A 228,475-nucleotide genomic window follows, 5' to 3' on the forward strand; every position below is an offset into this window, starting at 1 on the left:
AAGTAACCCCAGTACACATTCTTGATGGAATTTTTGAAACATTTTCTGAAAAACTCTGAAATAGTTTCTGAAGGCATCGCTGAAATGTTAATTAAAGAAATTTCTGAAGAAATTTCTGAATATACGTCTAAAGAAATTTCCAAATGAATTTTTGAGCGAATTTTTGAAAGAATCTCTGGGGGAATTTCTGCTCAAATTCATAGATAACTTTAAAAACAAAATGGAGGAAGTTAACCATGCACATAATTCTTCCATGAATTTGTTCCGGAAATTCTTTATCAAATTCTTTCGCACAATTCATACGGAGTTCTTCACTGCATTGGTCTAGTGATTTTCTTCTCAAGGTTTGCCTAACTTCCTCTCTGAATCTCTCCAGGAGCTTCTGCCAAGATTTTATTCAGGAGTTTACACGAATTTGCCCTCACAATTTCTTTCGAGATTTCTAACAGATGTTCCTAGGATTTCTATAGGAGTTATTCACGGGGTTTCTACAGGAGTACTTCGTAGCATTTCTTCAGAAGTTTTCATTCCGCAGATCGTTCCAAAATTTTCCAAAAGTTCCTTCAGTTCTTGTTGAATTTGTTTAGGGATTTTTTTGAAGGTTTTCCTGACATGTTTTCTGAATTTTTACAAGAGTTCCTCAATATTTTATTCCGGGGTTTTCCTGAATTTGCTTTCAGAGATTCTTACGATATTTTTCCAGGGTTTCTATTGAGATTCCTGACAATTGTACCTGGGATTTGAATCCGAGTTTCTCCTAGGATTTCTGCAGTAGTTTATTACGAGGTTTCTTCAGAAGTACAGGAGTTTTTTTTTTCTTTTTATTCGTGAATTTCAACTTAGGCTAATTTTTCACAGATAGGAGTTTCTCCCAGAAGCTTTTCTACCGGAGATCTTTCCACAATTCTTCCAAAGTTTCTTCAGGGCTTTGTCTTAGCAGTTTTCCGTGTTTACCAACAGCTTACCAACAGTTCTCTCGGTATTTTCGCGACTTTTCTGCAGAAGCTTTTTTCTCGATTTGTGAGTTTTTTGTTTGATTCTTCCAGTTTCCGACATTTTTTTTTTAGTTCTTTGTTGGATTTCTCCCATAGCTCCTCCTCTGATATCTCTTAAAAATTTTAGGAGTTCTTTGCGGAATTTCTCTAACTTTTTCATCCGGGATTACTATCAGAACTTTTTCCTAATGTTCCAGTTTTTGCCTGGATTTAGTAGTTCTTTCCGGAGTAGTTCAACACGAAATTCCACCAGGATTTCTTTCAATGTTTCTCCGAATATTTCTTACAAGGAATTTCGAAGAATTTTCCAGGTGGTATTCCGAGAAAAATTCCTGGGAAAATCCTGGCAAGAAACCTGGTATCAGTAGTAGGTCAGCTCCAAAGGCACGTTCTTCTCAATTTAGCAAGCAACCTGGGAATAACTATTAGAGAAATGCGAAAAGGAACACCCAGAGGGATTTCCGGACAATTTTCGGTAGAAATTCTGGGAAGATGGGACTGATGGGAGTTATCCCGGGATCTTTGAAGTTATAAAAAATTATGAGAAAAAAAAACATATTAAAGAAATCGCGGAAAGAATTCCATAAGAAATGTCAACAAAAGCAAGTGCAGAAATCCTGAAAGGAACTTCGGAAGCGACCATGGATGAAGTCTTGGAAGAAATTTCAGGATAAATCTGTTACTTGAATATAGTATGGAACCCTACATATGCTTCATTTTATTTTTGGCGTGGCGCCCAGCCGCGAAAAATAAAACAGAATACTGCAAATGCACAATACACTCGATTCTTTTTTTGCACGGATCTGGTTTTTGCTATATTTTTGAAGAAATTCTTAGTCGAATTTATAGTAAAAGCCAGAAAAGGGAGATCTTCTGAAAGAATCCCTCGAAAGGAATTCCTGCAAAAAATTCCCGAATGGATCTTACAATTTTTTAAAAGAATATTTGTTAAAAAATTTCTAAAGGAATTGCAGGAAGATTTTCTCACAGCAATTGTAAGTTCGTTTAAGAAAATGCTGAAAGGAAGTTCCGAAGGATTTTTTTGGAAAAAAAAATCTAGATTAGTTCCGAAAAATTAAGGTTAATCTCTGAAGGCTTTTCTAAAGAAATCCCTGGGTGAATTTCTGCAGAAACTCATACACAAATTTCTTACACAACACTTTGTGAAACTTCTGGAGGAATCCCTAGTGGAACTTCTGGAGGAATCCCTAGTAGAATTTCCGGAGAAATTGGAAGTTTCCATGGGAATTTCTGGTGAAATCCTTGGAAGAATTTTCAAAGCAACCCCAGTACAAATTTTTGAAGGAACTTTTAAAACATTTTCTGAAAAACTCTGGATTAGTTTCCGAAGGCATCACTGAAAGTTTTATTGGAGCAATTTCTGAAGAAATTTCAGAAGGAAGTTCGTCCTACAATTGAAATCACTCAAAGGGGTTTTTCCCTCTTTCAAAATTTGAAGTTAAAATAAACAATAATAATAATAATAATTCGTCCTACAATTTCTTTCAATAGTTATCTTTTCACAGATCCTTCCAATTTTTTTCAAAAGTTCCTTCAGGGATTGCTCTTAGTGGTTACCAACCTTATTACCAGCACTGTCCCCCGATATTTTTGAGATACTTCCGCAGAAGTTCGGTATTCTGCTTGGAGTTCTTCGCTGGATTCTTTCGTAGTTTCTTCGGTGATATCTTTTGAAGATTATAGGGAGTTCCTCCTAGAATTCCTACGATATTTGCATGCGGGAGTACTCCCACAAGTTTTCTCGATATGCTTCAGGTTTTCTCTGGATTGCTTTCGGGTTTCTGCAGTTATTATTTTCTTGAACTCCACGCGGGATTTCGCCACAAGTTTTTTTTATATTTTTTTTTTTTTGCAAACTAATTTTTTAATGTAAACTAAGTGTTTAACAAAAAATACATTTCAAAAGGGTAATTATGCAGTTCAACATAAAATTCAATTGCTGTTTGACATCTTTTAGCACATCTTTGTTGCAAAGTTCATTTTTTCAGTTTTGACCTGACGAAGCCGTTCACCACAGTTTTGTAATTTCGGACTATATCGAGGAATTGAAAGAAACTGAAATTCATATATCTGTCTATTTTCATTTAACGCAAGCTTGACACATATGGCAGTTCCATTACCTAGAACGACGCTTTCAAGAATGACACATTTCCAGGAACGATCAATTTCCCGGAACGTCATGTCGGCATCTTACGAAAAAAGGATATATTTCCATCGTCCCGGAAGGCATTTTTACATGAGAATCTTCACGGACTACTATAGAAGTTTATTCTGGGATACTTTCTGGAAATCTTAGAACTTCTCCAGAACTACTTTTAGGTTGAGCGAAGAAGCTCCTTCTGGATTTTCTCTAGGTTATCTCGTACCATTCCGCTTGCTTAATTCTTGGAATTAGATGAGAGTTATTCGGCGAAAAAGTGTCAGACCACTGGAAACTTTTCAGAAGTTCCTTCTCTGATTAACCCTTTTTAAATTCCTTTTGGATTTTCCTTAGAAATTTCTTCAGGAATTCCACCAGAAAGCAGAATTCATTAAAAAAAAATCATGCTAGACTTTAACCAAGACATTCTTTTAAAATTCCTCGAAGCTTTTGAGATGTTCCCCCGAAATTCCTACAGAAGTTCATCCGATTCTTCAGAATTTCCTTTTGGTATTTTTTCAAGATTTATTCAAAATTATTTTCTGAAATCCCCAAGAAATTCTTTCTGATATTCATACTTGATTTGCGTATGGGGTTCTTTCTAGCATTTCGTTTTGGGATTCCTTTAAAGGTTTCCTTCTTAAGAGCTGTTTTTCACTTCAGAAGAAATTTCTCAGCCAATCTTGATGTATGAAAAATTTCTTGTCTGAATCGCCCAAGTAACTATTTCTCAGTCCGGAAGAAATGACAATTCAAATGGCAATCATTGTAGAAAGTTTCTGCCAGAAATCAAACAAATTTCTTGAGCGATTTCTTTTGAACACGAAACTGGGCTTATGATTCTTCAAACCGTTTCTTCTGGTATTTTTCCTGGAAATCCTGCTGGGCCTTTTTGGCATTTGTGCAGCAAAAGTCCCTTTTGGAACTTCGATTCTGAATACATACTTCCAAGAGATTTTGCTAAATTTTCTCTATAGGTATTCGTTTTTGGAATTTCTCCAGAACTTTTTATTACGGTTCCTCTAGGAATTCCTTCTGGGAATCCTCCAGGAGTTTCTTCGAAAAAACCCTTCAAGACTTGCTTCTGGAAGTCCTCCAAGAGTAGCTTTTAGAAGTCCTCCAGGAGTTCATTATGCAAATCACAGTTTCTCCTGAAAATCTGGGAGCCCTCCTGGTGTTCCTTACAGAATTTTTTCAGGACTTATTTCTGTCAACTTTACAGAAGTTCCTGCTGAAAATACTCCAGGAGTTCCGTGTGGGGATTCTTAAAAAGTTCCTTGTGAGAATCCTTCAAAAGCTGGTTTTAGGAATCCTGCAGAAGGTTAATGAAGAAACCCTCCAAGAGCTCCTTGGTAGAAAACTTCAGGATGGACAGGATTTCTCTAGGAGTTATTTTTTATAGGAATCCTTCGGGAGTTCGGGAGTTATAGGAATCCTTTCGGGAGAACCTAAACAGACGAACTTCTATCAGACTAAACTCCTCCTGGGATTTTCTACCTGAGAGATTTTTAGAAGAAATCCATTTAAAGAATTTGAAGGAGTCTACGAAATGCATACAATCCTTATCAGGAGTCACTGAAGCAATCCAAAATGGTATTTTGGGAGTTATCGAAAATTGAAATTTCTAGATGAAGATCCTGGATAAAATACTGTATGAATGTCCAGGAACAAGTTCGAGGAGTCCTCAGATGAACAAATGACATCCTGGAGGAGACTCTAGAAGGAAAATCTGGAAGAGTGCACGAAAATCTGTTGTAAGCTACAGTGGCGCAAACGTCTTTCATATCGTCATGGGTGGATACTTCTAATTCATTCATGAATGCTTTACCCCAAGAATAATGTTAAGCTATTAATTAACGGTTTTCCAAGGGTTTCGAGGGTTGATAAAACTTTGATCGTTGATAAAAACGCAATAGTATGTTGACGAAATCGGTTAGTGACAAAACCGGAACACATCTGTATGATGATTTTACTATACACCTTGTCCTTTTTTTTTACGTCCATGCTTGGCTGAGCGACAAAAAATTCTACCGCTAAGACAATGAGCAAACTCAACAGTTTTATATTTTTTAAAACATCTTCGTGATTAGGAGAAGTGTACAAAAATATAAAAATGTGTATTTTGATCATTATTTTGTCGGTAGATTTTTTTTTCGCTAAGCCAATAGTGGACGTAAATCAAGGTTTAGGTGTAGTTTAGGCTGCAAATACTACTTGTGGAACATTTCCGTTGGAATAGAAACGAATTTATAAAACAAAGCGTTCGGTATGAATAACAGTACTATGAATTCATGCCCAAAAGATTGCTACTGGTGGTGTAGAATTGTTGAAAATCAGATAAAAATCTTACGGAAATATGGAAACTATGATGAAATATTTATAATTTCGAATAATAACTAGCGCTATCGATACAATTTTGGCTGTTTCTATGAATACTAGTCAATTTTCTAGAAAACCTGTAATCTTAAGAACTCTTTCAGAGTTTAGGATTTCCTTTAACCCCGAGATTTGTTTTGAGATTTGAGATTAGAATCCTAAACTCTTTTGAGGGTTTCTCCCGAAATTCCGTCTAGGATTCTTCTTTAATTTCCTTCAAGAATTTATTTATTGAATTCGTGCGCAGATTCATACACAATTCCGGGATTTCTTCAATATATTGATCGATGGATTTTTCTTGGAGGTTTGCCTGAGTTCCTATCTGAATCTCTCCAGGACGTTCTTCCAAGATGCCATCCAGGAGTTTTATCGAATTTGCTTTCAGAGTTCCTTCTGACATTTCTAACAGTTGTTTCTGAGGTTTCTACCAAAGTTCTTCCTAGGATTTTTCACGAGGTTTCTACCGGAGCGCTTCCCAGAGATTCTTCCGGAAGTTTTTCCTTCGGGAATCCTTCCAAAATTCTCCAGTGAATACTAACTTTGATATCAAAAATGTCTCCCAGTATTCTTGAGAGACTTCTGCAGAAATTCTTCCAGGAATTTCTTCCTAAAATTATTGCAGCATTTTTCTTTGAGTTATCTTTTAAAGATTTTAGGAGTTTTCCGGAATTTGAATGTTTCTCCGAATATTTCTAACAAGAAATTTCGTAGGTAATTCTAAGAGGTATTCCGAGAAAAACTCATGGAACAATCCTGGTAGGAAATCCGGAAGTAACTATTAGAGCAATCCAAAAACCCTTACACCCAGAGCTATTGCAGGACAATTTTCGGAAGAAATTCTGGTAAGAGCGCCGAGTGTTATCTCCGGAAAAACTCTCAAAGAAATCTCAAGAAGATCACACAAAAACCATGGGAAAACTTCTGCAAGAAATCTTGAGAAGAATTTCATAAATAATGTGAACAACAGCAAGTGTAGAAATCCTGAAAGGAACTTCGGAAGAATACCTGGAAGAAATTTTGGGATAAATCCTGAAAACCCTGTTAGACATGCCGAAGGCAAGAAAGGATAAGATAAGTTCCGGGAGAAATCTTAGATAAAACTTCAAGAGATATGCCGAGAGAAGCTTTTCAGAAATATCCCGAAAGAACACACCTGTAGAAATTCCGGGAGAAACTAGACCAACGCTCGCGATAAATTCTTGAAGAAAATAGAGGAGGAATTCCGGGACAAATTCTGCATGGGACTCTGAAAGAAATCCCGGGAGGAATTCTTGCAGAAACCCTCATTTCATTTATTTAGTTCACATCAAATTCATGATAATACTGAATCAACAATTTGCCGCCATAATACTCGATTTGCAGCTGCAGCTCTCCATCCTCGGTCACGCCCAACACTCGCCAGATCACGCTCCACCTGGTCCGCCCATCGTGCTCTCTGCGCTCCACGCCTTCTTGTACCAACCGGATGGTTAGCAAACACCAACTTTGCAGGGTTGTTGTCCGGCATTCTTGCTACATGCCCTGCCCATCGTATCCTTCCGGCTTTGGCCACTTTCTGGATGCTGGGTTCGCCGTAGAGTGCAGCGAGCTCGTGGTTCATCCTTCTCCGCCACACACCGTTCTCCTGCACGTCGCCGAAGATCGTCCTTAGCACCCGTCGCTCGAAAACTCCGAGTGCTTGCAGGTCCTCCTCGAGCATCGTCCATGTCTCGTGTCCGTAGAGAACCACCGGTCTTATTACAGTCTTGTACATGGTACATTTGGTGCGGGGGTGAATCTTTTTTGACCGCAGTTTCTTCTGGAGCCCATAGTAGGCACGACTTCCACTGATGATGCGCCTTCGTATTTCACGGCTCACGTTATTGTCAGCCGTTAGCAAGGAACCGAGGTAGACGAATTCTTCTACCACCTCGAAAGTATCCCCGTCTATCGTAACATTGCTGCCAGGGCTTGTCCTGTCTCGCTCAGTCCCACCTACCAGCATGTACTTTGTCTTAGCCGCATTCACCACCAGTCCGACCTTTGCTGCTTCACGTTTCAGGCGGGTGTACTGTTCTGCCACCGTTCCAAATGTTCTGGCAACAGTCCTGCAAAATATCAGTCTCAGTGCCTGTTTTTCAGCTGAAAATGACTGACTGCGGCGGTCGTTTTCAGTTCCTCGATGTGAGAACTGACAGAGTCCGAGAGCTCCATTCGTGAGCGACCCAACAAGATCAATTCCCAATCACCCACACACTACTCATGCTCAAGGGCCATTCGTCTCAAGCGGTGGCTTGTGAGAGTGAGTGCCCTATACACCACCACGGGTGAAAACACTCAACTACAGAAAATTGAATGGAAATTTACCCCTGTCAGTTCTCGCTTCCAGCACGCTGCGTGCGAGTGTGAGTACCTATTTCATTTCGCTCCCGTGTTGCTGATCGGAAAACAAAAATGACAGGAAAGCCAAAACGGAGAAAATGAAAAAAGCAAAATATCGCTATCAAAAAGGCCTGTCGAAAAATTGCAACACTGGGCAATAATATCCATGTCATCCGCAAAACAGACAAATTGGCTGGATTTCGTGAAGATCGTACCCCGGCTGTTGAGCCCGGCTCGTCGCATAACACCTTCCAGAGCGATGTTGAAGAGTAGGCATGAGAGTCCATCACCTTGTCGTAGTCCCCGTCGAGATTCAAATGAACTGGATAGCTCACCCGAAATCCTTACGCTGTTCTGCACACCGTCCATCGTTGCTCTTATCAGTCTAGTCAGCTTCCCGGGAAAGCTGTTCTCGTCCATAATTTTCCATAGCTCTGTGCGGTCGATACTGTCGTATGCCGATTTGAAGTCGATGAACAGGTGATGCGTTGGGACCTGGTATTCACGGCATTTCTGGAGGATTTGCCGTACGGTGAAGATCTGGTCCGTTGTCGACCGGCCGTCGATGAAACCGGCTTGGTAACTTCCCACGAACTCATTTACTTTAGGTGAAAGACGACGGAAGATGATCTGGGATAGCACTTTGTACGCGGCATTCAAAACGGTGATCGCTCGAAAGTTCTCACACATTAACTTGTCGCCTTTCTTGTGGATGGGACAGATTATCCCTTCCTTCCACTCCTCCGGTAGCTGTTCGGTTTCCCAGATCTTGACTACTAACTGGTGCAGACAGGTGGCCAACTTTTCCGGGCCCATCTTGATGAGTTCTGCTGCGATACCGTCCTTACCAGCCGCTTTGTTGTTTTTGAGCTGGTGGATGGCATCCTTAACTTCCCTCAGCGTGGGGGTTGGTTCGTTCCCGTCCTCTGCTGCACCAACATAGTCATTTCCTCCGCTGCCTTGGTCCGCCGTGCCTACATTCTCTTCGCCATTCAGGTGCTCGTCGAAGTGCTGCTTCCACCTTTCGATCACCTCACGTTTGTCCGTCAGGAGGCTCCCTTCCTTATCCCTGCATATTTCGGCTTGCGGCACGTAGCCTTTGCGGGATGCGTTGAGCTTCTGGTAGAACTTGCGTGTTTCCTGTGAACGGCACAGCAGTTCCATTTCCTCGCACTCCGCTTCTTCCAGGCGGCGCTTTTTCTCCCGGAAGAGACGGGTCTGCTGCTTCCGCTTCTGTCTGTATCGCTCCACATTCTGTCGGGTTCCATGCTGCAGCATTACCGCCCGCGCTGCATCCTTCTCCTCCAGAACCGCTCTGCACTCCTCGTCGAACCAATCGTTTCGTCGACTCCGTTCTACGTACCCGATAGTGCTCTCGGCTGCGTTGTTGATGGCTGCTTTGACTGTACTCCAGCAGTCCTCTAGAGGGGCCACATCGAGCACACCCTCGTCCGGCAACGCTGCCTCGAGATTCTGCGCGTATGCGGTGGCGGCATCCGGTTGCTTCAGTCGCTCTAGATCGTACCGGGGCGGCCGCCGGTACTGTACATTGTTAATAACGGAGAGTTTTGGGCGCAGTTTAACCATCACCAGGTAGTGATCAGAGTCGATATTGCAGAAACCCTGTAAAACTTATAGAAAAATCCTACAAGAATAACTTTTGCAGAAATTCCGCGAAAATCTCTGGGAGAACCCCAGGAAAAACTCCTGCAGAAAACCCATGAAAACTCCATCTAGGATGAAAGAATATAGGAATCAGTGGCGTCGCGTAACCTCACACCTCACGTAAGCTCACTTGCTGTTGCAGGGGATTCATGATCAAAATCGAAATAGAAATGAGTGAAAGCAGCTATTCTCGTCAATTTTTAATTACTACAAGCAAATTTGTTCAAAAAATTCAAGAATTTATACCGTGGGGTCCAAATTTTGCTCACTGATAATTTTTAGAGATCATAATCATAGAAGTAATTGTTGAATTGTCCTAATTTCACTTTAGATAGCGTAGCAAAAGTGTAATTTGGACAATTAGTTTTGTGATTATGATCTCTAAATATTATCAGTGAGCGAAATTTGGACCCGCGCGAAATTAGGGCACCCCACGGAACTTGGTGCGCAGGTATACCTCTAATCTATAGATTAGAGGGTAAGGAAACGCCACTGATAGGAATAAATAACTCTTGTAGAAATTCTATGAGAAATCCCGTGAAAACTTTTGGGAAATATCCCGGGAAAACTCCTGAGGAAATCCCGGAAGGAACGCCGAAATAAATTGCGGAAAATAATTTGTGAATTATACCGAGAGAAAATCTAAGAAACATTCCGCGATAACATCTGAGAAATATCCAGGGAGAAACTGCCGTAGAAATCCAGCGATAAACACTAGGAGAAACCCACAATTTTTTTTCTGCGAAACGCGGGAGGAACTCAGGAAAAAATCTCGCGAGGGGCTTTGGGAACAGTACCTCTGGAAGAGATGCTGGAAAGAAGATTTCCAAGATCCTCGTGAAAAGCACCAGGAGAAATAGGTAAAAGCGGATTCTCAAGGAGGAATCCCAAAAAGAATATCTGAAATCTGGAGAAAAAAAAATGTCGGGAGGAATCCTGAAGGAAGTAATCCAAGAGGCATATCAAGGCAAGATAAATACGATCAACGATCAACGATCAACGATAAATTCTGACTATACATGTCAATGGTTGCTCCTCCGTGATTGATCTGAACTGGTACCAATTGCACTGAGATCCAACTGAATAAGGGGCTGGGACATTCCACTTATTCTCAAAGTGCAATTTTAGCAGCTCATGCATATTTGATCAATAACGGCGCCGGCCAAGTCCTTATAGTCAGCTGGGAAGGGAAAGGAATGTTAAAGTGTACTGGTTGTTGCTACTAGAGACCGAGAGCACTCTGCGTCCCCACAACCCGCACGGACTGGGGTATTTGTTAGACGGAAAGGATGGGAGATCTGGGAGTCACCGTTGGGTCGGTGATGCGATCCATGGATAGGGGTTATTTATAGTGATCGTGATAGATTGTGTGGTGAATAGGGTGAATAAGATCAAGTGGCACAGCACGCTTTGGTTGCATAACTTATAGGCGTTATATATACACTGTGCTGTGAGTAAAAGACTTTTTTCAATTCGTTACTGGTTCTAGCGATGGCTATGAACATATGAATATACATGAGTTGTATATGTAGAGAAGAGAGAGCGAGAGAAAGTGGATAGAAAAATACAAAGTAGGATGAAAAGGACGGGCCAGGGATTGAACCCATGACCTTCTGCATACGAATCAGAAGCGGTAGCCACTAGACCACCAAGCCCGTCAGTATCAAGGCAAGATAAATACCGTGACAAAATACGGAAGCATCTCTAAAGGAGTTCCAGAAAGAATACCTGGCGATTTTCATTTTTTTTTGGAAAAACGCTTGTGGAGGAGTTTCAAAACCCGGATGCATCCGTGAACACCTAGAATTTGCAGTATCTTATGAGAATCGTCGACCTACAAACAATATTTGCTTGATCTACAAACCCACCTTTTGTTCCCTTAGCACTAATATCCAAGAGTCCCTCTGTATTTGACTTCCTTAGCGAATAATCATACGAAAAAATCTGCAACTTCTTCGTGGAACCACACTTCCAGTAAGAATCTTCAGCATTATTTCAGCGGAAAAGGTTTGTTTTGGCAGTAGGTAGTTTGGTAGTACACGCTTGTTATGTAGGTAGTATCCTGGGAGTTTTTTCAAGATGTTCGCCTAGAGTTTGTTAAAAAAATCTTTCAAACCCTAGAGGAAACTTATGGTAAGAAAACTGACACAGTGTTTTCGTCTGCGATTGTAACATAAAGTGTTCTGTAGGAATTGTGGGAAGAAGTATTCTTTTGTAATAATACCAAGGCTCCCGACTAAGGGTCTGTTATGAAAATGTTTATGATGTATCTACCTCTGTCATTGTCTGTCACTTTCCTGTGTGTTACTGTTTTACTATTGTTAGACTCGGTAAATATTACTTTTCTAATTCCTGTAGCTGAACATCTGGACTATTGGTTTATCCCTCAAAACTCCAAATTAGAGACTAACTTGATAATCATGGCCAAACGTTGAGTAGAAAACCCCCAGCAATGGCAAAACCGCAAACAACCTCCAACACCCTACTGTCACCTCAAATTCCCTCCTCTACAGTTGTTGTTGTCCTTCCAAATTAACCCAGTAGTTTTGTTTCAAATTATAACTTTAATCTCTAGCCGCTGTGTGTGTGTGTTCATTAAAAACTGGTAACCAGAGTAGATCTGAATTGAATACTCATGATATCATGGTGCTCATTTATAAAACTGTTGAGAAATTGTATCGATCTATTAGCAACGTGTTTATAAATGAGCTCAATGATTATAACTTCTAATGTGATTTACATATACATTTCTTTTGTTAGGTGTAGTATACAGCAGATGGATTTGACATTCAAGCAATTAGTAAAAGTGTTGTACGAAAAGACCAAATGTCGTTAAGTTGGAGCCAAATTTTGTAGAAATTTGAAAATTTGAAAAGCAAAACATTGAACAAGTATCAAACAACTAAAATTGTACTGAGGAAATGACTTTCTTATCTGACACTTCAGCCTTAGCTAGTTCAAAATGGCGTTTGCATATATTAGACATTCTATGGTAGATAGTTGTTGTCATTGTCATATGAAAATTTCTTGGCAAGCGCATTACGATAATTTTGAATTGTAACAGTTCCACAAGCATGACAAGGCATATTGTAACTGAAACCACTATCAATTCCGTAATTTTATGTTATATATTGTATGAGATCCCTACATAATGGAGTCAGAAAAGTAATCCAAGTAGCATTTCCAGTTTTATAGCGGTTTTGAACCAGTCACAAAACCACGTTTTGATTGTCATGACCATTATAAAACCTAAAATGTTACAAAGGATGTTGTATTAGCTCAACGAAACCGTAAAATAGCCTCAAATTCCCCCAAATTTCTGATGAAGCATAAGACTATCGCTTGTGAGACAAGAACATAAAATTTGACCACTTAGATTAGAGAGAGAGGAAAGAATAGAAACGAACAATAAGTGTGTGTACAGTAGTTTGAATGTAGCTTTGGTTTGGAAATTAGGCATCAAACAGTGGAATGCATGCATTTTCGGTTAAAAACCATCATCATAAGGCCAAACACTAGTGTGGATCAAACATGTTGTGCTATTTACGAGAATTCTATAAGGAATAAACAGAAGAAAATATAACTTTCAAGTGCTATAAAGGAGAGTCAATCTCTAGAAGGTTGTGTAAATACTGTAGAACTGTGTATCTTAATTTTACATGTTTATACCTACATTTATTGAACCCTAAGAGAATATATAAAGAATGACAATCTCGTAGAAGCCTTTCTATTAACGCTACATTAAAATTAGGATTTTGAGGAAACGAAAGAAAAAAAAACACAAAATTGTTAACATCAGGGATACAGGAACAATTATTGAAAGCAAGAAAAAAAAGTTTACGTTTCTCTGATCGATCATAAGTAATGTTGTATCTTCTATAGGCATTCGAATGAATAGTGAAATTTCCCTATTCCTAGATTATCTAATTCCTCTACGGCGTAGCCTTCATTTAAGAGTGTTAGGTTATACTTATAGTGAAATAAACGAATTTTGTTGAACTTCAAAACTGATGTTTGTAGTTATATTATGTAGCGACTGAACCCCGAAATCCCGAAAGAAATAAGTATGAACAAATCATCTGTTACAAATACTACAAGATTGTTTTTCGAAAAATCCTTGAGCATTGAAAGAATTTCTCCAGGAGTTGCTTCAGCAATTACTCGATAAGATTCTTTAGCAATTCCTCCAGAAGTTTCTCTAGAAATTGTTCCAGGAGTTTCTACAGAAGTTCATGAAGATTTGCATCGTTGGGAGTTCTTCCAGGAGGTCACTAAGACATTCCAAGACTGGATATCTACTCAAAAGACAAAATGAAATTCCCTTAGTTTTCCAGGTTTTTCCCAAGAGGGGGGGGGGTTATTGGGGAATTCTCCTTACATTTCTACGGTAATTCCTCCTTGAAATTTCGCAGTTTCTCACAGAATTCTTTCCGCAAGCTCTTCCTTGAATTTATCCAAGGTTTTTTCCCCTAGAGGTTTGTCAGAACTTTTATTCTGGCTTTTTCCTGTTCTCCCAGTTTTCTCTTGTTCCCAAGTAGTTGCTTCCTAGATTTTTCGGCGTTCTTTCGGGATTTCTGAGAGTTGTTCCTGGGATTTCTAGTAGAGTTCCTCCCATGATTACATACATACATTTATTTGTTCAACATCATTAAGACAAGACATAATCAACAATAGTACGCCACAATACTCGGTTTGTGGCTGCCGCTCTCCATCCTCGGTCGCGCCCAATGCTCGCCAAGTCACGCTCCACCTGGTCCGCCCATCGTGCTCTCTGCGCTCCACGCCTTTTTGTGCCAACCGGAACCGTTGCAAACACCAGCTTTGCAGGGTTGTTGTCCGGCATTCTTGCAACATGCCCTGCCCAACGTATCCTTCCGGCTTTGGCCACCTTCTGGATGCTGGGTTCGCCGTAAAGTGCAGCGAGCTCGTGGTTCATTCTTCTCCGCCACACACCGTTCTCCTGCACACCGCCGAAGATCGTTCTTAGCACGCGTCGCTCGTAAACTCCGAGTGCTTGCAGGTCCTCCTCGAGCATGGTCCATGTCTCGTGCCCGTAGAGGAGCACCGGTGTTATCAGCGTTTTGTACATGGTGCATTTGGTGCGTGGGTGAATCTTTTTCGACCGCAGTTTCTTCTGGAGCCCGTAGTAGGCCCGACTTCCGCTGATGATGCGCCTCCGAATTTCTCGGCTCACGTTGTTGTCAGCCGTCAGTAAGGATCCGAGGTAGACGAATTCCTCCACCACCTCGAAAGTATCCCCGTCTATCGTAACATTACTACCCAGACGGATCCGGTCGTTTTCGGTTCCGCCTACCAGCATGTACTTTGTTTTTGAGGCATTCACCACCAGTCCGACCTTTGCTGCTTCGCGTTTCAGGCGGGTGTACAGTTCTGCCACCGTTTCAAATGTTCCGCAAAGCACACAAATTGACCGGATTTTGTGAAAATTGTTCCCCGGCTGTTGAGCCCGGCTCGTCGCATCACACCTTCCAGCGCGATGTTGAAGAGTAGACATGAGAGTCCGTCACCTTGTCGCAGTCCCCGGCGAGATACGAATGAACTGGATAGTTCACCCGAAACCCTTACGCAGTTTTGCACACCGTCCATCGTTGCTTTAATCAGTCTAGTCAGCTTCCCAGGAAAGCCGTTTTCGTCCATGATTCTCCATAGCTCTGCGCGGTCGATACTATCGTATGCCGCTTTGAAGTCGATGAACAGGTGGTGCGTTGGGACCTGGTATTCACGGCATTTCTGGAGGATTTGCCGTACGGTAAAGATCTGGTCCGTTGTCGACCGGCCGTCGATGAAGCCGGCTTGATAACTTCCCACGAACTCATTTGTTTTAGGTGACAGACGACGGAAGATGATCTGGGATAGCACTTTGTAGGCAGCATTCAAAATAGTGATCGCCCTGAAGTTCTCACATTCCAAATGGTCGCCTTTCTTGTGAATGGGGCAGATTATCCCTTCCTTCCACTCCCCCGGTAGCTGTTCGGTTTCCCAGATCCTGACTATCAGCCGATGCAGACAGGTGGCCAACTTTTCTGGGCCCATCTTGATGAGTTCAGCTGCGATACCATCCTTACCAGCTGCTTTGTTGGTTTTGAGCTGGTGAATGGCATCCTTAACTTCCCTCAGCGTGGGAGTTGGTTCATTTTCGTCCTCCGCTGCACTGGCGTCGTCGTTCCTTCCGTTGCCGTGGGCTCCCGTGCCTACGTTCTCCACGCCGTTCAGGTGCTGATTGAAGTGCTGCTTCCACCTTTCGATCACCTCACGTCCGTCCGTCAAGAGGCCTCCGTCTTTATCCCTGCATATTTCGGCTCGCGGCACGAAGCCGTTGCGGGATGCGTTGAGCTTCTGATAGAACTTCCGTGTTTCTTGGGAACGGCACAGCAGTTCCATTTCTTCACACTCCGCTTCTTCCAGGCGGCGCTTTTTCTCCCGAAAGAGGCGGGTCTGCTGTTTCCGCTTCTGTTTGTAACGTTCCACGTTCTGTCGAGTCCCTTGCTGCAGCATTACCGCCCTCGCTGCGTTCTTCTCCTCCAAAACCGTTCTGCACTCTTCGTCGAACCATTCGTTACGTCGATTCCGTTCCACGTACCCGATGGTGCTCTCGGCTGCGTCGTTGATGGCTGCTTTCACTGTACTCCAGCAGTCCTCTAGAGGGGCCTCATCGAGCTCGCCCTCGTCTGGCAACGCGGCTTCGAGATTCTGCGCGTATGCTGAGGCGACATCCGGTTGATTCAGTCGCTCTAGGTTGTACCGTGGCGGTCGCCGGTACCGTACATTGTTGATGACGGAGAGTTTTGGGCGCAGTTTGACCATCACCAGATAGTGGTCGGAGTCGATGTTGGCGCCACGATAGGTCCTGACGTCGATAATGTCGGAGAAATGCCGTCCGTCAATCAGAACGTGGTCGATTTGAGATTCCGTCTGCTGTGGTGATCTGCAGGTGTAACGATAAGGGAGGCTGTGTTGGAAAAAGGTGCTACGTATGGTCATATTTTTGGAGGCGGCGAAATCAATGAGTCGTAGGACGTTTTCGTTCGTCTGCTGGTGGGCGCTGAACTTACCAATTGTCGGTCTGAATTCCTCCTCCTGGCCTACCTGAGCGTTCAAATCTCCTATGATGATCTTGACGTCGTGGCTTGGGCAGCGATCGTACTCGCGTTCGAGCTGCGCGTAAAATGCGTCCTTGTCATCATCAGTACTTCCGGAGTGTGGGCTGTGCACGTTTATTATGCTGAAGCTGAAGAATCGGCCCTTGATCCTCAACCTGCACATTCTTTCGTCGATCGGCCACCAACCGATCACGCGCCTCTGCATATCACCCATCACGATGAAAGCTGTTCCCAGCTCGCGTGTGTTGCCGCAGCTCTGGTAGATGGTATGATTACCTCTAAACGTTCGCACCATGGATCCTGTCCAACACACCTCCTGCAGCGCTACGATGCCGAACCCGCGGTCCTTCAGTAGATCGGCGAGTATGCAGGTGCTCCCAATGAAGTTGAGAGATCGGCAGTTCCACGTACCGAGTTTCCAATCGCAAGTCCTTTTTGTTCGCTGGGGTCGTTGCCGTTGGTCTCGGTTCGTATTATTCTGTTGCTGATTTTCCGTTACAATGGTTTTTTACGGCTGGCTCGTAGGGCCTGACACCAACCCCCTACTTTCCGGAGGACCATAGTGCACAGTTGAGCTTAGAGTCCTTCCCTGGCACTCGGACGTAGATCAGCCGCCCCTAACATGGGGATCAGACGCTGTTGTGAGCCGCTCCTCCTGGAGATTCCTCCCATGATTCTATAGGAGTTTTTCACTGAGTCTCTACTTGAGTACCTCTCGGGGGTTTCTTCAAGAGGTTTTCCCGATATGTTTGCAGAGTTTCTCGCTGGATTGCTCGAAGGTCCCTCCAAAGTTTATCCAAAGCTCCATTAGGGATTTTCTCTTAGTGGTTTTCCAGGATAGCTTTTCAACAGTTTCTCTTTGGATTTTTGCAGAAGTTCCTCCAGGAAGAATTTTAGAGTTTTCCGACATTTCTCTTGAATTTTCTCGCGGGCTTTATCTTAGATGTTTTCAGAGCTCCTCCTTGATTTTTCTTAAAAAATCCTAGAGCCTTTTTTCCTAGATGTCCCAGTTGCTTCTAAAGTTTCTCCCAAGATTCCTTCAACAAGTCTGCCAGATTCGTGGCCAGATTTCACGTGGATTCCTTCCTATATTTCTCCGGGCATTTCTTACAGGGAGTTTTGTAAGTTATCCCAAAGGACATTCCAAAGAAAAACTCCTGGAAAAATCCCAGCAAGCACTCCGGGAGCAACTATTAAAGAAATACTAAAAGGAGTATCCAGAGTCTCACGACAATTTCTGGTAGGGATTCCGGGAAGAACTCTAGGAATAATGTCGATACAACTTGTAAAAAAAATCTCAGGATGATCACTGCAAGAAATCCGACAAACAACTACAAAGCAAAGCCTTGAACAAGCTCTAACATAAATCATGCAAAAAACTCTATGAAAAATATCAGCAAAAGTTCCTACAGAAATTCCAGAAAGGACGACAGAAAACCCAGAGAGATATCGTAGGACCAACAGCGGAAGGAATTTTCTGAGAGATATCCCGTGAGAAACTCCGAGAGAAATCTCTGATGACACATCAAAAGAAATTCCGCAAGAACCTTTGGGAAATGTCCCAGCGGAAACTTCTGGAGAAATACAGAGAAATACTAGAACAAAGATCACGGAAATTTCTAGAAGAAACTATAGTTTCAGAAGAAATCACGGGAGGAACTCCTACAGAAAATTCGTGAAAAATTCCTTAAGAGATCCTTGGATGAGCTCTAGGAGAAATCCAGAGTAACTCTTGTGGAGATCTCGGGATAAATCCTGGTAGAAATCCCACGAGAGACTCTGGGAGCAATACCGGGAAAACTTAAGGAAGAAATTCTGTAGGATCTCCATAAAAAAACTACAGGAGAAATCGGTCAGAATCAAGAATCCTCGAAGATTTACAAGAAAGAACCCCGGAAAGAATTGTTCGAATCTTGGAAAAATGGTAGTAGGAATCCGGAAGAAGTTTTTGCCAGAAATATCTGCTACAACTAGGAGCCCTTTTCTTGATCTTGTACCGATTTTTCGAACCCTCTAAGCAGAATACCCTCTTCGAATGAGTGTAATCAGTTTCGTACCTTTTAATTCCGCCCTATGTTGCTTATCCTTTGACAGATACGCGTATTTCGACTACCACTTGTAATCTTCCTCAGTGTCAGTTATCCGTGGATACCAACAATGTAATAAACTCTGAGTACCATTCGAAGTTTTTCCCTGTTAAAAAAAATCACTGAGGATTCCCGATTTTCCAGGTTTTCCAGGTAGTAGACACTCTGCAAGAGCTTCTCAAACAGTTCCTGCAAAAGTTCCTCCAGGAGCTTCTCAAATAGGTTCCTCGGCATTTTGTGGAGTTTTTTTTTAATGAATTTCTCCAGATGCTGCAGTTTCTCTAAGGCTCTATCCTCTAGAGGTTTTTCAGACATTTCTAAAAGATTTCCTGATAAAGTTAATCGTCAATCCTTTCAGATGTGCAAACATTGCATAATAAATTTATTCTATTCTTCGATGAATGCATCAGAAAGTTTCTCTAGAAACTTTTCCTTTAGAATTTTGTTCAGAAGATAAATAAAAAGTTTTTTTTACAAATTACTCCAAGAATTCCCACAGAAGAAGAATTCCGTAAGGATTCTCTTCAGAGCAGGTAGCTTACAAGAATCCCTTCAGAAGGTCCTGCAGGAAATCCTCAGGGAGATGCTTTAACAATTTATCAAGGAAGTCCTTTACGAATTCATCGAGGAGCTTCTCTAGAATTTGTCCCAAGAATACCTCCAAAAGTTCACGAAGAAAATTTCCCACGACTAGCTTAACTTCTTCTAAGATTATTGAATTAAGAAATTTCTCCAGAAGTCCTTTCAGCAATTCCTGCAGGACAAGATTTTCAATGAGAAACAACTGGTGCAACTAATACATATGAAGAATTCCTGAAGGATTTCTCTAAAGCAACTGCCTATAAAGATAATAGCAAAACTGCAAGAAGAACACATGAAGGAACTTCTGGAGAAACTTTGCAGGAGAGCTTTTATCAATTGCTGAAGGAAACCCTTGAGGAAACTTAAGGAAACTTTCAGAGGAATACCTGAAAGAACTTCTCGATATTGTTTAACGAATTTTTAGAAATATTTGATAGTCTTATGAAGAAACTAGACATCCCCCCTAGGAGAAACAAATAAAGCATCATACAGTCCCCTTAAAATGGATAAATAATGCATATTAAAAACTAAAAAGACATGAAATTTCGAATATAAATGAATCGCGTACTCCGATGTAATAAGTATCTTCCTTTTTTATTCTACGTTATACATCATAAATCTCAATCTCTTTCTCTGCTTATTGATTACAAAACACTCTCTGAAGATCTGCTGTTTCATTTTGAATAAAACCGATTTCATTTGTGGATTGGATGCAACCCGTTCAAAAGAATGATTATCTTTGTAAGAAATCGCCTTCTCTTGGCCCGTAAATGAAGAGCATAAAATATTAAACTCCGAAAAATAAAAAAGTATGGACATCAGACCGGTTGCATCTGGTTACTGTTGTTTTTCATTCGAAAACAAAAATGATAAGGAGTTGTGAAAATGATCACTTAAACTATTTCTCTGCTATAAAATTGGTTTAACTTGCTTAAACGAATTACAGAAATAATAAATTTATATATCCACTCGGGGCCGATACTGGAGTCTTAGTGGTGGGTCTTTGAAACGCCACCTCGTCACGTAGACGAATTTCAGCGTGTGATCTTTGCCCAGCAGTTCATCATTGCACAATATATCGATCTGGAATTGTTCAGCCAAGATAAAAATGACAATATACTTTTAAATGTTCAAAACGTTCATTCAAATTAATTTGGTGCATGCATAAAATCCAATTGGCAAACACAAATTCTCCCAAAATTCACTCTTAACTCACTTTTGACTTATTCTTGACACACTCTCGATTCACTCTCGTCTCACTTCAAACGGAAATCTGCAATTTGGGATAATGCCGATTGGCATAACACTAAGTTGACATACAGCCGTATTTTGAACTCTGATTTACTCACTCACGACTCAAGACGCACATTTGATTCATACAACATCAAATCCCCTTTTAAAATCAAAAAAATTAAAAAAATAAGAAATCAAAAAATCAAATCTACTCACATCTTTGTATCGTTCGATACCGTTGAGCACCTTCTTGGCTAGGAATTTCTTCAAATGCGTGATAGTTGCCTGGGAGCTGCAGCGGATGAAGCGCCGCTTCAGGTGCCGCAGGTTGTTGCTAATGCAGTCAAGGCACACGTTAACCTGCTCGTCCTGCCGGTGGTAGTCCGCCTCCTGGTGGGCCTGTTCGTTTGCCTTGTCGTCGCTGTCCTGCTGCTGCTGGGGCATGTCCTTCGGGCAGGGCAGGTTGCGGGACTTGTAGAACTCACGCTCCCTCCGCATTTCATCTGCAGGGACAAAGGAAGTCGGTTACGTATCATGGTTTGGAGGTGAAGTATGATAATAAGATCTAAAGTTAATCTAAAGTATTTGCGCTTGGGCCATGACTTGAGTTCAGTTAGGGAAGTGGAACCATCTCGGCAGGGGTCCTATTTTGATCACTTTTCTGCTATAACTCGACCAATTCTGAACCAAGACACAGTTTTTGGAATGCAATGAGATACGTATAGTATCTAGCCGTGTACAAAATTTTAAGTCAATTGGTTTGGAATTGACTGAGTTATAGCGACGAGTGCCCAAAATACCGGCCGCTGCCCAAGTGGTTCGCTACCCTATTATTTATACGTTCCATTCGAAACGTTTTTAAATGATTTTGTCGCCATCTCAGTACAGCTGTTGTATATACCGTCAAACGGGGTGACTTGCAACACTTGATGTCTTCTGTCTATGTTTATCAACAAAACATAAAAATCGGACGTTTACATACCAAAACTCAGTTGAACTATAAAGTGCACATACTATCTGAGTAGTAGCCACGATTTTTACTTTTATGAAAATAGTTCCAACAAAATATTCATAAATTTAACATTAGTCTGAAAGAGTAACAAAAATGTGAGCCTCGAATCGTTACCTGCAAAAGAATGAAAACAAAATTTCCCAAAAATAATATTCTATATGCGGATTCTATACATAATGAGCTAAATGAATTTCCATTTTACTTTATAAAAATATTACAATATCTTTGTTATATTCATATGTTTTGAAATGTTGTACCTAGACGGGGTGACTTGCAACACTTATTTTCTTAACAATTCAAAGTCCAGAAAAACGAAATATTGTTGTTTAACTAATAATTCACCAGCAAAAGTCTGGAGGATCATTATATGAACTGAAAAATACATTAAAACTTATGTTAAATTAACAATTAGTAACTTAGTGTTTTTGAGCCCAATATTTCCATATAAAAATTCACAATTCAATTTCCTACGTAAAAACATATGTTAAAATAAGTATGTCAGCCCAAACGATATCACAATAGTAGCAAGAATACTTATCAAATATGCTTGAAACTAAAAAAATATATCTGCGTGTTTGAAAAGGGATTTACATTGGGTGTTGCAAGTCACCCCGCGCGACGTCTTGTATCAAAAACGACCTTATTTGGCTTTTTCAACATGAAAAAATAAATCAATCTATAACTTGTTCACTCTATTTCATAGAGGGGCCGGTTATTAAAACTACTACAAATAGTTTGAGTTTTAAAATTGAGTTTAATCAACATTTTTTGTTAGTTGAAGCTGAAAAGTGTTGCAAGTCACCCCGTTTGACGGTACACTTATGTGGTCTATGTTGTCAATGTTGTTGTCGATTTTGTGCTGAGTTAGAGAAAGCTTGGCTCCCTCGGTGGTCTTAGAGGGATAGGAATTCCCTCAGGAATACCTTCTGGGATTTCTCAGGCATTATTTCTGGGAGTCTTCAGGAAATTCCGTTGTCGGTTCCTCCAGCAATTTCTTCCAGAATGCCTAAACGAGCTCTTTATGAGATTCTTTACGAGGCTTATTTAGGATTTCTTTAGAAGTTCCCTCTGGGATTCTTCCGTTCCTACCAGAATTACTCCAGGAATTCCTTCTGAAATGCCCCCTTAATTCTTCCTGGAATGCATCCAGGAATGCCACCCTTCCTCGTGAAGGAACTCTAGGAAAAGTTATAGAATTTCTGACGAAAACCCAGAAAGAGATCCTCAATGAATCTCAGAAAAAGGTAGAAGTCTCAACTTCTAGAAGAATTCTCATGATCAATTTCACAAAAAATGGGGAATTATAGAAGGAACTCTGGGAGTTTTCAGAGTTCCTTATGAGATTTCTTAAGGAGTTCCTTCTAATATTATTCAAGGAGTTCTTTCTAGGATTCCTCCATTTCAGAATTGCACCATCTGAGATTTCTCCAGGAGCTCTTACTGGGATTTCTCCAGATGTTTCTTTTAGGATCCCAGAAGGAACTCCTCATGGAATCTTTGGGGAAACTTCTAGAAGAATCTCAGAAAGAACTTGTGGATGATTCTCGGAAGGAATTCCTGCAGGAACCTCTGAAATAATTCCAGGCGAATTCACGGAGTTGCTTGCAGCCTTCCGCAAGATATTTTTAAGAAAATCGTAAACAGGAAAAAAATAGGAGAATTTCATAGAAGACTCTTGGTGTAATCCCAGACGGATTCCCTTCAGAAATCTGAAAAGGTTTTCTTTATCTGCAAAAAATCACAGAAAGAACCTTTGAAGGAATCCTCAGAAGAGGAGACCCAATGGAACTCCTGAATGAATCTTGAAAAAAAAAGTCTAGAGAAAACACGAAAGAAATTCCTGAAGGAATCTCCGAAAGTATTCCTGGAGGTATCCCAGAATAAATTCCTTGATGAATCCATAGAGTAGTTCCTGGAAGAATCCCTGATGGGATCTCTTCAGAAATCTCAGAAGAAACACCTGAAAGAACCACAGAAAGAATCTCTGGAGGAATTCTGAATAAACTCCTGGAAGAATCCTAGAAAGAGCTCCCTGGGTAATACCAGGAGGTACTCCTAAAGCAATCTCAGGAACATTTTCTTGGAGAATCTCACAAAGAACTTACGGAGGAATCCCCGACGAATTCCTGGTCCGGGGTTCCTCGTTGATTTGTTCAGCATTCCTCCAGAAGTTCCCACCAGCCCACTGGAAGTAAGCCCATACCACAAGCGAAACATCTTCCCCCGGATCTGATAAGTCAGGTTTACCCAGAAACCCACCCAACCTTACACCCAACGGTAATCTGCCCATCTGCCCCTATTCGCATAACAGTTCAATGTTTGGTGGGTTTGCAATTCAGATGGGACTGTTGTGCGAATGGGGACAGTTATGAGTTTACACATTCACTACTTACGCACGAACCATGCATTTCAAATTCAATTGCACTACCCGAGGACGTCAACGAAAGTCCGAACCTGAGCAAGTGAAATTAATTAGTTGTAAGTTATTATTATTAATGTTGTAAGTCCAAATTAATCGTTTACTTACAACAGGGCCACGAAACGTCAAAGACATCAAAAAATTGCCATAGCAACCGCCGTATGCATATAGGAAATCCTGGAAGCTGTTTCTGGAAGAAATTTAGAAGAATTTCTCAGAATGAGTTCCAAGAGGAATCCACGAAGGAGTTCCTGAAGAAATTCCAGAAGCAATTCCTGGCAGAAGCGTAGAAAATAATCTCAGAGGAATTCCTGATGGAGCTTCCGAAAGAATCCTGGAAGTAGTTCCTAGATAAATCCCGGAAGAGGTTCTTGGAGGAATTCCGGAAGAAGCTCCCGGTGAAATTACCGAGGAAATCCGGGAAGGAGATCTTCAAGCAAACCCAGAAGCTCTCGAAAGATTGACTGGAAGGGTGATTTGGTCATCGTGGAAGTTCACAGCGAAGACATATCTGCAACTGGAAGGACTTTGGGATGCAGTGAAACCGAAAAAGAAGGCTGACAGGGCATTCTATGTAGGCTGTGTAAGAAAAGAAGGATCTTCGTGCGAAGCTGAAAATCATGCTGGATCCATCGATATACGTTCACATCGAGGATGTGAATTGGCCAGATCAGCTTGGGATCGTTTGGAGCAAGCATTCGAGGACAAAGGATTGGCCAGGCAAGTAGGACTACTACAAAAAATTGCTTCGTTTGACCCTGGAAAGCTGCACTAACATGGCAGAGGTGGTGGCTACTTCCAACCAGCTCGTTGGATTTCAAGATTCCGTCGCTGTGTATTGGAATGCTGCTACTTGCCGGTCTACCGAAGCAGTAACTTGCAAAACTTTTTGTCAATAAGCAAAATTGTTTAGAAGGGTTATTCGGTGAACTTCACGAACCAAAGATGCAAGGTGCTGAATACCGAAGGCAAGCTTGGGGCGACTGGCAGCCATGTAAACAATCAATTCAAGCTGAACAGGCCGTGCCGTGAACAGAAAACAGCATTGGCCTGTACATCCATTCTAAGCATGGAGCTGTGGCACAAACGAGTGGGTCACTTAAGCGGAGAAAACATTAGGAAGCTCACAAACGGTTTAGCTGATGAAATCCGGATCAACGAGAGTGGAAAGGAGCCAACTCTGTCGCACGTTCGTATTTTCCGAACGAAAACTATGGTCCATGTTCCAAAACAGAAGCGACGCAAGTGGGATCCAAAATCGTTCGTGCGCATCTCGACTGGCTTTGACCTGAAGATGGTCCCTTTTATCTATTAGAAGCCCTCTATTCTAGACGAGGCAGCTGCTAAATCTAGCGGATCGGGATCGATACAGTGGGACAAGCATTTCTCGCTGATTCGATTTCATGGAATTTCATGAGGATGCCAGGCGTGTTCCAAGGGGTTTCAGGGAGTTTCAGATTGTCTCAAAGTATTTAGAGGGGTTTCAAAAGCTCTCAGGAGAACTCCATAAGTTTTAAAGGAGTTTCAGTCAGTAGTGTTTTAGGGGTCGTCAAAAGGTTTCAGGGAAATTCCAGGGGATATATCTCTAATATCACCTGAAACCCTTTAGCACTTTCAAATGCCTGGAAATTTCCTTGAAAGCCCTCTTAAATCACTCTGAATCCCCAAACCCCTGAAAGGCCTAGTTGAAACTCCTCTGAAAAATTCCTGAAGCTCCCCTGTAGCTTCTACCAAGAACCCCAGAGAAGCCCTCATATTCAAAATTACGACTACCGTAGTGAACCGTTCTACAATTAGCGAGAGTCAATCAACATTAGGATAAGCTTGCTTGAAGATGCATTCAACATTGGAGGGGCCCAGAATCCAAGGGGTGTAAGTGACCTGTGAGCTGAACATATCAAATTTTTTTTCAGATTTCAAGCTTTCAGGAACTTTTTTAAGATTATTTTTACGATGATCAGAAAAACTACAATAAATCGTAGAAAACCGGGTCAATTTTGAAACTTCTTACATTTTGTATGGGATGAAAAATTGGTTAAAAACTTTAAACCTAATTTACTCGAAAGTGGGTTTTTGTCACTTACACCCCGTTGCTTCTAACCCCCTCATTTGGGCTCCCAGCTGGAAAAATGGACACTGACCAGAGAGATTCGTTGGAGCAACTCGAAGCATAGCTATGTAGATAGTAAATCATTGGAAAATCTGCCCAGTTGTCCATGAATCATTTTGAACACTCCAATGAACTCCGAGATGGAAGACAGGACAATCGAGTAAGCGTCACTATCAGGACATCAAGAACTAAAACAACTACTAAAACATGGCTCGTGATGAAACTACTATCGAAACCCACCTGGAATCGGTCTACTCCGTGGTCGAACACGCGAAGGCGTTGGACGAGATCGTCGTTTTAGGGGATTTAAATACGTCCGGAGTAACCTGGGAAGCATCCGACAACGGCTTTCTTCACCTAGATCCCGACCATTCAAGTTTGCATGCCGCTGCCTCTCGACTTCTTGATGGTTACAGCACGGTAACTCTCAGACAAATCAACTTCATTACCAACGAGAACTTCCGAAGTCTTGATCTCCGCTTATAGCTACTGCTCCATCGCCATTTGTAAAGGAGGTTAATCATCATCCTCCGTTGATGCTTAATTTCATTGCCCACCAGTCCTGCGATACTGAAATAGTTGCTCCGGTATCCTACGATTTCCAAAAAGCCGACCACCGAAGTATTTTGGAATATCTTGAATCTATTCAATGGAATGATATTCTCGATGTACATGATGTAGATCAAGCTACGCAAACTCTCTCTCATATTCTGGGAAATGTGATCGAGAGACATGTTCCTAAGAAGGTGCATGTCCCTAACGGTCTAATTTGGCAAACCTGTGAGCTCTGTACTCTGAAATCCGATAGGAGAGCTGCTTTGAGGCACTACTCTAAGTACCGTATGTGGTATCGAGCTAGATCGAGTTAGCCATGATTTATGTTTGAATTGGACTAGTTAGTCAGAGTCAGGTGTGTGAGACAAGCAGTCGAATATACGTGTCGTGCGTGCAAGTTGAATTGTGTAAACTAATCCCAAAATCCCGTCAACCGATTCTACTATCCGAAATTCCAGATTTCACATTGGCGACAAGGAAAAATGTGAGTAATAGTAGCTAGAAAAGTACAGAAAGTTCGGAGAATGCAATAATAAACCATCCATCCCACGCACCATTCCAAATTTTCTTTTCTGTTCAAGCTGGTTTGTCACGTGCTTGGCAATGAAATAAATAAGAAGAACAAATTCAAACTTATATGCGGTTTCCGTGGTAACCGATGTTTTAGTTCATTGAAGGCAATCATCATTGTTGATGATGATTGCAACCAAAACATTGAATGAAAATGAACTCGTGTTGATTATGTCATACATGAAAGCTTGGTTATGTGATATGAAGGGTCATCCGGGAGAACTTGTAAACAAACCACAATCCGAACCGTTTTTTTTCTCTTTCTGATTTGCATTTCGGTGTGAAGTTTTTAGTGCTTAATGTTCTGTACGTTGTTGGTAAAAAAGTGCATGTGCAATGGAGTATCATTGGAGGAAGGAAACGAGTGAGACCCGTGTGTTGAATAAAAAGTACCGTGCTGTGGTGCGTGCGGTTTTGAGTGAAAAATAAAGGTGATCAATATTTTGGTTTGATGATGTTTTTAAGGATCCTTATTCGTTTTTCCAAAAGTAAGTCTTGTGTGTATATTTGGAATAAAAATAAAGTGTTATGACTGAAACGTTGTGTTTTGATAAAAACTCAGACAGCTGTACAGCTGGGGACAGTAGCGGTCTGTTCTGCCCGTTCTGCCACAGTTTTGTTTACCGTTATGCAATGAAGTGTTCATTTTGCTATACACTGTTCGAAATTCGAAAGTAGAAAACAACAAATTTGGGGAGATATTAAATATTTTTGGAACACCGATTCAATAGCAAAGTCATATAAATGACTGTAACGAAACATACATTTTTTTTGTATTTTTGAAAATGTGCATAATGTTAATACAGAAATAAAGCGGATTTCGTTAAAACTGAGGAAGGCGGGTTTCGTCACGGTCATATGAAGGCGGTTTTCGTCACTGATAAATGAAGGCGGATTTCGTCAAAATAGAGTGAAGGCGGTTTTCGTCACAGCTAAATAAAGTCGGTTCTCGTCAAACATTTGAAAAGGCGGTGTTCGTCAAAATTTGGCAATGACAGTTTTCGTCAAAACTAAATGAAGGCGGTTTTCGTCACGGCTAAATGAAGGCGGATTTCGTCCAAACTGAGGAAGGCGGTTTTCGTCACAGCCGAATGAAGGCGGTTTTCGCCAAACTATAGAAAAGGCGGTTTTCGTCACTGATAAATGAAGGCGGATTTCGTCCAAATAGAGTGAAGACGGTGTTCGTCACAGCTGAATAAAGTTGGTTCTCGTCAAACTTTTGAAAAGGCGGTTTTCGTCATACCTAAATGAAGGCGGATTTCGTCATAAATTTGGAAATGACTGATCGTCACAACTGAACAAAACCGGGTTTGGTTGAAATTTAGAAATGAGGGTTTTGTCAGAAAACAGTCTTCGGTTCAGATAAATGAAGACAGATTTGGTTCAGAGTGAAGGCGGGTTTCGTCACAAATAAAGGCGGTTCTCGTCTTAACTGATTGAAGGCGGTTTTCGCCAAATGATTGAAACACAATTTTGATTGAACAAAATAGTTTTATTATAATATTTAATAGAAATGGAATGGTGCGTCGGAGTTGTTGTAATCTCTCTAGTCTAGTTATTTGGAGATTCACACAAAGAAATATGACGGTTTTTTTTTGTTTTTCTTCGGTTTTAAACAAAATTATATGGTTACAATAGGAGCAGCATGGATACTCGCATCAGGCCGTTCCAAACGTCTTTGGAGTCTTTGCAGCTACCGTTGGCATGGGCCAAATGGAAACGCGATCTCGAATGTTATTTTGAGTCAGAAAAGATAGAAGGACAGTACGAACGACGCTCAAAACTGCTCTATCTGGGCGGCTCTGATTTGCGAGACATTTATGACAATCTACCCGATGTCAAAACGGTGTCAATGGTTCTGGTAAACCCTCCGTATTACGATGCGGCAATCGCGAAACTGGATGCGCATTTTGAGCCGTATCGCAGGAAGACCTATGAACGCCACCTATTCCGTCAAATCTCCCAAAAGTCGTCCGAACGTTTCGCCGATTTCGTATTGCGTCTGAGAACCCAGGTCAAAAGGTGTGAGTACGACAAACCAGAAGAGATGATTCTGGACCAGATAGTGGAGAAGTGCCACTCTGACAAACTTCGTCAGAAAATGATAAAACGCGATTTTATGTTGAGTGAAGTTGAAAGCCTGGGAACAAGTTTGGAGGAAAGTGAGCGAAAGATGAAGGAGTTTGGAAAAACCTCTTCGTCAAGTGACCCAATCAGTAAGGTGTCTAGGTGGAAACCGGAGTATTAGGCGTGACGCTACGGGTACAAATTATTAAATAAAGGTATAAAATAAATTCTGATATTTAAAGTTATTATAGGATCAGGACCTGGTACAGGAAGAGCACAGAAACCTTTTCAGTCGAAATTCCGATCGGTTCCAGTGTGTTACGCGTGTGGAAAACGTGGTCATGTCAGGGGTGCAGACTCTTGTCCCGCTAAGACAGCAGCGTGTCTTAAATGCAAGAGCATCGGTCATTTCGCCAAACAATGTTTGAAACGAGTCAACGACATCAACCGAAACCAGATTCCGACAAAGCGCATCAGAACAGTTCAGGACGATAATCCTGAAGGCAAAGACAACGAGTATATATTCTACGCCATGGGAGAGAATACTTTCATGTTCGAAGTAGGAGGAATCAAAATACCGATGGTGATAGATTCTGGAGCTGCAGCAAACATCGTCAGCCAGAAAACATGGGAAGATATGAAGCATTTAGATGTGACTGTATGGAACATGTCCACAGATGTTGACAGAAATTTCATGTGCTACGCTTCTGATGCGCCGATGTATATCTCCGGAAGTTTCATGGCGACAATCCGAGCTGGTGAGAGATTTTGCACCGCAAAATTTTACGTTGCAAAAAGTGGTCAGCAAAACTTGTTGGGCGATGAAACAGCGAAGACATTGCAGGTCTTGAAAGTTGGTTTCGATATTGGCAGAGTCTCACAATCCCCAAAAGCCGAATTCCCGAAATTCAAAGGTGTCACAGTGGAAATACCGATTGATGAGACGGTTCAACCTGTGCAACAAGCTTTTCGTCGAGCTCCGTATGCTCTTGAAGATAAAGTCAATGAAAAACTACAGATGTTACAACAACAAGGAATTATCGAGCGAGTAACTAAACCGTCACCATGGGTTTCACCGATGGTGCCAGTGTTGAAAACATCAGGTGACATTCGATTGTGCATCGACATGCGACGGGCAAATCAGGCTGTGCTGAGAGAAACACACCCTCTACCTCTGGTAGATGAAATCCTTGGATCAGTGACCGGCGCCAAATTCTTCTCCAAAGTCGACATCAAGGACGCTTACCACCAACTTGAAATATCCGAAAGGTTGTAACCTGCTCCACTAGCTTGATGACGGTGGCGGTAATCTTTGCTCGCGTGTACTGAGCCGCTATGGTGCTCTTAGCCTCGCCAATCAATGCAGGAGTTTTGGTTAAATCTTACCATGTTAAACCATCACACACCTACAACACAAACAACACAACATCATCATCATTAGATCGATCGTTATCAATAGTCGATTGATCGCGCCGCATGCCTCTTGTGTATGCTCCGCTGGGCGCAAGCTGCTTCAGTTAAATTGAAATTAAAACCCGACATCACCCAATCTATGCCACCATAAAAATCCAGCCACCGGTGTCAGAAACCCTAATAGCATCATCTCATTCTCTGATAAGATCTAATTATCTCCCGTTATCGATAAGGCCGAAAGGATTGAGTACCACTTGCTCAGGTATCACTCATTGGCTCCCACTTTTAACACTAATAAAATCGTTGCGAAGATCGGAGAGGGCCATCAGTTATCGGTTCAACATCAAGCAGACCGTATGTGCTCAAGTGAAAGTGGTAGTTGCTAGAGATTTTTGGGTCTGACCGATGTGAGTTGTGGTCAGTGATTGTGTGTTCCTTTCAATTCAATTGTATCATTGTTCACAGAATAATTGAAAATTAGGCATGGCTACGGCCAAATATACGATGCATCGACGGGAGTGAAGATAAGTTTTGAGATCGGTAAGAGAGTGGTGATTTAGCTAGATGAATTTTCAACATGATCCTAAATTAGTGCTGGTGATTAATTCTGACCTTCAATGCCTATATAGGCCTTTCTCACATCCAGCAAATTTCCATGGTAGTGCACTGTACCATGGGCAGAGTGGTGATGTCGTGGTGGTAGCAACGCTAATGGCGTGCCAAGCAGCGGGGTTGCCGACATGGAGCCGGTGGTCTTTTCCCCTCAACTGTCCGGACAGGCCTGGAAGTCGTGCTGCCGCCGTGGGATACACTGCCACACGCCCACTACACACCACAGAACAACCTTAGGATAAGTAGGATAAGATCTACAATAAATGTAAGTACACTATTTAATCATAACATTTTTTGTGAAGCTGAAATTTCTTTCTTTGTTTGGGATGGCTCGCTTAGTCAGCGTGTGGTTCCGCTTTTAACGAACCAGATTTCCTATACGGGTCAAGTGTTTGGGTCGGGGGACCAATGCCTATTGGAAACCTTCTATTTTACTGTATTTTGTCTCCGAGTCTCATGCGCCCTCTGCGGAGCGGTGACAAGGTCTCGCCCTATAACTACTTTTATCACAAAGAATGGCTTGTTCAGGTAAATTGAAAATAAAAGAAATGACGTTGTATTATTATAATAAACACAAAATTAATTTGTCATTGTAATCCATTTTCCTTAGATATAAAAGACTAATGTTTGGTATCAGTTGCACACCAGAAATCTTTCAAAAGACAATGGAATCGATTCTAGCAGGGTTGGAAGGTGTTATAGTCTATCTAGACGATATAGTAGTGTTCGGCTCCACACAAGAAGAGCATGATAAACGTCTTCAGGCACTTTTGAAGCGCTTACAAGAGTATAACGTCCTCTTAAATAAGGAAAAATGCATATTTGGAGCGGTAGAAATTGAATTTCTCGGGCACGTGTTGAGTGAAAAGGGCGTTAGCCCTACGGAGAGCCGAATTGAAGCGATTACGAAATTCAGAGAACCTAAGACAGTTGCAGAGCTCCGCAGTTTCCTAGGTTTAATAACGTATGTCGGGCGTTTAATTCCAAATCTGGCTGCAAAAACAGCACCTTTAAGAATGCTTCTTCGAACGGGTGTAGCGTTTTCTTGGAAAGAGGAACATCGTAATGCGTTTGATACGATAAAGCAGGCAGTCAGTGATATTAGGATTTTAGGATTTTTTGATCGTCAAGACCATACAAAATTGATTGTTGATGCAAGCCCAGAAGGTCTAGGAGCAGTATTACTACAGGAGAATGAGGATGGCCAAAACCGGATAATTTCGTTTGCCAGTAAAGCTCTTACTGACTTAGAACGTAAATATTTTCAAACCGAGCGTGAAGCACTAGCTATCGTATGGGGAGTTGAAAAATTCAGTCTATACTTACTCGGCACTAAGTTTACTCTCATTACTGATTGTAAAGCATTGAAGTATTTGTTCAGTCCTCGATCTCGTCCGTGTCCACGAATTGAGCGCTGGGTACTTCGTATCCAGTCGTACAACTACGAGATTAAATACGAACCTGGTGCAACAAATTTGGCAGACGCTTTGTCCAGATTGTCAATCAATGGTCAGAAACCGTTTGATAAGGCAGCTGAGATTTACATTAATCATCTGGTGGATAACTCAGTTCCGGAAGCTGTTACTCTGACGCAAGTGGCTGAAGCAACAAAAACCGACGAAACTTTACAGAGTCTGCTAAAGGCTTTACAGACTGGATTATGGACCGAAGACGTACAAGTATTCAAATGTTTCAAAGCAGAAATACATTCAGCCAAAGATGTTTTGTTGAGAGGAGACAGGCTTATAATTCCACTAGCACTTCGCCCACAGACGCTGAAATGTGCACATGACGGACATCCTGGAATGAGTGTAATGAAGCGGCGCTTGCGACAAAAAGTTTGGTGGCCAAAAATAGACGATTCGGTTGAAAAATTTGTCAAACACTGTGAGTCGTGCACACTTGTATCAGCGGTTGGACCTCCAGAACCGATGCTTCGTACTAGAATGCCTGAAAAACCTTGGTATGAGGTGGCCATAGATTTCCTGGGTCCTATGCCATCCGGACATTCTCTACTTGTGCTGATAGACTATTTCAGCAGATTCACGGAAGTGGTCGTAATGAAACAAACATCGACAGATTTGACAATTCAAGCCTTATTCGAAACGTTCAGTCGTTTCGGAGTTCCAGAAACATTGCGAACGGACAATGGACCGCAATTTATCAGTGAAGCATTTAAGACTTTTTGTCGCGAATTCGGTATTGAGCATCAGAAGACCACACCTTACTGGCCACAAGCGAATGGAGAAGTGGAAAGAATGAACAACACAATTCTTAAGCGTTTGAGGATCAGTCAGGTGGAGAACTCTACAAACTGGAAGTGGGACCTGCGCAGTTTTCTACTCATGTATAATTCCACTCCACATTCCACAACAGGCGAAGCTCCGTCAGCTCTGATGTTCGGTCGAGTACTTCGGGACAAAATACCGAGCATTCACAACAGGAACAGACCGTGGATTGAACAAGCTAAAGATCGAGATTGGGAGCGGAAAGTTTCAGCAGCGGAATTATCAGACCGTGACAGGAACGCTAAACATAATCAACTTGGAGAAGGTGATATTGTTGTGGCCAAACGGATAACGAAGGAGAACAAACTATCTACGAACTTCAGCGGTGAAAGGTTCCGTATTGTTGGTAGACAGGGATCAGAGGCAGAGATCCAATCGTTGGACACTGGCAAGACATACCGCAGAAGTGTAACCCATCTAAAACCTGTATGCGCGCCAGCCACGGAATCCATCCCGCCGACATCAATGGATATCCCATCTTTGACATTGGATCTGGATAACGAACGGAAGGAATCAACGTTCGTGGAAAACCAAGCTGAGGAACTGTCCAACATTCGTTGTAGTAGCCGAGCATCGAAACGTCCCGAATATCTGAGAAACTATGTAAATATGTTATTGGACTAAAACTATTTGTAAGGGAGGAGTGTGGTATCGAGCTAGATCGAGTTAGCCATGATTTATGTTTGAATTGGACTAGTTAGTCAGAGTCAGGTGTGTGAGACAAGCAGTCGAATATACGTGTCGTGCGTGCAAGTTGAATTGTGTAAACTAATCCCAAAATCCCGTCAACCGATTCTACTATCCGAAATTCCAGATTTCACACCGTACTTTTCAGCACGTGAATATTACTTGAGGGTCAACGTGGCTTATAAGATAACCAGTCGACGTTGCTACAGCCACTATAAACAACGAATTCAACGCAGTCTCCAATCGAAACCAAAGTCTTTTTGGAGGTACGTGAACAAGCAGAGAAAGGAGTCTGGACTACCTTCAACGATGATTTTGAATGGAAAAACCGCTTCGGAACCTCAACAGATTTTCCAATTCTTCGCTCAGAAGTTTGCTAGTACGTTTTGCGATGAGACGATTCCTGAAACCCTCGTTAATCAGTCCATTAACAACGTTCCGCTGGTTAACGATTCCTGGGCTACGCTCGTCGTTGAGGACGAAATGATTTCCAGCGCCGCTTCACGATTAAAATCTTCAAGGAACCCTGGCCCAGATGGTATTCCATCAACTTTCCTGAAGATGAATATTGAAACTCAGCTCGTTCCTATTCACCAGGTGTTCAACTTATCTCTGTCAGTTGGATTTATTTTTTTTTTGTTTATTTTTGTTCGTGAATTTTAACTTATGCTAATTCTTCACACACTGTCAGTTGGAGTGTTCCCGTCCATTTGGAAAAAATGCCACCATGTTTCCCGTATACATAGGGGCAACGGAACAAAAAAGCCAGACGAAGACGCTGAACGCTCCTAACCAGGTAAACTTAAGTCCAGGTAAACAGGCTAAAGCAGGAGTCTGCAGTTAAATCGGGAATGCAAAGGTCCCAGATAGGAAAACAGAGGGAAACCGTAAGTGTGGGCATGAAGCAAAAAGCAAAAATTTGAAAGCTAAAAATTATACAGGCAAACCTACAGCATGCAAGAGGGCATCACGCGTACTTTTGTAACGGTTTACCAAAAAGACCTCGACCTGGGCGTTAGTAAAGGAACCATGGGTCAGCAGTCATAGGGTTCTGGGCCTTACAACACCAATATGTAAGTTTACTCTATGATTTTAAACCTTTGGTACAACTTGGGATCTTAAACCCAAGTATATCAAATGGATCTACACAACTGTTGTTCGGCCAATAATGGCCTATGAATGTCTTGTGTGGTGGCAAAAGGGGGAAATGAGAACGATCCAATCAAAGTTAGGCCATCTGCAAAGGATGTGCTTAAGGCTTTTTACGGCATCATCAGCATCGGCAGCCATGTTGGATATGAGCCTCAAAATTTCAAAGTGATAATTCTCTGCCACCAAAGCGAATATTCGTATGAAAAAGTATCATCCTATATGCTCACTCGCAGTGATTGCGATGATACTTTTTCTGCTGCGTTGCTGCAGAATTGACAGTTTTTTATCACTTCAAAAATGCGAGGCAAACAATCATTGAAAAGCAAAAAGTCAATGCTTCGTTTGAAAACTTAGTGATGCAGTAAGACACCTTAATGGCGATGTCTGGAGCGTTTTCTTCAATTCCCACGGCAGCGCTCGAGGTTCTCTTTGACGTTGCTCCACTACACATTCATCTCAAACAAGAAGCACTTTCTTGCACTTACCGCGTATGGGTATTCGATCTACTAGAGGAAACTCCTGTGAACCGCACATCAACACACACCTCGTTGTTTTCACTTTTGGTGAATTGGGACAAAATTGTTCTTGCTCCAAGGGATCTTACAATTGCTTGTAATTTTCCATATAGGACATTTTCTACGAAATTCCCTTCCCGGGAAGAGTGGACATCGTCATCCTTATTTCCTTCCTTTTCCCTCAGGTAGATGATGAAATAGGCTATTATTTTGCCGATGGCACAAATGTCCCAAATGGAGGATAAAGTGCCTCTGGAGCCGTCCTTCTGATACCTAATACCTGATAAGGGCATCAGGCGTAATTTTGTTATGGTTTGCCAAAAAAGACCTCGACCTGGACGTTAGTAAAGGAACCATGGATTAGCAATCTTAGAGTTCTGGGGCTTAAACACCAATATGATGATAGCAATCAGTCTTGAGTCAAGTACGAGACACTCAATCTACGAAGCGTTGATAGGAATCATCGTTATCGTCCCAATTTTAAATTCTTGTAATGAAAATAAATTGACTGCGTTCTAACTGAAGAAATTTAAGCAGTAAATACCATCAGGGTACCAGATTCCGCTCATCTAAGACCAGTTTCGCAGAAAAACATCAGCTGTTGAATGACTGTTAAGTCAATTTGTTATGTTTTTCCATTTTATGTTAGTTAAATCTAAGTACAATCAGATACAAATCAAGACTTATGTAGAACTTTTCATAAAAGTATGATTTTGTTACATTTGGTGTGAGACCAAAGTGGTCCTAATTCCGCTCACGAACAAATTTATACCATCTTTTAAATAGACTTTTGCGGAAAAGTGCATTATTTTTTCAACTCTATGTTTTTACAATTATTTTTTTCTGTTCCGTAGGAGTGGGGAGCGGGACATTTGGCATAAAGTCATTTGGCATAAGGTCGTTTGGCATAAGGTCATTTGGCATAAAGACATTTGGCATAACGGTCATTTGGCATAACGACCATTTGGCATAATCGAAATGCACCCTTCTTTATTATGCCAAGTGTCCATTATGCCAAATGACCGTTATGCCAAATGTCTTTATGCCAAGTGACCTTATGCCAAACGGCGTTATGCCAAATGACTTTATGCTAAATGACCCAGACCCGTAGGAGTGTATAATAAGGGTTAAACACACTGTGTACTAAAATCGGCAGATTTTACGATTTTGACGTATTTTTTTGCGTGAGCGGTTATTGGAACACATGAAATTACCTACAGCTTTTTTGGGCCCAATAGCCGCTCAAAAAATTTCATTGTTTTGTTTTTAAAATTTATGTTATCCGATAAATATTGCATAAAATGGCTTTGCTCTCGTCTAATTTATATTGTTCAAGAATATCAGCGCCGAAAAAAGTGTATTTATGCGTGTAAACTTGATTTTTGCAACAGTGAGCGGCTATTGGGTCATGAGCGGCTACTGGTACACTGACGGTACAGTTTCAAGACCATGCTGAGGGTTGCGGAATCGATTCCCGGTCGGTCCAGGAATTTATCGTAATGAAAATTTACTTGACATGGAGAATCTTCAAGCCACACGATATACTCATTACATTAGTTGGGGAACTATGTTAAAAACTTTGAAAGTTCTCTGCATAATAGAACACTAAGCTGAGGAGGTTGAGGCGGGCCCAATGGTCCACTGCACGAATTTGTGCTGGCCTGCTTACTCTCACAGAAAATTCGACGTTTGAGCGGTGCCGACACCGCTCAAACGTCAAATTTCGTGCGGGAGTAAGCAGGCCAGCATAAATTCGTGCAGTGGACCATTGGGACATTACGTCCAAAGAGAAGAGAAAACATTTTGATGATGATTGTCTTCATTTTACACGAAAAAGCTACTTTCATTATGTAGAAACCAATCAAAGCCATCATAGGAAAAAAAACGCACTATGTTGACGTTCTGGACAAAACTGTCAAAATGTCCCATGCAGTGGTTGATAGTTGCCCAATCGAGAACAAAAGCGACGAGGACACGTTCGACGACATTCGGCACACGCAATGTGCAACGGTTCGCAACATCTCCCGGAGGGTAGTTGCCTTCCACCAGAATGAGCCGTATTATCTGGCTCACGTCAAAAGGTGAGTCCGAAAAGGGATTGATCAGAAGAGCAATTATGAACATCTGAACTGTCTTATTTCAGAGGAACCAAAAGAAATCAATTGCACCGGCTGGGGGAAAGGATCCTGCTCATTATGGTCTCTATCCTGCTGTACAATTTCATCTTCGGATGTTCTTCCGACGATGACTACGGAGAACCCTCCTGGCTAGCTTGCGCAATTGGCAAAATCTTGGGAATCGAAGATCGAATATACTACTGAGGTGCGTTCGTCCCTGTTCCGGACGGCATTCTACTCACCTTCCATCAGGTTCGGCACCAACTTGTAGACAATATCCTGCATTGTGCGGTCGAAGCTGATATACTGCAGCGGATGGGACTGATGGATGACATTTTGGCAGGTTGGACAAGTGTTATTTTCCTCCAAGTGTTTCACCAGGCAACTTTTGCAAACTAAAAAGATATCGATTGGAATGCATTTTATATCGCCATTAGCAATTAAGCAGGCATATTAAACATAAATTAAGGAGAATAACATCTTTTCACACAATATACTTACACGTATGAAGACATTCAGTGACAGTTGTTGCATCAATGAAGTAGCCTTTGCAAATTTCGCATGTTATGTGTTTGTTCAGCGTTTTCAGTTTAATCCGTCTCTCCATGGCCGCGCGCGATGCCAAGACGCAGCGAAATTCACAATTCCTAGCTTATAATTCTGTAAAATACACCTAATATTTAGCGAAATATTCCATACTTATTATGACTCGGTCACTTTTTCTACTTTCTGTGGTCGTCCGTCCCGTCGCCGTCGTCGGTCGGGAAGCTGATGATGATGCTTTCTTTTCCTCCCTCTTTCATCGCGTTTTCTTCTCTTTTCCCGCATCCGAATGACAGATAAGGTGCGGGGCACAGGACTGCAACATATTCAGCTCATGTTACACTCACACGTTCGCACAGTGGCTAAAATCTTGGCTAAAGTGGCTAAAATTTAGACTGAGGGAGAAAGTAACATGATCGATTTCTCTTCTTTAAATTGAAGTGATGCAAGTTTGATTGTATTTTTTGAAGCTTGGACGCAAGATTACATCACCAAAACGTGCAAAACAAGAGCTTGGGTTAGAGAAATCGATCATGTTACTTTCGCCCTTATTAAATTCAACCTAGATTCACCGGGCGTAAAGCTGATTGCCTTTCCCGTGGTATACCGCGAGCTCGACCGCGAATCGATAGAAGTGGAACTGACAGCAACGTACACAAGTGGCATGCCTAGTGGAGGACTGGATAAGGTCGAGACAGTTGGCACTCGCGCACCACAAAACCGCAAACCACAAATTTGAAGAAATTCTATATTTATGGTTTTCTGAAGGAATTTATTATGTAATTCATAAAATGTTTTCTATAGAAACTCTAGCAGAAATGTATGGATCTCTAGTGAACATGGAGCAATTTCTGAATATTTTCCAAGCTCTAATAACGACGTTTTTTTTTTCTAAAGGAATCTTAAGAACACTTTCTGAAAGAATATTTGGTCAAATTATTTACTAAAGAAATCTGGAATCTCTGCAGGATTTTCTATAGGAATTACTGAAGGGTTTCAAAGTTATCATTATAGATATTTTTGCAGGAATCTTCTGTAGGAAGATTTCTGAAAAATTTCCAAAGAACCTTATTTAGGATTTTCCAGGAGAAACCCAGGAAAACATGTAAAATAGAAATATTGAGAGATAGAAGTATGAAAAATTATTGAAGGAATCTGTGGGTGTGGAGGAATTTCTGAGGCTATCCTTGAAGAAAATTTACAAATTTATCACTGAAAGATTTTTCGAAAGAATATCTGCTGAAACTCCTTGACATAACTAAGGTAAAATTATCTAATAAAATCCTTAGAGAAATATCACTAGGAATCGTTTGACTAATTTCTGAAAAATATTCTAGATAACTTCCTGAATTTCTAAAGGAATAAAATAAATACTTCAATGAATGCGCAGAAAATCCTCGGAAGTAATCTCAGAGCATCCCCAGTTAGAATGTTTGGGAATTTTGAGAAAGAAACATGAATATTGAAAATGATTTCTCAAAACAAAATAGTAGATAAACTCCCTGCTAATATCATGGTAAATGCTCAGAATAAACTAGAGGAATCTTATTTTTTGAGAATACTGGAAAATGAAACAAACATATTATCAATCTCAAATATAATAAATAGTGTAATCTTGATAACATTCCAGAAAACATAAGCATGATCCGATTAAACACGAATGTGAACTCATTTGGTAAAGTGTTCTTTATAAAACATAATAATTATAATTAGCATCACTCAGTTTCCTTCTAGCCTTAGGCCTTTTCGGCGCCCCTCTGAGGTTGGCGCCCTTGGTGGGGGCCAACCTGGCCAACCCCACGCTACGGCTCTGGTTGTTAGTTCTAAATTAATGTCACACACACTAAGATTCATATGTTCCAACTCAGTATTTTTTTCACTGAGTTCAGTATTTTTTCCATCTTTTTACTGAGTTTTCAACAGCAGATTTATCTCGGTACACTTGGTAATCGTATTTACCGTTCACCAGTAACGATATTTACCGAGCATCAGTAACTTTTGACAGTTTATTAGCTGAGCTCGGTAACTCATTTACAGAATATCCGCAAAAGAAACAACCGAGCGTACCGAGTTAAATCCGAGGTTAAATCTGCTGTTGAGAACTCAGTAAAAAGATGGGGAAAATACCGAGCTGATCTTAGTGTGCAAATCATTTATTGCAATAGACCATTCCCGTCTGACCTTACCCCCCTTTTTTCTATTTTTATTCGAAAGATATTTGTTTTTGATGATTATTAAAAGATTTATCGCTAAATAATATTTTCTCATTCCTAATTGATATGATGATATGAAGAGCTGATTAACTCTATTCTTTAAGTATTGTCGCGCTTACCTTAGATTCTCAACAAGCTGCGTTCGAAACGCGCAGCATCAGAACGCGCCAGACCGCGCCTGTACACACTAAGATTCTGATTTTTCAGCTCAGTAAAATTTTCGCTGAGTTCTGTAATTTGTTCATCTTTTTACTGAGTTTTCAACAGCAGATTTAACTCGGTACACTCGGTAATTAATATTTACCGTTCATCAGTAACGATATTTACCGTTCATCTGTAATTTTTGACAGTTCATTTGCAGAACTCGTTAACTTATTTACAGAGTATTCAGCAAAAGAAATAACCGAGCGTACCGAGTTAAATCTGCTGTTGAGAACTCAGTAAAAAGATGGGGAAAATACCGAGCTGATCTTAGTTTGTATGATTTACACACGGTGTGCACCTTGGCTAAAACTGTTTTTGCAGCCACCGGGAGGGAGCTGTCATGGATAATCAGCCGCCGTATACAAATCAAACGGGGCGCAATCTTTTCACGATAAACGACGGGTGGTTGAGATCAACAGCATCTGAGTGATAAAGCTGTCAAGGTCGACAAACTAATCGTAGTAGTTAAGATAGTTTTAGATCAATCATAGTAGTCATGTTTGTTTAAATAAATCAGTCTATTCTAAACCGTTACCAGAGGCAGTCGTGTTTCCATTACTCTGCCATTCACGACAGGTTATTAGCCCAGCACACCTGTTGCTATTGGAAACGGAAGTTGTTTGGAAGAAAGAAGATTTTTTCACCGAAGAAAATGCAAGCGGAAACGAAGCCATATCTTTTCGACGGCAAGAACTTCCCGAGCGGCAGCTGATCGATTGTATCCGGAGGGATGCGGACGAAATCCCGGAAATCCAGGTAGACGAAACGGATACGGCGCAGGAGAAGGCTCGGAAGGAGACGAAACTGGCGGAGCGGAAACTTCTGGAAGCACGTTGCAAATCGTTGCTGGTGGAGAAGATCGCGGATTCGCAGCTGGAGTACATCAAAGGCAAGTCCACTCCGAAGGCGATCTGGGCAACGTTGGAGAACGTGTTTGCGAAGAAGGGGATTTCCGGCCAGTTTTATCTACTGAAGCAACTGGCCGTGATGAAGTACAGCGAAGCGGAACCGATGGAAGAGCACCTGCTACGGTTCGAGCGGATCATCCGAGAGTTGGCCTCAGCGGATATCGTGATGCATGAGCGGCTGGTGGTATTCAATCTGCTTCAAACCCTGCCGAAATCGTTCCAGCAACTGGTAACAGTCCTCGAAACCCTACCGGCGGAACAATGCACGCTCGACTTCGTGAAGGCCAGGCTACTCAGCGAAAACGTCAAGCGGAGGAACACCTGCGGTGAAGCGGAAGGTACGGCGGATGACGAATCAGCGTTCTTCGGAGAGCGGCCGAGGTTCAAGTGTTTTTCCTGTGGAAAAGTGGGTCACAAGAAGTCAAATTGCCCCATGAAGAAGGAAACCGAGCGCGGAAGGACGTCATCCCAGAAGCCAAAGAAGGGAAGAGCAAACGCTGCAGGTTCTGGAGTGGCATTCATTTCGAAGTCGGATGGTGTGAAGAATGAAGGTAAGAGCTCGAGTCAGTTCCGATGGATCCTTGATTCGGGTGCATCTGAGCATATGGTGCACACAGCGGATTGCCTTCAGGACGTGGTGAAGTTGGATGAACCGATCCCGATCGTGGTCGCTTCTGGAAAGGTCGTGTATGGTCGACATTCTGGAACCGTCAAGATGATATCGCTGGTCGGTGGACGACGAATCGACTGCGTGGTGAACGACGTGCTATATGTACCGGAACTTCAGTACAATCTGTTTTCCATTCGGTGCGTGGGCAAGCTTGGGATGCGTGTGACGTTTGAAGACGAAGCAGTGGAAATCAAGCGCGGTGGCGAGGTCGTTGCCACCGGTAAGTTGTCCGGCAAGCTGTACGTGCTGAACGCAATTGTGGAGCGCGGATCGGTGGACGAAGCACTGGTCTGCCTACCGGTAGACGAATACGAGCTGTGGCATCGGAGATTCGGCCACATAGGCAAGAGTGGTCTCAAGACTCTGATGCGCGACGAGATGGTCAGCGGCATGGCGTTGAAGAAGAAAGCGTTCCGGGGAAACGAAGTCTGTGAACCTTGTGTGCTAGGCAAGCATGCGAGACAGCCCTTTGGAGACGTCCCGGTTCCGAGATCCAATAGACCGTTGGAACTGGTGCACAGCGACGTGTGCGGCTTCCTAACGCCGACGGCCTGGAATGGAAAAAGGTATTTCGTTACATTCACTGATGACTTTACCCATTTCAGTGCCGCATACATCCTTGCGGCAAAAGATGAGGTACTGGATGCGTTCAAGGAATACGCGAGCATGGCGGAGGGCCACTTCGATCGAAAAATTCGTCGCCTGCGGTGTGACAACGGAGGCGAATACGTTGGAAAGGATTTCCAGCATTACTGCAGAGACCGTGGGAGGAGTACACCATTCCACACACGCCGCAGCAAAACGGTGTGAGTGAGCGGTTGAATCGAACAATCCTGGACAAAGCGAGGGCGATGGTTGAAGATTCTGGTCTACCGAAGAAGCTTTGGAGCGAGGCAGTACAAGCGGCGGTGTTCATCATCAATCGAAGTCCGACAGTGGCGTTGAACAAGAAAACGCCATACGAAATGTGGTACGGACACAAACCGGACGTGTCCAAACTCCGCATCTGGGGAAGCAAGGCCTACCCGGATAAAAAATTACCATTCATTACATGGTAAATATTAGTAACGTATGACTGGTTTTATTGTTCACAATAAAACACATAGTAGATATATTGTTACTTTTTACAATAGAAATCAAGCCCATATAGTTCGTACAATAAATGAACATTAGCTTTATTAGTGACTAATTGATTCGATTGTTTTTCAATAGTTCTATAATAATTAAAAGTTACTATCAGTAAAAATTAATTTAAGTTGTTTTTATATAGTTGCAAAAGTGCCTGCAAAGTTCTCATGGACTTTTTATTAAAAAAGAGATTATTTCTCAATTACACTTAAAACAATTCGTAACAAATAAATAACAATAAATATTATTGTTGCTTGGATCATGTTTGTATAATCAAATACAAAATCACTTGACATATTTTTTTTTATAGTTTTTGTTTTAAATTTGAGTACAGTAGATGTTTCGGTTATTGAATGTTATTCGCTAAAACTTCAACGACTGACAGACGTCAAGCCGTGTTGGCAGAGGAAGCTCTCAATGAATAATTGAGGAAGTACTTATAGAAAATTAGCTGAAAAGCAGGTTTTAGCCAAATGAGGACGTTACGACAAGAAAAAGATGAACAATGATTTTTCTACTGTTTTCCAATAAATCTAGTAAGGAATCTAGTAAATAGTAAACTACCATTGATAACAATACAAATACAATTTGTTTAATGGGGTCAATGGAACCGATGTTAAAATAAACACGCAATAATATTTGTTGTTATGTTAACAGATTTCGCCTTTGAAAAACCAAATCATTCATATTTCTCGGTAACATTTTTCTTCAGCATTTACAGATACTAATGGCCACATGAATTGTGAACGATTTATGGCATGGATCATACCATAATATTTGGCAGTTATTTGAAAAGATTGATGATAGATCTTATCAACAGCTGCCAAGCAACACATACCAGACAAACATCAGAAAGTTTGACTCTTATCATAAAATGTGCATATCATGCTGGCGGCCGTTAGTGCTCGTAAATGCTGGATATAAATGTTAGCGGGAAATATAAATTCTATGGATTTTCAAAAGCGAAAACTGCTTGCAAATATTATTGTATTTTTATTGTAACAACGATTCATTTGACGCCATTCAATTAATTGTATTTGTATTGTAAGAACAATGAAAAAACATTAAGATATATTGTTTTCTTTTAAAAATTGCCCTAAAAATGTCTCATAAAAACACAATACATTCTATTGTTTTTCGCGAAAAAGTGTATGAAAATTTTCTCAAAATTTTATGGTTAAGATACATAACGACCACCATTTTTTATTGTAAAAGTGCCATTTACTATTCGCCAAATGGTATAGAACAATAAGGGTGATGGTGAGTGTACCGTGTAAATTACAATACGTTTAATGGTGAATATTTTTCGAAAAAATGGTGTTGTAACAATAAAATTTATCGTATTTTTATGATATTTTTTATCAGGGTACAGCTATATTCCGAAGGAGAAACGATCCAAGCTGGACGCGCGTAGCCAGGCGTGTTACTTCGTAGGCTACGGTGTGAATGGATACCGATTGTGGGACAGTCGCAAGCAGAAGGTGTACCATGCTCGGGATGTCGTCGTCAGTGAGGCAAAGTATGAATCGACCAACGAAATCACAACTAAGGAAAACGATGTGCAGCCGATTTGGACCCGGTCTGAGCCACAGGAAGTCCCGGAAGAGCCGGCAGCTGAAACTGAACCGGAAAACGACGTTGATCAGCCGATCGATGCTCAGGACGATGGAAATGATAGCTTTGTTTCACTGGAAGAAGAAGAAGAGGAGGAAGAGGAAGAAATTATTGCGAGAAGAAGCAACCGTGTCCGGAGGCCCCCAGCGAAGTTGGACGATTATTCTTGCCTGGCGTACGCGTTGAACGCCGAAAACTGCCGAAAACTATGTTGAAAACCTACCGGATACCATTGAAGAAATGAAGACGAGGGAAGACTGGCCGCGGTGGCGTGGAGCCATCGAGGATGAGCTGAAATCGCTGGCGACGAACAACACCTGGGACCTGGTAGATCTACCAGAAGGACGAAAACCGGTGGATTGCAAATGGGTGTTCAAGCTGAAGTTGAAACCGGATGGCACCATCGAAAAATACAAAGCAAGATTAGTTGCCAGAGGATTCACGCAGCGGTACGGGTACGACTACATGGAGACCTACGCTCCGGTGGTCAAGATGTCCACGGTTCGGATGATGCTGGCATTGGCAAACCAGGAAAATTTGCTGATCCACCAAATGGATGTACGGACGGCGTTCCTCAACGGCAATCTTTCGGAGGAAATCTTCATGCGTCAACCTCGAGGATTTGAGGAGGGGAATCGGGTCTGCCGACTGAACAAATCCATCTACGGTTTGAAGCAAGCATCGATGGCGTGGAATGATCGATTTCACGAGTTTGTGACCCGGATTGGTTTTCGACAGTGCCAGAGCGACAGTTGTCTCTACGTTCGGGAGCGTGGTAGCGGAAAAGTATTTCTGCTGCTGTACGTGGATGACATCCTTATCATATCTCGTACTCTCGGGATAATTGGCGCTATCAAGAAGATGATGAAGACGGAATTCGCGATGCAAGACATGGGCGAAGCAAAGATGTTTCTGGGTTTGAAGATTAGCCGCGACGTACTGCTAGGACAAATGACGTTGAGCCAGGAACATTATACCCGATCCATTCTGAAGCGTTTCGGGATGGAGCAGTCCAGATCCGCGACAACCCCGATGGAAGCGGGTCTGCAACTACTGAAGAGTAAGACGAGCGAGAAGCTGGATAAGCCGTACCGAGAGCTGATAGGATGTCTAACCTATCTAATGGTCACCTCCCGACCGGATCTCAGTGCGTCGGTAAGTTACTTCAGTCAGTTTCAGAGCAATCCGACAGAAGAGCACTGGGTTCATGCGAAGAGGATTTTACGGTACCTGCAGGGGACAACCAATCACAGACTGGTGTACCAAAGGTCCACCGCATCCAACCGTCAGGTAATTGGTTTCGCTGATGCAAACTGGGCGACTGATGTCAACGACAGACGGTCGGTTTCTGGAGTCCTGTTCAAGCTGTATGGAGCCACAGTTTGTTGGAGCACAAAGAAACAGAGCACCGTATCCCTATCGTCGACTGAAGCGGAGTGTTCCGCTCTCGCAGATGCAGCATGTGAAGCCATCTGGATCCAAAAGGTCTTGGGTGAGTTGGGTGAGCAAGAGGGGCAACCGCCACTTTTGTACGAGGACAACCAATCGACCATTGCCATTATGGAATCAACTGGTCCTTCGAAGCGACTGAAGCACACTGACGTCAAACTCCATTTTGTACGCGAGTGTGTAGCTATGAAGAAACTGGAAATTAGCTATATCCCAACGGGCGAGCAGCAAGCAGACCTACTCTCAAAGGGTTTGTCCACGATACCATTCCGGAAGCACTGTTCAAGCATTGGAGTTCTGCCACGATCAGTTTGAGGAGGGGTGTCAAGGTCGACAAACTAATCGTAGTAGTTAAGATAGTTTTAGATCAATCATAGTAGTCATGTTTGTTTAAATAAATCAGTCTATTCTAAACCGTTACCAGAGGCAGTCGTGTTTCCATTACTCTGCCATTCACGACAAAAGCTGGGATGCACAATATTTCCAAAGTACCCTGCAGGCCGCATCCTCGAGTTTCGAGGGCCGCCGTTTGAAAACCACTGACTTAGACGCTAGATTGCATCGCAACATCATGTCACTTGTATTTGAAGAAAAGAGAGTCGATGAAGAGAACTCGCTTATGTTACTTTCGCCCTTATTTTAACTCAATCTACACTCAGAAATAAAAGTATACACGGAATTATTGCGCATTTCCCACCCCACTGGACCCCTTTCGCAGTTAGTATAAGTGCGGGATCGTGAATAAAACTGCGATTTTGCATCGAATCGTGTCGGTGTCTTCTGCGTACTTATGCATTACAAAGTGCTGAATAAGTGCGCAGAAGACACCGAAACGATTCGATGCAAAATCGCAGTTTTATTCACAATCCCGCACTTATACTAACTGCGAAAGGGGTCCAGTTGGGTGGGAACTGCGCAATACTATTATTTATGCATTTTGTATCCGTATCTCTCTCACTCCCTTTCTGTTTTCATGCTATCTGCCGTTTAGCCTGGGTTGAAGTGAATTGATTTATCAACCCAGGCGAAGCAGCAGATAGCATGAAAACAGAAAGAGAGTGAGAGAGATGCGGATACAAAATGCATAAATAATAGTAATTCCGTGTATACTTTTATTTCTGAATGTAGAATTTGCAGAATTTGCTCCGTGTTATAGAAATTCTACCGTCATACCCCTTGACATTTATTTTAAACCATTTCAAAAGTTAAGCTTGGCTTTTGACGTTTTTCTGAAGCCGACGCTGACCTGACGCGATGTTTACTTTTCGAAACGTCATAAATCTCTGTGTGTAAACAGAACAAAAAAACAGTGAACTTTTGCAAATTAAATATCATTTTTGTTCCACTTAAAACCTTTTTTATCGAAAAAATATGACCATAAAGTGATTCGATTGATCAGACAACATCATTAGTGCTTACTGGTTTGGGGGCAGATCCAGCGACATGCCTGGATTTGTGGCTGTTCATACTGGTAAGGTGGATACGATTCCTCAAGATCGATTTGTTTCTATGAAAAAATTTCGATTCCTTTCGCCAGGTGCTGGAAACTGTATAGACGAAACATTGTACAAAAATGTATGCAAAGAGGCTTGCTCGCAAGGAGTCAACGCGCTCAAGAATGGAGGAAGCGCGCTGGATGCCTGCGAGCTGGCCATCATGACCTTGGAGAATTCCTGTGCGACAAACGCCGGAATCGGTTCGAATTTGACTTGGAACGGCCAGGTAGAATGCGACGCCTGCATAATGGATGGCTCGACGCTGCAGTTCGGTGCTTGTTCGAATGTATCGGATGTGAAGAATCCGATTAGCTTGGCCCGTCATCTGTGCGAGAGGCAATCGAAACTGTTGAGCTTTGGGCGGATACCACCGATGGTGCTGGCCGGGAAAGGCGCTTCGGCTTATGCGAAAGAGATCGGATTACAGATAGTTCCGACGGAGCACATGATCTCGGCAAAGGCAGTCAAAAGTTACGAGCATTATAGGAGGAATATCGCAAAGTATGAGGAAATCAATCAAATGAAACTGTCGCCCTTGGACACGGTAGGGGCCGTATGTGTCGATGCCGAGGGTTCAATTGTGGCCGGATGCAGTTCCGGTGGTCTACTGCTCAAGGTTAGTGGCCGAGTGGGTCAAGCTTCAACCTACGGCGCCGGATGTTGGGCCCTTACGGATGAATCCACGTGCATGTCGGCGGCCACCTGCACCACCGGAAACGGTGAATATCTTATGAAGACGCTCTTCGCCAAGGAGCTGGTGGACGATTTGATAACGTGCAACTGTCCGATTACCTCGCAACATCAGACCTACAAGCGGAAACTGCTGGAATCGCCCTTTCTGGCGAAACAGAGCGAAATCCACGCTGGATCGTTGTCAATCATCTACAACACGACCACTGCCGATGGGGACTTGCTGTGGGCCCACACGACCAATTCCATGTGCTTAGGGTTTCAGTCGACCAAGCAGAAGAAACCGAAGGTCAGTATCGAATCTTTCGAAGGCTTTTTTTTTCTCTGACGTATTTTGAGCTCCCAATTTTTGTTCGGCGCATGTGTGGATGTTACATCTTCGGTTGAACCTGTTGTATTTTCTTGTAGTTATGATTCTCTGGATTCAGCTTGGAGTTTTCGAGTATGCAGTGTTTACTTCATTCAAACATGAGGTTTAGAGACGAATGCCCTGTTGGGTAAAGTCTCTTTAAACAAAAAAAAAAAAAAGAGCTTTTACTACATGTTTCTGGTTCCGTGAAGACGTTGAAAATTCTTCCAGATGATTTATTCGTGAAGCAAGTTAAATTAAAAAGGAATCTGGATGACCGTTCTGGAAGAGCAAAAGGAGGATTCCAAGTTGTAATAGATATTTTCGGCAATCCGACGATTAAAATGCCCCAAATTCCTGATTCAATCGGATTCCTACCAGCATGTTTCCAAGATTTCTGCATTCCGACCGATTTCTTCTAGACTTTTTCACGGGGGTCCTACAAAATCTCTTTGCACAATTTCTTTCAGAGTCCCTCGTAGGATTGCATTTGTTCATGGGCTTTCTACCAGGATTTATCCCGAGATCTCCACAAAAGTTTCTTTAATTCAGGAGCGGTCGCGTCGTGTACTGAGTACACGCACCATAAAAAACGCACGCTTGCGGTACACAGCGTGACCGTGGTGTCGTTGATGATGGTCGAAGAGGCGACTGCTCGAGGGTTAAGGATATATCACAATGTTGTCGCGAATTTTCTCCTGGAGTTCTCGTATTTCTTTCATGATTTATCCTGAATTTTTTACGCGATTCCTTCCGATGTTTATCTTGGGATTTCCCTCAGAGATCTTCAGGGATTTCTCCTAGAGTGGCTACAGGAGTTATTTCTGTGATTTGTACTACAGCTCTTCCAACGATTTCTCAAAGAGTTTTGCACGAATGTTCTTCGAGAGTTTCTTCCGCGGTTTCTACCACAGTTTTTCCTGTAATTTCTTCAAGAAGTTTCCTTGCGCTTTCTTCTAGAGTTTTTCTCTGGATTTCTACAGTAGTTTCAACTGGGATTTTTCCTAAAGATTCTTGCGGGATTTCTTTAGAAGTTTCACCAGAGATTTTTCTCTGAATGTCCCCAGGGAATTCACTTAGCAGATTCCTTCCGGTGTTGATCCTGGGGTGTCTCTCAGTTTTTCTTTACTGCATCAACATTGTTAATGAGGTAGAATTCATTCTGAAGATTTGAAACATCCAGATATATTATTTAGGCTATATAGTACTAAATAAACATTATTTTATGAAAAAAAAATACCCTCGACTTTCTCCTAAGAATTTTCCGCAAACTGGGATTTCTGTAGGAGGTTTTTCTGATATTTCTCCTGATGTCTTTCTGAGCATTTTCAAGACTTTCTTCTTAGTTTTTTACCGGATTTCGTGCCTGATCCATTTGATTTTTTTTACAAATTTTCTCGGGATAATTGCAGAGCTCTGCTTGGAATCCCTACTAGTAATTGTCTCGAGATTCTGGATGCTTCTCCGGGATTTTTTGATAGTTGCTCCCGAAAATCTTACAGGAATTTTTTTTTCAAAAGTTTTTTTCTTTCAGAATGTGGCTTGGGATAATTTACTTCTTGTATGAAATTTTCGGAGAAACGTCGAAAGGAATGAAAATAAAATCTAGCGGTACAAAAGAAATTTCGAGAGAAGCTTCGGAAAAAAGTTCTGACTGTAGTCCCGGAAGAAACCATTAAGGAAATTCAAGGAGGAACTGGGGAAAGCTATGAGAAAAATACCGGGAGAAACTATGGGTAAAATCCCACGAGAAAATCGAAAAGGATTGTCGGAAAACTCTATGTAAGAAATCTCTGGAAGAACTTCCCGAGAGAAACTGCTGGAAAGCTATCCAGGAAAACCACTAAAAGAGAAATTCCTGGCGAACTTTGGATAAATTTTGGAACAATCTCCGGAAGGCATTCTGCGAGAAACACTTGAAGCATATCGGTAATACCTCTATAACAAAAAAAAACTTAAGAGAACTGGAGAATGCTTGGATGAATTCAAGCAGATCTCGGCGGGAAGAATTTTGTGAGAAAATTCGAAAAAAAATCAAGGAGGAATTCCGTGCAGAAACCGAAAATGAAAGATTACGAACTGATTCAACGGCAACGACTTTTAGCGCTATTGATTCAGGAAGTTCTTCAGTGCTTCCTTCAGGAATTTATTCAAAGATTTATTCAGAAATTCAAACTTCTAACATTCCTATAGAAGTTCTGTTCGAGGTAACCCCTGGAGTTAAATCAAGCATTTCTTTCTAAAAGTTCCTTTAAAAAATTCTTCCAGGATTTTATTCTTGAACACCTACAGGAATTTCGTAAGGGATTCAGGGATTCTACCAAAAAATTCTTAAGATTTCTCCGGGTATTCCTTCAGGGATTTCTACAGGAATTTGTTTAGCAATTTCTCTAATTTAAGCCCCGAGACCTGACAGCAATCAAGCTGATCACAAGGTTGTGCCTTTGCCCAGCGGAGAAATCCCTCAAGGAACTGCAAGAGAATTTCCTCAAATGATCGGTGATAAGTCTGACCGGACCATCTGTTTTTCAATGAAATGCGGCCCTCGAAGCGATTTATTGCGGCCCGCGAACTGATTTTCATGAATGTCAGAAAGTGGCCCGCTGAAAGATTGCATAACTAAATAGAACATTTTTCTATTTTTTATGATTTGTTACAAAACACATTTTCTGCAAAGCTCAACTGAATCAGTATTGTTATTTCTGAAATTGACTTAATCCACTTTTTGTTACGAAATATTATTCTCAATTTCCCCCCTTATCGAACGCGACAATTTGAATCCGTCGCGGGTGAAACCATCGCCAAAGTCGTCGCCAGCTAATCAGCAGGCGGGAGTCTGACGTTTCTCCGATCTCACTAACACAAACAGATGTGGTGTTTGATTCGATGCGATGATTCAGAAATGCCAAATGGAAGTTAGCAGCGCGTTTTGTTATGAAAGCAACTTACAATATTGATCCTTGACTAAATTTTGTGGTAAGTGACTGCTCTTTTTAAAGAAATGGAGAAATTTGGAAACAGACTTTCGGAGAAATGGGGTATTTGGAGATCGACATTCTAACAAAGAATGAGTGAAACTGGTTCAAAATGAATTTTGAATACTTGTGGCCCGCAGTCTCAATGTAAAATTCTATTTTGGCCCGCATAGACACTAAGGCTGAGGACCACTGTGCTAGAGGAATCCTTGCCGAAATGGCAGCTATATCACCGACGAACCGACGTGACAGCTAGAACAAATAAATTCAAATCTGTTGTCCACGACGCCATGGTGAAAAATAGCCGAACACTATCGCCACCTCTATAACGGCTCGCGATGTTTTGTTAGCAGGACACCAAACCCCCGTGTGTTCATATAGGAAACGGTTCGTGTCTGCGCTGATTTGACAGAAGCGATCGCTCGCTTTGCTGGTCGACCGTTAAATTTGGGGGGGACAGTTTTGAATCACCACTGTCACGTCGGTTCGTCGGTGGCTATATTATCGCACAATTAAAAATTAGAAATAAGCAATAAACCTGATCAAATTCGCCTAACACTTTGTATGGGCGAAGCAATAAAAATTCAGGTTTTTTATTGAATTAATGGAAATTCTATGGAGATTTTTCAATAATTTTTCGTTCAGATGATAAAAAGAAGGAACATCTCTCTGTTTTGAAAGATTTAGACAGTTTTCATCAATATTTTTGTAAGATATTGGCTATTGCTAGTTTTTGCCGTTTCAGTGCGCGTTAAAATTTTAGTCGGGCTTAAATGTATCTTTACTCTACAGAGAAAGATGCAACTCGTGGTGCCAACAAGAACCGATACTTTTCGTGATCAAACGAATAAGCGTCACGGTCCTTGTTTGTTGTTTTTGATGTATTCGATTTTTATTTGCAGGAAGGAAGTTGATACACAATTTGTGCTTCTATTTTTTGAAATTATTATTAACCAAGCTTCCAATACTGAAGACACAAGAACAAGAATCACAAGAAGAACGAGTTCCTTGAAAAACAAGTACCATATCATCAAACTTGTTCATTTTGTGTGAAAATACGCAAAGGTAAATAATGTTGACCATTTAATTAACAACCTATTCATTCACAGCTCAATACGCAAAATCAATCTCCCACCTTTCCTCATCCTAAAGGCCACGCAAAACTTAAAAGCCGCATGGCTAAAGAGGTTGCAATGCCTACTCCCAAATTCCACAGTGTATTATGAGTTCTTGGACTTGCATTGGAGACTTGGCCCCATGACCCCCTTGTGCATCAATAAAACAAATAAAATAAAGTTCCTTGAGCGATTTCTCCTGAAGTTCCTAGAGGGATTCCTCCAATCATTATTTCGGGGATAACTGCAAGAGCTCCTTCAGGGATTCATCCAAGAATTTCATTAAAGATTTAACCTTGATTTCCTTGATGGATTTGTTCTGGAATTCCTTGAAGGAGAACTCCAGGAACTTCTTCAGGGACTCCTTCAGGAACTCTTCCAGAGATTTCTCCAGCGACTCTCCAGAAATTTCTTCAGGAACTCTTCAGGGATTCCTTAAACTTCTTCGTGCATTAGCTGATGCCCACCTCGCTGACGTAGTGCATGTTTTGGGTTCATAGTGACCCTACCCAACTAACATTTTTGCTGTATAAGAGCTTAAACGAGCTTGCTTCCAAAAGCGTTTGCTCTTTCAGCTTTTATGCAGCTACTTTTGTTAGTTGGGTAATGCACGACGAGAATAATTAATTTCTCCTAGAACACTTTGTGTGATTTTTTCCGGAATTTATTCCTGAATTCCTTCATGGATTCCTCCGGAAAATCCTTCAGTGATTTCTGCAGGGTTTCTTCGAGGATTCCTCTAAGATTTTCTTCTTCTATTTCTCCAGGTATCCTCCTGGAAACCTTTGAGGATTTTGTTATTAAATTGCTGGAGAGTTTTTTCAAGGAACTCCCTTAGGAATGGCTTCTAGCATTCATTCAAGGACGCAGGGGTTTTCAGATCGTGCATCGCGGTGCACCACAAAGTTTTGCCAAGTGCACCGCGACAGTTTTCTTGGAAACAAATGAAATGTGACGAAAAATATTGTTTGTTAATTAATTTACTATTGACTTGGGTGTCTGATAGCAATGATATACGAATATAGTATTTGAAAGATAACATTTTTAAAACCTTCATGAGAATGAGTTATGAAGTATTGAAGCAAATTTGAAGTTAATTCCCAAAAAATTATGAGCCTACATAGATATGAAATGAATTCTAATAAACCCTTCAAAGATATCCCCGATACTAAGAATCTTCCATTGTGATCTTTCAAGCATCTTTCAAGTTATTTATCTAACTTCTTGTTGAACATTTTTTGTGACTTTATCAGAACTTTCCACGGATTTTTTTTTTTTGAGTTAGTTTAGTAACTTGTCCAGAACAATTTTGTTATGTATTTGTTGTTAAGATTTACGGCCCTAGCCTGTACCGATTTTTGGCACCGTAGTAATCCGTTAGGGATAAAAAAACAACAAAACTATCGTCGGAAAACACATGGTCTTTTTTAAAAATCCCCCTTTTTTGCACTTGCCTTCAGAGATTCCTGCAGGAATTTCTGTTAGGGAACGTTCACAAATTAGTCCAATATTCGGGGGAGGGGAGGGGTCTAAGAAAGTGTGACTGTACGTGTATAATGTATAGGGAAATAGCGTGACAGAGAGGAGAGGGGGGTCTAGAAACCCTGAAAAACGATGGACGTAATAAATTAATCTTCCTTAGCATTCTTTGTGGCATTCCTTCAGTTTTGTCTTGGAGTCTTGCTTGGAATTCTTGAAGCAATTTATTCTGAAGCTTCTTGAGGGATATCTTCTGGAATTTCTTGAGAGATTTCTCAAGGAACTCCTTGGAGGATTTCTCCAGAAGCTCCTTCAGAGACTTGTTCTGGGATTCTTGCGAGAATTCCTTGAGGGATTTTTCAAGGAATTTCGTCAAATTTTTTTCCCGGAATTCTTTGAGGGATTTCGCTTGAAACTGAGGATTTCTGTTTCTGGAATGTCTTATGGAGCTCCTCCACGAACTCCTCCAGTGATTTCCTTCAGTTAATTTTTTGTGGGATTTTTCCTGTAATTCCGGTAAGGATTTCTTCATAAACCCTTTCAAGGATTCTACAAGGAAATCTGTCGGTGATTTCTACAGGTATTTTTTTCGGGAATTGGCTTCTTTAGTGGTGTTGAGATAACTCCATATTCTGAATCTGCATGCCAAACTGAGCCAAAATCCAAATTTTCATCAATTTTGGTGCCCGGGAACCTATTTAAAAATCAATTTGAAATTTGTATGGGAGCGATTTGTCGAATCACCCCTCGTCGCATTTTGTACTGAGCGGAGCTGTCAAGCAGTTGCCCAGCTGTCAAAAGGTGATTTCAAAAAATCTCTTTGAAATTGATTTTAGATACCAAAATAAAGTTCTAAAAATCTGAAAAAAATCATAATGGCTCAGAAAAAGGTGCTCTTTCGAATAAAATCAAAAAAATAAATAAATTCAATAATCCAATTTGCGGAGACTCTCACGATTCAGGATTTTTCCTGGAATTCTTTAAAGGATTTCATCAGGAACTTTTCAAGGTTTTTTTTCTCAAATTCTTTCAGAAATTTCTGCAGGAACTCCTCCAGGGACTCGTTCTGGGATTGCTGCAGGATTTCCTAGAGATTTTTCTAGGAATTTCTTCACAACTTCTTCTTCTTCTTTTTTATGGCTCTACGCCCCAACTGGGACTCGCTTCAACTTAGTATTCTTTGAGCACTTCCACAGTTATTAATTGAAGGGCTTTTTTTGCCTGCCATTGCATGAAATTGTATATTGTGAGGCAAGTTGTACAATGATACACTATGTCCAGGGAGTCGAGAAAATTTTCTCGACCGTAACGGGGATCGAACCCGCCGTCTCCGGATTGGCGATCCATAGCCTTAACCACTAGGCTAACTGGAGATCCCAATTCCTTCACAAATTCCTCTCGGAATTCTTCGAGGGATTTTGCCTGAAGTGAGGATTTTTTCTGGAATTTCTTGAGCGAATTTCATGTGTACTGCTAGATATTTTCAAAAAATCCTTAAGGGATTCCTCCAGGAATCCTCTTAGGAGGCCAGGGATTGTTTTTGAAATTCTGCTGGGATCCTTTCTGGAATTTCTCAGGGATTTCTTTTGAAATTGTTCTTCAAAGAGATTTCTTCGGGGTTTTCTTCACAGGTTCCTCCAGAAACTCCTTCAAGGATTTCTCTTGGAATGCCTCCAGGGATTTTTCCAGATATACCTGTGGGGATTACTAACTCCATAAACTAATCCATGAATTTGTTCAGGAAATCGTACAAGACTTTCTCCAGGGCACCTTTAGGGATTTCTGCACGAATATCTTCAAGAGCTCTTCAGGGATTCCTCCAGGAAAACCTTCAAACATTCCTACTGGAGTTCGTTGAAGGATTTCTCCTGTAATTCCTTGAAGCATTCCTCCACAGAAGTCCCTTATGAGGTTTCTCCTGAAGTTCCTTAACCTTCCTACGGTGTTCGGGTCAATATGACCCGGATCGCACTTTTCAGGCGCAATATCTTTTGATCCTGATTTGCTATAGCTTTGAAACTTTGTGACTTTTAATCTTTTGCCAAAAACTTATTTTTAAAATTTTGACCGATAATTTTAGCCGTTTCTGAAGGGCTGAATAAAAAAAAGTTACGTTTAAGGTGTTCGGGTCATATTGACCCGGATTTGGTACAACGATTTCACAGTCATTTCTCAATAAAACATTAAAGTTTTTGTACTCAAAATTATCGTTACGGCTTGAATTTTGTGGATCCGGCTCAAAACTAAGGTCGGATGTGGCCACTTGGAACCGACGCCAGAGGGATCATAGTTTGGCCATTTTCGTAGGAGAGTATTTTTCGCAATAAGTTATGCGAAATGCAGCTGGTTTGAATGTTTGGAGGACTAAGGACTGTTCATTTTATAAAGAGGACACCTTATTTATGTGATATCTTTTTTATTTTTCAATAAAATCATTATCGGTTTTTTGCATAAATTTCCATAGCTGTTCTACAGTATAGCAAAAATATAACATTATACAAATTGTCTTTAGCTATGGAACTGGAGCGGTTTTCGTTAAAACTCAATAAAACCCCATTTCTCAAAATTCTACACAACTTTCCACATACATAACTTTAAAATTTTCAAGAACTTTTCAATGTGTTGGGATCTCATACTATTCTTCTAAAGGTAGAGTGTAATAGTAGGTCAGTAATAATGCACCAAGCATTATACAGCTTGATATAGTGAGTTGCCTTGTTATCAATGAAATTGATAAAAAATACTTATTTAAGTCCAGTGATGCAATAACACTACGGAATCAGTTCAAAATTTGTCCAGTATAGAAGAGAATCGCATTCTCAATGATACCGAAGAAAAATATGCGTTAAAGTACATTCTTCATCATAAATTTAATACTTAAAGATGGCCATAATGAAAAATTGCATACTTTTTGCTCCATAAATGCAAGTTTTTGATTCTAGAGAAGCTTATTATTATTTATTTTCAGCAAGGTCTGACCCTATGTGATTATATACCTTATTTGAAAATAACTACATGTCAATTTTTATTTTCGACATCATTGTTAAGTTGTATTTGCAATAGAGTACATTGTAATTTAGAAGAACCTTCAAAGAACGAAGCGGTTTTATCTCCGGTAACTGCCATGAAGCACAGTAACCAAGCCAACAATGCTATCAAGAAGCGGTTTTCTGCATTTGAAATTGCATTATTAGTACTTTCGACTAGATCCATTGAAAACATTCAAAATTTAATATTTTTATACATTTTTGTTTAACAAATAAATTTTATTCTGAAAATCGAGTCCAACTTGTAACTTTAATATCTCAACAACCATTATTCCGATTAGGTTTATATTTTGCCAGAATATGTATCACTCAAACTGCTGCAGCATGGCAAACATTTTTATTCAATTAAAAACGATACATCGATGTTTTACAGAAATTTTGTGTTTATCTTTAGTTTTTGGGAATTGAAAAATTGATCTCTCGAAACACTTTGCCACATTTCTATGAAGTTTAATAATTTTAACCCAATTTATTTATGGTTATTATCTACTAATATAATGTACTGAACAACTAACCAAGGCTGCTCAAAATTGAACTACGCGTTTTCTTTCTATAGCCTTGCAAAGTTGTCCTCTTTATAAAATGAACAGTCCTTAAATGCACCGGAAAAAGCAGCATCAAACTACCCCAACCACTAAGCTAACTGACCAGATGAGTTTTGGCTGTCAGGTGGCCACGGGATTAAATCTTGAGGCCTCGGAACGGCTTCCCGGAGACCCCCGATAGGTGACCATTTTACAAATATGGTGAATCCATGCCGTGCGACATATCAAAAGTTGCAGATTTTTTTGGAGAATACACAGTGACCATGTCAGAAGCCAGAAACAAGATTGGCAACTTGATGGTCCCGGAACCGATTCCCGGGACCCCGGAAATGTGATCAATTCTCGATTTGTTTATTATGCCGTGCGACATATCTAAATTTGCAGAAATTTGTTGCGAATACATCAGTGGCCAAGTAAAATGCCAAAACAGGATTGGCCACTAGATGGTTTGAAACCCGGTTCCCTGGATACCTGGAATGTGCCGTGAGGCTTATCAAAATTCATAGAATTTCATAGATAGTTCATCAATTCTCATCTAAACAACTGGAAACATCATTCTCCACCTGATGGTCCCGGAACCGGTTCCCGGGGAAATGTTGTCAATTTTTGTGCCAACCCGATCACCATATTTGCAGGGATGTTGTACGGCATTCTTGCAATATGCCCTGCTCATCGTATACTTCCGCATTTGTCGACTTTCTGAATGCTGGGTTCGCCGTAGAGTGCAACGAGCTCGTGATTCATCCTTTACCGCCACTCACCCTTCTCCTTCACACCGCCGAAGATTATCACGCAACGGTCTGTAGGGGTTGAGAGAGATAGAGAGAAAAAGATTAATAGGGCATATAGCGTCAGTTGCGGTGATGCACCACCGGAAAAACAAAGCAAACGATCAACATGAAATGAAACGTCAGTCTTGTAAAGCATTTTGTGCGAGAAGGTATCGCTCCTCCTCGTTAGCGTGCGTTTGGCTGCAGGATTCGGCTCAAGATTCGGCTGGTGTGCTCGGAAGTGTCCCTCCGGACACTACAATGGCACAGCCGGTAGGTAAGCTCCCGTGTTGTAGTTTTGTGGCCTCGAGATGGAGAAGTGGCGGCGACTGAAAGCGGGACAGGGTGTCCGTTTGTGTTGTGGACTGCATCCAGTGTTTGGCTTCCGTAGCTGCAGGTGTGTACCGGCGGCGTGTGGGGCTGGTGCAGTCGGTGCAGTACGGGTGATTTTTGTTTTGTTTGGATTTGTTTGTTGATTGACGGAGCTGGTCTGGTCGATGAGACAGTGACGGGATGCGGTTCCGTCCTGCTATGATTGTTTATTTGTCATTTGCTGCTTGATGGGCTGGTGAACGGTTTTCTTTATTTTTTTCATACCGAATTCAGGCATTGGTTTCATGGCTTGACATTGGTAGCGGTCGGTCACCGAGTGGTCGCTGGATGTTCTCTGGATAGGAGATGTTGGCAATTATTTGGCCCACTGTTATAATTTGCATGTGGATAGTGGATGGAAATGATAGGATTTGCAGCTTCGTTTTCATTTGGAGTATTGTGTTAGTTTTCGGTGGTTTGTAGGGGTAAGACCGAATGACTCGTTGTAACAGGATGGAGTGGGGTTGGTACATTCTATGTATAAAGAACACAGAAAAGGTCCTTCATTGATGTTTTTTATGAACTTGTGTATATGTGTATGTAGTTTGATTCAAGGCTTTATTAGTTGTAATTACCGAAGAAGGGCGGCAGAAATGAAACAATTGGCAACAGTAAAGCGAATTCCCCCGAGAGGGTAAGCTAACAGCGAATTCCCCCGAGAGGGTAAGCTGCAACAGTAAAGCGAATTCCCCCGAGAGGGTAAGCTAACAGCGAATTCCCCCGAGAGGGTAAGCTGCAACAGTAAAGCGAATTCCCCCGAGAGGGTAAGCTGCAACAGTAAAGCGAATTCCCCCGAGAGGGTAAGCTAACAGCGAATTCCCCCGAGAGGGTAAGCTGCAACAGTAAAGCGAATTCCCCCGAGAGGGTAAGCTAACAGCGAATTCCCCCGAGAGGGTAAGCTGCACCAGTAAAGCGAATTCCCCCGAGAGGGTAAGATAACAGCGAATTCCCCCGAGAGGGTAAGCTGCAACAGTAAAGTGAATTCCCCCGAGAGGGTAAGCTAACAGCGAATTCCCCCGAGAGGGTAAGCTGCTACAGTAAAGCCAATTCCCCCGAGAGGGTAAGCTGCGACAGTCAAGTGAATTTAGGTTGAAGGATGTTTATGATGATAATGTAGGGTGGAAGATGTAGAAAGGAAGATGAAAGATAAAGGATAAAGGATGTAGAATGATGATGATGATGATGAGAATGAAAAATGTAGGATGAAAGAAGAAAGATGTAGGATGAAGAAAGAAGGATATATGATGTAGGATTAAAGATAAAGGAAAGTTGTTGGATGAAGTACGAAGCATACAGGATGTGGGATGAACAATAATGGATGTAGAATGATGGCGATGATGATGATGATGATGAAGGATGAAGTATGTAGGATGAAGGAAGAATTATGTAGGATGAAGAAAGACGGATATAGGATGTAGGATGAAAGATGAAAAATAAAGAAAAGATGTTGGATGAAGTATGAAGGATGATGATGATGATGATAATGATTATGATGATTATGATAATAAAGTATGAATGATATAGGATTTAAGATGAAGAATAAACGATAAAGGATGTGGAATGATGGTGATGATGAAGGATGAAAACTGTAGGATGAAGGAAGATAGATGTAGGATGAAGAAAGAAGGATATATGATGTAGGATGAAAGATAGAGGAAAGTTGTTGGAAGAAGTATGAAGGATACAGGATGTGAGGTGAAGGATAAAGCATAAGGGATGTAGAATGATGGCGATGATAATGATGATGATGAAGGATGAAGGAAGAATGAAGAAAGAAGGATATAGGATGTAGAAAGATGAAAAATAAAGAAAAGATGTTGGATGAGGTATGAAGGATGATGATGATGATGATGAAAATAATTATGATGATGAAGTATGAAGGATATAGGATGTAAGATAAAGGATAAAGGATGTAGAATGATGGCGATGATGATGATGATGATGATGATGATGAAGGATGAAGGAAGGAAGGTGTAGCATGAAGAAAGAAGGATATAGGATGTAGGATGAAAGATGAAAGATGAAAAATAAAGAAAAGATGTTGGATGAGGTATGAAGGATGATGATGATGATGATGATAATGATTATGATGATTATGATGATGAAGTAGGAAGGATATAGGATGTAAGATGAAGGATAAAGGATAAAGGATGAAGAATGATGTGATGATGATGATGAAGGATGAAAAATGTAGGATGAAGGAAGATAGAAGGATGAAGAATGAAGGATATATGATGTAGGATGAAAGATAGAGGAAAGTTGTTGGATGAAGTATGTAGAATGATGGCGATGATGATGATGGTCAAGGATGAAGAATGTAGGATGAAGGAAGAAAGATGTAGGATGAAGACTAAAGTATATAAGATGAAGAATGTAGGATGTAGGATTAAGGAAAATGATGATGATGATAATGATTATGATGATGAACTATGAAGGATATAGGATGTAAGATGAAGGATAAAGAATAAAGGATGTAGAATGATGGTGATGATGATGATGATGAAGGATGAAAAATGTAGGATGAAGGAAGATAGATGTAGGATGAAGAATGAATGATATATGATGTAGGATGGAACATAGAGGAAAGTTTTTGGATGAAGTATGAAGGATACAGGATGTGAGATAAAGGATAAAGGATGTAGAATGATGGCGATGATGATGATTATCAAGGATGAAGAATGTAGGATGAAGGAAGACAGATGTAGGATGAAGAATGTAGGATGAAGGAAGACAGATGTAGGATGAAGAATATAGGATGTAGGATTAAAGAAAATGATGATGATGATAATGATTATGATGATTATGATGATGAAGTTTGAAGGATACAGGATGCTGGTGATGATGATGTGAATGGAAGATGAAAAGTATAAAGAATGGATGACGTAGGATGAAGGATAAAGAATTAATATTGTAGGATGAAGGATGATGAATGTATGATGAAGGAAGATAGATGTAGGATGAAGCAGGAAGGATATATGTTGTAGGATGAAAGATAGAGGAAAGTTGTTAGATGAAGTATGAAAGATACAGGAGTGAGATGAAGGATAAAGGATGTAGAATGATGGCGATGATGATGATGATCAAGGATGAAGAATGTAGGATGAAGGAAGAAAGATGTAGGATGAAGACTGAAGTATATAAGATGAAGAATGTAGGATGTAGGATTAAGGAAAATGGTGATGATGATAATGATTATGATGATGAAGTATGAAGGATATAGTACGTAAGATGAAGGATAAAGGATAAAGGATGTATAATGATGATGAGGGATGAATGAAGATAGATGTAGGATGAAGAATGAAGGATATATGATGTAGGATGAAAGATAGAGCAAAGTTGTTGGATGAAGTATGAAGGATACAGGATGTGAGATGAAGGATAAAGGATAAAGGATGTAGAATGATGGCGATGATGATGATGATCAAGGATTAAGAATGTAGGATGAAGGAAGAAAGATGTAGGATGAAGACTGAAGTATATAAGATGCAGAATGTAGGTTGTAGGATTAAGGAAAATGATGATGATGATAATGATTATGATGATTATGATGATGAAGTATGAAGGATTCAGGATACTGGTGATGATGATGTGAATGGAAGATGAAGAGTATAAAGAATGGATGATGTAGGATAAACGATAAAGAATTAATTTTGTAGGATGAAGGATGATGAATGTATGATGAAGGAGGATATGATGTAGGATGAAAGATAGAGGAAAGTTGTTAGATGAAGTATGAAAGATACAGTATGTGAGATGAAGGATAAAGGATGTAGAATGATGGCGATGATGATGATGATCAAGGATGAAGAATGTAGGATGAAGGAAGAAAGATGTAGGATGAAAACCGAAGTATATAAGATGAAGAATGTAGGATGAAGGATTACGGAAAATGGTGATGATGATAATGATTATGATGATTACGATGATGAAATATGAAGGATACAGGATGTGAATGGAAGATGAGGTGGATAAAGAATGAATGATGTAGGATGAAGTATGAAGGATGAAAGATTAAGGATAAAGAATTAATGTTGTAGGTTGAAGGATAAAGAATGTATGGTGAAGGAAGATAGATGTAGGATGAAGAAGGAAGGATATATGATGTAGGATGAAAGATAGAGGAAAGTTGTTGGATGAAGAATGAAGGATACAGAATGTGAGATGAAGGATAAAAGATGTAGAATGATGGCGATGATGATGATGAAGAATGTATGATGAAGGAAGAAGTATGTAGGATGAAGGAAGTAAGATGAAGGATGAAGAAAGAAGGATATAGGATGTAGGATGAAAGATAAAGGAAAGATGTTGGATGAAGTATGAAGGATATAGGACGTAAGATGAAGGATAAAGGATAAAGCATGTAGAATAATGGCGATGACGATGAAGGATGAAGTATGTAGGATGAAGGATGATGAAAGATGAAACATGAATGATGAAGTATAAAGGATGTAGGATGAAATGTGCTGGGATGAGGGATGAAGAATGTAGGATGTAGGATGAATGATGATGATAATGATGATAATGAATATGATTATGATAATGGTGAAGGATGAAGGATACAGAATAAAGGATGAAGGACAAAGGATGAAGGATAAAGAATGAAGAATGAAAGATGAAGAACAAAGAGTAGATGATGTAGGATGAAGTAAGAAGAATGTAGGATGAAGGAAGAAAGATGTAGGTGTAGGCTGTAGAATATAGGATGTAGGATGAAGGATTAAGGATGATGATGATGATAATGATTATGATGATGAAGTATGAAGGATACAGGGTGATGGTGATGATGATGTGAATGGAAGATGAAGAGGGTAGAGAATATATGAAGTAGGATGAAGTATGTAGGATGGAAGATGAAGGATAAAGAATTTATGTTGTAGGATGAAGGATGAAGAATGTATGATGAAGGAAAAAGGATGTAGGATGAAGAATGAAGTATATATGATATAGGATGAAGGATGATGATGATTAAGATGAATGATACGGCATGATAATGATGATGAAAATGAAGGATGAAGAATATAGGATGAAGGAAGAAAGATTTAGGACGAAGGAAGAAGGATATACAGTGTCGGACAAAACAATAAGACCACCAGCCATTTTTCATACAAAATGGCCAAGTTTGACGATACGGTACTCGGTTTCTAGTAAACCGATTTGGCTGAAATTTTGACAGCCGCCATGGGGTTACGTGAATTTTGATTTGTATTTAATTGATTGAATTCTGTTCACTACATCAAAAGTTACAGATATACGAAACGACAAAATAATAGGACCACTTCCAGATTACCATTACCAAAGGATATTTGAGATTATCTAATACTTGTTGATTGATAAACAAGTACTAAGATTAAGGATGCCATTTAAACTTGGGGACATTTTTATTGAATTGGCAACAAATAACCATAATAAAACTCTGGTGTTCGAATTTTGTCGCACCATATATCTGTAACTTTGGAAGTAGTGAACATAAATCAATCAATTTAATATAAATCAAAATTCCCGTAATTCGAAGTCGGCTGTCAAAATTTCAGCCAAATCGGTTTACTAGAAACCGAGTACCGTATCGTCAAACTTGGCCATTTTGTATGAAATAGGACCGCTGGTCTTATTATTTTGTCCGACACTGTACGATGTAGGATGAAAGATGAAAGATAAAGGAGAGATGTTGGATGAAATATGAAGGATATAGGATGTAAGATGATGGATAAAGGATGAAGAATGGTCGTGATGATGATGCAGGACGAAGTATTAGGATAAAGGATGATGAAAGTTGAAGGATGATGATGATTGAAGTATGCAGGATAATGGTTGAAGGATGAAGGGTGAAGGACCCAGGATGAAGAATGAAGGATAATGATGATGATTATGATGTTGATGAATGATGTAAAATGGAGGATGCAGGATGTAAGGTGAAGTATGAGAAATGACAAATGAAGAATAAGTAGCTTGATAATGATGATGATGGAGGATGATGATCATGATGAAAAGCTTACTTTAAAGGATCTGAATAACAAATGGGCATTTTGGAAAGCTAACTTAACCTAAGGTCGCAAAAAGCTTATAAAAGATTTGCATAACAATGCCAATGTGGCCAATGTTTAAAATAAATATAAAAAGATTTAATCAAGGTGTCGAACAAATTGGTTGGAAATTAAGAGGATGCAATGATGATGATCGATTTTTTTACTTTTATTATAAGTTGTGCTTCAGTAATGTTCAATGCAGGTTTATAATGTTGGTAGAAAGTCATACATTTTTTATTGTTTTTTATTCTTACTTTTTGAATTTTTAAAATAATTAGAGAGTAGCACAGGGGGAGAATGTAGGGGTTGAGAGAGATAGAGAGAAAAAGATTAATAGGGCATATAGCGTCAGTTGCGGTGATGCACCACCGGAAAAACAAAGCAAACGATCAACATGAAATGAAACGTCAGTCTTGTAAAGCATTTTGTGCGAGAAGGTATCGCTCCTCCTCGTTAGCGTGCGTTTGGCTGCAGGATTCGGCTCAAGATTCGGCTGGTGTGCTCGGAAGTGTCCCTCCGGACACTACACGGTCGAAACTCCAAATGCTTGCAGGTTCCACTCAAGCATGGTCCGTGTCTCGTGTTCATAGCGGACCACCGGTCTTATTGGCATTTTGTACATGGTGCATTTGGTGCGTGGGTAAACCTTTTAGACCGTAGCTACTTACACTGATGATACGCCTTCGAATTACACGACTGATATCATTGTCAGCCGTAAGTAAGTAACCGATGAAGACGAATTTCTCCACCTCCGCGTAGGTATCCCCGTATTTCGTTACATTACTGTCTAGATGGATCCGGTCGTGTTGCGTTCTGCCTACCAGCATGTACTTTGTTTGTGCCACATTCACTACCACTGTGACCTTTGCTGCTTCGTGTTTCAGGCGAATGTCCGTCCTAGCGAAATTCGAATGAGCTGGATAGTTCCCCTGAAACCCACATTTATGTGCAATGGGCAAATTTGCTGCATTTCCAACTTTTCGGCAACTGGGTCCTACGCCGCTATGGTGGCGAAAATTTCCATGTAGTACTAACATGCTAACTTTATTTTATATTCTGAATATTGATGCAAGGCTGAAAATTTTGATGTGCCATAAGCTTGAGCTTGATTAATCCTAAAAGGGATACCTGGTGTCCATTGGACCCCAGGCGCCTTTCAGAGCTCGTCTCTGATGGAACACACTCAGCGAGATGACGAAACTGAGGCCATGAAGGTATCCGTTTTAGGGTTAACCGCCCGCAGTTGCTACACCAGTATTGCCAAATCAGCTTCACTCAAACAAGGAATTAATGAGATAGCTGTTCGAGATATTCAGTGTTGGTAGTGTCCTATTTTTTTTGGCGATAATGGTGCCTTAGGTTGCAGGTCAATGTGGAGAACGAGTGGAACATAGGCGAAACTACCGGGGGTGCCAGGAATCCCTTAGAATTTTAATGCATTGCAGTGAAATATGAGGCAATGAATGATGAATGGATGAACTAATGAATATTTGTTTATAGTGCACCCCCTGGCAAAAATCCGTAGTTTCGCCCATGGAGAGGGAAGTGATGATTGCAATCGCCGAGAAACCGGATCCTCGAATCAGGTGGACAATGTTGTTTCCTATAGCTTGATAACTGATATACCCTGTCATACGCTATGTCGAAATTTGCTATATGCAATCATACGAAATGTGAGAATTTACCGCGTAGGGGTCCAGAGAACTGCTTCCGGAAGCGTGGTCAAACTTGTTTTTGACAATTGACATGGTTACTAATGTATTCGCACAATAATTCTACAATTCCGGTCCTGGGAACCGGTTCCGGAACTACCAAGTGGGTAATGTTGATTCCAGTTGCTGGTTTGATGATTGATGAATAATCTATGAAATTCTGCGAATTGTGTTGTCCCATACGGCAAGATTATACAAACTGCGAAAATTGGCCACATTTCCGGGGTCCTGGGAACCGGTTCCGCGACCACCAAGTGGCTAATCCTGCCTCTGATATCTGATGTGAACATCAAAATTCTGCAAATTTCGATGCATCAGACAACATGACCATAGAAAATGCATGAATTGACCAAATTTCCGGGGTTTTAAAAACCGATCCCGGGAACCTGTTCCGGAACCACCAGGTGGACAATGTTGTCTTCAGTTGCCGGTTTGATAACTGATGAATTATCTATGAAACTCTGCGAATTTTGATGTGCCACATGGGACGGTCATACAAAATGTGAGAATTGGCACTATTTCTGGGGCCTCCGGAACCAGGCCCGGGACCACCAAGTGGCCAATCCTGCTTTTCGTATCTGATGTGGCCACTAATATATTCGCTACAAAAATTCTGCAAATGTAGATATATCGCACGGCATGGTAAAAAAAATCGAGAATTCACCTCATTTCCGGGGTCCTCGGAACCGGCCCTGGAAACCGGTTCCGGGACCACCAAGCGGACAATGTTGTTTTCAGTTGCTGGTTTGATGACTAGTGAATTATCTATAAAATTATGCAAATTTCGATGTGCCATATGGCAAGGTCATACAAACTGCGAGAATTGGCCACATTCTCGGGGTCCTGGGAACCGGTTCCGGGACCACCAAGTGACTAATCCTGCCGCTGATATCTGATGTGAGCACTGATATATTCGCATCAAAATTCTGCAAATTTGAATGCATCAGACAACATGATTATAGAAAATGCAAGAATTAATCACATTTCCGGGATTTTGAAAACCGGTCCCGGGAACCTATTCCGGGACCACTGAGCGGCCAATCTTGCTTTTCGTGTCTGATTTGGCCTCTGATATATTCGCATCAAAATTCTGCAAATTTCGATACATCGCACGGCATGGTAAAAAAAATCGAGAATTGATCACATTTCGGGGGTCCTTGGAACCGGTCCTGGGAACCGGCTCCGGGACCACCAAGTGGACAATGTTGTTTCTTGTTGCTGGTTTGATAACTATCTGAATTATCTATGAAATTCTGAGAATTTTGATGTGCCATAAAAACTGCGAGGATTGGCCACATTTCCGGGGTCCTGGGAACCGGTTCCCGGGAACCTGTTCCGGGACCACTAACTGGCCAATCCTGCTTTTATCTGATGTGACCACTGATATATTCGCAACAAAATTCTGCAAATTTATATATGTTGTACGGCATAATAAAAAAATCGAGAATTGACCACATTTCCGGGGTCCTCGGAACCGGCCCTGGAAACCGGTTCCGGGACCACCAAGCGGACAATGTTGTCTTCAGTTGCTGGTTTGAAGACTGATGAATTATCTATGAAATTCTGCGAATTTTTATGTGCCATACGCCAAGGTCATACAAACTGCGAGAATTGACCACATTTCCGGGGTCCCGGGAATCGGTTCCGGGACCACCAAGTGGCCAATCTTGCTTCTGGCTTCTGACATGGTCACTGTGTATTCTCCAAAAAAATCTGCAACTTTTGATATGTCGCACGGCATGGATTCACCATATTTGTAAAATGGTCACCTATCGGGGGTCTCCGGGAAGCCGTTCCGAGGCCTCAAGATTTAGTCCCGTGGCCACCTGACAGCCAAAACTCATCTGGTCAGTTAGCTTAGTGGTTGGGGTAGTTTGATGCTGCTTTTTTTCGGTGCATTTAGTCCTCCAAACATTCAAATCAGCTGCATTTCGCATAACTTATTGCGAAAAATACTCTCCTGCGAAAATGGCCAAACTATGATCCCTCTGGCGTCGGTTCCAAGTGGCCACATCCGACCGAACCTTAGTTTTGAGCCGGATCCACAAAATTCAAGCCCTAACGATAATTTTGAGTACAAAAACTTTAATGTTTTATTGAGAAATGACTGTGAAATCGTTGTACCAAATCCGGGTCAATATGACCCGAACACCTTAAACGTAACTTTTTTTGAACACCTTCGGAAGGTTAACCCTCTCTTTGTGGGAAAGCGCTGTAGGCACTCTTTACACTTTCTGCGTTATTACGCCGCCCTTTTTAGGGCGTCAATTGAACCCATTGTGGTACGTTTAGTGAATATGATATTCCTCTACCTGTACTCTACCCCATGCCATCCCTTATTTCTAGACGATGAATAGACTCGTGTACATGGCGATGACACAAATTTCCCAAATGAAGGAGAACGTGCCTCTGAAGACAACCTAGTGATACCCTAATACCACCACCGACTATTGAATAAAGATGAAATTCTCTAATTGCGTTCTCTTTTGTTTCCATTTTCTCCGCAGTTCGTTCTGTCGAAGTTACCACCGAACCTGTCATGTGGAGTCAAAACCGTCGTCAGCGGGCATCACTTCAAACTAACGTATTAGGAGATATTTAAATCCGTTCCTTTCTAGACTAGTACTAAGCTCTTCGTAAATACTTTCTCCGTTCACCTATTTTAAAACGCTGGGAGGAAAAAGAATGTGACTTTGAGAACAGAGAAAAGTTTGCGTAAATTTTATAAGCTTTCCTCACAAGACAGATAGAATACAAACTGATCGCTGAAGCAAGATAATTTTGACCACAGAAAGGCGACACCTCTTTGAATAAGCATTAATCTTTCTAACGGTTTAATCGAGTGCAATCTAAAGCAGACCTCTTTGTAGCAAACAAATTTGATACTCAAATTCCGAAACACACAAAGTCCTACGTGCGGTGTCAACGAATTAGTTTCTCATAGATGACAAAGTCTCTCGTTTCTAGAAATACTTTGACTAGGAAAATAAAAAAGTATCTTTGGAAATCCTCAACGCAGTGTTTTACTTTACAGTTTTCCTGGGTCATGGAGTTTGCAGCAGCTGTGAGTGAACAATTTAAAATACATCCAAATTTAGTGCGTACCAATAGACACAATAGATATGTATTTGCGCATAACAAGATTTTGATTCTACATAGTATGTGTAACAACGAAACAAACCGAGAAAGTAAATCATCACTTATGCTCATTCTAATAAAAAAAAAAACCCTAACCGATACTTATCAAACTTACCTGCTTCATTCCAACCGGGCACGTTTGCTTTTACAGACGAACACCACGTCGTCATCTGCGCTGGAAACATCGTCCGGCACCGCCATAACGTCGTCCTGATCATCATCATCGTCGTACTCTTGGTCCGGATCTGTCATGTATCCGGAGTCGAGAATCGTTCGCTTGCGACTAATCGTATCCGAGATGAGACATGCCCGACCGTTCATCAGCGCTCGCATCAGGAAGCATATTTCGTCGTACGTGTACCCTGTGAGTTTGATCATGCTGTTGTTCCAGGTCCTTTTCACCGACAGTATGGCTCGGGTCGCGGCCATACAGGCGGCGGCCAGCAACGAAGGGCGCACATTGGTCATCGTAATGTCCAACAGGGTCACATCCAAAAACTCCAACACCAGTTCGGCGGCTCGAGACCGCCGTTCGAAGTACTGATCCTCGTTCACCGATGGCCCGAAATCGACCTTCGAAACTATGTGCAACAGCCAGTATTCGACGAAAACGGCCGTCGTAGGGATCAGCAGGTGCCAATTGAAGAACTTCAACAGCACTACTTCGAGCACCACAAAATCCGACAGAGGACACTTCGGCTTAAGCAGTTTGTTCATCCTTTCCAGCGTGGGGACTTTGGGTTCGTTTTCCTCGATTTTGGCTGCCAGCAAGATGCAACTTAGCGCAGTCAGTTTGAGTCTATTTTGGGCAATATTGTGGTTATCCATGAAGCTATCCATCAGGTAAATAGCTGTAGAAGACACAAAATGAGATCCTGTCCCATATGAAGTGAAGCTACACTTACCCAAGTGGACGGTTGTCCTTCGTAGATTCTGCTGTTGGCCAACTTCCCGAATCAGCTCCACCAGGATGGATCGAAATGTGATTTGAGGCGAGATGTAGCGCAGCGTCAATCTATTCAGTTCCGCTTCCTGTAGCACCCATATTATTTCGTCGCTGTACTCCGTACAATTTTCCTCGAAAAGTCGGGAAAGCTGTAAAATAAAATCAAATCACCGATCGCGTGGCGGATCCGAGTCGATATGCTGGTTTCCAAATGTGAGCTAACTTACCGTCGGGTTACTCCGAAATATCTCCATTCTGCGGATATGTATGAACAATACGTTTTCTGGATGTTGAAAGTACAAGTCTTATTTCTCAAATTTTGAATACTTTGTGATCATTGTGGAAATACTTTTCCAGATTTTCCTCCTTTTCCACGGATTCGATTTGGATCTGAACCGAACACGCGAAGAACAAACACACTGGCCAGCAGTCGGCGCGTCGTGGACGTCGCGGATGATCGACGTCAGCTGTCATTTTACATGCAAGGAACGAATGGAATTAGGAGCGGAATGAAAGTGAACAAACAGCATTCCGGAGAAACTTGTGATTAGGACGTGATACGAAAAACAATAACAATGTTAAGGTGAAAGGCCCCACTTCTTTTTAGAGCAACATTAACGGCGGCTACTATTCGAGCAACCCGCGCAGCGCTACCATTTTGACTTGACAACCCTTTTCCACACCGGTAGCAATCAAATTAATCACCCTGATTCGTATCGGGAGGGCTGTCATATTCCCATAGCATTTTTAGCAGCGCAACTGTCCCGCTACTATATTTGGTCACCCACCTATAGCGCTACTATTTTGCGAGCGCATCCAGCAGCGACCGGTAAAGTTTGCTGTAATGATGGAGGGCTACCAAATGAGGTATAGAAGCGCACCGTTAAAGCCCGAATAAATCGGTATCATAAACTTGTGATAAAGCGTATAGTTTTTTGATTATACGTGGTAACATAAAATGTATGATACAATATCATACACTTGAATCATATCAATGATTAGAGTTATCATATTCGGAATTTGAATGATAGACCGAATGGGTTGTTAAGTATAGTTACCATTCAAAAATGGCTTTTTTCACGAACAAAATTTCTGCCAAATTATTCGTGTTATAATCACTTTATCATTTGATTAATGATTTACCGAATAATAAAAACAAATCTGAAATATTTCAAAACTCTACTTTATCGACTTGAAAAAAAACACACCCCTGCAGTTTCCACTGCTGTCAAAGCGTGGTCGAGGTTCGTGACGTCATGTTGTGTTGTTTTTGTGCTGAAAGTTTATTTTTAACTTGGATCGCGATTAGAACTGGTGACTGGTGCTGGACTGGTGACTTCAACTCCCCTTCGCGCGTTGCGTGTGGGCCATATCGACACGGTGCTCGCGGTTTATTAAAACCCAATGATGTGAAAGTACCTTGAACTGGAACATCTGATATCAAAATATACAGGGTAAGTTAGTTTAATTGTTAGCCAGTGAGAGCGCCTACCGCTATAGTTAAAGAATTGCACAGTGACCATTGATCGCGCCGATGCACACGGTGCCGTAGAAAATGCATTGAAATAAGATTCCTCCCACGGCACCGTGCATGGAGTTTCCTATTCTGCCCATATCGACAGAGAGGATAACACGGGACTTCAGGTCCTGTAATGAAGCCGGTGACCAAAGAAAATGCTTCCCAACTCTTGCTAAGTGCAGCCTTGAAGAATGTTCACTCTATTAGTGAAAACAAGTGCTAATTTTCTAGTTCACGGGAGAAAAAATATTATAATTAATCATATATTTATTATTAGACATATCATTATCATTTGTGCTATGATACCGGTAAAGTATTGAAAAGTTGCAATTCTACAACTCGTATCATTCAATCATAGTGCTATGACTATCTATATCATTATCATTCAGTGAATTGAATGCGTATGATATGTACGATAACATGAATTGTAAAAATCTATGCGGGAGGTGCTCTAGAGCACCTTTACCGGTGCGCGACTGTACTAATGTCGTTTTCGTTTTTGATTCAGTTCCAACCTGGGTTGGAACTGGATGAGATCACAGTTTCAACCCCAACCCGACTTCGGTTTCGCTTGTACTAAAGTTTGTTTGACGTTTGTTTGTTTACACATTTTCCGCCAATCCAGTTCCAACCCACACTGAACGGCGGCTTGCGGCGAAAATTACTATTCTGAGGGTCAATAAATTCACAACGCCACTAAATTTGTGCAGACTGATTTTCGTTTCAATTCAACAGAATTATGTTTTCAATTTTACCATGGACTCGATTTTCAATTGAAAAAAGTTTCTGTTTGCAACCGGATTCGAACCAAGAACCTTGACATCACCAGGCTCGCACGCTACCACTCAGCTATCGAACCGGTTGATGTGAGAAGAAACAAAACGCACAAAAGAAGCGTCTGTGTTTTGCCATGGTAAATTTAAAAACATTTTTATGCTTGTCATTACTGCAAGCCGCCTTTCAGTGCAGGTTCAAAAACGAATTCGACATAAATTACATCTAGATTGAGTTTAAATAAGGGCGAAAGTAACATGAGCGAGTTCTCTTCATCGACTCTCTCTTCTTCAAATTAAAGTGACAAGATGCAAGTATGGTTGAACTTTTTGGTCATAAATCGCTAGGTTGCGATGCAATCTAGCGCCAAAGTGTAAAAAAGTTCGATTGTATTTGTATCTTGTCACTTTAATTTGCAGAAGAGAGAGTCGATGTAGAGAACTCTCCCATGTTACTTTCGCCCTTATTTAAACTCAATCTAGTCATAGCGCAGTATCCAAGAATTTACTTTAGCCTAATCAAAGGAGCAATTTTTCTGAGTATATGGTGATCTTGGGGCAAGACACTGTGCTGGAGAGTACATTTTCCTTCACAGAGTTGCTCAGAATTCCTCCGGATTGCTCCCGTTTTTGCTTGGGTGTTGCCTGATTCATCGCAAAATCAAAACAATATTGCCTGACATCTCGCCTTTCCTGCAGTTTCAGGGGAGTTTTCCAACAAATTTCGTCGATCATTGGTGAAAAGAGTTACTCAGAATTTCTCCGAATTACTCTTGTTGGCACAGTGTCTTGCCCCTAGATGGTGATTTTATTGCTTTCCAATTCCTTTATTTTGATGGTTAAATAAACAAAACAGTTTTAATTTCCGTGGACAGAATGACAGTTCAATTGATAAAGTGACAGTTCGCCCTGAACAAAAAAAAATCCCCATACAAACTTTAAATGCATTTTAAAAATAGTTCCCGGGCACCAAAAATGATGAAATTTTGAATTTCGACTAATTTTTGGACAAAGATTCCGATTATGCAATAATTTGGATACTCCTAAAGAACCCAATTGAAAAAATCGTCACTTTCAAGCACGAAATGGAACACAGCCTTCCATAAAAATGAGACAAACGTTAACTCAATTTCGACTAGTTTTCGATGAGTGTGTAATATTTGTTTTGCTCATCAGCTGATTCTTGCATGCGGCCGGCGCGCGGAGATTATTTTTGTTTTTGTGTGGAATTAGCTAAACCGGTTTAGTAATTGTAATTTATTTTAGTTTAGTTTAGTTTAGTTCTTGATAATCGTTCTAATTTTAATTGCTTAAAGTACAGAATCCATTCGATAAGCGCGATAAGTTTCGGGAAACGATGGAGAAAATCTTGTTGCGTTCGAAATTTCGCGGCAGCCTTTTGGGCACTCTGATCGGCGATTGTTGTGGGGCGCCTTTCGAAGGTCAAGTGATGGACAGTGGGTCAAAGTTGGTTCTGCGGCAAAATTTGGACAAATTGGAAGGTCCATTTTTCAAAGGTAAGTTTCGGTGTTTTGTAGATTAAATAAGTTTTTAATATCATACCTCTCACACTGCTTTTTCAGCGCCTTACAAAAAGTACACCGACGACACTGCCCTAACAAAATGTGTTCTAAGCAGCCTTCTGAACCCGAGTGGATTTTCGCAAAAGCTGCTGGCGAAAAATTTCGTTTTAGAATACTTCAAAGATCCGCGGCGTGGCTACGGTGCTGCAGTGGGTGATGTGTTTGAAAAGCTGCGTAAAACAAAAGTCGCCGATCCGGTGGGACCGGCAGCCGCTCAATTCGGTGGGAGCGGTTCGTTTGGCAATGGGGCCGCGATGCGAGTGGCCCCGATTGCCCTGTACTGTGTGAATCGTGGAAATTCCGAACTGTTGCAAATGGTGCGCGACGCTTCCTTGGTGACCCATAGTCATACGCTCGGTGTGAATGGTGCGGTGCTTCAGGCCTTGGCCATTACACAATCGCTCAAGTTGAATCCGGAAGAGCAGTTGAATGCGAAACAGTTTCTTGCCCAACTCAAAACGGACATCACGGAAGTGGAAAAAGAAAATGATCCCGACTTGGATGCAAACCATAATGCCTACCAAAAGCAGCTGGAGGCGGTTGAACAGTTGTTGGATGGAAAGGTTGAGTCGAGTGATGAAAATGTGTTGAACTTGTTGGGTCATAGCGTGGCAGCTCTGCACTCAGTCCCGACTGCAATCTTTTGCTTCCTCAAGTGCACCGATGGGACAGCAAGTCATGTGAGTATATCTTTTCTTTAAATTAGAGTCATGAATGTTAAATGTATGCATGTATTTTTGAAAATAAGTCAATGTACTTGTAATGCAATTTTGTACCTACGACACAGATTACAGCCTGAGTGTCCTCTGCTGTACGTAGGAGTCGTTGACCCATGAATCCAGCCTTATATTGTTAATTTGTTTCATTTTGTTCTAACGTAGCTAAATTTGTTAATTTTTATGTATCCTAAGTAATATTAAAATAAGTAAGTTTCCTTGACCTCATTTAAAGTGTATACTGGCAGGTTATCGTTTTTAATAAAATTACAAATTACAAATTACAAATTGCCCCACGACTCTATTCAAGACTCTATTGCAATCAATGATAGACGGCGGCATAAAATTTGAGAGATTATCTTGTAGTGTGATCGCGCGATAGTTCTCGCAATTCAACTTGTCGCCTTTTGTAGATGGAACACAAGATACCTTCCATCCATTCCTCCGGTAATACTTCTTCCTCCCAAATCTTGGTGTAGTGCTCTCACCAGTGCTTCTCCACCGCATTTTAGAGGCTCGCTTGGTAGTTAATCTGCTCCAGCGGCTTTGTTGTTTTCAACCGGCCAACCTCCTCCTCAATCCTGGGGCTGGAAATCTTTCGTCCGGTGCACATATTCCTATATCTGTTACCAAGCCACATTCACTGCCGTGAATTGAATATCTGTCCCATTTGCATAGGAAATCCAGCAAACATGGGACTGACATGCGATTCAGGGCATGTCAGTGCTTGCAACGGCGCCATTTAGGTGCTCATCGTAATCGTTTCCAAGATCCGACTTTCCAATCGTTGAGCTAAATTCGTTGCCTGGTCTGTTGCCTTTGCATCAATCCATTTACACTACTATTGCTTTTGAAGGTTTTCAGCAGGCCACCTTACCGGGGACTGCGCTGCCTACATCGCGTTAAAGAGACTGCCTACTTAGGTATAGCTGACGCGATATAGCATTTCATACTCTGCCGCTGTTTAAGGTGCACCTCCTTAGTGAACAGACGCTCGGGTCGTACCTCCTCAATCTAGCTGAAGTCAGAAGGACAACACAAGCCTAACTTTACCAAACACTGTATGAACATATGCAAACAAAAAAGAGATTCACTCAAAGTGCAAATTTTCGGTAATACCAATCCGTGTGGTCAATTATGAATTTCAAATAACTCAACGTACATATGTACAGATGGGTAAATTATTGGCTAAATTGGGAAAAAATCCACAGCTCAGGTGAGATTTGAACTTACGACCAGTGGCGTCTCGTAACCTCACTTTTTACCTGTTCAACGACCCTAAAAGTTGCATTTGCGGAGAATTCATGATCCGAATAAAATTGAAAATGGGCGGAAACAACTATTTTCGTCATTTTCTACAAATTACACGCCAATTTATTGCGAAAAATCAAGAATTTGCATTCGTTGAACAGGTAGAGTTGAGGTTAGGGAATCGCCACTGCTTACGACCCTTATTCGCTAGACAAGTGCTTTACCAACTAAGCTACCGAGCCAATTAATGACCCGGCAACTCAGTTGTCATAAGGTTCAATTCTAATCTCATCGATCTATATCATCTTCCCCTAAACCGCAAATATAACCATCTCTGTTGTACATATGTACGAAGAGCGAAAGCGATTTGTTTATTGTTTGAAACTGTTTGCCTATCGTACAGACAACGCTTCCCCAACCACTTGTAGAGGAAGAACAATGCTACCTGGAAGGCGATCAAACGCGTCGTTCGCATTCTGTTTGATACGACGGATAACTACGTAGAGGTAGATGCTCGAAAACGACTTACTCAAAGTGCAAATTTTCGGTAATACCAATCCGTTGCCGGGTCATTAATTGGCTCGGTAGCTTAGTTGGTAAAGCACTTGTCTAGCGAATAAGGGTCGTGAGTTCAAATCTCACCTGAGCTGTGGATTTTTTCCCAATTTAACCAATAATTTGCCCATCTGTACATATGTACGTTGAGTTATTTGGAATTCATAAAAAAGAGATTTTCACATGAGGCACTGAATTCTGTTAAGGACTACTTGAATCACTCACCTTTGGGATGGTTTGTGAAAAAAATACCCGGATTTTTCACGTTTTAGAAATGCTCAATGTATGAGTTGCTATGGGAACAGTGAACATCCCCTTCGATTTTCTCCGTTCGTGTATTTTGATAGATACGGTGTTTGGTACAGTTAAACAGTGCCCAGGCTGAACTACCAGCTAAGCACACAACTCTTAGCTGGCGGCAGGGCCGGATTAACAAATGTTGGGGCCTAGGGCCACATTGTTGTGTTTGCTCTTTATATAGAAGATACTAGCTGACCCGGCAAACCTTGTATTGCCTATTTTAATTGTTGCTGCACTACGATACTTTTTTCCAATGTTTTTGTTTATTTTCTTAACTTGTTTTACCAATGAACATAGCCACCATGATCACAAATTGAACCGTTCAAAAATATTGTTGATCATTTAATTCATGTATTAGTTGTATGGCTTCAAAGGGTATGTAAACAAATTTGTATATACATTGAAAGGTCGCCTCCGGAGGCACGTTCCTTTTAGTACATTTGTCCCCTTCCGTTTTCATAATCCAATATTCTAGACTAAGTAGAAGTTTCTACTTCTTTTAAAACATGCTTCTTATTTGAGAAACACATAGTTCGTGTTTAATTATTATTTTTTATCTTTGGTTGATTTTTTATTTGAAGGCCCACTTTTTCATAACAGTGCAAAAGAACAGCCAATTTTAAAAGAAGGAAAAACTCAGATAAAGAATGATGTTTGGTGGTTTGGTTGCTAGCCAACTCTTTATCAATGTTACTTAAAGGGACAAATCGACCATGGATTACTGCACGAATTAATACTGGCCGGCTCACTCTCACACGAAATTTGACGTTTGAGCGGTGTCGGTACCCCTCAAACGTCTAATTTTCTGTGAGAGTAAGCAGGCCAGCGTAAATTCGTGCAGTGGACCATAGAGTTAACAGTTCAACTGCCATAAACTACACTACAGTGCCACTCGAAGGAAAAACCTTCGATAAAAATAAGGAAACATTTAGGTAGGGTATGTGTTCTATCAGTAATCTCACGCTCCCATTTTCATCCCATTCGAAAACAAGCGATTACGGCACCGATTGATTCCGTTCTTTTTGTTTTCATGGGTGCTCACTTCTAACAAAAAATACAAAAATAAGAAACAAAACAAACAGTGCTTCAATCCTTTGTTTTTCGTAGGATGAAAATGGGAGCTACATGCTTAACAAGGGAACCAATACCCTATGTTGTGAATTTTAGCAGTTGGTCCATAAACAAAATGTTTAATTGGGACTTGAAAGAACAGCCTATTACTAAAAGAAGGAAAAATCTCTAAAGTAGTGAGCATTATAAGCAGCAGGAAATACAACCTGTGTGATAAAGATGGTATGATGATCATTCTGCCTGTGGATTCAATAAACATTCGGCCTGATGTCCATTCGGGCTATTCTTCATTCAGCTCCCAGGTGAAGACCCTCAACTTTTGAAACGTTCCTTGCCTCCAAAACCCTCCACATGCCAAATTTTGTTTTATTTGCTTGATTAATTTTTCAGTTATATGTCATGTTTTATCTGTATGTGCCTTTGGTAAGTCTTTCCGTTGCTTTCACAGACAAATATTTTCAGAAAGGTCTCGCCAAAATCATGTTCAAAGTTTACTTGGCTAATTATCTTTTGAATGAAACTTTGATTTTTTTTATTTGGAATGCAACTCGTCGGAGATATGGGATTTAAAAAATCACATTCTTTTGAGGAGGTGACCTTACATTGTGATCGGAAATAAACGTATAGATCGGAGTTCTATGCCATTGCTGGTTTTCGTCTAATTGCATAAAAACATTGAAATGCCTCAACAGTGTGGAGTTTTTCTCGTTCAGGAATACGTAATCCGTGGATGAATTGTGAACTCTCGGTCGATGAATGCCAGTGCGTCCCATTATCGTCGGACTTGTCCTTGCTGGCTAATATATACCTGTGCTAAGATCGCCTGTATCCTGCTGGGCCGAAGAATATTCTGACCATCATCATTGCGAACGTACTCCTATTTCGGGAATAAGATTGTCATTCTTACGATTGATTGGATTTCAAGCGCATCGTTAACCTCACCTCGCCGTACGCTCTTAGACCGAAGTGGAATACTATTGTGCGTTGCAAGAAAAACGCAATTATGGCGACTACATTCCAAGGCCTTCAATGATGAACAAAATTTAATCGCAGTGCAAATGCCACGTGCAGTCGCAGCAGTCATCATATCACCCGACCATGTGACGACCTTTTTTCAAGAATTATCAAAGAGCGCTATGATGGAAAATTTGAAAACAGGTCTGTTTTCTGAGGCGACTGTCTCGCGCGTATCTCTGACTGCGGGTAAAAGTAGTCGCGAAAGTAGATTTTATTTTGATTCGTATAATATTGACTGCTTGGACAATTAATTATGTTGAATCTCCCCCAGAGATATTCGGATTCCGAGGCCAAAACAGCCTTGCTCGAGCACTTACATTGTTGACATATTTGTTTTGAACGCTCATTAGTACTTTTCGGAAAACATCGTACTGCCTGCCTACTGTGTTTTTTGACATGCAGCTTCAAAGGGACGTCCCCCGCAAAGTCATCTGTATGGGAGCCCCTCGTTCCCGAGACCGGAGAGGTCCCGCACCAAGCTAAGAACCTTCCCCGGTCCCAACAGTACGCACATACAAAATTTCACACCGATCGGTTCAGTAGTTTCCGAATGCATAGCAGTCAGACAGACAGACAGACAGACAGACAGACAGACAGACAGACAGACAAACAGACGGAAATTCATTTTTATTATAAAAGTATTACCATCGTTGTGGAAGAATTTGACTCTCGAACAATAAGCTGTGTAACATATTGATATCAACTTAGACATTTTGAGGGGAGGGACAAATAAATTATTGAAGAAATTTAAAAATTTTAAACTGAAATTAGAGTTGTCGAAAATTTTTTTTAACAAATCCGATGAGTTTCATGATTTTGCCTAATTGTTTAGGGAATTTTTCATCAAATACGTTTATTGTTTATCCTGCCCCCCCCCCCCCTTAACGAGCAACGAACAAAGTCACAAAAGAAGAAAATAATATTTGTTCCGGCCTTATTTGTTTCATAACATATTTAAAATTCTAGCGTGAAAACAATGACAACAAAATGGAAAATCAATTCATTATTCCCAGATTTAGTAGAAATGCATGCCAAAGTTCGTAGAGAAACTTCAAAAGAAATTTATAGTTGAAATATTCGAGAAGCTGCTAGTAAAATGTGTAGTGCAATCGGTGGTTTCATTTTCGCAAAATTCAAAGAGTTGAAATCAAAGAGGATATTGTAATAGAAAATGAAGAAATTTTAGCGGGAATCTAATTTTTGTTTTTTTTAGTCGTATGCTGTTAAAGTAAAATCAAACTCAAGAGTTCCAAAAATATTTCGACGTTTTGAAACAAAAAATCCTTTAAGTTTTCCAAGAAATTGTTGGAAAATTCTTTGAAAAGTTTTCGAAAACTTAAGACAGAAAAATCATATTATATCAAAAACTTTTTGACTCTTCCCTGGCCAAGTTCTCAGGGGTTGACGGTATTGAAGTGAAGGAGTTTCATTTTGATTATTGTAATGTAGTGTTCTTTAGTGAAACATATCACCTCTTTGACACTTTAATGCGCCTCCAACGGTTCATTACGAACCGGCTGCTGCAGATGGAGTATGGCTGATCATATGCATCAGACATGGTCGATAAACACGGAGGAACCGCCGGGGCTTATTAGAGTCTAGTTCCAAGCAATAGTTCCAAGTCGGTTGGATTTGAGAAGGTTTTGATGATCGTTACAAATCCTAATACAAGCATTATAGGATTTGTGACAGGTTTTGGAACCTTTTACAGCCAGCTGACTTCAAAATGTTGTTTGGGCTCTATTTACCACGTTTCTCGGTTGATTTCGATTAGTAATTTATTAATGTCATAGTCGCTTTTTCGAATTTTTACAATGTTAGGTAGGGTGGGGCGGGGCAAGATGGGTCACCTAAGGATGGATCACCATAACTTTGTAAATACAAATCGTATTGGTTTGTATTCGTCCGCTACTCTTTAATACACTAGTTAGCTATGCTAAAAGTCGATAAAAAATCATTAAATACAAAATATGATGTTAAACAAGCAGTTTTAAAAAGTGATCGATTTTGCGCCGTGAAAAAAAGGCGGGGCAAGATGGGTCACCTTTTAAGTAATTCACATTTTCTCAACGAAAAACGTTAAAATATAAGATTTGTTCCGCATTCATTTATGCTCCATATCCATACTGAGTAAACAAGAGCTACTAGTAAACATTTTATAAATTTATTTGGAATATAAAAAACTTTACGATTTGAGTGATCCTAAGGCGACTTGAAAATCGATAATTTCACTAAAAAATTACCATAATTTTATGTTATAATTTTGAGCGTTCATTCCGCTTGATTGAAGTCATTTATGAGATAGTCTTGTAATAAAAAATAAATAACATTTGAATGCTCCAAAAATACGTTCAAAATTGAAGGTGACCCATCTTGCCCCGCGGCCGTTTATATGGAGATTATATGGAATGTATCGCATAAGAAAAATGGCTAAAAACCATTTTATTTTTTATTTCCAATGAGAGTGAATATTTTTTCAATCAATGCTTCAAACTTTTGTATATTCCTGCTGGTCATCTAACAAAATTATTAACATAATCAAAACATGAGTAATGCGCCCGAAAATGGCACTGACCCATCTTGCCCCGCGACCCATCTTGCCCCGCCCCACCCTATATGGTTATATTTTCTTTAACCGTTATGTGTCCGACCAACTTTTTGTTTTTTTTTCTACACCGTGCTTTTTAAATGGGCACTGGGTACCGGGGTACCCTGTCGGACACATAAGGGTTAAATAAAGCAATTAAAATCAACCGAAAAATTAAGAGTGGGAAGGAGATTTGCAGCACTTAATTGTGCTGATAGATTCAAAGCTAACGTGCGAACACTTAAACGCATTGTTGACGTCAATGCGTTTGACGTGACTTTTTCTACAAAAAACTGACTTCTTTTTTATTAACTGAACAACGTTACTTTTGTATGACTAGGTTGACATTTCTAGGCCACGCATGAGAAAATGACATGGTTTATCGAATTTGAATATTTTTCATAAGACATATTTGTAGGGGGATGAATAAATAATAGCTGACCAGCAATTTTTGTTTTATTACAATCAACTGACCAACTTGGCGTATTTTTGTTTATCTCTTAGATGGTGTTATGACACCAACAGAAAAATATCAGAAGTTCAGTTACATGTTTCTGTGGGTTTCGGACCGATGACAATTTAAGGACACAAGAGATGAACACAGAGAAGTAGAAAACGATTAGCGAAATCAAGAAAACAATTTGACACAGAATCGACTATATTTTAACATACGGGTTCGACTGATTAGATGAATCTATCTAGAAGTATCTAGAAGACAATTGACGCTAAGATTGGAAAAAAAATCTTGCAGTTAGGACTAGATTAAAATAGTGACCGATAGGAAACAATGCGCTAGACAGCATTATTATTCATTTTTTAATATTCACCTGTAGGCTTTTCGCCGGTTGACAATACAGTATTTAGCTGTGTACGAAGATACGGATTAGTAGGTGTACAGATGACAGGGTTCTCACGGGAAGTGCTTCAGGCGAGGCTTACATAACAACTGACAATAAAGAAACCTTGAATTTTCCTTGACTTTCTACGCAATGAACATCTGACCGAACACACGTGTTTTTGTTAATCTCCTAGGCATTATTAAGACATGTGCACGTATGTGCATTAGTATGGGACTCGCTTGTATGGAAAAAATAAAAATAAACGCAGCAGCAGTGCTGCTGATAAAACAAAACAAAAAGCCGTTCATTGGATCACTCATCGGTAATAAATTAATAACTTTTTCCACAAGCATCCAATCGTTTTGCGGTCTTCGAAGGAAAGTTTCATAAATGATTTTTCTACAAGAAACGTTGATCGATTTGAATTAAGGAGACAGGGGGCGACCTCTGGGATTTTTTATCTGAAAATGTAATTTTTCCCATAGTAAATCCTATGAAAACTTTGAACAGCTTGCGCTAAATTATAGTTTCACCGATTGCGCTGAAATTTTGCACAGTTCACACGGGACCTAAATGGAATCAAAAAAGTCGACTGGAGCGAGAATTTGATGTTTGTCCCATACTAATGTGCATGACGGAACAACTAGCAGGACACAGTTCCTGACGTCTCTTTTTAATAACGACATTCAGCATATTTCCAATAAAACTACACTTCAATAAAGTAAAGACTGAAGCCGCTACGATAGAACAGATCAGAATGACTAATTGACTTGGAGATCTACTTCGAATAACTGACAAATTGACAGAAACCTAATGAAATACATTTTTTTTATTCCTTGTTGGGTATATAAGTCACTGCTACCAGTTTTTAGATCTATTGTGACAACGAAATACATGGACCATACTACAAAAGGTTTTGACAAAAAGAAAAAAAGGGGGAAACTTTTATTAAAACTTTTTGACTCTCCAATTAAGGGGGCGTCCGTAAATGACGTAGCTTTTTAAAGCAATTTTCAATACCCCCCCCCCCTCGTAGCATTTCGTCACAAATTTGGATAACCCAACAACCCCCCCCCCCCCCCTCCTCCATATTAATGACGTAGCTTGTTAAACAACCCTCCCCCCCAAAAAAAAAATTCATGTCAAAAAGCAAGTAACGAAAAAAACTCGAAACTTAGTTCTGATTTCAATTTAAATTTGTATATTTGACATTGCCGACTGTGGAGCGAATCTGGTGTGATGGTTAAAGCGCGTGACTATCACGCTGAGGACCTGGGATCGAACCCGCTTATTGCCTAGGAACAGTAAGTAAAGGCTCCCAATACAGTTCAATACCATATTAATCTAGGAGCTCTTTCGAAGATATTTATAGTTTGCTCACTAATAAATCTGTTAAGCATATCAATTTGGTTTCATTTGAATAAAATTCACTACGACATTTGTAGGACCCTGAATGAGTTTCTTCTAAAACTCTTTCAGCAGTTCATTCTAGAATTCCTCAAGGAGTTTCTTTTGGGATTCCCATTTTTGATAATTGTTACGAACGCGAAGCGTGAAGTACATTTGAATCCACACAATTCGGAACGAATTCCTTTCCAACCATTTCCTACAACTAACCAAGCGAGCCGCATCATAAAACCCCAATCAAATTCGAACAATCATGACCTACCACAATATAATAGGGCCCGCGATTATAAACGTAGAGCAGAGCGGCAATGTTTATCAGCATAACGAAGCAAAAGCTATGCGGCTGAGGGACTCGACTGACTTTGAGCAGCATGATAAAATAAACAATCTGAAGCGACACCCGATGGAAACCATACCAATAGCCTAGCAGATCGGTAGCATTCTAAATGTAATCAAAATTAATCATTGAACTTGATCTTGAAAATTAGGCCAGCTGAGCATCGGGATCGTGCAAAATATGAATGGTAGATCTAATTCTGTACAAATACAATCAAATTATGTAGCTAGAGAGATTGCTCAAATTCAGGAAAATTCTCTCTGCGGAGAAGAAAATATTTCTCCTGTGAAAAACACGAAAAACCATGTACCCGCGAAAGATCATTCTAGAAATCTGGCCGCTCATATATTCATGTTAAAACACGTACTGAAAGTGTAAATGTGTAGATCGTAACGAGAGCCGCTATTACATCATCCTTTCAGGAAAGATCATGTGTAATTTTTGGTAGGCCCTGCGGCTATAAAAGAGGAAGATCAATAAAGACGACAGTCAGTTTTGTTTTTGGACTCCACACTGGATACCTCCCGGATAAGTATTTTGCTACTCAAATTCCTTTGATCCTGAACTTGCACTTGCGAAGCTTAAATTATTCTGATCACTTGATTGGATAATTCAATCCTTCTAAAGTGTTGATATTTAGAATCGTGGAAGTCTAAGTCATTGGATCGGTCAAACTTTTTCTCACTCTGGTAAGCCAAGGTTCCGAATGCGAGAAACGTTGGCATGAGTCTAGAAAAGGCCAGTTTGATTTTGATCCAAGTGTAGAGGCACTTATTTCTCACTCTGGTACGCCAAGGTTCCGAATGCGAGTAACGTTGGCATGAGTCTAGAAAGGCCTAAGTGCTCTACACACGATTTTAGACGAGTCCCAAATCATTGAATCTATCGAACTTTTTCTCACTCTGGTAAGCCAAGGTTCCGAATGCGAGTAACGTTGGCATGAGTCTAGAAAGGCCTAAATCCTATCACACACGATTTGGACGTTCGATTTTAACTATTCTCCTTCTTGAATCTCCTACCCTGAGTGAGTAGTATCGGTGTTCGAAAGTAACGCGTTCCGTCTAGTCTGTTGGTTGGCACGCACGGAATGTAATACCGTATCCCTTCGCAACGGTACCGTGAAACGATTGTGGGTTTCGTCATCCTGATCATCGTCGATTCATCATCGCGATAGCTGTGGACAAGAGTGCTGCTGGATTCAGTAAGTATTTGGTCTAGTCCCACCGCAAGAGGAACACCACACCCCGATCGTGCTGCCAATTGGAAGATTGCGCCCCGGTGCCAACGCCATCAATTTGGTGGCTCCAGAGAGGAGGAGCTACTGCCACCAACAATAATTCTTCCCTTTTTAATACCTGCAGCACTTCAATCTGGGATTTCTCGAAGAATTTTCATTGGGATTCCATTTGAGATTTACTCCTTTTTGTATTCCTTCAGAGGTCCCTCCAAGAACTCTTTCCTTCTTCGATTCCACTAAAAGTTCCTTCTGGAATTTCTCTGGAAGTTTTTTTCTAAGGTTTTTCTAAAAGTTTATTCATGGTTTCCTTCGGGAGTTCTTTCAAGGTTTTCGTCTTCTCTGTTACACCAGCAGATTCTCCCGACATCTCTTCAGGAATTTCAAACAGAATTAATTTCTTTTGAGATTTCATCAGAACTACTTTCTGGGTTTCCTGAAGAAGTCTCGTTCGGGATTCCTCCAGGAGTTTCTTCTTGGTTTCCTTCAGGAATTCACTCAGATATTCATTCCGAGATCTCTGTAGGAAACCCCGGCATTCTTTCAAAACCCCTCCAGGAATGGCTTCTGAGATTCCTCCAAGAGTTCTTTTTCGGATTCCTTCAGGAATTCATTCCAGCATTCTTCTGGGATTCCTCGAGGACTTCTTTCTAGGATTTATCCATGATTTTTTTCCCAGGACTCCTCCAGGATTTTTTTTCGGCATTCCTCTATTCACTCATTTTGGAATTCCTTCAGAATTTTCTTTTTCAGGTTTCACCAGGAGTTCTATCTGGATCCGGGATTCCCCAAAAGTCATTTTCGGGATATCTTCCGAAATTTCTTCCGGGATTCCTTCAATTATTTCTTCCGTAATTTCTTTAGAAATTCACCCACGAGTTCCATCTGAGACTCTACAAATAGCTCCTTCTGACATTCTTACAGGAGTTTATTCGAGATTTCTTTAAAAGTTCCATCTAGAATTGCTCCAGGAACTCCTCACGGAATTTCTTTTGGAATTTCTCTGTGATTTCCTTCCAAGATTCCTCCAGGAATTTCTACTGAAATTCTTCTGAATGTTCCTTGAGCGATTCCTTTTGAGATTTCTCCAAATGCTTTTGGGATGTTTTCAGAAGCTTTTTCTGAGATTCCCAGTAGGAATTCCTGTGAAAATGTTATCCTTCTCCTGTTGAGGAAAACTACAAAGAGAAATTCCTTACAAAGCTGCTAGAGGAGCTTCTTAAGAAATTTTTGGAGGAATTCTTCAATGTAGTTTTGTAGAAACTATATAAGGCACTCCTGGAATAATGCCATAATGCCAAAAACTTAATTTTCCTTTGCAGCTTTAGCAGCGTGCAGTGCCCTATAGCGAGCAGCAAACTATTGATCGTTGAAAGCATTTGAGCGAAATTGATTTTCATACACATTATTCTTTCATTATTCATTATTCTTTACGCAAGACTTCAAAAACATTTTTTCAGATGCAGTTGTTGCGTCCGATAGCTTCATATCTTTTGAATGGAAGCCAGCATTAATGTGCTTTTGAAATGGGAGCTGGGTACCCGGGTACTCTGTCGGCCACATGAGGGTTAATGATACTTTCATGATAAAAATATTAAGCTTAGTAGAAAGCTACGTAGAATGTCATGAACCCCTACCCCCTATCGTGGCTTAATTTCCGCTTTTTTCCTACGAAATTTAGATTTATTTCGTTTGACACATTGGTAGTTTTCATAGGATTATTGGTTATTTTATAAAAATGTTCTCCCTTAGACTGGCCAAAATCGGTGCACGTACCGTACTATTGATTTGTTTCGATAATATATCTTAGCCCAATGAAAAGATACGCTTCCGGTGTTTTCTACCAATGTTTTTATTGGTAAGAAATCCTTCGAACAGGTGGCACTGGGGTGAAAAAAACTACTGTTGCTCTGTGTAATCATAAACGTATAATCATTAGCGTGGGACACAAAAAGACATTTTACTCCTGTACACTTTTTGAGTTTCATTTTGGTCCCATATCAACTGTGCAAAATTTCAGATCGATCGGAGAAACTATATTTTAGCGCCAGCCATTTTAAATTTTCATACGATTTACTATGGTGAAAATCACTTTTTCAAAGAAAAATCGCCACAGGTTGCCCCTTAATCCCTAAAAATAAATGGATGAATGATTTCTATTGGAAATTTTACGAGGAACCAACCCTCCGAAGACCGCAAAGCGATCTGAGGCATGTGGAAAAAGTTATTGTCTGAAAACCGAATGGCATGCATATGCTGTTTAACATGTAAGGAATAACAATAAATAATAAAATCTCGTTATTTTATCGGTCGGGTGAGGCCTAAGGCCACGAACGTCGCATCGATTTGCTGTCTTCGGAGGTCTGATTCCTAGTAAAGTATCCTACAGAAATCATTCGTCCACTTATTTTTAGGGGTCTAGGGGTGACTCCTAGCGATTTTTCTATGCAGGATTTAAATTTCCCCATAGTAAGTCGTATGAAAAACTAAGAATGGCGGGCGCTAAAATATAGTTTTTCCGATCGATCTGAAATTTTGCACAGTTGATATGGGGCCAAAGTGGAACCCAAAAAGTATACAGGAACTTGAGTTTTTCCATTTTTAGTATTTTCCCATATAAACCGTGTACCAGGCTACTCAATATATTGCCCAACTGATCTCGTCGACACGAGTTATTGTCAACAAGTAAACTAAATATCTAACTAGTCCTGGAATGTGCTTAATTGGCAGGTCCCGATCATTATTATTTGGGAGATTGCGTGCGTGTAAGTCATGGCAGATTCATCATCCTAACTGCTACAAAGAAAGAAAATCATGTATTTGAGCTTGAACCTGGGACCTTCTGATCCGCAGACTCGAGCCTTATCATCTGCACCATTTCTGATACTTAAACCGAAAGACATAAGAATACGATGGTATGACGTCTTAATCATGGGTAACTTTGTTTTAATTCGTGCTGGTAACTCTGTGCGATTTTTAGTATGAACGTGACATACTTTTGATAATTAGTCAATTAAAACGAATTCCTACACAAAAACGATGTATGGACGAAATGTTCGTTACACAAAGGAGTAATAGCTAATTAAGTTAGTCACGTAAAATAATGTAAAATTACATGACTTTTATATGTAAAAACGTTAAAATATCGTGTTTTTCGTGATTTTTTAAACTAAAATTGTTGAATAACTTCGAAATACGCAATTTAAACACCGTAGTGTCTTCCTCAAAGTTGTAGAGTATTGTTCTAACTATATTTTAACGGTATTTTCGGCACCTTTTCGGAGCAATTTTGTGAATTTCTGAGTAAATTTCTGTAAAAACGGTCAATAAAACACAAAATCGATTTGATACACCTCTAAATCTTTATTAATTTGGCTCAATTTTGGACTGAAGACTTGTTTTTGCATGTGGATTGTTAATTTGATGTGTCACGGGGAATCGGAGAGAAAAAGTTCCAAAATGAACAGGTCTAATGTGCACAACAGAAACATGTGCTCGATGGACAAATTGAGATTCGAATTAAAACAAAATCCACGAATCCAAATGTGCGAATGTGGAATCGAATCAAGAATCGAGTTCAGTTCTATGCCTACTGGCGACGGTGGTAGTCGAATGACTCTGTAGCTTGAACGAATAGAAGCGCTCTTCTAGCGAATTGGGAGTCGTGAGTTCGAGTCTCACCGAAGTACGTGGATTTTTTTCATAATTCAAATCTCAATTTGTCCATCGAGCACATGTTCTGTTGTGCACATGGATGTCAAAGCATTTTCAACAGTGCACAACCGGAAACCAAAATAAATTGTCGAAATTACTTTTCTCGGACTGGCATATATCATTTCCCGGCAAGTCATTACATCTCCGAAAAAAAGTAAACATTTCCAGCCCTGATGAAATAGCGTTTCTAGAGATAATGATTCGGGAAGTGTGTTCATTCGTCGTTTCGTAAATGTTACTTCAATACATGGTATTATGGGAAAAGAAATTTCGGGAAATGTAGTTTCACCACCAGTCAAAGATAAATTTCAGCACTTTGTTTGTTCTAAAACCCCTCCTTTTTCCTCGTCTTCCCTCATTAGCGTTCGTTCCGGGACACTCTCGAGTATGCCATTTCGCTGGGAGGAGACGCCGATACGATCGCCAGCATGGCATGTGCAATCAGTGGTGCATTTTTGGGCGCGGAAGCCATCTCGGAAACCCTGGTCAAACATTGCGAAGATGCCGACAACATAGTGAGTCTGGCCGATCAGTTGCTCGAAACCGTCGAAAACCGTGCCTAGGATAGTGAAAAAAATAATACGTCGAAATAGGATTATAACGGATGTTGTAGACTACTAGACTGTTGTTGGTTGGTTGGTGTAGTTAATGCTTTGGAAAAAGGTGACAGCCCTGCCCGTGGTCGTTCGGATTGGGAAGTAAGTATTCACATCACTCTGGTTTCTTTAAATTTGCTACGAAAAGTCAACATCGTTTTATTTTTCATATTTTAAATATCTTGTTATTTTTTTGGTTTGTTCCAATTATTGGTTTAGTTTTGTTTATTTTTAATGCGAATAAGCCATTTTGATAGTTTAACTAATAACCTGCTGTGGTTTACATAATAATTCCATGCTTGACTTGGTTTTCTTTTATTAACATGGGACTATTATACAAATAGCAACGGTAGTTATCTCTCTTTCAGTAATTACAAGGTATTTTCAGTTTTAATGATTACTTATCAGATTTGTTTTACCAATTTTGGATTGATGGCGGGTGATTGACGATAGTAAAAATAGTGTTTATCATTCATAGCAGTAAATCTGTTATCTCAACTTGTTCCGGTTTGTCTCAAATTTTGATAAGGTAGCCATCCCATATTCATTAGCTGTGATTCCATGATAAAAAAGAAAACATTTTATAAAAGTTTCTAATAGCTTAATGGTTGTTCTTTTTTTACAGTATGTATATAGGTTCATCTTCCTTTTACAATTGCATGTAACTCTGTTCCGCGTCTTCTTACGTTTCTATTATTTGTATTGTTGTTTCTCTACTATCTTTATGGTTTTGTTCGCTCTCTAGGTTGTTCATAAATGTTCGTACAAATTTCAGATTGACACTTATTAACATCAATAATGAAATGCATTTACTACGCAACTGGATGTAGTAGTAGTAGTCTGGTCTATACTGCACTATTTTCTCGATGAAGAACTCTAACGTTGATGTGAAGATGAAGCGTAAATTTGGCTTTGTTATGGCTCGTTTCTATTTTAGTTGCTCAACAACATTGAAATGTGAAATTTGCTTTTATAGTAAATTATACTGGATTTAGTTTGTCTGCCCCTGCTCGTTATTTGGCTGGTAGTAATGTGTTGTTTTTTTTTCGGATATGATTGTATTCAATGATTCAAATAGGGTGAGTGTGCAAATAGTGTATATGTGTATCTCTGTGGTTGCACCTATGTATATAGTTTTGAATTCGGTGATGAAGTGATAATTTCTGGAGGGATGCTTCAACACTGTGTATATGAAGTGTATTTTGGGTTTATTCCTAGTTTGCTATTTCAACTATGTTAGATAAAAAAATAACTAAACAAAGAGTCAATCTGAACTTTTATTCATAATTATTTATAGTTTTATCACATAGTTTTTTTTTTCTTCTTATAATTCTTTTGTGTTTCAAACGCATTTGTTCAGATATCCTACACTTGTCTGCAGGGGTTTCTTTCTCAGTTTTTGTTTATCCATGTGTGCAGTTCGTTAGGTGCACCTCCATGTGGTAAGCTTCTTAAAACGGCAAATAATACAAAGCTTCGTACAGTGAACATTCAAACGGTTGTTTGCTTTTCGTTATCATTTGTGCTATTGATTTTTTTGGGTTGGAAAATATGTTTCTTTGATCTTTTGATTCAGTGTTTTATATTTTCACATTGGACATGGAGTTATGTTGTTTGTTCGATATTGAAAACCTCCAGCTTTTGTTCCTCGTAAATCTACATTGAAAATAATTTGGCAGAAACTTCAGAAGGAAATGAACAAATGTTTCACATAATTATATTGAGTTACATTAAATTTGAAAATAAACTTTCTCAAGTATATTCTTGCTCTAAGCCCTCTAAAAAAATGACAAAAAAAGAATAAAAAAACATCAAAAGTATGAACGAGGATAATGAAAACACAAAAACGTTCAAAACAATTAGAAAGTGCGCATAAATTCAGTATGAGTCATAACATAAGGTTGCTCGGGAACTTCGGATGAAAACTCGAGAAAAGCTCTCGGACTCTGGAAGAAATCATTTTTGGGAAATACCGGAAATAAATCTGAAAGCAACCCCACAGAAATCTCTCATAGAAAGTCTCGGAAAAAATCACAAAGAACTCCAAGACAAATCTAGAGAAAGTCTCTATAAGGAATCTTTGCAGGAATATCTGCAGTAGTCCATAGAAAACCTCAAGCAAATATTTCAGTAGAAGTTCTGGATGATCTCTTGGAAGATGCCACAAAAATCCGAGAAGAAACTATTGGAAAGCCCGAAAACACTGCAGGAGAAATACCAAAGGATGCTCTGAAACCATTTAAAAAGAAGCCCCGGAAGAAATCTCGCAATGGAGCAAACCTGGGAAATATCAGAAAATTCGGTAGACCTCGGTAGAACTTCAACGAGAAATTATATTAACCCATATCCGCCTAGTGTCCTATTTATTGAAGCGTTTATCTTGAGAATTACACAATATTCCGTCATACGACTCAGTCAAGAGATATAAATATGGCATTTCTCCTGGAATTCCTCTCCATATTCCACTCAGGATTCTGCCTGCGATCCCTCCAAGTATTCTTCTACGGATTCCTTTCACTTTGAACTCTTTCAGAGGTTCCTCCCAGCATTCCCAAAGAAATTCCTTACGAGATTGTTTCAAAGATTTCTTCAGAAATCTTTTAGGAATTCCTTCCGGAATAACCACCGGCTGCTCCCACGGATTCCATCCGGATTTTCTTCAATACAATATCTCTTGATTTCTATCAAGGATTCTTTCAGAAATTTCTTCCGGGAGTTCTTCAATTGTTTCCCCGGGGATTCTTTCAGATTTTTCGCCAGATTTTTTCCCGAAATTCTTCCCTCCAGGTGACATTTTTGAGTCAAATAATCTAGAAGAGGTTCTAAATACTGCCATAAAACCAAAATAAAAGGTATTAGGTTTTATGACGGTTTTCAAAACCTTTACAGGACTAATTGGTCATCAAAATGTTACTTGGGGCCGTGAATTACTTCTTTCTGAGATTTCTTCAGCGGTACTTCCAGGATTCTGGTAAGGATTCATTTCATTGATTTATCCCGGGACTTGTTTAAGGATTTGTTCCTGTTTTTTTTTACGGATTATTTCATAGATTCCATCAAGGATTCCTCCCGGGGTTCTTTCATTGATTCCTCCCTAATTCAAGCAGGGATATTCCCCCTTCGTTTGTTGAACTATGCTCTCAGCCCAGTCAATGAAAGACTTCCACTAGGTGGGATGAGCTTTGGGCTGTCTGATAATCTCTAACAATAGAGATTCGGGGCTCCCAACCTTGACAAATCGTGCTTCACGTCAAAAAGTGACGTTTGACTTCGTTTTAACTGGGCTATAGCCCACCTAACAGGCGCCCAGTTGAAACGAAACCCACCTAAACGTAGTCCAACGAACGAAGGTTGGATGTGACCTCAAAGTGTTCCTGAAATGATCCTTGATTTTTGTACTTGGAAGCTAGGCTCGTACCTTCCTACCTGGCTTCAATCTCGTAACACATCTCTTCAAAGTCATACCGGAAGTGGCGATGTACACTAGCGCCACGTGGTGGTGAATTTCTGAACTTTGTCCTTCGTGACCTGGAAGGACTCGTAGTCCTGAACAATAATGCCGAAGATTGTACCTTCCTATCTGACTTCAATTTCGTGATATATCTCTCCAAAGTCATACCGGAAGTAGCGATGTACACTAGCGCCTTGTGGTGGTGAAATTCGGAACTATTTTCTTCGTGACCTGGAAGTACTCGTAGTCCTGAACGACTTTGCCGAAGATCGTACCTTCCTATCTAGCTTCAATTTCGTGATATATTTCTTCAAAGTCATACCGGAAGTAGCGATGTACACTAGCGCTATGTGGTGGTGAAATTCGGAACTATGTTCCACGTGACCTGGAAGTACTCGTAGTCCTGAACAACGCTGCCCAAGATCGTACCTTCCTATTTGGCTTAAATTTCGTGATATATCTCTCCAAAGTCATAGTCTTTTAATGGATTTTTGCCGGCATTTTTTCCGGGATTCCGTCAGCGATGCTTCCCGAGATTTCTTTGCATCATCCTCCTTCAGGGATCCCTCGAAGGAATTTTCACTGGAGTTAGAATACTCTCGGGATTCCTTCATTAATTCCTACAGGAATCGCTTCATTGATTCCTCTCGTGATTATTTTATGAAATTCTTCAGAGATTCCTTCATGATTTCATATTTTTCGCCTTTCCATCAGGGATTCTTACTGGGAATTTCTCCCGGGATTCTCTCGTGGATCGTTCGCGAAATCACATCAGGAATTCCTCCAGGATTATGTTTGTTTATCGGGGATTTCTGCTGGAGTTACTTCGAGGATTCCTACAGAGTTTTTTTTCAGAGATCTCTACTGGGACTCTTGTGGGATTCCTCCGGGATGTTTCATAAATTCTCTAATGGATTTTACCCGTTGTTCCTTCATGAATTCCTTCTAGGATTCCTTCAGGAATCCCGCGCAGGATTCTTTCATTGAGTCCTCTGGAAATTCCTGTATTGATTTTTTCCGGGATTCCTTTGGAGGTTCCTCCCGGTATTCTTTGTTATTTTTTTTTTCAAATCCCGGGATACTTTCATTGACGACTCCAATGATCTCTCCAGGGATTCCTTTCGGTACTCTTTCCGGCATTCCTTCAGGGATTTCTCTACAGTTTTCTCCGGAGGTTTCTGCCGGGATGAAGTGGGATTCCTCCGATATATTCAAAGGGATTTCGTTTGAGATTGTTTCTGGGATTATTCAAAGAGTTTCCACGAATTCCTCCAAAGATTTCTTTCGTCGCTTCATGGGATTCTTTCATGACGACTCCATTGATCGCTCCCGGGATTCCGTCCAGCACTCTTTCCGGTATTCCTTCAGGGATTTCTCTAGAGTTTTCTCCAGGGATTTCTGCCGGGATGTGGGGTGATTCCTTCGGGATATTCATAGGGATTACGTTTGAAATTGTTTTTGGGATAATTCAAAGAGTTTTCATGAATTTCTCCAAGGATTTCTTCCGTTGTTCCTTCATGGATTCCTTCCCTCGCAGGATTCTTCCATTGAGTCCTCTGGAAATTCCTGTATTGATTTTTTCCGGTATTCCTTTGGAGGTTCCTTCCGGTATTCTTTGTTATTCTTTTGAAAATTTTCCCGGGATTCTTTCATTGCGAATTTAATCGATCTCTCTCAGGATTCCTTCCGGTACTCCTTCAGGAATTCCTCTAGAGTTTTCTCCAGAGATTTCTGCCGGGATGTAGTGGGATGCCTCCGGGATATTCCTAGGGGTTTTTTTTTTTGAGAATGTTTCTGGGATTATTCAGATATTTTTTCATGAATGTCCTCTGGGAAACTCCAGAATTGATTCCTTGTGGGATTTCTTCAGAAATTCCTCCCACGCTTTCTTCAAAAATTTCTCTCTCTTCTAAGATTTTTTCAAGGATTCTTTCTGATATTCCTTTAGAATTCTTTTAAGGACCCTTAAGTTTTTCTCAGTGATTACTCCACTATTCCATCATGGATTGCTCCTGGGTTCGTTCAGGAGGGATTTGTGTCAATTCCTCTGAGATTCTTTCATGAATTCCTTCCGGCAATCGATCTGAGATTCCTACAAAATATTTTTTTTTCCGAGATTCCGAAAGGGATTTCTCCTGTGATTACTTTCGATATTGCTCCTAGGATTTCTCTCAGAATTTTTCGTGAGACCAGATTCCTACAGATAATTTTCCCGGGATTCCTACGAAAATTATCAGATGTTGAGGACCTATTTTGAAGAATTTCTCGGAACTGTACCATAGACTTCTATTTATTCGTGAAATTATGTTTATTTTATTGGATTTGAAGACTTGCATTGTGAGGCACATTTGCGTTTACAGGTTAAGGAAGAATCCTAAATAAAAGTTAAACGAAAATCCCTAAAGGAGTTTCGGAAGTATTTCTGAATAGATTTCCAAGCAAATTCCCAAACGAATTGCTGAGGTAAATGCAAATCCCTTGAGGCCACAAGTTTTCTACAGAGTTCGCTAGTATACATTGAAACTCCCAGGATTATACCGATTCCGTCTGTTTTTAACCGAAAATCCATCATAATGTCTAGATTTCCGTTAAATTTTTGAATTTTAATCGGAATCTTAAAATTACTACACCACCAGCTACAACTGGAGAAAACTTGTAGGGAATGGTACACAAATTACGTAACGCTAAAATCGGCAATTTCAGACTCCCCCCCTCCCCCTTGTAACGCTTTTTGTATGAAAACTCAGAATATTTTGTATGGCTCGTAACGCTAAGCTAGACTCCCCCCCTCCCCCTATACTATAGCGTTACGTAATTTGTGTACGATGCCTAGTACATACTTATTCTATTCATACCGAACACGCTGTTTGCAGTATGTTCGAAAGTTGTAGTGTAGTGAATTCAATGTATGAACTTTTTATATCATATACCGTCTACCCCCGTTGGTTTGAACGAACCTCATGCAAACCAACGGGGTTCATTTATTAATTTGAACTTCTAGTAACCCTGTGGGCACCGAAAACACACTGATGGTAACCCTTTTTGCTGTTTTGTTTTGGTTCTGCGTTCCGTTTCACCCCGTTCCATGAGCAGAATGAAGTTTGAACGATGTACAGATTAGAGGGGGTCATATTAAAAAGTGTTCAGATTAGATGAGGTCAAACCAACGGGGGTAGACGGTATATGATCAAAAATGTAGTTAACTCCAATTTAAAACTGTTTTTTTCCTTCAGTTTTCGTTAAAAATCGTTGGGATCTTCAATTGCTACGATTGGTCTCCTTACATATTATCCGACGTCTCCGAAAGACATAAACGTCTTGCCATTTTGCTGCCAAAAAAGAAAACAAAACGGGGCGATAACATTTCTGCGGATCGCAGCAAGCCGCGCGCGTGAATTGTTGTGTTTCCAAAATTCTGTCACGTTTTTCTCGGTTACATGTTCGGCGGAAATGTGATTGCAGCTGGTGGTGCTACGCCATCCGGCAGTTTTTCCAGTTTGAAAGTGGAAAAGTGAATAATGCAAGAGGCATCATGGGTTTTAGTGCTAATTTTCTAAATCGTTTCACGCGGTTTTGTGCCACGTTTGGTACGGTGTGTCCACGCATCCTTGCTCCCCCGTAGAGTTAACTGTTCAAAACTCGGAAGTGTTTTGAAGAATCAAATTTTGCGTTAATATAACGTAGTAGGGCTAGGCCGCTCTGATGCTTGTATCATATCTTTGATGAGGTGTAAGCCTCAATATTGACAAGAAAGGTAATTGGACGTGATCTAACCCGATTTCTTTCCAGAATGCTTTCTCGTACTGGCTGTGTTTGTATTAGATTAGATTTCTTGGGCTGGATTTAGGTTTCTGGAATACACGTAAAAACTAAACAGCCTTCAAAGAATCCTAGTTGAAATACATTCTAACAATACCCCAAAACAATTTTATCAAAAATTAGAATGATAGTGTTTGACTAAGAACATTATGGTTAGATTGAGAATATATATGAAAGCTGAACATTTTCAATACCAATTCAAAGAAACAATATACCATAGAAATTGTCCTGAACCACTTTGAAGTCATCTTTCGATCATTCCCGGACAAATTACGACTTCCAGGATTTCAGCTTCTTGATGGACATCCGCTTGAACCGCGACATGGTCGACAGGATGTCGTGATCCTTGCCCTCGTCATCGCTGAGGGTTTCCCCTTCCGAATGCACTTCCCGTCGATTGCTGGACTTGGACGTGGCGTTGCTGCTACTGCTGGTACTCGAGAACGAAGTGTCCTTCTCCGAGTTGTATTTGTGCCGACCGCCGGAGGATCCGCCACTGCCCGATGCTCCGGATGCGGAATTTCGTGCGTGCTTCGGTTTTGTGCCCAGGGCTGCGGCGTCCGCCGAGCGACACTTGATTCGGGACGTCGTTGGATCGCTGAGCGCCACCTGGATCGGGGACTTTGAGGCCAACGAGTGCACCGACGTGGACGAAGATGACGATCCCCGGCTGATGCTGAAGCCTCGGCTGATTTTCTCGATCGGCAGTATGGTTTTACGGATCGTTGAAGGCGTCAGTTGACTTCGCTCGTGAATGACGAATCGTCCGATCGATTTCCAATTCGCTTGCGTTGTATAGACATTTTCGTCATCTAACAGAATTCGCTGCATTGTGTCATTGCTTTTGTTGCTATAGTTCAATTCTTCCACTAGCACAAAGTTGTTGGGGTTATCAAGGCGACGCGCTTTCAAAAGAGATTGAGCTAGAACATCTTGAGCAGTAGATTTGATTGGTACTCGAAGAATTGCGTACGGTATGTCATGCGACACGTTGAAGACACAGACAAGGAAATTGTCCACGTTTTCTAGGGCTAATGGGTCATCGACCGCAGCTCCGGGAATTGGTTCTCCGGTTGTATCGTCATTTGCCGTTGCGGTTGCTATCGATGCTCGTCTAGCATCTGCTGTTCGACGAATTGAAGTCACCCATGCTCGACTGCTAGGGTCGTTACCTATCCGCTTCAATATAAACCTACCATCACCTTTCCAGCTAGCCTGCGCTTGCAACGGTTTCTCCACCATATCCAGCACTCTCTGCGTAGGCGGATATCGCTTATCTTTCTTCTCCCATCCCGTATATACTTCCTCTATCAATATGTAGTTGGTAATGTCGGTTCTCGGTTTGCGCATTTTCTGCAACACCATCATGAGAACGTCTTTCGTTGTGCATTCTTGAGTAATTTTGAGAATCGTAAAAGGATTGTTAGGTACCGCGTCGTAAATAGTACAAAAGAACGTTTTACGCTTCAATAAAGGAACTTTACTTTCCAACATGGGCTCGGTATCTTCAAGCTGTTCTTTCCTATTCGCCGTCCGTAGCTGCTGAAGATACTGTTCGTCAATCTCCCCGTACGATCTATCCAAGCCTTCCTCCTCCACTCGGGTATAAACAAATAACGATGCCATATTCAAGGGCTGATTGATGGGAGATCGCAACCGAACATGCCTATAGCCAGGCCTAAAGCATTTCAGAGATATCACGCGTTGTGCTACAACTACTGATTCCGATTCGTAAACGGTAAATTTCAGGAACGCCAGGTCGTGGAACATGATTTTGAAGAAGAAGGTTTCGTTCCAAACTGGATTGAACAAATTGTGCTTCACCGGTTTCGTTCGTCGTCTTCCGCAGTCGATGGGAATTCCTAGGAGTTCTATTTCCACGTGAATCACACTGCCACTCGTAACATGGTTCAGGTATTGGCCGGATACCACGTTGATCACAAGCTGCGTCACATGCAACCCATCAAACTCCTTCTCCAACGGATTGAACCTCCTATACATCAGATGTGACCTATTCCACAGTACATCCGGTTTGCGAACATAGCCACAACTATTGTTCTCCTCAAACATGGCCTTATTGATATGCATCGGCATGTCTTCCGTTTGGTAGTTCAGAGCAACCATTTGAAATCCAAACGACCAGAAGAACACCGGATTGAAATTGGACGAGTCAATTCTCAATCCCCCAGGGTACGTTCTCATCAGTTGGGTTTCCGTGTGGGCAATCAATCCCAGAGGATCCTTCCTGCAAAGCTTCTTGGCGCTAGCCTCGTTCAACGACGAACATTGATAACAGGGATGATTGGCATTCGGCATGGTTCGTGTTCGCGCCGGAGTTGGCAGAACACCCTCGCTTCCGCTGATACTCGACGTATCGTAGCTGAGCGAAAGATTATCCGACAAATGACCAGACGATGGAAGGCTTAGTGTGTCTCCCGAGCTGTTCTTCAAGATGCTTCCAACGGTTACCACGCTTCCGCTGGTTTTCAGCGGCTGTCTCGGATTGGCACGCATTGAGTTGTGCGGACTGTACGGATTCAGCCCGCGGTATTTTATTGCTTGGATGTAGATCACCAGATCCGAAAGCTCGCGGGCGATTTGGTTGCTGCGCTTCCGGGATCGATCGTCGGCCTGGTGGTGCTGTTGCTGTGGTTGGATAAGCTGCGCGTGCTGCTGTTGCTGCTCGATGCGTTGCCTCGTCGGTGTAGAAACATTTGCGTGGGACACACTATGTCTAGTCTTATCATCTATTGATCCCCAGTTTATATGATATGTTTTTTCTGCAAGTAGAAGAGAAAGAGAAGATGTATCAAACGTCTATTGTACTGGATTTCCAAGGCCACACCTATGGCAGAGGACTATTTTATTTCTTTTAAGCATTACTGAATCAATAAAGAATGGGTGGGTATATTTCAAATATTATTTTCTGTCTATTCTAGAATTTGTCACTATATTTGTGATTCCTCCGCTTCGAAACATTCACAAAAGTTGAGAGCACAAGTAACATTCTGATAACCAATTAGTCTTGTAGAAGTTTCGATAACCGTAATAAAACCTCATTTCTTTTATTTTAGTTTTATGATGGTTTCAAGAACCTCTTCAAGTCTTTTTGACTGACAAATGTTTCTTGGGAGTGCCTTAAGAAATTTCGCAATGAGTTGCATTTTGAATTATTTCAAAAGTTTTTTTTTGCGAATAACTCCCAGAGTTCAACGGAAATTCCTTCAAGTTCAGGTTCAGGAGTTTCTCCAACAATTCATTAGGAAAAGTCTTCAGTATTTTTTTTGTAAAATTTCTGCAGGAGTTTTTTAGGCTTTTTGCAAAAGTTTCTTTGGGAGTTTCTCCACACTCCATATGTCCAAAGTGAAGTATTATGAAAAGTGAATGTACGTCAAAGTTTATTCGCTTGAACCGTATTTTTGGACCTCTAGATTCAGTATATGTGCGATTTAAAATAATCCATCTTGGGTTTTTTTCCCATACATTTTTATATGGGATGAAATTAACCTTAAAATGACTTTTTTCGCCATTTGTATGGTAAAATAGGAAAAAAATCAAACAAATCGAAAAACCCAAGATGAAATATTTTAAACCGCACAGATTCTGAAACTAGAGGTCCAAACCTATGATTCTATGGAATAACATTTGAGGTACATTCGATATTCATAATACTTCCCTTTGGACATAGCGTGCTCCAGTAGTTTCTTCAACAATTACTCCAGAATTTCCATTGAACATCCCCCAAATGTTTATCTGGGAATTCCTCCAAGAATTCTATCAGAAATACCTCCGGGAGCTCCATCGGAAATACGTCTAGAAATTCATCTTGGTGTTTTTATTTTATTTTATTTTATTTGTCGTCAATCATGAGTAGAGTGTTCCATCGGGAGTTTCTCCAGAAGTTCCTTCGCGAATTCTACCAGGAATTTCATCAAAATTTTCTGAAACTGATTCTTACGCAAATTAATTTCCCTCAAATAATTAACCTTGTGTTCTTACATCTTTTTTCAAATGTTTCTTCGGGAATTTATCCAGTAGTTTCTTCAACAACTAGGGGATCTTACGTATTTTCGGCAGTTTTGTTCTCTTCGTCATGGGGGGTTTTTCGAAACCTGATGAACTCAGAGTTGGCCATAAATCTTTCCCAACCAAGCTGAGTTATATGCCCAAATTTCAGGCAATTTTGCCCACAAAAATCCCATATGACGAAGAGAACAAACCTGCCGATAATACCCTTCATCACCGTATTTCAGAAGTTTCAAAAAAAAATCCACATCGAGGATTTCTCCCCGAAATCCATCGGGAACACTTCAGTAGTTCCTACGGGAATTCTTCAAGATGTTTCTTTGAGAATTCACACTCCAACAGTTTTTTTTTTCAAAAATATTTTTAGAAATTCTCTCTAGAATTTCTGCAGGAGTTTCTTCAATAATTAGGTACACTCCCGTTCAAAAGTTTGGGATCACCCCCTCAAAAACATGTTATTTTTTTAGGCCCATATCTCCGCCAATTTGCGTCCGATTTCAAAACCCTAGGTTTCATTCAAAAGATAATAAGTCAAAGAAACTTTAAACATGATTTAAGAGAAACTTTTTCAAAAAAATTTGTATGTAAAATTAACCCAAAGTTGCCATTTTTTTTAAATAAATATAAACTTACGGCAGTGTCGCTGGAAGTTGGGTCGACCAAATTTTGAGATGAGAGCGGTAATATGACCCATTTTCTATTAGCTTTCAACTGCTTTTTACAGAACTTAGCTAAAAAATCTAGAAAAAAAGTTATTAAGTAAATTAATCCTTGATGTCATCGACCAAAAGTTTGGGGTCACCCCTCAATATGATGCATCGGCCAAAAGTTTGGGGTCACTTTCGTAAAACATGGAAAAGTGATTTGGTGATATCTTCGTCATCTATAGTTCAATTTTAATTATTTTTGGCTCATTTCAAAGATAATTAACTAAATTTACGTTTGATGTCTTCAACTTAACGTATTTAACGATTTTTGTATATAAAAATGTTATGTAAAGTTAGCACATTTTACCACGCTTCAAAAAATGAGGCAACTTTACGTTAAGTTTTAGTATGTAAATTTCAACAAATATGTGTGGTTCAATGTCTATGCAGTAAGTATCATTCATTTTGTTTCAAACAAGCCAAGAAGAATTAAAATTGAATGAAAGATGACAAAGATATCAACAAATCACTTTTCCATGTTTTACGATAGTGACCCCAAACTTTTGGCCGATACAGCATTTTGAGGGGTGACCCCAAACTTTTGGTCGAAAAAATCAAGGATTAATTTACTTAATAACTTTTTTTTCTAGATTTTTTAGCCACGTTCTGTAAAAAGCAGTTGAAAGCTAAAAGAAAATGGGTTATATTAATATTTACCGCTCTCAATTTGGTCGACCCAACTTCCAGCGACACTGCCGTAAGTTTATATTCATTTTTTAGAAAATTTGGCAACTTTGGGTTAAGTTTACATACAAATTTTTTTGAAAAAGTTTCTTTTAAGTCATGTTCAAAGTTTCTTTGACTTATTATCTTTTTAATGAAATCTAGGGTTTTGAAATCGGACGCAATTTTGCGGAGATATGGGCCTAAAAAAATGACATGTTTTTGAGGGGGTGACCCCAAACTTTTGAACGGGAGTGTACTTCATAATTTTCTTGGAAAATCCATCAAGAATTTTGTTCGGGAATTCCTCCAGGAGTTCCATCGGTAATTCCTTCAGAAGTTCCGTCGGTAATTTCTTCAAGGATTCCATCGGGAATTCTTTTAGTAGTTCCAACAAGTTCCATTGGGAATTCATTCAGCAGTTTTTTCGAGAATTTTGCCAAGGGTTCGTTCAACAATTGCTTTAGAATCTCCTTAAAAATTCCGCAGGAGTTCTTTGGGGGATTCCTGTAAAAGTTCCTTTGGAAATTTCTCCAGATGTTCCATTGAAATTTCCCCCAGGGGTTTCATCGGAAGTTTATCTAGTCTAGAAGTTCCTTCGGGAATTTATTTAAGAGTTCATTTGTGAGTTATCCCATAAGTTTCATAAGAGATTCCCTCGGAGATTCCTGCAGGAAATACATCCTCCAGGATGACATGTTGTTTTTTTTTTTTTCAAAATTTGTTTCGACTATTTATTTTTACTGGGTTTCACAGGGAGGTTTCTTCAGCAGTTCTTGTTGGAACTTTTTCAGAAGTTTCTTCGAGAATATCCGCATGAGTTCTTTCGGAAATTTCTTCAGAAGTTTCCTTAAGAATTTCTCGAGGAGTTCCTTCAACTATTACTCCACAAGTTTTATTAACAATCACCCTGGTGTTGCTTCGAAGAATCCTTCAACAGTTCTTTTGGGAATCTTACCAGGAGTTCTTACGAAACATTTTTCAGGAGTTTCGTCAAGAATTTACACAAGAGTTCCTCCCAGTTTTTTTTTTCTAATTATTCGTATATGATTTCTTTCGTTAATTTCCAGGAGCTACATTGGAAATTTCTGCCGAAGTCCCATTGGGCCTGTCTTCAAAAATTCTACTAGAACTTTTATTGACGACTTTCCCAAGAAGCTCATGTATGATTCTTCCAGCAATTTCCAATTTCTCCAAGAGTTTTACCGATAATTCCTCTAGCATTTCCTTCATTGATTCCTCCAGTAATCTTTTAAAAAACACTTCTGAAATCCATTGGAAAGTCCTGCAAGTGTTTCATAAGCAATTATTACAGAAAGGTAGTTATGAATTTCCCAAGGCATTGCACTTCGAATACCTTTCTTTTAGAATTTCTACAGGAATTCCAATGGGATTTTCTCAAGGATTTATATTGGCAATTCTTCGAAGAATCTCATTGGAATTTTCTCTACGAGTCCCTTCGGGAATTCCAGGAGTCTATTAGGAATCTCCTCATGAGTTCCGTTGGGCAATTCTCCAGGAGTCCCATTGGCAGTTCCTCCGTATTGGATATTCATCCTGGAGTTCCAGTGAGCATTAGCGATTCCTTCAGGAAATTTATTGAAAATTCCTCCAGGACTTCCATCAGGAATACCCCCAAGAGTTGGATTGGGAATTCCTCCAGGAGATAAATCGACAATTGCTCTTGAACTTCCTCGGGAATTCCCCCAGGCGTTCTATTGAGAATTCCTCCAAGAGTTCCTGCGAATATCTCTCCAGGATTTCCAAAGGGAATCGCTTCAAGTATTTCAATTGTAATTCATCCAGTAACTTAATTGAAAATGTCTTCGTGAGTTCCATTGGGAATTTCTCTAGGAATTTTATTGCGAACTGTTGCAGAAATTTTTGGAGTTCCTTTAAACATTTCTGCTAAAAATTTTATCGAGAATTCCCCCAGAAAATGCTTCAGGAGCTCTGTCGGTAATTCTCCAATGAGTTCCTTCGGGAACTCCTGATTCGATGAGCTTCTCCGGGAAATTAAACTTTGGGGTGTTATTGGTAACTCCTCCAGGAGTTTTTTTTTGTGAGTTGTTTTAGGACCTCTTCCGGGAATTACTTTGAGAATTTCTTCATGGCCTACATTGCGAATTCTTTCTTAAAGAGCTTTTGCAAGATTTCGTGAAGGAACTCCTTAATGAATTCCAGGGATTCTCCCAGGAACTTGAGGGATCTCCTTGATAAATTCCAGGATGACTTCCCAAGGAACTTCTGGATAAATTCTTGTAGAAACTTGTTGAAGATGTCCCGAAAGAACTCCTGGAGAAATTCTCTAAAGAACGCCTGGGGAAATTTCTAAAAGAAACCTTGGAGAAATTCCCGAAGGATTTTTTTGAGGATTTATTGAATCCACTCCTGGTTGGCTTCCCAATGAAACTCTTTAGAGCTGGAAAATTTTTTGGAGAAACTCCTGAATGAATTTCTGAAGAAAATCTTTGAGGGATTCTCGAATCCTAGGTGAGTTCCCCAAAAGCTCCTTAAAGAATTCCAGAAGAAACTCCTTACGGAGTTCGCCAAAGAAATCCTGGAGGAAATTTCCTCCAAGAATTTCCGGATAAATTTGTGAAGGAACTGTTGGAGACATACTCTGATGAATGCATGGAGGTAGTTCTGGAGAAATTTCCGACAGAACTGAAGAAAGAGTTGTCGAAGAAAATCTAGGAGAAATTCCCGGATGAATTTCCGAAGAAATTCATGGATAAATTTTCGAATGCCCTCCTGAAGAATTTTTCAAATTTTACATGTTATACAAATAAAATAAATTAATTATAACAAAGTATTAACACTTCACGGCACCGGGCTCATAGAACCTTATGAATTTACAAACAAGAGACATCACAAATTGACGCAACACGACACAAAACATAAATTGTGCCCTGTTATCCAGATGGAAAACACCTTCCAATCACAGGATGACGAGTTTTCAAATTTGTTCTAGGTCCATCAGTCATCCTCGAGTTTGTGTTTTGAATGGCATTTCGCCTTTTAGTTCACAGTCTTTATTCTGTGTTCGTAGCTTAATTTTGTCTAGGAAAACTAATCCTAAACGGTCCCTGGCCAAGTTCGCAGGGTTTGACGGTATTAAAGTGAAGGTTATTGTAATGTAGTATTCTTTAGTGAATCATATCACCTTTTTAACACTTTAATGCGCCTCCAACGGTTCATCACGAACCGGCTGCTGCAGATGGAGTATGGCTGATCATATGTTTTTACATATTCATCAGACATGCTCGATAAACACGGAGGGACCGCCAGGGCTCAATACATTCTATACCCAAGCAATAGTTCCAAGTTGGTTGGATTTGAGAAGGTTTTGAGGATCGTTACAAATCCTACTAGAAATATTATAGGTTTTGTAACAGGTTTTGAAAACTTTTTATTGCCAGTAAACTTGAAAATGCTGTTTGGGCTTTCTTTCCCACGTTTTTTGGTTGATTTTGATTTACTACTAAATTTACAATAATTTGAGTAATTTACAATAATTAAATATATTTAAATTAGTAATTTTATCAAAACAAATTTGTTTTTTTTTTAATATTACAATTATATCCAGTAATATTCTCTTTATATAAATCTGGTAAAATCAACCGAATAGTAAGAAGGAAAGTTGCAGCACATAATAGTGCTGGTAGATTCGAAGCTAACGTGCGAACAATGGATTACTGCACGATACTACTGGCCTGCTTGCTCTCACACATGGTTTGACGTTTGAGCGGTGACGACACCGCCCAAACGCCAAATTATCTTTGAGAGTGAGCGGGCCGGCCCAAGTTCGTGCAGTGGACCATACTTTAACACTTTATTGACGTCAATGCGTTCGACGTGACATTTTGGATAAAAACTGATTGTTTCCAAGCTGAAGGACGTTACTTGTGTATGACTAGGCTGACATTTCTAGGTTACGGGGAGAAAATGACTTGGTTTATCTAGGTAGGACGGATAGGACGAATGAACGGATTGGCTCTGTTTTAATAGTTAGGTTGTTTTCGTTTCTCGTATCATTGGAAGCCCATGCATGACATGTTCAAAACTAGTGTCTATCATTGGGGATAGCGCCAGTGCTGTAGGTGGCTACCAACATAGGTGTTATCGCAGTAAAGGTTGTTGTCTTCAATTGGTATTTGACCATAATTATTTCAACTATACATTTTACATAATATTTCTTGGAGATAGCATAGGCACAGTTGTCAACATAGACAGCATTTTGTGCTATGTTATTTCCAACAAGTAATAGCAAGGATAAAAACATTCCTGGTGCTTCAGGTTTCGCGGGTAAAGATTTATTCTGATAGCTTCATATACTTCACATGACTGAGGGTAGACAGACATGACTAATACATCTACGGGAGGGAAAATGCAAAATTTTGTTTAAAACTACTTAGGCACAATGTAAAAACTAGTGTTAAATTGGGCAACATAGCCTATTCCGTCTAAACATTGGTCTTGGTAGAGATGAAATTTGAATAACGGGTTCAGCCTTGACAATCAAGCTGTCACGCAGCTCCAACTGAAAACCCTTTAAAAAAAAAAAAAAAAAAAAAAAAAAACTAATCCTAAACGGGCATCCCGTTTCGGGGTTCGATACTTGAGATCAACAACTTGAAATCCGTAGCAGGGAAGGGTTTACATCTCTAGTACTTGACCGTTGCCAGAAATGGCCTGAAAGTTGGCAATCAAAGTAGGATTACATCTCATGGGCCTCTTTTTCCAGAACCCTATAAATGTGATTTACAATTATGAGTATATGTTCAAGGTAAAATAAAACATACATCACAAAGAACGCACAAATAATAAACACATGAATCAATTATTCTGTCTTATAATTGTAACAAATATTTATACCCGTAACAAACACCCCAGATGAATGCCCAAAAAAGCTCCTGAAGGAATTTCTAACGGGACTTCTACAGCAATTGTCGAGGGATCACCTAGAGGAATTCCCGATGGTATTCCTAGAAAGTCATAAAAAAATCGTTATAATGAAATTAAAGAAAAAATCCTGCTAAAGGAATTGCAGCAAACATTTTCATTGCCGGAGTCTCCGAAGGAATCGCTACCAGAATCACAGAAGAGATTTCTGTTTTTCAAATCCCAGATGGAATTCCGGCAAAAGAGAACGAATCTCTGTAGAAAGAATCCTAGAAGTAATTCCTGTGTGAGGAAATTCAGAAGAAATTTCTGTTCCCGGACTCTCGGAAGGGATTCCAGCTGGTGTAATTGAAAAAAAGAAGCCCTTGAGAATTATTAATTAAAATCCTTAGAAGATGTCGGAATATGAGCAAAAGGAATCCCTTGGCCTAGAACATCCTGAACACCATGATATTTGGGAAAACGAATTAATTGCCATACGAGTTGTTCTAAAAGCTGAACATGGATGCGGGTTACGTTTATATGTATTTATTTAGCCTTCGTCAAGAATACCAAAAGGTGTTTTTTTATTCTGGGATGTTCTAGGTGTTTCTGACTGTTCTATAATAAAGTCCTTCAAATCTACAAGAATAATTTTATGTGTTTTCGCCATAAATATTAGAATTGCAGAATCTGCTGGGATCCGCGAAGCTCTTGAAATCTCAAATGTCATTTAGAGACACTACAGGGATATTCCAAGTCAGCCAAACTACCTTGGAGTTAAGGACTTCAGGTCTACACCCGTAACAGTATCCATATCTGTTATACTGAGTAACGATGCATAATCAACTGTAGTTATTGGAGCAATCTGAAGTTTACTTTTTTTATTATAAACCTTCGGCACATACAGCTTCGTCCAAACTGTTCTATAATAAAGTTCTCCAAATGTACAAGAATAATTTTATGTGTTTTCACCATAAATAATAGTATTGCATAATCTGCTGGGATCCGCGAAGCTCTTGAAAACTTAAATGTCATTTAAAGACACTACAGGGATATTCCAGGTCAGCCAAACTACTTGGAGTTCAGGACTTCAGGTCTACACTCGTAACAGTATCCATGCTGCATAATCAACCGCAGTTACTGGAACAGTCGGAAGTCTACTTTTCTATTATAAACCTTTGGGACATTCAGGTTCGTCCAAACTGTTCTATAATGAAGTCCTTTAAATCTACAAGAAAATTTGTATGTGTTTTCACCATAAATTATAGCATAGCATTATCTGCTGGGATCCGCGAAGCTCTTGAAATCTCAAATAACATTTAGAGACACTACAGGGATATTCCAGGTCAGCCAAACTACCTTGCAGTTCAGGACTTCAGGTCTACACTCGTAACAGCAACCATATCTGTTATACTGAGTAACGTTGCATATTTATCCGTGGTTACTGGGGCAATCTGAAGTCTACTTCTTTATTATAAACCTTTGGAACATTCAGGTTCGTCCAAACTGTTCTATAATGAAGTCCTTCAAATCTACAAGAAAAACTTTATGTGTGTTTCGCCATAAATAATAGTATTGCATAATCTGCTGGAATCGGCGAAGCTCTCGAGTTAAGGACTTCAGGTCTACACTCGTAACAGTATCCATATTTGTTATACTGAGTAACGCTGCATAATCAACCGCAGTTTTTGGAGCAATCTGAAGTTTACTTTTTATTACAAACCTTTGGGACATTCAGGTGCGTCCAAACTATTCTATAATGAAGTCCTTCAAATCTACAAGAAAAACTTTATGTTCTTCTTCTTCTTAATGATACATTATGCCCAGGGAGTCGAGAAAATTTTCCCAACCGGAATGGGAATCGAACCAACCGTCTCCGGATTGGCGATCCATAGCCTTAACCACTTGGCTAACAGGAGACCCCAAAAATTTTATGTGTTTTCACCATAAATAATAGCATAGCATAATCTGCTGAGATCCGTGAAGCTTTTGAAATCTCAAATGTCATTTAGAGACACTATATGAATGTTCCAGGTTAGCCAAACTATCTTTGAGATCCAAACTTCAGGTCTACACTCGTAACATCAGCTATATCATCTGACATACAGAGTAACGTTTCATAATCAATCGTGGTGACTGGACCAATCTGAAGTCTACTATATATTAAATATTATGAACCTTTGGGACATTGAGAGTCGTTCAAACTATCCTGAAGTTTAGCTCTTGATAGTAACAGTAGTTTGTCTCACAAGTCATTTCAAGATAGTTTTGAGATATTCCAGATCAACAACACTACTCCGGAGACCATATCTTCAGGTCGACATTTACCACTACGTTAAGTAGTGTTACATAATCCACTGTATTTACCAAAGCAGTTAGGGCCTGTCCATAAACTACGTAGACTCTAATGGGGGGAAGGGGGTCTGGCCAAAGTCTACGGTCCGTTCAAATACATTACCATACAATACACGTTGTTATATATTTTTGGGATATTATGGGATCCTTACTGTTATGAAGCTTAGTTGATAAAAACAACTACTGTAACTTTCACAAGACTTATTGTTACACTCGTAGACTTTTGGATCTAAACTCAAGAACAGTTTGGATGACCTAGGATATCCCAACTGACCTGATATTGTCTATTGAATTTTCAGAAGACTTACTGGACATGATAGATTACAAATCATAACTTTGTATAATGATAGAAGTTACCGTTACACCCATAGACTTTAGGATCTGAGCTCAAGAAAAGTTTGGATGACGTAGAATATCTCGACTGATCTGATATTGTCTATTAACTTTTCAGAAGATTTACTGGACATGATAGATTACAAATCGTAGCTATGTATAATGAAATAAGTTACCGTTACACCCGTAGACTTTAGGATCTAATCTCAAGAACAGTTTGGATGACCTAGGATATCCCGACTGATCTGATATTGTCTATTTAACTTTCAGAAGACTTAATGGACATGATAGATTACAAATCGTAGCTATGTATAATGATAGAAGTTACCGTTACACCCGTAGAATTTAGGATCTAAACTCAAGAACAGTTTGAATGACGTAGGATATCTCGACTGATCTGATATTGTCTATTAACCTTCCAGAAGACTTACTGGACATGATAGATTACAAATCATAGCATTGTATAATGAAATAAGTTACCGTTACACCCGTAGACTTTAGGATCTATACTCAAGAACAGTTTGGATGACCTAGGATTTCCCAACTGATCTGATATTGTCTATTGAACTTTCAGAAGACTTACTGGAATGATTGAAGTTACCGTTACACCCGTAGACATTAGGATCTATTCTCAAGAACCGTTTGGATAACCTTTTAATAAACTTACTGGACATGATAGATTACAAATCGTAGCTTTGTATAATGGAACAAGTTACCGTTATACCCGTAGACTTAAAGATCTAGACTCAAGAATAGTTTGGATGACCTAGGATATCCAGAAAAAATATTCTTCATAATGTTCTACCGTTCGAAGGGTTTACAATACTTACCATCAATATTGTCAAAATCGTCATCATCCTCGTATTCATCGTCGCTGAATTCTTCGTTGAGGGAGCTACCGCTAGTGTTTGATATAATTGAACTGGCTCTACTAGAAAGATTTGATTGTTTGTACGTATTCTGACGGCTGCAAAATGGATTCCAAATGTTAGTTTACTTATGTCAAAAGAAACTTATCCTATTTTGAATTTACTCACGTCAAACCAGTCGAGAGGGTCGCTGGCACTTCCACTATCAATTTCTTGTTTTTGATCAGAATTTTGTGTTTCAGTGATAGAGGGGAGGGCAGATATGGTTCGTCTGTATAGTCCTGATCGAACAAAAAGTTCGTAACTAGTTTCTCTCCAAAAATGGCCTATTGGTGGAATGGAAATGTTGATTATCATTAAATTGTAAAACAACTGTTGAACATTACTTGAAAAATAGCGGCCATCCGTTGCTGCTGCGTTACCGAGCAGTGGTTTTCTATCGATAAAATTACCGGATATGCAGACTGTACGAAGGCTGATTTGTTTATTGCTTCTACAACTGCTCGAAATGGAATCTTGGTGGTGAATGTATGACCATGGTAAATCACCGGTGTCCCGTCGTCGCCGTCCCAGCAGTCCAGCTCCACGCACCGAGCACCTAATGATAGGATAAAAGTAAAAAAAATCGAATAGAATTAAATAGATTAGAATAAAATTGAAATAATATTACAGAATAAAAACAAGAACATAGAACAAAATGAAAAACAATAAAAAATAAACAAAAGGAAATAAAATAGCATAATAAAGATAGAATTGAACATCATATTATCATAGTAGAATAAAATAGGAGCAATTTACAAAAAAAAAAGATGGGAACAGTAATGAGCCAAATGAGCACAAACCTGTTAACAGCACTTGGCTGTACAGTTCCACAGAACTTTCACCCTTCAGTTGATGTCCGGTCAAGTACGTATTGTGAGACGATGCAATGTAGTACTGCGATAGAGGCAAGTTCATGTAGGTACTTTCCGGCATTAGCTCGCTAAGAAACGCATAGTTATCCTTGTCCATCATGTATCGAGCGAAACCCTCGAAGCTCATACAGTTTTCGATGCGGTGGGCAGCTTCTGGTTCGTGCCGCTATTATCCAGAGGGAAGCGATAACCAGAACAGTATAGAACGAGAAAAAAAAAACTCATCAGTACATCCGGTTCGGGAAACTATTTGTGGAGGAAAGCATATAGGTGCCGCCGCTGTAGAGCGTGGAAGGAAATGAAATTTACTTGTATAATTGCTTTCACATCCTCGTCGCTCAGCAGTTCCATCTGGCGAGTTTCGAGAAACTTTTTCAACGTTGCTATCGTAATCACTTTGTTGTTGCACGACAGGAAATCGCTGCTGGCGGCTATACTGGAGGCGGCAATAGCGTCGAAGTGTTTTTTCCTGGTGTGCTTCACGTCGGACAGGTCCAGGTCCAGCGAGCAGTTTCGTGTCAGAAGGCCTGCAACGGAAGAAGTGGGAAGCTGCGTTAATCATAGGAAAATGGGGTTTGATCACTAAAGTAGCTCAAGTTTTTAAGGCTTCTCCACGGAAAGCCAGTAGAATCAACCGCCACTGCTTAGGAGTTGCATACTAAGAGACAAATTTCAAATTCTAGTCTAGTCATCCCTCAGCGTGTTTGCGCAAAAATAGACCAGAAACATTGTTCTTGTCAAAAAGTAATAACTTCATTTTATTATTTTATAATAAAATACGCTCATTTCACCAGCAAAATTTCATATAAATCGGTGCTGTTTTTTTAGTGCAGCAATGAAACAGTAGAATGTGCGCAAATCAATTTTGTACAGAACCTAATTTAGCTTTTCAGAACTGTAGGTAACTTTACAAAATAGCTGGGATTTTGACCACAAGCCTCTTAATATACATTGTTTACATTTGCAAAATGAAATAACTTTTTTTTGGTTAATTTTAGAGGCTTGGCGTGTTCTACAAAGTTCTTCAACAAGTTAAAAAACGTGTTTTAATAAAATGTAATTGAAGATAATTCCTCCTAGAAGTAAGATATTTATTTCATTTTTTTTTCAAAAATAAAATAGAGGTTCGATGTCTTTAGCATAGTTGGTCGGCGTTAAGTCAGACCGGACCATCTGTTTTTCAATGATTTCAAGAAAATGTCCTGCAAGCACTTGAAATTTGAAATCTCTGCCATTACATTCAGAAATACTATTATTCTTTTATGTAAGGAAACATCTGCATCAAAATAACGTTGAAAAGTTCAGGTTTAACGAATTCCTCAGCTTGTCTTTAGCTGACCGAAAAATTGCGTAGTCCACTTTGGCTGAACGCCGACCAGTTGTAGCCCATAATAAGAGAAAATAGTTCAAAGTTCAGGGTGGCCACCGAACCGGGAAAAACGGGAAAACCGGGAAAAAGACGGGAATTCGAAACGACCGGGAAAAAAGCGGGAAAAAGCCGGGAATTTGAGATGATTACCGGGAAAATTGTTGTTAAAAGTAACATGTTATGCATTTGAATATTTACACCTCATCGATAATCTGCAAAATCAGAGCTAAACCGAAAAACAAATATGTTCCGTTTTGGTCAACACGGTCGACGATTTTCAGTTGACAAAAACAGAAAAACATTCTAAGACAAAATATTTCGTAACATTTGAAGCATATGCTTCCTTCCGGAAGGCATTTTTTCACAGATTCCCATAAAAATTTCTCCTGGGATACTTCTACAAAATCCCAAGAAATTCGCCTGTGCAATCACTTATAATTTCCTTAGAACAGAACTTGGGATTCTCCAAGAAGTTCCTTCTAGAATACCTCTAGGTTTTTGTACCGCTTGATTATCTCTTGAAATTCGATTAGATTTTTTTCGAGGAAAGAGTTTCTTACATCTGGATTTTTTTGAAAAGTTTCTATTCGGATTAACCCTTTCTTAAATTAGTTCTAGATTTTTTCAGGGGATTCTTTCAGAAATTCCATCAGGAATCTGAATTCATTTCGAGCATCATTCTGGGTTTTAACCAAGACAACCTCTTGAAATTTATTCAAAAGTTTCTTTGAATAGATTCATCAAGATTTTACTTCCGCAATTCTTACAGGAGTTGCTCCAATCTTCAACAATTCCTGCGGGAATTCTCTCACGATATTTTTTTTGAAATCCCTCCAGAAGATCTTTCCTTTTCTCTGGGGTTCCCCTAAAATTTTCTTGTGGAATTCCGCCAAAAGCTTTTTTTAAAAATCATTCGGGAGTTCTTCATGGGATTCTTTACAGAGTTTCTTCTGGTATTTCTCCAGGAAATCCTTATCTGACTCATCCATCTACACGAGTTTTTGTAGGATTCCTGCAGGAGATCTTCTTTAGTACTTGTGCGTAGCAGAGAGTTCCTTCTGAAACTTTGATTTTGAAAACTTCCAGAGCTTTTGTTTTATATTTAATATTCGCTTTTGGAATTTCTCCAGTTTTCCTTACTGCGTTTCCTCCAAGAGTTCTTCTTGGGCATCCTCTAGGATTTTGTTCTAGGAAACTTCCAAGACTGGCTTATGAGAGCTCTCCAGGAGTTGCTGTTGGGAATCCTCCAGAAGTTCCCTCTGAAAATCATCCAGAAGTTTCTTCTGGAAGCCCTCCTGGGATTCCTTACAAAAGCTTTCTGGAAATACTCCAGAATCTTCTAAATCAAACTACTGCAGGAGTCCGAAAAATCTTCCAACGGTTTCTTTCTACCGTAAACCTTCTAGACATATTGGATAACTTTGGGAGCTTCTTTTGGAAATCCTTCAGAAATTCCTAGAGAAATTTCTAAATCGATTTCATGATCCCAGACCAAACTTCTATTCCCTAATTGCCAACAGACTAAAACCCTGAATTCCTTAAAGGAACCTATGGAGAAACTTCCAGAATAACACGTTGAAAAAATCTTACTTTTTGTGTTCAGCATTAGCGTGGTGCTGACGGTGGTGGCCAACCGCGCGAGTTACGGGCGGTTAAGGAATTTGGAAGAATCCACAAAATATATACAATGTGGAAACCCTAACAGGAGTTACTGAGGGAATCCAAGATAATATTTTTGGACTAATCGAAAGATGAAAACTCGGACAAATATAATAATCGGTGAATACTTCTATTTTTTCCGTAGACGCATTGTGTTACGAATAATGTTAAACTTTAAATATTTAGTATCTAGAACATAGTAAAGCCTGCGCACTTTAGAATCGGTACACTTTCAACCGGCTGCCGCTCAAAAACGGTGTCACTTGGAAAAAGTGTTGTTAGAAGCAATTGAAGCTTATCTATTGTAGTTTGTAGGAAAAATATAAAATTTGCTGTTTTTATATTTTTAGATGAACTATTGATCTGAATTCGTAAATAGTGCCAGTTTTTTGCACACATTGAGCAAAAACCAATCATTGTCAGGTTCAAGATTTGTGTAGGAATATATAAATACCAAACCCACTAATTACGCAGTATAGAATTGTTGTTGGTAATTATGATTGTTGATTAAGGGAGGTAAAATATTCCATGAGTGTTTTAAAATTTCCAATATAGCTATGGTAAGCCTTTGAAGGGTTTTATGGAAAATCAAAGGCTTGCATGGATATTTAAGGTCAACAAAGTTGTTTTCGCATAAACTTTAGGTCGGCAAATACGCATACGGGAAGGATACTATACGAATAGTATTGGTATACAAGAAACCAATGATTTGATGCAGAACAATATAAATAATCGTGGCTCGAAAGCTGAATGGACTATTGCTGACGAAATTCATTGGATGTGTTTTGATGGCGTGAAATATCTAACGATTTTTTTTTAATAAAACTGAATCTACTCAGAAGTTTTTTATTTGTGATCATAGAATCACATCTACAGTTCCACAATCTATATGGTTTTCAGTGTTTTTTCCATGAAAACTATCTTATTTTAGGCTTATTATGAGGAGTTAGCCTTATGACTGTTAATTTCCGACTACTGTGAGGGAAAACTGCTAATAATTCCAAAAATAATCCAGGTTTTGGATATGAATTAAGTTGGGCCACTTGAATTGGGGAATTGTAGATCCAAAAAACGATCGCAGGAAATATTTTTTCATAAAAAATTAGTTTGAGTAAAAATATGTTTTGAATATAGCGTGAATGGACAATAAGGCTATAAGTTTATTATGGTGTTGTGAACTATATTTGTCAAGAGTTTAATGTCGTAACTTGTTTTGAGCATATGTTTAATGAGTATGATTTTGTTTCTTGTGGAAATACATATGAGCCCGTAAGCTGTGAAATTTGAAAATATTGACGATCATTGGTTTGTGCAGAATAAAATGGCATGAATTTCACAATCAGGTCAAAATTTTATCTTGAAGAAATATAAACTGTTTTTTCATATTTTTCCTACAAAAACTATAAATAAGCTTCATTTGCTTCTTACAACATTTTTTTCTAGGTTAAACCGTTTTTGATCTGCAGCCGGTAGAAAGCGTACCGATTCTAAAGTGCGCAGGCTTTATTCACAGAATTGCGAGTGCATTTTATACATTGTACTTATCATTCATATAAAACGAAAATTGGGCGTTACCGCCTAAAAAAATGTGTATTAAAGTACACCGGGAAAAGTTCAGTAATCGTACCGGGAAAACCGGGAAAAAGACGGGAATTTCAAAACTGAAATTTAGTGGCCACCCTGAAAGTTCCACTTACGGTTTTCGAGATATGGGGTGTTTTGTGTAGAGTATCCCTATATCTAGTTTTTTTCAGTGTAGCTTCTACAGATAAGTTCCTACAGTTTTGTGACTTTCTACAAACTTGTTCACTGCCGTGTGTGGCATAGTTGTCCCATGTTCTATGGGAATGCCTATTAACATGAGACAACAATGCTACACACGGCAGTTCAGGACATCGGAATACACATCTCTTTCAAAGATATAAATTCAATATATTTCAATACAAAAAAGTTATAGGCAAATTCATCATATGTCAACTTTCACCTTAAGTAAGTTTTTCTGGCGCAAAATTACGCAATGCTGAAAAAATTAGAGCTAGCTTCTAAATTATTTTTTGAGTTTTTTATTTCTTTTTATTTGTATTACAGGCATAATAATAAGTTTTTTTTCTTGTAATTAAACCACTTTTCCCACTATTGCCCACGAGGGTTTCCACTCCCAAGTGATAGTAAAAAGTCTAATCTTTCAACTGCCGACTGAGCCCTCTACGCTATTCTGCCTAAATATTCGAAAATTATATTTCAGTAAATATTCGAAATTTACTAAAAGTCAAATATTATACTTTCAGTTCAAACCGAATTAGCGACATTTTTTCTTTTACTTTTGCTACGTTTGCCTTGCGTTAAACACAATGTCGGAAGTGGCACGCTGTATAGAGTGCCACTTTCGACATTGTGTTTGACGCAAGGCAAAAGCAGCGGAAGTAAAAGGATAAATATCGATTATTCGGTTAGAAACTGAAAACATAATATTTCCAGAAAGTTTTATAGTAATAATGCTTTATATCGGGAATTGTAGCAGAATTTTGTCGCACACCTTTTTTTGTAAGTTATGCGACCTTTGAAAAAACAAATCGATGAGATTTTTTGAAATGTATTCCAATAATTTTCAAAAACCCAACATTCAAAAATTATAACTCTTTTGGCCATTATTTCTCGGACGTGACCCACAGTTAAATAAACTGCTTTAGATGTCCAAAATAATATATTAAAAAAATTAAAAAAAACGAAAATATCTTTTTGAGATAGTTGATTTAAAATTTTATTTTGTAAAATGCAGCTTTTTTACAGTGCCTACGTTCCGTTCTCGACATACAGGGGTTAGACAAAATGATCGGGACAGGCAAAATTTTCCCTTCTCAAAAAAAAAATCAAATAGCTGTAACTTTTCGATAAGTGCATCAAATATTCTCAAATTTTCACTGTAAGTTGATCAACTATTTGTGTATCAGTGAACAAGATTCGGAAAATTTTGAACGATTCTGCACGAAGTTATAAAGATTCTAAAAAAAGTAAAATTATCCGATACCCAACTTTGAGCAGTTATATCTCCGGATTTAATGAACCGAATGCAATGAAATTTTGGCCATTTATGACTTATATAATGAGCTTCGAAAAACTTTTGACATAACTAAAAATTCTTAACACGGAAGAAAGTTATAACGATTAGATTATTTTTCTAATAAAACACCAAATTTTCTTAAATATCAACATCGTTTAAAAATTCAAGATGCTAATTATAGTTCATTTAAATTCCCTCTGATTCTCTTGAATACAGATATGTTTTGAAAGAAAGTAACAACATTGGCGGCAATTCATTGAAAAAGTAATGGGATGCATATTAAAAATAGAGCAATTTACTAATAATTCATAAAATTAATGAAATCGCTATAACTTTTTCTCTCGTTAATAACATCAAGTTGTGTCAAACGTTTTTCAGAGCTCATTATATGAGTCATAAATGGCCAGAATTTCATTGCATTCGGTTCACTGAATCCGGAGATATAACAGCTCAAAGTTGGCTATCGGATAATTCTACCTTTTTCTGAAATGCTTATAACTTCGTGCAGAATAGCCCGATCTTTCCCAAATTTTATCCACTAATACACAACTAGTTGATCAACTTACAGTGAAAATTTTAGAATATTTGATGCACTTATCGAAAAGTTACAGCTAATTGGACATTTTTTGAAAAGTGGAAATTTTGCCTGTCCCGATCATTTTGTCTATCCCCTGTATGTACTGACTTGTGCAGCATAGTTGTCATGGGAATCCCTATTAACAAGGGACAACTATGCTGCACACGGCAGAGTTTTTCCATATTGCAAACAGCACATCAATCGGGCAAAGCATTTCAGAGATTTTTTTGTTCAAAATTTGTAAGGTTTTTTTGTACTTTAACTTTTCTTTTTCAAAATTGAGAGCAAAGTCAAAGTGGCGAACTGATAATGCAAATTATCTTCTTTAGCCATCAAACATGGTACTGTAAAATAAAAAAAATCGATCATCGAATCCAAATGGACCCGATTTGTATTTATATTTCTGGAGGCATATCTTTAGAAATCCCTGTATCATTTTCGGAAAATATCGGGAAAATCTGTTGTGCTCACATTCATGCTCTTTATTTCAAGAGTTTTTCCGAAAATTTACATTACTTCATCGAAAATTGTTCAGAGATTTTTCGAAGAATTCGTACCTGTTTCATTTATGTTATCTTGAGATTCCTCAAGAGATAGTTTCAGCTTTCTTTGGAATTTCTGTAGTTTTTTTTTTAGATTTTTTTTCAGCATGTTTTTTTCTACAGTTTTCAAGATCGTCTGTCCTTTAGATTTTGCTAGGAATTATTGAAAGAAACATAAATACTCCCTTGCACTCCCTTACACTCTGAGTAGAAAAAGACCGGTAAAGCCATAAAATGATTAAGTTATAAATATAATACGGGAGGAGCGGACCTGGTGTGATAGTTAAAGCCCGTGACTATCACGCCGAGGACCTGGGATCGAATCCCACTCCCGACAAACTTACAAAATGTGGGTTCTTCCTTCGGAAGGGAAGTAAAGCGTGGGCCCCGAGATGAACTAACCCTGGGTTAAAAATCTCGGCAATAAAGATTTAAAAAAAAAAATAGAATACGAATATGAGATAAAAAGTTTAGCTTAAAAAGAAAAGTGTTCAATCCAATAAGATCGAATAAAGCTAATTGGAGGAACACGCCGCGATATGGATATACCCGTATGAACCCCTAGCGAATACTATCATATCTATCATTTCATTATCCACTTTTATCTCTACTCCCTTACACTCTGAGTAGAAAAAGACCGATATAGCCATAAAATGATTAAGTTATAAATACAAAATCTGAAAGAAAATACTGGCGAAACATCACTAAAATTCGTTTGCGGATAGCTTAGGATCTAAGAGAAAGACCAGCCCAAGGCTGAAAGTCTCTAAAATAAAGCAAATTGAATTGCGCAAGCTTTTGACTTCTGGAGCCAAAACAAGAAGAACGAACTCTTATTATTAAAAACACGGAACGTTTTTTGGTCAAGTAAAACTTGTGTCGCTTTATGATTTATTTATTCCAAAATGTGAAAAGTGTAAGAATATCCTATAAAATTTTTGATATCAACTTTAACCTTACTTTTGCTTCACGTTGGCAGCAGCTCGCTGACATAGTGTACGGTTTGGGTCAAAAATGAACCTCGTGCCAAAGGAGGGTTAAACATTTTTTAAGTATTTATGGCAAGATTTTGGAATTGTTTTTGGATATATAATGCTTTTGCTTAGTTTTCGTTTTAATCAATAACATGTACTTCACAGTAAATATTTAAAATAAAATATTAAAGTTCTTTCTAGAATAACTACTGTCAGTTTTCTGGTCCTCGTATGCCTCAAACTTTCGAGAAAATATTTTTTACTAAAAACACTATCGTAGAACACTTCTGCTATATTCGAATTTTTGGTTTCGTGCAAGAAGCACGCAGCTCAATTTTTTTTTTAATTGTTGTGATTTTGATGGCAAAAGATGAAAAACTACGTAACCTTTGATTTCACTAAATTGGTTCCGAAATTGGTTAGAGTACGTAAGATTTGGAAATTTCTGATCAATTTTGTGCACCAAAGGCACAGCTTAAAGTCATTCTTTTTTTTTAATGATAATTCAATTTTATCTCAGTCAAGCCTTTCTCAAAATACAATGATTAAAGTTAGTCCATATCTAATGATTAGTTAATTAAGTGACCTACCTAGTACGAGCTCTGGAGTCGGCCTTCTGATAGTAGGAGCTGCTTCGGGAGCCCAAATTATCAATCATTTACAAATTAAAAAAAAAAGATTTTTTTTTTAAATTGTGCCCCTCTTGCACAAAAACGATGAAATGATCCTCGTCAGCCATAATGTCAATCATAAACAATCTGTTTGTGTCTAAATTTACTGAAATTTGCCACACCACTTCACTTAACAGTTTGGAATGTTTTGTATTGCAACACCCACGGATTTTTTTTTAATCTGTAAAATCACTTCAATTTAAGACTTTTTATTTTGTGGTTTTATCAATTTTATCCAATTGTTTCACTACAAGGAGCTACTAATAGCACCACTATTGGTACATTTACCCTAATAGAAATCAACCGCTTGATTGTTATGATTGTTATAGTTTTATTTGTGAAATCTCCAAGGAGAGGAACTAAGAGTTAATAATGATAATCATCGATAATTAAAAAAACGGAGAAACTAAATTTCTTCAAATTTAAGAAAGCACGGTAAGGTTGAAGTTTTACACGATTTGGCATTTGTAATTTTGTGTTAAAATGATGTAAATTTTGTTCTAAAAATGTTGCTGCGCGCACCGCGTTATTTTTGTGAATTTTTGAAAAGCGCCGCAATAGGAAAAAGTTTGGGAAACTCTGGGCTAAAGTATTAAGGAGCACTAAAACGGCAAAAAACTAACAATAGCCAATATCTCAAAAAAGTTGTAACCATCAAAGTCTTTGAGAATAGAGAGATCGTCCTTCTTTTTATTGCTGAATTTGTATAGCCTCGCCTATACAAAGTGTTTGGCAATTTGGCTTAAATTCATTGCGGATTCCTTATTTATTTTAAATTGTGCGATAATATAGCTACCAAATTCAAATCTTCTAATTCCATAACATAGTTCTTCGTACTATACTGCCCCTCCTTGCATATCAGTCCCATGTTGTTTCTAATGCGATTCATATTTTTATCACTCACGAGGTCATGTATAACAAATTTGATATCTTTCCCGCCTCATATCACAGCTCAATATGCCACGAAAAGTACGAAAAGCACGAGTTGATTACATTTTTTTTTTTGAAAATAGAGTTATAGTACGAAAGGTGGGCGATTTGAAAAACAACATGGGACTGACATGCGAAGAGGGACAGTATAGAGCAGTTCCGGCCCAAAACACGAACAAATTTTGGACTTGATATTTTTCAATTTGGATTAGATTTTGTTCATGAACTGGAATTCGTGAATCATTTACTTTTACATCAACACATAATCATTTTTTCTCACCTAAATTTTGCAAAAGGCGTATGAAAAAAACATTATTTTCTTCTTAAAAGAATGTAACTCGGAAACGGTTAGTTGGATTGAAATGATGTTTTCGAATATTATTTTAAGAAAAAAAAAACAAAAATACACGGAGAGTAATTTTCATCGCAGATAAATGCCAGATGTCTTCCTAAAATTTTACCCTTCGTTATTTTTATTATTTTTTTTGTGGAAAGCTGACTTCCAGTATCAAAATTTGCCAAGTAGCCCAAAGTGGTCAAAATGCTTCTATTTTTTTTCTATCGAATTTTCCTATATCATTGATTTTAAAAATAAGCGTAAGGAAGCATTTTCTGAAATTTTTGGGAGATGTCAGAAAATAGATTCTGCGTACAAGTTCCAATGAAAAAACTGTGTATGATGCAGCCACCCATACTTAGTTTACATGAAATTGAAAAAAAAAAAATAAAATAAAAATGAAGAAAAATGTATGGAGCTTTGTAAAATGTTATTCGATATTGTTTTACAGTTTTACCATTTTTATCAAAAAAATCATCGATTATTTCTCAGATAGGGTGACTGAGGGTATTATCGGCAAATTTGTTGTTTTCGTCATGGGGTTTTTTCCCCGCCCGAAACTTGACCATATAATTCAGCTTGGTTGGAAAGTTCCCCCATGTGAATTTTCAGACTAAATAGAATAACGTTTTACAAGGTCCATTTATTTAAGTTGAAAGTAAGCTTCACAGAAAAATAATAATAAAAATCAAAAATAATAATAAAAGTAAAGGGTACAAATATATTATATGACATCTAATATAGATCCACGATGATCATTAGTTTAAGCGTATTTTTTTAAAGTCCTTCAAATATCCTGAAACAATTTCGAAGACATTATTCAAATTTGATACGGTAAGAAATCTAGCTTTGAACTAGTCAATTTGTGATCTTAATTTGAACCATTTTGAAATTCATCAAAATGACACACTTTTGGCAAATATTGTTCCAAAAAAGTTGGTAAATGGCTTTCCGTAATATAATCTTATCTAATATCATTAACTTTAAAAGCATTGAATAAAACTTTTTTTTCATTGAAAATAAGTAGGTAATTGAAAAATCACTGTGATTTCACTCATTTCCCCCACAGAGGAAGCACATTTTCGGTTCACTCGTAAAACTCACGCTTTGTATCTTGTAAGCAAATTCATCGTAGAATCGACCAACCGAATAATATTCCACATTATTTGTCATAAAATTATCAAATTTACGTAATTATTACTTATTATGAGAATTAGCAGATCCATATGATTTTTAATTATTTAGCATGAAATTGGCGGTTGTGGGAATGCTCGCCAATAGTTCAAATCTAGATAAAAATTTGTTCAAATTAAGATTAAAATCATTATTGATCAATAATTGAATATTTCAATGAAATTTGGTGAAAATGAAAACTTTTTACCATTTAACGAAAAGCTAATACCCGTGGCTTTCATATACCTGAGACTTTACCGTAGTAAATTATTTCCATGTTGGTGAAAAAATCAGTGAAAATTCCGGATGCTTCGGAAAGCCGCAATTTGGTTCAACTCATGATTACTTACCCTAAACCGTTTTTGAGTTACAAGTTTTAGAAGAAGATAAGTAGGTTTTTTTTCATACGATCTTTCCAAAAGCTAGGTATAGAATATTGTAAATCAAATAACACGAAACACATTTTCGAATAGAAGCTTATACATTAGGGGCCGTAGACTTTTGGAAGGGAGGATCTAGTCAAAGTCTGCGCTCCATTCAATTTTTCAAATTTTTGTATGGACAAAAGTCTACGAGGGGGGAGGGGGGTCTAAGATGGCCAAATTTTGGTCTACGTGGCTTATGAACAGGCCTTTCGCAACATTTCATGTGATTTTAAAACAGATGGCATCAACGCAATTCGTGCCTTAAGTTGGAAACGCTCTATAGCAGAATGCCTGACGTCATATTCTGTAATTCTTGAAACAATATCATACATGGTTTGTATTTCTAGAGTTTTACTTACCGATTTTTCTTTTGACTGCCACCTCGGAAAGTTCAGGTGCACTCATACTCTTCTCGCCATTCAGTGTCTTGCGACACACCGATACCACAGCCAATTGATTGAAGATATCGCAAAGATCAGGTCTCGTTAATATGCTAGAAGTTTGGAGAGAAATAAATTATTAGTTTCATATTCAAAATTTGATTAACAGAATACCTCACCTGAATGATCTGTACAGGGAAACGAAACTTAGAAAGTCTAACTGAGTATCATGGGTCACCGATCCGATTCGCAAGTTTTTCATATTCTGCCACAGCTGGTCATGCGAACCGTTTCGGTCTTTTCGCCGTTCGTTTGCGCGAATCTTCTCCATCTCACTAATATTTTGATCTATCGTAGGACTACTGTGACTGTTAACATTGCTTTGATTGAGTAGGTTGGCCATCGAGCGTTTCTTGCGAATCTTGGCGTTGGAATCCTTCTTGTTTGGAGCTGAGATGGTGGCCGATACTTGCTCTGGAGTGGTATCGTTGATATGCGTTCCCGACAAGTATTTTATGGAAGACAAGTATAGTTGGCCTCCGAAGGCTTTCAGTGCATCTGCCACTGTGGGTTCATTGCACGCACTTTCCTCGAAATACATCTGTATGTAGAGTTGCTTCAGCCAAAGCATAGACCGATCTATCAGACACTGCTGCCTCCGGAACCCCCGTAACATCCAGTGGAGTCCAACGTACCACGTCCGACACAGCATCGGTGGGCATAGAATGCAAAGAATTCGATTTTCGCTGGCAGAATTGCCGTACAGCAGCGACACACAGCACTCGACATGGGTCAATCCGAACCGTTTGCCGGCTGCCAAGATGTCCGGATCGTACTCGTGATTCCTCGAGCCCATCGATATATCCTTAACGGTACCCAGGTCCAGAATTCCCCCTTCCAGATATTGACACTGCATCTCCATATCACTTAAGTTTGAGGCACACCGCGAAGAAAACCTCCAAGCAACGTTTTCCTCCGGGTTTTGATTGAAGATGCAGTCTGTGGGAGGGAACAGTACACAATCAATCAATTAGTTTCGATACAGTCCTCATATCTACCCACTACTCACCATGCTGCGATTTAATCCTTCGCCATGCCGTTCGTTGCCAGGAAATGTGGGAACAGGACCGCTCCAGTCTTAAATACACGTAAGTGGACCGTTCGGCAGGTATGTCTGGCTCCCAGAGTACGGCCGTTGAACCGTGATGAAGTATCTGTTGGCCAGAGAGAGAGTGGAAAAAAGCGAGATATGCGCCGGATGCGTATTGTTAGAAGCAAAAAATTAGTCAAAGTGAAATGGATGGGAAAATCCTTTTCGTAATTCGATTCATCTCGGCTCTCTGCGTGATGGCACAGATGATTTAGGAAAAAAAAGGAACGACATAATTCGACGTCGGAGTCGGAGAGTGGGGTCGGCCTTCGAGTGGCAAATCGATTTATATAGGTCATCGTCATTTACTGCGGTGGTGCACATAATAGGGTATAGGTATATAAACGCACCGCACCGCTGCTTCGATTGATATTGATGATGTGCGAATCCTCTTGAGGTTTACCTCACGATTGATTTGTACATTGGCTAAGCTAACACATTGTAGTGCGTGGGTCGAGCTGTGAAGATCTGTTTGAGGTTCAGTTCAATTGAAAGATTAAAGGCATCGTTTTCCAATCGAGTAGGAATTGTTCATGATTTTTTTCCAATTTAATTGACTTTTTGTATACGAAATAGCTAATTCGACACGCCTCTTGGAATAATTCAGAAGAATGTTTAATGGAGTAGAATTTATAGCTGCCTTCGAAGTTCGTCCACTTCAGTGAATACTGAGGCATTCCCCAATCATAAGCTTTCAATATGTGGAGAAGACATGACACGGATGATATGAGAACGGAAGAATGTGACATCAGACACTGTCCTTACTGATGGGCACTTGATGAAGTTGATTGATTGGAATATTGATGTTTCAATTCACCTACTCAGGATTCAGTGTGGTGTAGGAATAAATTGTGAAGTATGATTTTAGATTCTTTGACAACCAATTTCAATTTCAAATTTTGTTTCAATATGTAGATAATATTTTTTGGTTTTTGGAATTCGGAAGTCATTAAACTATTTAGCGTTATTCCGGCTATCAGAGGATTTGTACTAATAAAGATAGGAAAGATGTACGTAAAACAGTTTAAATTCTTGTGAGATCCGAACATCGACTCATACATTTATTCAACACTTGTTTGCCAAATGAAACATACATATCTAGCTATTCCATTGGTTGATATCAGTCCAATTAATAAAAATCCAATACCAGTCCAATTCATGAAAAGAAGAAATATTTATTCAGAAATGTCTCTATGCATTCGTTTGAAGAATCTATTCTTTTAGAAAATGTATCAAAAATTTCTTCAGAAATTCCTCTAAAATATCTTTTTAAAATATTATTTTTCGGAAATTTGTCCTAGTATTCGGCCAAAAGTTCCCTCACGGATTCTTTCAAAAAATCTTCCTTGGATTCATTCGGAAATATTCTTCAGGGATTAGTTTAGAAATTCCTCCTAATCTACAAATTCCTCAAAGAATTCTTTCAAAGCATCTTGCATGCTTTACTTCTAAACCATCACCATCAAAAAAATACCCATAAATTTGAGGTAAAATTTCTCCAGGGATTTTTCCAAAAAATCGTTCAGAGATTCTTCAAAGAATTTATTTTACATTTATTCAGAACTTCTTTAATAAAACTTTCAGCGATACCTTCAGAAACTATTCCAGAGTTTTTCTGAAAATATTTCAAAAGCTCCTTCAAAAATTTGTACTGGGGTTACTTAGGAAATTCTTGTAAGGATTTCACCAGAAATTCCTACAGCAACTTCCAATTTCTCCAGAAATTCTACTACTTAGCGATTCCTCCACAAGTTTCACATAGATTTGTTTAAGAAAGTTGTGTATGAGTTTCTGCAGAAATTCCTTCAGGTATTTCTTTAGAAAATGCTTCAGAGATGTACCCTATTTTATCAAGACTTTTCTAGATTTTTTTCCGAAAAACCTTTCGAAAATTCCTTCAATCATTCTCTCAAACGATTTTCAATGAGTTTAAGGTGAATATATAACGAAGCCACACCTCAAATTTTCAAGAGCACAAATCTGACGAACCGAAAGTTGGTTTGCGCTGAAAAGTTGATCGATTGGTAATCCACTGGTGGAGACCAATCGATCAACTTTTCAAGGCAAACTGACATTCGGTTCTTCAGATTTGTGCTCTTGAAAATTTGAGGTGTGGCTTCGTTATATATTCACCTTAATTCAAAACTTTCTCTGGGGTTTGCTTTAGAAATTGCCCCAGGGATTTTTTTTAAGAAAATCTGAATTTCTGTCAAAAAAAAAACTTCCTGGAATTTCTTTATTTTTTCCAGATACTCTTAAAAAACTGAGTTCCATTCGGGATTTTTTAGCAGGGATCTCTATTGAAACTACCCTAGGGGTTCCTTCACAAGGATTCTTCCAGAAAATTTTCCATGGCTTGTATTTTAAATTCGACTAATAATTTCTTTAGAAATTTCTTCACAGATTACTTTGGTTACTTTGAAAAAACTTCCACAGATTTTCGATAATTATTTCATGGGCCGTTGCTGAAATCCATCTTACGATTAATTTTAACAATCTTTCACTATTTCATGAAAAAACCTCCCAGGGATTTTTAAAGAAATTCATCCAAGGTCTTCTCTGGAAACTCTTCGTTACTTTAGAAAATCATCCAAGAAACCCTAAAGAAATTCACAAAATCTTCTAGGGATTCCTTTAGACTTTAGAATGTCCTCCAAAAATTTCTTCACGAAACCCTTAAGAATTCTTGCACGGATAGCTTACAAAAATGTTGCACGGATTCCTTTACAAAACACTTCAAAAAATTCCTTTGAAATAATCTAGCATAGATTGCTCCAGAAGCTCATCTACGAATTTCTTCAGATTTTTTTTCATAGAGATTCCACCAGAAATGTTTCAAAGCATCTAGAAACCCTTCCATTAACTTTCTCAAAAATAGTCCATGGATTTATTTTTTAGAAAATGAATCACGGATATATCAAGAATCAGAAATTCAGAACTCCTTCAAAATTTTCAAGGAAGCTTTTTCTTCAAGTATTGCTTTAGAATTTCTACAAGAGATAATTAAGGAAATTCCCAAGATTTCTTCACATTCTTTTAGATGTTTAATTCTTCAAGACATTTATCTTCCAGAAATTGCTCCAAGGATTTTTTAAAGAAAGTGTTAGAAAATCCTCCAAGGATTCCTTTAGAAATTTTTCCAAAGAATCATTCTTGCAGAGATTGCTAAAGAAATTTCTACAGAGATTTCATCAATAATTCCGCCGGGTATTCCTCTATGTAGAGACAGGCTTGGTGGTCTAGTGGCTACCGCTTCTGATTCGTATGCAGAAGGTCATGGGTTCAATCCCTGGCCCGTCCCTTTCATCCTACTTGGTATCTTTCTATCCACTTTCTCTATCTATCTCTTCTCTACATATACAACTAATGTATATTCGTATGTTCATAGCTATTGCTAAAACCAGAAACGAATTGTAAAAATTTGTTTCCCTTCCTTCCAACTTTCACAGCACAGTGTATATAACGCCTATAAGTTATGCAACCAAAGCGAACTGTGCCGCTTGTCCTTTATAGTAATCACCACACAATCTATCGTGCTTACGAGCATCCCCAATCCATGGATCGCATCACCGGTAACAAATACCCCAGTCCGTGCTGGTTGTGGGGATGCAGAGTTGATCTCGGTCTTTAGTAGCAACAATCAGCACACTTTAACATTCCTTTCCCTTCTCAACTGACTATAAGGACGTGGCCGGCGCCGTTATTGATCAATCTCAGTGCAATTGGTACCAGCTCAGATCAATCACGGAGGAGCAACCATTGACATGTATAGTCAGATTTGATCGTGATTTGATCGTTTTTTGATCAAATTCCGCCGGGTATTCCTATATGTATTTTCTCTTAAATTTCTCCAGATTTTCCTCCAAGCGTACCTCTAGAAAGAACTCTATTGATTTCTCCAGGAATTCATTAAAAAAAATTTTTATGTTTTTTATTAGGGCATTTCTCCAGGATTTTTTTTCTGTGGATTCTTAAAATATTCCTGTTTTTTAGGCGAAACTGGAAGCATTTCCTCATTTTTTTTGGCTTTTGATTTTTTTTAAATAACGAAGCCATATTTTCAAAATCGGTTCTCGTACACATGTAGAGTATGGATACCTTGTATCTCCTGATTTTTTTTTCTGGTGGAAAATGTTTTTCACTTTTGGAGAAACCATTTTTTTTGTGAATTCTGTGAAGTTCTTTCAGGAATTCATTTAGAATTTCCTTCGATTTTTTTTTAATTCCTTCTGAATTTTTTTCAGCTATACTGTCGGAAATATCGTTGAAAACTGTTTTCAATATTTCTAGAATTAATTCAGAAACCTCAGTAAGGATTTCTACAAAAGTTGTTCCATGGATTCTTTCAGAAGTTTTTTCAGCAGTTCCTTCAGAAATTGCTCAAGTAGTTCTTTCAGAGATTCTTTCAGGAATTCATCCATGGGAATGTACCAGAGAAGGGGCGCTGGAATTGGGAAATCTTGACGAACTATCCCGAGAGAGGTCAAGTATTGAGTTCTGAAAATAATAGCAAACAAATGTTGGTGGGATTTCTGATCAACAGCAAACTTTAATAAAGATCATCCAAATAGTTCGCTGCTATTGGTTAGCTCTCAAAAGAGCTAAATATGATATGATGATGTTGATCGAGGAGTAAATTTTGGTTATTATTTTCAGTACTTTTACATCTTTGACATAAAGACAAACCAATATCACTTTTTGATCTCTATATCAAAATATGCTTTGTTCGATCTCGACCCGCAGTCGGCGGCATCGCTGCTGGCTCATTCAATCCTATCCCAAGCGTGTGCAGACTGGAAATATCGCAGAAAGCAGAGCCTATTGTTCCCGTCAACGTAACCGACACAATTGTCATCATCCAGCGCGCAGCTTTCTGCTTTGGCGCCAATGTGCGAGCGCGCCAAACTATATGAAGCAGCGCGCGCGGCATATAATAATGATTTGAATTGTTTTATTATCCCACCGTACTTGTGCACCTATAAAAGGTTCACCCGATCATGTGCAAATTAGAATAGTAAGTGAATATCACTCCCGAGCAGGCGTGTGCCTCTCGGGGGCAAATAAAACTCCATATAGTTTGAAACAATTAGTTGTTTGTCGTCGCCTGGTGAGGAATTCATAAGAAAACTCGAAAGAAATTTGTTAGAAAGCTCTGAGGAAAAGTCTGGCGAATAGGTAGTTTGCATGCATCTGCCAAAAATGTTGTCATTGCTGAGGGAGTGATCCGCGTCTCAAAATGTTGAAAACCCCTGCATTATAAGTAATCATAATACAAACTGCAGGTTTTAAGGTGTCTTACTGCATCACTAAGTTTTCAAACGAATCATTGACTTTTTGCTTTTCATTGATTGTTTGCCTCGCATTTTTGAAGTGATAAAAATCTGTCAATTCTGCAGCAACTCAGCAGAAAAAGTATCATCGCAATCACTGCGAGTGAGCATATAGGATGACACTTTTTCATACGAATATTCGCTTTGGTGGCAGAGAATTATCACTTTGAAATTTTGAGACTCATATTCAACATGGCTGCCGATGCTGATGATGCCTTAAACTGATTGAATATTAAAAATTTATCATTAAAAATGTACTTACTGGGTTTGTAATTAATTGGAAATAATTTACATTCGTATTTTTTTAACCCTCTAATACCCAACTCCGCCTTTAGACGGGGTATACTTTGAGCATTTTTGTAATTTTTGTTTCGTGGATAATTAATTTTTTTATATTTTTAGCTGATACTTGGGACTGTTCTGTATATCTCAAAATGGTTTTGATGTCTTTCAAAGCCTAATTATTTTGTATTGAATCGCTACAAATAACATATTTTAATTTTTTCTCAAATCATTCTATTATAGTAAAATAGTTTAAGGGAATCGAATACACTTTAACATGATTTTCCTAAAAATTACACAAAAAATAAAATTTTCAGTAAAAAAAATAAAATAAATATATTTCAACAATAATCAAAAATGTTTTCGTCCAAAAACTCCGTATCCCAAATAGGCTTCCGAAAAATATAAAAGTGTGGGGATATTCAAAAAAAAAAAAAAAAATAGAAAAATCAAAAACCGATATTCACACAATCGAAAATTAAAAAAGAATCATCTTTCAAAACATGTTTAAATCAAATTTAAATGACAAAGAATGATATTCAGATCAAAATCAAAAAAATGGTTAATTTCGTCATAATTTCAAGATGGGGTGGTCCAATAAACAAAGTGTAGTCTCCAGAAAAATTACGTAGAAATGGCCAAATTATGTTAGAGACCAACAAATATGTAGAAATATTACGTGTTTTACGTTTTCATGGTCCAAAGGAGTACCCAAGCCAATTGGTCTGTTATAAATTTTTGAAAATTTTAAGCTTTGAAAAACTTCGATTTTTTGGTTCATCCTGTCTTAAAATTGGTCACTCTAATGACAAAATATAAAAACACATTTATTTGTTTTTTTTTACTTCGTTTTTTAGAAGAAAAAAACATGCTGTTTTCGGCAATAAACGGTAAATTTACAGAAAGAGGCAACATTTTCCAGTATACAATCAAATTTCCATAGTTCTGAGCTATTTAAATTGAACAAAAAGAAAAAATGAATTGAAAAAAAAAATAAAACTTAAAAGCAGCTTCTGTCAACGTACCCGAAGTATGTAAACCTACCAGAGTAGCAATCTCAATGTATTTACTTTTTCAACTTATGACAAAAATTCAAAAAAGTATGTTTTCCCATACAAATTTTAATTGCAATGCGCAGAGTGTAGACGCAACCGATCGTGCTCAAATTTTGCACAGATACTCAGGGCCCGAAACGGAACCAAAAAAGCTTTGATCTGAGAAAACAGTTCCGATGACCAACACTAATAATTATCATATATATGAACCGAACGCAAAGAAACTTTAAATATTTTGATTAATATAAGAGCTTTGTAAAACTTTTGACGCAACTTAAAATTATTCATAAGAAAAAAAAGTAATTGCAATTCAATTTATTTTAGGGGTTGTTTAGTAAATTGGTCTATTTGTTGTCAATTTATTGCCGGCTTTTTTGTTACTTTCTTCAAAACTTATATATACTCAAGTCAATTTGTGGAAATTTATATGAAGTACAATTACCATCTCGAGTTGTGAAACAAAGTTGCAGTTTTAGATAAATTGGTGTTATATTAGAAAAAATAATCTAATCGTTACAATTTTCTTCAGTGTTAAGAATTTAAAGTTTAGTTAAAAGTTTGTCGTAGCTCATTGTATTAGTCATAAATGCTCAAAATTTTATTGCATCCGCTTCATTGAACCACCAGATTCAATAACAGCTCAAAGTTGGTTATAGGATAATTATACCTTGTTCTAGAATCTTTCTAACTTCATGAAAAATAGCCCGATCTTTTCCAAATTTGGTCCACTGATACACTGAATTTGATCTTGATCGTTGGTCTATTTTGTATGAAGTCATTTAATATTTCTTTCACTATTGTCATTCGAATGAGACAAAAAAAACCTTCAGTCGAAGTCCATTGCTTGAAAATGTACTAAGTTACGCCAAAAAAAACTAAAAACAGAACGATTGACAGTGAAAGACGGTCATTGGCTCTACCCCATTTGGCACAATGCCATTTGGCATACAGGCCGTTTGCCATAACACGAAGAACAGCCTTCTTGGTAAGAATGCTTATAATATTCACAGTGGAGAGCTTAAGTAAACAACAAGCGTCGCGTCTCCATCAGTGTGTTGCTTAAGTTACCATGAATTGAATACGTTCTGGAGAAACCCTTCCTTATGTACACTGGGTACAACCTACTTACCTGAAGAATGTGATGATCAACGGCGTTCGGGTCCTTGGCCGATAGCGAAACTATGCTGATGCCATGGTCGAAGAACAGCGGCTGCACCGGATTGTAGTTCCCGATTTCAACCTCGTAGTCTTCTTCCAGTTCCTTGAGATTCGATGGCTGGTACAACGGTATCTTGACTTGACGCGGGCTGTTCGATGCCGCTCGGAGAAAGTCCAGCAAACTCTGCGGCGATTCCCGGCACAGCTGGTCCCGATGGTCGAAGAATGCGGATAGTTTGCTCAGAGCAGGTGATACCCTCGAGACGATTTCTGCCGTCAAAGGGTCGTTGTCCGGTTCGTCCAGCGATTCCGGAGACAACAAGGGTTCTGTTAACTCATCTGGTAGGAGATCCGCGGTAGGTGTTGGAGTTGGGAACCTTAGAGGGAGCGTCACCTGAGATAGCTTTTGAAGCATTTCTTCATCGTCGGGAACAACAGATGTTGGATTACTGTCTCCCAAGTAGTATTTTTCGGTGTGTTCTTGGAATTGACTTTGCTGTTTTGGTGGCTGTCGTAGTAAGCATTTGATTTCTTCGACATGATTGTTGAAGTAGGGAATAGTACGACACGTTGGCATCGCCTGTAGATGGGGGAACAATTTGTTAAATTCATTTAAACTCTCACTTCGTTCCACTTCTACTCTTACCAATGCTCTTGACCCAGCATTGTTGTATTCTGCTGAGTCAAAAACGTTTGCAAGAAACTCGTACACGGAATTCCTTCCCCGATCTGTAGTGGACGCCCAAAAAGGTTCCTTTTTAAGTGACCTGCAACAGATAAGCAGAAGAAAACAGAAGAACTTGTATTTTCGCTGCATCAAAGCTTACTAGTTGATGTAAAAGACTTAGTCTATTGTAAGCAGTTCATGTTTAATAAAATAGATTGTAAAATAATTGAAGTTGGAGATTTGTAAACGACTGAAGCAAGTAGTTTCCGCCGGCCTACAACTATCTAATGCCGCTGGAGGCCGAAAGAAACCCCTTCTTCCTTCGATCATCGATCGTGAGTTCTGAAAAATTAAATCTATACCTGCAATATACAGTCCCCATACATTACTCAGTCGTGAGCATATACAGTGAAATCTATACCAAATAATTGAATAATTTTCAAAAGTTCAGTTATCCTCGACGAGAAAGCCGAAGAAAGGCACTCACTTTAGACCGTCCACTATCTCTTTAGCACCATTGAAGTTTCCGATGTTCCAGCATGAAATAGCAACACGTAACAGACATGCAAAGGCCGCTTTTCGTTCGTCTTGTGTACCTTGTGATAGGATAAAGTAGTTGGTCCACGCACTTGTCTGAAAGGAAGAGGATGGATCAAACTCGTTGATTCGAATAACTTACTTTTCAAGTTTTCTAAAGTGAAACACCATCAAATCGGTACCTCATCGACGCGTTTGCGTATGGCTTTCAAGGGCGATGAAAACCCACTTGGAGCTCTGGCTGCAGCCGGTACGCTTGGGCTTGCAGTGGCTAATAGATTGGCAACGTTGGTGGTAGACGATGATGTGGTCGTCTGCGGTGGCTGCTCCCTGTGGCTGCTGCTGCCGTTAGCTATGCTATGACTACTACCGCTAGCGCTCGTTGTATTGGGTGGTGTAGCAAGATTAGGATTACTGCTTATCGAGGACCGTATCCTCAACTCCTTCTGCAGCTCGTGTATTGCATCATTAATGAAATCGTGCAAGGATACCTGGGAATGAGAATGAAAATGAAGAAAAAAATTGAAACAGCTGTGGATAAAGGAAGAACACTAACGATGGCGAGGCGACCTTCAAATTATTTGATACTTTTGTATGTTAATTAATATTTTCTCCGGTGCAATGATCAATTAAAAAGAATTTGGCTTATATTAAGATTGGAATGTTTTTTTTGGCGTATCAGTATACTTGTAGAAAAAACAAAGATACAGTCCTTCCTTTTTACATATTACAAGAGAATTTTTTCAGATAATGAGCTATTTCATGAAAAATCGTCATTTTTATCCCCTTGGCCCCTTGGCAATTAAGGGAACCATCAATTAAATCCAGCCAAATTCGTTTTTACTCTTTTTCTTACATACTAATGAATAAATCTTACTCATTATTGTTTTCAATAATGAAATTTATTCTGGTGCCATCTTTTCGGAGTTCGGTCTCAGAATATATTTATTCACATCTTTGTTTATCATGAGAAACTAATCCACAAGTTTACTTCTACTTCTGCTGTCTAATCGTTCTAAAGGTCTCAATTATGGCAAACATTTCAACAATTCAATTGAATTCAACTATTTGATTTTGATACTACTAACAACTGCATGTACTGCGTGTGCGAAATCCATTTTTTTCTCCAGTGAACTTGTTTGCGTTCGTACATTATATGTTTTCATAATTGTTTTTCAAATGTATGAAAACCGGCTGAGCTCCATAAGCGCCCAAGCTTGCTGCTTGAACACCAAAAAAAAAAATCAATGAGCTCCTAGAATTTATTCTGAAGTTATTCTTCAATTCAGTTAGGAATTTCGACAGAAAAAAAACTCAAAAATAAAAAGTAGAAAGTCTCGAGTTGTTAGGGAAGTTTATTCCACTTGGAATCTTGTGGATACTAGAGTCAATCGATCATGTTTTTAAATTTGGAAATTATCTGGAAGAATGTGCATAGCAATGTTGTACCCATTAGACTGGGTCAACAAAATCGATTTTTTTAAACAAAGCTTTTTCGATTCCTATTAGCGTTCAAAACAACTGTGCAAAATTAAGGAGCGTTTGGTTGCTTCCCCGTATTCCACATTGCGAAAGAAATTTGTATAGAATTTAGTATGGGAAAACGTACTTTTTTGCATTTTTCTCATACATTGAAATGTTTTGTCTAAAACAATCTAACTATTGTCGTTGAAGTATAGGCTAGAACATGCCGAAGACCACAAAGTGATCCGACACTTGTGAAAAAAGTTATAACGTGCAGATTGCCCGGTGATGCTTAACATTTAACACGTAAAGGAATAACATCAATAATAAAATCTCAATTGTTGGTAACTTACCAAGCGAATAACTATTTTCACAAGTGTCGGATCACTTTGCGGTCTTCGGCAAAGTTTTTCGGCATATCCTAGGCTATACTTTAACGGTATTAGTTACATGGTATTAGACAAAATAATTCAACTTGTGAGTAAAATGCAAAAAAGTTCGTTTTCCTATACTAACTTCCATACAAATTTCAATCACAATGCGGGATACGGGGACGCAACCAATCGCTTCCAAATTTTGAACAGTTGTTTTTGACGCTAATATAGATTGAAAAAGCTTTGTTTCGAGTTGAAGCGATCAAATTTAAATTTCGTCCACACAACGTTGACCCACTCTAGTACTCATGTAATAAGATTTTGTAGTCCTTCCTAACTGTAATTGAACATTTTTTGCCATAGAGGTAAATTAGTTGAAATTTTAATAAAAGTGTTTTTTTAATCTGGATTAACGAGTTTTTTAGCCCTAGGCTAGTTCATCTCGGGACCTACACTTTACTTCCCTTCCGAAGGAGGAACTCACATTTTGTGAGTTTGTCGGGAGTAGGATTCGATCCCAGCTCCTCGGCATGATAGTCAGGTGCTTTAAGCATCACACCAGGTCCGCTCCAAAAGAAAAGTTTTTATCAACATTTATTCCCAAAAACATATTCTTATGGGAATTATACAGGCATTTCAAACTTACTGGAGTCAAATTCGGCAGATCCTCGATAAGACTTTTCACCCGAAGCTTTGGAGAAGTTTCTGGCCGAGTTCGTTAAACCTTTCTCGCCTTGATTTCTAATCAATGTTGGAAGATTTTGTTCAATTTCAGAGAAATCTTAACAAATTCAGGAAGAATCTTTGTTTGCTTTTCGGCTAATTTTGTGTATTTTTTTTTTCACTGAAATTGAAATCATCGAGCATACTCTTGTTTTCTTAGAATATATCAACAACCTATTGTTGTTAGCAAACATTCAGGAAATATTTTACCAAAATTCTGCTAACAAATGTCTTTGTCACGCTAGTTTTATTGAGATCATGAAAATGATAAACAGTTTCATATCTCACAAATGTCTGTTGTAAGAGGTTGAAAACTTTTGGTTGGAGCGGACCTGGTGTGATGGTTAGACTACGTGACTATCACGCCGAGGACCTGGGATCGATTCCCACTCCCGTCAAACTCACAAAATGTGAGTTCTATCTTCGGAAGGGAAGTAAAAGCGTGGGTCCCGAGATGAAGTAGCCTCGGACAAAAAATCTCGTTAATATAGATGAAAACCAATACTTTAGATTTCTCTGAAGAAAAGTGTAGGTTTTTCATGTGAAGTTAAAAAGTTTTTGTCAAACAACCTATCACATTTTCTTTCTAATCTCTGGGTAAAACACTCATTATGGTTTCCAATATACATCTTGATTCTGTATTTCTACATCATTCTGGAAGTATGTTTTCGGAACTCTGTCTAAGTATCTTTATTTACATTTTTTTTTTGCCAAAACTCTCTAGATATCGGTTAAGATGATCTTTGTAAGAATTTCTAAAAAAAATCTTAAAACGTAAATTTTCCTCTTCTTCTTTACAAATTCTCATTAACCGAATTCGGAAATAGATTTTTGACGATTGCAAAAGATTCCTGAAAGAGAATCGTTTTTTAGTCTTAATTCTGTTGTTCAAAAGATTTTTAGGCGAAACATTTGGACAATATTCTTGCAGAATTCCTGATGAATAAATCGAGGCATTTGTAATAGTTCTTGAAAGAATACTGACACACTTTCAGTGGAGCTCTTGAAGAACTTTTTGTCTGGCTGGCTTGAATACTTTGACAAAAATCAAAGAGAAGCTTCAGGAAGAACTTTGAACTAAATTTCAGGGAAAAATAATTTCAGAGAAATTATAGAAAATCCCCATTGAGAATTTTAGGTGAAAGTGCTGTTAACAATACAATTTTTATAAAAGCAAAATTCTCAGTGGAATTCTTGAGGGACTTTTTGGGATTATTCCTGAGAGAATTTCAGCAAAAGTATATTTTAGAACCCCTGAACATTATGGCATTAGTTTAGAGTAAAAACTTACTAACTAACTAACATTATGCATGTTAGATAAAATGCAAGTGCAACGAATCCCTAAATCCCAAACATTTTTTTCAAATGAATTCCTGGAGGAATCAATAGAGAAATTCCTAGAGGTTCGCTTGGAGGAATTTCTGAGAAAATACATAGAGGAATACCAGGTAAAATTTCTAATGAAATCTCTGTGTCAATTTCTGCCGGAATCTCTGCAAGAATGTCGTCTTTCCTTCTCTGAGAGAATCTGTAGAAAAATTTCTGAAGGAATCCTTGCAGGGTTTTCTAAGACCTTCTTCAGAAATCCTTTGAGCAATTTCTAAGAGATACGTCTTATAGGAATATCCAAAGAAATGTAAAGAAATCTTGGGTATTTCCTTAATAATCTATTGTAGTATTTCTAAAACAAACCTTAGGGAAAATTCTTTAGAAAGTTCCTAGGAAAATTTTGAAAGAGTACTGAATTTCTGAGTCAGAATGTATCCGTGAATTATTTTAAAAAAATGCATTCATGGAAGGTTTTCTAGTGAATGCTTTGAAAAATTTCTGAAGAAATCTGTATGAAAAAAAAAAATCTGAAGATATTCGTAGGGCAAAAGCACTAGACTTCGCCACTGCTCTAATCTTCGCCCCCTCCATACAAATGCCATTTTTTATGTATAAAGTAGCGCAGATTAGTGCTGAATTTCAGGGGGGGGGGGGGGGAAGTCTAGTGTTTTTACCCTAAATGAATTTCTGGAACAATCTATACAAGATTTTTTGAAACGAGTTCTTCAAGTATTTTCTAAAGGAATCCCTGCAACATTTTTTGGAGCTATCCGTCCAAGACTTTCTTAAGGAGTTCTTGGAGAAATTTCTGGAAGACATTCTTATGTCTAAAGGAATCCCTAGAAAATTTTGTGAAAGTATTTGAGACTGATTTTTTTAGGATTTCCTGGATGATTTTTACAATTAATCTACGAGGAATTTCTTTATGAATCTTAGGAAGATTTTTTCAGGAACTCGTGAAAGATTTTTTTAGTTAATCTTATGATGGATTTTAGCAAAGGTCCATGAAAATATATTGAAAAACCTGTAGAAGTTTTTCAAAGTAATCCTTAAAGAAATTTTGTAATAACAGCAATATTAGTTGAAAAATTGGTGAAGGCATCCCTTGGGCAGTTTTTATAGGAGTCCCTGGAGGAATTTCTAAAGAAAGCTCTCACAGATTTTCTGACAAAAAATGTGAAACTTTTGAAATTTCTGGAGAAATGGGAAGTTGCTGTGGGAATTTCTAATGAAATCGTTGGAAGAATTTCCAAAGTTACTCCTGCACAAATCTTTAAAGGAACTTTTGAAACATTTTCTGAAAGCATCGCTCAATATTACATTCAGTGAAGAGAATTGTCAGACAAAAGAGTCACAAAACAAGCAACAGAAAAGGCGCGACGATTACTCTTTATCCCTATCGGTAACAGATAATGACATGATCTCGATTTTTTTGTTGCAGACAAAACGGAAGCTGAATATGTTACGTACTTTTCAACTCGTGAATAATTAATTATTACTAATCCAAAGTCGAAACTGTTTGATGATAGATCTTCAACACCGACTCGAAGTTACCGTTCGAAAATCGCAATGCAAGGCTTAAAAATCTCTAAACTCGTGGTGTACGATGTTTGTCCTATTGTTTTCAAATTAGGACAAACTTATGTCGCATTGGGTGGATTGTCGCAACGAATACATGTTGCGACATTGTCATTATTGTTGCGCGATGGTTGAATTTTGATTCACTGCGAAGACCTATTCCGAATGATAGATGGGTATAGTGGTTTACAGTCCCGGCAAATCAACATACATTTTATGTATAAACAACATACAGCTATCGCTAAAACCAGAAACATGTTGAAAAGGCCCTTCCAGGGTGTCTACTACCTGGAAAAACCTGGAAAACCGGGAATCCTCAGGGAATTTTATTTAACAGGGAAAAACCTGGAATACTCAGGGAATATCTTGAGTACTCAGGGAAAAAAACATTGGGTCGTATGAATAAAAACCTGGTAGTAAAAATCCATGTAGAAATTTCGCTACAAAGATTTTTCCAGAAATTCCATCAGGGATTCTTTCTGGATTTTTTTAGAAATACCGTAAAATGGGGTAACTTTGATAGTTTTTCAGCGAATTTTCTCAATATTTTTACATGTAACAGTATTTCCCCGAGTTTTATATTTTTAAAACAAGTACTGGGGCATCAGTTATCAATTGCAATTAAAAGATTCGACCATCTGAAATATTTTGGATAACTTTTAGTTTTTCATAAAACCGAAAATCGGATTTTCATTTTGGGGTAACTTTGATAATGCCCTAAAAACACATCAAATCTAAAAAAATAATCACAGATTTAAATCTTAGGAGTATGAACATGATGAGAGAAGGCTTGTGGAATATATTACATAGATTTTTTATATCAAAACATTGATTTTTTACTAAATTCTACATATAAAAATGAGTTTGTGGAGTATTGAGTGCAAAACACAATAAATTTAGCTATCAAAAATCATTATCATCGTAATAATAAATGCTTAACGGTACATTAACATATGATTACATGCTATCCACGGTTAGTCTTCTTCTTTTGGGTAGTTTTTTAATGTTTTATTAACAAATTTTGAACAACACAGATTTATCTACATGAAATTACAAGGGCATTGCATACTTTTAGGCGTTTATCAATGTATGGAGATTAATATCCCAATTTACAAAATTGCTTCCAATTCGTAAAAACACACTTCGTTAAGAGATTCAAGGCCAGATTTGGAATCTACTATGATGAATCTATCGAGAATAAGAGTCCATTCATTGAAAAAATAGTTGTAACGAAGTCGTATAGCAGATTGTTTGAAGGGGTTGATTAATGACAAAAATATCAACAATTTTTATTTTTTGTCCAAAAAGTTGTATATAAACTAGATTTTAATGAAAATACGTCTAAGATGAACTTTCATATGTATAGAATTGAAGAGAAGAGATTTCTCTCATTTTTTTCCTGTGATATCTCCAAACAATTTGGGCTTTCTTCGAGATGTTCTTCCTGGTCTCCTACAGGAATTTCTTAAAAGTTTTCGCGAGGCTTATTTTGAAGTTTTACCTGAAATTTCTCTCGGAGTATCTCCTGGATCTTCTCTCAGAACATTTCTTCCGATGTTGGTCATGAGATGTCTCTCAGAGTTTTTCTTAATTTACACTGGACTTTCTCCCAAGATTTTTTTCCAGACTTCTGGGATTTCCACAGGAGTTATTACTGATATTTCTCATTGAATTCTTCTCTTGCATTCTTTCAGAGCCAGGCTGTTCCTTGTAGTTGTGCCGGATTTCTTTCAGTGATCCACCTGATATTCTCTGCATTATTCCCAAAATTCTTCCCGGAAACTTTACCAGAAATTGTCCAGAGATTCTGGATACTACTTTAGGGATTTCTAGCAAAGCTATTGCAGGGATCCTCCTACGGGTTTTCCTCAGAATGTCTTCTAAGATAACCTACGAAATACCTTATAGGAAATTCCTGGAGAAATATTCAAGGGAATTCAAATAAAATCTTGCGAGAAACACCGTTAGAGTTAGTGTTAGTGGAGAAATCTCGACAGGAACTTCAGGAAAAACCTGAGAAAAAATGAGACATCTCGAAAAAAGTTCTAGGTAATAGTCAATAATACTAGTAATCCCGAGAAGAAATATTAAGGACATCCAAGGAGAAATTCCGAAAACCTCATGGATTCCTGAAAGCAGCTACGGGCGAAGATCCGCGAGGAAAACAAGAGAAATATCGGAAAACTATCGGTAAAAATCCCGACATAAACTATTGAATAGCTATCACGGAAAACCACTCAAAAAGACACGGACACTGGCTTCAGCCGGTGGCTCTACCGATTGGCTCAACCAATGACATTCTTGAAGAAACTTTGAATAGTTTTGGATGGATCATCAGGAGGAATCCAGCGAGAATCTCTGGAAGTATATCGGAAAGCCTTCGCAAGAAATATCGGGACGTACGCAAACAGATATCTCGTGAAAGGATCCTGCGGATAGCCAGGAAGTAACTTTGAAAGAAATTCCAGAAATTTCGCTCAGAAATCTTGAAAGAATTTTTGAAGAGTAGGGGAACTTACGTATTTTCGGCAGTTTTGTTCTTTTCGTCATGTTTTTTTTTTTGAAACATTTTGAACTCAGAGTTGGCATCAAATCCTTTCCAATCAAGCTGAATATGATCAAGCTTCAGGCAATTTGGCCGACAACAATCCCTCATGACGAAGAGAACAAACCTGCCGATGATACCCTAAGTCACCCTTTATAATTTTAAGAAAATTTGTTTTTTTTTTTAATTATAAACTTTCAAAATTTCATCTGGAAAAACCTGGAAAACTCAGGGAATTTTATTTTGAGTTATGAGTAGACACCCTGCCTTCCTTCTTACTTTAACAGCACAATGTAAATCTACACGGAAATCCAAACTACCATATTTTTGGGTCGATTTTACACAAAATTGAGTTTATCGAATCAACTAGTTATCAAAAATTAGGTTGTTTCACTCTCTCCCTCACCGATGCGATGTTGTCAAAAACAAACCGAGGTACGTCTATCTAACGGTGATCCTTGAGCCCAATAAGCCAATTCCAGGTAAATGTAACGTTACTCAAATTTGAGTAAAATGAGAGGGTCTTTGGGTTGAATTTACTTACTCTTGAGTATATTTTTTAGCTGAAGGTAAAGACAATTTACCTAGCGTGAGTTTAATCGATTTACTCAAATTTTGGCTTATTGGGCCAAACTATGGGATAGCGTCTTACTTGATACTTGATGGGCTACAACTCGTAGCGGTGAGTCGACGCCGAATGAAGCATTCGCCTCCACTAGTCTCGGTCCTGGGCCAATCGCTTCCAGTCACCTTGATGAACGTTTAGAGCCCTTAGGTCCTCCTCAACTGCAAGCCAAAGTGTGCGCGGCCTACCATGAAGCCGACGGTCCCTTCCTGGTTCTCTGCTGAATTTGATTTTAGCTTGTCGTTCCTCCGGCATACGAGCTACGTGCCCAGTCCACCGCAGCCTGCCGTATTTTATTCGCTTCACTCTATCCATCTCTTTATATACTTGGTACAATTCGTGGTTCATGCGGACGCCACTAGATACCGATGCCGTCCTCCAGTTTACCGCCGAGTATTGTTCGCAGCACGTTACGTTCGAAGACTCCAAAGGCTCTCCGATCAGCTTCTCTCAACGTCCACGATTCATGGCCGTATAAAGCGACCGGATGAAGCAGAGTATTGTACATTGCGAGTTTTGTCTTCATTTGCAGCCTACGTGACTTCAACTGGTTTCGACGACCGAAAAAGGCCCGATTCGCAGCTGATGCAATCCGTCTTTTCACCTCGCGGATAACATCATTATCGCACGTTGCTAGAGTATCAAGCAGTGCTGAAAATTTCATTCCATCATATCTAAATTCAACCACCTACAGCTCATTTTAGAAACTGAACCTGAGAATATGGTAGGGGAAAACGGGGTAAGACCGCCACCCTAAGCCAAAAAAATCTTAACTTAAAACTGACAATGAATTACAATAGTTTTAACACAGCATATCATTTTTTCAAAGTGTTAGGCATGCAAGAAAATTATATTTTGATTCATGCAGTTGAAACTTTTATAACTTTGAGCCATTTGAAAATGTGACTAAAAAGCACTTAAATTTTCAACGACGGGGTAAGACGGCCCACCAGGGGGGTAAGAAGGACCATTACGATTTTTTTTTTAATAATTGTGATTAAACTGTTTGAATTCTATACGTTGAAATAAGGTATGACTCCCTTAAGTACTTCACATGGAAAATTGGTTAGCATAGCTGTCCAAGGGTTACCAATTATTATTTTTATAGTGGCACTGTAAATATGGATACTCAAACACCCATTATTATCACAAAAATGTTATTTCTGGCTACGTCCAGCGCAAACAACGCAAACATGAGTTTATTTATGTGAAATGGCATATTTTTAACCCTTATTTGACCGGCAGGGTACCCGGGTACCCAGCACCCATTTAAAATACACGGTGTAGAAAAAAGCAAAAAGTTTGCCGGCCACATAACGGTTAACACACATTTTTCGTAAATTGGGTTGCAGCTATATGTTTCTATGAACTGGGAGATGGCCGTCTTACCCCGTTCGAGGTGGTTGCTTTTACCCCGCATGAGCAGATTTCACTTATGGGGCTAGTTCCTGACGAAACATTTTTTTAATCTCAATCACGCTCCTCTTATGCTTTGTTAACATTCCTGGTAAGTTATGAACGGGTTATTTTCTGGTTTGAAAAAACTTTTTCCCGAATCAAAATCCTTAAGGTTTTATGCGACTAATTTAGATCAAATACATCATCATGAAGCAAAATCTTTATTTTAATAGTTTGTTTCGAAAATCTCAATGTAAACATTGCACATAATGGCTCAAAATGACAAATATCTTGTGTCTGAGAAATCTTATGCACATACTTGCCTTATGTAATAATGGATAGCCCCTAACTTGTTTCTCTTCACTGAATCGTACGCCGCCTTGAAATCAATAAACAGATGATGGGTATTATTGCAAGTTGTACTCCCGAAATTTATCGAGAATCTGACGCAGGGTGAACATCTGATCCGTCATTGATCGGCCTTCACGAAAATCCGCCTGATATTCACCGACGAAGTACTCCTCAATCGGCCTCAGCCTGTTAAGGCGAAACTGGAAGCATTTTCTCATTTTTTTGGTTTTGGTTTTTTTATTAAATAACGAAGCAATATTTTCTAAATCGGTTTTCGTACACATGTAGAGCTTGGATCAAAGTATCTCCTGAATTTTTCTCTGGTAGAAAATGTTTTTCGTTTTTGCAGAAACCATTTTTTTGTGAAATTTAGTTTAGTTGATCCATACTCTACAGGTGTACGAAAACCGATTTTGAGAATATTGCTTCGTTATTTATCAAAAATGAAAAACCAAAAAGTGAGGAAATGGATCCAGTTTCGCCTTAAACAGAATTCCGGACAAAATTTTGTACGCTGAATTAAGAAGTGTTACTCTTCTGTAATTCGCGCACTCCAGTCGATGCCCTTTTTAATATAAATCAACTAGCAGGCAGTTCTTTCTCTTCCCATATATTCAATATAATAACGGTGTAAGAGCTGATGCAGCTGCCTACTACCGTGCTTGAGAAGCTCGACCGGGAGTTCGTTCTTCCCAGCAGCCTTATTGTTCTTCAGCCCTCTAATGGCTGTCTTGACCTTGTCTAGCGTTGGACGTTCCACGGCTTATCCGTCGTCGTCGATTCGAATTCTTCTGTCGCTCTTCCATTCCCACCGTTCAACAATTCCTCGAAGTGCTCACTCCACCTGGCAGCCACCATTGTTTTGTCTGTCAGCAAGTTTCCTTCACGGTCGTTGCACATGACGCTGTTTTTCTCCGCACGCCATTGACAGTCTCGTAAAACCTCCCCATATCATTCTTCTCCATGCTTTCTTGCGCCTGAGCAATCACATTTTCCTCATGAGAAATTTGGCGGTTCCTTGTATAACGCCTACAAGTTATGCAACCAAGCATCGGTACCGGTCACTTTACGCCTGGCACAGGGATGGTAGAAATACTTTTTTCTCTTTTCCGTTCATCGATCCCGACAGTAAAATAAAAACAAAACAACGGCAGCACCAATACCATCAGCAACCGCGCCGTCGGCAGTCAAGCTGGCGCTTGATAGTTTTCGCTTTCCCACAAAAATATTTATGAGCAGTCATGCCGAGGCGGGTGATTGCGAAAAATTTCAAATATGTTCAACTGCTAATAACTCACTTGTTTTAGTAAATAATTTGAATCTGTTTGCACAAATAGCTAGTGCACACTCCTAGCTTTGGGATGCATATAAAGAAGTTTGTCTAGAAGCGGTTTGAAACGCAGAAAAATGCGAAAATGGGAGAGACAGAAATTCTTGTCGTCCGTGTGCTCGAGTACCGGCGCTCTCGCGCTTGGAAACCGTTTCGAGGAAGAAGGCTGCTGGAAAAAAATGTTATGACATTTATTTTTTCGAACAGTTTGAGTTTGGCTGGGCCGGTGATGTTCGTGTGGAAAAATGTCAAATGTACAGCCGGTAACCGTTTTTCCAGTACATTTCTTATCCCTGGCCTGGCATACACGCACCAGTGCGTACCCCTCTGTCAAAAATAAACATTTCCCAACTATAGTGTATACACTTCGGTAACCGTATGAACTTGTGCAGATGCTGTGAACTCCACGGTTTGTTGTCACAAACAGCGATTGCAATCATCACTTCTCTTCCCATCCCCACATTAATCTGCAACCTGACGTATCAGGCGCCATTTTCGCCCCAAAAATAGAAGATCATCAATGCTCGCACACTGAAGATGCCTGTTCATCTCAAGCAGCTATCTCATAGATTCCTTGTGTGAGTGTAGATGGTCTGGCGATGCTGGAGTAGCATCTTCGAGCCGCTATTCATTTTTCTTTTGTCAACCTGCCTAACTCAATAAAATCCGGAATATCTTCGGAACGGTTCCGGGTAATGCATCATTGGTCAATTGGGTGTAATAAACTTGCACAAGTTTATAATCGATTAAAAGTGGTTTCAAGAAAATCGGATAAAATCTGACATTGGCAATCATCAAGTGATTACTTTATGGCAGTTATGTGATTATCATAATCTGCAAGCAACAATGTTAACCAAAGACAAGTTGCAATAAATTAATTATTATTCCTTGAAAATATTACCTGATAGAACAACTGGTATTCTGCGTCAGTTATTCGCAGGGCCACCTCTTCCGGGAAGTGAAGGATGTTCTGTAGCTCCTCTAGTTCTCCGAACGATGGCGTCGCCGACACAGTCACTGCCGCAGCCGAGGAACTCGTGCTTGCAGTTCCGCTTCCTCCAGTCCCGCTGGGCACTGCAGCCGCTGCAGCCGCCGACACCGCTAATGCCGTCGAGCTAGCCGTTGCTGGTCCAATTGTTGCTGCTGGTGCTGCTGAGACGACTGCTGGTGGCAGATTGCCAACGTGGCTTTGCGAGCCGTCAGTATCAAATAGAGCATTCTTTTCGGGATCGTTGTCCAGCAATGTTTCCTTAATGGTTTCACCCTCACGATTAATTATAATCTTTTCTGTGATGATTATCGTTGGCTCCGGTTTGTGTGATGGTGTCGGATTGAGAGCTGTGGTCGGTGTCGGAAACAGTAGTGATATTGCTGCTGGATGCTGCTGTTGTTGCTGCTGCTGTTCTGGCACCTCGTGCTCTTCGTGTTGCCGTCCTTCTTGATTAACTGAAGAAAATGACGGAACTGGTAGGGTCGCCGCCGATGGTGAAGGTGATAATGTTTCCTCTGGCGCGTTACTATTAAATGGAAGACTTGGGAAAGCTTCACGCATGTTATGTAATCGACGTGGTGGATTTAATGTGACATTCTTCTACTGTGCCGTTCTTCTCTACCTTTACTTTGCCATACAGTAGCCTTACAATATTGTATATTTTCCGTGAAATGAGAGATGATTGACGCATTGGCTCATGACAGAAATTATCTTCCTGTTATGCGGTTGACTCTTCCACTACTAAGTTAAGAGAAACTACGAAGAAGACGTTGATTCGCTTCACATTGGAGTGCTTGTTGAAGATGACGGTGCCGTTACTGTTGTTGTTTCTGTAAGAAGGAAAGAAAGAAAGAGTATAATAAATTAAACTAAATCACACAGGAATATGTACTTTGAAATGAATTTAATGATTGATTGCACTGGTCGACATAATTGAACTTCTCGTCTTTTTGGAGAGTCGTAAGTTTAATCATAATGTTCTGAGTTAACAGCTGATTCATAATTTTCTGGATTGATAACAGTTTTAAATATTGCATTGAAACGACTGTCAAAATCTTAATGTATAAACGTTAAAACTGAGATGGCCGTTCCAACGCATTAACATCCATTTTCAGTCGAGAAGTGCCATATAAACGTTTGAAATACGGCTTTTTTATTTTACTTGTTTGATTCAGCTTTTTTTTAAATAAATTTCCACGCTCGACCAGTGCATAGGTATACCTCGATTTAGTGGACATTTCAATTTTCAAAATGTCTATAAAATCGAATTTTACATAAAATCGAAGCAATTTATCTTATTTTTATTGAAATTGTATACCAATGTACCAAAACATATAAAAACTGAATGAAAACTAAGTTTTTGATAAAAGGCTCGGAGTTTTTGGCATATATAAGTTGAGAATAATAGATAAATAGAAATTTTGGTTTTCTCTTATGTCAACATTTTGAGGGCGCCACAAATAAATTATTCAACAATTTTAAAATTTTAAGGTAAAATTAGAGTAGTCCAGCAAATTTCTTAACAAATCCGATGCGGTTAACGATTTTGCCTAATTGTTTGGGTGTTTATTTTTCACCAAATACATTTATTATTTATCATCCCCTCCTTGAAGAGTCAACCAGCACTGTGACAAAAGAATAAAATGAGATTTGTTTCGGCGTAACGTTATTTGCATAAATGTTCCAAAAAATTCGAAAAGTTCAGAAAGTCATTCAGGGATTCATTTGAAAATGTCTCCGAGGATTTACCCTGGAATTCCTTTACGAATGGCTTCAAAAATTTTCCATTACGTTTTTTTTAAGAAATTCCTCCAGGGATTCCTTCTGAAATTCCTCAAGGGGTCCCTTCGGAAATTTACAGATTTGTAAAAATCACTTGACAAAGCGTGGTTACTGGTTGTGCTGTATTTGTTGAACGATCTTTTAGTAGGAGTATTGTAGGTTTGCACCGCTATCTGCTCGGTCGCCTTTTATTGCAATTTTGTGGTGTTACATAAAAGTAAGTGAACCCACAATTTTCAATTTCCCAATCAAATAATCATATTACAGATTATTTCAGAATATCTTCCATGTGTTTTTCGAGAAGTGTCACAATTTTTTTTACGAAATCTGGCATGAGTTGCTTCATCAACTCCCTGATTTTTCACACATCATTTCAGAGATTGTTTGAGTAATTCGCCCAGGGTCTTCATAAATTCCTCTGGATATTTATTCAGAACTATCTCTAGGCATTCGATTAGAGAATCTGTTGGAAATTCCTTCAGAAAATCTACAAAAAAAATCTCCAAAAATTCTTCTAAAGAATCTTTTTTAAAAAAAAATAGGAAATTTGTCCGAGTATTCGGGCAAAAATTCCCACAGGGATTTTTTTTAAATAAATTCCTTTGTTTAGGAATTCCTCCTATTCTACAAATTCCACAAAGAATTCTTTCAAAGCATCTCAGTAAATCATTTACTTCTGGAATTCTTTATTTTTTCCAATATCCACGATTTTGAACAGAAATTTCTCCAGGGATTCATTCAAAAATTCGTCTAGACATTTATTCAGAAATTCCTTTAGACATTTATTCAGAAATTTGTCTAGAGATTTCTTTAACCAAACTTTCAGCGATCTCTTCAGAAACTATTCCAGAGTTTTTCAAAAAAATGCTTCAAAAGTTCCTTCAAAAATTTGTTCTGGAGTTACTTTGGAAATTCTTCTAAGGATTTCACCAGAAATTCCCACTACAACTTCCAATTTCTCTAGAAATTCCACTAGTGAGTGAATCCTCCTAAAGTTTCACACAGAGTAGTGTATGAGTTCCTGCAGAAATTCCCCCAGTGATTTATTTAGAAAATCCCTCAAATTTACCCTATTTTTCCGGGACTTTTCTAGATATTTTTTCCGAAAAATCCTTCGGATATTCCTTTAAGGCAAAACTGGAAGCATTCCCTCATTTTTTTGGTTTTTGTTTTATTTTTATAAATAACGAAGCAATATTTCCAAAATCGGATTTCGTACATATGTGGAGTATGGATCAAGGTATCTCCTGATTTTTTTTCCTGGTGGAAAATGTTTTCCATTTTTGCAGAAACCATTTTTGAACAAAATTTCACAAAAAAATGTTTTCTGCAAAAATGGAAAACATTTTCCCCCAGGAAAAAAATCAGGAGATACCTTGACCCATTCTCTACATGTGTACGAAAACCGATTTTGAAAATATTGCTTTGTTATTTTATTACAAATCAAAAACCAAAATATGAGGAAATGGATCCAGTTTCGCCTTAAGCATTCTCTCAAACGATCTTCAAGGATTTTTTCCAAAACTTTCTCCGGGGTCTGCTTTAAATAATGTTCCAGGAATTTTTTTAATCTCTATTTCTGTCAGAAAATTTCCTTGAGATTTCTTTAGAAATTTCTCCAGGAACTCTTTAAAAAATGTTAGATTTGTTCGGGATTGTTTTTTTTTTCAGGGATTCCTGTAGAAACTGCCCTAGAGATTTCTCCACATTTTTTTCGAGTGATTCTTTCAAAAAATCTCCCATGGATTTTATTACAAGATAATTCAACTAATAATTTCTTCAGAAATATCTCCAGATTTTCCTCCAGATTTCTTTACAAATTTCTCCAAGGATTACTTTGAAAAACTTTCACTGACTTTTCGATAATTCTTTCATGGACCCTTGTTTAAATTTATTCTAGGATTCATTAAAAAAATCTTTCACGAGTATAAAACTCCCAGGGATTCTTAAATGAATTCTTTCAGGGACTCCTTTGGAAACTTCTAGTAGACTTAATTGTAGAATTAGCATTTAAGTTAAAATACACGTTAATATAAACAAAAAAAACTTCTAGTAGATTTACTTTTTAAAAAAATCCAGGAAATACTCAAGAATTTCAGTCAGAAATTCTTTCACAACATTTTCTAGAGATTCCTTTAGAATATCCTCCAAAAATTTCTCCAAGAACTTCTTATGAAAGTCTTGCACGGAAAATGTTGCCTAGATTCCTTTAGAAATCACATTCAGAATTTCTTTTTAAAAACCTTGCATAGATTGTTCCAAAAATTCTACGAATTTGTTCAGATTTTTTTTTTTCTTAGAGAGTCCTCCAGAAAATTTTCAAAGAATTCTTCCAGAAAACGTGTCATGAACTTTCTCAAAAATACTCCATGGATTTTTTTTTAGAAAAGGATTCACAAATACATTAAAAATCAGACATACAGAGCTCCTTCAAAATTTTCTCTGAAGCTTTCTAAAGTATTGGCTCCAAGGATTGCTTTAAAAGTTCTTCAAGAGATTATTAGAGAAATTACCAAGTTTTCTTCACATTCCTTTAGATAAATTCTTCAAAACATTTCTCTTCAAAAAATTGCTCCATAGCTTGCTTAAGAAAGACTTACATCTCATGTGTCGGGTGAAGATCACTGCGTCCTGATTTTAGAACTATTGTGATATACCCTTTTTCTGTGAGGTACGCAAGTTATCTCAGTAGCTAGCTGTTAGCAGTAGCAATGCTATATAAAGCCAACCACGTCCTTGGGGGACTATATCCATATGTCAGTAGGCCCTGAGAAGGACTTGCTGAGAACTTTGAACCTACGTTGGGTGAGTGCACTGCAATAGCAGAGGATGTGTTCTGATGTTTCTCTCTCCTCGTCACAGAAGCGACAATTTGATGTTCGGACTGCTCCGATCTTTTGTAGAGATACCGCAGTGTCCAGTTATTAGACCGGTGTAGATGTTGAGATCCCTTTTGGTGAGACTCAATAATTGTTGGGTTTTCTTGGTTTTCTTGGGGTTTATCGTTACGAGCCTTTTGGATCGTGCATTCCAGTTTGATGTAATTTGACTGATCATGTATTTGTTCAGTTCCATTTTTGCAGAGCAGTCTGAGATCCTGCAAAAGGGTTCAGGGCCAATGAACCTTCAATTATATCCATGCCTGGCTAGCTCATCAGCAATCTCGTTTCCCTATAGACCTGTATGTCCTGGTATCCAATATAGATAGACTTTATTGCGTATGGATAAGTTTTTCAAAGCCAGAATGCATTCCCACTCTAGCTTTGAGTTACAACTGTAGTAATTAAGCGACTTAAGTGCCGCTTGGCTGCCAGAGAAAATCCTCCAAGAATTCCTTCAGACACTTTTCTACAGATTCTTACAGAGATTCTTATGAGGGTTCTTACGGAAAGTCTGGAAGACATTTTTCCAGAGATTCCTGCAGAAAGTCACACAGAGATTTCATCAGAAATTTCGCCGGTATTCCTTTACGTATTTTCTAAGAAATTCCTCCAGGATTTCCTCCAAGCGTACCTCTAGGAATTTCTCTATGAATTTCTCCAGGAGTTCTTTGAAAAAGTTGTTTAGGATCTTTATTAGGGGATTTCTCCAAGACTTTTTTTTTGCAAAAAATATCTCAAAACTGTTGGGTATTCTACCAGGGGTTTTCAGGTGTTTTTTCAGGTATTCCTCCTATAACACTAGTTTACAAAAACGAAAGTCATGAACTTCTATCAACGACGAAAATTAATAATTATGTTCTGATATCAAGATCGTGTTTCAAAAAATTTCAAGGAAATCAGATTTTTTTTTCGAAAATCAGGCTTTTCCGTTTTTAAAAATATGGAATTTACTAAAATTCAAATATTTCGCGTTGCAGTCAACGAATTTTCAATCTTTCTGCATATATAAAAAGCTGAATACAATATGTTTCGATCATCCCCGGGTAGAGGTGAAGTACTGACGATCAAAACGTGATATATGTTTGATTGATATAAGAGATAAAAGATCTGAAAATAATATCAAAAAATGTTCCTGGGCCATCTGAACAATATCAAAATTTGATATTTCAAGTTCAAACGAATAGCTTGCTGCTATTGGCTAGATCTTACAAGATCTAAATATGATCTGATAATGATGTACCAGGAGTAAATTTTAGATATTATTTTTAGATCTTTTATCTCTTATATCAATCAAACAAACCAATATCACATTTTGATCTCAATATCAAAATATGCTCTTATTGAGTTCTTTTCCTCTACCCGGGTCTGAACATAATTTGTGCATCAATTTAGTAAGTTTGAGCTAAATTTCCAAAGCATATTGAAGATTTGTATTTTCTTTTTCAGTAAGAAAATATTAATAAAAAAATCTTTCTCAACGTACATTTGAAACATTTGATGTTAGCCAGTTACAGTAACAACTTCAGCTCAATCAGAGCATTGGTTATGGAAATAGAGATGTATGAAGGGAGCAACTTTGCTTAGAAATAGACCAAAAATCGATTTAAAATCGACAGCCTTATATGGAAAGTCGAAAAAAATTTCAGCTCTTCACGTTTTCGAACTCAAGGCATGATTCTACACTAAAAATGGTCATCACAGGAATAATTTATCACATATCTGCCGAAGCATAATAATATCCTTTTTATGGAATTTGCTACAAATTTTGGAATTCAATCAACTTAATACACGCCAAGATAGTATGAGGTGTGGAGCGGACCTGGTGTGATGGTTAGAACACTTGACTATCACGCCGAGGACCTGGGATCGAATCCTACTCCCGACAAACTCACAAAATGTGGGTTCTTCCTTCGGAAGGGAAGTAAAGCGTGGGTCCCGCGATGAACTAGCCTAAGGCTAAAAATCTCGTTATTACAGATAAAAAAAATAGTATGAGTCATCTACCATAAATATCAGGAATATATTACAATTCTCAGTCAGGAAGTCATAAGAAATGTTGAAAAGTCAGAAATGGAAGTATGAAATTAGGATAAATATATAAAATTAACTATGTCATGACGTATGCTTTGGCGCTATTATGGGTCTTTCACAACAATTCATTGATATGAAGTGCTCCGCGTGTCGGCTGAAAACCTCTGAATTATAAGTCATCATAAAAAAAACTGTAAATTTCAAACTAAATGGATATTAAATTTTTTTACTATTAAAAAATGTACAAAAAACGAAATATAATGTAAAAAATTCAAAACGCGTGAATGGACAGGATTGATACGTCAATAGCTGATATCAGCATTTTTTTTCCAACATGGAACGAGCTCACCAATTCCAGCTGACGATGGTAAATTCCTTTTTCATCGTTCTACTACGAATTCGTCACTTGAAATATCCGTTGTCAGCATTAAGCTACATTTTCACTGCCTGGGCTTACGAACTCCTTGAACATTTTTGGATTTTCTCGACTTCACACGATGTGTAAATGTCATCCAAATGAAAAAAATCACATAGATGAATTTACAATGAAATAGTCGTTAGTCACAAGAGCTTCCATTGAAGTTTGATTTTTACCGTAAGCCTAGCACAGTTATCGCTCTTCGTAATCAGGAGGATACATAGCCATCGTTAGCAATGTACGACAGCATGATTTAACAATAAATTATATAAATTGCTATATTTCTGCCAAAATCCGCCGAATTAAGTGCCACGCAGCATCCGCCGTTAGCGGCCCACACAGGTCCGGGAAGCAGCCAGTCAGGCAGTGGATAGAGCGCCAAAAGAACGCCAAAATCCGCGTTAGAATTAGGCACAAAAAAAACTCCGTAAGGATCCTAAAATGTGGCCCATCAGCGTTGTGCGGTGGCTCTGTAAAAAAGAAGTTAATCGCTCACGTAAACGGGACAAAAGAACGTGGGCGAACCCCGTGGCTGATGAAGGTAGGAAAGCCGCCATTGCCGAGGACATTCTAGTAAAATAATTACATTTTAGATGGATAATGAATTAAATAAATTGGCGTCGAGCTTAAGGCACCCAGGTAACTATTTAGTGTGAGCTGTCAGAGCATTATAACGATATTTTTATGGAACTGTTTATCGTCTTGTTAGCCATTGTTAAGATTTTGATTGATATGGCGTGATAAGTTTCTTTAAGGTACAGACGGATCACATTTCAAATCATTTTAGCTTTTATGAACTTTGTATCGTTTGTTAGCGTGGCAAATTATAGTTTTGAAGAGTAGCACAAGAGAGAGAAAAAATGATTGGGGTTTCATATACTCTCAGATAATGTTGCTTTTTGAAGTAACAAGCACTGCTAATTTTACCATACGCATAATTTTACCATAATTATAGTTAATTTTACCATAATTATAGTTGGTGCTGGCTAGCATTTCTCTAAGTATTAATATTGAGTACTGCCGCCCTTAATTTCAACATAGAGAAAAAAAACATTGTTCCAAATAAATAGTTAAAAGGTGAATCAAAAAATTTAATGGAACGAGCTCACCAAATCTGCTCATCCAAATTTCTTTAGACAACTGATATAAGTTCAGCAAGCAAAATTGATGTGAAGTGAAAGCATAATCTTAATGAACATTCAAAGTATTATCGATACGAGATCTTCTAGGCGTAACGTCCCAACTGGGACAAAGCCTGCTGTTCATCTCAGTGTTCTATGAGAGCTTCTCCAGTTAACTGAGAGCTTCCTCTGCCAATGCATGTGTATATCGTGTGGCAGGCATGAAGATACTCTTGGAATTTCTGCAGTACAGTAAAATTCACACTGGTATTCCAGTACAATTCCAATATACCGAATTTTGCCAAAGGAGCATCAATAGTCTTAAATTCTGATATTTTAATCGGCACAATCTAAAACTCGATCGATGGAGCTTTTATGTTTCCACAATATCTACTCGCTTACTTCATAACAGCAAAATGCATTCAAACCAAGTGAAAGAATCAGCAGCAAAAATTAAATAACATTTTATTGGGAACTTAAAAGCCTTCATCTCCGTTAAAACACAAAGCGAATCAGTGCGCAAAGCATGAAAGAAGGGTTGATGACTGTCCCGGAAGTACCTACCAGAGGATGTAGGCGGCTTTTCAAACTCTCTTTTTATATTCCATAACTTTCTTCTCCGCGGCGCGCACACCACATACATACGCTTCAACCGCGGTCGGTGCAAAGGCTAACAATGCTTGTCTACATAAATTTCCTCTTGTCATATATTGTCACGCCACCATATGCATGAATGTACTTGACAATGGCAATATTCTGCTCGGGAGACTCGGGAGCCAATTTGTCGTCGTCGGATGCCTGGCCGTCACTTGTTCCGATGATGACTCTTTAATTCCGAAGTGCGTATTTGTGGGGTATTTAACTTTAAACAAATTGTCTCATCATGTGATTAAGGATTATGGTCGGACGGGGTAAAAAAGAAACGACCATGATTAAAAGTTCGGTATTGCCTGTTTCTGGCAGTTCAGATCTGGAGTCGATCCGGGGTTAAAAATAGCACATTCTTCTTCAATGTCATATGCAATATCGTATGGTTGATTATTGCCAAAAAAAAGTGGAATGTACATACACCAAAGTAGTAAGAAATGTGGGGAAGATGATAATCCAATTATGATGTATAACAAATTGGCATATCGCCACAAGGTAATCTATAACAATTTGTTCTTTTTGCACCTACAAAGTTTCAGTATACCAATCCGTATGGGAAATTATGATTGCTAATCAAATCAACGTACGTGTGTACAAATGGACAATTTATGTGTGAATTTATGAATTCATAAAACAAACTTCAGGTGAGAATTAAACTCATGACCTTTGTGTGCTAGACAAGTGCTTTACTAACTGAGCTACCGGGCCAATTATAGTAGAAACTTCTTCCGTGGATTCTTTCGGAAACTCCATCTGGAGCATCGTCGACAAATATTTCTGTGAAAACTTTAAGGAATAGTTGCTGTAGGAATTTCTTCTGGAAATTTCTCCAGAAACTTCTTCTGGCAATTCCTCCAAAAATTCCATCTGGAGATTCAAGGGATGCAGGAATTCCTCCACAAACTTCTTCCTTCAGAAATTCCATCTAGAGATTCCAGCAGATTTTACTTTGTGAATTATTTTTGGCGATTACTCCAGGAATTCTATCTGTATATTACTCCAGGAATTCCATCCATATCCCAGACTAAACTCCTCTAGGAGGCCCTAAAGGAGTTTGGAGGAATCCACAGAAGGCATATCCGTGGAGAAATCCCCACCAGGAGTTCCTGAAGGAATCCCCACTTCAGAAACTTCTGCAGGGGGTTCTTCCACCAATGTCTTCTGTGGATTTAATCAGTTTTCCTTAGGATTTCCAAAAGAAATTTCAGGAAGATTTGCTGAGAAACTCAAGGAGAGATACTACTAACAGATTGGAAGTTGTAACTCCTGTAGGGATAACTGCCAAAAAGAAACTCTTAGCGGAAGCCCAGTAAGAAATCCAGAAAAAAAATGCTTAGACGATTCTGCATGGATTTCAGTAGAAGCTCTTGCAGAAATCCAAGGGAGAATTTCAGAAGGAACTTCTACAGAAATTCCGCGAAAAACAAAAACTGCTGCTGCAATCCCAGAAAAAAATCTTCAGAACTCCCAGAAGGGAGTTATGGAGATATTATTAAACCAATCCCAGAAGGGTTTCCTGGAAAATTGCCAGACCCATTATCCTGATCTTGAGAAATCACTGGAAAAATTTTTGGGGGAATGTCAAAAGTAACTCCTGAAAGATTGTCTGAAGGAATTTCTTCAGAAGTTTGAAATAAATTTCTTACATGAACTGAGAACTTCTGAAGAAAACCTCAGAACCTCGCTAAGCAGTTCCTGGCTGGGTTAATTACAGAAGAAGCTCCTAAAGAAATTCCAGAAGTCAGGGACTCTGATATCCAAACGAAAACTTCTCATCTTAATAACTGAGAGGTAACTAAGTGGAATCACAGAAGGAATGGCTTGAGAAACCTACTACTAATTCAAGTGAAATTCCAAGCTAGATTCCAAGAGTTTGCATAGAAAAATCCCATGCGATTTCCTAAAGGTATTCCAGAAGAAACTTTGAAAATTCCTCAAATCAATTGAGGTACAGGGAATCCTGGTGAAGCTTCTTATGGAAGTCTCAAACGAATTCTTGGAAACCTCCCGGAGCACCTCCTGGTGGATTTTCACGAGTGATTTCAAGAGGATACTACTGGATTTTCTGAAGAATCCGCCGGAACGAAGAAAATCACGGTGGGATTACGGTGGGATCGCGAAAATCCTATAAAATTATCTACACTTCTAGAGCAATCTCGAGAATATTCATGGAGAAATCTCAGAGCAAAAAATCTTCGAGGAACCAAACAAACTTCAGGATAAACTCCCAAAAAAAATGATCTGGATGAATCCTGTGAGATTACCTAAATAAATCTGAGACGAAACTCTTACAGGAATCAAAGAAACTCATGTGGGAATCAGTGCCGGATTTGGGCTTCGAGGGACCCGGGGCAAACCCTATAAAGTGGGCCCCCAAAAGCAATATTTTGAAGATTTTCAAACTTTTGTTTTGAATGTTGTGTATAATTCGTATTTTTATATTTTTAATGTTTTTTTTTTGCGATTCAGGAAAAAAACTCAGTCACACAACTATTTTGTTCATGCAAATTATTATTTTATCATTTTTTTGCATTATTTTCAATGATATAGCATTATTGTAGGAAATATTTAGGCCGAATATTGCTTACTATCGATGTCCTATAAAAGTGTGCTAAAAATAAAGAAAAAAAGTTACGAATATTTATTTCAATATTTTTTACTAAAACATCAAGACACTGCATTCAAATTTACAGCGTAAATGTCATCTTATTCAGATAGATATTACATATATTTTAAACATTCATTCTAATTCATAAGATTTATGCAAACTCTAGAGCTTAGCGTTCATTTTAACACCTAGGATTGTGGAGAAATTTTCATTAGGATTGCAAAATTCTACGAGTATTTGAAGATTCAGATTGAACAAAATTAGTACGCCAGGGAGCAACTTTAACAATACATAAAAAAAGGCAGTGAAACAGATGTGTAAAACCACTGTTTCGCGATGTTTCTGGAAACTAGATTTTCAAAACTAACCCGTATTTTTCGGGAACATTTCCAGGAATCATTATCTTCTAGTTCCCATGATAACATCTGTCCTCAATGAACTTGTGCAGATGGAACAGACTGATGTACAAGCATTGCTTAAGTTACTTCGCAAAACTTAATCTTTTAACTTATTCTGTTTAGAGACGCTTTTGTGCAGTAATTTTAACATAAATTAGTTTTTCTTCTAGACTTAATAAGAACTTTCAAGGGGTTTTAGAAAAACTCGCGTATACCAAAATAAAACAAAAACTTCTCTTTACTAAATTGTTGAAAACTATAATATCTCTCTAGAGCTGAATTTGCTGCAATCAAGCATTCAAACCAATCCCTCAAAATAGTAATTCTTGGAAATACACTGAAATTCTAAACAATTGAATTGTTTAGCAATAAAAATATTTTTTTACAGTTCAATCACAAGAAACACAAGAACTTTAAATCCAAACTGCAAATAGTTCCCATGCTTCAAAATTATGAAATTTTGGATTTAGATTTCAGATTTTGAAACAATCTGGATTGTGGATACCCTTAAAGAACCCAATTCTAACAACTCTATAACTCTATACATTAAATATAATCGTCTTTGATGTGCATTTTCATGGATTCGTTGAACAAAATATACAGTAATTATGGATTCTTGGGGCCCCCCTAATCGGGGGGCCCGGGGCACTTGCCCCCTTTGCCCCCCCTTAAATCCAGGCCTGGTGGGAATCCTTGGTCCAATTCCTGGAGGAGTTTCCGCAGAAATTAATGGAGGAATTTAACAAGAAACATGGATGAATTAAACAATGAACCTACGGAGAAAACTCGAATGGAATCCCAGAAAACGCTTTCCAATTAACATTTTCAGTCAAAAGAGCTGGTTCTTCTCCGAACCTGAAATTATTGCATTTGGCCACTATATACTGTCACGGTCGCCATGTGGTATAGGTCTAGTGAGAAAGAGTGCAACCCATCGTAAAGTTAAAATACGAATGAATCTATTTCATTTTCTTGCTGAGTGGAGACCCGCAGAAAGTGCTTTTCGTCGGTCGTCGACTTGGGTGATCTAATTATGCTTACTTGCATGGTTCTTCCAGAAGTGTATTTGGAGCTCCTCGCAGGTTATTTTTATTCCTGAAATGCCTCTAGCTAATCTTGTAGGATTTTGGAATATCAATTGCCCCATATTTTTTCTGAGAAATTTAAATTTCTTCTAGCAAATCGTCCATTCTATAGAAAGATTTTTTTTCTAGGATTTTCATAAAAGATCTTCCGGAAATCATTCCAAAAATTGTCCCAGAAAATTCACCATGAATTCCTTCGGGGAACGAATTTCTTTGAGATTTATTTTAAAAGTTCCACCAGGAATTCTCATCTTTTGGAATCCCTCCAAAACTACATTTAGACTTACCGAAGGGGTTCCCCCTGGGATTCCTCCAACAATGTTTCTGGTATCCCTCTAAGTAATCTTGTGTGATTGTACTCGATTATCTTTTGAGATTCTATGAGAAGTTTTCGTTTGGATATCTTAAAGAGCTCCAGAGCTCATTACATATGCGACTTCCTAAAGCAATCTGAGAAGAAACTCGTACATGAATCAAAGGAACTCATGGATGAGTTCTCGGTGGAATTCCTGGAAGAATTCGAAAAGAAACATATAGATCAATTCTAGAATGAACCTTTGGGAAATTTTAGATAGAACTCCTTAGGGAATCCCAAAACAAACGTGTTACAAGAGATAGCCAAGAATGAACCGTACAGAATTACCTAGAGAAGTTCCAGAAAACTTGACGGAGGAATCTCAAAAGGTATCCATTGAGGAACCGTAAACTCTTTGAGGAATCCCTACAAAAATAGTTCTTTACGGTTGAAATTCTTGGATCTTATGGACGTTATCTCACGAGATGTAATCCCAGACAATAAATCCGGTAGGAATCCTTGAACGAATTCCGGAGATATCCTAAGAGGAATCCTGAGGAGAATCGCGCAAGTATTCTCGAGAAGAATCCTGGGAACAATCCGTGAAAGAATCTAGCGGGTATTCCTTATGGAATCCCGACAAGAATACCCGAAATAATCCATGAAAAATCGCGGGAGGAATCCTTGAAAGATTGCTGGAAAAACCCCAGAAGAAATCTCTTAAGGGAGATTCCTGGAGGTATCGCAGGAGAAATCCTGAAGTAATTATTGAGTAAAGAAGGAATCAACTGGAATCCCGAAAGGCATGCTAGGAGAAATCCTAGAAGGAATACCTGGGAATTCCTGAAAAAATCTCAGAAGGTATTCCTAAAAGAAACTCGGGAAGAATCATTGAAGAACCAGAAGAAATCCCTGAATGAATCCAGGAAAGAAGCAATGAAGGAATCTTGAGAAGATTCCATTAAGGAATTTTGGAGGAATCCTAAAAGAATCCTTTATGGAATCCCTCAAAGAATGTATGGAAGAGATCTCTGGTGGAATCCAGAGAGGAATCCCTTGTTGAATCAATGACGGAATCCCGGAAAGTATTCTGGAAGCAGTCCCAGGAGAAATCCCGGAAAGAATCTCAGAAAGAACCCATGAAGGATTCCCCAAAAGAATCTTGGGGGTAATTCCCGAAAAAATCTCTGAATGAGTTTTCGATGAAATCCCTAAAGACATTCCGAAATTCATGATTCAACGAAAGGCATCACGGAAGAAGACGCTGGAGGTTGGGTCTGGGATCATTTGGGCAGGAGGATCTATTTTGGGCACTCAGTTTATTTCTAACCGATTGACTTAAATTTTTGAACATGGCTTCCCAAGTAACCAAAAGTTCCGCTTCCCATGACAAAATGCACTTTCAAGTTCCGCGAAGTTCAGATAAAGTTCCAAATGGAACTTTCTGGCTGCTTAAGAGGCTAACGATGAGCCTTGCTGGAACTTCGGTCACAAGTTCCGGCAAGGCTCATTGTTAGCCTCTTAAGCAGCCAGAAAGTTCGATTCGGAACTTTATCTGAACTTCGCTGAACTTTAAGCTGCATAAGATGCTATTCGGAACTTTCAAGTTCATAGAAGTTGAGTTCAGTAGCATTGTGTTTCAATGAAGATTAAATTTCTTTCTTTTACAGACAACAACTGTTTAAGCATACGCGAATAAAAGACAAATATGAATTTATCAAATCAATGAATACTAGGCCTGAGCTAAAAAAATGCCGCCCATCGGATTCGAACCGATAGTCGCTGCATGAGAAGCCTACGCTCCACCACACAGCGATTGAGTGAACAGCAGCTAAAGAATGACTTGAACCCACCAACAGAGTTGTGATTCTGGAAAACACATTTTTGTTTCTGCATGAGTTTTGTTAAATTACTGTCAGATGCTGCTTAGAAGGCTATTCTGATCGTGTCCCGAAAATCAAATCAATTGACTGAGTAATAGTAGCAAGTGAGGGCCCATATAGCCGAGGCGGTAAACGCACGGGTATTCAGCATGACCATGCTGAGGGTGACGGGTTCGATTCCCGGTCGGTCCAGGATCTTTTCGTAAAGGAAATTTCCTTGACTTCCTTGGGCATAGAGTATCTTCGTGCCTGCCACACGATATACACATGCAAAATGGTCATTGGCAGAGGAAGCTCTCAGTTAAAAACTGTGGAAGAGGAAGCTGAGAAGCAGGCTTTGTCCCAGTGAGGACGTTACGCCAAGAAGAAGAGGAGGAATATAGTAGCAAGTGCCCAAAATAGATCCTCCTCCCCAAATGGTCCCAGACTATTCCTGATAGAAAATGTCATCAAGAATCCCTGGTGGAATCCTTTGAGGAATCTCGGAAGAAATCTCAATAGAAATTAAATGGAATCCATTAAGCATAATCCCCTAGGATTTCTGCGATAAACCCCTGAAAGAACCATGGAAAATCAAAGAAAATTACTCTTAAAAATCCAGGAAGCCCTACGGTTATTCCGAAACAAACAAAAAACGAAGAAAGTATCCCGACAGGAACCATTGAAAGAATCTCAGGAGGAATATCTGAATGAATCCCGAAAAGATTCCGTGATTGAAACCAAGGGAAAATTGTGAAAGCAATCCCGAAATAAAGTCATAAAATAGTTCAAGTTGAAATGAATGAATCCTGGATATAATGAGATTAAGTACCGCGGATGGAATCCCTCAAGGAATCCTGAGAGAAATGCCTGAAAAAAAACTTGAGAGGAATCCCTGAAACACTCCCGGAAGGAAATCTTGAAGGAATCTCTAGATGAATGCTTGAAGAAAATGGCAAACGATGATATTGTCAAATCAAATCAGTTATACTACAGCCCCTTCTAATGAGGCATTTTGTAACTAAAGATCATTTGAATAGAAGATTAACTTTCGTATAAACCACATCGGACTCATAAACAGCGGCCATATGCATTCTTTGAAGCAACGCCGCCTTGTGAGCCAGTTCTGAAGTAATTTATTTGCCCATCATGTAAGAAGTATGGATCTTATGAACAACTTCTCCCATGACAACTTACTGGAATATTCTGTAATTCTCATAATATTCGCTTCAGAAGAACAGTCCTATAAATAGGAAGCTGACGTGGGATAAAGCTTAATAACATTTTCAATTCAAGTCTAGTTCACTTTCGAACCTGAAAACATTGCTTGGGGCCACTATTGTCACGGTCGCCATGTGATATGTCTAGTAACTGAAAGTACAACCCGTTGTAAAACGATCAACGATCAAATCTGACTATACATGTCAATGGTTGCTACTCCGTGATTGATCTGAGCTGGTACCAATTGCACTGAGATCCAAATGAATAAGGGCTGGGACACTCCACTTATTCTCAAAGTGCAATTCTAGCAGCTCATACATTTTGGATCAATAACGGCGCCGGCCACGTTCTTACAGTCAGTTGGGAAGGGAAAGGAATGTTAGAGTGTGCTGGATGTTGCTACTAAAGACCGAGATCACCTCTGCATCCCTACAACCAGTACGGACTGGGGTATTTGTTAGACGGAAAGGATGGAAGATCTGGGAGTCACCGTTAGGTCGGTGATGCGATCCATGGATTGGGGGTTATTTATAGTGTTCGTAAGGTGAAAGATTGTGTGGTGAATAAGGTGAATAAGGTCCAGCGGCACAGCACGCGTTGGTTGCATAACTTGTAGGCGTTATATACACTGTGCTGTGCGTGGAAGTTGGAAGGGAGGGAAACGACTTTTTTTTCAATTCGTTTCTGGTTCTAGCGATGGCTATGAACATATGAATATACATGAGTTGTATATGTGGAGAAGAGAGAGAGGGTGAGGAAGTGGATAGAAAGATACAAAGTAGGATGAAAAGAGACGGGCCAGGGATTGAACCTATGACCTTTTGCATACGAATCAGTAGCGGTGTCCATTAGACCACCAAGCCCGTCCCTGGAACTTACTGGAATATTCTCATAATATTCGTTTCAGAAGAACTGTCCTATAAATAGGAAGCTGACGTGGGATAAAGCTTAATAACATTTTCAATTCAAGACTAGTTCACTTTCGAACCTGAAAACATTGCTTGTGGTCACTATTGTCACGGTCGCCATGTGATATGTCTAGTAACTGAAAGTACAACCCGTTGTAAAGTTTAAATACGAATGAATAAATTTCATTTTCTGGTTGAGTCAAGGACCCAAGGGGAACGCTTTCTGTTCGTCGATCATCGACTTGGGTGATCCGAGTTGGAGCCAAAAATATTGAGATTTAGATTTGGCGCAAACGCATCAAAGTCGATTTTTAGAGTAATTAAGGGTTATTTTCTCTGTCATAACTCTATCATTTTTCAACCGGTTTTCAATCTTCTAGTATGGATATCTTTGAAAGTGATTTTAAAATACATCTGTAGAACGTCGTTTTTTTTCTAAATTACATAAAATAATAATTTTACAAGATTAATTTAAAATGTTTTATTGTTAGGATACCTACTACAACTTTCCAACTGCTTGGCAAATTTCATATCCTTTAGCATACTTTCAAAGATATTATTAGACTTCACAATGGCATAAGACTTCCTATTTTTATTTTCTATACTATTTCTTGCATTCAACTTAAAGGAAATATCTTAGTCTTCAATGTACATTATACTCATGTTTATGGAAGAAAGGAAGCCGTATGGCACTACTGATGGTTAAATTTGTCTTAGAAGAAAAATTGATTAGACCAAATTGATGTACTGTTAAACGAAAAAAGCTCGACAACGAAGCCTTCCAAATAAATGTGTTAGATAAACAAAAATACGAGATGAAGCTGTTCGAGACTCATCTATACCTTTATTTGCTCAAATGCCCAATTTATGAACCATAATCATAAAAGCCAAAGTTGCTTCACATCCATCAGCTGATTGCCTTTTTCTTATTCTGTGCTGTCAGACTCAACCAACAACGTAACGTTCCACCACCACCGCCCTACCAGTAGCAGTAGTAGCGTATCGCATCCTTGATGTGGTAGGTACACAACATCCGTCGGCACAATTTTTAAAGTGGGTCGGCCGGACGGCGCGGCGGCGGCGGCAGGAAGCGGTGTGAGTGGGTGGTAGGTTTTTTCCCACTTATAATATACTGTGAAAACGGAAAAGTTCACGCTCTTCCTTGGCACCCCATTTGACTTTCTCCGTCTTTTGCGCGGACGTACGGTGGTGGAGGCTGTCGTGCTGTGATTGCACGCTTAATGTTTGTCACTCAAATCGTTGTTGTGATACTGGAGACCGTGGCTATCTCTGTATCTCCAGAGTTATCGCGGAAAGGACGATAGCAAGATGTAAAGTAAACTTATGGTCATTTATGGTTGTTATTGAGAGACACCAAATACAATCAAACAACGATTATCATAACAAAACGAGTTTTCGTAAAAAGATAGAATTCAAAGATTTGGATATTTCAATCATTAATGATTTATTACCTCATATTTGCATTTGAATAGCATGGAACGTGCTCACCAATACATAAATCATTTCTTAGCGCTTCTCTTTTTTTTTTTTTTGAGAAAGTCATGTGCAGCACAATCGATATTGATTCAAACTTCTGTTTTCCAAAGCTAATCTGTTGATTTTATAAATTAAGGGCCATTCAAAAATTACGTCATGCTTAGGCGGATGAAGACTAGGAATTGAAATTTTCAATGTCATTTAGACTTGAGAAGGTTCTGATGACCGTCAGAAAACCGGGTTGGCAAATGTGTGTATTGAGTAATGGAACAAATCCGTGCAAAGGAGCAAAAGGAGATGAAAGTTTCCACTTTCAGGATGGCTCACTTAATGGATGACCTCCTTGGCATATGGTTCTTCTCGAAAGCGTGTACAGAAAGTTTTTTTTATGGATGTGTCGCTCTAATTGCGGGTGGCACATGCGAAGCTTGATTTTAGTGGCTCCCACACTAGTTGGGACAGATTTAGCGTGTCGCCCATTTTCCATGTCGTCCTTTTGTGTCTTCAAAGGCTATCCCTCCCGAAGCTATGGCTGAAGCACGAGTGTGTGTATTTGTGTGTAACCGTAAAGTATACACAGCTCTCTTGTTTTTTTTTCAGGTATGCAGTCAGCTCAGTATGTATGTTTGTTCTTGACATGTCGCCGGAGGGATAATTACAACAATCTTGTCTTGAACACGAAAAAGCACTATAACCTGTGAATGGTACTTGCAGTAATGAGCTGGGCTGCTGGTGTGATTTGTCTGAAGACAGTTCTTTTTTCTACTGAAACTATTCACACTACGAATACGATTGATCGATAGGGGATTATTCGCAAATTACTTCTACGTCAATCAGCTAATGATTAGCTCCTATTAATTTTGCAGCTCACTGATGATATATTGCATATCTCCATATTCAGATGCATGCAATCAGCTACAGAAGTATTTTCAGAATTAATCGCTTTAATATTTATTGCTTTCTTAATGAAGTGTGTTGAACAAATTTGGTCGAATTTATCCAACTTTTCATTTTATCAGTTATTATATTTCATAGTAAAATGAAACTTGAAATTTACTAAAATATTTTTCACATTTTTAAAAACTTCGTGAAAAAAACTAAAATAATATTCTAATACTACTACTACGAGAGGGAAAAGCTGTATGCTTACATATGTTTAACGAGGAGTGGTCAATGTTTTAGAATTCTTTTAAGAATAACATATTGGATTCTAAAACTTTTTGCATTTGTTTCTTTACTATCCTCATTATCAATTGGAAAATGTGTTATCATGCACATTATGAAACATGAAATAGTCATCCTCCTCATATACTTAGCTAGCCATTCCTTTAGGTTTCCATTTTGCCTGTAGCAGAATTCTAACAGCTACTTCAGCTGCGGATGTAAGAGCACTCTCGTATCTGTGAACAAGCTTCTACCAGCTAGCAGTTCATAACAGAAATGCCCAGGAAGCTGCCCGCTTAGACACCAGCATTATTTGATATAGTACGAAGCGAAAAAAAAAACAGAAGTATAGTTACACAAGCAAATGCGAAGGATGCTTCAAGTGGATTTTGTTGATGTCGAGCTATGTAGGGAAGCCATTTTTTGTGCCATAAATTGATTTAGAAGTTTGTGGGGCTCTTTGGTTTAGCTTGGAATCCAACCTTAAAGAGCAGTAACGCAGTTCAATTTTTATAAATACATTTTCATACATAGGCGCTGTCCATAAACTACATTCCCGTGCAAAAGTTTGGGGTCACCCCCTCAAAAACATGGAAATGTTTTTCGGTCATATCTCAGTCATCTTTCATTTAATCCAGTCGTTCTCAGACTCTATCCAAAGATATAGAGTTAGATTTGATTCGTACGTACGTATATGAAATTTTTAGTACCTACAAAAGTTTACCCTAGAATTTATCTAAACTTACATGTTTTTCCTAAATATGTACGAAAAATTGTTTTCCGTTTAATTCAAAATTGGGCCGACCAAATTTTAAAATTAAAGTTGCATTAGAACCCTACCCCTAAGTATGCTGCATCGTGCAAAAGTTTGGGGTCACCTTTCAAATGAAGTCTGAGTCGGATTTTTTTTTTTTCAGACCGTCATTTTTTTATGCAACTTCAACTCTTTCTATGATAGTTGAATGGCAAGACACAGAAATGGTTATGAAATGTTCATAAACTAAGTTCTAGATCAAATTAAGGTAAATATGGCATATAAAATCCATACTAAATCAACTAAGTTCGTTATATAAAGAGCGAAAGAGGATAGTAGTGAGATAAAAATGACTAATTCGTGAATTCTACCCTATATAACTGTAAGTGTTAAAACCACAAATACACCATTACCCCAAAAACTATTACAACGAATGTCATTTCTCCGAATGTACTATTACATTCGAGATTTTGGGTTTTGGTGCAAAGCAAAGGGATAACTTTTTGATGAAAATGCCATTTAAATTAAAATATGTAACATTCCTGAAACTTATGGATTTTGGGGTACACTTACAGTTATATAGGGTAGAATTCATGAATCAGTCATTTTTATCTCACTTCTATCCTCTTTCACACTTTATATAATTTATATAACGTACTTAGCTGATTTAGTATAGATTTTATAGACCATTTTCTACCTTAACTTAGTCTAGAACTTAGTTTATGAACATTTCATTACCATTTCTGTGTCTTGCCATTCAACTATCAAAGAAAGAATTGGAGTTGCACTTAAAAATAATGACGATTTCAACAAAAATCCGACTCAGACTTCATTTGGAAGGTGACCCCAAACTTTTGCACGATGCAGCATCCTAAGGGGTATTGATAATTTAAATTATGTTATACATTTTTTCTGCTGAAATCTAATGGAAGGCTCTCAAAGAGGATAGAAATAGGGTTCTAATGCATCTTCAATTTTTAAAGTTTGGTCGGCCCAATTTTGAATTACACGGAAATCGATTTTTCGTACAGATTTAGGAAAAACATGTAAGTTTAGGTAAACTTTTTATACTAAAAATTTCATATAAAATTTGTGAAAAGTACCTACGAATCAAATCTAACTCTGTATCAATCGATAGAGTCTGAGAACGACTGGATTAAATGAAAGATGACTGAAATATGACCAAAAAAATTTCCATGTTTTTGAGGGGGTGATCCCAAACTTTTGCACGGGAGTGTACGTAGACTCATTTTGAGCCATCTCAGACCCCCCTCCTCCTCCGTAGACTTTTGATAATACAAAATTTTCGAAATTTGTATGGAGCGTAGACTTTGCCCAGACCCCCCGTCTACGTAGTTTATGGACAGGCTCTTACAAACTTGCTGACAAACGTTCAAATTTTCATTCAATTCGGTTCACTGGTTTGCAAGATACAAAATACCCATTTTGTTGTTAAAAAAAGGGTACTGAACCAATTATGATGAAATTTTCACCACTTATTATGCCTTACTTGGAGAAACTTCAGTCAAATTTTCAGACGTTTTGATGAGCTAACAACGAAGTTATAGCCAAGACATTTTTTAAAATGGACGCCCAATGTTTCCAAAATCACATTTTATTGTATTGACAATATCTGCGCCAATACTGAACCGATTTTGATGAAATTTTTATTGTTTTAACTATACAGGGGATAGACAAAATGATCGGGACAGGCAAAATTTTCGCTTCTCAAAAAAATTTCAAATAGGTGTAACTTTTTGAAAAGTGCATTAAATATTCTCAATTTTTCACTGTAAGTTGATCAACTAGTTGTGCATCAGTGGACAAAATTTGGAAAATATCGGACTCTTCTGCACGAAGTTATAAAGATTCTAGAAAAAGGTATATTTATCCGATAGCCAACTTTGAGCTGTTATATCTCCGGGTTCAATGAACCGAATGCAATGAAATTTTGTTCATTTATGACTTATATAATGAGCTCTGAAAAACGTTTGACGCAACTTGGAATTATTAACAAGAGACAAAGTTATAGCGATTTAGTTAATATTATGATTTTTGAGTAAATTGGGCTATTTTTAGTATGCATCCCATTACTTTTTCAATGAATTGCCGGCCATATTGATACTTTCTTACAAAACATATCTGTATTCAAGACAATTAGAGGGAATTTAAATGAACTATTATAAACATCTTGAATTTTAAAACGTTGTTGAAATTTAAGAGAATTCGGTGTTTTATTAGAAAAATAATCTAATCGTTATAATTTTCTTCCACGTTAAGAATTTCAAGTTGCGTCAAAAGTTTTTCAAAGCTCATTATATAAGTCATAAATGGACAAAATTTCATTACATTCGGTTCATTGAATCCCGAGATATAACAGCTCAATGTTGACTATCGTATAAATATACCTTTTTTCTAGAATCCGTATAACTTCGTGCAGAATAGTCCGATATTTTCCAAATTTTGTCCAGTGATCCACAACTAGTTGATCAACTTACAGTAAAAAATTGAGAAAATTTGATGCACTATTCAAAAAGTTACACCTATTTGAAATTTTTTTGAGAAGCGAAAATTTTGCCTGTCCCGATCATTTTGTCTATCCCCTGTACATAATACAGTCAGGTTTTTTTTTACGCGGGGGATACGTACCGCGTAAAAAAAACCGCGTAAAAATAAACCGCGTTAATTCAAAAATCCGCGTAAAAAAAACCGCGTTAATTAAAAAATCCGCGTAAATGAAAACCGCGGTAATTCAAAAATCCGCGTAAATGAAAACCACTTTTAACTCAATAATTTCCTTCTTGATTTTATATTAAAAAATGAACTCAACGAATTATTTTAAGACAACATTTTAAGATTTTTGCCTGTCACTCAAAATTTCTACAAGTTACACAAACTGCCAAGCTATTGTTTAAACTGCAGTGATCCTCAGCCTAACTGTATTTGCGGGCCAAAATTGAATGTTGAAAAGAGACTGCGGGCCGCAAGCCATTCAAGAGTTTATTAGCGAAAAATTTCAAGATTCAACACATAATCCATTTGTTTTTTTTTTTTTAATTTTTGGCAATATTGAACATGAACAAATAGCTTAATTACCTAGAGTTGTCAGGAGATTTGATTTCGCTTGAAAAAACCCTGAAATTCGTAGGGAATTAAAAACAGGAGTTTCAAGCGATGTAGCGCGATTTTTAGGTTTTGAAGTTCTTGGTATTAATAATGTTGAGCCAATTATTTCAGACTTGTTACTTAAAAGTCATATGAAATATAAGGAATAGCGCGCTTGTGGAAGTCCTACACACGAACACGGACAAATCTCTGGATATAGTTTTAACAAATTTCCAAATGGAGTTTCTAACTGCAGCTTAGAGATTTCCTGAAAAGTATATCGAATCCTTTATTTACAAAAAATATTGGAACTGTGAGGTTTTTTGGGACTTCTCGTGAATTTTGAGAAATTTTAAAATGATTTGTAGGTATTTCAGAATTTTTGGAAGAAAATCGGAAAAACTGCTTGGGGATACTATTGTGGATGCTTTTTTTATAGTTTTTGCCAATGAAGAAAAACCTGCAGGCATGATTTTCTCAGCAATGTGTGCAAGTTTTTGTAGCCAATTTAGAATAGACATTTTAAGAGGAATTCCCAAAAACATTGCTAGCGGAATGAAGAGTATCTTGCTAAATACCTGAAGTTTTTAGCGAAATTCCGAAAGCTTGTGCAACACTTCCTTTTGAGAAATGTAGGCAAAAATTCCATAAAAAAAATGTTGGAATAGTTTCCTGGTGGAAGTGTTGTGTATATCGAATACAAGAATTTTTTTATTGCCGATGAAAACAAAATAGAAATTATTATAACTTTATTTTCGTGCATTAAACAAATTACTAATGACGAGTTCGGCCACAAGTTCAAAATTCATTGCAGAGAATCTGTGAAACTCAGCCTAAACTCGTTATTTAAAGTTTCGAATATTTTCGGAACAAAATTCTAAAAAGTAATTAACAGTTTGTAAAACTTTCAAAATCTCACTTCTTTTGAAAAACTTTCCATGATATTGGCAAAATTTCAGTACATACTGCCCCTATTCGCATATCAGTCCCATGTTTGCTGGGTTTTCTATTCACATGAGACTGTTGTGCGAATGGGGGCAGTGTAGATAATTTTCATTGTCATGAACATTTTAAAATATGGTGAAATTTCTGATTTTCATTATGGAATCAATGAGTGGGCCACTTTCCAACACATTTCAAAATCAGTTCACGGGCCGCACAAAACTTGGTCGAGGGCCGCATGCGGCCCGCGGGCCGCAGTTTGGTGACCACTGGTTTAAAGGTTTAAAGCTTTTACCATCATTGATGACGTCAAACCCGACATCAACCTATCATTCACCTATTTTTATTTTGGCCACCAAACCCAACATGGACCCAATACTTGGTCGATGTTGGTCCAACAGTGGCTCAACATTCGATAAAAATTGACCCAACTTTGACCCGACATTCGATATTTTTTCAGTCTGGCGGAATTTTGCATGGTTTTCTCGTGTATCGTGCCCAGCTACTCATTCGAGTGACAATGTATTCAATTGACAAGGATTCGCTTCTCATTTGATAGGTGCTCTGATTGAATGAAATGGTTTTGAACATGAATATGTAGAAGAAAAATGTTTAAAAAGAATTGTAGGTTAATGTTCAAATGAATGAGATGAAGTTTTGCAACACTGGTTTAAACCGGTTCGTTGTTAAGACTCCATCTCACAGTTGTCGCATAAGTGTCAAACTACAGGCAGTAAATCATGTTCACTTAACCTTCAGTAACTCGCGCGGTTGCCCACCACCGTCAGCACCACGCTAATGCTGAACACGAAAAGCAAGATTATTTCAACGTGTTGTACACAATACAACAGCGAGATTGCTCGTGGGTTGATAGTTAAAGGTCACAAAGCATTCTTAGAAAATTTTGGGATATTCCAGGTAATCCTAAGTGTTCTGGAGCTCAGTTTTTAAAGTCTATGGCTATGACAGTAGTTTCTCAAGCTAAAAATAGTAACTATAGGGTATTGGTTCCCTTATTAAACATGTGGCTCCCATTTTCATCCCCCGAAAAATAAAGGATTGAAGCGCTGTTTGTTTTGTTTCTTATTTTTGTATTTTTTGGTAGAAGTGAGCACCCATGAAAACAAAAAGAACGGAGTCAATCGGTGCCGTAATCGCTTGTTTTCGAATAGGATGAAAATGGGAGCATGAGATTACTGATGGCACACATACCCTATATAACTAGACAGGGTTTAAATCAATAATTATTCCAAAATAGTTTTAAAATATTTCAAATCAGCCAATTGAACAGCCAGAAATGGACATAATAGACATAATTATCTGATAGATAGATAGATACAATAATAGATATAATAATAATCTCTGGACATAATAGATTACAAATCGTAGATTTGTACAATGAAAAAAGTTCATGTAATCTCAAGAACGGTTTGATGTCCTTAGACATCTCAACAGATCTGATGCTGTCTATTAAACTTTGAGATGTTTAGTAAGTCATGAAAGGTTACAAGTCGTAGCTTTGTATTATGAATGAAGTTACCGGTACACCCGTAGACTTTAGGATCTAAACTCCAGAACAGTTTGGATGACCTAGGATATCCTGACTGATTTGAAACTGTCTATTGAACTTTTAAAAACTTACTGAGCATAATAGATTACAAATCGTTGATTTGTATGATGCAAGAAGCTACCGCTGCACCCGTAGACTTTAAGATCTAAACTCCAGAATAGTTTGGATGACCTAGGATATCCCGACTGATCTGAAACTATCTATTGAACTTTCAAAAGACTTACTGGGCTTAATAGATTACAAATCGTTGCTTTGGATAATGCAAGAAGTTACCGCTGCACCCGTAGAATATGGGATCTAAACTTAAGAACAGTTTGGATGACCTAGGATATCCCGACTGATCTGAAACTGTCTATTGAACTTTTAAAGACTTGCTGGACATAATAGATTACAAGTCGTTGCTTTGTATAATGCAAGAAGTTACCGTTACAGACGTAGACGTTAAGATCTAAACTCAAGAACAGTTTGGATGTCCTTGGATGTCCAGAAAATTACTCTGCATCATATTCTACCTTTTTAATGCTGTTAAACACCAAAACTACAGAAATATGTAGAAAAACTCTATAATAATGCTTGGAAAAATTCCGGCTTAAAATTAAAAATCCACGTAAATGAAAACCGCGTTAATTCAAAAATCCGCGTAAAAATAAACCGCGTTAATTCAAAAATCCGCGTTAATTCAAAAATCCGCGTAAAAATAAACCGCGTTAATTCAAAAATCCGCGTAAAAATAAACCGCGTTAATTCAAAAATCCGCGTAAAAAAAACCGCGTTAATTCAAAAATCCGCGTAAAAAACCTCGTAAATGAAAACCGCGTAAAAAAAAACAGCGTAAAAAAAACCTGACTGTATGCTGCTCCTGGTTTGAAAATCAGCTATTTTTGTGCCCGCAATCAACAGTAATACATTATTTAGTGTGTCTCAATTTTTTCGAGTCAAGTTTTTACATACATATACACTATACAGATACACCAAAACCTCCATTTAGGTAACGAGTCGGGACTGCCTAAATAGAGTTCTTACCCAAATGAATTCGTTGGGGTTCCAGAAAGGGGGATGGGGAGGGGGGATTATCAGAGGCGTTGCACCGGGAGGGAAGGGGTTCAGGGGTATTTTCAGGGCGTTTCGAAGGGTCTCAGTTGCGTTACATGGGATCCGATGGGGTTTTAAGAAGATTTCGAATGCATTTCAGAAAGCTACAGAGGATTGTTGACGAGTTACAGAGGCGTTACTCATGCATTACGTAGGCGTTTTTCGGGGGTTTCTGTGGGTCTCAGGTGCGTTACATGGGGTCCGAGGGGGTTTTAGGGGGAAGGCATTTTAAAAAGCTTCAGATGATTTTTGGCGATTTTCAGCGGCGTTACTCTGGCGCTACGTAGGCGTTTTGAGGGGTTTCATTGGGTATCAGGTGCGTTACATGGTGTCCCCTCTGAGGAAATTGGCACACAGAAAATATTGTATTACTTTTGATTGCGTTCGCCAAAATAGCTTATTTTTTACCATGAATAGTTTATTATGTGCAGCTAATACCATAAAATTTTCATTAAAATCGGTTGAGTATTGGCGCAGATATTGTCGATATCATAAAATGAAATTTTAGAAAATTTGGGCACCCATTTCAAAAAATTGCTTAGGCTATAACTTTTTTATTACCTCATCAAAACGTTTGAAAATTGTTGTGTTAAACTGTTTACAGTGAAAATTTCAGACATTTTTGTTGAGTACTTTCAAAGTAAGAGCAGTTTGAATTTCACTATACCAAAAACCACATCTGCTTATTGTGACATTAGTGCGACATATATGGCTATAACTTTTTAACGGTATGATCATATTGAATGAAATTTTGACAAATTACTTCTACATACATACTTTACGTACATAAATTTTTTTTATTGAATTCGGTTCAGTATTTTTGGCGCCAGAGTTGAAACGGCAAAAAAGTGATATTTTCCAAAATGTTTGCACAAGATTCTCAAGTGACAATTCCCTTATTTCAACGATATATCCGCCAATACTCAACCGATTTTAATGAAAATTTTATGGTATTATCACAAACAAACAGATGTCTCACTCTACTCCCTTCCCATCGTTTCCTTTTTTAACGGATTATTCAAATATTCCATAATTCGAAAATCGCTCGGTTATGGCGCTCGCATCATTTTTGCTCCTGTTTGACATTTGCTCACTACCGCCATCTACTCAGTGGGTTTGCGTACCACAGCGTAATTAGCATTGGGCGATTATGTTTGCGTGACGACGATTTTTATCGCATTTTGTTCCAAGTGATACGTCTGTTTGTCTGTGGTATTAGCTGCACATAATATACTATTCATGGTCAAAAAATTAGCTATTTTGGCAAACGCAATCAAAAGTTATACAATATTTTCTGTGTGCCAATTTCATCGTGGACACCCTTTAACACTTATGTGGCCGGCAGGGTACCCGGGTACCTTTTTCAATTTCAAATCTCGATATTTTAATGGTTGTTGAGACTAGGATGTTGGAACTCTGTTAGATCTTAGAACTCGTGAATATACATCTATTAATGGGGTTGTCCGAATTTTAAAGTGAGGAGGGGCAGGGGGAAGGGCTCCTGCATTTTTTTATTACGTGGAAGGCCGGCACCCCGGGTACCCACGAAATTAAAATGATCATATCTCCGTCAATTTTTCATAGATTTTGGAAATTTTTAGCTCATTCAACTCAGAAACTCATCATCTATCGGGAAAATATTTGGTTAGACCGATCTAATCACCGTGGTTTTCGAAAAATCCATATTTTTGGGATGTCCTTATACCATATTGAAACCCACATTGTTAAGGCTAGGATATCTTAAAGTGTTTATGGTCAACCATGGCCCCACGAGAAGCGTGTTCTGAAATCACAGTTTCAAAGTCAACACGTTTTATGATTCCAGGCCAGTCAGATACAATATGCCAAAACAATTTTACGATGCTTGGTACCGAAATTGTTACTAACCTACCGAAAATCCCGTATATTGCATTGTATAAGGTACACCGGGGCAAGTTGAAACGGGTGGGGCAAGATGAAACAGCGGGTTAACATTATGTTTTCCAATGATGATAAACAGTTTGATTGCCGTATCACATAGTTTTTGATTCAAGCAATCTTTCAGCGAAGAAAGAATTTCAAAATTGTTTTGAAATCTATTTCAAAACTTCGTGTTTCATCTTGCCCCACCCGTTTCAACTTGCCCCGTTGTACCTTAAAAACATGGATTCGTAAATCCGGATTTTCCGGTACCCATGGTGATCGGACCGGTCCAACCAAATACGATCCCGATAGATAATGAGTTTCTGAGTTGAATGAGGCAGAAACTTTTAAAATCGGTGGAAAAATCGCTGAGATATGATCATTTCCATTTCGTGGGTACCCGGGTACCCTGCCGGCCTTCTACGGGTGTTTTTTTTTGCTGGCCACACTACGGTTAAGGATGCTTCAGAGGATTTTTGACTGTTCCCAAACTTTTTTGCTACGGTGGCGCCTTTTGAAATTTTCAAAAATGTCGCGGCGCACCAACAACTTGATGCAAAGAATTTTTACTTAAAATTTTAAAAGTCATTAAAAATGGTTAAAGTCCCACAAAAAATGTTCAAAAAATAATAATTTCTGAGGCATTTCAATGTAAAACTTTCAATTTTGTTAAACAATAATGTTGTTTGCCAAATTTCAAAGTAAATTATTATGAAAAAAAGGTTATTTATAACCTGTTTGGACGGCTGACAGTGACTGCGATTGTTTTTTGCCACAGAATAGTTTTATGATAGTAATGTAAGTAAAAATGTCGCCAAGAAATGTTTGAGACAGCATAAAAGTCAAAAGATTGAGAATCGTAAACGAAGATGAATCATAAATTGTTATTTAATAAAGAACATTTTCAAAATTCCGAAAATTTTAAAATTTAATAAAGATTTTAAAGTTTATGAGGATATCAGAAATTTCTGTGAAATATTCGCAGACTTTTGACCTGTTTTTGTTTTTTTTTAAGTAAAGATGTGACAAAATCACAACTCAAATTTTCAAGAATACAAATTTAAAGAATCGAATGTCGGTTTGTGGAAACCATTCAATCATCTTTTCAGCGCAAACCGAAATTCAGGATTTCAGATTTGCGCTCTTAAAATTTCAAGGTTTCGTCAAATATTTATCTTAACCAAAAATTTGGAAAAGGGAAAGTCCCTTTTGGGTGACTTTCTTTCGAAGTCTCTCTTAAAAAGGCAAGGCTTTGGAATAGAATAAAAAAGTCTATGAGGTGACACTAGTTTTATGATAAACAAAACGAAAACATAATAAAAGATGTACTGCGTTTTGAATAATAATATTTTGTTCTTTGTGTTTTTCAAGAGCTAACGGCGCACCTGGGAAATGGTCACGGCGCACCCGGGCGCCGCGGCGCACAGTTTGGGAAGCACTGATTTAAGCACATAAGTTATGCATGTAGATTCGATGACTTATGCTCAAGAAAGTTCTTAGGAAACCTTAAACAGTCCCAAACCAACCCCATTCCCTCTCGTTGCTCCCCCCTGAGCACGCCCTGAACTCCCCTTAACTCCACTTGCAACTTAATTCCCTTAAACTTAAACCAACCTTATCCCTAATCTAAAACACTTCAACTACTCTGAAGACAATCAGATTCCATGTAGGTAACCGTACCTAAATGGAAGGATCTAAATAGATTTTACTTAAATGAATTCGACCTAAATGAAGGTTTGAGTGTAAGACCCTAGCCTAGCAGTTTTGGGATTTACAGAGGATAGACAAAGTGATTGGGGCAGGCAAAACTTTTACTAATCCAAAAAATGTTCAACTAGCTGTAACTTTCCGAAAAGTGTATCAAATATTCTTAAATTTTCTCTGTAAGTTGATCAACTAGTTGTGTATCAGTGGTCCAAATTTGGAAAAGATCGGGCTATTCTGCACGAAGTTATAATGATTCTAGAAAAAAGTATAATTATCCGATAGCCAACTTTGAGCTGTTATATCTCCGGTTTCAATGAACCGAACGCAATGAATTTTTGACCATTTATGACTTATATAATGAGCTCTAAAAACGTTTGACTTAACTTGAAATTATTAACAAGAGAAAAAGTTATAGCAATTTCATTAATTTTCTGATTTTTTAGTAAATTGGTATATTTTTAAAATGCATCCCATTACAAATTTCATTGAATCCGGAGATATAACTATTCAAAATTGGAATGGATAGTTATTCCTTTTCCTAGACTCTTTATAACTGTAGGAAAGCCCGATCTTTTCCAAATGTTGACCACTGATACATAACTAAGTAGTTGATCAACTTATAGTATCAATTTGAGAATATTTGATGCACTTTTCGAAGTTACAGTTCATGAATTTTTTTTGAAAAGTGAAAATTTTGCCTGCCCCGAACATTTTGTCTATCCCCTGTATATTTTAATATACGCATATCTATGAAACGTTAAATTTACCAAATTTAAACCATTTCGTTCGAGACGAAATTTTCCCTGCACTCTCCCACGCAGATGATGTCATTCTATTACATTCAACCGGACACAATTCTCGGAAGTGCACGGTCACGGTACCAATAAGAGACCCAGCTGAGATGCAAATTTGTCAATCGCAATGTCTGATTTCAGATTGGATCGATTCTCCAGAATAAGTTTTTATCTTCTTCGTCTTCTGTTTCTTCTTCTTCGTGGACTCTCCTCCATCTATTGGCGATGTGACAGTTAAACAACCCAAATCACATTATTTGCCAGACAAACGAGGGACAAAGTTTGCGGAGAGCACTTTGGCACCACAAACACAGGCACCGCCGGACCGAAAAAGCGTTGTGTACCACCCACCCAAGTTTCCGAGCCATCAAAAGCGTTCTTTATTGACAGGGAAAAATTGATTGAAGGGCTTCCAAGCGACAAAACTCTTTCACACACTGCGCGTCAGGATCCAGCAGGTTCAATTCCCTCCGGGCTGTACGCGAGGGGAGAGGGCACTAATACGCACCTGTTAAGGTTTTCCGACGGTTTTACTTCTACTTCACATTTGAAGATCACGACTCGGGCTGTAAGGACTTATGAGCTAATTTAGATATCTATGTAAATATTACATATATCATTGTAATGATTCTTCATGGTTTATCAACATTTGTGAGTGAAATTTAACTGTGTGCATTCTAAAGAAAAATGTCGTTTCAAATGGAGAACCAAAAAAACAACCATGCGTCTCCACTTTTAACAGAAATTAAAAAAAAACAACCATGCGTCTCCACTTTTGACTTATTTTTGACTCTGTAGTATACACACCAAAATTTTTGAAATGCTTCCAGCACGCCAAAAATCAGCAAAAGAAATTGCTGAATTTCAGCAACATTTTTGCTGAATTTCAGCACAACTTTGCTGATCAACTGTCAAAATTGCTGGATGGTTCAGCAAGTTGAAAAATAATTGCTGATACTCAGTAATTTGTATTGCTGAATGCAATCAAAAATCAGCCAAAAATCAGCAAAGTTTATTGATTACCAGCAAAAATATTTTGTAGTGTAGGTTTCAAACTTAAGGGTTATTTTGGACTGGAATGATCTGGAACTCGATGAAGATTTAACCACCTTCGATTATTTTATCACATCGGTTTGCGTTTCGAACCAGCCTCCCCTACATGTATAACGGTGTGCTCGGTGGAAACGGAAAGAATTGTGTCCTACTTTTGTTAGCTTCAAGCTAATATCAATAAATTATAGGCGACCGAAGGAAAATAATGGAAAACGAAGAGTGGACTCCACCCGTGATGTTGATGAGAATAATGAAAACGTAGAAATCCCTCTGGATCACGTCCTAAGCTGTTTTCGTGTAGTTTTTTTTTTTGCGAGCAGGCAGGGGCCGCATCGATATGGTCTGCTGGTGGGTAGGTACGACGCCCATTGCGTTGAATCGTCAGGGTGTGTACCGCTCGTAATGGCAATGCTGTACTATGAGGAATTTGAATGAAATTCAGTCACGGTTACAATGACCAAGATTGAGTTTACGAGCTACCTTAAAACCTCCATAAAACCTGGAATATTATTCTTTGCCCCTTGTATGTTTTTAAGGTACTGGTTCCTCTAGAAAAGTTTCCAGCTCAGAAATAACGTTTAGTGAGCAGCTGTTTCCGCATAGGCCACTTTTGCGGATATGGACCGCCGTGTCTTGCATATTATCGCTGTCCTCTCTTCTAATTCGGGCATTAGTAAACTTTTATGTGGGGATGCTCGACACTACAAAAACCTCATTCTCCAGGTGTAACACCGCCCATTAAGATGTCATTTATAAGTCATTGTCATTACAATTTGGCTTGTCAGCTGCTGTAGTAGTGCAGGGCTGTATTCAATCGAATTGTTCAATAATGTTTCGGGTTGATGAGGTTTTAACATATACTGTAGCTCCGACAAACGATGATTTTTCTACAAAATTTACATCTTTGAGATGCTACATGTATGGTTTCCTTGCAGACTTTCCTTCCAGACTTATAAGAATCCCAAAATGGCCGCCACAATGGCCGACTTTGGCGCCTACTCACGATTTTGAGGGCACAAATCTCTTCGTAAACAAAACCAGCGCACCTGAGCTTCCTATTTTAAGCTTATTACAAGTGAGCAAGAACAGAATAATTAAATGCACTGTTGTTTGAAGCTTGCTTCTTGAGATTTGTGCGTCTGAAGTTCTGATGCACTGTTGAAGCGGGATTTCAAGACGTTTGTCCTTAAACGAACTGAGCCCATATTTTGACATCAAACTACAAATATGAAATTCATTGAATAATTTCAACAAGAACTCCTACAAAGATTGTTTGATGTTATCCTTTAAAAAGTATTCCTTTCCAAGTATTTCTTTAGAATTTTCACCAGGAATTCCTGAGACACCTCCAGGGATACTTTTAGAAATTTATCCAGGATATTTTTTTGGGATTTTCCCAGGAATACCTCTAGAAATTTATAAAAAGATTCCAGAAGGAGTTCCTCCAGGTATTCTTCCGGGTATTCCTCCAGGAACTCCTTATAAAAATTCAACCCCTACATGAATCCCTTCAAATATTTTTTCAGGAATTCTTCCAAAAATTTTTGTGGGAATTCCGCTACAGATTTCATAAAAAATTCTTGCAGGAATTTGTGTAGAGCTTCATCCAGAACTTCCATCGGGGATTCTTTCAGAAAATCCTCCAGAGATTTTTACAGTAAATTGCCCAGGACCCTCCAGATATTCCTCCATGCATTCCTCTTGAAATCCCATCAGTTTTTCTTTGGGATTTCTCCAATGATTCTTCTAGAAATTTCTCATTTTTTCTAAGAAATCCTCCAGCAGTTTCTTTAGAAATTCCTCCAAAACATCCATCGGAGATTATTCCAACATATTCTCCAGGAATTCTTCTAAAATGTATTCCTATCCAAACATTTCATTGGAATTTTAGGAATTTTGCCAGAAATTCTTTCAAGATTTTGCGAAATATTTCTGGATTTCTTACAGAAAGGAGATTCTTGATGGAATTCCTGGATTAATTTCAGCAAGAATTCCCCCGAAGATTTTTTCATCTATTCCTTTAGAAAGTATTTCTCTCCATGCTTTTCTTTAGAAATTTCTCCAGAAACGCCCACAGGATTTACTCTATAAATTTATAAAAAAAAATAAGCTCTATCAAATCCTGCATGGGATATACACGAGTAGCGTTGGACAATTTTGAATCGATGTTGAAACTCCATGAAATCGACCGAATCCATTTTTTATATTCGATTTTTCTTTCGATTTATTTATTTAGAATGCGCTGTAGAGTTCAACCATTAAACAAAATGTACAGAAAATCGAAGTACATAAAGTTAAAGTGCATGAAATCGAGGAACTATATAATCTGGGATCCACTAAATCGTGGAATACGTATATTTCAGTTTTCTTGGACAATTCCTCCCAGGAGTCTAAGTGAATCTATTTTAAGATTCTGGTGGAATTCTTCTTATGGTCTAGAGAGTCCCTTTCAGGGTTATAGCGCATTCTTCTCAGGATTCAAGGTCAGTTCATCTCTGGATTCTAGATCTAAATCTAGGAACATCTCAGGGTTCTAGATGAACTTCTCTTAATAATGTGGAGGATCCCTCTCAGGTTTCTGGGGCAATCTCTTTCAGGATTCTAATGGGATGTCTGTCAATACTGCGGGAGAATTTCTCTCAGGATTCTAGGAAAATCCCTCTCAAGATTCTGGAAGAATCCGCCAGGGAGTTCTGGGGATATTCGTCTAAGCATTCTGGGAGAATCCCGAGGAAATACTTCTCTCAGGATTCTGAGACAATCCGTCACAGGATTCAGGGAGAATCCATCTCGGGAATCTGAGGAAATACCTCAGGATTCTGAAAGTATTCCTCTAAAGATTCTGAGAGAATCCATCTCAGAAAACTGGAGTAATCCCTCCCAGGATTCTAGGGAAATTCTGGCGGAATATTTCTTAGGATTCTGGGGAAATCCCCAGGAGATTCTTCTCAGGATTCTTTGTTAGATCCTTTTAAGATTCTGGGGGAATATCACTAAGAATTCTGCGAGTACTCTTCCCAAGGTTCTATGAAAATTCGGCTTTCTGGGGTGATCGTTAGGATTATTGTCAAATTTCTCTCAAGATTCTGGGAAATTTGTCGCATGATTCTGGAGGAATTCTTGGGATTCTGGGGCTATATTTTTTAGGAATCCAGGGCACTTTCTTTCAGAATTATTAATTATTGAAGAATCTCTCACGAGATTCCGGGCAGGATTCTCTAGAGAAATTTGGATTTTGGAGAATCCCTCGCATAGATTTTTTGATTTCCTTAGGGTTCGGAAGAAATCCTTCTCAACATTCAACGAGAATCCCAGTAGAATTCTGTTCACTTCATTCTGGAGCAGTTGCTTCCAGAAATCCCTTTCGGGAATCTGGGAGAATCCCGCTTTGTAATCAGGAAAAATCCCCGACAAGATTATGGGAAGATTCTCTTGAGATTCTTGCGTAATAATTTAAAGTATTCTAGAGGAATCACTCTAAGAGCTCTGGGAAATCCCTTTCAGGAGTTTAGGGGAGTCCTTTCAAAGATTCTGGGGAATATCTTTCAGAAATCTGCGATAATTTTTCTTTTTATGCTCAGAATCCCAGAGAATCCTTCTCGGGATGCTGGGGAAGTCCATTCTAGAAGTTTTCGTAATCCCTTCCATGGAGAATCCTAATCAGATTTTTGAAAAAATCCTTCTTAGGTTTCTAGACATATATTTCTCTTAAGAATCTGGAAGAACTCTTCTAATAATCCCTCTCAGGATTCTGGGGGAATCCCTCGTAGAATGTTGCGACATACCTTTCGGGATTCTTCTCAGCATTCTAAAGGATTCTTTTCAGGATTCTGGGAGAGTCCTATCGCCCAGAGTTCTGTGAGAGTATATCTCAGGTTTCTTTGGCAATCCCGCCCAGTGTTTTGAGAGAACCTTTCTCAGGATTCTGGAGCGATCCTTCTTAGGGTTCTAAGCTACCCTTTTCATGATTCTGGGTAATTTCTTTTAAGTTTTATGGGGAATTCATCTTGGAATTTCGATTGTGAGCATCTCTCTCAGTATTCTAGATGAATTTATCTTAAGAGTGTAAAAGAACCGCTGTTGGAATTCCTCTCAGGATTCTGGGAGAATTTATCTTAGGAATCTGGGATAATTATATTCAGGATTCTGGGATAATCCCTCTTTGGATTCTGGAACAATAAGGGAGAGTCACAAGGGAAAGCTTCTCTTAGGATTCTGAGACAAGCTATCATAGGATTCTGGGAGAATTCCGTCTCATAGATATGGAGTAATCTGTCTCAGGATTCTAGGAAAATCCTTAATGAATTCAGCGAGAATTCCTACCAAGATACCGCAAGAGTCCTGCTTTGTGTTCTAGCTAATGTCGCTCAGGATTCTGGTGTAATCATTTTCAACATTCTGAAGAAATCTCTCTCATAAATGTAGAGGAACTCCTTTCAGAATACTGGAGGAGTCTCTTTAAAGATTCTGGGGGAATTTCTCTAGCAGTCTGCGGGAATTTATCTCAGAACAACATGGAAATACTTCTCAGGTGCCGGCCAGAGTGGACGCGCAACGCGACGCGGCGCTGAAATTTGCACGCAAAGGAATAACAATCAATAAAAAGGAGCTGTCAAATCGTATGGGAAATCCGCGCCGCGTCGCGAGACGCGTCCACTCTGGCCGTATCCTCAGACAGAGGCTCTGGGGAATCTCAGGATCTCAGGGTTTTTCTTTCGTTTCAAAAATAATAAATTTCATTTTTTTTTTCAGAATGCACTGTCCTAACGTTATATCCATTTTCGAATCAGAGTCGCGAAATATTCGATGTGCAATCTCAAATTTTGATATTGCTTTTAATTAGTCAAATAAAACATACCATGAACTTGAATTACATACAGCAAACGAATCATTTTATGGTTTTATAATATTTCATAATAACGAATCGATGTGAAAACATCGATTCAAGACATTCGATTAAATCGGTGAATCGATTCGGCTGATCCGATTTGAATCGATTCACAAAAATCGATGTCTCAGCCAGATTTGCCCAATACTATACACGAGTTGGTCCAGAAATCCTGGGATCCCTTCAGAAATTCCTCTAAGGGATGCTTCATAAATTCATACATAAGGTATTGCTATAGAAATTTCTCCAATGACACTCCTAGGGACACCCTCGGAAATTTCTCCCGAAATTCCTCTAGAGAATTCTTCAACTAGTTCTTACAGGTACTCCTCCAAGAACTCCTTCAAAAAATATCAACCCCTGCAGGAATCCCTTCACAGATTTTTGCAGGTATGCTTCCAGAGATTTTTAGCGGGATTTCCTCTAGAGATTTTTCAATTGATTCTTGCAGGAATTTCTCCAGAGATTCCTCCAGAATATCCATCACGGACTCTTTCAGAAATTCCTTCAGAGAGTCTTGCAGGAAATCCTCCAGAGGACCTTCCAGATATTCCTCTAAATATGCATTCCTCCTGAAAAATCTTCAGGAATATCTTTGGGATTTCTCCAATGATTCTTCTAGAAATTTCTTTTTATATTTTTTTTTTCAAAAGAGCCTTCGCAGTGGTTCTTCAGAAATTCCTCCAGAACTTCCATCGGGGATTCTTCTAAAATATATTCCTCTCCATGCATTTTTTTAGAATTTTACAAATTTCGCCAGAAATTATTTCAAGATTTTTCGAAATATTTTTTGTTGAAAGAAGTTTCTTGATGAAATTCCTTGACTAATTTCAGCAAGAATTCCTCCAAAGATTCCTTCATCTAATCCTTTAAAAAGTATTCCTATCCGTGTTTTTGTTCAGATTTTTTTTTAAAGAGATTCCCACATGATTTACTCTAGAAATATTTCAAAAAAAAATATCTAGGAACTCTTCCACGGGTATATACACGGAGTCGTCCAGGTATTCCTCGTGATATCCCTTCAGAAATACATCCAATGATTACTTCATAAATTCATACAGGTATTGCTTTGGAAATTTCTCCAAAAATTCCTCCAATTTATTCAGGAAGTTTTCTTTTTTGGATTTCTCCACGAATTCCTCTAAAAATTTCTTCTGAGACTCTAGCAGGAATTTGAGATTTCTCCAAAACTTCGATCGGGGATTCTTTCAGAAATTCCTCTAGAGAATCATGCAGGTAATTCTCCAGAGGACCCAGCGATACATGGTTAAATGTGATGTCTAATGATAGTTTGCTACAATTCTTAAATAGTAAATGGAAATGACTAAAACAGAGCACCCTTTTGTTGAATGTTGATGCGAAGCCATTTTTCAATACTTGATTTCCAGACCATCAATATACCAAAAACCTGTTGACCTGTGATGAATTGTTTGGAAACTTGCCTTCCCAGGATGACATCATTTGTGTACATTTGACTATACATATTGTATTGCCGCTCAAACAAGTCCAAATTGAACTCCCGAAATTCACCGTTGTTTAGTGTTGCATTGGGACCATCACCAACAACACAGTAGGTACCGTTCGTGCTACCACACCGCGCCACCCGAATGTGCTACAATTTCTATATTTACTTTTATGGTGCGTACCTATTAGCTGTGAAAGTGGAAAATATCGATTTTCACCTTTCTCCCATGTCGATGATACCTCTTCCGATGCGATGGTGTCTATATGCTCTCTTCGGCATCCCCTTCTATCTGGGTAAAGGGGAAAAAGGTCATGTTGCTTTTCCGCCTACCGCCTACACGCCCTCTTTTTTCGGGCCTAAAAACATGTTTATCGGTGGAGCTGCTGGTGCCTTAAACTCGTTAAAGGATTCTACAATGCCTCCTGTCAATATTTGAAAGGCAAAAAAGAAACATGGTCGATTGTTACTTTGTTCCTACAAATATTGAGATAAAAAAAATGCAATGTACGACAAGCGAGATATTCTTGGTAACGTTGTTCTCGATTTTGTTCCAGAATAACGACAAAAATTTCTCAAATATTTCTACCTACTATAGCTGAAAACTTTGGCAGGAAATCATTTTCTGGTATTTCCGCGCTTGGTTCCTTTCTAACTGATTAATTAAATTTTGATACTCGATAACCTGTTAAAAATTGTTCTTCTAAGACTTGTGGAATCCCTTCGATATTTCAGCAAAATTTCGTCTAGAAAATTGAGTAAGAGTTTATGAGTAAGACTTTAAAGAAGTTATTTCAATAGTTGCTTCTTCTTTTTACTTCTCCTTCTTTGTGGCTCAACGTTCCCACTAGGCCTGCCTCACTTGAACTTAGAATTCTTTGTGCACTTCCATGATTATTAATTGAAGGGCTTTCTTTGCCTGGCATAGCATGAATTTGTATATTGTGAGGCAAGTACAATGATACACACGCAGAGAAATAAACTGTTAACACAATTAAATTCTAGTTCAAATCAACCGATTTTTCAGTTTGCTATAGCGACAAACTGATTTCTAGTTTAAACTGAACTGTTCCATAGTTTGATAATAAAAATATTTTCATTTGTCGAAATTTTTGACAGTTTGTTAGAACAAACAGAGATTTGGTAGTTTCAACATTAAATAACTGATTGTTTTAAACGACTACACTTTTGCCACTAACAAAGCCGGAATTTGATTGTGTTGGTGACGGCAGCTCGGAAATCTATTTTTAGACCGTTGGCAAGCGGATGGAAGGAGAACGATTAAAAAAAAAGACAAAAAAGGCGAAACCGATCAACTTTTTGTGGATGCTGTCTTGAGTATCTGCGCGTTATCCTTCACGGCCAAAACTGCACTTGGAAGTTGGGGTGATGGATTTGTTACAACTTCTTCGTTGTGGCGATGTTGGGGTAAGCATTTCAAAGATGTGTGAGTGCTTCCGGGCCATGTTTATGGTTCTCATTTTGTAGAAACAAATGATGCTTTTAACGTTATATGGAATGATGATAACTGGTTGTTTTTATCAATAAACTCTAAATAAAAACAATAAAGTATAACTTTGAAATAAGTTAATTCTCAGTTCAAAAATCATCCATGCGTTTTATTGTTTTGAACATGCGTCATTTTTCAGCGTGCACTATACCCAGGGAAATCGAAAAAAGTTCCCGACCGGAACGGGAATCGAACCCGCCATCTCCGGATTGGCGATCCATAGCCTTAACCACTAGGCTAACTGGAGACCCCCAATAGTTGCTCTAGTAAATTAATCAACAGAAACTCTCCAAAGAATCTCACCACGGATATTTTTAGGAGTTCCACTTGAAAATAGCAATTCAGGATTGCTCCTTGGTCTGTGCCTTCAAAAAGTCCTCCTTGTTCAGTGCTTCTAGAAATTTACTAGAAAATGGAATGTCGCCTGATTTTTTTAAGGATTTCTTAAGGAAATCGACTAAGTGTATTCTGTAAGGCACTTCTTTTTAAATTTCACTGAAAATTCTGGCCGAATTCTGGCCTGATCTACGAATCTTCAAAATCAAATCGATTGTTCTTCGTTGCTTGGTCAGATTGCGAATTCCACATTCCGAGTCGGTCTATTCGTTCATATTCTCTTCTGTTTCTGTTAGATGCCATGCCAGAGCCATTTTTTAATGAACCGATGCAGAGTATGTATCGTGTTTAATCGTTGTTTTGCTGTTTTTTTATTTTTATTTTAATGTTTCTCATGATTAAGGCTAAACTGAATGCATTTTCTCATTTTTTGGTTTTTGATTTTTTTTTATTTAATAGTGAAGCAATATTTACCAAATCGGGTCACACTTAAAGGAACGATAAAAATATCTCCTGATTTTTGTCCTGGTGGAAAATGTTTTTCGCTTTACAAAAAAAAAACTTTTTTTTTAGAAATTTTGTTGAAAAAGATTTTTTTTTTAAACAAAAAACATTTTCCACTACGAAAAAAAAACAGGAGATACCGTAATCTTTCCTTTAGATTTAAATTTAATACCAAATGCGATAATGCCTACAGATCCACCTTAAGCATATATTTAAGAAAATTTTATGTTAGTTACTTGAACTAACGTATTGTAGTTAGTAATGTATTTTACTTGTTGACACATAAAAAAAGGAAATGCAAATTCAATCGTTTTTTTTTTTTTGAAGATTTCTTCAGGAACTCATAAAAGTAAATTTCACGAAGAATTCTTCAAGAAGTTCCTCTAAGAATTTTCTTAGAAATACCTTCATGATTTCCTTCAGGAATTTTTCCAAAGATTCAATAGGAAATTTCTCAAAAAAATACTTCAAGAATTCCTCCTATGATTTCAATAAATACCTCTTGGAAAATCTGTAGGATTTCTTTCAAAAAAAAAAAAATTCTGAAGTACCTCCAAAGATTTCAATAAAGTTGATTTCTACAAAGATACCTTTGGGAATTATTCCAACAATTTCTATTGCCATGTCTATGGGAATTGTTTTAGAAATCTTCCGATAAACCCATTAAACATTCTTCTAAGATTTTATCAATCAAGCATTTTTCCAAGCATTCCTTCAGGAATTTATTTAATGGTTCTACCAGGAATTCCTGCATTGATTTCTCCAGGAGTTCTTACAAATTAAAATTTTCAAGAAGCTTCTCGAAAAATTCCATCATGCAATCCTCTCCTTTAGAAATTCCTTCAAAAAATATTCCTTCAGCAATTTCTCCAAAGATTTTTTCACAATACCTTCAATAATACGATAAAAGATTTCTGCTAGGATATCATCAAGTATTTTTTTCAATGACTCTCTTCGGGAATTTCACCAACGATATCTCCAGGCATTTTTCTAATAGCTCGCCTAGGAGAAACCCTTTCTTGAGTAAAAAATCAACGATTTTCTCAAAAGTAGCTACCCTAAAGAGAAACATTTAGGGATTTCCCCAAAGATTTATAAAAAAAAACCCTCCTACTTACAAGGACATTTAAAGAAGTTTTTCCAAGAATATCGTCAGAACTTTCTCAAAGGATTTCTTAAGCAATACAAAAGTTCAACAATTTGTTAAAACGTTCCTACAAGGATTATTTTAAATAATTCCTCCATGCATTCTTCTAGCGTTTTCTTCAAGAATTCTTTCAAAATGTTTCAAAAATCAAGGGTGATGGTCATAATGGGTCATGAGGCGTTTTGTCGTCCAAATTTCCTGTAACTTGGCCGTATAATTCAGCTTGGTTGGGAAGCATTTGAGGCCAACTCTGGGTTCGACAGCTTTCAAATTAAGAAAAAACATGACGAAGAGAACAAAACTGCCGAAAATACACAATTTCTGCAAAAAAAACCTCAAATATCCGATAATGAAATAGTTGATTCTTGGTTTATCCGCTAGGCGACGCTCGTGGGTCTTAGAAAATGTAAACCTCTGTATCTCGACTACTTAGAAGAGTTTCGTCTTCGGCAAAGTTGAGCTGAACAAGCTATCCGATGATGAGCTAGTTGTACCTGAATATATCCGCTAGGTGGCGGTCGTGAGTCTTAGAAATTTTAAACTTATGTATCTCGAGAATCAAACCACATAAAAGAATTTCATCTTCGGCAATGAATTGATCAGGACATCAATAGCTATCCGATCATGAAAAAGTTGATTCTGAATATATCCGCTAGGGGGCGCTAGTGAGTCTGATAAATTTTAAATTTCTATGATCTCATAGAAGGACATTTATCTTCGGCATAGAAGAATTTTATCTTTGGCAAAGTTGTTCAGGAAATCAAGAGCTATTCGATAATGAACTAGTTGATTCTACGTTTATCCGCTAGGTGACGCTTGTGGGTCTTAGAAAAACCTCTGTATCTTGAGAATCAGACTACATAGAAGAATTTCGTCTTCGGCAAAGTTGAGCAGAACACCAAGAGCTCTCCTATGATGAGCTAGTTGAATTTGAAAATATCCGCTAGATGGCGCTAGTGAGTCTTAAAAATTTTAAAATTCTGTAATCTCGAGAATCAGACCACATAAAAGATGTCCATGGCTAGGTATATCAGGGCATCAAGAGCTATCCGATTATAAAAAAAAATTAATTCTGTATATATTCGCTAGGTAGCGCTAGTGGGTCTTAGAAAATGTAAATCTCTGTATCTCGAGAATCAGACCACATAGAAGAATTTCACTTTCAACTAAATTTGCCCCGAATAACCTACAAAGAGCCACCCGATGATGAACTAGTTGAACCTTAATATATCTGCTAGGTGGCTCTAATCAGTTTTGAAAACTTAAAATTTCTGTATCTCGATAATCAGACCACATAGATGAATTTAGCCTTCGGCAAAGTTGATCAGGAAATTAGGAGCTATTCGATAATGAACTAGTTGATTCTTGGTTTATCCACTAGGTGGCTCTAGTCAGTCTTAGAAATTTTAAATTTATGTATCTCGAGAATTAAGTCATATTGAAGAATTTCGTTTTCGGCAAAGCTGATCAAGGTATCAAAGGTTTTTATGCAATAAAAAACTAGTTGATTCTGCGTTTATCCGCTAGGTAGTCAATCTTGGAAATTCTAAACTTTTGTATCTTGAGAATCACATTGACAAAGTTGATAAGTACATCAAAAGCAATCCGATGATGAACTAGTTGAATCTAGGTTTATTCGCCAGATGGCGCTAGTAAGTATCAGAAACTATATACTTCTGTATCTTGAGAATCATGCCACACAGAAAAATGTCGTCTTCGGAAAAGTTGATCAGAACATCAAGCAATGAAGCTAGTTGATCCTACATTTATCCGTTATGTGACGCTAGTAATTCCTAGAAATTACAATCTTCGGTTTCTCGGGAATGTGTTTTCGGCAAAGTTGCAAGAGCTATACGATGAAGAACTTGTGCATTCTACGTTTAACCGCCAGGTGGCGCTGTTAGTTTAGAATTTCTTATTTGACAAAGTTGATCAGCATTTGAAGAACTAGACTTCAAGATACTTAATGAACTTAATTCTTTCAAGAGTCACTCGATAAATATCTGATGATTTATAATTGAGCCTGTTCTATAGCTTTATCTTTTTTGTCTCAAATGTTTCACCGATGGCAAATGGCAACACTTTTAGAGCTTTCAAATACGCTGATTTGTCGGGGCCCGTGGCGCAGTGGTCCACACGTTCGCTTCATAAGCGGATGGTCATGGGTTCAAACCCAGCCCCGGCACTTGCAATTTTTCGTCAGTTGCTCTTCTTCCCGAGAGCAACTGGCACCTGACCCTCTTCGGAGCATATAGCTCTAACGGACCCGGAATTTGGATAACGGCGAACCGCAACTCACAATGGACCCCCAATCGGACTGGACTGGACTGAACAGCAGCCACATCATCACCATGGACAAGGTAGAAGAGTGAAAGAAGCACAAAGGCAACCCAGTTCAATAAAAGTAGAATAGAATAGAATACATTTAGGCGCTGTACAAAGTGGAAGTGCAGTGTCCAATTGAAATCGCTCACGTAGTACCCTAGTCTACAAAAGAGCTGTAAATTAGGTTAAGTGATTGAGAATTAAAAAAAATACGCTGATTTGCGTGTGCAGTGCAGAGATTATTGTTATGTCGCTCCGTGATGATAGAGAATAAGCACATTCCAAGAAACATTTACAAAAATAACATCTCTCTAATGCAGGGGTTCTCAAACTTTTTCAACTGGCGACTCACTTTTGATTTTCAAGGAATTTGGCGACTCAGCAGCACGAAAGTTTATAAAATTTGTCTTTTTTTGCAAATTTGGAGTGCCTTTTTAAATAAATACATTTTATCATTTTCATAGGTTATGATAAACTTACGTTACGTAGCCCTCGAACGTGAAAAAAGGTGTTTTGTTTATGTATTGTGCTATTGAATCTTGAAACTTCTGATTGAAAACTTATTGTTTAAGAATCGATTTCAGTACGCAGACAGTAGTTTCAATATTCTATATAATCCAGACAAGACTTATAATACAAAATTTTAAATAGAATTAAGGAGAAACTGAAATTCTAGAAATAACTCTTCTGAAATAGATTCTCTAAGGGAGTATTTGAAAATTAGAAAATGACTAGCATTAACATTCGACATAAATTAATAGAATTCGCGACCCACCAAAAACCAGCCCGCGATCCACCAATGGATCGCGACCCATAGTTTGAGAAACGCTGCTCTAATGTATTTCCAATAATATTTCTTCTTCTGAATGATGCTAAGGGATATTTTTTAAATTTTTGCCCCAACCCGTAATATCAACATTTGATAAAACTGTGATTTTTAGAGAAAATGCCTGTAACTTTGAATCAAAAAAAAGATGATGACACTCCCTGCACACAAAAAAGAGATAATGACAATCTCTGCACGAAAAGCAACGCAAATGCTGTTTTTGACGATTTTTATAAGAAATTGAAATTGAAAAAACTACAGCCAGAAATCCGGTATTTCTTGAACCACCCTAAGTTCATTCAGATTTTTTTTTCTAAATCGGTCATTTAAAGTTGCATAAACAACTTTTTTTAGCCAGCTCACTCAAAATTTATAGATTAACAAATTTGCCGGAGAATGCGTATAGTTATTCCAACAAATAAAAAAAGTTAAGTTTTCATTTTTTTTTGAATAATATGGACCACCCTAATTTTTATGTAAATTAGAATGAGGGCTTTATTATTAGGAACATCTTCAAAGAAGACCATATTTGGCTAACACAATCATTCGGAGGAGTTGAATGCATCTTTCTGTAAATAAATAGTTGAAAAGTGTCATTTACATTTTAAAGAATATCAACTATTCCTTTCACCAGTGGAGAATATGCAAGTGAAACGTTGAAAAAACTATTAATATTCTTTTTTTTTATAGTTACTCTATTTATATGAGCTTTGTAAATTATTTGTAGGTCAAATTTTGACCGTAGATTTCCGTATAAAATCAGACACTTTGGGGCATAATTCGGGCGTAAATGGGTTAACCCTCTAATACCCAACCCCGCCTTTAGACGGGGTATAGTTTGAGCATTTTTGTAATTTTTGTTTCGTGGACAATCAAAATTTTTATATTTTTGGGTGATGCTTAGGACTGTTTTGTATATCTTAAAATGGTTTTTGGTGTCTTCTAAAGCGTATTTACATTTTTCAAAAATCATTGAAAAATTTATGTTTTAGTCACCTTAAAGAAATCATTGATTATTTTGTATTGAATCGCTAAAATAAACATATTTTATATTTTTCCCAAAACATTCTATCATAGTAGAATAGTTTAAGGGAGTCGAATACACTCTAAAATTACTTTCTTTAAAATTACACGAAAAATAAAATTTTCATTGAAAAAAATTTTAAATAAAAATATTTCAACAATAATCCTAAAATTTGAAAATGTTTTCGTCTCAAAAAATCCGTATCTCAAAGATAGAAGCCTCTTTGAGATACGGATTTTATAAAAAATATAAAAGTGTGTGGATGTTGAAAAATAAAAATTAGAAAAATCAAAAACCGAAAATCACAAAATCGAGAATTAAAAAGAATCATCTTCCAAAACATGTTTAAATCGATTTTAGATGACTAAAAATGATATTTAAATCAAAATAAAAAATTTGGGTATTAGAGGGTTAACTAATACAAGTGCCAATTTTGGGTAGAAATTGTCGACAAAAAAATATCTCCAGAATTTTTCCATTTTCTTTTTCTTGTTAAACATTAGTTTTGCATGGACTCAAATGGTTTCGCAAACTTTAAAATTTAAAAACATTTTACAAACATAAAAAAAACTTTCTTCTGGCGATTGAAAGAAGATTCATCTATTACTCCGGCTAATGAGATGACTAATGCCGATAATCATTTCTCCAGATTCAAACAATGGTGTTGCCGAGATATCTTTCGAAGAGTACATGGAAGTAATACAATAAAAAATATCTATATATAAAAATTAGTTTGAAATCCCTTTGAGGCAACAAAACTCACAAACGGCTGAACCAATTAGGATGGCTCTTGCACGGTTCGATTCGTTTTCATGGTGGCTGTGTTTATATACATAAAAAGTTACGAAAATCATTCAAGAAGTATAAAAAATGTAGAATTACTGAGTTTTCATGAGCCGGGAAGAAATTTGGCGTGATTGAAATAAAATCAATCTAGAGTGCGTTGCTGTGGTGTCCTCAACAGCTGTCAAACCACCACAGCTTGGCAAGACAAAGTTTGCCGGGACAGCTAGTAAAAAATAAAAAAATAAAAACATAATTTTTTGAAAGACTTTTAATACAGTGTATCATAATAAATTTCTTAGGCGTCTGTCAACCGATTTGAGTTCTCTTATCACCAAATGAAATCTACAACATCCTAGCAGAACGCTTCGAAATTTTATTTCGATTGGATATTTGATTACTGAGATATCTTTCGAAGAGTACTTGGGAGTAATTTCAATAAATTCCTTTTTTATATTATTATATTTGCTTGCTATCTTACATGAGCTACAATCAATATTGTTAATGGCTCTAGGTCTTCAACACGTAAAAGTCATTTATTTGAAATTGAAATTTAAATTCAAATTTAAATACTACATTCTCTTCTAAGAATGCTCGGAAATTATATCGCAGTTTCTCTAAGATCATGTAAGTGAAGCAAGTAAAAAGTAGTATTAGGCTTCGGACCCCGGTTTTGGCCAATCCAAGGGAAATTTTTTTTCAATAAATAAAGCTTCTTTGACCTCATATAAAGAATTTATTGTTACTTAGTGTTACTAGCAGGTTACTGTTTTCAATAAAATTATAAATTACAAATAGAAAGGAATGAGTGATTCTCGATGAGATCGGCCCACTATTTACACCTTGTCTTCAAAAATGTTTAAGGTGGCGATTTTCGAAAAGTCCTCACCAAAAAAGTAATGAAAATGCATTTGGTTACTCAAATTGATGGACCCCCCGTTAGTTAGAGCCACTACAATTTTTGCAGTCCCCTCAATTTTGATCAGACGGTGGCTCATTTAAACCGTTATAACTCTAAAGTTTCGCCAAAAACCACCTCAAAACGAAATGTTGTTGAAAAGAGGGAAGATAGAGCTACTATTTACAATTATAAAAAGTTGGGTCGGCCATATTGATTTTTGCCGCCATCTTGGATTTTTATACCAAAACTTTAATTTCACCTTGATGGCAACCAACGATTTTCAAAATTTTAAAAGTCTGCCTCATGATCTTCGTCCAGCAACATCAATAAACGAAGAAATCATCGAAAATACCAGGGTGTGGTGCACTCGGACTTCCTTCCAGAAGGTCAATCTGTCAATGCTGAATATAATTTGGGCGTTATGAAGCGTTTGCGTGAGAATATTCGTCTCTAAAGGAAAGAATTGTGGGACAACAAGTCATGATTTTTGCATCATGATAATGCACCAGCTTACACATCAAGTTTAGATCGCGATTATTTGACCAAAAACAAAGTCTACATCGTTCCTCAAACGCTGCACGGTGGGACGAACGGCCAAAAACGTGAACTTTTTTCAGCAGCGTCTTTAAACGTGATTTTATCGGCATGGTGTCTTCGGATGAAAAATTTATAAAAATAGGGCGCGTCCAATGGTGTTTAGCTTTAGTTCGCAACTGTAAAATCCAACTTTTTTCTTTACTATTACTTTAGAGCTTTTAGTAGAACTTGTTACTTCAGACTCTAGTTTAATTTAAAAACACTTCACTAATACTGTACTTTTGCAAAAGAAAATAAAAAATGAATAACTCTTTTAAAGAAAAACTAGAAAGGACGAGCAAATTCCTTTTAATTCTACTACTGTGCTTATCTTCGGACAGATAGGCCTATTTCGTCTGTGACTTACAGACTTCTTCAGTGTCAAGTGCTCGACTGAAGAAAACCTCGCATTCGTTGTGGTATTTATACTAGGAGTGTATGTGTAGGTACGTGTGTGGGTAAAAGTGTAGGTATAAAAATGTAGGTACAAAATTGTAGGTACATATTTGTAAAAAAGGGGGTGTATCTGCCTGTTAGAAAACAGGGTGTCAATAAGATACCTAAAGCTAGGAAAATTCCTACCGATTTGGTAGGTAGTCAATTGGTGTTTGTTGTGTTATTTTTTCCTGCCGATTTGGTAGGTAGTCAATTTGTGTTTTGTGTATTGTGTAATGTTTTGTGTGTGTTAGGTAAAAATTTAAACAGCCACGTGTACCCATTGCCCTGATCCTTGTTAAGTAGTTTTTTATTGTTTTGTTTGTAAATTTCTAAACTTTCTGCAACATCAAGTTTCCATGGGTTTGTAATGTGTCGTAAGAGTTTAATATTTGAAGTATTCATAAAATGTCCTTCATTGAAAATATGTTCAGCAACTTTAGATTTAAAATGATGAATGAGTCCCTTGTCTGTGTCTTTGTGTGCTTTTGATACTTCCGTTATGTGTTCTTTGAATCGTGTGTTGAGTGTGCGTTTTGTTTGTCCTATGTATATTTTGTCACAGTGATTACATGTTACTTTGTAAACACCAGATTTTGTTAAGTTGTCCAACGGGTCTTTCGTAGATCCTAAGAGAGTTTGAAGTTGGTTAGCTTTGCTTGTGAAAACTAATTCAAAACCAAACTTTCTGAGAATTGGTCGGAGTTTTTTGGTGTCATTGTTGTAGTTCACAGTTATCCGTTTAAGTGTAGGTTCTGTCCGTGTCAGTGTAGTCAAAGAACGTCTGTATTGTTGTTGTGTCTTTTTGTTGATGATCTGTTGTATTGTTTGTTTTGTGTAACCGTTCAACTGTGCTGTTTCGAAAATGTAATTAAGTTCTTTCGTTTTTCCTGTTTCACTAAGTGGAAGTGTCTGCATTCGGTGTATCATGTGATTGAAGGATGCAATTTTGTGTTGATGTGAGTGATTTGATGAATTTGGAATAGTGCGTTGAGTGTGTGTCGGTTTTCTGTAAATTTCGAAGGAAAGTGTTGATTCTTGTTTTACGATGAGTATGTCCAAAAATGGTAGTTGGTTGTTCTGTTCAATTTCACAAGTGAATTCGATGTTTTTGTGTGCATTATTGATATTGTTCAAGATTTCAGGTAAAAGATGTTTCTTAACAATGCTAAACACGTCGTCAACGTATCTCCACCAGACTTCAGGAAGCTGTTTGTTGTTTTCTAAGCGTTTTTCCAAATTTGCCATAAAAATTTCACTTAAAAATGGAGAAAGTGGATTGCCCATGGGGGCACCATTAAGTTGTTTGTAGGTTTCATTTCTGAACGAAAAATAATTTTCTTCCATACAAAGTTTGGTTGAACAATATCAATAATGCACACAAAAACATCGAATTCACTTGTGAAATTGAACAGAACAACCAACTACCATTTTTGGACATACTCATCGTAAAACAAGAATCAACACTTTCCTTCGAAATTTACAGAAAACCGACACACACTCAACGCACTATTCCAAATTCATCAAATCACTCACATCAACACAAAATTGCATCCTTCAATCACATGATACACCGAATGCAGACACTTCCACTTAGTGAAACAGGAAAAACGAAAGAACTTAATTACATTTTCGAAACAGCACAGTTGAACGGTTACACAAAACAAACAATACAACAGATCATCAACAAAAAGACACAACAACAATACAGACGTTCATTGACTACACTGACACGGACAGAACCTACACTTAAACGGATAACTGTGAACTACAACAATGACACCAAAAAACTCCGACCAATTCTCAGAAAGTTTGGTTTTGAATTAGTTTTCACAAGCAAAGCTAACCAACTTCAAACTCTCTTAGGATCTACGAAAGACCCGTTGGACAACTTAACAAAATCTGGTGTTTACAAAGTAACATGTAATCACTGTGACAAAATATACATAGGACAAACAAAACGCACACTCAACACACGATTCAAAGAACACATAACGGAAGTATCAAAAGCACACAAAGACACAGACAAGGGACTCATTCATCATTTTAAATCTAAAGTTGCTGAACATATTTTCAATGAAGGACATTTTATGAATACTTCAAATATTAAACTCTTACGACACATTACAAACCCATGGAAACTTGATGTTGCAGAAAGTTTAGAAATTTACAAACAAAACAATAAAAAACTACTTAACAAGGATCAGGGCAATGGGTACACGTGGCTGTTTAAATTTTTACCTAACACACACAAAACATTACACAATACACAAAACACAAATTGACTACCTACCAAATCGGCAGGAAAAAATAACACAACAAACACCAATTGACTACCTACCAAATCGGTAGGAATTTTCCTAGCTTTAGGTATCTTATTGACACCCTGTTTTCTAACAGGCAGATACACCCCCTTTTTTACAAATATGTACCTACAATTTTGTACCTACATTTTTATACCTACACTTTTACCCACACACGTACCTACACATACACTCCTAGTATAAATACCACAACGAATGCGAGGTTTTCTTCAGTCGAGCACTTGACGCTGAAGAAGTCTGTAAGTCACAGACGAAATAGGCCTATCTGTCCGAAGATAAGCACAGTAGTAGAATTAAAAGGAATTTGCTCGTCCTTTCTAGTTTTTCTTTAAAAGAGTTATTCATTTTTTATTTTCTTTTGCAAAAGTACAGTATTAGTGAAGTGTTTTTAAATTAAACTAGAGTCTGAACCAACTTTTTTGTTTGACGTTTTTTCAATATGGTGTCTTCGGCAAAGTTGCTCAATACAAATATCTTTGCGAAGACACCAACCCTCTATCTCTTCATTGTTTTAAGATACAGACGTATTTTATGAACGACCCCCCAAAAATCTTTTTATTTATATATTTCGAAAACGCGCAGTTTTAGAAAGTTGCAATGTTCTACAAAGTTATGCAAAATGTCAAAATAAACAACTTTGTAGAAGTGAATAGGGTTCTAAAATGTCAATAGGGTTAGTTATGGCTATTTTTTGAGTAAAAAATGGCCGTTTCTCAAGGCTCATTAACTATCTTGGATGCAAATGGATGCAAATAAAACCCCACCAGGTTCAGTATGTATTACTATTAGTTGAATATCCTGATGTTTTCGGCTGTATCCTCGAGTATCCTTAGCAGGTGTTCTTAATCTTACTAGAGCCTATTTTTTACGCTAAAACAATAATATCAGTTTTTGTATGTCATTTAGAACCCCATTATCTTCTGTGAAGTGATAAATATTAACTAATCGCATAATTGTAAGCATTATTGCGCCTAGAAAAATCAATTATTATCAAATTATTATCATATTTTAAAAACACTGCATAGAAGTGAGCTAAACTAGTCGGTCATATGTATCCAAGTGATCTCACCAGCAAGCAAATACACATATTATTTTTTGCACGTATAGTAACCGTCAGAGATATTTGTATTGAGCATATCTACAACTTTGCCGAAGACACCATATTGATAAAACGTCGAACAAAAAAATTTTGGATTTTACAGCGCCGCCTGTGGCAAAGTTGCGAACTAAAACTAAACGCCATTGGACGCGCCCTATTTTTATAAAATTTTCATCCGAAGACACCATGCCGGTAAAATCACGTTTAAAGACGCTGCTGAAAAAAGTTCACGTTTTTGGCCATTCGTCCCACCGTGCGCTGTATTCACCTTATATGGCACCATGTGGCTTTTTCCTATTCCCCAAACTCAAATTGTCGCTTCGTGGTAAACTTATTCAGACTATTAAAGTCATAAAAAAACAATTCGAAGAAAAAGCGCAATGTGATACCAAAAGAGGCTTATGAAAAGTTCTATAAAGAATGTAAAAAACATTGCATATGTCTAAAGCCTCTAAAAGAGATTATTTTGTAAAAGATAAAATAAATATTAAAGAATAATTAACCGTTTGTGTTTTATTTAACAAATCTCGTTCATATTTGAGCAGAAGGTATGTTGAGCTCATTAAAATATCTCTATAATGTACTTTCAATAATACTTCTTCATTTGAATTAAACCCCAAACCATAACATCAACATTTGAATAAACTGTGATTTTTGGAGAAAATGCCTGCAACTCTTGACACTCTCTGTACAGAAAGCAACGTGTTTTTAAATGCTATTTTTTGACGATTTGGATGAGACATTAAAATTTAAAAAATAATACAGCTAGGCAACCGATATTTTTTGATCCACCCTAAGCTTATTCATTTTTTCCCTTATTTGATCAGATCTAAACTACCAGATTCTAGGAAAATGCATGATATATTTCATAAATGAATATGTGGGAAGCGTGGGTAGAAATTTTCAAGGATTTCTGAAAAAAAAAATACAGATTTTTTCCATCGTTTTTTTTTTCAAACATAAGTTTTGCATGAGCTCATATGGTTTCGTAAACTAATAATAAAAACATTTTACAAACATAAAAAAAACTATTTTCTAACAATTGAAAGAAGATTCATTTAAATTACACCGGCTAATGAGATGACTAATGCCGATAATCATTTCTCCAGATTCAAACAATGGTGTTTTGCGTGAGAGCCGCGCCCCATCTCGCACGCCGAACGAATTCATGCGCTTCACGCAAAATGTATTCCCAAATCAGCATACCCAAAGTTGACCTAGAAGAACGCTGAGCTCATGCCAATGCCAAAATGCTGGCTCTCGTCAATTTCGGCGGCTGTTTGTAATACGTATCTACTGTTTGCTTGCATTTCCATAAGCACCTGTTTGCACTTTAATTTAACGCATGTCGTGTAGAACTCGAGCTCCTAAATTTCTGAAAACTACCGTCGTGATGCATTCATCATCATTCATTATGCATGTGATGCAAGTTTGTCAACATGATTTAAATGCAAATTTCCCTAGTCGTTCTATTGCACATTTTGTTCTAAATTAAATCACAGTGAATGTTGTTCAAACTTATGCAATGTATACTTACCGAATTTGAAGTTACTCCGTATTACTTTTAGTTCTGTAGACGCCTTCTAGCTTGTGCTCTAGAAGTTTGCACTGCTTTGCTCATTATATCCGCAACACTCTTTGATGCTGTTTTATTAATTGAAACTTTTTCCTTTGTCCTTTCCCACAAAGAGGTGTGTTCCCAGAAAAGCCAATGTCTTCGAAATTGGATAGTTTATGGCTATATGTTTTCACATCAAATTTGATTGCATAAACACACAAAGAACGAAAAGTTTTCCTCTCGTTGGAGCCGTTTTTCTCTCTTTTCGCTGCATTCACATGTTCACGTTTAGTTTATCCTCTGGGTTTTACTCGGAAACGAAAACTGTTTCCGCACTCTCACTCTCGCTCGTTCTTAATCTCACTAGACTGGAATGTTTTCGTTCACCAGAACCAGAATGGAGATCCAGCAGCACACAGACATTAGCCGCACTCGTATAAAACAAAAAAAAAACTTCTCAATCAATTATACATGCAGGTGCTTATTCCTACTAATTCCAACATGTAGATGTAAACTCATTTTCTCTTAAAAAAGGAACAATCCAAAAAAGGTGTTGTGGGAATCTTGAGGTTTCCTTTTTTTCCCTAGACCATGGCACGATGAACACACATTTTCCACGTAATTAAAACATCCAAAATGTAAGCTGCTGGGGAATGGAAAATTTCCATTAGTGTGGAGATAGGTCCCTACCCTCCTTTGTGGAAAACTTTTTCTCTGCCAACCACTCCAGGTGATTTTCAACTTTTTGGTATGCCACCCACCAGCAGTTTCTCGTTTCTGTTTTACACGTTCTAAGCCGAGATGCGGTTTAGATAGGTTTTAAAATTAGTACGGTTCTCTCGAATGCCAATAATGCTTCAGAAATAATCACATAAAATGTTTAAAAAAGTTTGACGCCCTAGTTCACGTGCAACGAACAGGTAGCCTCCGAGCTTGTCAACGTCAAATAAAGAACTGTGATGAAAATTCCGTGAACCAGTGAATTTCACCTTCAATTTTCGATGGCCTTCGTGCAATGTTCGGGTCTGGACTCGTGAACCTGCTCACCAATACTTGCGCTCCGGAAAATGTAACCAGTCGGTTCACTCGAGATCACTGGGAGTGGGTGGTCCGTGTTTTATTGTTGATTAATAATTAACCATACAGCTACTGCACATCTATCAAGCTAAGTAACATTTTCTTCCAGAACTATTTTACACACATTAAAACTTGCAGTTAGTTGCCCTACACCAAACTATGGGTCGTTATCACATTTGGATCTTCACATTTTAGAACAGAACTTGCTGCGTCCGATGGTTGGAGCTGACACGTGCGAAATGAGCTTTTCTCCCGTATGAGGGCCGGTTTATAGAGATTCCTTGCTTATCATCGGTCGGGAAACTTCGGAAAAATGGTTGAAGGGGAAACGAATTTCCCCTGTTTTTCTCGACAAGGACACAGTGTGTAATTTCAGATGCGTTTTGGTTACATTGAATGTAATTGAGTTCACATATCAAGTACTACGCAGTGGATGTTTCACATGAATCGAGTACATTTGTTATTATCATATACACAACTGATTTATTGGGCCCATATAAACGTAACGGCAAATGCGCAGATATTCAACAAGTCGATGTAGACGTGGTTGATATCTGGTCACTGCAGGATTTTTTGGTAATGGTAATTATTTACTTTCTGGGCCTTAGTTATAACTGGCACACGACGAATGCAAAAATGATGTATTGGCATAGAAAACTAATTGATGTAGAACCCAAACTTCTGCATCACATGATAAAATACACTTCCAATTTAACAAAGATAGAGCTCTGCACGGATCTTTGCGACTACTTAAGCTCACACAGAATTCCCAGCAAGACTCATTGTTAGCCTTCAAGCTGCTTAAAATGCTCTTCGGAACTTTTAAGTTTATTGATTTGGTTTTGAGCATTTTCAGCTCAACGCACGAATCGTGACCTTTTTCAATTCAAATGAAATTTTGCTCATGTTGAAGCCTCTATCTGAATTTTTTGCCATGTCATATATTTTACAATATTCTTTACCTAACTTTTGAAAAGACCTCATGAAAAAATCCTATTTTTTTCTTCAAAAATGTAGAACTGGAAAATGGTTTGTTGGATTAAAATGATGTCCTCGAAGATGTTAGAAGATGTTTGAAGGACTTTTAGAAGAAAAAATGCACTGAGAGTAGTACTCAACGCGGATCTATGTTAGATGTTATATAGTTTAATTTTTCAAAAACCTTGCCCTTTCAGAGCTTTTTACTATTTTTGTGTAGAAAGCTGACTACCAGCCACTGCCAAGTACCGTCGTGCGGGGCTTCTTTATACACTTTTTCATGGTTTTTCAACTTTATGACATTATAACTCCCAGACTAGTGAATAAATTTCCACAATTTTTATACACAATAATTGTGAGTATGTATGTAGGATGTATGCAAAATTTGAGCTAAATCCATCAATAAACAAAAAAGTTGTTCATACACCAATCGGACACATCTCGTATAGAACCGGGTGGGGGCTACTTTAGACATTTTTATCTATAACAAAACTGCGTTTCAAATTCCAGGGTTATTTGGAAAACTACATTGTACCAATACTGTAGTATACTGTATCATACATAATTTCAATAAAAATATGCGTTTTAAGATGGTTCTGTGCTACCTTTGGTATTATGAGCAGCGTGATATTGCTATATAGATAGCCTGAAAAAAGAGACCATCAATCCTTTATTTGGGCGAAACGGTCATTTATAACGTATAACGATACAAATATTCGATTGTATATGCTACGTTGATACATTTTGAATGAATTGATCAACCCTTTGAAATTTATGAACTGTAGAAACAATGCCTACAGACCAAATGTTCTGATACGTTATGTATATTATATTGGTTTATTCGATGTTTTTTCGCGTCCTGACAAGCAATAAACGGTCTGTGTGAAAAATAATTTCAACCAAATGAAGGGAAAACTATTGCTTTATAATAGTTCCTACGACATCAAACAGATTTGAACCAAATTTTGAATTCAAAAAATCCATATTCAAAAGTGTCCAAAGTAGCCCCGCATTTCAAAAGTAGCCCCGCACGACGGTATCCCAAGAGTCTTAGCAGAGAAGCCTTTCCGTGTTCCTCAGCCCGATCCAATTAAACGTCGCACGACACAAATCCTCCAAAAAGGCTTGCTAGTCAGATTGATAGAGGACACACTTATCAAGTAAGGTCCTCAGTTCAAGGTCGACTAGAACAAGCTAATAAGGATAACCTGTCGCTAGATCCTAAAGAGGCAGCTGTAGGCAGTGGACCTCATAAACCGTTATACTCAGAGGTGACGAACTATATTAGAATTGGCATTCTCCCTGAAGGCTTTCCTAATATAGAACTCAGTACTCAACAACTAACGATGACGCAAAATGAAATACTGAAAAATGTTGCTGCGCAAAGAAAGGAGCGAGTTAAACCTAAGTTTGGCAACTGTTTGTTCCGACCAGGGCATATGATCGTCATCTGCAAGAACCAAGACACAGCCAATTGGTTAAAGGCTAAAATTTCCCTAATCCAACCTTGGGAGAATGCATTCCTTATTGCAGTTGAGGAGAAAGATATACCCAGGCCCGAAGTATTAGTAGGATTTTTCCCACGAAGCGAACAGGATACAAACGACGAAATCCTCGCCTTTGTGGAAAGCCAGAATGAAGGCCTTGTAGTTGATGCTTGGAGGGTTCTTAAGAGATACGTGGTATAACAACATCACGTGGAACTCGTTTTCACTGTAGATGATGTTTCCTTGAAGTCTCTGGAAAACTGCAAGTTTACAATAGACTACAAATTTGGAGTGGCCTATTTAAGAAAACGAAATTCGAAGGCAGAGGGCACTGAAGGTGAGCAAACGGCCGCAGAGGAAGGTCCTATCGGAGAAATTATTAGGGCAAACGAAGTGCAGCCCATACATGATCATGGAAAAGGTACAAAAGAAGAAGACTCTGAAATGGCTGACCCTAACCAACCAGCTTGCAGAATCGAAAGCAAGGAAGCAATGATGGCGACAAAGGTATTTTGCAACTCTTCAAAGTGTGAAAATAAGAGTGATAAATGCCCCAAAACGTCCATCGATTCTTTCCAGGACTCTACTAAGGGTGGGGAAGATTCTTTGGTATACCGCCAAATTCTGCCCCGCAAGACACAATACAAAACAAAGGCGGAAAAACTGCCTGTGGACCATTAAAACAAACAAACAAACAGCTCAATGACTCAAAGAAGCATAAAGTTTATTCAAGAAAACCTTCATCACGCAAAGGCAGCTTCAGCAATCTTAAGTAAAACGTTTATAAAGGGCAAAATTGATGTGGCGCTTTCACAAGAGCCATGGACAAGAAACCGTAAAATATTAGGAATACAAACAACAGGATGTAAGTTAGTTTACGATGATAACACTAGTTTACAAAATAAAACGTAAGTCGTGAACTTCTGTCAACGACCAAAATTTTTGAAGCACAATTTAGTACTGATTTAGCACGGTTTGTGCTTCAAAAATTTTTAAGTAGAGCACTTTTGGAGTTTTAGCTCAATATCGAGTTTTACAACTTTTAAAAATATGGAATTTACTAAAATTCAAATATCTTGCGTTTTGTTCAACCAATTTCAAATCTTTTTCCATAAATTAAAAGCTGAATACAATACCATTCGATCATCTGAATGCAGGTTTTGCGTCAGATTGATGAAATTCAAGATGTTGGCGAGTTTTAGGGACGATCTCTTTAAATTTTAGTCAAATTTCCAAAAATATATGAAGAAATGTATTTTTTACAATAAGAAAAAAACAATCTAAAAATTCTTTCTCAACGTTTATTTGACATATCATATGTAGGCGAGTTACAGTAAAAAATTCAGCTCAATCGGAGCATTGATTACGGAGAATGAGATGTGTGAAGTGAGCTACGTTGCTTAAAAATAGAACAAAAATCGATTTCAAATCATCAACCTTGTATGGAAAGTCGAAAAAATTTCCGCTCTACTGTAATTTTTTTCCTTCGCGTTTTCGAACTCAGGGCATGATTCTACACCAAAAATGATCATCAGCTTACCGAGTTCAAAAATGCTGTAAACTAGTGTAATCAGCTCACTCCAAGAGCTGCAACTCTTGTAAACAGCAATGTCAAATATACACCTATTACAGAATTCATCGGAAGGGACATTGCTGCAATTTCACTAGAGGTACCAACTGCGAAAGGAAAAACATTAATTTATGTAGCGTCCGCTTATTTTCCTGGCGATGTTGAAGATGTACCTCCTCCGGAAGTTGCAGCGTTCGTGGCCCATTGCAGTAAACAAAACAAAGGGTTCATCATCGGCTGTGATGCGAACGCCCATCACACTATATGGAACAGTACAGGAATCAACAGTAGAGGTGAGTCTCTTTTTGATTTCATATCTCAAAACAATATTGACATTTGTAACAGGGGTAATTCTCCTACATTTATAAATGCTATAAGAGAAGAAGTATTAGATTTAACTCTCTGCAATTCAAAAATATCGAACAGTATAGAAAAATGGCAAGTATCTGATGAAATATCTATGTCAGATCATAGACAAATTCTATTCGAATTCGGTGCAAGGCATTTACAAAGGGAAACGTTTAGAGATCCCCGAAAAACAGATTGGGAACTTTACAGTACTCGATTACAACGTCAAAATGAATTAACTTCTTTCAACATTGATACATCTTATGAACTTGAAAAAGCAGCAGACTGCTTAACTGCATTAATAACAGAGGCTTACAGCGAAAGCTGTCCAGCAAAGGTGCGCTCTACCACTAGAGATGTTCCCTGGTGGAATGATAGACTAGAAAAACTTAGAAAAAATGCTCGGAAACAATTCAATCGAGCTAAGCGTATTTCTGATTGGTCCATGTACAGAAAGGCCTTAACAAACTACAATATAGAAATAAGAAGATCAAAGCGGAAAAATTGGAGACATATGTGCGAAGGCATAGAAAGTACTCCTGAAGCGGCAAGACTTCAAAAAGCGCTCACTAAAGATCATACCAATGGTCTTGGAACACTCAAAAAGAAAGATGGTTCTTTCACTGTAAGTTCAAAGGAAACACTGGAAATAATGATGAAAACTCATTTTCCAGGATCTCTTCCTACACTCTCTGTTCAAACCAGAGATCAAAATAACACTTTTTGTAGCTTACCAAACGGATCAGGAATGTCCGATTCGGAGGCCACAGATCTAGCAAATCATATATTTACATATACTAGAATTGAATGGGCATTAGATTCTTTTGATCCCTTCAAATCTCCTGGCTTAGCCGGATTTTTCCCTGTACATCTGCAAAAGAGCAAGGTAAAGATAATTCCAATTTCAATGAAGCTGTTTAAAGGCAGCTTCCTCTTAAGGTATATTCCTACAAAATGGAGACAAGTTCGAGTTGTATTTATACCTAAGAATAACAAAAAAGACAAATCGTCGCCAAAATCATTTCGGCTAATTAGTCTTACATCTGTTTTCTTAAAACTAATGGAAAAACTTATAGATGAGTACATTAAAGTGGAGATACTCAAGGACAAACCTTTAACTAGAGCTCAATTTGCCTATCAGACTGGCAAATCGACAATATCGGCTCTTCATTCATTGGTTACTAAGGTTGAAAAACCCTTCGACACGAAAGAAATACTCTTGGCAGCATTTTTGGATGTAGAAGGAGCATTCGACAATGCAAGTTTTGCATCAATGAAAACTGCAATGAGAAATCATGGGTTCTCCCAAAGTATTATTGATTGGATAGAAGAGATGCTGTCGAAAAGAGAAATATCAGCACATCTTGGAGATACAGTTGTAAAGGTAACAGCTGTTCAGGGCTGTCCCCAAGGGGGAGTAATCTCTCCCCTCCTCTGGTCTCTAGTTGTTGATGATCTTCTTGTAAAACTACAGCATCAAGGGTTCGAAGTAATTGGATTTGCGGATGATATTATCATCATTGTCCGTGGAAAATTTGATAAGATTATTTGTGATCGAATGCAAGCAGCGTTGAATTATACTTTGACGTGGTGTAAAAAGGAGGGGCTAAATATCAATCCTACAAAAACAACAATTGTACCGTTTACTAGACGACGCAAAATGTCTATGACAGAGCTAAAATTAGGAGATACTATGCTGTCTCTTGCTACGGAGGTTAAATACTTAGGAGTAATTTTAGATAGCAAGCTTTGTTGGAACAAACATGTTGAACAACAGTTAGATAAAGCAAGAAATGCTTTCTGGGGCTGCAAGAGAACTTTTGGTAGAAAATGGGGTTTAAAACCAAAGATGATACTTTAGATTTATATGGCCATTGTGAAACCAATTATTTCGTATGCATCTATTATTTGGTGGGAAAAAACCAAACAAGCCACTACTCAAACAAAGTTGAATAAGCTTCAAAGACTTGCTACTGCTTCACTATGTGGGGCAATGCGTAGCACTCCATCTAAAGCTTTAGACGCTATTTTAAATCTTCCTCAATTACATGAGTATATCCCTTTCGTGACGGAGCGCAAAAAAGTGAAATCTCCATACAAATGGCTCAACTTTGGATCTCCAGAACTCTTAGATTTCCTAACAAACCAACAATTATTCATTTGAAAGAACAACTCTTTATCTTTCGATTTCTAGCTTTGACTGCCTTTTTAAATCGGAAATAAAAAATATGTGATAGATAAAACTTTTTCATGTTTTACGGGTTTTGTTAACTTTTTGTTTACATTGTTATGGTAAATCCCACAGGCAACGTAAACAAAAGTTTATTTACACACATACAAGTACAAGTGATGGCTGAATTATGGAAACAGTTTACATCACTTAAAACAATGTCTAAACAGGTGAATAAAATATGCAAACCTGTTACTGCTCAACAGCACAATTGTGCTGGTTCGTCACGAAAGGGATATACAAATGGATGCGGTTAAAAATGCTCTGAGGCTAATAAGGTCCTGTAGATTCACTGAAAGTGATCTAAAGGGACATATGAGCATATTAAAAACTTTCAAAATAAATCCAATATACTCAATGAATGAAGATTATATGTTGAAACGTAACTTTTTCGATCATCTATTCTATGTTCCTGATGTGACTCGTCAGGATTGGGAAATAGAAGAACCACTCTTTCGACCTGGCTCTACAATTTTCTTCACAGATGGGTCAAAACAGGATAACATGGTAGGGGCGGGAGTATTTGGCCCTGGAGTTAATCTGTCATTACCATTGGGAACCTGGCCAACAGTTTTCCAAGCTGAAATTTATGCAATTTTGGAATGTGCCGACATCTGTCTCAAAAGGCGCTACAGAAATGCAAACATTTGTATTTGTTCAGATAGTAAAGCAGCGCTAAATGCGTTGAAGTCCAAAGTATATACGTCAAGTCTAGTGTGGGAATGTACCAAGCTGCTGCAGCAATTGTCCTGTCGCAATAAGGTCAATCTTTATTGGGTTCCTGGTCATTGCGGAATAGAAGGAAATGAAAAAGCTGATCAGTTAGCAAAAATTGGGTCATCCACTCAGTTTACTGGGCCCGAGCCATTCTTCGGAATAGCCCCTTGTGCCCTTAAAATGGAATTAAAGAACTTAGAAAGGGAAAAAGTGAAACTTACCTGGGCTGGTACACCGGATTGTCGTCAATCGAAACGATTCATATTGCCGGATGCTAATAGAACATTAAGGTTAATAAACCTGAATAAACATGATTTAAGTACTTTTACTGGGTTAATAACAGGTCACTGTCCTTGTAAATCTCACCTCAAAACGATTGGAAGAGTGCAAGATGATAAGTGCCGGTTTTGCAAATTAGAGAGCGAAAGCTCTGAGCATTTACTGTGCGAATGTGCTGCGCTTTATCGTAAGCGCTGCCAATACCTTGATAAGGGCCTGTTGGCGCCGTGGGAAATATGGGTCTGCAATCCCAAAAGGGTGCTGAATTTCATTAGAAATGTAGTACCTGATTGGGACACACGCCAACTACTGGGAGGATAATCCCTTCTAAATAGGGACGAATACTTCCAGTACGGCAAAAACAAAGAGGATCACACCACAATAAATGGTCGCAGTGGTATCATGTTCCCAACACAGGAAAAAAAATCCCAAGATGGTCAAATGCTTCTGACTATTTTTTCTCGAATTGTTATTTTTCATATATTTTCAAAACAAGCAAAAGGAAACGATTTCTGAGATTTTTAATATCCACTAAAACAAACTAATCATACTTTTTTCCGTCTAATTTTCTTGAGTTACAGCGAATTAAAAAAAAACACACACAAAAAAGTAATAAATTTTGACTTTGTTAAATGCTATTCGAGACGGCTTGAAAATTCACTTATCTGAGAAATAATTAAACTGCAAAACAGTAAACAAAAATCTCGAATAACATTTCACAAAGTCCCAAACATTTTGTTCAATTTTTTATTTTTTTTTATTCCCTCACAAGTTTAGCTAGATTTAGTTAGAATCTATTTTTATTATCAAAAATTTCAACAATTGTTACATTTACTTGTTTTAAAATCGATGAAACATAAAAATTTGAGAAAAAAAAAACTGTCAAAAGCATATGACCATCTTGAGGAACTTGTCAAGTTTTGGGGCTGGAAGCCAGCTTTCTGCAGAAAAATAGTAAATAAAACATCGAAGGATAAGGTTTTCGGAAAATTGAAATTATATGAAATTTATCATAGATCAGCGATTAATATTACTTTCAGTGTACTTTTTTTCTAAAAGACATTTAAATATCCTCAAATCCTCAAATCTTCGAAGGTGTGGAAAAATGGTTTTATGTTGATGCATAAATCCAGCACATGAACAAAATCTTATTCGAATTAGGTCGAGTAAAAACTGTATTTTTTGTGTGTTTTGGGCTGGAAATGCTATATCTTTATATTTAAATATATAAATGCAGTGGCATACGTGGGACCGCGCATAACTTGCGAACGGATGATTCGATTTGGGTCGTTTAAGTTTTGTTCTGTTAGTTTTGAAAATCCGTCTTCCCTACATTTTGTGACCGGGGACTTGGTTTTGGATAGAAACTTGAAACGTCAAAAAACGCAGTAGGCAAGGCAAAGTTTGCCGGGTACAGCTAGTAACATTATAAATATAATTTTCAAATTTTCAATAGCTTTTTTTTCGTTTTAATTGTTTGTATTTTTTATACTACTTTTACTCGGCCTTATTTCTTCCTAACTGAATGATGATGAATGATAGCTGAATTACAGCTTGAACATCCAGCTCAAGAGTGATGTATTCATCTGTTGTACAGTAATAATGTTTCTTGGGTAAAACTCGAACTTCAGCTATAATTAAAAAACTGGTCTACTCAAACAATTTTCGAACACGAGTCGAGAGTATGAGCTTACCTTGCACAAAATAGATATACCCAGGTATCAATTCGATGGTGTACAAATGTTTTTTTTTTTCAATTATTATAAAGCAGCCTCTTTTTTAACAAATGCTGAACACAAGAAGTACAATCCTTTATTTAGCTCCCAAACATCTCATTTTCAGGAGCGGACCTGGTGTGATGGTTAGAACACTTGACTTTCACGCCGAGGACCTGGGATCGAATCCCACTCCCGACCTACTCGTAAAATGTGAGTTCTTCCTTCGGAAGAGAAGTAAAGCGTGGGTAGGTAAAGGTAAAGATGCAGTAGCCTAGGGCTAAAATCTCGTTAAGGGGCGATTTCTTCACCCTGGCTTAAGCGTTAAGCCAGATTTAACTGTATGGGCCCTAATCGGCCCTAATACAGATAAAAAAACATCTAATTTTAATGATTTTATTCAACTTTTAGCTAATTTGAGGTTGATTGAAAGGCTGATTTAAGGCTTAATATGCGCTTAATCAGTAATCAATCAAATTTATTTATTTAAGTTAAAAATAAAAAAAAAACACTTCCGTAGACATTTTTTACCATTGGTGGCTCTATGTTTCCAGAAGAGATGCTTAGGAATGTATAAATTAATCTACGTATGAGAAAACTGGAAATTGAACTCCTGATTTATAGTCACTCACCTTAGCACCTACACTACAGTATGCGGCAGGAAAAAATGCGAAAGTGTTTTTCAACTTCAAACCTCATTTTCGTCCATTTGACATTAACCTATCTATGTTTCAACGTTCCATGATCTATAATAGGCTAGTTTTCTGAAAAGTTAATTAAAAAATTTCCCATGTTGGTCACTAACCTTTACAGGGCGGCGCCTGAAGATGAAGACAACCAGAATTTTCAAACCGCAAAAAATCGCACAGGTCGCTAAATTTCGCATCTGATAAAACAAAATTTTTGATTTTCTCTACAATATCATCAAATATATGTACTTATTTCATCTGGTATGTGAAACTACATGGCTCTGGATCAATTTGGTCTGGTTGTTCATCGAATTTGAGCTAATTTTGTTACTGTTATAGTCATTTTGTTTAATGACCATTGGGCGCGCAGTTTATTGATATCCGCTTATTAGGCCTACATTATCACATGTTAAACATCAAATGTGTTCATTTTTATTCTTCAGTGCTAGAATATAGACATTGACTGATACACTGTCATGAAAAAATAGTCATATATATCCCATATTTAGCGTGTAATAGTGCCTTGAACTTTTCGCATTTTTTCCTGCCGCACCCTGTACACACCTCGAAAACGAGAGCAATATTTGTCGTGTCTGAATCATCAAGATCATAAGTTGAACTAAGCCTGTATTGAGGCTGAAGACGCTATGTGGACTCTACGAAAACATTGCTTGTGTTAGCTGTCAAATATTGTTTGTTTAAAAGTTGAACGCTAGATGATTGATTCTACATTTTGGTGTCTGTTTTAAAGATGGTTACCCAGATGATTAACATTCTATCATCCAACTTGATATACAGCCATCCATGTATTGCTGGTTAAAGAGGTTGAACAAGCCATACTTCAGATCAATGTTCAGCTATGATTGTCACATATTTTAAGGATGGGCTGGGTTGGGATTGGGTTTACGAGGTTCTCCGCAGCACATCCGGGCGGTATATTTGGCTAGTGTGTTCGTCGCCTTGTAGTGGTGGCACCGACTTGTTGTTTTTCGTCTGCCGTATGGCCAGGAACAAAACAAAAAAGACCAAACAGGAAAACAACTGGGAAAGAGACAACAAGCAAATTAAACTTTTATACAGGCAAAACGGAGAAAGTCGAAAATACATCCCATGTATCTGACATCGCGAGTCCCCAACACATCTTCCACAAGAACATAGGGTTGTCTACCTCAGGCCTCAAGGGTATCCATCCAAAAGTAGTGCGCTGGAGGCGTCATTATCCGAGCACTGCACTCAGCGAAGTAAACTACCGAAATTCATCAAAATACATTATGAAATTTAGCCATAACTGTAAAGTATGGATGCCATAAGAATACCTTATGAAAATTGAACATCCTTATTATTACCTAATTACATAAGATTAACTTATGAAAAGAGCAGAAAAATCGTAAAATGATGCAGACTGGAATCGATCCATGAACGTCGAGATCACTGAGCTCGTGCCCAACCCACGCGGCTATCGACGCTTGAGAATATCGTCTTGCTAAATGTGCATAAAAGCCAAATAGTGAGTCGATTCTGCGTCATAAACCGACCTTATCTAGTTGTTATGAATTGTTTAAAGGCCATTTCATAAGTTAGACCTTATGATAATGTTAGGTTTATTTGCCTGAGTGTGCCAAACTACATGGTCGGTGTCATCATAATCGGAACCGCACTTTTTGACTACGGATAAATAACTACTGTACAGCTATAGATGTCAAGAACAAAACTCGCGGACAGTTGGGACGATTCTGAATGTTCTAAAAGTATATGATATTATAAATTGGGAGACTGAGTTCGGTAGCTTGAGTAGATTATGTGCATCATATGTCACAGAATTTTACACTCTTTTTTCGATCTGGTCAGAATGGTTTGGAAAACCTTTAACGCATATAATAATATCTATTAATCTTCAAGCAGGACCAGATACCATAGTTGATAAATGATAATGTAAAGTTACTTTGGATAGCTGATATGACTACTATTTACTATTACGAGTGTAGATCTGAGGTTCTATACTTCAAGCTAATTTGGATGGCCTGCATTATCCATCAATGATTGGCTTGCGAGTTTCTAAAGGATTAATGGATTACAGCAGATTATGCAACAGTTTTTTGCTAAAACGAACAGAAGTGCTGCAGATATGGAGGACTGAATTCAGAACAGTTTGAAATACCTAGAATACCCCAAAATATGAAAAACTACTCCACATTCATAAGAAAAGCAATTCAAGTACGTATAACTACAAACCATAATCAGCATTCCATGTTTCTGGTGTATCGATTATTTTGTTTTTACAAACTTCTTGTTGTTCAGAATGTTCTAGGATGTCAATGATGTCTCAAACCCAATTATGTATTCATATTTTTCCCCAATAGAGAAGTAGGTTTGCAATAACTTTGCCGCAAAGGGTTAATCTGCTTATAAAAAAAAAACATGAAATTCTGAGAGCCTATGACTCAATATTTTCCCGATATTGAAATCATCCCTTAATCAAACGTTGCAACATTTTCCCATTGTCCAGTCTCACAAAGAGAAGAAAATGAATGTGCGCATGTCACTCCACCACATCCGACTCGGACCCGATTCCATGCGAATGGCAAGTGGGCGTAGGACGCTATTAGCCGCTGTAGGCCGATCTACTAGGTACTCATCGGCGAAACTGTATCGACGGTAATGGTGAAAGAACTCGTTCGATTTGCGTTCATTCCCTTTTATTGTTCTAATGGGAAAAACGATAGTAGTAGCAGTAGGTACACCTACAAATATTTTAGGCATCCTTTCCAACTGTGCCCATCTCAAGGCCTACTAGCTGTTCATAATGCATAAAGAAACAAACAAAAAAAAAAGAGTCGCCAACATCCGATAGGGATGATAGTGAATTTTATGCTTTTTTGTTTGCTATTTTCTGTTCTTTTTGCCGTTGACGACAAGCGCCACCATGGAATGAATGTAGCAAGAATGGTTGTCTCATCGTGTTTCTGAAAATGATCAGTTCTGCTTATAGAAATCGATTTCCGTTACATCAATCATAAACGTTCTACTGCAGATAATGCTCAAAATTTGATTGAAGTCAAAAGTTTTTCAAATTGAGGTTAACTTTTGGGGTGAAAAGGTGACACTTAACCCGTGAACATCTTCTTTTGGTAGAAACGCAATATCTTCTTTGTTTAAAAGTATTTTACCCTGGAGTTATTTTTGTAGTCAACGGGGAATAGTTGGGCTATGGAATGTATGGTACCTCCCCGCTTTGCACCCTCCCTCCTTTTGATGGTTGCCTAAAGTAGGTAGCTTTTTGTAAAAATATTTTTAACTATTGTGAGAGTTTTCCAAAAAATTCTAAAGAAATCTTTTCAAGAATTTTTTCAAGATTTCCTTCAAGAATACCCCAGAAAACTCTGTAAAAATTCCTCCAGAAATTTCTACAAGAATTATTCCAGGAAATACTCCAGAAATCACTCTACAAATACCTCCAGGAATACTCCAAGGAATCCCTTCAGCAAGTTCTCCAGGAATTTCTCCAAAAATGGCCCTAGGGTACTCCTCAAGTTATTCCTGCAGAAATTCCTACACAAATTCTTTTAAAAATTACTCCAGGGATTCCTGCAGGAACTCCTATTATTTAGAATTGCTCCGAGAATACCTTCAGGGATTTCTTCAGAATTCTCTCAAAAAGTTTCTACAAAATCCTCCAGGAATTACTCCAAAAATTTCTGTAGCAATTCCTCCAGAAATTATTCTTTGCATTACTCCAAAAATTTCTTCGGAAATTCTTTAAAAGCTCCTCCAGGAATTCCTTCATAAATTTATCTAGGAAATCCTCAAAAAATATTTAAGGAATTATACTAAGTATTACTGCAGAAATTTATCTCGGGATTGCTCCGATAGTTCCTTCGGGGATTATTTCGAACTTTTTTCCAGAAAATTCTTCAGGAAATCTTCCTGGAATTCCTTCAAGAACTTTGCTAGGCATTATTCCGAGAATTTCTCTTGAAATTTCTCCAAGAATTCCTCCAAAATCATTCAGGTATTGCGCCAGAAAATCCTTTGGGTATTCCACCACGATTTTCTGCCAATAACTCCACCAAGAATTCCTCGTGGAATTTCACAAGATATTCCTTAATTTTTTTCCAGGAGTTCCTCCAATAATTCTGCCAAAAATTCCTACAAGAATCCCTCCCGGAATTTCTCCACGAATTCCTTCAAGAATTTCACCTGAAAATTATCCAAATATTCCTTTTAATCGATACACCAGAAAACTTCTGCCAAGAATTTTTCAAAAAATCCCTCAAAGAATTTATCCTCCAAGAAATCCTCTAAGACTTTTGTCAAGAAATTTTCCAAGTATTCTTCCAGGATTTCCTCCAAAAATTCCATCAGGAATTACCTCCAAGAATTTCTCCAAGAATTCCTCGAAGAAATCCTCTAGAAACGAAGAATTTCCTCATGGAAATCCTCTAGATATTGTTCCAAAAATTGCTTAAGGTATTCCTCCGAGATTACTTCCGTGTATTTCGCCAGAAATTCCTTCAGGAACTCGTCAAGAATTTTTTCACGGAATTACAGAAATTACTTCAGAAATTCCAATAGGAACTTTTTCTAGAGTTCTTAGAAGAATTCTTCCAGGAATTTTTCAGGCATTTCAAATGATTTTTCTGAAGAATTTCTCCAGAAATTCCTTAATGAATACCTCCAAGACTTCTGTCAAGAAATTTTTCAAACATTCCTACAGGATTTCCTCCAAGAATTGCTCCAGGAAATTCACTAGGAATATCTCCAAAAATCCTTCTAGGAATTTCTCCAGAAATTCCTCGAGGAAATCCTCTAGAAACGAAGAATTTCCTCACGGAAATCCTCCAGATATTTTTCCAAAATTTACTTAAGGGATTCCTCAGAGATTTCTTTCAGGTATTTCGCCAGAAATTCCTTCAGGAACTCGTCAAGAATTTTTTTTAAGGAATTACAGAAATTACTTCAGAAATTCCAATAGGAACTTTTTCTAGAATTCCTAGAAGAATTCTTCCAGAATTTTTTCAGGCATTTTAAATGATTTTTTTTAAGAATTTCTCCAGAAATTCCTCAATGAATACCTCCAGGATCCTTCAGGAAGCCTCTAGAAATTTTTCTAGAAATTCCTCCAAAAAATTTCTTGAGGAATTATGCCAAAAATGCCTCCCGAAATTACTCCAGTAACTCCTGTAGGAATTCCTCCAGGAATTACATAATAAATTCTTCTTCGAATCCGCTACGAAATCCTCCATAAATTCCTTCAGAAATTACTCCGGGAATTACTTTGGAAGTCTTCCAGGAATTCTTCCAGGAATTCCTCTCATCTTTAGAAATTCCATCAAGAACTCCTCAAGGGATATCTGTAAGAATCCAGGAATTACTTCAAGACATCTGCCTAGAAAACCTCCAAGAATCCCTCCATGAATTCTTCCAAAAAAAATCCTACAGAAATTTCCCAAAGAATTTCACCAGGGATAAATTCCAAGAATTTATCCAAGAAGCTTTTCAGGAATTTCGCCAGAAATAACCTCAGGGAATTTTTCAAGAAATTCCTTGAAGAATTCATCCATGAAACCCACCAGAAATTCCTTCATGAATACCTCCAAGAATATTCAGGAAACCTACAGAAATTCATCAAAAAATTCTCCTGGGACAACTACAGACTTCTTTGAAGAATTCTTCCACGAGTTCCTCCAAGAATTTCTCCAGGAATTACCCCAAGAATTCTGTTAACCTGTTAACACGTTGAAAAAATCGCGCTTTTTGTACTCAGCATTAGTGTGGTGCTGACGCAGGTAGTCAACCGCGCGAGTTACGGAAGGTTTTTTTTCCTCCCCTGTTGGAGAATTTAAGCCACTGCGTCCAATAAGCTGAACTTTTGTGGCAAGGAAGGTTAAGAATTCCTCCAAGAATTTCTCCAAGGAATTTCTCCATGAATTCCTCCAAAAAATTCTCCAACAATTCCTTCAAGAATTTCTCCAGACATTCTTCCAATACTTCTGATAATAATTCCTCCACGAATTCATACAGGAATTTCTCCAGAAATTCTTACAAAAATCCCTACAGGAACTCACATAGGAATTTCTTCAAAACTTGCTCTGATACTACTGTTAAAAATTCCTCAGAGAATCTTTTCAGAAATTTGACCATGGATTCTTTTATAAGTTCCTCTAGAAATTCCTCCAGGAATTTATCAGGAATTCTTCCAGGAAATCCTTCATAAAGTTCTCCAGAAATACCAACAGGAATCTCTCCAGAAATTCCTCCAAGAATTCCATCAGGAAATCCTCCTGGAATTCCTCCAAGACATCCGCCAAGACTTTCTCCAACAATCCCTGCCAAGAATTTCTTCAGGAATACCTCCAAGACTTCTTTCAAGAATTCCATCAATAATCTCTCTAGAAATTTCTCCAGGAATTCCTTGAAGAATTCTCCTCCAAGAAGGAATTCCTCCAAGAATTCGTACAAAACTTTGTCAGGAATTTTGTCAAGAATTTCTTGAAGAAATTTCTGGACGGTGGACTAGTGATTTGTGAAGGAGATTATAAAGAAATTCCTGGGGATATTTTTATAGGAATTCCGGGAGGATTTCCTGGAGGAACTCCTGAAGGAATTCTTGAAGTTATTTTTTTTATTTTCTGGAGGAATTTTCGGAGCAATTCATGGAGGGTTTCCTAGAGTGTTTCCTGTAAGAATTCAAAAAGTAATTTCTGGAGGTATTCCTAAAAGAAATACTTCCGGGAGGGATTCCTGAAGTATTTCCCGGAACAATTCCCAGAGTAATTCCTGAAGAAATTCCTGTAGGATCCTCTAGAGTTAGTCCTGGATGATTTCCTGGAGTAATTTATGGAGCAATTCCTGGAGTATTTCTCAGAACAATTCCTAGAGGCATTGCTATAATAATTCATGGAGAAATTCGTAGAGTAATTTCTGGATTATTTTTTAATGCATTTCTACCAAAAGAAGATCATCCCGGGTGTTTACGGGTTAAAGCTTCAATTATACACTACGCGCTCATAGCTCATGCTGAACAGTGAGAGTATAAGCTGAACAATAGCTGGGTAATGGTGTCAGTGACTGAGTACAATGACAGCTGAATATTAGTCTGAAGTATGGCTTGTTCATCCTCTTTAATCAGCAATGCATAGATGACTGAATATCAAGTTGAATAGACTATTATTCATCTGTGCAACCAGCTATGAAACATACACCAACTTGCAGAATTAATCATCTGTTGTTCAACCTTTAATCAAATATTTTTTGACAGCTGATCCGAGTTTGTTTTCGTAAAGTCCACATCGCTTCTTCAGCCCCAATACAGGCTTAGTTCAGCTTATGTTCTTGACTATTCAGACACAACAAGTAATGCTCTTGTTTTCGAGGATAAGTGTACAGTTGTGTGGTGTATGTGCTAAGGGGAGTGACTATAAATCAGGAGGTCCGAGTTCAATTCCCAGTTTTCCCACAGATTTATTTATACATTACTAAACATCTCTTCTGGAAATAAAAGCTGCTAATGGTAAAAATAGGCTCACGAAAGTGTGTGTTTTTTTAAATTTTCACACATTCAATAAATTTATTTGATTACTGATTAAGCGCATATTAAGCCTTAAAACAGCCTTTCTATGAACCTCAAATCAGCTAAAGGTTGAATAAAACCACCAAAATTAGATGTTTAGGAGCTGAATAAAGGATTAAATATCTTGTGCTAAGCTTTTGTTCAAATTAATAACGCTGAATGAGCTTTTCCACAGCATTTCAGGTCATTGGGCGCAGTGGCATCATTTCTCAGCAATGAAATAACTTAAAAAACCAGTAATGTGCATTAAACTAGGTATGTGGAGAAATATCTAACATTCAGGACTTTGAAAATAACCACCTTCACCATGGGCTGCTGAGCTCCAATCGAGTGAACTAAGAACGGTTCAATTAACGTGTCGGTGTGCTAATTATTTGCTAACGATATAATGCAAGCAAGTTCCCCTAATCATCGCATCACACGCACTGCCTAGCTAGCAGGAGGTAATAAACCATGAAAACGGGTTAAAGTGTTGTTGTGCCCTTTTTGTACATAGAGCAATACAACCGAAACCAATAAAAATTACACCATCGAGGTGGAACCTACACTGCATTATCCCGTAGGGATATCCGACCAGTAATTTCCACAGTTCGGTTGGCAGCGTCACAATACCGTAACGGAGAGCACTTCAAAGAAAAATTAATTCCAGGATATAACATATGCAAACCAACCTCCCAGAGGCAGGCACTGCGCTGTTGTATAGTCATATCAAAAGCAAACACTGGGCTAACAAGAGGTGTACCCACCGGATCCCTATTTCTCTGATACGCCATGTGACCAGAAGTTGGTCAACCCAACATAGAGATAATCGTTAAATCATGCTTGTGCACTTTATCTGCTGCCTCGGATATGGTATAGGAGCAACATATATGCGTTCCTACATATATCAATGAACAAAAAACATGCAAGGATGAAACACATCAAACAAACCGCTTTCGGTTGTTCGCTCTATAGCTAAATGCATTATGCAAATAGGTGTATTGTCGCCCTTATCTTGAGTTTTCAGCATATTTCACGGTGCAAACGCACCGTGCGAAATCGCGCTCGTCACTGGTATCGGGATTTTTGGAAAATGCTTCGATTCATCTGCCGCGTAGCGACACAGCAACAGCATAAAAATTCGTCCCCGTTCAGTAGAGCCTTAAACTGTGATTGGCTCGGTGTGAACTTGAACCATTTTTTTTGGCAATCAGAGGCTCGAACCAATCATGGCTGAAGCGGACGCGCGCCGTGTGTGAATAAGGCTGCTCAGGCGTATAAACAGGCTGGTTAAGTGGTTAAGGTGAAACTTATTGGAATTCAATAACGGCCACAAAATGGTTACATTATAGAGCTTCTTAGGTGAAAAGAAAAAAAAATCTTTGATTTGTCATTTCTTTACTATATGTTTGGTCTTGTTCTTCTTCTTGGCGTAACGTTTGGACCAAGCTTGCGTCTCAGCTTAGTGTTCTAAAAGCGGCAACATTAGGCTGCGGCTTATTTTTCAAAAGTTGTTGAAACTTGGAGCTCGTAAGTTCTTTTGGATTTAAATGACACAAAAAGAGAAACCTCTGAGTTTAAGCCAAAAATATTGAGATTTAGAGGTCGCGCAATCGCTTCAAAGTCGAATTTTCGAGTAATAAAAAGGTGTTTTCACTTAAAGTGCCATAACTTTCTCAATTTTCAATCGATTTTCAATAGAGACGAACCAGCCAAGGGCTGAAAGTCTCTCAAATAAAGACAAATCAATCAACCGATTTTCAATCTTTTTTTATGAACTTCTCACAAATTGAATTTCGAATAAACTCGTGGAACATCATTTTTTTCCAAAGTCACGCAAAATATGAGTTTTTGAAGATTTAGTTCATTTTTTTCTTCTTTTTACAAAAAACTTCAACTTTAGAGTCTTATAACTTTTTAACCGTTTGACCAATTTAAAATTTTTTAGCTTACTTTTGTAGATATTTTTGTTGCCTAAGAATGCTGTGAATAAACTGTACCTTAAAAAAAAACCTTTCAAAATAGATAAATACCAAAAACCGTTCAGAAAAACGTATTTTATTAGAAAAATCAGAATTTAGGCAAAATTTTAATAGTTTTCATGCTTAGTTTCGGGCTCAAAGTGAAAAAAATATTCTCAGTAATCATATGGAAGTCTTTGGAGTGTTTTTGGAGTGTTCAGAATCAAAAAAATATTTTCATGTTCGAAAAGCGAGATGAAAAAAAAAATAAAAAAAAAATCCTCCAATGTATTCCATTTCCCTAAATATGATGCTAAGTATCTGGTTTGGAGTAAAAAGTTGCAAATAATCGTCAAAAACTCCAATTTTGCATGAAAAAATCAAGTTTTAAGGCATGTTTTGGCAGTTTTTGGTGAAAAGAATCATAAAAATGACTACTTTGATGAAAAGTTTGTTTAGGACAAAGATAGGCAACAAAAATATCTACAAAAGCAAGCTAAAAACATTTAAATTGGTCAAACGGTTAAAAAGTTATAGGACATTAAGGTTGAAACATTTTGTAAAAAGAAGAAAAAATTGAGTTATATCTTCAAAAACTCACATTTTGCGTGACTTTGGAAAAAAATGATGTTCTACGAGTTTATTCGAAATTTAATTTGTGAGAAATTCATAAAAAAAGATTGAAAATCAGTTGAAAATTGAGAAAGTTATGGCATTTGAAGTAAAAACACCTTTTTATTGCTCGAAAATTCAACTTTGACGCGATTGCGCGACCTCTAAATCTCAATATTTTTGGCTTAAACTCAGAGGTTTCTCTTTTTGTGTCATTTGAATCCAAAAGAGCTTACAAAGTCCAGGTTTCAACAACTTTTGAAAAATAAGCCGCAGCCTAGGCAACATGCAGCACATAGACAGCAGACATGAAAGTCCATCACTCTACCGTAGTCTCCGTCGAAATTCGAACGATCTAGAGAGTTCTTCCGAATTATTTACGCAGTTTCGCCCACCGTTCATCGTTGGTTTTATCGATCTTGTAAGCTTCCCCGGAAAGCTGTCCTCGGCCAGTGCAGAACTCTACGCGGTCAATACTGTTATAGACCGTCTTAGGGCCGATTTCTTCACCTCGGCTTAACTCGTAAGCCAGGCTTACCCATATAGTTAAACCTGGCTTAACGCCTAAGCCAGGGTGAAGAAATCGGCCCTTAATGTCCGTGAATATGATGAGAAGATGCGTGAGGCTATGATATTCACAGCATTACTGGAAAATTGACCGTACAGTAAATATCAGGTACGTTGTCGAGCGACCAACGACGTACCCAGCTTGATAACTTCCCATCCCACGAACTTATTCGTTATAGGTCACCGAACATGATCCGGGGTAGCATGTAGGCGGCATTCAGAATACTGATCCTTTTGTGGAGCCTCGTAGTCGCGCGGTTAGGGTCACCAAGCTTCTAATCGCACCATGCTATTAGGTGAGGGTTCGATTCCCGCTCCGGGCGATGACACTTTTCATGAGAATGTTCAGCTAGGTGCACCACGACCCCAACATCCTTCTAGAGTTAAGCCTCAAAACTATGATAGCCTTTGAATTTTCTATAAAAAACTGTGTTTTGTTCATTTTTATATACCGTCCATGGGGGTGACAATGGGTCTGGGGGGTGAGATTGGGTCAAAACGGAGAAACATAAAATTTGAAATAGCTCATCAACTATCGCTAATTTATATTGAAAACTTTATGTTATTTTAAAGAGGAGATGTTTTTACACGTCATGGTGCAGAATAAGATGTTTAGCAATAATCGTTTTTTGTTAAATTTGTGGCTAAACTTATATGATGAAACTACTAGTAAATCACTCTGAAAAAAATCTCCTTCGTAATGTTTAACACAAGTACCTAATCATAAATTTTCTTAATACCTAATCATAAATTTTCTTATAAGTGATTTGCTGTAGGTATTACCTGGTTGATGCAATGAAAAAAGCGGGATGTCATTGCTCTTTTTATTTCAAAATTCAAAATGTTTGACCCTATGTCTAAATATTAAGAATGGGTCAAGCAAGTTATCGAGTGCACATAACCTTAACTAAAAAATCAACATGTTGTTCAGTCCCCATTTGACGTTAGGTGCCATGTTTACCGTATATTTATAAAAGCACGCTTTCTTTCGAAAATATGTCGAGAAGTGTCAAACGAGTGTGTTCATACGTTTAGTGCCTAAAATCATTTATAATAATACACCCATGCGTTTGGACTGCTCCTCTAATCATCAGCTAATCTTTAGAATACTGCAATATCGTAACCTCACAAAATAGACTTAATAGCGTTCCGTTACTCGGAGTTTTCGGCTATTCAGTCTTATGATTTCAAACGGTAGTTTGTTAACTGGGCAAACTACCGTTTGAAATCATAAGACTGAATAGCCGAAAACTCCGAGAAACAGAATCTACCAGTCGAAAACCACTGTTAATAGCGTTCCTCTATCTCGAGATGGAGTGATTTGCTTTAACAATATAGAGGCCAATGATCATGCTTATGTACATGATCATTGGCCTCTATATTGCTAGTTTATAACGGTTAAACATTTCTTATGCGGTATACTAAAACCATGATGTTTTTTTTACAATCAATTTTTAAATGCACCCCTCCCTCATTGTAATCCCCCTGAATATGGTGGCTAAGAATGGCGATACAGCATACAAACGTTATTTTATCACATTTCAACCATTTTTTTTTCGATGTATTAGGTCTTTTAGGTGGATTAATCGTCTTTTAAAATAACCTAAGGTTTTATTCGTCATGATAACATTTTGTTTTAGGTAGGTTTACTAGATATGATCAATAAAATTAACTTATATTCCTAGATAGGCGATTTCGAATACTTTGACCCATTCTCACCCCTCTAAGGGGTGAGATTGGGTCAATTTTCAATCATTTGTAGTTTAGTAAGCAATTCATATAACGTGATACTTTCTTGCTAAACAATCATTACCATATAGAAGAATATACATTTCAAATTAAAAGTTATTCCGACTTCAATTGCATTTGTTATTTAACAAACAATTATTGAGGATCCTTTTTTGACCCATTCTCACCCCCAACGACGGTACCCATGAATTTTCTCTCAGATACACCATTTTTAGACGATTCTTGTATGAAATTTCCCACACTGTAAAAAACTACAATAATCCGAGATATATGATATTTTTTCCTAAATGCTGATAACTTTTCTATTGTCTTGAATTTTGTTCTGAAAACATTTAAAAAAAATCTTTAAGATTACTTTGTTAAAATTCAGAAAAAATAAGGTAATTTTCATTTCGTTTCTGTCGTCAGGCACTCTTGAAAGCATTTCCTGAAGAAGGTGTTCAGCATTCTGACCAGAAATTTATTCCAAAAACTCCTGTAGAATTCAGATCTACATTTTTTCTTAAAAGTAGCCTTCAGAATTCTGGTAGAAATTCAAGGGGTTTGACATTCTTCAAGGAAATCCTCTAGCTCTACTCCTTGAAAGTTCTACAAAAAATAAAAGATTCAAGTAAACTTACTGAAAAAATTCTATGGCTTTGACAAGCAAGTATTTTAGTTGATAATCTCTTATGTATGAGGAAATTTCTCAGAATTCCGTCAGTAAAAAAACAAACCAGTAATTATTTCGAGAAACAATACTGTTCAAATTCTGTCTCTGTTCAGATTTTTTTTCCCGAAGCATGCTGAAAAAAAAAAACTATTCTAATCATTCTGGTGGAAATTCTGTTTAATATTTAACCTGAAATTCAATCGAGAATCTCTCTGTAAATTATCTTTTATAAATCGGCTATAATCTCTTGGCCACAGAAAATCATTCAGGTTTTTAGAGAGCGTCTTAAGGTGGCATTAGATTGTTTGTCATTATGACAAATATTTGCCATTGAAGTCCGACATTCGTCTATGGTTGCTATGATTCACATTGTGTTGATCATTTGTTGGGCTTGGTTGGCCAAATATTTGCCATTTTTTAATGGAACCTTTAATTGTTTTAAAGTAACGAGAAAAACCCAGATTAATCCACCTAGTGGCGATAGTGCCTTTCTCGTCAAATAAGTATTCATTATATCTCCATTGACATTGGCGGAAGTGTTCTTGAATCATGCTAATACTTTATTCAGAAAAACAACTATATATTTTTTTTTTTTTTAACAAAATCACCTTCACTACCATAAAAGGCCGATCAATATGAATACGATAATCACAAGCTAGATTTTTACTTTTTTCGAAAGCGACAGATCACTTTACGATATACGACAAAGTTTGGTCTGTACACCCTAGGTTTAATTTTTTTGTTAGACTTTCCCTACAAAACTTGCAGTTCTCATTGGCGGAGGAAGCTCTCAATTGATAACTGTGGAAGTGTTCAGAGATTAGTAATCTGATAATCAGGTTTTGTCCTAGCTTGGAAGTAATGCAAAGAAGATGTTTCAATTGGGTGCTCAGTTTGACAAGCCCATCAAGCTTTTGTTCTCTTTCACATTTTAGGGCGTCAACCGTTTTTGCATTATTAGTCTGATCCAACGTTCAACAGGTAGCCAAAAAAAGTCTTGAATATCTTAATAATCGGTTACTTTGGTAATTTCAGCGGCGCACCATGAGCCGGTTCTGTAACACCGCAGGTATTCTCAAACACTAACGAGTGGGATCAAACACAGTTTGAGCTCATTTTCTTCCTCACTGTTCATCAAGTTAGTGAAAAGTCGCAGGTTTATATGTCACTTTTACTTTTGACAATCTCCGGTGGAACACCAGGAACCGGTTTTGAAACACTACCGGTAGTCTATAAAGCGACCTGATGCTATTTACTTGCATGCCAATCAGCAGGTTATCGAAAAAGCCCCGATTTGACATGTCGCGTGGGTTTGGTTCCCTTATACATTTTACCACTTCCGAAGGGAAACCCGAAACTGATTCCGGGGCACTACCTGTTCAGATATGGGCAGAGACTATTTTCCTGCTTACCGTTCATCAGGTTCTTGTCAACCGTTCTTTGGGTTACCTGAAAAGCCATTTGATGTGTCGTATGTATGGGTTTGGTTCTCTTTTGCATTTGACCAGTTCCGATGGGACACCCAGAACCGGTTTCGGAACACTACCGGTAGTTTCTCATGTAGTTCCAGCATATTTTCTTGCTAATTGTTCATCAGGAAAAAGGCGTGATTTGATGTGTCGCAAGCATAGGTTTGGTTCACTTTCATATTTGGCCACTTCTGCTGGGACACCCGGAACCTGTTGCGGAACAATACCGGTTCAGCTATGGTCTGAGACTATTTTCCTGCTTATCGTTCATCAGGTAATCTCTCTCTCTCTCTCTCA

General features: G+C 38.3%; 7 protein-coding genes and 1 long non-coding RNA gene across 17 annotated transcripts; 4 read left to right on the forward strand and 4 right to left on the reverse strand.

Moving 5' to 3' along the window:
• Positions 1 to 19,923: 19,923 nt before the first annotated feature.
• Positions 19,924 to 38,859, reverse strand: LOC115254470 (polycomb group RING finger protein 3). The gene is made up of 4 exons (XM_029852024.2): positions 38,600 to 38,859; positions 38,341 to 38,493; positions 20,798 to 21,084; positions 19,924 to 20,431 (listed from the first exon to the last, which is right to left on the reverse strand). The coding sequence occupies exons 1-4, from the start codon at positions 38,703 to 38,705 to the stop codon at positions 20,306 to 20,308; spliced, it is 672 nt and encodes a 223-aa protein (XP_029707884.1). The 5' UTR covers positions 38,706 to 38,859; the 3' UTR covers positions 19,924 to 20,305.
• LOC109398612 (uncharacterized protein K02A2.6-like) lies at positions 28,642 to 37,590 on the forward strand. Of its 2 annotated transcripts, XM_062859182.1 has the most exons (3): positions 28,642 to 31,134; positions 31,193 to 31,267; positions 31,357 to 37,590. In XM_062859182.1, exon 3 carries the CDS (start codon positions 31,963 to 31,965, stop codon positions 34,249 to 34,251), a length of 2,289 nt encoding a protein of 762 aa, XP_062715166.1. In that variant the 5' UTR covers positions 28,642 to 31,134; positions 31,193 to 31,267; positions 31,357 to 31,962; the 3' UTR covers positions 34,252 to 37,590. The 2 variants fall into 2 exon arrangements, with proteins under 2 accessions (XP_062715166.1, XP_062715165.1); XM_062859181.1 differs by having other exon boundaries at positions 31,193 to 37,590.
• Positions 37,755 to 38,334, forward strand: LOC115254472 (uncharacterized). The gene is made up of 2 exons (XM_029852025.2): positions 37,755 to 38,062; positions 38,125 to 38,334. The coding sequence occupies exons 1-2, from the start codon at positions 37,902 to 37,904 to the stop codon at positions 38,300 to 38,302; spliced, it is 339 nt and encodes a 112-aa protein (XP_029707885.2). The 5' UTR covers positions 37,755 to 37,901; the 3' UTR covers positions 38,303 to 38,334.
• Positions 38,860 to 48,100: 9,241 nt separating the features above from the next.
• Positions 48,101 to 70,414, forward strand: LOC109414159 (threonine aspartase 1). Its single transcript, XM_019687939.3, has 3 exons — positions 48,101 to 48,298; positions 48,365 to 49,302; positions 69,908 to 70,414. The coding sequence occupies exons 1-3, from the start codon at positions 48,271 to 48,273 to the stop codon at positions 69,989 to 69,991; spliced, it is 1,050 nt and encodes a 349-aa protein (XP_019543484.1). The 5' UTR covers positions 48,101 to 48,270; the 3' UTR covers positions 69,992 to 70,414.
• Positions 70,415 to 70,487: 73 nt separating this feature from the next.
• LOC109414160 (cyclin-J) lies at positions 70,488 to 71,965 on the reverse strand. Its single transcript, XM_019687940.3, has 3 exons — positions 71,712 to 71,965; positions 71,444 to 71,633; positions 70,488 to 71,389 (listed from the first exon to the last, which is right to left on the reverse strand). The coding sequence occupies exons 1-3, from the start codon at positions 71,736 to 71,738 to the stop codon at positions 70,659 to 70,661; spliced, it is 948 nt and encodes a 315-aa protein (XP_019543485.3). The 5' UTR covers positions 71,739 to 71,965; the 3' UTR covers positions 70,488 to 70,658.
• A 2,991-nt stretch (positions 71,966 to 74,956) lies between these two features.
• LOC109414158 (ADP-ribosylhydrolase ARH3-like) lies at positions 74,957 to 91,007 on the forward strand. Of its 2 annotated transcripts, XM_062860962.1 has the most exons (4): positions 74,957 to 75,017; positions 75,052 to 75,293; positions 75,360 to 76,039; positions 90,750 to 91,007. In XM_062860962.1, exons 2-4 carry the CDS (start codon positions 75,134 to 75,136, stop codon positions 90,948 to 90,950), a joined length of 1,041 nt encoding a protein of 346 aa, XP_062716946.1. In that variant the 5' UTR covers positions 74,957 to 75,017; positions 75,052 to 75,133; the 3' UTR covers positions 90,951 to 91,007. The 2 variants fall into 2 exon arrangements, with proteins under 2 accessions (XP_062716946.1, XP_019543482.3); XM_019687937.3 differs by lacking the exon at positions 74,957 to 75,017 and having other exon boundaries at positions 75,034 to 75,293.
• Positions 79,708 to 80,228, reverse strand: LOC134292152 (uncharacterized). The gene is made up of 2 exons (XR_009999495.1): positions 80,195 to 80,228; positions 79,708 to 80,129 (listed from the first exon to the last, which is right to left on the reverse strand). It is a non-coding gene; the product is annotated as an uncharacterized LOC134292152 (long non-coding RNA).
• Positions 91,008 to 97,231: 6,224 nt separating the features above from the next.
• LOC109414157 (1-phosphatidylinositol 4,5-bisphosphate phosphodiesterase epsilon-1) lies at positions 97,232 to 203,850 on the reverse strand. Of its 8 annotated transcripts, none has more exons than XM_062860426.1 (16): positions 203,577 to 203,850; positions 202,509 to 202,897; positions 147,903 to 148,822; positions 135,467 to 135,775; positions 135,235 to 135,380; positions 134,727 to 134,847; positions 134,052 to 134,660; positions 126,175 to 126,319; positions 125,285 to 126,104; positions 125,085 to 125,218; positions 113,317 to 113,534; positions 112,936 to 113,173; positions 112,480 to 112,691; positions 112,262 to 112,419; positions 112,055 to 112,191; positions 97,232 to 101,033 (listed from the first exon to the last, which is right to left on the reverse strand). In XM_062860426.1, exons 3-16 carry the CDS (start codon positions 148,551 to 148,553, stop codon positions 98,524 to 98,526), a joined length of 6,408 nt encoding a protein of 2,135 aa, XP_062716410.1. In that variant the 5' UTR covers positions 148,554 to 148,822; positions 202,509 to 202,897; positions 203,577 to 203,850; the 3' UTR covers positions 97,232 to 98,523. The 8 variants fall into 8 exon arrangements, with proteins under 8 accessions (XP_062716410.1, XP_062716407.1, XP_062716408.1 ...); XM_062860423.1 differs by having other exon boundaries at positions 202,509 to 202,960; XM_062860424.1 differs by having other exon boundaries at positions 203,519 to 203,850.
• Positions 203,851 to 228,475: the final 24,625 nt, after the last annotated feature.

Source organism: Aedes albopictus, chromosome 3 (genome assembly GCF_035046485.1).
Source record: "Aedes albopictus strain Foshan chromosome 3, AalbF5, whole genome shotgun sequence".
In the NCBI taxonomy this organism is placed as follows: domain Eukaryota; kingdom Metazoa; phylum Arthropoda; class Insecta; order Diptera; family Culicidae; genus Aedes; species Aedes albopictus.

What these genes read in the sequence shown, in the direction of transcription:
- LOC109398612 (XM_062859181.1), top strand. Translation starts at nt 31,963, where the DNA reads ATGTTTGGTATCAGTTGCACACCAGAAATCTTTCAAAAGACAATGGAA.
- LOC115254472 (XM_029852025.2), top strand. Translation starts at nt 37,902, where the DNA reads ATGTCCCATGCAGTGGTTGATAGTTGCCCAATCGAGAACAAAAGCGAC. An exon ending in TATCTGGCTCACGTCAAAAG is followed by an intron (nt 38,063 to 38,124) that starts GTGAGTCCGAAA and finishes GTCTTATTTCAG; the next exon opens with AGGAACCAAAAGAAATCAAT.
- LOC115254470 (XM_029852024.2), bottom strand. Translation starts at nt 38,705, where the DNA reads ATGGAGAGACGGATTAAACTGAAAACGCTGAACAAACACATAACATGC. An exon ending in CACTGAATGTCTTCATACGT is followed by an intron (nt 38,494 to 38,599) that starts GTAAGTATATTG and finishes ATATCTTTTTAG; the next exon opens with TTTGCAAAAGTTGCCTGGTG. An exon ending in GTATCGAACGATACAAAGAT is followed by an intron (nt 20,432 to 20,797) that starts GTGAGTAGATTT and finishes GAACAATTCCAG; the next exon opens with ATCGATATATTGTGCAATGA.
- LOC109414159 (XM_019687939.3), top strand. Translation starts at nt 48,271, where the DNA reads ATGCCTGGATTTGTGGCTGTTCATACTG. An exon ending in ATTTGTGGCTGTTCATACTG is followed by an intron (nt 48,299 to 48,364) that starts GTAAGGTGGATA and finishes TCCTTTCGCCAG; the next exon opens with GTGCTGGAAACTGTATAGAC. An exon ending in CCAAGCAGAAGAAACCGAAG is followed by an intron (nt 49,303 to 69,907) that starts GTCAGTATCGAA and finishes TTTTCTCCGCAG; the next exon opens with TTCGTTCTGTCGAAGTTACC.
- LOC109414160 (XM_019687940.3), bottom strand. Translation starts at nt 71,738, where the DNA reads ATGGAGATATTTCGGAGTAACCCGACG. An exon ending in TATTTCGGAGTAACCCGACG is followed by an intron (nt 71,634 to 71,711) that starts GTAAGTTAGCTC and finishes TTTATTTTACAG; the next exon opens with CTTTCCCGACTTTTCGAGGA. An exon ending in AAGGACAACCGTCCACTTGG is followed by an intron (nt 71,390 to 71,443) that starts GTAAGTGTAGCT and finishes TGTCTTCTACAG; the next exon opens with CTATTTACCTGATGGATAGC.
- LOC109414158 (XM_062860962.1), top strand. Translation starts at nt 75,134, where the DNA reads ATGGAGAAAATCTTGTTGCGTTCGAAATTTCGCGGCAGCCTTTTGGGC. An exon ending in GGAAGGTCCATTTTTCAAAG is followed by an intron (nt 75,294 to 75,359) that starts GTAAGTTTCGGT and finishes CTGCTTTTTCAG; the next exon opens with CGCCTTACAAAAAGTACACC. An exon ending in CCGATGGGACAGCAAGTCAT is followed by an intron (nt 76,040 to 90,749) that starts GTGAGTATATCT and finishes TTCCCTCATTAG; the next exon opens with CGTTCGTTCCGGGACACTCT.
- LOC109414157 (XM_062860426.1), bottom strand. Translation starts at nt 148,553, where the DNA reads ATGCGTGAAGCTTTCCCAAGTCTTCCATTTAATAGTAACGCGCCAGAG. An exon ending in ATGCTGGGTCAAGAGCATTG is followed by an intron (nt 134,661 to 134,726) that starts GTAAGAGTAGAA and finishes CCCCATCTACAG; the next exon opens with GCGATGCCAACGTGTCGTAC. An exon ending in ACCCTCTCGACTGGTTTGAC is followed by an intron (nt 112,192 to 112,261) that starts GTGAGTAAATTC and finishes TCCATTTTGCAG; the next exon opens with CCGTCAGAATACGTACAAAC.